The 288,358-nt window shown below is 35.0% G+C and overlaps 2 protein-coding genes across 6 annotated transcripts; one reads left to right on the top strand and one right to left on the bottom strand.

Annotated features, from left to right (window-relative positions):
• Positions 1 to 62,564: 62,564 nt before the first annotated feature.
• On the top strand, positions 62,565 to 228,234 carry LOC149800909 (semaphorin-1A-like). 5 transcript variants are annotated; one of them, XM_089954967.1, is made up of 19 exons: positions 62,565 to 62,607; positions 69,738 to 69,811; positions 126,682 to 126,778; positions 166,061 to 166,231; positions 190,102 to 190,259; positions 190,527 to 190,592; positions 195,427 to 195,534; positions 197,754 to 197,847; positions 203,441 to 203,554; positions 204,451 to 204,539; positions 205,521 to 205,662; positions 206,290 to 206,653; positions 210,871 to 210,953; positions 211,280 to 211,487; positions 214,091 to 214,159; positions 214,526 to 214,581; positions 215,753 to 215,869; positions 219,049 to 219,141; positions 221,573 to 228,234. In XM_089954967.1, exons 4-19 carry the CDS (start codon positions 166,102 to 166,104, stop codon positions 221,938 to 221,940), a joined length of 2,259 nt encoding a protein of 752 aa, XP_089811093.1. In that variant the 5' UTR covers positions 62,565 to 62,607; positions 69,738 to 69,811; positions 126,682 to 126,778; positions 166,061 to 166,101; the 3' UTR covers positions 221,941 to 228,234. The 5 variants fall into 5 exon arrangements, with proteins under 5 accessions (XP_089811093.1, XP_089811095.1, XP_089811096.1 ...); XM_089954969.1 differs by lacking the exons at positions 62,565 to 62,607; positions 69,738 to 69,811; positions 126,682 to 126,778 and adding an exon at positions 140,011 to 140,137; XM_089954970.1 differs by lacking the exons at positions 62,565 to 62,607; positions 69,738 to 69,811; positions 126,682 to 126,778 and adding an exon at positions 164,060 to 164,487 and having other exon boundaries at positions 215,756 to 215,869.
• On the bottom strand, positions 120,347 to 120,850 carry LOC149800910 (uncharacterized). Its single transcript, XM_089956753.1, has one exon. The coding sequence runs from the start codon at positions 120,848 to 120,850 to the stop codon at positions 120,347 to 120,349; it is 504 nt and encodes a 167-aa protein (XP_089812879.1).
• Positions 228,235 to 288,358: the final 60,124 nt, after the last annotated feature.

Raw genomic sequence — 288,358 nt, 5'->3', positions numbered from 1 at the left:
TTATCATGCAATACCATTTTAAACAGTTTTTAAAAAATTGGTATAGTAAGGCTTTAGACAAAGAAGATAACAGTCCGAATTTGATTGTCATTTCATCAGTCAAATTTTGACTAATTAATGTTCCATTTAACTTAAGAGCTTGCAGTTACATCGTAAAACAAGTTTTTTTTTCTTTCTCAGCAATACAGTGCTCAATCATTTTAACACTGTCCTAGGCAACCAGAGTAGAGACACTATAGTGAATTAACGCTGTCCATGGCAACCAAAGGGTAGACACGTTATAGTGCGAAGATCTCATAATGAAATACATTATATGTATACCTTTACTAGTACATAATGATCATATACATACCCACCTTATCACTTGGATGGTGTTATATTGAAGGGCATTACAGTGAGGGGGTGTTGTCTGACACTAGCAGGGGCATTCAAGTCTACAGGATATAGTTTTAGTTTTTGCTGTTTTACTATTAGACTTAAATATTATGGAAATGCCAGTTCCACAATAATTGTACTTTTGTGCATTGTTACGTGTTTAAGCTCTCATAAACAGTAACATGAAAAAAAGTGAAGACAACAGGCTTTGTAAAATTTAACAAATGATTCTCTAGAAAAACAAGGTAAAAATGAGGAAAAGAACTTACGGTTTTAAGAATTAAGTCCAAAAATAATCCAAGAATAATCCAAGAATAAAAATTAGAAGTCCTTGTAATAAAATGTTCTAATGAATCTAAGTTCAAGTCCCGACAAAATCCAAAACGGAAGGTGATGACTTATGATGTAGTCAATGAAATACTGATGTGTCTACAGTTCTTTGTTGAACCACGAAAAATAATATTCCAGTTTTGAATTCCAAATAAAATTTCAATAAATGTCTTTGTCCAAGAATTCTGTATGAGCACTTACATATTCCCAGGGAAAAGAATTAATAATTCCATTAAAAAAAGAATTTCAACTCAAACTGGTCACAACAAAACAGACACCTTGACGTCTAAGTGTTTAAAAAGCCCGACTAAAATTATTTCTCAAAACATTACTATTAAATCTGGCTACTGTGTAAAACAGACGCCCAGATAAGAGTCACGTGATCAGTTTCTAGAAGAAGATAGAAGCTTTACATGCTTAACACCACATAATCCCAGTACATCCTGGATTTCACTTATAAATCCCACACTTTGAATGAATAAAAGAAAAAAGAAGGAATAAAAGTTGTTTACCCCAACTCTTACTGATTCTGAATCAAGGCCAGGAACTAGGTCAGCATTTAGAAACAAAGTTCTGTTACTAGGTGTTTACAAAGAAACAGGTCAAATTAATTTCTGGAAAATGTAAAATTCCAGTAAACAAAATTACTTTACAATAGCATGTAATGGATTTAAAAGAAAAATATTAAAACTAACAAAAAAAACCTAATTAAATTAAATCAAATATAAATTAAATATACATAACATCATTTTGAATGAATCACTTTGCTGTAGAGCATGATCATTGTGCCAATTGTAAAGAATTATCATAATTGTTAAATATTATAAACTGGTTGATGTTAACTGGGGTAAGTTTCACTTTTCAAATATTTATTTCATTTTTCTTTTGTGCTCATTCACTCAGTTTAACAGCATTTGCTTGTAATATTTCCAATTTATGCAAATAATGGTGGTGCCATGGAGGCATCACAAAAGACCAAAACTTGGAAGAATCAATTGCAAAATTGTCTCACTGTCTAAAAGTTTTGCTATTTCTCATACTGAACAATAAAAATTAATTAAAATGAATGACTCATTCCTTTTCAGCTAAATTTACATGAAAATTTAAATAATTAATTTTTCAAGAGAATAACAAAGAACTCTGATAAAGCATGACTCACTTGTACATGCAAATTTTGTGTTTAAAAAATCCAAAAAAGAAAGCCATATTTTTCCCAAAGAATATTTTACTAAAACAAAACGGAACCAAAAGAAAAAAATACAGATGATGCACTTAGATGACTAATGCAAAAAGAACATATCAAATTAGCATAATGGTCTTCAGTTAATTTACTTTTCAAGGAAGAGTAAAACCAACATTCTAAAACAACTTTGGACAAGGAAGATATTGAACATGTATCTGTATATTTCTTACACCCAAATAGAAACAACACTGACCCAGAGCTATTGTTTCATGACCTGTCAGCAAGTCAGGGTCTACACTATGTGCCTAAAGTCACAGAACAAACTGTATTGACTCCAATCTGCTGACACAAATTTATGTAACAGTGTATTAGATTCTATATACATGAATGTACTGTCCACAGGGTATAAATGTCATAGACATTCCAAGACAATAAATGATCCCCAAAGTTTAGTCGTTTTAATCATCATCAAAAATACAGTTCCTCTGCTGTCAGATCTAAGGATTAATTTGTGAGTGATCCCAATAAGATGTACAGTATGTACTTGCATGTAAGTTTGATCCAACTGGAAACAACATAGACTCTGATCTGCCTTTGCATAATTGGCTGGCAGATCATGGTCTTTGTTGCTTGTTCTACTGATTACTCCTAACAAACTGCACAGATCGAGATCTGCCAGCTCATTATGTGATGACAGATCTATCTGGGTCTATGCAGTCTGCAGTTGGACCTGGCTTGTAAGTGAGTCTATAGTCTATAATTTCTATCTTGTCCTTGTCAGAGTGATAAAAACAGAATAAAAATTATTCCACCATTTCATAAACTTAATTTGAAATCTGAGCACTTTGATTCTCTGCATAAAACTATACAACACAGTGAGCTTTCATAGCAAATTCTCTATTATAAAACCCCTCAGTAAAGCACAGTCCACAATTAACATAGGTCTGGTAATGGATCCCACTATAAAACCCCTCAGTAAAGCACAGTCCACAATTAACATAGTTATGGGCATGGATCCCATTATAAAACATCTCAGTATAGCACAATCCACAATTAACATAGGTCTGGTCATGGATCCCACTATAAAGCCCCTCAAGTAAAGCACAGTCCACAATTAACATATTTATGGGCATGGATCCCATTATAGAACCCCTCAGTATAGCACAATCCACAATTAACATAGGACTGGTCATGGATTCCACTATAAAGACCCTCAGTAAAGAACAGTCCACGTCTGGTCATGGATCCCATTATAAAGCCCCTCAATAAAGAACAGTCCACAATTAACATAGGTCTGGTCAGAGACCCCATTATATAGCCCTCAGTAAAGCACAGTCAATAGTTAACATATTTATGGTCATGGATCCCATTATAAAACCCGTCAGTATAGCACAATCCACAATTAACATAGGTCTGGTCATGGATCCCACTATAAAGCCCCTCAGTAAAGCACAGTCCACAATTAACATAGCTATGGGCATGGATCCCATTATAAAACCCCTCAGTAAAGAACAGTCCACAATTAACATTGGTCTGGTCATGGATCCCATTGTAAAACTCCTTAGTAAAGCACAGTCCACAATTAACATAGTTATTGTCATTGGTCCCTTTATAAAACCCCTCATAGCACAGTCTGCAATTAACATAGTTATGATCATAGATATTGGGATGAATTTACTTCAACCTGCTTATTGCATGGAACATTAAATACTTTTATGGCTCTCCTGAACAGTGGTAAAGTGACAAACTGTTGTACTTTTTTGTACAATTTTTAATTGCAGAGTTAAGCTAAATAAAATGGAGGACTAAACAGAGCTGGGTTATTGTGTTTATAAATGCAGCACATATAACTGTATCTTAGATCTTCAAAATTTCATGCTGTATGATTCATAACATTGATGGATAGATAATAATACACCTGAATTATTCTGTTTTCCTGATTTTGTATTAAGGTCAAGAAGGAAGGAACCATATATACTCTGTTATAAGTCAGGCTGAACTGCAAACTGCACAGACCAAGATCTGCCATCGTATAATGTACTGGCAGATCTGGGTCTGTGTAGTTTGTTAGGAGTAATAAGTAGAACAAAATACAAAGACCCTGATAGGCAGGTATATTATTCCATGGCATATCAAAGTGTACATTGCTTGCAGTTGGATTTGACTTATAAGTCAGTGTATTCAGAAAAGAATGTTTATTGGATGAACTTCAGTTATCAATTTTCATTAACCTTGCATACAAAACATATATTGGTGACTTTTTTGAATAAAAAATCTCATTGTAAAAATCACCTATGTTATGCAATTACCTTTCTTAAACAGTAACTTTTGCAAGATACCTTAGGCAACAAACCTCTACTAAGCGTCCATCTGGCTTTGAAGGTTGCTTTTCTCACATTCCACTAGTGGCTGCTTAGGACAGGTTTGAATGTATTGCTTTAAACTTCTGAAGATCCATGATTTTATTTTTAGCATTTCTAGAGCTGAACTAATTTAGCACATGTCAGCAGAATAGTTTATTGTTCAGTTTTATTTTTAAGAAAAGAATTACGTCAAAAAGGAACCTGAATATTTCCTTGACTAAAGTGAACATACTGATAGTTATCTATTGGTGGTGTTAAATTCATGTAGAGAGTCAAAACTATGTATGAAAAAACCTGTATGAATCATAATATTGACTGAACGATAACAATATATCTGAGTCATAACTGTGTCAAAGATACTTGATGAAGGCAGGCGGACAATAACAGTTAGGCTTTCTGGGGCCTGTTTCAGTTGTTTTAGCTCAACTAGTCAGAGATCTGTAAAGCTTATGGGATGTTGTCTGTTGTCTGTCTGTCTGTTTACACAACTTTGTTATGCGTACTTCTAAATTACTTGGAGGATTGCCATGAAACTTTACACACATTCATCCCACGGTCTACTTGGTCCTAAATGAAAATTGTGCTGTTCAGACATTCAGTATGGCTGCAACAATGGTAATCTTGAATATGTTGTTATTATGACACAGACATTTTTTATTGACATGTGGTTTTCCCCAGAAGATGTCTTGTGATATCAATATTGAGTTTTCATTAAAACACTTTTAATGTCTCACTGGTACAAAATGAAAATACAACAAATCCAAGGTCCAGTATCACTGCCATTGCAGCCAACTTCAACATGTTGTTTATTCTACTCCTCCTGAATAGAATTGTTTTTGTACTGACATGTAGTTTTCAGCAGACGATGCATTCTGATGCGTAGTTGATCACAAATAAAAATGGTGCAACTTGAACATCCAATATGTCCACCACATTGGTCTTCTTGAATATATTTCATGGAGGGTCACCACCGGTGGCCTAGTGGTTAGAGCGTCTGCCTCAGATGCGGGTGGTCGTGGGTTCGATCCCCGGCCGAGTCATATCAAAGACTTACAAAACTGGTACTAGCAGCTGCCTCACTTGGTGCTCAGCATTAAGAGGTTAGTGTTGGCCTGGTGTCAGGATAATGTGACTGGGTGGGACATCATGCTACATGTCTGCATCATGACGCCCCAGTGCTAGACATCACTATAAACTGCCACACTACAGACATCATAGCAATATCACTGACAAATTGTTAAAGCTGTGTTAAAAATCCAAATCACATCACATAATATATATATATGGATTTTCAGTAAAAGTCTTCTTGTCATGTCTAGTTGACTGTAAATGAAAATGGTGCTGATCTTTTAAACAATATGGCTTCATTGGTAGTTATCTTGAAAATCTTATCGCTACTCCTACTGATTGTAGTGTTGCAGATAAAGGTTCCACCAGAAGACCTTTTATGAACTCTTTTAAAGTTTTAAATAAAAATTGGGTTGCTCTGACATCCAGTATGGCTGCCACAGTGATTCTGTTGTAACTCTTGCTGTTGCAACTCCTTTGAATGGAAAATCAAATCACCATGAGGTTATCACTACAGGATGTCTTACAGTGTCTACTTGGTCTTGAATGAAAATGGTGCCAATCTGACATACAGTATGGCCACCACAGTGACCAATACGAATCATTTTTTGTTGCTACTCCTATTGAATGGATGGTCATATCAACATGTTTGTTTTTTTTTTACACTAACAGACTTTTATTTTGTTAAATGAAAATAGGCCAATCTGACATCCAATATGGCCACCTTGAGAGCCATCTTAAAAAAATTCTCATTACTTCTCTTCAATGGAAAGTCATATTGATATGGGGTTCTCTCTGGAAGACTTCTTATGATGCCTAGTTAATCCCAAACAAAAATGCTGCTGATGTAACTGCCAATATGGCAGCCACGACAGCCTTCATGGAAACCTTGTTAGCATGAATCATCCTAGGTTAACATTGTTTTTCTTTTACCAAAATACTTCTTGTTGGTTCTAGTCAGCCCTAAATGAAAATGGGCCAATCTGTCATCTAATATGGCCAACATGAGAGCCATCTTGTAAATTCTAGTTGGCCCTAAATGAAATTGATGTCTATCTGACAACCAATATTGCAACATGGCAGCCATCATGAAAATCTTGTTATTGCCACTCGTCCTGAATGTAGGGTCATATTTCCCTGGGGTTCTCACCAAAAGCCTTTCAATAAAGCCTAGCTTGTCTTAAAATGAAAATGGTGCTGATCTTCCATTTAATATGGACACCACAGAAACTAATTTGAAAATCTTGTTATTTTTTTTTAAATATCAGAGATGGTTGCAGCACTCAGCAGTTAAAAAGAAGAAATGGGCTTATCTTGAATTTCTGTAAAAATAAAAATTGTAGTCAATAGAACATCAAATCCTTCTAGGGACTCTTGTTTCCACAGGCATTGATGTGAGGAGAAATTCTAAAGGGGAAATATTCTGAAATGCTAATTTTATGCAGATTTCCAATTTTTTTCATGTTCATTTCAGGGTTTGACTTGTAAGTTTGTTCACTGGCTGTTGCAAGTATATGAATGAAGTGATTTTTCCAAGTATTTTTCACATTGTACAAGTTACTTTTAAAATTAGGATTGCAGTCATGTCATGTTGAATAAAAAACTCATTCTCCAACTTACAAAACTTGCAACATATCCTGAAATAAAATGTTTTGTTTATTTAATGGCACTGAAACATAAAAAGTAATTTCAGAACAAGAATAACTGAATAAAAATGGGTATACTGTTGAGATCACCAATGCAGTACCAAATTGGATCCCAGGCTGCAGCAGTTGCTAAAGGAGCCATGAAGATTCAATGATTAGTGGTCTGGATTAGAGGGTCTGGATTTGAATCCTAACATCAAAACAGCCTGGATCAGCTGCCATGGTGTGATCATGTGACCATGTCAAGGCACTTTATTCCAATTGCCTCAGCACTAAATAACCTATTTGTGTTGTTGTGCTTTAGAACAAACCAAATCAAACTGCTGAATCAAAATAGCAGGTGCTAAATGTAAACAGTTAAGATCAGAGAAAAATATTGTATGTACTCATTAATAAGATGAGTCAACTGCAAACTGCATAGACCCAGATCTGCTGTCACATTATGCACTGGCAGATCTGGTTCTGTGCAGTTTGGTAGGAGTAATCAGCAGAACAAACAACATGGAATATAATCTGCTCCTGTTTGCAATTCGAAGCAACGTACAAGCAAGTGTAGATGGTATTCATTCAAAATCATCATTACTGCTAATATTCAAAACTCTAACATCATTGAGAATGCAGTATTTGTGTCTCAGTTCATTCATCAATTTTAACCAATGTCAATGACTTAAATTATGCAAATTCAGAAAAATGGATTCCAGGGTTTGTTGACCAAACAAACAACCAATGACCTAGATGTTGACTAATGGTCATAAATGTTTAGACAACATAAGGCAAATGGCTAACCTGCATGGAATAATCCATTGGTCAACAATCAGTGGACACAGGTCAGTAGAGTGTATTTTGACACTGGTGACCATAAATATGGTTGGATTTATTCAGCACTCAGATGTTATGGTGACCTTGGTTATGCCCAATTCTAAACATGAATTCATTTCTTTTTCATACTAACCAAAGTCAACAACACACTTTTTAACAAAAAATAGAGGCTGAACCAATTTTTTGGTCAAAGTAATAAAACCATATAAAACCAGATAAATTTTCATGCAGGTAGAAACCCCTGCCTTTGTGGGAAAATAAATAGGTCAGTGGCTGTTCTGTTATGACTGTATATAAACCCTGGAATCAGTTTGTCAACCTGGATGAATCTGTGCCCAGTTTAGTCATATCTTAGTCATATTGGTAAAAAGACTGATTTTTTTATGACTATTTTCCTGCAATCCCAACTGACTCTTTACATTTTAGTAAGCAGTTACCCATCCAATATTGGTGCTTTTCTCCAGAATCCACCCAAATGGAGGACCACCTTGTATCAAAATCTGATCTATCTGGGTCAGAGTATTGTATACATATATGTAATGTGCTGTCATTGCATAATACACTGTCATTGCATAATACACTGTCATTGCATAATACACTGTCATTGCATAATACACTGGTTGTTGGTTGGTTGTTATTGGATTAATGGCATTTTTCTGCACATGATAGGCTATACATGGTGACCAGTATATTTGGTAGAGGAAAAACCAGTAGGAAAACCTGGGAAGAACCACTGACCCACATGATGCTACTGGCAAGCTTTCTCCCATACCCACAGTGGATGATCCTGAGACACAAACCCATGCAGACATGAGAGATGTACAAGCGATCTATGAATGAGAGCACACAGCTGCCCGTGGGTGGGGTGGGGGGCATAATGCAGTGGTAGGACTTGGGTCAGCACAGTTCTATTTTACTGATGATACCAAGCAAACAATGTACTGTATGTACTCACTTATAAGTTGAAGCAAACTGCAAGCACAATGATCCTGATCTGCTGTACCATAATGCACCTGCAGCTCAGGGTCTATATGGTTTGTTCTACTGATTAATCCTAACAAACTGCACAGACCCAGATCTGCTGGTGCGTTCTGCAATGGCAGATCTGGGTCCGTGCAGTTTGCAGTTGGACTCAACTTACAAGGGAGTATATATGGTTGTAGACTCTGATTTATTGATGGCAGATCTGGGTCTATGTTTTGGGATGTTCTTTATGCACTCTAAATTACAGTAGATGAATAAAGTTAATTGACTGAACTTAAATAATAAATGTAAATAAATAAAGTCTATCTTTTTAAAGTTTTAGTCATTTTAAAGCAGATCAACACTTTTTGGGAAAGTTTATATTGCACCAGGCCAAGTTTAATCAAGTACCTTCTCCAGGATACACTATGATAGCCAGTCTGGACTGATCAGGTATTGGAAACTAATCCACAACCTTCTGGTCACAAGCCCAAGGCCTGAACATCTGAACTGTTGCAGATCCTAAATAAATATAAAATGTAAGAGGTATCTCATACAAAACAGTAAAACTGAATAATTCAGATTCTGTTTTGTACAAATGATTCTTTTTTAATTGTTTATGCATTTATAGGTAAATACCATGAAACTTGCCTTAATGGACATCTCAAGATAAGGGACTCTTGATTGGAAAAGACCACATCTGTGTGTTCCTTATCATATTTATGATCATTTTCAACTTCTGCATAAAGGACACATTTTTTGTGGTCATTTGATTGCCGTTTAAGAAGAGCGGTAATTTAACTGTAATATGTATTCACCCATAATTTGAGTCTGACTCCAAACTGTGCAGACCTCTGCAGTTTGAATTAAGTAATAAACAGAACAAACAAAATATACCATGATCTCCCAGTGCATTATGTGATGGCAGATCAGGGTCTGTGTTGTTTGCAGTTGCACACTTAGGAACTGTGCATATGTTGTAAAATTACGTTCTCGTAGATGTCACAGATAATAAATAATAAAGAGCCGACATCTGTTTACAGTATGATCATAACAGTATCGCAAGCATTTTAAGTTATGATGTGTGTTCAGGGTTATCTTAAATTACCAGTTACCTTTTACCAAGACCTTCCCGTTGGTCTGATTTAAATCCTTAACCCAGCACTATTTTCAGTCTTTTATGATTTCTGACCCTGTTTTAAAAGAGATGCATAAGATCCATGTAGCAAATGTTTAGTATCCTAAGTGATAAATGACTGCTAAGTATAGAAACCTTTTTGCTTTTATCAAGGACTTCAATTTAATTCTATTATCAGTTATAAATTTATAAGACAATCACAACAAAGATCAAAACTAGAAGGCTCAAAATGCAATTTTCAGTACTTTGACCTCTTGTGTAGAATGTAGGTAAATATTGATAATTTTCACTCATTGTCCACAAGCTATTGTCCACTGAGGAAAGAGGTGTTAAGTACCTTGAAGAAATTAGGATAATACCTTGTATTTTACTATTATCAACACCTAAAAAGTTTATCTAACACCTGGCAATTATAGTGTAAGTGACATATTAAATACATACCCCAGGTAAGCTAGTTACCATATATATCTTTCTGTATTAGGTAGAGACTTGCATCTCTTGCAGGTGTGAAGTGTACTGGTGCCCTGACTGACCCAGGGAAAGTGAACATAAAAACAATAACTGTTATCTAAAACCACTTAAAACAAATTAATTTTGTTATATAATTTCATGCAGAAAATAACCGAAGAGCAAAGAAAACAATTAAACGTGTGAAATTCAATTGCAGAAACAATTAGTATAGTTCAGAAGTGATTGATGTAGTCTGTTTGTCATCGATGGACCTGAGCAATTGTCTTGGGAGTTTTATCAGTACGATGTAATAACTGCTCCTGATGACATACAAACCTTGTGTTTTTTATTATTTTCCTCACAGTTTATCATTATATCCTTTATCAGTTGGTTCGGTGGATGCACAGTTGGATGAATTGATGGGGATATCTGTCAGTCTGTGTGTCTGTTTTTCTCTCTATCTATCTTTATATCTATCCATTTATCTCTATGTCTGTTTAATGTCTGTTTCTGTAAAATCACAATTTATTTCTTTCGACTGATGTTTTAAATTTAGTCCCAGTTATGCATATTTAGAAGTAAGAAAGAAAGTTTATTTGCATGCCTGAAATATGTTGTTAGGATAACAGCTTCTCATGACAGATTACCACCTGTGAAAAGCTTTGATCGACTAGGTTTCTCTAATCTAAATTAGATAAGAAGAAACCACACACACACCTTTATTAGCTGGATAGAATAATTGATGACATTTACAAGCTAATTGATGTTGCAGTATTTTACAGTTTGAAAACCGTTAATCAAATTGCTGTGCATGTTTCAGTATTTGTCACAAAATGAGTATGTCTTGGAGTTTTTAAAAGCTTCTGATGTACACAGAACATTATGGTCCTTGTATTTTAAAGATTTGACCCCTTAGCTATTGTATGCCTTTTGGGGGGCAGTTTAAAGATTTGACCCCTTAGCTATTGTATGCCTTTTTGGGGGCAGTTGAAGATTTGACCCCTTCGCTATTGTATGCCTTTTGGGAGGCAGTTTAAAGATTTGACCCCTTAGCTATTGCATGCCTTTTGGGAGGCAGTTTAAAGATTTGACCCCTTAGCTATTGTATGCCTTTTTTGGGGGCAGTTTAAAGATTTGACTCCTTAGCTATTGTATGCCTTTTTGAGGGCAGTTTAAATATTTGACTCTTTAGCCATTGTATGCCTTTATGGGGGCAGTTTAAAGATCTGACCCTTGTTGCCCTTGCATGCCCTTTTCGGGGCAGTTTTTGCAAAATCTTTTCCTTTTATCTTCTGTCTCATGGTGGATATTTACTTTTGGTTGAATTTCATCTTTCTGAGGATTTAGGCAAGATGTTTGATATTGTTATGTTAACTAGCCTTTTCTCTGCATTATATAGCCTGGATTGTGCTGATGTGCCATGCACACATGCGCCGGGGGGGGGGGGGAGAAACATTTCCTAAAGTATTATAGTAGGATTAACCAAAACATTAGGGGATAATAATGAATGCTATATCTGGGACACACTGTGCAGAGATTAGTCTGTGATAATACCTGCACAAATAACAATATATCCTGGTTGTTTCAGAAAAAGGGCATTTTTTTATTGACCACATTTGATAGGCTCTACAGATTTAGTATCATTATGCACTGGAAAAGAAAGAAGATGGCATTCATAATCACTAGAAGAAAGATTCTGAAACACTTTTTAAAGATTTCTAATTTAAAGACTTTGAGTGAACAGACACTTTTCTGAAAGAAAATGTGAAAATCAAAAAGTAGGAATGTGGAGACCATGCTTTTGTTCCAACAATGTTGAGTGAATAATCTCCTCATGCTCTGCTCCCAAGTTAGAGTCATCTCTGTGCATATTAACTTTAAGTTAAACCAGCTATTGTAAGACCAATCTAAAGACAGAGCAATTCACACATCATAATTAATAACTAATGGTAGAATATTACATATATAGTAATTTCTCTAATTATAACCAATTGAATCTCATATAATGTTCAAAATATGTTTACAGAAGCAAGTGAACAGACGGCACAATAACAGATTGTCTAAAGAAAGACCTTTATATGCTTGTAGCACCATCTAATAAGTTCAAGCAACTAAAAATCTATAGACTAGATTTAAAAAATGAAAGATGATTGGCAATATCACTGAGTAATGCAAATATATAATGGTTGGTAATATCACTGAGTAATGCAAATAGGTAATGGTTGGTAATAACACTGAGTAATGCAAATATATAATGGTTGGTAATATCACTGAGTAATGCAAATAGATAATGGTTGGTAATATCACTGAGTAATGCAAATAGATAATGGTTGGTAATAACACTGAGTAATGCAAATAGATAATGGTTGTGCTAATCCCACACTATATATATATATATATATATATATATATATATATATATATATATATATATATATATATATATATATATATATATATATATATATATATATATATATATATATATATATATATATATATATATATATATATATATATATATATATATATATATATATATATGCTGAGTCCAGCTGCAAGCTGCACATACTGTACCCAGATCTGCCATTGCAGACATAGGTCCGTGCAGTTTGTTTGGAACAAGCAGTACAGCAAACAAGATAGACCCTGATCTGCCTGATGAGTGCAGTATGTGATGGCAGATCAGGATCTATGTTGTTTGCAGTTGGGTTGACTTACAATCGAGTATATATCAGTACTTTGGGGCAAAATAATCATCAAGAAAATTAAATTTACATCTTTGCTTTTCTTTTACACATGATTGCATTCACTGAATTTGCTACAGAAACATCTGAGACCCAATGTGTCATTATTTTCCATACAGGCCTATTATCTGGATCCTACATAATAACTATACAATTTTTCTATACACCTCAAGATTGAATTAATAATTAGCTGCTAAACATATTTAAATTCTACTTCCTGCTAAATTGTCATAATTAGGGAAGATTCAATTTTCTGTGAATAGTTTAAAATTCTTCAGTCCTGGGGTCTGCGTTGTTTTTATATCTCACCACATGTGACTTAAGCCATACCATAATTAAGCCTTATCATACAGCACAGTCACACAAGACACTGAATCTGTTCTGTCATGTGAAAATTGGCATAATTTGTACTTTGTATAAAGATATATAATTGGTCCCCAATAGTTGCCACCTTAATGTCATGGGAAAATTGTTGGCTTAAGCTTGAGTGAAAACTTTTTTCCTATTCACACCATCTTTATTTATATATTTAATTTCTTTGCTTTATTTTAGTTTTGATTTGTCATTGTTACTGTTTTAGAGACCCCAATCTTAGTTGCTGCTTTTTTTCTCATCTTTACAGAGTATAATTAGTAAACCTGTATCGGGTTCTTCCTCCACCAGTTATACTGGCCGCCATGTATAGCCTATCTTGTGCTGAAAAATGTATCTGTATTTTTAATAATAATGATAATTAACAAACCTTTATCACCATTAGCAGTACTGCTACTACTAATAAATAATAATAATAATAATAACAATGATAATTAACAAGCCTTTATCACCAATGATAATAATTATAAATGGCTTTTTAAAAAAATTTATGGTAGGACATAAATGCATCCATTTTTTCACATTGAACTGCAAAAATTGCACCATTGACATTTATAAGGGTGACTAGCTTTAAAAAAGAAAACACCACTGTATTTTTGATAAATCACTCAAAATAAAGTTTATGAATATTAAGACAGTGTGTGTGTGTGTGTGTGTGTGTGTGTGGCTTTAACAATTTTTCAGTCATATCGCTACAATGCCTGTAGTGTATCAGTTTATAATTATGTCAAGCACTGGGGCATTATGCTGCAGATATGTAGCATGATGTCTCACCCAGCCACATATCCTAAACACAGGCCAACCAGTCCTAACACTAGCCTCTTAATGCTGAGCACCAAACAGCTGTTAGTACCATTATTATAAGTCATTGGTATGAAACGGCCAGGGTTGGAACCCATGATATCCCATATCCAGAGACAGACATTCTAACCACTAGGCCACCAGAGTGGTCAAGACTGTTTGTAGCCATGACATAAGGAATGCAAAAAATTAGAAAAAAAATTGCAAAGTGTCAATAGGGGGAGATCTAGTTTAAAATTGATCAGTACAATTCAGCCAGAGATTCAGATGAATAAACTGTTCCAAGTCAAGGCAATTTGCCAGGTTTTCCCATCATAGAATTGACTGATGGGAACCAACAATTAACCAATCAGTACAAATTTTTAGGCAGATTCCACCTGGATTTTAGGTGGATTCAGGGTGTATTACATCTATAAAACCCAAATTTCAGATAGACTTTAGGCGGACTGGGAATATGGCTAAGGTGACAGACTGAATCCGTCTAATAACAAAGCATACTATTTCTCACATTCTTCCTAAAGGATAACTGTTAAATGGAAAGTTCTGATTGTCCAGCTCATTTTCCTACTTTAAGATGGATTATGGACTTACACTGATTTTAGCAGAAATGTTAGACGTAATTTTGAACTTTACAAAAAGAACTACAAGCATAGATGAATCTTTGGACTTAGAAAATTTGGTGCAAGGCAAATTTTGGACTTGATCTGATGTTTACTCTGAAAAATATGTTTTTTGCTTCCTATTAAAATATGCTCTACAAAAATCATGCCCTAGTGAAAATGTGAATGAAACTTCAGTGAAATCACAGTGAAAATTTTGTGACATTCACTCAAATGTCTTTTTTTCACTAAATTAATTGTATCTCACCAAATTTCAGGGACATTTCACTGAGATTTTACCAAAATTTCTGAAAATACCAGAGAAATTTTGTGATTGAAATTTCACTGACTCTGCCAACATTTCTGAAAATGTAAGGAGAATACGTGATTGAAATTTCACAGAGATTTTGTTAAAAATTCTGAAAATATACCAGTAGTGATATTTTGTGATTGTAATATCAATAGACATTTCAATAAAAATCCAATCTAAAATCAGCCTTAAGTCTGCCTGAAAAATTTTGTATGGGAAGCTTTTGCATTTTTATTTTTCAAAAGCCTATCAAGGATGTAGCTATTGAGCTAAATAGGTATTAAAAAAAACTTGGGCCATTTTCTTGTTGACCACAGCTGTAAAACTCACTTTGAAAATTTGTTTTGACAAAGCAGTTTGTGGATATAGGAAATCAGAACATATCCAAAATAATCTCTAAACTTGTATAAAGGTGTTGTGTGATAAAGGAATTTATATGTCTGGCTTGAGTCTGGGATGCTGGAAAATTTCACATCTCTGAATATCTTCCATGTGAAATGACTCAACACAAAACAGCAAGTTGATTCCTACCAACACTGACATGCTGATATTCAGGTGATCAAAACCAGATTTGACTGCTTCACTTTGCCGGCATCAATCAAAGCCAGAAATGTCACAGTAGATCCTTTCATCCCTAATCTCTTGCTTTACTTTCAAAATATGATCCTGACAAAGATGGCTGAAAGAGAAAAGCAGTCTGCCAGAATGGTCACACAATAAAGCAGTGAAATACTGGCCCTTGTGGCAATGTGTCTGCTCAAACCTGCACAAAGAGTAAATAAAACAATCCCTCAGACTTTCAAAATGATCAGAAAATCCTACCTCTGACACATTAATACAATGGAAATTCTTTAGAGGAAAATATTGATGACATAAGTCCTGTACTTCCTCCACTTTCATCAATATGCCTAACACGGTAATACATTAGAAATGCTTTAGAGAAAAAGATTGATGACGTAAGTCCTGTACTTCAACAACATGACCCAATAGCTGTCTACGTTCTGGGGGCCTCATTAAAGGAATGTAATGGAATTAATCTAAAATAAATTTCCTAACATACAACTTTTAAAAATAATATTGATAAGACTACTGGAGTACCGCATCATATAGGCTAACTATTTACTGCCAGATTAAAATCATCACTGCATTGCTGTTCATGTGTCTATGCAAAAAAGCATTTGCACTTAGTTCAGTATATCATCCACCAGGCAGTGCAGTCCACCATTATGACCTTAACCCTTAACCATGTTATTCAATGGTTACTAACACCTTTTGTGTTACTTTTTGACTTCAGCAGTCACCATGTGCTTTGGAGTTGCAAAGTTATCAGTGAGAGTGGATAGAAAATAGAAGACTTTATTTTGAAACACAATCCGTACCATCTTAATGATGTCATGTACCTACCCACACCCTGCCACAGGATCTATTCAACCTTAGATATGACCATCTGAATGTTGGTGATGAACCCAGTGGTTGTTATCACTTTTCAGTATACCTAAGATGACATAATAATCCAAGACTTCAAAAGACAGTCTAATACCACAGATTGTGAAGCATTTTAGTTCCACCATGAATACAACTTAACAGCTGATTGTTTTCAAAACATAGGGGATCTGATGCTCCTCTATATATATGCATACTTCAGGCTATTGCTTTGGATACAATACCAAAAACTTGGATCTTTCTTTAACATGTCAGCAAACCATGGTTAATGATGCTGCAAAGATGCCATTAGGGAATGGAAAAAAGTTCCTAAAAATGTTAATACCAGTCAGCAGCTGAAAATCTGAGTAAACAACATTTCTGTACTTAACCAAATCTCATTTATCATTACAGAAAACAAGATGGAGATTTTATTTCTCTAGGTTGAATGCTTGCTTCCCTATTAAATCAGTATGTAAAATCATTGGCAAAAATAAAGACAGCTGTTTCGAAGGTGCAAAGAAGTCTAGTAAATTACCATAATCATGATTCCATGGAAATTTTAAGGACATGGTTGGATGAAACATTTTGAAAAAAGCTTCTTAAAAGAGAACTATTCTAAAACTCATACCACATACAAAAATATGACCAATGTTATTTTAAATATCATATCTACTAATGCTTCAGACTACAATAAACGTTCCACTCTCAGAGAACTAATCAAGCCCATGATTCTTCGGAGGACCAGATTATATGCACTGTCAAAATGTGGAACACTTACCAGGTACAGCTCTCTATTCAGTATTTCACATTTTCAGTAGAATTTGGACAATTTGACTTTCTATCATCATATCAAGAGGCAACTGTTATGTCAGTACGTAAACCTAAAACAAGAAAAGACAACCCCAACCATTCCAATTATATTTCCAGAGCACTTACATTTTGTATTGACAAAATCATGGAATGATAAATGGCCAGCTCCTTTGGTATCTTGAATCCAGCAAAGTACTTAGACTTTCAATGCAGATTCAGATGCCAGAGAAGTGTTATGCACTCTTTAGTCAGACTTTCAATGCAGATGCAGATGCCAGAGAAGTGTTATACACTGTTTAGTCAGACTTTCAATGCAGATGCCAGAGAAGTGTTATACACTGTTTAGTCAGACTTTCAATGCAGATTCAGATGCCAGAGAAGTGTTATATACTGTTTAGTCAGACTTTCAATGCACATTCAGATGCCAGAGAAGTGTTAGACACTGTTTAGTCAGACTTTCAATGCAGATGCCAGAGAAGTGTTATACGCTGTTTAGTCAGACTTTCAATGTAGATTCAGATGCCAGAGAAGTGTTATACACTGTTTAGTCAGACTTTCAATGCAGATGCCAGAGAAGTGTTATACACTGTTTAGTCAGACTTTCAATGCAGATGCCAGAGAAGTGTTATACACTGTTTAGTCAGACTTTCAATGTAGATTCAGATGCCAGAGAAGTGTTAGTCACTGTTTAGTCAGACTTTCAATGCGGATTCAGATGCCAGAGAAGTGTTGGTCACTGTTTAGTCAGACTTTCAATGCAGATTCAGATGCCAGAAAAGTGTTATGCACTCTTTAGTCAGACTTTAAACATTTATTAGAAAATACTTTCATAAAGAAACAAAATATAGTAACTATGTTTTTTTACTTGGGAGTACAGTATGAATAAATGATTTGTTCAACATGGGTCTGAGGGGTCACCTACCTGTCTTGTTTTCCATTTAGAGAGTTTTAGAATTAAGGTAGGTAAATCAAATCCTTTCTGAAAAATATCTCTTGGATATGGATAAGCCTCATGGCATGATACTGTCAGCATCAAAATTAACAACACAGTGAATTGCCTCAAGCCAGGGAACTGACTTCTCATTACCCAGTATGCATCAGCAATTACCCAGTATGCATCAACAAGTTTTCATCAAAGAAAGAGTTTGCATGCTATTGAATGGCAACAGTTTTGTTTGGTTAGGTGGTGTACAGCACAACAACACAATTAGGTTATTTAGTGCTATGACAACTGGAGTAAAGTACCCTGCCCAAACACATGCCATGGTAACCATGGTAACCATCTTCAGCTAGTCAGGACATAGACTTGAATAGTGTTCAGAAAAGGACAGAAGAGAATGGGTTCAAATTTCAAAATCTAAGTTGTTTGCATGTAATTCTGTCAAGTACATATTATTTATGATAATGTGAACCTTTATCTAGACAGGTGATAATTTTGTCCATTCTGAGGAGGAGAAAAGCATTATAGGACTGTTTTTGGATGATGAACTAACTTCCTTAAGCATGTAAGACAACTCAGAGACAAATTTCCAAAAGTAATGAGTAGTGGCAAGCACAAATTAAGGAACAGACTGGAAGGTCTTACCTTTTTTTATACTAGATTCTAATAAGATCTCAAGTTGAATGTGGTGTATAGACTAGCATGCAAATCTTGCCTACAGATCTTAGATTGGTTACACAATGAGTGACTTGGACTTTGTTTTGGAAGAATTTCGAATTTTCCCTTTAGAAAACCTGTATGTTGAGTCATTGGTTTATCTCATATCAACAAAATTAGTTCTTCAATATACTATGAGGTTTGCCTGTCATCATTAGGCCCACTTACCAAGCATTGTACGCTCAAAAACTATATTTCATTCCACCTTTTGGCATACAAATTCATCCAGCCAAAATTAGTCTTGTTAGGACTTAAGAATCATATGTTCCCAAATCACCATCTTGGTTCTCAAAACACTCAAAATAATATTTTATCTTTTCAATTAAAAAAGTCCTTAACCTACCTTCTTGTATAAATGAAAACAGAGCCATGTACAGTGACCATCCATCCTTGTATACAGATGATCAGAGGATGGAGACAAGGTAGCAGCTGCCATTGCAACACCCCATGGCAACACCCAGTGGCAACACCCAATGGCAACACCCCATGGAACCATCATAAGATGGTGATCATATAAAGCTTCCATTTCTTCTTCAGAAATTACAAAATACCCAGCTCTTGTAACCGCAATGAAACAGCTCAAAACAAATTTCTAATTTCATTTCCAGCTGGAAACATTGCAAAGTTTTAAATTTGGCAACCTTGTAATATTTCAAATCTTACAGAAACATGAATTGTTCATACAGTCTAGAAAAAGTATTCTGTGTGTGTTTGCATTTTTGAAATTTTAATGTAGCTTTAACAATTATAGTCACAATGATGTCTGCAATGTGGCAATTTATGGTGATGTCTGGCAATGGTGCATCATGCCACACACATGTAGCATCATGCCGTAACCAGTCACATTATCCTGACACCAGGTCAACGTCAGTCCTAACACTAAGCTCTTAATGCTGAGTGCCAAGTGAGGCAGCTGCTAGTACCATTTTTACAAATCTTTGGTATGACTTTGAGTTTTAAACCCCTGACCTCCCACTTTTGAGATAGATGCTCTTGCCACTTAGGCCACTGGAGTGGTGAAAAAGTTTTCTGTATTGTTGGCTGTCTTGTCATATTGGTGTTAAGAGTAATGAAAGTGTAAACAAAGAAGCCAAAGCTGCCTTGAAGTCATCCATTTCTGTATGGAAGATTTTAACTGTGAACTCAGTTAAGAAGCTTTATGGTAATGCAGTTTGTAAAACAATTTAGCTTTATGGTAATGCAGTTTGTAAAACAATTTTGAATATTTTTGTATATTTTAGGAATTTGATACCTTTTGTCTTTATCTTTTCTTTTGTGGACATTTTGTGGACTGTTAGCATCTTTGCCTCTATCATTTATTTTAATGTAACGGTTTACGTTATAACGTTTATATATTTTTGATCTTTGCAGTTTTCGAATGTAACTTTTAATTAACAGTGCATGGCCTATATTATCCTGCCAGGCATCAAACCACATAGCTACATACCATACGTACTCACTTATAAGTCAAGTCCAACTGCAAACAACTCTGATCTTCCATTGCATAATACAGCACCAGATCCAGGTCTATGTTTGTTCTACAGATTATTCCTAACAAACTTCATAAAGCCAGATCTGCTGGTGCTTTACACAACTACAGATCAGGGTCTTTGCAATTTCCATTTGGACTTATAAGCAAGTATAGTTGGCAGTGTCCAGTTAAGTTTAGCATTAATTAATAGATCAATCTCTGGGGCACTGTGTTGGGCTTTTGTGTTCAAGAACACAGTTTATTATTTTAACCTGAATGCAGGTGTTGTGCTTGATTCAATAGTTTTCATTGTCACAGGTAAGTTGTGATACTGATATTATAGGTTTATATTGATTTGAGAGGAAAAATAGCTCAACTTTCCAGTGGATCCTTATTGTAACTGTGGTTGACTAGATCCATACAAGTGTACCATGTTTCAAGTGAGGTCATCTTTTACTGATTTTTATTTGAAGTAAGGCTGTATATTAAATACAAAACCACAAAAACAGGACATTAAATGATGTGAAATTACACTACAATTTAGTTTTCATGGTTGCTGATTTTGGACACTTGAAAAAAACATTCTCACATGAGAGTTATTATCTTGTACATGGGGATCATTCTCACATGAGAGTTATTATCTTGTACATGGGGATTATTTTTGTGTACACATTATTCATCTACTTGGTGGAAAAGTATAACACAACTTATTTGCATTCCATGCAGGAATTATTTAGTTTTCATGTGGACATTATTAAGTCCTGCATGCAAGTGCAAATTATTAATTCCTACTTTCAGGCAATCATATTGCATGCACAATTGATTGACCCCAGCATAAGAGTTACCAATAGCCCTGTGAATTTGCATCAGATTATTTTCTGTGTATGAGTTATTTACTGAGAACAAGTTAATAGTTTGCATGCACAAGTATTTTTTATTTTTATTCATGTTATTAAGTAGCATGACTGAGGTATAAATTCTTGCATGTGAATTATTAGTTTTTTCAACTTGTCTCTGTTCATTCATCAGGTAAATAAGTCTGACAAGTCAAGCTAATTATAAAGATTGATTGAAATCAAAATTATTTCTTAAATCATACTGGTTATTTTGACCAACACTTGATAGTATTGACTATGTCAGGTTTTAAAGAAATTGCATTGCTGTGACAAGGGTACCATCTGGTTTCTCAAAAGAAGTCTTCCATTTTCACACTTTTAGATAATGCCATTCATTTTGGATTCTTTCTAATTGAATAATTTCATGGTAATCACATCCTTCCCAAAATGAATACGTACTGTATATACTGTCTTACAGGTTGCATCCAACATAGACCCTGATCTACTCTTGCATAATATGCCAGCATATCAGGGTCTGTATTGTTTGTTCTGTTGATTACTCCTGACAAACTGTATAGATCCAGATTTAACATTACAGTACATGATGGAAGATCTGGTTCTATACAGCTGGGTTCAACTTATATGTGAGTACCTATGGCAGATGTTATTTCAATATTTCTAATATTTTTGTACATTTCATTATGACATTGTCCATGTGTTCATTCCATTTCTCACCAGAGCTAAAGTCATCCCAGATCACATGTACCAGTTTGCATGTTTCCAAAATTTGTCTATGTTGAGGCTGTATTTTCTTAACATGAAAAATTGCAATTCAAATTGGTAAATGAAAATTTGATATATCACTGGTTTTTCATCCATGAAAAAAAATTGATCAACATAAACTTTGTCAATATTTGTTAATTTGTAACAGGATTAAGGATTAGAATATTTATCAATGAAAATGTTGGTAAATGCCTACTGGTTGCAACAATATATGAAATAAATACCAGTTAAAGAACTCTTGTCCAGTGAAATTGCAATTTTAATTTTATCTTTGAAATTGTTTCATAATAAATGTGATATACCCTCTTATATTCAGATGTGAAAAATATCAATCAGCTATAATGACAATATACACTAGCATTTCTGTGAGAACCTAATGAAGTGCATAATCCATGGCTTAGCTGGATTTATTTTGACAACTTCTACACATTTTCTGGTCCATCAACATGATGGCACAATACTGATTACTTCTGGCAGATTACAATACATGATTGGTGCCAACATCCCAGTAACATCTGCATGTAGGGTCATGTTAAATTTTGGTTCATATCACACAACATCCCAGTAACATCCACATGTAGGGTCAGGTTAAATTTTGGTTCATGTCACACAACATCCCAGTAACATCCGCATGTAGGGTCAGGTTAAATTTTGGTTCATATCACACAACATCCCAGTAACATCCACAATGTAGGGTCAGGTTAAATTTTGGTTCATATCACACAACATCCCAGTAACATGCAGGTGTAGGGTCAGGTTAAATTTTGGTTCATATCACATAACATCCCAGTAACATCCGGGTGTAGGGTCAGGTTAAATTTTGGTTCATATCACACAACATCCCAGTAACATCCACATGTAGGGTCAGGTTAAATTTTGGTTCATATCACACAACATCCCAGTAACATGCAGGTGTAGGGTCAGGTTAAATTTTGGTTCATATCACACAACTCCCAAGCTTTAGCCTCTGGCTACAATGGAAATTGTTCTTCAAAACTGCCAGTAATACATTAAAAAAATCACTCACAAGTTCTAATAAAATGAATACATCTTTGCTGTTTTCTCATTTTGTTTTTGTTTTTTTGGATCTAGATGTAGTCTTCCTGAATTGTGTAACTGCCAAAAGATTTTAGCACTATTAGTCAAAGATCAGAATCACTTATGAGATGACCATTGTCCATTGTTCATCATGATGATGTCCGTCTGTCTGTTAGCACAAGCTTTTTATCATTACTCCATCCAAACAACTTTGAGGATTGTCATGAAATTTTATAGATGGTTCTCAATGAAAATGGTGTTTTGGAAGCCCACTATGTCTGCCACATTGGCCATCATAGTCCTAAATGAATATGGGGCAGATATGATGTCAAATATGGCCACCATTGCAGCCATTTAAAACATTCTATTACAGCTTCTCCTGAATATAAATCATGCTGACATGAGGTTTTAACCCAGAAGACATTATGATGTGAAGTTGGTTATTAATAAACTTATTCTGCTTGGACATCTAATATGGCCACCATGGTCCCCATCTTAAAAATATTAAATGGATCCATCCTATCAACACGTGAACCATGGCACCATCTTAAAAATACTAAATGGATCATCCTATCAACATGGGATACATGGCACCATTTTAAAAATGCTAAATGGATCATCCTATCAACATAGGAACCATGACACCATCTTAAAAGTAATAAATGGATAATCCTATCAACATGGGAACCATGGCTCCACCTTGAAAGTCTTAATATTACTTCTCCTCCTGAATGGAAAGTTATATCAACATGGGAACCATGGCACCATCTTAAAAGTATGAAATGGATCATCTTATCAACATGGGAACCATGACACCATCTTAAAAAAACTAAATGGATCATCCTATCAACATGGGAACCATGGCACCATCTTAAAAGTAATAAATGGATAATCCTATCAACATGGGAACCATGGCTCCACCTTGAAAGTCTTAATATTACTTCTCCTCCTGAATGGAAAGTTATATCAACATGGGTTTTTAACCCGAAGACACATTATGATGTCTAGTTGGTCTTCCGTGAAAATTATGCTGATCTGATATCCAGCAGCCATCTTGATATAGATTTTTGTCCTAAATGGACAGTCACATCATCATGAGGTTTTCACCAGAGGACTAATTACGATATTTAGTTGGTTCATAATGAAAATTTTGCCAGTCTATCCTTACTTATGACCACCATAGCAGCCATCTTGAAAATCTTCTCATTGCTACCCTTCTAAAGGAAAAGTCATTCTGACAGGAGTTTAAGCAAAATTTCTTAAGGTGTCATATTGGTTCTGAATGAACATGATGCGGATCTGATACCCAATATGGCCACCATGTTGGTTATCCCCTAAAAATAATGTTATCATCAGAATTGATGGCCATATTGACATATAATTTTCAATAACAGACATCTTGTGATATTTAGATGGTCCTAAGTGAAAATGTGTCTTGCAGACATCCAGTATGGCTGCCACAGTGAAAATATTGAAAATCTTGTCACCAATTGTTCTCATTGGATGGTTATACTGGAATGGAGTTTTCATCAAACATATTTTATTGTTGTCATGTTTGTCCTAAATGAAAATGGTGCCAATCATGCATCTAAAATGGCTGCTACAGTGGTTAATTTTGAAAATATTATCACTTAAGAATATCAGAGATGATTTCACAACTTGGCAGTTAAAAGAAATGTTCTTATCTTGACTTCCTGAAATTCACTTTTGATAGTAGGGACTCTTTGTTTTCAGTACAAATGATACAGAGTTGTACTTAGTCATTGTCATGAGCTATCAGCAAACAATTTTATTATGACATTTAAAATCAGTGTCTGGTGGAATTGTCCAGTTAAATGCTAGCTATGTAGCTTTAGTTCATGTGTGTTTTGTAAATTAATTGACTTTAATTGACTTCTTTAGATCTGATATCAGTAGTATTGAAATCCATTTTATGAATATTTGTGTTGGACCAGGGGTAGTATAATTCTCAACAGAAGCATGACCCACCTCCCACCAAATGTTAGGTTTAACCAAAATTATAATCCACCTTATGTCTTGCACCCTCACTTATGATGTGGTTGATGTATATGGACACCTTGCTTGCAAGGTATCAAGGGATAGGTGTAAACACCCATGTAGGAGATGATAATTCCCATGCAAAATTTAAAATACTTTTTAATCATAGTAAATGAGCTGATGTAAGTTTTCATCGACAAGATCTGAAAAATTAACTGAAATGCTAAGTGGCCATGAGTTGCATAATGTTATAATTCAGTGGTCTTTAAGTAATAGAAAAGAGTGAAAACTAACAAGTTTAGTAACAATGAACATAATTTATTTCCCATGAACACAAAGTGAAAATTTAAAAAGAACTTCTGTATTGTGAATTAAATTCCAAATAGTACTAAAAGTTCTATCACGAGTCCAAAATTATAGTATTCTAAATGAATTCCACTGGTGATCCAAATGAATTCTATTGTAGAAGCTATAGCCTGCAATAGTTGTTATGTATCATAATGATATAATCCAAAATGTCCTTGAATTAATTCATAATAATCCCATAATAGTGATTTAGTGCAAAAGTATTAATCAGCTCTTTCCGTTTATAATTCCAGTGAAAAAATTTGATAAATAAATTCTCTAAAATTAAAACTTAACACAACAATAAGACTGGCTCCACTTCAGATCTTAAGGTAGGAATGAGCAATTTCAATATAATCAACTTTAATATAAAAACCTAAGACACAATCTGAGAATTAGGATGAGGGTCAGAAGTTCATTTACAGAAACTCCTAAGTTTTGAACAATCTCATATAGATCCCCACTATTCTGTCATCTTAATGGAACTTCCATCAACTTTAAACAGAATTTGTTTCTAGTGTTTCTAGAAAATTCTAAGGTCACAATCAAGGCTATATCCAGAACTCAAACTTAGCATCCATGTTTATCCTATGTGAAATTAGACGTGTAGGCCCAATTCCAACCATCAGTTATGGATAAAGGTCAATCACACAAATTAAATATATAAAATCAAGAGCAAAAGCCAGCATAAAATACAAATTAAATATTCATAACAATATTAATGCACTTTATGAGAGCAATATTTTTTGTTGATAAAATGAATCATCAGTTACTTCCAGTGCCACTCCAGGATATCTCTGTGGGGTCTTAGGCTTCATGAGACAGGAATCATCAACCAGCCCATTTTATGTTCCCTTGAGGTGACACTGTAGTAAACTGCCTACTCTGTATTTTGTTTTCTTTCATCCCATGGATATTGGTGGTGTAAAACAAGCAAGAAGAAGTATCATTCTGAACAGTTTGGACTATAACTATCAGTGGACAAGGACCGTTTAACTACACTCAAATTTAATGGTTGGATTTATTTCTTGTACACCTGGATTTCTTTATCAAAAGCACAGCCGGACATAGGTAGTATTGATTATGCTAATTCGAGGTGACAAATTTACCTAGCCCCCTGGATGTGTTTAATTTGACTTCATTTTAGTGTAATCATCAAAGTTTAAAGCATTCAAGAACCTGAAATGTAAACTTGAATAAAGCATGTAAATGAATGGCCTTGCATTTTTTATAGATATCTTCCAATTATTTTCAGACCTTTGTAGGAGGTATGATATGAGATTAAACATTCCATCATTGACGGTATATGGTCAGTGATGATAGACGGGCTGATCTACTCACTGCCCCTGGACAAATACGGAATGTGTCAAGAAAATATATTTTACTGGGTCATTGGAAGTTTTCAATTTGTATTTATGGTTGCCATCTGGGAAGAAATAAATTAAGCCTAAATATTTATACAATTTAACAGCACATCAGCACCCTGTCTATACTGTATGGAGTAAGTTTAGGTATACCCAAAAGGTAAAAATAATGAAAGATAAAGGCCAAAAAAGGTAAAATGCTCAAAATATAAAGTCCAAATGCTTGATATAAACTGGACTCGTTTAATAATCTTAGACCCTCTCAGCTGGAACATTATCATGGAACCAGAATAACAGGGTTGTGTCTGATAGTCAAGACATGCTGGAGGATAGAGTTTGAACATTTACCTTATCAGTAGAGCTTATGTTTATTGCCACCAGAGTAATAAGCTAGAGGCCCATTCAGGTTACTTAATGGCTGACATTGGCTGACATTGGCCTAACATGCAAATACAAGAGGATGCAGTTGTTTAAGAAATCTGGGTTAGCTGGAAGCCTGCTTTCAAAATTGCTTAGCTTGAAGTTTTCTCATTTTTGTAATCTTCATCCGTATTTGAAAACATAACAGTATCAACTGGATAAAACTGGTGGCCATTATGCCATAATGCATTCTCATGGTCATTTCTACAATCTGACAGCTTTAATGCCACAATGCATTCTCATGGGCATTTCTACAATCTGATGGCCTTAATGCCACAATGTATTCTGAAGGAGATCATTTCTACAATCTGGCAACCTTAATGCCACAATGCATTCTCATGGGCCTTTCTACAATCTGACAGCCTTAATTCCACAATGTATTCTGAAGGGGATCATTTCTACAATCTGGCAGCCTTAATGCCACAATGCATTCTCATGGGCATTTCTACAATCTGACAGCCTTAATGCCAGAATGTATTCTCATGGGCATTTCTACAATTTGACAGCCTTAATGCCACAATGCATTCTGAAGGGGATCATTTCTACAATCTGACAGCCTTAATGCCACAATGCATTCTCATGGGCATTTCTACAATTTGAAATGTCTTTATTCCAGAATAGTTTCTGCTTAATTTAGTTTTAAAAATTTATGAGCAGACTTTGAAAATAAGTTATTGAAAAATGGTATGATTCTTTAGTACTGGAGACCTTAGTTAATGGCAGATTGGTTTCATTGGTATGAATAGGAAAGACCTTTATAAGATGCTTTCAGTCAAATAGTGAAATTCTTGGGAGTCACTTTTGAAACGTTTTATTGACTTTCATGTTTTTAGTAGTGGCTGCCATATTTGATGGCAGTTTATTATCATTGTATAAATTTAATAATTCTTTGTACTTGAGTGATTTGTGAGTTGCTTTATACTGATAACAACAGCTGTGATATTTAATGGTGAAACTGCATCATTTGTAATGAAATTGAATAGTCTCCATTCCAAGAAGACTGCCTTTTAATTTTCTAAAATTTTGTCAAGTGGTTTTTCAGAAGGAGCCATTTAAAGGTTTTACTAATTTTATCTCACACATAAAGCAATAAGGAGAACATAGGGATCTTTATTCCAATGGCATTGTCATTGTCACATCAATGTTAGGTCTCTACATATACTGGTAGCTCTCATACTGTTCTATGCAATGTACACTCATGAATTTTAATGCATTCATATAGGAGGTGCTACTCACTTTGGGTAAAAGATGGTAACAGTGACTAGTTTTTATGCTCCATTGATTATTTTAAGGTTTTGCATTAGTTCATTTTCTCTAACACTTTTAAGTCTGGACATGGAATTCTATGTGTGTGTGTGTGTGTGATTTGGATTTTTAACATAGCTTCTGTCATGGAATGGTGTAAATGTTATTCATTAAATACATGTACTCGGGTTTCGTTTTTTTCACTGTACAATGATACCCGAGGGTGATTATATATATGGTCTATTGTATTTCGAAATCGTGAGTACGATTCGTCCTATGCCACACGTGCAAGGTGCTTTCGATACGGCAAAACGAAAAGTCTAAAGGTATAAATACGTTACTGCATGTAAAGGGTCTTTACAATACTAATGGTTTTGTCAGCAAGTGGCCTGCTTAAAGGATTCGCACAACTCCAGCGGTAGGGGTAGGTAATTTTTCGGTCTTAAGTGATAACTAGTGTATTACCATATTTACCTTTGTATGTTTGTTATATAGTTTTCTTTATACAGCATAATGCATGCATTTTTTTTATTCTTGTTGCAACGTAGTATAGGATTTATATTGGTAATGTAAAACTACATTTTTTTTTAAAGAATTGTTTACTATAGTCTTATCGAGCAGGGTTAGGTTTACTATTGAACTTACCATCTTGTAATTGCCATAATAATATAATCTTTATAACTTACCATGTATGACGTCCTTACGTTATTATGTCTGTATCAAGTTTAGTACACTGTATCGGGTATATTTTCAGCTGTTCTGAGGGTAGGAATATCCGGGGTGTCCGGTGTTGTCTGAGGGTAGGAATATCGGGGGTGTCTGGTGTTGTTGGATGGTAGAAACATCCGGGGTGCCCGGTGTTGTCTCAGTGTAGAAACGTCCATTTGTCCGGAGCATTTAAGGTGCCAGAGTGTCTAATGTTTAGCGTCCGGAGTGTCTAATGTCGAGAGTGCCTAAGGTGACCCAGCTGTAAAGCCGTCAAAGGACCAGGGTGTCCGGAGGGTCTAATATTTGGAGTGTCAGGAGGGTCTAATGTTCCGAGTGATCATAGTATTCCGAGGGTCCGGAGTCTGTGGCAGTTGTGAAATTGATTCGTAGGAGCTGTGGAGCGGATATGGTGCACGGGTAATGGAGTGTATCTCCATACATGTATTTTATTAGCTGTATGCTAATTTTGGGTTAGTAAGACCCAGTGTATCATTCAGGACTGGAAAGATAGATGGTATATCCGTTCTTGTGTTTAGCAACATAATTTCACTACCTGAGCGAATACATTTTTACTATGAGTAAAAGGCTTACATCGTTTACTATTTGAGTGAACTATAGTCATCTTTCCATTATTGAATCATTTGTGAATCATTTATCCTGTGTTTTTTTTTGTGTTACTGAACTAATTTATTCGTATTTTTATTTCCATCTTTGAATCTGTGCATTTTATGTTAAATAAATCCAATATTTGGATTATAAATATGCACACATCTTCATAATCTACTGCTCATATAAATCACCACATTAAACCATATATATCTGTGTCGTCAAAACGTGTTCTGTTGTCAATCCGAAATATCCCACCCGGTTATCTTACAGCTTCAACAATTTTTCAGCAATATCGCTACGATGTCTGCACTGTGGCATTTTATAGTGATGTCTAGCACTGGGGCTTCATGCCACAGATATGTAGCATGATGTCCCACCCAGCCACATTATTCTGACACTTGGCCTCCCAGTCTTAACACTAACCTATTAATGCTGAGTGCATAGTGAGACAGCTGTTAGTACCATTTTTATCAGTGTTTGGTATGACTCAGCAGGGGTTTGAACCTGTGACCTCCTGCATCTGAGGCAGATGCTGTAACCACTAGGCCAAGGAAGCAGTGAATTTGATGGGTGTGCTCATCTTGGAATGTTCTACTCAACATAGGCAAACATAGGTCATATTGACTACTTTTTATGCTCCAGCCCTATATTAAGTGTTTGCATTTAGCTTAATTTTTTGTGACACTTTTGAAACTTGATAGCTATATTTATCTTGGATGGTACTACTAAGCAAAGGAAAGGTAGGTTACAGTGACCTACTGTTAATTCCATCAATTATTTGAAGGTTTTACATTCAGCTGAGTGTCTTTGACATTCTTTGCTGCATGTGCAGTCATAAAATTGGATCTATATATTCATATTGGATAGTGCTATTAATCATGAGACAAAGTAAGTCACAACGATCAACTTTTTACGTTGGTATGATTACATTAAGTTTTTGCATTTAGCTCAGTTTCTTTGATACTATTGTATGTAAAGTCATGAAATTTCTTGGATGGTAATATTCACTGTTGGAAAAAGTAGGTCACAAGGACCCACTTTTCACCTTTCAGCAGTTATTGTAAGCTTTTGCAGTTAGATTAGTTTTTCACCACTGTTGTATGTACATTTAGTAAACATTTTGGGTGTATTCAACTTGGAGGTGCTGTTCATCATGGGCAGAAGTAAGTCAAAGTGACCTACATGTTTTTGCTCTAGCAACTTTGCAAAGTGTTAGAATTATGCCATGGTGGAGCAGGCAAGACATACAATTGTGCAGAATTCTTGTTAGTAACAGCAACCAAATTTGATGGCAGATTGTGATGAAGCTTATTGTGACTGGCTGATATAGTCAATGGCAAAAGGCCAGCAGTATTTATGCTTGTGATTTAGGGTGGTGAAACTGCATCGTGTCATGCCATGTTTTTTCATATCTTATCTGTCATGAATAATTTCATTTCCACACAGTAACTTTTGAAGGACTTCATGGGTTGAAATCAAATTTAGCATATAGCTTTCAATTAAAAATGACCAGATCAAGTTTGATTTTCACTTCTTGATGAGTTTAAGGAAGCATAGGTCACTGTTTGACATCACATTTACAGGGCATTAAAGTCAGAATTCTAGTTTGGAAAAATGCAGACAGTAATTCAAAAGTTTTTAAAAATGATGCTAATTTATTTTTATCAACCCCTCCAACTCATGGGGGTGGGTTGCTAAATTTACAAATAAAACTCTTTTTGTACTTCGTTGTTAAATTTTAGAGCACTTGGACAGGAAGAAAGCTTGACAATAATGGCTGCAATTCAACTAAACATAGTACCATTCACCACCATCAAGAAACAGGCCAATCAATTCATATTCTGCCTGGTGCCAATTCTCAAACCTTGTACAAAGTCAACATAAGGCAGCATTGAGAATTTAATTAAGTAAATAAATTGTGTAATTAGTTTGCAAAGTGCAAAACATCTCGCCAAAGGGAATGTGTATTTGACAACCATGGAGTATTACCGTATACCATCTAATAAATACCCCAATGTATACTAATTGCACTAATCAGCAGGATTTCATGTATATATTCTAGCAAAAATTACAGGCTGTGCTTAAATGATAGGTTTAATTGTAGAGTCTTCTTGCTTTTGAAAACTTATTCCCCAATCTGAAAAGGTTAGTTGTCAAATTAAAAGATTTACAGTAATACCTGCGGACAGCACAGACTAAGAGATACTTACTTACCCCTAGAGGACAATGTTTATATATTCCTTTCCTCTGGTACATTCTCATCCTCTGTGAAAAAAAATGCATGTTTCTGAAGATCATTGTTAGACATCTTTTACTAACAGATTACAGTTTATGTAATTTATATTACCTTATATGCTGGCTTATAAGTTGAGTCAGACTGCAAACAACAAAGATCCTGATCTGCCATAGCATAACACACCTGCAAATCAGGGTCCATCTTGTTTATTCAACTGATTGCCCCAACAAACTGCACAGACCTGATCTGCTAGCACATTATGCAATGGCTGATCTGGGTCTGCGCAGTTTGCAGTTGGACTCATCTTATAAGCGAGTATATATGGTAACCAAAAAGAATCCATCCCAAACAAGGCATATTTTTTAAAGCAACAGCTGAATAAACTGAGGGACGGTTAATGATACTTTACAGTAATTCAGGATTATAATTTTCCATACCATTTATATCTCATAGACTAAGGTAAAAATCCCTCTGCCTGGTGCCAGTCCTTATACTTCATAAAAACGTCAGATAATGCTGTATTGGGAATTTAATTAAGTAAACAAATTGTTTAAATAGTTCTGCAAAGTACATTTCACCAAAGGGGATGTGTATCTAATACCTTAGGAGCATTACCATATACAATCTAATAATAACCCTACATAAACTGACATTACACTAATCAGCAGGATTACATGTACATACCCAGGTGATAATTACAACCTGTGTATACACTGATACATTTAACTGTAGCTCTTTTGTATTATGAGAAAACCCCTTACATTCAAGATCAGGTTGTCAGATGAACGAAGTTATTATGAAACCAGTCTTAGTAGAATTTTTGCTAAAACCGGTCTTAGTGGACAGCCCTGTAAAAGAATTTATAGTGGAACCAGTCTTAGTGTACATCTCTGTAATTGATATTATAGTGAAACCATCCTTAGTGGAATTTAAAGTGAAACCAGTCTTGGTGGATAGCTCTGTCAAAGAATTTCCAGCGGAACCAGTCTTAGTGTGCAGCTCTGTACAAGATAACCTGGTGTGAGAGGACAATATTTAAACATCCCTTTCCTCAGATTTGTACTTAACCTCTGTGTAAAGAACACTTGTCCATAAAGGTCAGTTATTCTGGTCCCTATAACATCTTTTACGGACAGACTTTACTTTACATGATTTTTAATAACCAGCAATTAATCCATTTAAAACAGGGCATTTTATTTTAAAGCAGGTTCATGAGACTTGAATACAATTAAAGATTATTGTTTGCATTCCAGTTATCTCTTGTAATGCAAAAAAATGGCATTTTTATTAGTGCTTGGAAAATGGGTCCCATTGTTACCACAGAAAAATCATAGTTCGTAACATCTTTCAAGTCACGGTTTGTACAAATCATTTTTAAATTTATGAAAATTGGTATTGCACAAATTATAGTGATTTCAGTGTATGCGCATACACCATGCAATTTTAACCTGGTAATACAGAACCTAACTGACATTTTTTGACATTTCATATCGCAACATTTGGAAGACTGGGAAAAAAATCTCGTTGAAATTCCTCACAACTCAAAGAATATTTTACACAAATACACAAACTGGTGCTTGAAAAATATCACACATTGTCTATCCATAATGCTATTATTACATCATCAATGTCATTCAGCCAATCAAAAACCAGTGTCATTCAGCCAATCCAAAACCAGTGTCATTCAGCCAATCAAAAACCACTATTGACCTTATTTTTAGGAGGTAATTGACTCAGTTTTGTATTGGTTTAGGCTGGATGGTGAATAAAGTCCTCCTAGACTCTGATGTTTGTCTAATACATTAACATTTACAGCCAGTAACATGTTTAAAAAAATTCCAAGATTAACCAAGATAAATTTTTGAGAAATTCTATAATCATACAGTTGGAGAATTTGTGAGAAAAATTAATGGAAAGAACCAATGATACCAATCATTTTCATCAACTGGAAACCAGGTCTTGCATGGTCTAGCCTGTATGTTAAAATTATGGAAAGAGATTAGGTAGACCCTTGAAGGAAGTAAATTGATGAGCCAATAGCTCTATTACATAATCAGGTCACCAATATAAATTGGACTGTCAACAGTGACTGCTCATAACAGTTCCCCATCAAAGTTGATGGATGTAAAAGAGTGCTATTATTTATACATTATAATGGCAAAGCTATCTTATTTGCCACTCAAGATATCTTTTTAATTATATGTATTCCAAAGCGTCATTCTTGTTTGGTAGAAACTTGGTAAAAATTGTTTTACCTCATGGTGTGTTATGCCTCGATGAAGTTGGACTCTCATTAGCATTATTTTCTGTTTTCTGAAAATCCAGTTAATTTGACCTGTTGATATTTTTGTGAAATGATCATATTATCAAGGAATAAGACCAATTTGCACTGGCGATAAATTGGAGAAGGGAACATATTCTGACAGTTAAGTCAATAGCTAAGTTCAACTTTTATGGGTTCGTATGCCCTGCACAGAATATTTGGTACCAGAATTTCTTTTTATGTCTGTTTAACGGTATTAAAAATACAAACTCTGACCTTAACCACTCTATTTCATTCAATCCAATCAAATAGCATGCCCACCTATTATGGTATATTAAAGGAAGCATTGCACCACTTAAGGAATATCTAGGGAAACCTTGCTACACTTGCTGTATATCAAGGGAAACATTGCTTCACTTAAGATTTATATGGTGCAACATTGCTCCACTCAATGTATATTAAGGGAAACATAGCTTAACTTAAGGTTTATCATGGCGAACAAGGCTACACTTAATGTATATTAAGAGAAACATTGATTCACCTAAGGAATATCTAGGGAACCCTTGCTACACTTTGCTGTATATGAAGGGAAGCTTTACTCCGTTTAAGATATCAGGGGAAATAATGCTACACTTACAGTGTATTGCTGGAAACATTTGAACTACATTGTGACAAAAATGTAATGTATGAATTTCTTGCAGACACAAATTATCTATCTGCAGAGGCATGACTATGGTTACTTATATGGTTCAACTTAAAAGTCAAATGCATTTTTTGTAGGGACAATAAACAGGATTTGATTTATCAATATGATTTGTCTTTTCTCCCTTATATATGTCTGGTACTAATTTTGTGGTGAAATCAGTCATATGGTGCTAATATAGCTAATGCATACAGGGTTTATATACAAAATACACATTGGGTTTATACAGATAATGCATATAGGGTTTATACACCAAATCCATGTGGGGTTTATACAGCTGATACATTTGGTGGTAATACAGCAAATACAAATGGTGGTTAAACAGCTAATACATATGGGGTTTATACAGCTAATACATATGTGGTTTATACAGTGTTTGGGGTGGGGTGGAATAGGACTTCTGTCTTTCCTAGGCTAATTGTCAGTCCAAATAGATTGGAGGCTGCAGAGAACCTGTCCATGATTGCCAGTAGGTGAGTCTGTTCATGGGCCATGATGGCACAGTCATCTGTAAAGAGTACTTCAGTGATGAATCTTTCTACCATCTTGGTTTTTGCAGCTAGGCAACAGAGATCAAACACTGATTCATCCAGGTGATAGCTAATGTAGATACCAAGGTCAAGGTCATGGATTACATGGAGCAGTACCTGTGCGAAGAAGAGGTTGAAGAGTATTGGAATGAGTACACAGCCCTGTTTTACACCATTAGATATGGTGAATTTCTCAGAGGGTTCACCATCTGAGAGAATCTCTCCAGTCATGTCATCATGAATGAGCCGGATGAGGTTGGTAAACTACCGAGGACAACCAAGCTTCTTGAGAACTACCCACAGTGTATCTCTGTTGACTGTATCGAAAACCTTTCTCAGGTCCACGAAAACAGCATACAGATTCATTTTCTGTTCAAGGCAATTTTCTTGGTCTTTTCTCACTGCGAAGATCATGTTAACAGTTTTGTGGCCTGAACAAAAACTACACTGAGACTCATTGAGGTGATCTTCTGACACTGCTGCAGTAAGCCTGTTGAGAATGATGTGAGCAAGTATTTTGCCAGCTATGGAGAGCAAGGAGATGCCTCTGTAGTTACTGCAGTCCGCACATGTGCTTTTATTCTTATGAAGGGTCACAATTGATGCATCGCAGAGGTTGTCTGGCATCTCCTTTTCTGTCCAGATGCTGATTAGCACATCATGGAATGCCTCCAGTCTGTTCACTTGAGAGCCTTGTACACCTCCGCTGGGATACCATCATTTCCAGGTGCCCTGCCACATTTCATTTGTTAAATGGCCATCTTCAACTCCTCTATCATTGGCGGAACATACAGTTGGTCATGTATTGGCTGTTGGGGTATTTAGTCAAGAACAGATAGGCTGACTGATGAGGGCAAGTTTAGGAGCTGACTAAAGTCACAATTAGCCTAGGAAAGACTAGAAGTCCTATTCCAGCCCACCCCAAAATAAATCTGTCCCTTCACAACCCTGCATCACCACTGGCAAAACCCAGATGAAGAATATGGACAATTTCAAAAACTTAGGCAGCACAATATCCAGTAATGGCTTCCTTGATAAAGAGATCACTGCGAGGATGACTCCAAACCAAGGTCTTGCAGCACAAGGACGTATGCCTGTCAGCAAAGATTAAGGTGTCAAATGCAGTTGTCCTCACATCTCTCTTGTATGGCTGTGAAACGTGGACTGTCTACCAAAGGTATAGCAGTTAGTTGGAACAATTCCTCCAGTGTTTCCTGAGATTCATCATGGGGATCAAGTGGCAGGACCAGATCACCAACTAGGAAGTCCTTGATAGAGCCAAAACAACAAGCATCGAAGCCAAACTAATCCAGGCCCAGTTTCGTTGGACTAGCCATGTCATCCACATGGATCAAAACAGAATCCCCACGCATCTGTTCTTTGGCGAGCTAGCCCAGGGTAGCTGAAACCAAGGCTGCCCTTGCAAGAGGTACAAAGAAAATCTCAATACGCACATCAAATGGGCAGACCTTCAACCCCACAAACTCGAGCTCGATGCCTCAAGCAGAAGTCACTCGCAAGCCCTGAACAGAAAAGCCAGTTCCACTTTCGAGGTTGACCACTTCCAGCATCTTGCTGCAGCTCGTGAGAGATGTCAAAGAGCTGTGTCCAAGCCATCCCCAACCACAGGTGTCCCATGCCCCACCTGCAACCACCTGTGTGCATCAGAATTTGGACTCCAGAGCCACATGCGAATCCACCATTGATGAAATCTTGGCTCGAGAGACTACCAAGACACACAGGGTTTGTATACCAAATACATATGGATCTTATACAGCTAATATATATGGGATTTATACAGCTAACACATATGGTGGTAATACAGCCAATAAATGTTGATCTTAACAGCTAATATATATGCAGATAATACAGCTAATATATATGTGGCTAATACAGCTAATACAGAAGGAGTTAACACAGCTATACATAAGTGGCTAATAGGGCTAATACAGAAGGGGCTAATACAGCTAATACAGAAGGAGCTAAAACAGCTAATACATATGTGGCTAATACATTTAATACAGCTATCACAGAAGGGGCTAATACAGCTAATACATATGGAGCTAATACAGCTAATACAAAAGGGAATAATACAGCTAACACAAATGGGGCTAATACAGCTAATACAGAAGGGGCTAATACAGCTCATACATATGTTGCTAATTTAGCTAATACAAAAGGGGCTAATACAGCTAATATATATCTGGCTAATACAGCTAATACATATGTGGCTAATACAGCTAATACAGAAGGGGTTAATACAGCTAATACATATGGGGCTAATACAGCTAATGCATATGTGGCTAATACAGCTAAAACAAAAGGAGCTAATACAACTAATACAAAAGGGGCTAATACAGCTAATAAATTCAGGGCTAATACAGCTAATAAATACAGGGCTAATACAGTTAATAAATTTGGGACTAATGGAGCTGATACATAGGGGGCTAATACATTTAGGGCTGATACAGCTCTTTAACTGGGGCTAAAACAGTTCATATATATGCCAAATATATCAACTCTATTACCCCTGTACGTATTAGCTGTATAAGCCCCTTATGTCATTTGGGGCTAATACCGATTTATAATACACACAATGCTAAAAGAGCTCTGGTTAATTAATGAAGCAACAATTTACACTGCATTTGTTCAAGTCATAACCATATTAATGTGTTCAGATTAAAACAAAATAATACATTTCGTTAGTTCTCTCGTTCCAAGAGAAATTTCAGTAGGTGATTAGTCAAAGCTTTATTTTAAGCCTAGCTACATAATGGTCAGGTTATGTCAGTGAGATACCTGGCAACATGACATGCCTAGCTACATGATGGTCAGGCTGTGTCATGAGATACTTGGCAACATAACATACCTAGCTACATGATGGTCAGGTTATGTCAGTGAGATACTTGGCAACATGACATGCCTAGCTACATGATGGTCAGGCTGTGTCATGAGGTACTTGGCAACATGATATACCTAGCTACATGATGGTCAGGTTATGTCAGTGAGATACTTGGCAACATGACATACCTAGCTACATGATGGTCAGGCTGTGTCATGAGATACTTGGCAACATGACATGCCTAGCTACATGATGGTCAGGCTCTGTCAATGAGAAACCTAGCAACATGACATACCAAGCTACATAATGGTCAGGTTATGTCAGTGAGATACTTGGCAACATGACATACCTAGCTACATGATGGTCAGGCTGTGTCATGAGATACTTGGCAACATGACATGCCTAGCTACATAATGGTCAGGCTGTGTCATGAGACATTTGGCAACATGACATACCTAGCTATATAATGGTCATGTCAGTGAGATACTTGGCAATATGACATACCTAGCTACATGATGGTCAGGCTGTGTCATGAGATACTTGGCAACATGACATGCCTAGCTACATGATGGTCAGGCTGTGTCATGAGATACTTAGCAACATGACATACCTAGCTACATGATGGTCAGGTTATGTCAGTGAGATACTTGGCAACATGACATACCTAGCTACATGGTGGTCAGGCTGTGTCATGAGATACTTGGCAACATGACATGCCTAGCTACATGATGGTCAGGCTGTGTCAATGAGAAACCTAGCAACATGACAAACCAAGCTACATAATAGTCAGGTTATGTCAGTGAGATACTTGGCAACATGACATGCCTAGCTACATGATGGTCAGGCTGTGTCATGAGATACTTGGCAACATGACATGCCTAGCTACATGATGGTCAGGCTCTGTCAATGAGAAACCTAGCAACATGACATACCTAACTACATGATGGTCAGGCTGTGTCAATGAGATACTTGGCAACATGAGATACCTAGCTACATGAAGGTCAGGCTATTTGATTGATGTACCTAGCAACATGATGTTCAGGCTGTGTCAAGGACATACTTTGCAAGATGATGGTCTGACTATGTATGTGATATACCTACCAGCATGATAGTCTGGCAATGCCTATGATATACCTACCAACATGATAGTCTGGCAATGCCTATGATATACCTACCAACAGGATAGTCTGGCAATGCCTGTGATATACTTAGCATGATGATGATCAAGCTATTGTTATGTATGTTTAATTTAATTGTTTGTTTGTTAGTTTTAATTTTTTTATATTTCATAACATGCTTCTGTAATATAACATTGTATGCAGGACTTGACCTTGTCCAAGACTGAGTTCATTTCTGCTTGACCTTATTGGCTTTTTAATTTTTTTTTATATCTTTCATTTATGTCAACAACTAATACATAGCTAAATTATTCTCTGTGTGTATGAGTTTAATATCAGGATTATTATTTAGGTAAAGAAGAAGGAGTAAATATGTTTATTTTTTGTCAGGGTTTTGGAGACTCCTAAGTGAATTTTACAGGTTATTGTGGTGTAAATAAACAAGGCTCATTATATTATTCTAGAAGGTTATTTTCCATTAGGTAATGTGTTTTTTTTAGAAAATGCTAATTGTGACCTGAGGTCAATTAGAGAACTATATAATCTTGTAATTGTGAGGATTTAGTCAGTTGTGCTTTAACATTTAGCACCTTCAAGTTGCATTATGTTGTGACCAGTTTGGGCTGAATTTTATTTCCTTCAAATTATTGAATACAATTGATTATTTTCTCTGGAAATACAAAAGTGCTCTGATAAACTTCTTGGATAATGACACTCACTGGAATTTATACTGAATTCAAACCTGGAATAATATTTTTTTGATTTAACAAGAGACTGTTGATACATCAACACTTCAATAGCTATCACAGACAAGTCATTGCCTTCAGTTTTGGATCTCTTTGGGACTTTTAATGAATTTTATTCAGGAATTTAAATTACTAGGACTTGTGTCTGATCTGATCTTGGATTATTTTTGGATTTACAATACCATAAATTCTTTTTTCTCATTTTCACTTTGTATTCCAAGGAAATAAATTATCTGTTAAATTTTACAAAGCTTGTTGTCTTTCACTCTTTTCTTTTGCTTATTTTCAGAGCAGAGACTTGTATCAGAAAATTGGGCTTTACAAAATTTAAAACTTGGGGAATTTAAATTTCAAAGACAAAATTTTCTGAAATATTTTATCAAAATTTACATCTTGGACAAGCTCTCAATTTTCAAACAATTTAATTAAATATACATAACACTCTGGAACATACCATGCAAAATGATGGTCAGACTGTGTGGCATACCTAGCAATTTGATGGTCTTTCTGTGTGACATAACTTGCAACATGATGGTCTGGCTATGTCTGTGACATACATAGTAACATGATGGTTTGGCTATGTCTGTGACATACATATGTCTGTGACATAACTTGCAGCATGATGGTTTGGCTATGTCTGTGACATACATAATAACATGATGATCTGGCTGTGTGTGACCTACCTTGGAACATAATGGTCTATCTATGTCTGTGGCATAAATAGCAAGATGATGATCAGACTACATGACATACCTTGCAATATGATGGTCTTGCTATGTCTGTGACATATCTAGCAACAGGATGGTCATACTATGTCAGTGACATCCCTTGTAACATGATGGCGTGGCTATGTTTGTGATATACCTAACACCATGATGGTCAGATTATGTCAGTTACATCCCTGGTAATATGATGGTCAGACTATATCAGTGACAATTATTTGAGAAAATGACAATTTCTGTGGAGCTTATCTTATGAGTGAATCCCATATAAAAGTCACTTCTTTTGGCAGTGGAGTATGTCCTTCATTTTTTGGCTGTCCCGGGGGTGTCCTTTAATTCTCATTTGAAATCATCTTCTGGTCTCATCTACATACGATTCACCACTTGTGTAATGCGTGAGTACAAAAACAAACTTCCATATGGTGCAATGACCTCTCGTGGTTTGTATAAGTGCTTTTAAAGATTTTGGATTTTATTGTCCATAGCAAGACTTGCTTTGTAATCCAGTACTTTATTTGCGAATGATTTATCCATGTAACACTGAGTGTTTCTGGCCCTTTCAAAGGCAGTCTCATAGTTGCCAACTCTACTGAGTGTGTGGATAAAGGTCAGGCTGGTTAATTATTTCGAGTTTTCACATCATAACATAATGATTGGTGAGGGCTGAAAATCGGGTCAATTTGTAAACCTTGGGGGGAGGGGGCAAGTTGATGTTAAGACCTCTTGCTAGTTTGTCTTTGAGGTTGCATTGCTGGAGGTAGTCATATCTTTTGTAACTTGATATGGTCTTGCTAGTTTGCCTTTGAGGTTGCACTGTTGGAGGAAGTCATATCTTTTTTAACTTGACATGGATGAAATATTCCTAATGTCTTTGTAAAAGTGGGAGTAGGTGGTTAGGAAATTGTAGATACTTTGGTTTTTGGCATTAATTAACTGGATTGTCCAGTTTTCTGTTTTGTATGTTAGAGACATCTGTTCTAATGATTGTTTTAGTAGAAGTGTTAGATGGAAGTGCTGATGCACTCCAAGGGAGGCTCCACATATAAGAGTAGTTTGAATCCCATGGAGACTTCTTGTGCTCTTTGTATATTTATTGGGATCTAGTAGATTGGTACCCTACAGAGAGTTACCATTACTTCCAGTTAAATTTCTTCTAGTTTATTTTATTTATGTATATTTTTTTCTTATTCTGCTCCTGTCCAAATCATACACTGTATTTTAAATTTTTTCTTGTCAAGAACAGAACATGGTAAGAAGATACTTGTGATGATGAGTGTCCATAAGTCATGAAAACTTGTAGGTCACTGTTTATTTTATTTGACCTATTTTAGTACCATAAAATGTTTATTCAGCATTATTATCTATGTCTCTTTACATGCAGGTAAATAATACATATCAATGCTTCCATCATAGGTCATCTTATGTGAGGCATACTCTTTTCAAGTCTGTATAAACTTTAGCTTTATTACGGACCACAATCACCACCACCAATTTGGACCATATAAAAGAACCTACCTACCTACACACAACCTACCTACACACATGAGTTTCATATTTTAAAATAGAAAAAAATAGCAGGGGCAAGGGGGGATGGAGGGCTAATGTTATCTCTGGACACTTAAATTCTATTTTGGTTCAAAGACTTATCATGAAAGGGTTCCTGGGCAATTCACAGAAAATCATCTCAATGTAAAAAAAATAAAAAAAATCCCATATTTCATTGTAAATATGGTCATTACATAGGTTTGGATACACTGCCTAATAAATACTGGATTATGGCAAAACATTTATAGCAAATCTTATTAATTCATAATTATGATTGTATATGTACAGTGAAAGCACTCAAAACCAGAAACCATTGGTATCAACTGTACTGTACAAAACTGTATATGTACAGTGAAAGCACTCAAAACCAGAAACCCTTGGCATCCAATGTACTATTCAAAAATATATGTTCAGTGAAAGCACTCAAAACCAGAAACCCTTGGCATCAAATGCACTGTAAAAAAACAAACTGTATATGTAACAGTGAAAACACTCAAAAGCAGAAACCCTTGGTATCCATCGTACTATCATTTTTTGTGATAGTTATGGTTTATGGTTTACTGAGGGAATAGCAAATGTGAAAACAATCTGTAGAATTTTAAAATCCACAGAATTCTGTTTTTCATGTAATTTGTTAAAGAGAATTGTATGTATGTATGTGTGTGTGTGTGTCAAATAGGGAATGCTCTTGTGTGGCTTATTGTGAGAGAGATTATAATTACAAGAGAACATTTATATCTGTATCATAGAGTGCAAAAAAGATGTTTGCTCTCTAACCATTAAATGAAAATTAGCTGAACAATGTATATTACATCATAATATTGTTTTAGTGGTCAAGGATGGCTACAGGCCTGGTTATTAAAGTCCACATATTTATTAAAAAGGCAAATCTATTATTCACACAAATGAATTGCATCAATCATGATTAGGTCATAAGGAGATAGACATAATCTTTCTTAACTGGATTATCAAAAAGTATTTAGTCATTTACAGCATATGTTAGAAAAGTTGGCCCATTTTTAATGTGCAAAAACATTGGATTACCCTGATATATGTCAGTGTTTTGGACTAGTGTAATGTCAACCATGATCTGTGTCAGTGCATTGGATTAGTATAATGTCAACCATAATCTGTGTCAGTGCATTGGATTAGTATAATGTCAACCATAATCTGTGTCAGTGCATTGGATTAGTGTAATGTCAACCATGATCTGTGTCAGTGCATTGGATTAGTATAATGTCAACCATAATCTGTGTCAGTGCATTGGATTAGTATAATGTCAACCATAATCTGTGTCAGTGCATTGGATTAGTGTAATGTCAACCATAATCTGTGTCAGCGCATTGGATTAGTGTAATGTCAACCCTAGTCTATGTCAGTGCATTGGATTAGTGTAATGTCAACCATAATCTGTGTCAGTGCATTGGATTAGTGTAATGTCAACCATAATCTGTGTCAGTGCATTGGATTAGTGTAATGTCAACCATAATCTGTGTCAGTGCATTGGATTAGTGTAATGTCAACCCTAGTCTATGTCAGTGCATTGGATTAGTGTAATGTCAACCCTAGTCTATGTCAGTGCATTGGATTAGTGTGATGTCAACCCAAGTCTATGTCAGTGCATTGGATTAGTGTAATGTCAACCCTAGTCTATGTCAGTGCATTGGATTAGTTAAATGTTGACCCTAATCTATGCAAGTGCTTTGGATTAGTGTAATGTTGTCTCTAATCTATTTCAGTGCTTTGAATTAGTATAATGGTTGGCCCTAATCTATGTCACTGCTTTGGATTAGTGTAATGTCAACCATAATCTATGTCAGTGCTTTGGATTATTGTAATGTCAGCTTGAATCTATTTCAGTACTTTGGATTAGTGTAATGTTGTCCCTAATCTATGTTGGCTCTTAATCTAGCTTGAATCTATTTCAGTACTTTGGATTAGTGTAATGTTGGCCCTAATCTATGTTGGCTCTTAATCTACCTTGAATCTATTTCAGTACTTTGGATTAGTGTAATGTTGACCCTAATCCATTTTAGTGTTTTGGATCAGCATAATGTTTACCCTAATCTATTTCAGTGCTTTGGATTAGTGTAATGTTGGCCTTAATCTATGTTGGCTTTTAATCTAGCTTGAATCTATTTCAGTACTTTGGATTAGTGTAATGTTGGCCCTAATCTATGAAGGCTCGTAATCTAGCTTGAATCTATTTCAGTACTTTGGATTAGTGTAATGTTGGCCCTAATCTATGTTGGCTCTTAATCTACCTTGAATCTATTTCAGTACTTTGGATTAGTGTAAGGTTGACCCTAATCCATTTTAGTGTTTTGGATCAGCATAATGTTTACCCTAATCTATTTCAGTGCTTTGGATTAGTGTAATGTTGGCCCTAATCTACATTGGCTCTGCCGCTATCCTAGAATATTTTGCTGTCTTGTCTTTATCATGTATGCCTTTGGGGCATTTCAAGACCAGTGACACACTAATAAGCTTACAACAGTATTTGCAAACCATAAATGATCTGGTTCATAGTTTGTAAGTGTGTCTTTTACTTAATGCATAGTGTTCCACATTTTCCATTTTTTATGTCTTTTATTTAATGCATAGTGTTCCACATTTTCCATTTTTTATGTGTTTTGCTTAATGCACAGTGTTCTGCATTTTCCATTTTTTGTGTCTTTTACCTAATGCGTAGTGTTCTGCATTTTCTATTTTTTATGTCTTTTACTTAATGCATAGTTTTCCACATTTTCTATTTTTTATGTGTTTTACTTAATGCGTAGTGTTCTGCATTTTTCCATTTTTTTGTGTCTTTTACTTAATGCATACTCTTCTGCATTTTCTATTTTTTGTTTGTTTTAAAAACATTGGGAATTTTTCAGTTTTCATTTTCAAAATATTAAGTCAGAAAAGAAATTGTTTTAAAAGCATTTTAAAATAGCTTGGTAAAAATGGGATGCTGTTTTCATATTTAATAATGTACACATTTCAGGCCAAGTTTTACTTTTAATTTAAAGGGTTGATTTCTTCTAGATTCACTGTGACACTAAACAAAAATGATGAATCAGGCAGAAAACATCAAATGTTGTTTAATTTGCTGACCTCTGTTCTGTGTCTGTTCTGTGTTCACAGGATAGGACTGCTTGCATCTCACAGTTGCAAAGATCAACAATAACATAAAGTCAGAATTTAAGAAAATAAATACCTTGAATAAAAGAAGATTTAATTTAAAAAAAACTGGTGATTTCTTGGTGAACATTGGTAAAAACTGAAAATGTGGAACACTAATTATTTATCCATGACCATGTTCTATTTCTTGATTGCACCATATTGACTGTATATTTTGGGACACTATAAATCTTGGGACACTTAAATAATTTCAAAAATATTTTTTTATGACTTGTAAATATTTGGATATGAAATTATAGCAATTCTTTCATGTAATACAATTCTAGGGAAACCCTCAACATTTGTTTCTACCGAATGGCTGATGTATTTTATTGATTATAACAACACAAAAAATTACTTTGTGGTTAAGAATTAAGAATTAAGGATCATCATGAATTATTGCATGGACATTTCATCAGTTAATATAATTTGTTTGAAAACTCAATAAATTTATTTAATTTTCCTATGTTTTCTTATTATTTCTACTTAATTCAGATGTGTATCATTTAACTGAACAATGATAAGAATTAAGTATTGGCAGGTTGCTGTATGCATTTATAAAAATAACCTGTCCTATATTAGAATTTGGTATCAATATTCCAGTATTTACATTTTTATTTTGCAGTGAAAGTGAAAAAATCTAGCTCATTAAAATGTGTTTCCAGAATGACAATGATGAACAAACAAAAGTTTGAGCATATTTTTGCATAATTTTGTCACTGCATGTATATTGATGATTTTAACATGCCTTGAATGAAATATATTCTATGGATTCAAATCATATACACCACTACACAAAACTTGAATATCTCCAAAATACAGTAAAGAAATGTCAGAAATAATGCTTCAAAAATAAATGTAATACCATAAAAACTGAAGTTTGCTTTTATCTATGTGCCCTTAAGTAAATACCCTACTGTGAACCCTGTGACCAAAATTATAAAGCTTTAAAATAAAAACAAATAAAAAATGATAATATGATTTTGTATTAGATCTTTATTTTTTTAAAAACATTATTAAATGTGAAAATTGACTGTAAATACAACAAAATGAAACAAAAGTTAATTCTCAAAAACTTCAATTATTACAATATTTTTGACTGATATTTTCTTTCCTCTCTCTCCTGAATAAAAACATTCATTGAATTGATTTAAACTTTCCCAATGTTTGGAGAAATTTGCATAATAAATTCATAGATCCTATGACCATAGATGTCTGTTTTAAAACCATCCATAATATCTTACCTGTAAAACACAATATGTTTTTGAAAAAGATTTCCAAATCAATATTATGCACTTTTTGCAATGGTACAGCAACTGTTGACCATCTACTTTTAGAATGCAAATTAGTCCATCCACTACAACATTTAGTCCAGAATGTAAATTAGTCCATCCACTACAACATTTAGTCCAAAATATAAATTAGTCCATCCACTACAACATTTAGTCCAGAATGTAAATTAGTCCATCCACTACAACATTTAGTCCAAAATGTAAATTCGTCCATCCACTACAACATTTAGTCCAAAATGTAAATTAGTCCATCCACTACAACATTTAGTCCAAAATGTAAATTCGTCCATCCACTACAACATTTAGTCCAAAATGTAAATTAGTCCATCCACTACAACATTTAGTCCAAAATGTAAATTAGTCCATCCACTACAACATTTAGTCCAGAATGTAAATTAGTCCATCCACTACAACATTTAGTCCAGAATGTAAATTAGTCCATTCACTACAACACTTAGTCCAGAATGTAAATTAGTCCATCCACTACAACATTTAGTCCAGAATGTAAATTAGTCCATCCACTACAACATTTAGTCATTAAATGCTTGAAAAAACTACCTGCAAACTCTTTCAATACCTTCTACACATTTCTGAAATTCAGACTCTTTCTGAAGGAGTCTTCATTCCCGGAAAGCAGAATTCAAGGACCCACACCTCTTATTAATTCCTTAGTATAAGTGTGCCATATGAATTACATGTATTACTGCATACTACCATAAAGAAGCATCAACCAGTAGTGCACTGTTGTCCTTCTTTCTATCAAGACTTAAATGTGGAATCAAAACTGACTTCTCCAGACTCAATCCGATTCATTTCTTAGATAAATGGTGTCCATCTAGATTATTCTGCTCCCAATACAAATTCAACCTTGGGATAGATATCTCTTTGTAACATCATGTACCTTATGCAGTATCTCATTACAATTAGTTGAAATCATAAACTAAACTTTGAGTAGCATAGTCCTGATATTTTATGCTTTGATCCATTTGCCACATTACAAATTTTATTGTTTTATTTTCAATTTTTGCATTGTTATATATCCTTCTATATGTACAAACATACATTTACCTTTTTCTACCTGTCTGCTTACCTGAGCCACATGTGCAAGCAGTATTTTGTTCTTATTCTCTTCCTCATACTTACCACCATTCACACCTCTGCATATGTTATCCTATTACAACCATTTTCTCTCGCCTCTGTTGCAGTTTATAATCTATCCATATTTCGATCTTCATTATTATTATTATCTTCATTATTGCTGACTAACTTGTTCATGTTTCAAATATGTTTATTGTTCTATTATGTTCCTGTTCACCTGTTGAAAATATTTTGACTTACTCATGTATTAACTATTCTTTGATGCATCCTTTTGTTCATCATTACAGTATAAGGAACTGCCAAAGTTCAGTACTAATTTAATACTTATTACAATATATACAGCTCCCCATTTTCATAAGGATATAGTTTCGATCCACTTTTATAAAGCAATAGTTTGGATCCATTCTCATAAGGCAATAGTTTTGATCTATTTTCAAAAGGAAATAGTTTGGATCCATTCTCATAAGGCATTAGTTTGAAACAATTTTCATAAGGCTATAGTTCGAATCCATTTTCATAAGGCAATAGTTTGGATCCATTTTCATAAGGCAGTAGTTTGCATCCATTCTCATAAGGCAATAGTTTGGATCCATTTTCATAAGGCAATAGTCTGGATCCATTATTGTAATGCAGTGGTTTGGGTCCAATTTACTGACCATGTAAATTAAATTCAGTGGATGTTTTTGGTTTTGATTTTCATAAAAAATGTATTTGGTACAATATATTTACATAATAGTGCAAAAGTATCTCATAGAACACACACATGTTCTAACATTATGCACCTGTAGATCAGGGTCTATGTTGTTTGTTCTACTGATTACTTCTTACAAATTGCACAGACCCAGATCTGCTGGTGCATATTGCAATGACAGATCTGGGTCTGTACATTTTGTATTTGGACCTGTCTTGTGATTATATATGGTACATGTTTTAGTTTGGAACAGCAGATCATTACAATAATAACTATGTGATGCCAATTAAAAGTAAAGTTCTTAAAGATGAATTGGATCTTGAATGCATCTTGAAAGTGATGTGTGCATGTGTATGTGTGTGTGAGTGTACCATGCTTGGTAGGTCAGTAGGTCATACATAAATTGCACATATTTGTGATGGGCTTCTATTTATAATGTTATGTGTGCAAATATTTCACCTTCTCTCTCTCTGTACACACACACACACACACACACACACACACACATGTCTGTCACAACTGTAGTGCTACAATACCTTGATCTGTGGGGAAATGTACTTAAAACAAAATTTAGAACATAATGTAAAGCCAAGTCACAAACCATACTGCCAAGCTGAAGACAATGAGTAGGTATAAATGTAGGTATTAGGACAATGCAGGTGACAACCATACTACCAAGCTGAAGACAAGGAGTAGGCATAAATGTAGGCATTAGGACAATGCAGGTGACAACCATACTGCCAAGCTGAAGACAAGGAGCAGGCATAAATGTAGGCATTAGGACACTGCAGATGGCAACTATACTGTCAAGCTAAAGACAAGGAGTAGGTATAAATGTAGGCATTCGGACACTACTGATGGCAACCATACTGCCAAGCTGACGACAAGGAGTAGGCATAAATGTAGGTATTAGGACACTGCAGATGGCAACCATACTGCCAAATTGAAGACAAGGAATATATATAAATGTAGGCATCATGACATTGCAGATGGCAATCATACTGCCAAGCTAAAGACGAGCAGTAAATATAAATGTAGGCATTAGGCCATTGCAGATGGCAACCATACTGTCAAGCTGAGAACACACAGTAGGTATAAATTTAGGCAATATAACATTGCAGATAGTAAGCATACTGTCAAGCTGAAGATACACAGTAGGTATAAATTTAGGCATTAGAACATTGCAGATGACAACCATACTGCCAATCTGAAGACACACAGTAAGTATAAATTTAGGCATTAGAACATTGCAGATGACAACCATACTGCCAAGCTGAAGACAAGGAGTAGGCATAAATGTAGGCATTAGGGCACTGCAAATGTCAATCATACTGCCAAATTGAAGACAAACAGTAGGTATAAATGTAGGCATTAGGACATTGCAGATGGCATCCAATTTACTGTGTTGTGTACATTCAATTGAGGAATGAAATACTTTCATAAGTTGTTATGACTCTATGCTCTTAAAATAAGGAATATAAAAGAGTGAAAAGCAACAAGCTTTGTAAAATTGAAGAAAATTTTTTTCCCCTATAATACAAAGTGAAAATGTAAAAAACAGAACTGATTGTATTATGAATTAAATCCGAATTAATCCTAGAATTACTGACACAAGTTCTAATGGTTATAGGTTTGAATAAACTTTAGTGGAAATTCAAATCAAATTCAATCCTGGAAGTGTTGAAGTACTTGTGGTGTCCTGTGTAGTGCAGTCTTTTGTTGGATCACAATAATACAATCCTAGAGGATATCCTTATTTGAAATTTCAGTATAAATTCAAAACTATATTTCCAAAAATGTTATTTTCAAAGAACACTTTGTATTGCCAGAGAAGAATCATTTGAATTAAATAATTTTAATAAATATATTTCAGACCAAATTAATTACTTGTCCCCACAATAATACAATTAAGATTATAACATGAATAGTTAATTTCTAGAAAACAAGATTATAAAGTCCTCTAAATGACATCAGGTCACAATTAGTATTTTCTAAATAAAAAACGATTACCTAATGGAAATTTTCCTTCTGGAAGGCTCCAAAATGTTTACAAGATAAAATCTTAGTTAAAATTAGAAGTCTATTACTAAAATTATAATACAATATGTAGTAAACAACAAGTAGACCTGACCATTCATTGAGAATTTCCAAAGTTCTAGACTCAGATGAAATAAACATGTTTATGAAACCAAAATCAATGATTCAGGTCAGGTAGAAAATGAACTTGACTTTGGACAAGGTCAAGTCCAACATACAGTGTTACATTATCAATAGCATATAAATCAAAACCTCTCAGTTTCAAGCACCAAAACAAATTTGATCACAAATCTCAATTTTACACTATAAAAAAAACATAAAATTGAAATTAATTTCAAACTTGAAAATATATTGTGGCTCCTGGAATTGTTTAATCATGGTATGCAAATACTGTAGCAGGCTTATCTGTGAGACAATACCTGGGAAATGTCCCAAGGACATGTAACCTTAAAATAATAGATGGTAAGGAGCCAGCTTTCAAGGACAATAATTTCAAACCAAATGCTTGTAGGTAAGCCATTTAAGAAAAACTACATTTATCTGCTTGGGGAAAAAGGTATGATATTAAAGAAGGAAAAATGGAGAACTCTAAAAAGAAATCGGTCTTACATGGACTCAGGCACACTGAGATTTTTTTTTTTAGGAGTATGGCAGCAACAATTTTATGGAAATCAGATAATATTCATGAAGTTTTATCAAGCTGAATATATATATACATATATATGTGTGTGTGTGTGTGTGTGTGTGTGTGTGTGTACATAGTGATGGCTAAGTTAGAATTTGGAATGAGAAGCAATTAACTTACAACAGGTTGTAAGTGGATTTTAGAGACTTGTCAGTTGTTTAAAATTTATTTATGAATTAGTTAGAATGAATGGTTTTCAATGAAGTACTGACCAAATCTTTAGTAAATACTTGCTTTTTCTTGACCCACTTTAGTGTTGCCATCCTGTTTGTCAGTACTATGTAAACTCAATTACAAGATGGTCCAACTACATACAAAATAGACCCATGCCTGCCATCACAAAAGCACCAGCAGATCAGGGCGTGTGCAGTTTGCAGTTGAACTCATAAGTGTGTATATATGGTAATATGCCCTAATGTGAATCACAAATATAAATAAAAATATTTGATTGCCTAAAAGGATATTGTACACTTGACCTAGCAATTATGCTGGAAGTTTTTGTGGGCAATAGCACAATTTTAAAGTTCTATTTTATTACTGCTATATAAGTGATTAATTGGCCATACTTATTTTTAGTATATCCTGTTTGAAACTGATACATGTAATGGGTTGAGGAAATTGGGCTCTTTTGGACAAAATAAAGTTTATTTTCTTATGTCTCTTTAATTTCCTCATTAAGTTCCACCGCATATGTAAGAGTATTTATTTGAAACTGCTGGTTCTTGGCCCTTGAGGACCAATTATAATGTAATTCGTACTAAACATTATTTTCTTTTGTATTTTAATACACTATTAGAACATAGCCTTGTTGGAATATCCCTCATTATAAGGTTCCCTCACATATAACACAATTCACTTTTATATCTCCATCAACATTGTTATACTGAACATATACTGCATCACTATGACATTTTTGGATAAAAGACTTTTAAAAATGGTACTAACAGCTGCCTTGCTAGGTGCTCAGCATTAAGAGGATAGTGTTAGGGCTGGTCGGCCTGGTGTCAGGATAATGTGACTGGGTGGGACATGATGCTACAAGTCTGCGGCATGATGCCCCAGTGCTAGACATCACTATAAACTGTCACACTGCATACATCATAGCGATATGACTGAGATTTGTTTAAAGCTACTTTAAAAATCCAAATCACACACACACAAACACACATACAAACAAAAAAAAAACACACACACACATGCAAACACACACACACACACAAACAAACACACACACACACACACATTTTCTGGACACATTTAGATATCATAGCTAAAAGACAGCTCAGCTTTATTAGATCCATGGTAAGATATCTATTTAAAACAGTTAATCTTGCTGTCTACATGATGAAATATTTCTGTTACATAACTGCAACCTAGATTACATCTTTTACATGAAAAAAATGAGTAATTGATTGCAGGTTGTTGACATGACAATGTAGACTGGATGAAAATTTTTCATATTTAGGTTGCTATATTGCAGCAACCTGCGAGTAAGACCACATAGGTAGATCAATTTGTAATCACACAGGTAGATCGATTTGTCATCATATCCACATAAATCATATAATTTAATTGCATTGGGTATTGTAGGTGTGACACACATTGTCTTGATCATGTATGCTGTAGAAATGTCTCATCATAATGATGGCAGCTTGATACTTCCATATAAATCTAATAATTTGATATGGTGCAAGCAATCCTAAGATAAGTTCAATCCCGAGTCATCTAACATAGTATTACAGAAAAACCCATATAATACATTAGTATGTTTACCCTGTACATTTTAAAGGAATGGTATTTCTAAATGGCACAATTATAACACCCCTGGTGGTAACATTTTCAAGTGATACAAATTTTATACCTCTTTTATTGGTATTATTTTGACATTTGTGTAATAAAGATATTTGAGAGCTGAGTAAGAGAGATATCACAATCTGATTCCTTTTGAGAATGATTTCTTATTACCCTTTGTAGGAAATGTGCAACCCCTAATTACCTAGATACATAGACTATGGTACCATATATACTCACTTACAAGTCGAGTCAAACTGTAAACCATAAAGATCCTGAATGCACTGGCAGAGTAAGGTATATGTTGTTTCTTCTACTGATTACTCCTTACAAACTGCACACACCCAGATCTACCAACTCTTAATGTGATGGCAGATCTGGATCTGTGCAGTTTTCAAGGTGACCTTTGCCTAAACTGTGGATGTTAATGAAAGAACAGACTATGTTCCAGGTGACCTTAGACCAAAACATTGATTGTCATAAAAGAACAGACTGTCTTCTAGATGACCTTAGTCCAAACCATGGATGTGGATGAAAGAACAGACTGTGTTCCAGGTGATCTTTAACAAAAATCTGGATGTTAATGAATTAACAGACTGTGTTCTATGTGACCTTAGTCAAAACCATGGATGTGGATGAAAGAACAGACTGTGTTCCAGGTGATCTTTAATAAAAATCTGGATGTTAATGAAATAACAGACTGTGTTCTATGTGACCTTAGTCAAAACCATGGAGGTGGATGAAAAGAACAGACTGTGTTCCAGGTGACCTTAGACCAAATTATGAATGTTAATGAAACAACAGACTGTGTGCAATGTGACCTTGGTCAAAACCATGGATGTGGATGAAAGAACAGACTTTGTTCCAGGTGACCTTAGATCAAATAATGAAGGTTAATGAAAGAACAGACTGTGTTCTATGTGACCTTAGTCAAAATCATGGATGTGGATGAAAGAACAGACTGTGTTCCAGGTGACCTTAGACCAAAACACAGATTTTGATGAAAGAACAGACTGTGTTCAAGGTGACCTGAGTCCAAACTTTGAACGTTGATGAAAGAACAGACTGTGTTCAAGATGATCTTAAAGGTGGCCTGAGTCAAAACCTTCGATGTTGATGAAAGAACAGATTATGTTCAAGGTGACCTTAGTCCAAACTGAATGCTGATAAAAGAACAGTGTTCAAGGTGACCTTAGTTAAAAGCATGGATATTAATGAAAGATGAAAGAACATACTGTGTTCAAGGTGACCTTAGTCCAAACTATGAATGTTGATGAAAAAACAGACTATGTTCAAGGTGACCTTAGTCCAGATCTTGGATTTTGATGAAAGAACAGAATGTGTTCAAGGTGATCTTAGACCAGACCATGGATGTTGATGAAAGAATAGACTGTTCATCAAGGTTACCTTAGTCCAAACATTGACTATATTTACAAACCAAACATTTTGTTACTTGTATAAATTAGTGAAACACTCAACTGTGAAATGAACTCACTTAAAAAAGACTTTTTTATATATAAACATTCATTTACATGAAATGGTCATTTGCAGTGATGAAACCAGTTATTTTCATGGGTTTGGGATGACCTTAGGTGAAGAAATATTTAGAAGAAAATTAATACAAGTGGTAGATATTATGATATAATATGTTATAAAAGTAAAAATAATAATAATAATAATAATAGCAATATTTAATAACAGTAATAATAATAATAATAATAATAATAATAATAATAATAATAATAATAATAATAATAATAACAATAATAATAATAATAATAATAATAATAATAATGATAATAATAATAATAATAATAATAATAATAATGATAATGATAATAATAATAATAATAATAATGATACTACTACTACTATTACTACTACTCCTACTACTACTACTACTACTACTACTACTAATAATAATAATAATAATAATAATAATAATAATATTATTATTATTATTATTATTATTATTATTATTATTATTATTAATATTATTATCATTATTATTATTATTAATTTATTCAATTATCTTTGTGTGCAAATAGTTTTCCTTTAGGAGAGTTGTCTACAAACCAGAAGGAAATGGTGAGTAGTGGGGGCTATAATGATCACACAAGATGCTGTATTATCTCTTTCCTACATATAATTTGATCAAATTGCCTTTGGGAAGTATCCACTTTACATTGTTTACCTTCTAGCATAATCAGTAATGTGATGATAACTGGATACTGCAAATCATGTCATGCTATGCCACTACAGTGGAAAGTGCATATAGTATTGGTACTGTCTATCAGTCACACCATGATCATGCATATATTATTAGTACTGTCTATCCATCACACCATGATCATGCATATAGTATTGGTACTGTCTATCCATCACACCATGATCATGCATATAATATTGGTACTGCCTATCCATCACACTATGATCATGCATCCATCACACCATGATCATGCCTATAGTATTGGTACTGTCTATCCATCACACCATGATCATGCATATAGTATTGGTACTGCCTATCCATCACACTATGATCATGCATCCATCACACCATGATCATGCCTATAGTATTGGTACTGTCTACCCATCACACCATGATCATGCCTATAGTATTGGTACTGTCTATCCATCACACCATGATCATGCCTATAGTATTGGTACTGCCTACCCATCACACCATGATCATGCATATAGTATTGGTACTGTCTATCCATCACACCATGATCATGCATATAGTATTGGTACTGTCTATCCATCACACCATGATCATGCATATAGTATTGGTACTGTCTATCCATCACACCATGATCATGCATATAGTATTGGTGATGTCTATCTGTCACACCATGATCATGCATATATTATTAGTACTGTCTATCCATCACACCATGATCATGCATATAGTATTGGTACTGTCTATCCATCACACCATGATCATGCATATAGTATTAGTACTGTCTATCCATCACACCATGATCATGCATATAGTATTGGTACTGTCTATCCATCACACCATGATCATGCATATAATATTGGTACTGCCTATCCATCACACTATGATCATGCATCCATCACACCATGATCATGCCTATAGTATTGGTACTGTCTATCCATCACACCATGATCATGCATATAGTATTGGTACTGCCTATCCATCACACTATGATCATGCATCCATCACACCATGACCATGCCTATAGTATTGGTACTGTCTACCCATCACACCATGATCATGCATATAGTATTGGTACTGTCTATCCATCACACCATGATCATGCCTATAGTATTGGTACTGCCTACCCATCACACCATGATCATGCATATAGTATTGGTACTGTCTATCCATCACACTATGATCATGCCTATAGTATTGGTACTGTCTATCCATCACACTATGATCATGCCTATAGTATTGGTACTGTCTATCCATTACACCATGATCATGCATATAGTATTGGTACTGTCTATCCATCACACCATGATCATGCATATAGTATTGGTACTGTCTACCCGTCACACCATGATGATGCATATAGTATTGGTACTGTCTATCTGTCACACCATGATCATGCCTATAGTACTGGTACTGCCTACCCATCACACCATGATCATGCCTATAGTATTGGTACTGTCTATCCATCACACTATGATCATGCATATAGTATTGGTACTGTCTATCCATTACACCATGATCATGCATATAGTATTGGTGCTGTCTATCAATCACACCATGATCATGCATATAGTATTGGTACTGTCTACCCGTCACACCATGATGATGCATATAGTATTGGTACTGTCTATCTGTCACACCATGATCATGCCTGTAGTACTGGTACTGTCTACCCATCACACCATGATCATGCATATGGTATTGGTACTGTCTATCTGTCACACCATGATCATGCCTATAGTATTGGTACTGTCTATCTGTCACACCATGATCATGCCTATAGTATTGGTACTGTCTATCTGTCACACCATGATCATGCCTATAGTATTGGTACTGTCTACCCATCACACCATGATCATGCATATAGTATTGGTACTGTCTATCCATCACACCATAATCATGCATATAGTATTGGTACTATCTGTCACACCATGATCATGCCTATAGTATTTGTACTGTCTATCTGTCACACAATGATCATGCCTATAGTATTGGTACTGCCTATCCATCACACCATGATCATGCATATAGTATTGGTACTGTCTATCCATCACACCATGATCATGCATATAATATTGGTACTGTCTATCTGTCACACCATGATCATGCGTATAGTATTGGTACTGTCTATCCATCACACCATGATCATGCCTATAGTATTGGTACTGTCTGTCTGTCACACCATGATCATGCATATAGTATTGGTACTGTCTATCTGTCACACCATGATCATGCGTATAGTATTGGTACTGTCTATCCATCACACCATGATGATGTATATAGTATTGGTACTGTCTATCTGTCACACCATGATCATGCCTATAGTATTGGTACTGTCTATCTGTCACACCATGATCATGCCTATAATACTGGTACTGTCTACCCATCACACCATGATCATGCATATAGTATTGGTACTGTCTATCCATCACACCATAATCATGCATATAGTATTGGTACTATCTGTCACACCATGATCATGCATATAGTATTTGTACTGTCTATCTGTCACACAATGATCATGCCTATAGTATTGGTACTGCCTATCCATCACACCATGATCATGCATATAGTATTGGTACTGTCTATCCATCACACCATAATCATGCATATAGTATTGGTACTATGTGTCACACCATGATCATGCATATAATATTGGTACTGTCTATCTGTCACACCATGATCATGCCTATAGTACTGGTACTGTATCCATCACACCATGATCATGCTTATAGTATTGGTACTGTCTGTCTGTCACACCATGATCATGCATATAGTATTGGTACTGTCTATCCATCACACCATGATCACGCATATAGTATTGGTACTGTCTACCATCACACCATGATCATGCATATAGTATTGGTACTGCTGTCTATCCATCACACCATGATCATGCATATAGTATTGGTACTGTCTATCCATCACACCATGATCATGCATATAGTATTGGTACTGCTGTCTATCCATCACACCATGATCATGCCTATAGTATTGGTACTGTCTATCCATCACACCATGATCATGCATATAGTATTGGTACTGCTGTCTATCCATCACACCATGATCATGCCTATAGTATTGGTACTGTCTATCCATCACACCATGATCATGCCTATAGTATTGGTACTGTCTATCCATCACACCATGATCATGCTTATAGTATTGGTACTGTCTATCCATCACACCATGATCATGCATATAGTATTGGTACTGTCTATCCATCACACCATGATCATGCATATAGTATTGGTACTGCTGTCTATCCATCACACCATGATCATGCCTATAGTATTGGTACTGTCTATCTGTCACACCATGATGATGCATATAGTATTGATACTGTCTATCCATCACACTATGATCAACTTTGGCATTTAAGTCATTTCAGATATTGTCATTGAGAATTTATGTTCCAGGAACACATTTCTAGTTGTAAAGCAAACTGTCCTTGTACTAAATTTACTTTAAGATACTTTCAACAAAAATGATGTGAAAGTTATCTGAAAATTGCATTGTGTCAGTACTTCAATACTATGGGTAAGGTTGTGGCCTTTGTCATGTCAAGTATTGACCCAGATGTGACTGATGATTATTTTGCATTTTTCACTTTATTGGTTTTAAATTTCAGGGTTTATTCTGAACATACAGTATCTTTTTTCTATTCTTCCCCTGAACCCTCTCCCCAGCATTAAGAGTAAAGTAGTTCATCAATATCTTGATTTAGCAATATTTGTAAGAATCAGTATGAATGTTAATATAGAATTACTTTCTGCAAAAATTAAGGTAACTATAAAAAAAATACTGCCAGAGAAAGAAAAAATAACACACCATGGAATAAGTGTGCATGAAATAATCTTCAAACACCTAATGCTATATTAGAAAGAAAAAGTGTTTTTGTTTCAGTGCATGAATCACTTATGATTCAAGACTGTATTACGATAAATATTTGGAACTATCGAATGTTAAAAATTGTGGAAAAGGGTAATGGAAGGATGATGAAAGGGTGATGAAATGATGATGAAAGGGTAATGGAAGGATGGTTAAAGGGTGATAAAAGGTACAATTGTAGTACGTGTACAGTATTTGAGACACGTGGCCTGCCCCATTGACAAATATTGTCACAATAGACTGCCCCACTGACAAATACTGACACAATAGACTGCCCCATTGACAAATACTGACACAATGGACTGCCCCACTGACAAATTCTGACACAATAGACTGCCCCATTGACAAATACTGACACAATAGACTGCCCCATTGATAAATAGTGACACAATGGGCTGCCCCACTGACACATACTGACACAATGGACTGCCCCACTGACAAATACTGACACAATGGACTGCCCCACTGACAAATACTGACACAATGGACTGCCCCATTGTCAAATACTGACACAATGGACTACCCCAATGACATATACTGACACAATGGGCTGCCCCATTGACAAATACTGACACAATGGACTTTCCCACTGACAAATACTGACACAATGGACTGCCCCATTGACAAATACTGACACAATGGACTGCCCCACTGACAAATACTGACACAATGGGTTGCCCCATTGACAAATACTGACACAATGGACTGCCCCACTGACAAATACTGACACAATGGACTGCCCCATTGTCAAATACTGACACAATGGACTGCCCCAATTACATATACTGACACAATGGACTGCCCCACTGACAAATACTGACACAATGGACTGCCCCATTGACAAATACTGACACAATGGACTGCCCCACTGACAAATACTGACACAAGGGTTGCCCCATTGACAAATTCTTCTATAGTGAACATGATTGAGAGGTGCAATTGTCATCTTCCCAACTGTGACAGTGATATCCTGTTGTTCTTTACACTGACTGAAACTTCAGTGACCACAAAACTTGTCATCATTCATCACTTGATATGCAATATATAATGTACTTTTAGCCATGTGAAGTATGCTTTGGCAGATAAACTTCAACAATATGTATGTAACTTTACCACTTTTGAAGTGGGTAATCCTCCCACATAATAAAGACAGTTTCACATTTAAGGTGAAAGTGCAAATATCTTGTACTTTTGTTTCTTCAAAATATTTAAAGGACTATACTCAAAGAACAATGTAATGAATGATTCATATTTTGGAATATTATTTTCAAATTGTAATAGTAACAAAACAGATTTCATCAGGGAAAATCTTTTTCAGAATAATAATATTTTGATTAGTTGTATACTGATAATTTGGTTAGTCATATAATAATATTTTGGTTAGTTGTATACTAATATTTTCATTAGTTGTATACTGATAATTTGGTTAGTTGTATACTAATATTTTGGTTAGTCATATACTAATAGTTTGGTTAGTCATATACTAATATTTTGGTTAGTTGTATACTGATATTTTGGTTAGTCATATACTAATAGTTTGGTTAGTTGTATACTAATATTTTGGCTCTGAAGGTATCAAATTCTAAATGTACCATACTCAACAGTGTAAGTATCTGGTGACAAAGTACAAATGAGTTTTTATGCTCTTTTTGATTTCAGTTTTAATTAAACTACTTTCTATGTAAAAATTTATGTTTATGGCCCTTGGGTTTAAAAACTTTAAAGAGAAATAAAAAAACTAGTTTAAAACAACAGGAAGCATGGTAGTGTTGGGAATTGGTTTATTTTTAAAGATTAATAGACAGGTACAAAAGAACCAATCAATACTTCCATTTTTATCGTTTAGAGATATTGGTCATTTTGTCATACTTTGAAATGTTTCTGGAATTATCACTGTCATCATGTGATCTTATTTCTGGATAACTGGTTAATGTACTTGTAGTTGATGACCAATACAAGTGTGTGCATGAAATTTTGCACCATTGGTCTAATAAATATGCCTAAATACAGCAAAAACATTAAAATTAAAGGTGTAAAAACATAGTATTGTAAAGAAGACAATTTAAAACTTGTATACTTGACTATTAAAAATAATAATCAAATGTTTGGTTGTTTTGTTTTCTGACCTGTGATAATTTATTTTGATAAATCATGATACCACTAGTGTCTGGTCAGTTTGCATGAAAGATATTTTACTGGGATTTGTATGACGGAAGAGTTTATTGGAAGGTGTAAGAAATGAATTCAGTGAGCCAATGGTTACCAAGGTGGGCTTGTAAATAGGAGGGTGCTGGGAATCATGGTAGGACCAATCATGGTAGGACCAATCCTGGTTAACCTCCATGGTGCGTGACTTCACAATCAGGTACTTTGCTCCTGTTGTCTCAGTATGATAGTATTTTCTGTGTTGATATACTCTTGAATAGTGATTATTCAAGGAATCAGTCTGAAATGAATTTATGTATTCCAGTTTTATTTCATGTTCAACAAGTTTGACTATTTAACTATACTACTTGTTACTATTTAACTATACTACATGTTACTATTCAACTATACTACATGTTGCTATTTAACTATACTACATGTTACTATTTAACTAGGGGGGCCTGAGTGGCCGAGTGGTCTAAAGCGCTCTGAATTATGGATCACTGTCATCTCACCTCTGTCTGCGCCAGTTTGAGTCTCGGATTCAGCCAGTGCGGATATGTGAGAAAGCTTGCCAGTAGCTTCTCATGGGTTGGTGGTTCTTTCTGGGGTTTTCCCAGGTTCTTCCTCCAGCATTAATACTGGCCGCCATGTATAGCCTGTCGTGTGCTGAAAAATGGCATTAAACACAACAACAACAACAACTATTTAACTATACTACATGTTACAATTTAACAATACTACATGTTACTATTTAACTATACTACATGTTACTATTTGAAACGTATTTATCACTAATTTTCAGTATCATAACAATGAATGAAGGAAAGACTCAAACAACGACAGGAACTTGAGTTGCCATGACTGATTCATGTTTCCTTTCCAGATTCACTATCAATAATTAACACATTGTCATAATGTACATTAAGGAAGATACTGTTGATTGATAAATCAGTTGTAAGTGTATTCAAATCTCTTTCTTACAGACTTTTGAAGAGTAGATACAACATCGAGTATCAAGAGAGATTTTAGGACTGAAACAGACGGCAAATAAGGTAAGTCTGTTTTCATAAAATATATTTAGCTCCTGTTTCTCGGACAACTACTTGGCAATTTCTATTTGCAGGTGATGCTCTTTTATGCCAACTGGATTTACTGACCTTCATTTCAATGCCATTTATAAGGAAGAAATTCAATTTATGCCACTGTGCTCCCCTTTATGACATCTCTGACACCATGTGCTTTGAATCAATATTAGTTCACATACGTGCATTTACATCACTTTTGATTTATGTCATAAATTGAGGAATGCATATAGATTCTTCCTGATAAGGTCACTAGCAGTTGGTATTCTGGCAGTTTTACCTGGATGATGGGCAACCTGGTAGTTTCTCCAATATGCAAACCAAACAAAAATCACCATTTTGAACAAGGCACACTGAAGCAAAATTAACGTATAAATTACAGGTATAGATACTAACAGAAAGCTTGATTTGAGTTCTGTTTATGTATTTTTTGTAACAGTATCTTGAGAGTCAATGAATTTATTTCAACTTCCAAATGCCATATAAACTCAACAGTAAATCGGCCAGCATAGAACAAATATGGCTGCTGATGATGTAATTGGGGAACTATCTATATGGCATAAATTGAGCATCACTGGTATATATTTTCTTTTAAATTTGTATCATGCCACTATGGGATCATCATTGTAAGCCACAGGTAATAGTTCTCTATGCTCCTTTTTATCACTCATGGCCGCCTATGCCAAGATTTTCTTGTTTCTCTGGAATATGCATGAACTTGCTTAAACAATTACTGAAACATGAATACATTTTTCTCACCATTGTGACCCAAAATGACCTATCACACTGTTTGAATGAGCCAATCAAAGTTTCTCTTCCATGTACAGTCACTTATCAGTCAATAAAATAAGCATTTTTTGTATGTGTGGAAGATTGTTACATTGTGTTGTTTTTGACATATTTTTGTTATGCATACTCAGGAAAAATGAGAAAATCTCAGTACAGGCAGCCATTGGTGATAAAGTAGCATAACTGATTATTGCCTGTGGCTAGTGATGATTCTTTGGAATGTGAAATGATGTATTGAAACTCATTTGACATTATTGGTATTTTGCAGATCAGTGTCTGAGTTGTTTTTCTAATGATCAGTCCAATCAAACAGCATTGATCAAGGTCTTGCACATTGTGCAATGGCAGATCTGTTTGTTTTTTATTTGGTTGGTTTTTTGGTGCAGTTGGACTTAATGTAAATGTGAGTACATATGGTAAGTTTGATTAATTAGACTGCATTGTCTATACAGAGGTCATTGGATGTTAGGCAATTACACAACTGTAAACAAATTAAGTCAGGGACAGTCAAGTATCTTTTGTGTTCACTATCTAAAGGCATTTCAAGATCAGCATTATCTATGATTTATTCTTTCTTATGAGAACAACTGCAAACTGCACAGACCCAGATCTGCTATTACATAATGCACTAGCAAATCTGGGTCTGTGCAGTTTGCTAGGAATAATCAGTAGAACAAACAGCATAGACCCTGATCTGCATTATGCTACAGCTGATCATGATCTTTGTTGTTTGCAGTTTGACTTGATTTGTATGCAAGTATACACAGAACAAGTAGACATGTTTATGAGGCTATTATCAACTTAAAAAAATGAATCCGTTAGTTTAAAACTTTGACTTGTGTGCAGTACATAACATTGTCAACTGCAATTAAATTTAAATAAAACAAAATGAGGGGTCTGGACCTAAAGTCACTCCTAATTGCAAGGTCTTAAAGCGGAGTAGAAATACCATATTTACCTGCTTATTGTCAAATCCAGTTGCAAACATAGACCCAAATATCCTATCACAGAATGTGCCAGCAGATTAGGGTCTATATTGTTTGTTATACTGATTACTCCTAACAAACTGCACAGACCCAGATCTGCTAGCACATTATGCAATGACAGATCTGGGTTTGTGCATTTTTGCAGTTAGACTCAACTTATAAACAAGTATATGTGGTACCAGCAGGTGCAGTGTAGTAAAGTACTCAATGTAATATCTATACGTTCATTTATAACTGTACATCCTACTCTTTTGGGGAAAACATGCAAAAATTATTCATTTTAAGAGCAGTCATTATCTCAGCATGCCACATAAAAGACAAGTTAAAATCTGCCCAAAGCATTATTAATTTCATGGAACTTATCATTACTCAGGCATGTTGTCCTTTGCAGAAAGCCCCAATTATAAATCAAACAGGACACAAAAGGTTTTTTTTAACTTCCTGCTGAGTAAGCACAAGTGAAAGTGACTGTTAACATTAAAAGTCCCTCCTTCCCATTTTCTTTCCTGCAGTTCAGCAGCTGGTCAAGGGAAATCTGTCATTAAGGAAGTTAAATGTCATTGTGTTTTTCTGTGTGCTTGGCACACATTTGAATTGTATCACAAGTTAGTGGCTGCGTGACTGTAATTTCTCATTATAGTCCCCAGAATTGTGTCTTCTGTGGGTGATGAAGTGTCAAACAAGCTAGCACCAGTGTTACAATTTGATTATATAATGACAAGCCTTACATGATGTTGTGTTCCCACCATTAAAGATCAGTGCTTATTATTCAGTTATTTTATCCCTCTTGTTAACTGCTAAGCACTTCCTTGATGTAATTCAGGTAACTAAGGATGATCACAAAATAATGTCCAAAATTATAAATAAGTACTCAGGTGGGCCTTAGATTGTTAAACTGTCGGATATGTACCTAAAAACCAAAGCTAAAGCAGTTGGCCAAGTACTAAGGTGGGCCTTAGATTGTTTATCTGTCTGACATGTACTTAAAAGCCAAATGACATGGGAGTTGGCCAAGTGCTTAAGGTGGGCCTTAGATTGTTCAAATATCTGACAGGAACCTAAAAGCCAAATGCTAAGGCAGTTGGCCAAGTGTTAAGGTGGGACTTTGTGTATCTGTCTGACATGTACTTAAAAGCCAAATACCAAGGCAGTTGGCCAAGTGCTAACATGGGCCTTAGATTGTGTATCTGTCTAACATGTACTTAAAAGCCAAAATGATATGGCAGTTGGCCAAGAAATCAGGGTTAGTATGATGCTTGTTGACTTAAAAAGTTTTAAAAAATTTGTAATAGCAGTCATATTTGATGACAGGTCAGCATCATTTGCACAAACCTGTAAGGCTTTCATACCATAATGTGTTTATCAGATTTGGTAAAGTTGAAATAAGTGGTTTTTGAGATGATGTTTAATGGTTTCTCTCATTTCAGTAATGGCATCCTAATTTGATGGCTGATAGTGAAAGGCCTTTATGTGAAAATGCTTTCTGTCAAGTTTTGGCTATATTCTGCTAAGTTGTTTTTCAAAACAAGTAATTTTTAAAGGTTTTTATATTTTATGTAATGTAAACTACATTTCTTAATATAAACTGGAAAGACCATATTTGTAAGGATACTTTTAGTAAAATTTGATCCAGTCATGTTCACTAGTTTTTGAGAGACATCATTTTAAGGTTTTTCTATTTTTTGTAATGGTGGCTGCCATATTTGATGGTAGTAGATTGGCATCATTCATACAAATTTTATAGGTCTTAAGGCTGGATAGCTTTCTGTCAAATGTTCTGAGAAAAAGTGGTTTAAAGGTTGTTCTATTTTTTTTAAACAGTAAGTATAATTGATGGCAGATCAGCACTATTGTAATAACTGGAAAGGCCTTAATTCAAAAATTGGTTTAGTCAAATTTTGTATCATTCTTCTGGAAACCTTGTTCTACTCCTAGGAACCGTGGCCTTATCTGAGGGTGAATCTGCATCATTGGCATAAATCTGAAAGGCCTTCAGGATGCTTTCAGTCAAAGTCAAATTCTATTCAACAGTGCTTGAAAAGATGTTATTTTGCAATTTTCATTTTTTTTTAACTCTTCTGGTAATAGATTAGGAGAGCTAGGGATGGTCTGATGTCCATTATCCATTATTAAGCACCATTTTGTTATCGCTGTTCCCCCTAAATTTTTGGAGGCTGGCCATAACATTTTACACAAACATTCATCCATGCCATGGATGGCCATTGCATCATGGGATTTTCACACATTCATCCATGCCATGGATGGCCTTTGCATCATGGGATTTTCACACATTCATCCATGCCATGGATGGCCTTTGCATCATGGGATTTTCACACATTCATCCATGCCATGGATGGCCTTTGCATCATGGGATTTTCACACATTCATCCATGCCATGGATGGCCTTTGCATCATGGGATTTTCACACATTCATCCATGCCATGGATGGCCATTGCATCATGGGATTTTCACTAAAAGACTTCATATGATTACTGATATCTGATTTGTCCTAAATGGAGATTGTACCAATCTGATCTCCAGCATGCATGATTGCCACAGCAGCCATTTTTATAATCTTGTTATTGCTGTTCCTTCAGAATGAATGGTCACATCAACATTGGGTTTTCACAGAAAGTCTTCTTGTGATGTCTGGTTGGTTCTTAATGAAAATGGTGTGAATCTGATATTTAATATGGCCACTATAGTGGCCATCTTGAAAATCTTTTCATTGCTACTCATCCAGAATGAAAAGTAATTTTCCCATTGGGTTTTCACCAGAAGACTTCTAATGGTGTCTAACTGGTTATAAATTAAATATGTGCTGCATGCACATCCATTATGGCTGCCAAATTAGCTCTCTTGAAAATTCTTTTGTTGCTACACCTCCAGAATGGATGGTCATATTAGCATGGGATTTTCTGTGAAATGAGTTCTTAGGATGTCTGGTTGGTGCTATATGAAAATGGTGCTGCCTAGACATCCAGTATGGCCACCACATTGGCCAGCTTAAAAATCTTATTATCATTACTCCCGAACAAATTGTCATATCAACATACTGTTTTCATGACTTTCTGTGACGTCTAGTTGGTTAACAGTGCTTATCTGACTAATAACATGGCACCCATACTGTACATCATGAAAATCTTGCTATAGCTATTTCTCCAAGATGGCTGGTCATATCAATATTGTGTTTTTACAAAAAGACTTTTTATGATCTCTAGTTGGCCCTGATTAGAAATTATGAAAATCTGATATCCAGTGTGGCCACCATGGCAGTCATCATGTAAATCTTGTTGGTGTTAACTTCTACAAAACAGAAAGTCATTCAATGTGTTATTTTTACTATAAGACTTCTTATGATATCTTGTTGATCCTTAACATTATTGTCTTGTTTATCATAAATGAAAATAGCATCAATCTGACATGCATAGCAACTAAAGTGCTGAAGAATATCAGATATGGTTTCAGTACTCATTATTTAAAGACAAGAAATGGTCTTATCTTGCATTTCTGGAAACTGTTTCAAGCCTTTAAAAGCCTTTAAGAGACTCTTGTAGTAATTGTGTTTGATGCTGAATAATTGGGCACAACTTTCATAAGTAAAAATGGACCAAAATATTATGAAATATTTTATGATTGGGAAATGGGATTATATTGAAGCATGGGCATGTCCGTGACTTCAGTTGATAACATATCTGGAGTCATATCTGTTCAGCTTGCAGATGTAATTTTATTTGAAATCAACTTGAAAATCTGAGGGAAGTGTCTGTTGGACAATTTAATTCACTGCAGAAATGAATTCAAAGAGATGCTGTGGCTATGTGGATGGTGTGCTGAACTCATAACCAGAGGTGTTCTGGTATGAATCCTGCCAGGACCAGGTTGGGTTGCTCTACATCATGACTTTACTCCAATCACCTCTGCATGATAGACCTTTCTTGTGTTGATGTGCATCTGTCAGTCAGTTAGTTTGAAATAAATTTATGTATTAAATACATCCTTTCATGTTCATTAGTCTGGACTATTTAATTCAGCTTGATTAACTATTTGACTCATATTTATAAATAATTTCTGGTATGACTTCTATGATCAAATGGTAAAGGATGGGGGGATATCCTTTAATTCTGAATGAATCAGTCAGTTACAAATGACTTGACTCATCCTATCTATTTTGTTTTCCTGTAGGAAATGCTAAATATGGGGATATCCTCAAATTCACTTTTACTTACTTTTGAATGAATCAGACAATAAGAATAATTTCACTCATGATATCTATCCATGTTTAATTTCCTGGGTAATTAACAATGGACACTTTGCTGTCCCTATCCATGTTGGGAAAAGGAATATCCATGTTTTTGTCTGTCAATCACATTTTCTTTTTGTTCTATAACATAAAGCTGTTTGAAATTAATGAACGAACTACTGTATCCATCATGAATAGAAGATACTGTCTTACAAGTCAGGGTCATGGCTGAGTATTTTACATTCTCATTCACAATTAGCATTCTGTATTTCTCACGTATATTTACTTAGAAGGGTTTATCTTTTTAAAGTTTTGGTGCAGTTCATCTTTACCTTTGTAGAATTTGCTTTTGGCTGGCACCATATAACATTAAACACACACACACACACACACACACACACACACAAACATACACACACACACACATCTCATGTATCACATTCAAGGGGGTGTTGTCTGGCAGAATGGTCAAAAGCATTCACCTTTATAGATCACTCACAACTGACCTCTGTCCATGTGGGTTTGAGTCTTGGCTTGCCTAATGTTTGCATGTGAGAAAGCTATCCAATAGCTTCCCTATTGGTTGGTGCTTCTTCATGGAGTCTTTTCTAGTTCTTCCTTCACCAAAATATACTGCCTGCCATGTAAAGCCTATCATGTGCTGAAAAATGGCATAACCCCACAAAAAACATCCATATCACAGTCAAGGTTGTTATATTCAAGGTCAATGTTACTGATCATATTCCTTCCTATTTTTTGAGGCTTTAATGCTCTGTGAGATATAGACTTGAAACTTAGTTACTTTCCATGTCAGCCTTGTAATGCTACAGCTCTGTATCAAGGTCACTTTCCATGTCAGCCTAGTAACACCACAGCTCTGTGTCAAGGTCACTTTCCATGTCAGCGTAGTAACAGTACACCTCTGTGACAAGGTCACTTTCAGATTTCATTATGATATACTCTTGTTTGTGTCACCATAGTAAGCAGGAAACAAAATGTCACTGAATTTACTTCTTAACATATATATTAAGAAAAATATTGTTGATTGATAAAGTAGTAATTATTGTGTCATTCTCTTATAGACATTTGAAGAGTAGATACAGCTCAGAGATCACACATCAGGGAGATTTTATGACTAAAACATAAGGCGATTAAGGTAAGCCTGTCTTCATAATATATATTTAGGTCTTGTTTCTCGGACCACTACCTTCCAACTTCTGTTTATTTCTTCTTAATGTTCTGTGACTTTTGTATGATAGTGCTACGAGATGTGAAATGATTTATTGCAGTTCATTCAAAATCATTTATTTTTCTGGTATTTGAGGTAATCCATTGATTTCACTATGAATGATGCTTGATTAATCAGACTGCATGGTCTGTACAGTGGGGGTCCCAGATGGCCAAATGGTCTAAGGCCCTGGATGGTCCATTAGTCTAAGGTGCCAGATGGCCAATTGATTTAAGGCCCAAGATGGCCAATTGGTCTAAGACACTCACCTTTACAGATCACTCACACATCTCACCTCTTTATGCATCAGTTTAAGAAGTCTCAACTTAATTTAAGGTCACTTGTGTAAGTGGAAATACTAGCATGAGTGGTGTGGTACCGTATTGAGTTTAATACACTCATGTGCCTTAACATGTGTGTATCCCTCTTGTTTCTGATCTCATCATATCTGTGGAGAGGTATATTGTGTTATCAATGTCTGTCCATCAAATCACATCCCTTCACATTCTGTCATGTCTTGTCTGTCAAAAATTTCATTTCCACACGATAACATTTTGTTACAGAATTTTGCCCTTCAGTTTTATCTCTACTTAGTAACTTCTGAAGCCTTAGGGATTAAAATAAAATTTGGTATGAGAGTTTCAACTAACAAGATCTCAGTCAAGCTCAGTTGTCACTGTTTTCCAGAAAATGTTTATGGCTATTACTCCTGTTTGCCTGTAAACTAAGCTCTTCAATTTTGCATCTGCTCAGAAGATTTTCAAAGACTTCATGAGCTGGAAAAAAATTGATATGAGGCTTTCATGAAGGAGATGTAAGTCAGGTTCTGTTATGCATGTTGTCTGAACAAAATTAGATGATAAAGATTCTGGCCCTGATTGACTTTGAACTTTGCTCTTCAGTTCCGTTTCCACTCAATAACTATTTATTATTATTTTTTTAATTTTCTGGCAACATTTTAAAGAAGATTTTTATGTGAACTAAATTAGGATGCTTTATTATGATGATGCGTGGTGATCTTATATTTTTGAAGGATTTTAAATTTATCTTTTATTTATGGGAAGTTTAAGGATTTTTAAAATCTTTACATTTTTATCTTGTAGGATTATGTATTTTGGAAGGGTTTATCTTCCTCAATTTTTTGTATAGTTTAAAAAAAAATCATGTTTTTTGAACTTTATTAGCACTGTAAAGGCAATATTGTGTTGATGTATCACTGACCACCAAAAATATGAATTTATATTATCGGGTTATGGCCCCAGATTCACTTCGACCTTTGCCCTTTACTTTTTGCTTGATAACTTTTTGAAGGACCTCAGTCATACTTGGTATGGAGCTGTACAGAGCTGGGATAGGTTTAATTTCTTTTATTCTTTTCCAGCAATGTTTTATAGAGTCATAGCCACTGTTTGACCTTTGCCTTCACTTTCTTCCCAAAAACTGCTGTTTTTATGAATCAAAACTAAATTTGGTATCAAACTTTATACTAAAGACATATAGGTAAACTTTTGTTTTGACTGTTTTCTGGCAGTTTTATATCATCATGGTTTCAATTTATTTCCTGGAACTTATTACCTTGCATGCCTGGTACCTATGGTATCTATTTAACATTAAACTTTGTTTGCTCAGTCTCATAAGTGAATCTTATGTGTATTTTATTCAGTAGAACCGTAATGAGATACATAATGAACTTCCTCAGTGGAGAGCTCCAACATTCATTCAGGAAACTTACTCTTGTAGCATTATTGGGGGGAATTGATTTTTTACTTTGCTGGTGTGTGCTTATGGTTGATGAGATTTAACCAAACCAATAATTCTTTAACCACACTGTGCTGGGCATCATGGTAAATACTGTATGCATTATTGGCTAACAGATACAAAGGATGTTATCATCATTTTAATTACAGTAATAACTGGCATCTAACTACAAATACCCTGACCATCATTAAAATGGTACCTGACCTTTTCCCTATGGTGCTATCAACATTTATTATCCCCAAACTAGGAATTTAGTCATCTTTTTAAAATAATACATCAAGAACATAGTTCTAATTAGAATACATGTACATGAGCAAAAAGAAAATTCCTGAAAATAAGTATCAGTACTTTACATGATTAGAACAAAAAGTATACATGTTTTAAATGGTGACCCTAAAACCCACATTCATAGAGACAACAAGGCACAAAAGGGGGTTTAGTTCTTGCTGATTCAACACAAGAGAAAGTGACTCTGTCAATGTCTCACCTTCCCATTTTCTGTCTCACAATTCAGGAACTGGCCATGGGAAAAACTCCATTAAGGAAGTTTAATGACATTGTGTTTTTATGTGTATTTGGCACACATTTGAATTGTCTCTGAAGTTAGTGGCTGCCTGATAGTAATTTTTCATTATAGTCCTCAGAATTTTGTATTTTGTGGGCAGTGAAGTGCCAAACAAGTTAGCACAAAGGTGACCATATGATAATTATAAGACTTTGCAGGCCCTATTGCTGAAGAAACTGCTGATTATTCAAATGTTTTGAATGCTCTCATTATCTACCAAGCAGATCCGTCTGATATGACTTAGGTCATCAAGGATGATCACTGACAAGAGTTTTCTAATATTTAACTTTTTAAATGAGGCATTTTAGGTTACTAAGGGTCCAAGTGATCCAAACACATAAGAAAAGAAATTAAATGGTTGGTGTGCATTTTTAGCTCTAGACTAAGTTTAAAGTCTGTAACAAAAAGTCTTTGCATAAATTCAGCAGAGCAAAAAATGTTAAACTGACACCAAACATTTATTAAACAGTAGCTGGATAAGTAATTAACAAGGCATACAATTTTTACACTGGTTTCAGATAACTGATCCCTCTTACCAACATTGACAGAAGTGTATATGATTGAGTGAACTTACTGAGATTTCATCAGAGTTCTCAAACACAAAGTCTGCAAAGCTGATTTTACAGAAAGCCATAAATATCTGTATTTATTTCCCAAGTTTTCATACATTTTTCCTGATTTTATGATGTTATAATTACAATATTTATAAACACTTTAAGTTGCAGTATTTCATATAGAAGAAAAGTTGTAATCACATTATCTCTTAGTTAATAGTACTCTGATGAAGTCAAAACGTAATGGTCATGTCATTTGAGATATGCATCAAACCTGCCACATGACAGTGTTTAATGTGAAAAAAGATGAGTTTGAATATCTATTGACATACTCATTTTCCCAAACAATCACAAAAGTATTAGAGTGAGTGAGGGGGGATGGGGTGATTCTTATGGTCCAGCACAGAGTGGGTGGGGGATGGGAGTGATTCTTCTTGTCCAGCACAGAATGGGTGGGGGTAGGGTGAGGAGTGATTCTTCTTGTCCAGCAAAGAATGGGTGGAGGGTAGGGTGAGAAGCGATTCTTATAGTCCAGCAGAGAGTGGGTGGGGGTGGGGTGAGGAGTGATTCCTAGAGTTGAGCAAAGAGTGGGTGGGGGTACTAGGGTGAGGAGTGATTATTATAGTCCAGCAAAGAATGGGCAGGGATTGGGTGAGGAGTGATTCTTATAGTTGAGCAAAAGGGTGGGTGGGGGTACTAGGGTGAGGAGTGATTCTTATAGTCCAGCAAAGAGTGGGTGGGGGTACTAGGGTGAGGAGTGATTCTTATAGTCCAGCAAAGAGTGGGTGAGGGTGGGATGAGGAGTGATTCTTATAGTCCAGCAAAGACTGGGTGGTACTAGGGTGAGAAGTGATTCTTATAGTCCAGCAAAGAATGGGTAAGGGCACTAGGGTGAGGAGTGATTCTTGTAGTCCAGCAAAGAGTGGGTGGGGGTACTAGGGTGAGGAGTGATTCTTATAGTCCAGCAAAGAGTAGGTGGGGGTGGGGTGACGAGTGATTCTTACAGTCCAGCAAAGAGTGGGTGGGGGTGGGGTGAGGAGTGATTCTTGTAGTCCAGCAAAGAGTGGGTGGTACTAGGGTGAGGAGTGATTCTTATAGTCCAGCAAAGAGTGGGTGGGGGTACTAGGGTGAGGAGTGATTCTTATAGTCCAGCAAAGGGTGGGTGGGGGTGGGGTGAGGAGTGATTCTTATAGTCCAGCAAAGAGTGGGTGGTACTAGGGTGAGGAGTGATTCTTATAGTTCAGCAAAGAGTGGGTGGGGGTACTAGGGTGAGAAGTGATTCTTATAGTCCAGCAAAGAGTGAGTGGGGGTGGGGTGAGGAGTGATTCTTATAGTCCAGCAAAGAGTGGGTGGGGGTACTAGGGTGAGAAGTGATTCTTATAGTCCAGCAAAGAGTGGGTGGGGGTGGGGTGAGGAGTGATTCTTATAGTCCAGCAAAGAATGGGTGGGGGTGGGGTGAGGAGTGATTCTTATAGTTCAGCACAGTAATCCTCTTGCTATAGACAATCTGCTTTTAACTTTGAAACGTTTAATGGAGATCATTTCTACACCTGTACCCTTCAGCAAGATATTACAAGACAACGCAGGTAAATTACATTTTTATTTCAAATTGTAGAATTTAGAGAAGCTGCCATTGGAGTTACATCCCTTAAATAATAAAGTTTGCAGGGGAGGTAAGTGACGATATAGTTTTATGGTCAAGAACAGTTTTGGAACACTGACTCTAACAGGAAATCATACTCTGAAATTAGAGGCTTTCTCTTGCAGCAAAAGACAGTAAAATACAATAATGTTAAAGGCAGTAATCCCATAAACATAAAGTAAAATAAACAGAAAGGTGAAGTAAGTGTGATTAATAGAGCCACTCAGAATTAGCGTGCTCTAATAAAAAAAGGTCTTGAGAAATCATTCCTTCTGTTAACAAAATATGTTTTTTCAACATAAGTGATCTTTCGGAGGAAGTTTTCATGCTATATAACAAATTAATTGTGCTTAAAAACTCCAGTTTTTGTAGACAGGTAGTCTCCCATTGAAGTGGACTTTCAATTTATACTGACATTTCGTGTCACTCAGTATAGGTCACAACATTTTTTGCTTTAGTTAATCAATCACTAATTAATATTTAAATATTTTTATGATAAAAAAATGTCTGCAAAATTAAACAGCCTATGAGGGATAAATAACTGTATTCATAATACATTAGCTTTTAATTCATTATGAAATGTCAGTTACTTGCAACATCCAAAATGCGCCCCCCCCATCTCATATAACTACAGTCCTCCCATATACCCAGATTTGAGTCAGAACAAAAACAGTATTTATACTGTTTAGAAATATGCCCAATATGTATACTGTTTAGAAATATGCCCAGTGTAAATGCTGTACATGTTGTTTGCCACTAGGGAACATCCATAATTCAGTTATAATTATTAACTGTATAAAAAAACGCTGGCTGTTGAGCTTTGATGTGTTACCTGTAACTGTCATCCATGTACTTGCCTATTCTAAACATTTAGTCATCAGTGACATTGTATAATAAAGTAAAGTAGGTGATATATCTTTAACAATTTGAAAATATTTTTCTTTGCCTTTTTCCACAGTCAATACAGAAAATGCAGGTGATAACTTAACAGTAGGTTTTCAAGTTTTTAATCCCCCATGACCAAGTAATTGGGTACTCATTGTACCATGAACATAGCAAGTGTTGATATGTCTAGTCACTACTGTCCTGTGATGGTGCCAGAACATCCTGATCTCTTTCCGAAGGAAGCGTGATTCCTTTTGACACACAGATTTTGACTCTGAGGTAATTGTCATGATCCAGTAAAAACTGTCTTGAGAGAGCACACCTTCTGATAACAAAAGTGTTTTTTGACAACAGGTGGTCTCTCACAATAGGTCTGTACAGGAGGCTCAGCTTTAAGATCAGAATTCAACTGGGTTTAAGTAGAAAAAAATAAATATAATTACTGTACATATATTTTATTATTTATTCATAGTTTGGTTTACAGTAGTACATTCATTCATTCATCTCAGATTCATTTTTGTACAGCAATAAAATTACATAGATCATAAACATTTACATTTTTGTTTGTTAGAATGTGAGTTGAACAGTTAATTAAGGCAGGATATACTTATCCTGTACATAAATTATAATTTCAGCTATGATAATTTATTTAGAGCCAAAAGCTAAAACCAACATCAGCCATGATATGAATAATAAATGTCTGAGCTTGTTATGCCCTTGGATGAGGATATGGGGTCAAACAGTAGACCACTTTTGGATTCATACTTTTAAATATTAGAATTACCTTATCCAAATAAAGCCTTGCCCATTTCAGTGTTTAATCTGGAGTATACCATCACATTCTTTCACACTCTTACTTGTTGCCATATACCACTCCTGTTCCTGGGTTATGTTACCAAATCAACAAGCATCCACAAGAAGGAATTTATGTCTTGATTTTCAGGCATAGAGAGTTCCTTTTAATCCTAAGCTAAATTAAATAGTCCTTCATCCTGTTTACATCCTAATTGGAATATATAACAACTAGACATACTTCACTTACTTACTGTTGTAATATTACCCCAGGGTCATCCCCCTATTTGGGACCAGGGGGGTCAAGAGGTTATGCCTTTTGATATATCAACAGTTTGTATTCAGGGAAAGTATCCTGTATATATTCAAATATAGTTCTTGTTTAACATTATATGATATGCATGTAAATCTTAACAACTGTATTCATTGCAAGAATGGGACTTGTACACCTGGCTAATTAATGATGAGCCATATACATACCTGTGAGCAGCATCCAAATACCTGTATACCAAATACTGCTTATCTTATTTGTTTTCGATGTACAAGCATGAATTATTTTACTTAGGGTCATTCAGGGTATGAAAATTGGTTTCAATCCAGAATGATATGGGTCTCATCCAAGATGAAATATGTCACAAATTAGTACAGAGCTGATAGTATTAGCAGCATAATTAGTACAGTGCTTACATTATCAGTAGTATAATTTGTACAGAGCTTAGAGTATCAGCAGTATTATTATAATTAGTACAGAGCATACAGTATCAACAGTATAATCAGTATAATTAGTACAGAGCTGACAGTATCAGCAGTATAATGCATACAGAGCTGACAGTATCAGCAGTATAATTAGTACAGAGTGTACAGTATCAGCAGTATAATTCATACAGAGCTGACAGTATCAGCAGTATAATTAGTACAGAGTGTACAGTATCAGCAGTATAATGCATACAGAGCTGACAGTATCAGCAGTATAATTAGTACAGAGTGTACAGTATCATCAGTATAATTCATACAGAGCTGACAGTATCAGCAGTATAATTAGTACAGAGCTTACAGTATCAGCAGTATAATTAGTATAGAGCTGAGAGTATCAGAAGTAAAAATCAATATTTTTTCCTTTCTCTTCTTATTTACTTTATTTTATTCCCTTATTTTTCACGCACTCTAATATTTCATACACTTAAAAAAAATTATGCCATCAGACCATCAAAATCATAATTATTTTAATTTTTTCTTGTAACTTTGAATATTTTATTTCTTAGGTAAATTTTGCAAATGTTAGGTTCCTTATTATATGATAATTAGAATATATACTCGTTTATACGTTGAGTCAAAATAAGAACAACAAAGATCCTGATCTGCCATAGCACAGTGCTCCTGCAGAAAGGGTATATGCTATTTCTTGTACTGATTACTCCTAACAAACTGCACAGACCCAGATCTGCCAGTGCATTATATGATGTCAGATCAGGATCTGTGTAGTTTGCAGGTGAACTCATTTTATAAGTGAGTAGATATGGTGTTCTGTTTTGTCCATTTCTTTTTTTTACCTGAAAAAATAATTAGCTGCAAGTGTTTGAAAAATTACCACCAATTACAATGGCATTTTGTTTCCAAATGATGGGGCCATGTCTTGAGGTACTCAGACAATCCATGACAAAAGAGTTGTGTGTTGAGCCACTTCTTTTGCCAATATCCACAATTTAATGGCATCTCAGCTAATGTAGCATTGTACTTAATAAAGGCACTTAGCTTCCATTTCCTGGCCTTCATAAGGCTAATTATGTTCTGAAAGTGCCTTTATATACCAATCAACCAACAAATTGGCATTTCAGCTGATGTTTGACAGGTAAGTCCATGCAGCCATGACTGACAGTTAAAATGCCTGTCATACAGCCTCCATACTCAATCAATTAGCACATCTCCTGCAGGTATAAACTGTAATATTGTGAATTAATTTTTTTTGTGTATATCAGTTTTTTGAGGTTTGGTGAAAAATGATATTTTGGTTGGTACTTAAATAGTTGTTTTCATGGATGTATTTACTGACTGTTGGTTCCTTAAAAGAATAAACACATAATCCATTAAAACTGATATCCTCATGAAAAATAGTGAAATGATAGTAGATAAACATGTCTATAGGTATGTAGTTTTACTCCCACCATCTAAATATTGGTTTCATTACTTTAATATTTACTTTTGTCTATACATGTAGCAATTTATACCTTAGGCATTATGATGGCTCCTATAGGTGGTTTTTGAAGTGAAGAAACAGGCCCCCTCCCCAACTAAACAAATAAAGAAGACACTATTAATTTTATGTAGGCAACCACTGACTGTCATGCATCCAAGGTCTTTAGATTTAACCTTTCGAGTTGCTGAACAATTTGCTGTCCATGTCTCACTAGTTACATCCCAAAGTAAGTCAAAGTTTACAGATAAAAATTGGAGAAAATTTTCAAAATCTATATATTTTATGAATTTTGTGTACCAGTATGTATGAAATAAAATTCCAATTTTTTCCAACCAACTTGCAGATATTTAGACTTAAAGTTAACATAGAGCTGCTTTGACTGAGGTCTTGTTCAAGGTAGAATTACAGAATAAGATGATCATCTATTGCTATAGGCTTGTATTGATAGAATTGTTTTTCTGGTGCTTTCGTTATGTGTCACATACCATCGAAACTTGCAAGCGAGAATGGAGAAAATTCTCTTTTCTTTTTCTAACATGATAGTTGGGAGTAAAATTGCAGAAAACTGATAAAAATGAGATCTGAATGAAAGTTCATGAAGAGATTTGTGAGTACATATTGTCAGTATTGTTCCACACTTAAAGCAGTTGATCAGATTATCAGAACTCCTTGAGTAAGGAATTTGGATGCAGATTTAGACAACAACTCAAGCACTGACATAATAATGAGAAGAAAGGAATAAAATGAAAACAAATAAAATAAAGGATGGAAGAAAAAATTTGAAGCCATTTGAAACAGGGGATGAAACTTTGCAGTGTATACATTATCACTGGAAGATGTGTCTTGAACCAAACTGAAGGTGGGGGCTTTTCCAAGGTCAAGGTCATGGGTTAATATTTTTACTTTTCTAGAACACTTTCCTTTCTGTTCTATGATTTTCAAGCCATTTGAGATTAAGGAATGAAATATGGTGTTCTTGTTGATAATTAAATAAAGGTGTTTCACATACAATGTGCAGGGTCCTTTCTTTAGGGGCAAGGTAACAGTTTGGTATTTTAAGTTTTTTGTCACACTTTTCCATTCTGGTATATAACATTCAAGCCATATGAGATAAGAAATGACATTTTGTATATTTATACATCACAGAAGGTGTGTATTAACCATATTTTCTCAAGGTCAAGGTCAGAACTTCATATTTTAAGTTTTCTATCATATTTTCCAATCCAGTGTAGAACTTCATAGCTGTGATAGCTAAAGAGATGAGACTTTGTATGCTTATGTATCATCATTAGAAGGTGTGTTGTCTGGTCTTCAAGGTCAAGGTCATATGTCAGAATTTTAAGGTTTCGATCACATTTTTTTAAAATCTAATACTCTAGAGTCCTTTCAAATTAAGTGATTAAACAAGGTATATTTATGTACCAATATTATCATTAGAAAAAGGCTCTTGTAGCACGTTTAGGTTTGTATCATAAAGGTCATGGTCATGTATGTAGAATCATGACCTACCCAGTCACATTATCCTGACACCAAGCTGACCAGTTCTAACATTGACCTCTTAATGCTGAGTGCCAAATGAGGTAGCTGCCAGTATTATTTTTATAAGTCTTTAGCATGACTTGGCCAGGGTTCAAACCTGAGACCTCCTGAATCTGAGGTGGATGCTCTAACCACTTTGGCCACTGGAGTGGTCAATACAAATGATGATGATGATGATGATGATGATGATGGTGTGAACCTGTTTTGCTTTAATGTAAATGTATTATTTTATTATTATTATTATTGTTGTTGTTGTTGTTGTTGTTGTTGTTGTTGCTGCTGCTGCTGCTGTTATTGTGATTTGACTTGATAAAATATAATCCTATTACAGAATCTCAAATTTTCCTTTAAATCAAGACTGAGCTATGCAATGGTGGTATTCAGTAAAATTAGGCTGGAGAAAGGTTGACATTCATGTGTAAAATTATTCATACAGTGTGTCAGAGAGTTAACGCTTGGTCAAAATTGTTTTAATTGTTAAGCTCAAGTTTGACATAAAATAAAACAAATCATGGCATACACAGTGATTTATCTTGCATTTCCTTGTAAATCACTTTTTTTATATTTTGTTAACGCAACCATGCCTTACTTTTATTTAGGTATCCTCCAGTTTAAATAAAACTTGGTAAGAATATACCAGAGTATTCAACAATTCTCAGCTCCATCCTTCTACAAGTCAGTTTTCTGGCACAATTCTCAGTGCAGAGCAATGTGTGGTTTGTGCAATTTACAAAGTCATAACTACATGTATGTTGATGATTATTTATATGTACCACCTTATTAATTTCATGTGAGTGCTACTTTACCATTGTAACTCTTAACATGGATATGCATGTAGGCCTTCTTGATATTAACTATATATAACCAGTTACCATAATTACAGAACCAAAATAAACTTACTTGCAGAATATTGGTTTGCTTTTATGGCACAGCAACACAAATAGGCTATTTAGTAATAACAGTTGGAGTAAAAAACCAAGCCCAATAGCACACCATGGTTGCCAACCAAAATTGATTTGATGATAGGATTCATACTCACAACCTTTTGGCTGCAATTCCAGCATGCTAACCAAAAGAACTGTTATGGTTTCTAACTTGCATAATATATAGACTTTAAGAAACAAGATAGTTAATGTATCTTTCAAATATTCTAGATATAAATTTAGGATAGAGAGAAAACATTGCTTCATATGAAGACCAGAGATTCAGTAGGTAGCCTCAGTTTGCATAGAAATCATCGTACTTCATTTATAGAGATGGAATGGTTTGGTAAATGATCACTTTCAATTTTAGCTGTCAGGCATTAGTAATCTCCATTCAGTAGGGGATTAAAGCCAAATGCTGAGTTAATGAGTCCATTGAATGACCTGTGATATTTCAAGCACTCTTTAATGAGGGCATAGAGATCATGAGAGTATTTTAGCAGAATATACCATTGCATGGCTGACAAAAAAATCGTATATTTTTCTACTTAACCAGAATCATGATTTTCATAAATTTAACAAAACTAGATTTTCCCACTTACTCTGTCAAAATTTATGAGCAGATAACAGAAAATGGTAATTCCACAGCAAAATTTTCAACTTGTCCCAGGGTGTCAGACAACATATATTTTTTCACCTCAGCATTGGAACTAACTCACATAGTCATTCATCAGTCTTCTGTTTGCCTGGTTCAAAGTTTTGCTTTTGAGCAAAGCCTTCTAAAATAGAGAATCAGTCTAGAAAATGTATGGTAAAAGTATACCATCTAGCAAAAACACAAGACTGATGGGGTCATATGAAAAGAATTCAAGCAATTTACATCATAGCTGATATCAATTACTAGTATATGTTCCTGGAAAAGAGACCTGCGTTTTATTTTAGTTACTATCACTTTTATTGTATCCTGTTTAAGTGCAGTGTATTGAATGTGTAGTATAAATGATAGTACTAGTACACATAGCATTTTCTAAGTTTTGTATTCTTAAATCTACTAAAATGTTCAAAATTTCTAAATTTTAAATATCATCAAGCAAGTTACAAAATATAATTGTAAGTTATAGACTTTAGAAAAGTTGACTTTAAATTCTTAGAGGGGTGAACCCCAAATTTGTGAACTGCTGAACCCCAAAATTGTGAACTGCCAAACCCAAAAACTGTGAACTCCTGAACTCCAAAATTGTAAACTGTTGAACCCCAAATTGTGAACTGATGAACGGCAAAATTTTGAACTGCTCATAAAGTTCATATCAACTTCTGATGCTTGTTTGGAAATCTGTGGGAACATAGTTGTTGTTTTCATTCCTTTCTATGGGATACAGTTTGCCTTTGTGGGAGATACATGTGAGATATGCCCATTCTGCACTTACTGACACTACAGGCAATGTCAATTGAACATTGCAATTTTAATTGTGGTTTTAGTATTGAAGAACAGGACACTTGTAACTAATAATCTTCGTGTACAACAGATTGTTTCTTGTAAACTAAACTTTTAATATTCTTTCTAATAATATAAACTATTTACTCAATAGCCCGTATTTTTAAAGCTGTATCAATGCAAAATATAAATCATCTTTTGTCTTTGTCTAACACTACTTCCTTGTGAGAAAGCAGAAACAAATAATCCATTTACATGTGTTGGTGTGGAAAAAGGAATTCCTACCCTTGGTGTCAGAATTTGTGTGGGCAGGAACATAACAAAAACTAATTTTTCCCTATAATATCAGACCTATGAGTAGAACTGTGACACATTTTTCATTATAATATCAAATCATAAGATTTTAACCATTTCTTGCATGCATTAGAAAATATGAGCAAACATCTATCTTGTTCACACCAGTATCTGTAATTATTTTGCTATCCGAAAGACCAATCATGTGACTATCTTATGAATTGTTAGTCTGTCCAAAAGACTAGTCATGTGACTATCTTTTGAATTGTTAATCTGTCCAAAAGACTAGTCATGTGACAATCTTATGAATTGTTAGTCCAAAAGACTAGTCATGTGACAATCTTTTGCATTTTTAGTCTGTCCAAAAGACTAGTCATGTGACAATCTTATGAATTGTCAGTCTGTCCAAAAGTCTAGTGATGTGACAATTGTATGTCATATTTAAAAAAAACTGTGGTTATACAGGATTAACTTAACAAGAAATATGGATTCTGGAACATGTCCATAGGTTTCCAAAATAAAACCTAACATTTTATTCAGTAACAGAAATTATAGGTGCCAGATTCATACTTGAAAATTGCAACTTTTGGGGGAAAGTACAGACATTGCTGTGTGGTGATTCTTATGCACCTTTACTAGAAAGTGTCTCACATACCATTTGGGTGGCTCTACCTTCAAGGCCAAGTGGACAACTCAATATATAAGTTGTCCCACATTTCCTCTGAGATAAAGGAATAAAACTTGGAATATGTATTTATCATCAGTAAGGGGATGTGTAATGTACCACAATGGGGTCATGGTCAGTAAGGGGATGTGTAATGTACCACAATGGGGTCATGGTCAGTAAGGGGATGTGTAATGTACCACAATGGGGTCATGGTCAGTAAGGGGATGTGTAATGTACCAAAAAAGGGTCATGGTCAATAAGGGGATGTGTAATGTACCACAATGGGGTCATGGTCGGTAAGGGGATGTGTAATGTACCAAAATGGGGTCATGGTCAATAAGGGGATGTGTAATGTACCACAATGGGGTCATGGTCGGTAAGGGGATGTGTAATGTACCAAAATAGGGTCATGGTCAATAAGGGGATGTGTAATGTACCAAAATAGGGTCATGGTCAATAAGGGGATGTGTAATGTACCAAAATGGGGTCATGGTCAGTAAGGGGATGTGTAATGTACCAAAATGGGGTCGTGGTCAGTAAGAGGATGTAATGTACCAAAATGGGGTCATGGTCGGTAAGGGGATGTAAAGTACCAAAATGGGGTCATGGTCGGTAAGGGGATGTGTAATGTACCAAAATGGGGTCATGGTCAGTAAGGGGATGTGTAATGTACCAAAATGGGGTCATGGTCGGTAAGGGGATGTGTAAAGTATCAAAATGGGGTCATGGTCAGTAAGGGGATGTGTAATGTACCAAAATGGGGTCATGGTCAGTAAGAGGATGTGTAAAGTACCAAAATGGGGTCATGGTCAGTAAGGGGATGTGTAAAGTACCAAAATGGGGTCATGGTCGGTAAGGGGATGTGTAATGTACCAAAATGGGGTCATGGTCAGTAAGGGGATGTGTAATGTACCAAAATGGGGTCATGGTCGGTAAGGGGATGTGTAAAGTACCAAAATGGGGTCATGGTCAGTAAGGGGATGTGTAAAGTACCAAAATGGGGTCATGGTCAGTAAGGGGATGTGTAATGTACCAAAATGGGGTCATGGTCAGTAAGGGGATGTGTAAAGTACCAAAATGGGGTCATGGTTGGTAAGGGGATGTGTAAAGTACCAAAATGGGGTCATGGTCAGTAAGGGGATGTGTAATGTACCAAAATGGGGTCATGGTCAGTAAGGGGATGTGTAATGTACCAAAATGGGGTCATATCTTTATGGTTATGGCTTAGTATTTTTCTGGCACTTTCCTTTCCACTCTGTAACTTCAGAGCTATTTGAGATTTGATCTTGGTATATTTATATATTGTCACTATATGATATATCTTGGATCCTGTCTTTAAGGTCAAGGTCACATTTCAATATCATTAGTGTTCCTTCAGCAGGTTCAGATCCTACCATTTGATCAGCCAGATTTCAGCTACCATGGTGTGTCCTTGTGTGACTGTGTTCTTTTGTTGTAAAACACCAAACCAAAGCAAACAAAACCATTCTGCTCTCTCCTTTTAAAGGCATTTAAGATAAAGGGATGAAACTACTGGTATATTTATATATCATCACTAGAACGTGTAACAGAGACCGCACTTGGGGACCATATTCTCAAGGTCAAGGCCACAGCTCATATCACTTTCCATTCTGCACTGTAACTTTAAAGCCATTTGAGACAAAGGTTTGAAACCTGTATGCCATCACTAGGAGGTATATTATGTACCATGTTAAGGCTCTTATCTTCAAGGTCATGGTTACAGCTAAATATTTAAGCTGAGACAAATGGATGAAACATGTTACACTGTCATATCACAATGAGATAGGCTGTGTACAACATTGAGTAGTACATTATCTAGGTCAAGTTTACAGTTCAATATTTTTAGCTTCTGTCACAATTCCTTTTGGCCCTGAATGTTAAGGGCTGTTTGAGAAAACTGGATGAAACTTGGAAGATATATATTGTCACTAGGAAAATGGCTTTCTAGGACTTTCAGGACTCTGTCTTCAACGTAACAAATCAGAAGTCTATATGTTTAGATTATTTTATAACTCAAAGTTGTTTGAATCAAAGTAAACCTGCTATACGTTTTTTTCTCAGTTTAATAATGCCATATATCATTATATCTTTTAAGTCATGGTTGCTGTTACAATTTACTTCTCCTACCTACATTTAATTATTATAGTACCCACTGAGAGAAAGAGAGCAATGAACTTAGTTACTTTCCATTTCTGTCCAATAACTTTGACAGTTTTGTCATGAAGGTCACAGCCAGACTTTACCATTCTACCCTTTTTAGGGCATCATCATGATGGGCAGGGGACACAAATTCACAGAACTTGCTTGTTGGAGTTTGTTAACTGCACAATGTACAACAAATAATGTGGACCTTTCCTTGCTAACAAATCATTGACTGGTTAATCTAGTTTTATGGTGTATTTGTTATTGCAAGTTACTCACAAGCTGGTTAATACAGCATGGGGCCAGACTGATGTGGTCAGTAGCAAATTTCATGCAAGGCCAGTCTGCATGGACTTTTATGGCAAAATGTGATTAAAAATATGGGGATAATGGATGGAAACTAAGTGACCTTTGTGTCCCTTCTTAAGAGAGTCAAAATCTCATTACAGATACTTCAGATGGAAGCCCAAGATAAACCTGCTGCTCATTACAGGGCAAAGTAGGCTTCTGCTTCTCATTGCTGTAATGAGGGCCTCCTCTGCTCTAGGGGTTTAATATTAGTTTGACCTCCAGGGCTTTTCACAGTAAGTTATTTGTTTTCTCCATCTATATTTCATATTTTTCTGTATGGCATGTCTGTAAATCAAAATACCACATTAGAAACTCCCTTTTCTAGCAAATGTCATAACTGTGTAAAAGCCATACTTAGTAGATATCATGAAGTACAGGTTCATTGTTATATGTGCACACTGATGAGGTAAATGCTATTGCCCCATCATGTGTGTACATGTTAGAAAAGTTGGCATTCTTTGCTGATGTTGTGAGCTGTTTACTTTGGAGGTGCATTTTAACTCCCAGCATAAAAAATTGTGAAAGCTACATAAAAAAATCTAAATCATACACTCACACACCCAACATGATATTGCTGAATAAAAGAAAATGAAAGATCTGGTTTTTGATGTTGATTTAAGCCTTAGAGTTAATGTGTAAGGAGTCAATTGATTACAGTTTTGGGATTTTCTGTTTGACTGCAAAAGTCATACAAATAAAACTGCAACTCAATTTTCTATGTATTTAATACCATAATCAACCCTAATCATTCTGTAATAATAAAATGTTCCTCTAACAGGAGGATTTTAGATTTTCCAGAGAAGTCATTAACACATTGTGTACATTTTGAGTAATGTCAATATTTATAATGTTCTTCATAAACTGTTGTTTGATTTTAGTATATGTAGATAATTAAACAGATGGTACATTTATATTCATAAAACATCAACCATATATACATGCTTATAAGATGAGTCTAGCTGCAAACTGCACAGACCCAGATATTAGTTAGTTTTGCCCATCACCCCTGCCAGGGTATAGGTGGCCCACAAAAGATTGGCAGAGGCTTCTGTCCTGTGCCATCCCTTCAAGCTGACTCCAGGTGTGACCCATCTTAGTGAAATCTTCCAGAAGAAGACCCTTCCTCCCTCATGCTTTCAATTTCTGGTTTTTCTTCTGTTGGCGTTTTTGTAGCAAGTTGGGGTTTTACAGGGTTGAGTTGCTAGCCCCATGCCCAACCCTCCTCCTTTTACACCCGGGCTTGGGACCGGCCATGGTGGAGTTCAGACCCAGATATGCTGTTGCATAATGTGCCAGCAGATCTGGGTCTGTGCAGTTTGTTAGGAGTAATAAGTAGAACAAACAACATAGACCCTGATCTGCGGGCACATTATACTACAGCAGATCAGGATTTATGCTGTTTGCATTTGACTCGACTTATAAGCAAGTACAGATGGCACATTTGTGAAAATGTCAGTTGATTTTAATTCAAATGGCTGTGACAGCAAGTGATCTTATGGTATATGGCAATGTGTCTGTTGTCCATCCATCACCTTGTTACAACTCTTTCATATCAAATCATGTTTAAACTTGGAATGTCAGCTACACCATCAATATCCAGAACAAGTTTGACAATGAACAATTTCATGCATAGTAATGATGTGATCTTGCATCTGATTGGCTGAGCTTGTTAGCACACTGGAAACCATACTTCTGGTATGATTTTGTTAAAACTTATTCAGTGATTTGCGAAATCCAAACATATTATAAGAGGATTTTACGTCTGATTGGCCAAATCTGTTTCTACTTGAGGCTGTTTCTGATCCCACATGGAATATAGTCTTTTATCATCAAGATCTTGGACATGTTTGATAATACGTGTGATCATTACATCATTGAGATGATTTTACATCTGATTGGTTAAGCTTGTTGCCACTCTGAATTCCATAATTTTGATTGTAATCAAATTATATAGTCTTATATCAAGAAGATTTTTGGAAAGTCTGATAATGATCATGATCCATGCAAATTAATCATGATTTTGTATCTTACTGGCCAAGCTTGTTACCATCCTATAAGCCACATTTCCAAGTTTTTAATCCAACATTTTATATAATTAAGATCTTGGATAACGAGTGAGAGCCATATATATTATTAATGAGTCTGATTGGGTGAGTGTGTTACTATGCACCCTAAAGGCTATATTTCTGGTATGAGCTTGATCAGAGTTGAAAAATAAACCTATATGCTATTAAGATCTCTACTAAATTGTATAATTCACTAGATTTGCATATTCATGAGGTGATCATGCATCTAACTGGCTGAACTTTGTTAATACACCCCTCCTTGAGACTGTATTTCCTATCCAAGTTTTATCAGATATAGTACATAGGCTTATATCATCGAGATGTCCAAAGAGTTTTATACGTATTATTAGTAGCATGACCTATGCATGTTTAGCTGATCTTGCATTGGATCTGCTGAGACAAGGTTGTTGCCACTCTTGAGACACTAGTCTTTAAAATAGGAATTTGGTCCAAAATGGTAAACAGGCTTATATCAAGAAGATCAATAATACGTATAACCATGAGCAAATAGCCATGTTATTAATGACGTGGGCTGACTGCATTGAACCCGTCAACCAACTAATAACCCAGTTATTTTGGAAAAGATTTATAATTAAGTTGTTCAGTAGTCTTGTACCATCAGGATCTTGGATGAGTTTGATTATGAGCAAGATCTATGCATATGAAAGAGGTTATCATGCATATGAAAGAGGTTATCATGCATATTAATGAGGTTATCATGCATATTAATGAGGTTATCATGCATATGAAAGAGGTTATAATGCATATTAATGAGGTTATCATGCATATGAAAGAGGTTATCATGCATATTAATGAGGTTATCATGCATATTAATGAGGTTATCATGCCTATGCTTGTCTGAACTTGTTACCAATGTGGAAACCAAATTTCAATCAGAATTTGCTAAAACTTGGTAACTTTTGGATGTACCATCATGGTCTTAGATGGATTCTGTAATTAATGAGATATGGCCTTAACTTAATTTTAACAGCACAAGTTGACTTATAAGTAAATATAGATGGTATATTTGGATTTGCATTGCAGATGTTATGCCTATTCTGCTTATTATTGCTTTTTCTCATCTGATCATGTTCTCGGCCCTTTCATAATGAAGACAATATTGACAAATTACCATGTGTACTCACTAATAAGTCATGTCAAATGGCAAACAACCAAGATCCTGATCTGCCATAGTGTGCCTACAGACCAGGGTTTTTGTTGTTTGTTATATTGATTACTCCTAACAAAATGAACAGATCAGATCTGCCAGCACATTATGCAATGGCAGATCTGGGTCTGCACAGTTTGCAGTTGGACTTTTCTTATAAGCAAGTATATATGGTATCAGAGAAAATTCTGAAATTGGATGATTAGATATTATTATTACTTTTGAATACTTAAAAAAGCGAAATTCTTGATGAAAGGGAACAAAACTATTATGATTTTTATTTGTATATGTTATATGCCTATGTGTCAAAGCCTGCTGCTGTATTAATCACAAGATGCCTGATACATTATATAATGGCCATCACATAACAAAGGTATCAATCAGCCAGAGACCATAAGAATTTCAGATAAAGAACAGATTGACAACAAATGTGGCAGACAATTGAAGTTTGGTGTCTTGAATTGTCAATTGAAAAGTTTTGATCAGTTCTAGAGGTGAATGATGGTCAGACTGGTGCTTTAACTCATTAATTCTTGCATACAAATTTAAAGCACAGTCTGTTAACCATGCTGTCTCTAAGTCTTAAGAATTCAATGTCTAGAGTTCCTGGAATGCCGATCCTGATGACAAGTAGATGGACAATGTAATTATCACCCTAACTTAGGGCTTATTGGAACTGGGGCCACAAATACATTATCAGGATGAAAAATAGATTTAATTATCTGGTATAGTCATTATGTTCAGGGAAAATTTGTTACTACCACAGTCTATAATTCATACACATGCATTCAGGAATTATCTTATCAGAATTGTTATCATTTAATGGATTTCTGTTGAGAGCTTTAATCATTTCCATTTGTTTTGAAGGAATCCAGGAATAAAATTAATTTTGAAATCCTTTAATTATGGAAAGAATGGAATGAAGTATTTAATGCCCAGTGCAGAATATTTATCAATCATATCTGGAAGCTGCACTTATCGAAAGTGTGATGGAGTATTCCATCTGTTCCTATCCTATAATAATACTATTGGTATGTATCCAAAAGTAACAATTATCTTTACAAAATGTACCTGGCTAAAATTAAAAATTTGCTTCAACTATGCAATAATTTGGTTTGGTGCTTCAATGGCACTCCAACATAAATGATTTGGTTTGGTGTTTTAATAGCACTGCAACATAAATGACTTGGATTGGTGTTTGAATGGCACTGCAATACAAATTATTTGGTTTGGTGTTTGAATGGCACCACAACATAAATGACTTGGATTGGTGTTTTAATGGCACCACAACATAAATGACTTGGATTCATGTTTGAATGGCACTGCAGTATAAATGATTTGGTTTGGTGTTTTAATAGCACCCCAACATAAATGACTTGGTTTGGTGCTTGAATGGCACTGCAATATAAATGCCTTGGATTGGTGTTTTAATGGCACTGCAATATAAATGATTTGGATTGGTGTTTTAATGGCACCACAACATAAATGACTTGGTCTGGTGTTTTAATGGCACCACAACATAAATAACTTGGTTTGGTGCTTGAATGGCACTGCAATATAAGTGACTTGGTTTGGTGCTTGAATGGCACTGCAATATAAATGCCTTGGATTGGTGTTTGAATGGCACTGCAATATAAATGATTTGTTTTGGTTTTTTAATGGCACCACAACATAAATGACTTGGTTTGGTGTTTTAATGGCACAACAACATAAATGACTTGGATTGGTGTTTTAATGGCACCACAACATAATTGACTTGGTTTGGTGCTTGAATGGCACTGCAATATAAATGATTTGGTTTGGTGTTTTAATGGCACCACAACATAAATGACTTGGTTTTGGTGTTTTAATGGCACCACAACATAAATGACTTGGATTGGTGTTTGAATGGCACTGCAACATAAATGGGTTATTTAGTGTTAAGGGAATAGGTGTAAAGTACCATGCCCAGGGACACACCTTGGTTGCTGACACAGGCTGGTCCAATGGTAGAATTTTAACCCACACCCCTTCAGTCATGAGTCTGGCAAGCTAACCCATTTACCTCCATGATCCATAGCTAACCATATAATGGAGGGAAATTATAAGTTTAAATGTTTGTGTGGAAGATTATTATTGAGAGCCAGTTGATTGTTTTACAGCCTGTTATAATATGGGGGTCAAAAATGGTAGTGTTTCCTCTGCTAATAAGTGGGACCATGCTGTGTCACACTAGCTCTTTGTTAGGAATTTTGTCTGGGGTCTTCACAATCTTGAGAGCATGAAAATTTCAGGAGTTGAGTTTAAGCATAAGATACTGCTATTTAGCAGTGAACAATTTAAAAATATGTCTGTTATATGATCTTCCATCAGTCAAGAGCAAATTGCAATACTGTTCCATCATCTAGAGTGAAATTGAGTGCTGAAATTGTATGTTAAACTTGAAGACTTCTCCAGGAATCCCGTGTCAATCGGTCTATTACACCATCTTGTAAATACAACTAATACACTTTTGTCAGATTGCTATGAAACTTGGTACAGTTATGTTCATCACCAGGAGGTCACTGTGCTTGAGTTTTGTGGCAGAATACTTCTTACAATGTCTTGCTGGTCTTAAATGAGAATGATTCCAATCTTACATCCAATACAGCCACCATGACAGCCATCTTTAAAATCTTATTGTCACATCTCTCTGAAGGAAAGCATGGTCATGTCAACATGGGGTTTTCACCAGGAGACTTTTATGATGTCTAGTTGGTTCAGTATTAAATAATTGCTGGTGGCCATCTTGAAATTTTGTTTCTTCTTGCTCATGAACATCAGAGATCATTTCAGTACTCAGCAGGAAAAAAGACGAAATTGTCTTGTCTTTGATTCCTGGAAATTTGTTTCAGTCTGTTGAGCTTTGATACCTTTGAGGGACTTTTGTTATCAATTCATTATAGTACTTGTACTTTGATATCATCAAAAAGAATGTATGCATTTTATGTCCTGACCACAGTATGTAGGTGTGTGGGTTGGTGGGTTTATGAGTGGGTGGGTAGGTAATGAGATTGTTTTATTGAATATTAGCACAGTACTGGCTATGTAGTGTGGGTTGAGAGTTAAACTCATACAAAGGTTCAAAGTTCAAATTATAGAGATAAAAAAACTGCGAAACAAAATAATTGCTTAGAAAAGATCTAATATTTCATCATCTAGATCACTTTACTTTGAATCAGTATGACAATGCTTAAAACTGATACTGGAGAAGAGTAAAAGCTCTGCTGAAATGTAATCATTAATTTACACACTGGTTGTAAAGACTTGGGTACTTACTATGGTCATCATGCAATTGGAAGTAATCATTGATTTATACATAGGTTGTAAAGAGTTGGGTACTTACTATGGTCATCATGCAGTGAAGTAATCATTGATTTACACACTGGTTGTAAGAGTTGGGTACTTACTATGATCATTATGCATGGAAGTAATCATTGATTTACACACTGGTTGTAAGAGTTGGGTACTTACTATGGTCATTATGCATGGAAGTAATCATTGATTTACACACTCGTTGTAAGAGTTGGGTACTTACTATAGTCATTATGCATGGAAGTAATCATTGATTTACACACTGGTTGTAAGAGTTGGGTACTTACTATGATGATTATGCATGGAAGTAATCATTGATTTACACACTGGTTGTAAAGAGTTGGGTACTTACTATGGTCATTATGCATGGAAGTAATCATTGATTTATACATTGGTTGTAAAGAGTTGGGTACTTACTATGGTCATCATGCAGTGAAGTAATCATTGATTTACACACTGGTTGTAAGAGTTGGGTACTTACTATGATCATTATGCATGGAAGTAATCATTGATTTACACACTGGTTGTAAGAGGTGGGTACTTACTATGGTCATTATGCATGGAAGTAATCATTGATTTACACACTGGTTGTAAGAGTTGGGTACTTACTATAGTCATTATGCATGGAAGTAATCATTGATTTACACACTGGTTGTAAAGAGTTGGGTACTTACTATGATCATTATGCATGGAAGTAATCATTGATTTACACACTGGTTGTAAGAGTTGGGTATTTACTATGATGATTATGCATGGAAGTAATCATTGATTTACACACTAGTTGCAAAGAGTTGGGTACTTACTATGGTCATCATGCAGTGAAGTAATCATTGATTTACACACTGGTTGTAAGAGTTGGGTACTTACTATGATCATTATGCATGGAAGTAATCATTGATTTACACACTGGTTGTAAGAGTTGGGTACTTACTATGGTCATTATGCATGGAAGTAATCATTGATTTATACATAGGTTGTAAGAGTTGGGTACTTACTATGGTCATCTTGCAGAGAATTATCATTGATTTACACACTGTTTGTAAAGAGTTTGGTACTTACTATGGTCATCATGCAGGGAAGTAATCATTGATTTACACACTGGTTTTAAAGAGTTGGGTACTTATTATGGTCATCATGCAGGGAAGTAATCATTGATTTACACATCGGTTGTAAAGCATTGGGTATTTACTATGGTCATTATGCATGGAAGTAATCATTGATTTACACACTGGTTGTAAGAGTTGGGTACTTACTATAGTCATTATGCATGGAAGTAATCATTGATTTACACACTGGTTGTAAGAGTTGGGTACTTACTATGATGATTATGCATGGAAGTAATCATTGATTTACACACTGGTTGTAAAGAGTTGGGTACTTACTATGGTCATTATGCATGGAAGTAATCATTGATTTATACATTGATTGTAAAGAGTTGGGTACTTACTATGGTCATCATGCAGTGAAGTAATCATTGATTTACACACTGGTTGTAAGAGTTGGGTACTTACTATGATCATTATGCATGGAAGTAATCATTGATTTACACACTGGTTGTAAGAGTTGGGTACTTACTATGGTCATTATGCATGGAAGTAATCATTGATTTACACACTGGTTGTAAGAGTTGGGTACTTACTATAGTCATTATGCATGGAAGTAATCATTGATTTACACACTGGTTGTAAAGAGTTGGGTACTTACTATGATCATTATGCATGGAAGTAATCATTGATTTACACACTGGTTGTAAGAGTTGGGTATTTACTATGATGATTATGCATGGAAGTAATCATTGATTTACACACTGGTTGTAAAGAGTTGGGTACTTACTATGGTCATCATGCAGTGAAGTAATCATTGATTTACACACTGGTTGTAAGAGTTGGGTACTTACTATGATCATTATGCATGGAAGTAATCATTGATTTACACACTGGTTGTAAGAGTTGGGTACTTACTATGGTCATTATGCATGGAAGTAATCATTGATTTATACATAGGTTGTAAGAGTTGGGTACTTACTATGGTCATCTTGCAGGGAAGTAATCATTGATTTACACACTGTTTGTAAAGAGTTTGGTACTTACTATGGTCATCATGCAGGGAAGTAATCATTGATTTACACACTGGTTTTAAAGAGTTGGGTACTTATTATGGTCATCATGCAGGGAAGTAATCATTGATTTACACATCGGTTGTAAAGCATTGGGTATTTACTATGGTCATTATGCATGGAAGTAATCATTGATTTATACATAGGTTGTGAAGAGTTGTGTACTTACTATGGTCATTATGCATGGAAGTAATCATTGATTTATACATAGGTTGTGAAGAGTTGTGTACTTACTATGGTCATTATGCATGGAAGTAATCATTGATTTATACATAGGTTGTGAAGAGTTGTGTACTTACTATGGTCATTATGCATGGAAGTAATCATTGATTTACACATTGGTTGTATTGCATTGGGTATTTACTATGGTCATTATGCATGGAAGTAATCATTGATTTATACATAGGTTGTAAAGAGTTGTGTACTTACTATGGTCATTGTGCATGGAAGTAATCATTGATTTATACATAGGTTGTGAAGAGTTTTGTACTTACTATGGTCATTATGCATGGAAGTAATCATTGATTTATACATAGGTTGTGAAGAGTTGTGTACTTATGGTCATTATGCATGGAAGTAATTATTGATTTATACATTGGTTTTAAAGAGTTGGGTACTTACTATGGTCATTATGCATGGAAGTAATCATTGATTTATACATAGGTTGTAAAGCATTGGGTATTTACTATGATCATCATGCATGGAAGTAATCACTGATTTACACACTGGTTGTAAAGAGTTGTGTACTTGCTATAGTCATTATCCTAAAATATGCATGTAGAGCAATCATTGTATTCATTCTATATTGAGAAGTCATGCACCTTTTTGATTATAGACTCATTTCCATCATAGGGATAGGGATTGAATGCAGGAAAGGTGAGAGTATGTCATGTACCTTGTCCCTTGGGCTGGTTCAAATGGACAAATGTTGAAAATGTTGCAAGGTCAAAAACACACAGCAAAAAGCAAAATTGCAACCTGTTTTATGGTTTAGGTGAGAAAATCTAGTACAAGTGTTATTCTTTTGCTACCAGCAATTTTGCAAGAAAAAAAATAAACATTTGTGAAACTTTTGAAACTGGAATTAGGAAGGTGGGGAGGAGAATTTTGCTACTTGCTATACTCCTTATTTAAACTGTAACCCTGCTTTGATCATATCCTAATAGATCATCATGTGAAAATGCCTCAGGTAAATTAATGTTGATGGACCAGCTAATTACAGGTGTCATCAAAGTTTGTAATTCAACCATCTAAGAAGGTGAATATTGCTGCCAGGTTTACTCTAACAGATCATAAAGCTCCATGAAGTATAATTACTTCACTAATTTGTAACTCTACACTTTTAGGTACAAATAAGTAATGACCCCCATTTTTGTTGTCCGCCATATTGATGCAACAAGAATACCATGATATAATTATTGTATCTAATTAGTATTTGAGTCTGTTATTTTTAATTTATATCAGTTTTCAAACACATACATGACTAAGATATATATATGAATAGTTGTAATCATATAAAAATTTAAATTTTAATTCAACATTTTACTTTAACAATAGGAATAATACTGGTCTCAAGGACTACTGGAATCAACTATATTTATTTGTTTATAAGTTGAGTTAAACTGCAACAATAAAAATCTTGATTTGCCATCGCATAATGTACCCACAGATCAGGGTCTATGTTGTTTGGTTTACTGATTACTCTTAACAAACTGCACAGACCCAGATCTGCTGGTGCATAATGCAATGGCAGATCTAGGTTTGTGCAGTTTGAGTTGGACTCAACTTATAAGCGAGTACATATGGTATCTGTCATTTTTGGTGTAATTTCGTATTTTACTGCACATATATGACATTTTACCCAAACAATTTTCGTTCTTCATATATAAACTTCATTTTGATGTATTTTAAGTCGCTGACTAAGAGGTCAGTCATAATAAAAGAAGTGGGCATTCAAATCACAAAGGCTTAATTGGCACTGAAGTTGACTTTGTGCCAGATTTAATAATTACATAAGTCAATGCGTAATTTACCTATCTTCACAAAGACAATGAATATACAAGTAATTGTTAGATGTGGAAGAATGACTAACGCTGTTCTATGTGTTGTTATCATATTATTACTCATTTGAAACCTTTTCCTTGTCTTTATTTAAGAAAGTACAAAGGAGGTCCTATTACTTTCCTTCTTTATTTCTAGGCCTTTTAGTAAATCTTTTATGAAGAAAGTACTGTTTTTTACCTGAACTGTACAGATGTGCCTGTTGTATTTTGACACTTTGTAGGGGTTGAAATCAAGATAAAATGTTCCATAGTGCCTTTTTTCTTTTTATTATGGTTTGTTCAAGTGCTTTACCATTTAAAGAATAAAGTACAAATCGTGCCAAATGTTGTGCATGACAGAAAGTCGTAACTTTTTATATTTATTTTGACAAGTTGTCATCAGATACAATTATATACAGTCTTTATGTACTGGAAAAGTGCCACACAATGGCAACATAATGTAGCTAATTACAGCAAAATATCAAGTCTATTTTATATATTAAATCTCATAAAAGAAGGTAAAAGAGCATAGTGCAAAAACATGTTTTAAAAATAGTCAAACATTTTTATCTTTTGCAAGGGTAAGTTATTTACTATAGAAACAGAGAATATCCATATTTAATAAAAATGAATAATATCATAAGCCAAGTGAAGATGGTTAAAACCCAAACACATAATTTACTTCATCAAAATTATTGTTTCATTTGACACTAACGAAAAATCACCAAAGGCAATCAAAATTTCCAGATGCTAATTCACTTCAATACAGGTAGATAAATGACACTTGAAAATTCAGAAGCTTGTTCAGTTGTCTACAGCTTTTGATATGCTCATCCGAAGCCAGGCGTATTATGTTACGGCATTATCAATCTGTCCATCTATTACCATTTGCTTGTAGGGTCCATAATTTTGTGACAGTTGAAGAGATTTTCATGAAATTGTGCTCAATTATAGATCATGACTAGACAGTGTCTTGTTTACCACAATGCTACTTCATTGAAGGTCAAGGTCAGGAGCTGGAATGACTGTAGTTAGTGTACTGGATTCACAAGTGACAGGGTGTGGGTTCAAATCCTACCTTTGGATCAACCCAAGTTGGTTACCTTGATGTATCCTTGGACCAGGGAGTTTACTCCAGTTGCTTTGGCTTTAAATAACCTACATATGTTGTTATGCCATAAAAGCACCAAACCTAACCAAGGTCAAGTACACATCCTGTAAAAATGTAATTCTGCCTTGTCCAGACTATACCGGTAACTTTATTTTTCAGCACATGATAGGCTATACATGGCAGCCAGTTTAACTGGTGGAGGAAAAACCCAGGAAAACCGTGGTTAAGAACCACCCAAGAAGACATTGGCAAGCTTTCTCACATACCCACATTGGTTGAGTCCAAAATGCAAACACATTGGCAAGTTTTCTCACATACCCACATTGGTTGAGTCCAAAATGCAAACACATTCAAACAGAGGTGAAATGGCAGTGATTGGTGAAGGTGAGCATGTTATATCACTCAGTCTCCTGAAGGCCCCAAAGGTTAAGGTCACAAAAAGGGAAAACGTAATTATGCAACTTGTAGCCTTATCAGAACTTTTATTTTTTAACCATTGAAGTTATAATGAAACTTTGACTATATACCATGTACAGATGTGACATTCCATAGCCATGCCACATCAAAATGAAGGTCACAGCAAGGAAGATGTAACTCTAACTCTTGACTTGTATCCTTGCCCAATAACTTCTGAATCATTCAAGGTATTTTAACAAAATTTTAAATAGACATTTTGTGTCGACTAGACATTGTACCAAATCACAGCCATAACACTGCCACAGTATCAAGTTCATTGCAGGGCAATCTATAAAGTGTCCTCTATGCATGTATGGGTATAACTTTCAAAGCAGAAAAGATATTTTTATGACACTTTTACCTATTATAGATCTTGACAGTGTCTAGCATATTCCATGTCATGTCATCCCAATTATAGTCACAACAAGGGCTAATGTAAATCAGGGGCCTATTTTCTTATCCAGCTGTCACTTTTTAATCCCTACAGATAATTTGGATGAAACTTTACCCAGGTCCACATTTTATCATACAATAGTCAAGTCCTTAGCTCAAAGATCAAGTTTTTTAATGGGTGGGGAGACCTCATGAGATGGATGTCACAATATGGTTTTCAGTTACAAATATAATTGCTTAAAAGTCGTCAAACTGCAAACAACAAAGATCCTGATCTGCCATAGTTCAATGTTCCTGTAGATCAGGATCTTTTTTGTTTGTTCTACTAATTACTCCCAACAAAATGCACAGATCCAGATCTGCTGGTGTATTATGCTATGACAGATCTGGGTCTGTGCAGTTTACAGTTGGACTCATCTTATAAGCGAGTACAGATAGTACTTTTTCAAAATTCTTATGACAAGGATTTCATCTGAGACATCATTCAACTGTCATTCACTACTTGTCAAAGTAACAGACCTGTACATAATTAAATTAACCTGTCATGAAAGGACATTCAAAATACCAGACATTTTTTCCCTTAATACATATGCCCTGTAATGTAATACAAGGAAAATATGCAACTTAAAATAACAACAGGGAGATTCATACTTGTTTTTTTATGAGCAGGTGTCATTTACAGAGGGACTGTCACAGTTGCTACATCATGCTATCTTTTCTCAGCTTTGTGCATGTTTTGCAATGATAACTATATCAAAGATTCATTACAAACCAGTATTTATATGTCTGTATTATATATAAAAAAAACTACAGAACCAGGGCTATGAATCACAAGCATCATGTGATAACTAATTCCTGTGTGGTAATTGTTACAGCCCTTCTGTGGATAAGGTTTACGTTAAGGTAGTGTCTCTGCTTTGTGCCCTCGATACTGGCAGGATGGGATCCATAAGTATTTATGCCTCTCCCCCAAAACCGTGGTAAGGCATATACACTAGTATTGCCCTCCCCTTGTCTGTCCATCCATTGTTCCATCTATTAGTATCTTCTGTCTGTTCCACATTGGTTATGTTTTGTGTTTAGGTCTGGGTTTTTTAGGCATTTTGGTGGGACATTCATCAAGGTGGCATATAATCCACTTGAGACAGAGTAGTTGTTGTTGATGTCCATCCATACCATATGTCCTATATAGTTCATCCATCTGACATGTCATGTATGTCACAAATTCAACTTTTGCTCTGTAGCATTATTAGACTTAAAATGTTAATTACAAATTTGGTCTGCAGCCTAATATTAAGAAGACCTTAGTCAAAAAGTATTTGTAAATATTGGACAAAATTATGAAGCATGCTTGTCTTATATGTCTGGCCTTATACTGTAAATTTTGCTTCAGCTGAATAACTTGAAGGAATACATGGAATTAAAAAATTTCAAGAATGAACCTTAATGGCGAGAAGATATAAAACAAGTTTGATTTTTATCTTTATGTCCCTGCCGTATTAGTGGAAAGGGCATGTAGTGATGATGCCCAAGTAAATCTGCCATATCTGTGGAGGTGATACGTAGTGTTACCCATGTCAGTCTGTCACATCATGCAAGGGGACACATAATGTTACCCATTTGAGTCTGTCATATCATGTGAACGGACACATAGTGTTACCTATGTCAATCTGTCATATCATGTGAGGGGATACAGTGTTACCTATGTCAATCTGTCATATGTAAGGGGATACAGTGTTACCCTTAGTCTGTCATATCATGTGAGGGGACACAGAGTGTAACCTATGTTGATCTGTCATATCATGTGAGGGGAGACAGTGTTACCCTTAGCCTGTCATATCATGTGAGTGGACACATAGTGTTGCCCATGTGAGTCTGTCATGCCATGTGAAAGGACAGAGTGTTACCTATATCAGTCTGTCATATCATGTGATGGGACAGAGTGTTACCTATATCAGTCTGTCATATCACATCAGATCCAGTACAAATTTTAATTTTATCAGAGTAACTTTTGAAGGACTTAATACATTGAAATAAATTTGGTATGAGACTTTGCATGAAGAAGACTTAGATCAAATGTCACTTTTATCATTTTTTTACAGCAACATTCTCTGAGTTATGGCCCCTGTTTAGAACTGCCCTTTAATAGATGCAGAATAATGTTTGAAGATTTTGTGGATTGAAACCAGATTTTTATGAGACTTTACATTAGGAATATTTACATAAATATTTTTACAACTTTTAGCGTTACATTCTTAGAGTCTGACTTTTCATTAGCGCTACTTAGCCAGGATTGTACTGACATGCTGTTCAATCTTGTACAAATATAACAGTATATACAGTAAGAAGACTACATTCAAATTAATTTTTCACTATTTTGTGGCAAACATTTTGAGCATCATGGTTCCTGTACATTTTAAAACTTGGCCACTCATTTTCCACTTAGTAAGTTTAGAAAGACTTTGTGAAATGAAACAAAATTTTACATAAATGCTTTACATTAAACAAACCTAGATAAAATTTGATCTTCATCATTTTCCAGCAATAAGTTTACTAAATTATGTTTTAACTTAGAAATTTGTTCCTCAATCACAAAATATTGGTAGGGGCATCCCTGTTACATGTATATGGACACATTTCAAGTTTATCAATATTTATGGCTTGACTTTGAAATTTGTCCTTAAATTATGAACCAATATCCTTCAGTTATTCCATGGTGGCTGAGGCATCTATGTTATCAAGCCATCTTTCTAGTTGATCATCACAGCAGATTACATAGCCCTTAATATTCTATTTCCTTGGAATAGCAAGGAATCTGTAAAAGAGGAAAATAACATTTTATAATCAAGGCAAAATTTCATGGTTAGGACTTAAACAGTGTTAAGCATCCCCCCCCCAATCAAATTGAAATAGTTACATGAGAGTTGTTGTTGTTGTTGTTTTAGGGTTTAACACCATTTTTCAGCACAAGATAGGCCTTTACATGGGGGCCAGTATTAACGGTGGAGGAAGAACCAGGGAAAACACTGGAAAGAACTACCGACCCATAAGAAGCTACCAGCAAGCTTTCTCCTATACCCACATTGGCTGAGCCTGAGACTTGAACCCACACAGACAGAGGTGAGATGGCAGTGATCTGTAATGGTGAGCGCTTTAGACTACTCTGCCACTTGGAGACAATTCCCTTGAGATTTGCAGTCATATACTGTATGTACTCTCTTAAAAGTCGAATCAAACTGCACAAAACAAAGATCCTGATCTGTTGTCACATAATGTGCCTACAGATCGGAGTCTGATTTGTTTGTTCTACTGAATACTCGTAACAAACTGCACAGACCCAGATTTGCCATCGCATCATGTGATGGCAGATCTGGGTCTGTGCAGTTTGCAGTTAGAATCATCTTATAAGTGAGTACATATGGTAATCATCTTGAAAGCCATTTGACAAATTCCTTATTTGTCAGATATTATTTTGTTATATGTAAATCTCTTGTTGTACCTCCTCTAATTTGTGCCTTTATTCAGCCCCCTTTGATTTCTAGCACATGGAATACAGGTATGTGGGATGCATAGGTATGAATAGATATATCTTTAAATGGTCACATAGTGCAGGGCTCTAATCACAACAGCTTATAATGATAGAGAACACCTGTCTTCTCAGGAATCATAAATACAGCAATCAATTAGCAATCAGTTAATTGCTTGTCTGGAATATAACCTCTTTCTCATACTACATGTGATGGAGGGTGATATAGATATCACTGTGTGTGTGTGTCTGTCAGTCCATAAATTTATGTTTTCTGGAAGATAACTCTTTACCTGTCAAGGTGTTTCAGTCAGACTTGGTACACATTTCAAGCTTGCATAGGTACCTTTTCATACACAGAATTTTCTGCATCCAGTATTTTATTTAATATCACAATGGAAACAAAATGTTGTATCAATATCTACCATAGGGTTACATTTCACAAGTATACAAAATTGACAGTGCTGGACTGTAAGGCATTTTCAGGAGGAATTTCTTAGAGTGTCTGACTCTGAAGCAGGAGGATGCTGGTTTGAACCCTGGCTTAGTCCTACCAAAGACTAAAAAAATGGTACTAGCAGCTGCCTCATTTGGCACTCAGCATTAAGATGTTAATGCTTAGGACTGGTTGGCTTGGCGTAAGGATAATGTGACTGGGTGGGACATGATGCTGCATGTTAGCAGCATGATGCCCCAGTGCTAGACATCACTATAAAACTGTCACACTGCAGACATCCAAAACACAGAAACACACAGGAGGAATTTCTAGGCATCGTGATACCAGTTAAGTTCCTGGGTCTATGAAATTTGTCAAGACTAATCACCAGAACAAATAACACAGACTCAGATCTGCCAGCTATTATGTGATCAGGGTCATTTTGTGTTTGCAGTTAGACTTGACTTATAAGCAAGTATATACAGTATGTCATCTATCTTACTTAAAGAAAACATAAATACCAGTATCCAGAATTTTCCAAATGTTAAAATACCATAGCATGCAAGAAAGATTTTGATTATGAATTTTTATATTTACAGATGTGTAATAATGTTTTAATTTTTTAATTTTTTATCTCAGTACATGTATGTTTATAAAACATTTTAATCCAGGTATGCTTGATAAAAACCTTGATCCAGGTAGGTTTATAAAATACATTAATCCAGGTATGTTTATTATTTATTTGAGTTTATGTCATATTTTTTTATTAAGCTCTTAAAGTTCACAGAATAAACATGACCTTTCCAAGTCCTAAGACATGTGATGAACTCAAATTTAGTGCAAAATGACAAAGTCCTGATTTACTTGATGCCCACACTATGCCAGAAACATTATTTTAATATTGCTTGTCATGATCCTATGTAATGGTTAAAATATTTGTGTTATTTCCATCAAATTGTGTGTTTCACAGGTTTTTTGTGTTTGTCATAGTTATTTTTTAAGACCATTTCCACTATGACTGCATGAAAGCCCTTGAAATGAATTCAGTAGGCAGTAAGTATTTTTTAAGTAAGTAACCTACTGTGCAGTGGTTTATTTTTGTGTTACAAAGATTTCATGTTTTTAATTTTATGACATTTTGTTGTGTCTTAATTGCACATTGATGTATTTTCAACATTATTAACCATCTTAAAATGTACAGTATGAAAGTGATCATGCAATTTTTTAATGGATGATATATCTCCTTATAGGCTGGTACTTACGTATATACCGTATCTACCCTCTTATCAGTCAAGTCAAACTGCAAACTGCACACACCCAGATCTGCCATTGCATAATGTGACAGAAGATCTGGGTCTATGCAGTTTGTTTGGAGTAACCAGTAGAACCAATAGCATATACCCTGATCTGCAAGCACATTATGCTATGGGAAATCAGGAACTTTGCTGTTTGCAGTTTGATTCATCATATCAGCAATAATAATGGTACTGAAAATAACACACTTGTGAAAACAGCATTTTATAGATATTTCTTGACTGGATGCTAATGGTCCCAATTTAAAAAAAAAATATTTTTAAGCAAGAGAATGCCATTAGTTCCTTATCTCAACCTTAGTATGGCCATCCCTTTAGGACATTCTCCATTACCTGGACCAAATAATCTTTATAAAAGTTACATTGCTAAATGAGTCTTGATAATCATGCTTCACTATATATCAAAGAAATTTACTTTGACCTTCATACTGGAAATTGAGGTCTTCTTAGTATTTTTCTCTTGAATTCACATGATTTAATTGTGTTTGTTTGGAAACTTGTATTTATGTCATCATCCTAATGTATGGTAGCATATGGAAACACTGTAAGTGTCATCTGAATATGACAGTTGGGGACCTTGGAGCCATTGGTGAGAGAAACACAATGATCAATCAATCAAATACTAGGATAAAACATACAGCCATGAGTACACTTTGTATTATGAATAAAAATGAGATTCAGTTACTGGTACATCACATGCTGTTTACATTTAATCTAAAAAAATTAAGTTAATTGTTTGTGTTTGAATTATATTTGACTGTTGTAAACTTAAATAGTCATTATAGACTATTGTAAACTAAATATTGACTATTGTAAACTAGTAATTATGTTTGACTATTGTAAACTTAGTCATTATATTTAACTATTTTAAACTTAAATAGTCATTATATTTGACTATTGTAAATTAAATAGTCATTATGTTTGACAATTGTAAACATAAATAATCATTACGTTTGACTATTGCAAGCTCAAATGGTCATTATATCTGACTATTGTAAACTTAAATAGTCATTATGTTTAACTATTGTAAACTTAAATAGTCATTAGGTTTAACTTATAATAGTAAACTTAAATAGTCATTAGGTTTGAATATTGTAAACTTAAATAGTCATTACCATGTATGTTTGACTATTGTAACCTTAAATAGTCATTATATTTAACTATTGTAAACTTAAATAGTCATTATGTTTGACTATTGTAAACTTAAATAGTCATTATGTTTGACTAGTGTAAACTTAAATAGTCATTATGTTTGACTATTGTAAACTTAAATAGTCATTATGTTTGACTATTGTAAACTTAAATGGTCATTATGTTTGACTAATGTAAACTTAAATAGTCAATACAATATGCATCAAGTATTTTCCATATGTAAATTGTATTTATCATGTCCACTGAATAAAGATATAGACATCGGCAGCATCAACAATATCAAGATGTATGCATACAGATTTTGAAAGTGAAATATCTGCATCCAATGACTATTTACCTGAAGTTTGTGTAGAATATTGCATCCAATGACTATTTACCTGAAGTTTGTGTAGAATATTGCATCCAATGACTATTTACCTGAAGTTTGTGTAGAATATTGCATCCAATGACTATTTACCTGAAGTTTGTGTAGATTGTTACATCCAATGACTATTTACCTGAAGTTTGTGTAGAATATTGCTATGCTTAATTTGTTTCCCCTATAGTGCTAGGATTCATGGAAAGGCAGATATCTACATCCCCATATAGTTCTAGGATTCATGGAAAGGCAGTTATCTACATCCCCTATAGTGCTAGGATGCATGGAAAGGCAGATAACTACATCCCCTATAGGCTAGGATTAATGGAAAGGCAGATAACTACATCCCCTATAGTGCTAGGATTCATGGAAAGGCAGATAACTACATCCCCTATAGTGCTAGGATGCATGGAAAGGCAGATAACTACATCCCCTATAGTGCTAGGATGCATGGAAAGGCAGATAACTACATTACATTAACATACTTCAAAGACAAGACAATGCTTTCTGGAGACCCATGGTTCTATATGTTCAAATTCTGCAAGGGTGATCGCACCACACTGATTTTGCAAAAGAAAGCCATATTGTTTTCCACTGTTTGGGCATCAGAAATGTGAAAGTATAAATAACCATGACAATGTATTATGCCTTAAGTAACAATGCAGGAATGTGAATAAAATGGTCAATTTAATAATGAAAATATCAGTAATGAAAATAATCATTGTATTATCCATATTTATGTATGCAAGTATGATAAAAAGTCCATATAATGTACAAAAACCCATACAAATGGTCAGCTGTCTGACTATACTTATTCCCTGCCCATTTGAACAATTAGCATATGCCAGTAAATATATAATTTGCCAAGCTATGCTCAGAAAAGGAATGGTCAAACCTTGATATGGTCAAGGATGGCCATACTCACTAGCCATAACAGACAGCAGTTACACAAGCCCTAATATGGCCAAGGAAAGTCATGCTGCAGGGCCAGGACAAACAGCGGTCCCATGAGCACTAATATGGTCAAGGAAAGACATACTGAATGGCCAGAACAAACAGCAGTCCCATGAGCCCTGCTATGGTCAAGTAAAGCCATGCTGAATGGCCAGAACAAACAACAGTCCCACAAGCCCTGATATGGTTGAGGTAAGCCATGCTGAATGGCCAGAACAAACAACAGTCCTGCAAGCCCTGATATGATCAAGTAAAGCCATACTGAATGGCCTGAACAAGCATCAGTCCCACAAGCCCTGATATGGTCAAGTAAAGCCATGCTGAATGGCCAGAACAAACAACAGTCCCACAAGCCCTGATATGATCATGTAAAGCCATACTGAATGGCCTGAACAAACATCAGTCCCACAAGCCCTGATATGGTCAAGGAAAGCCATTCTGAATGGCCTGAACAAACAACAGTCCTACAAGCCCTGATATGGTCAAAGAAATCCATACTGAATGGCCTGAACAAACAGTAGTCCCATGAGCACTGATATGGTCAAGAAAAGACATACTGAATAGCCAGAACAAACAGCAGTCCCACAAGCCCTGATATGATCAAGGAAAGCCATACTGAATGGCCTGAATAAACAGCAGTCCCACAAGCCCTGATATGATCAAGTAAAGCCATACTGAATGGCATGAACAAACATCAGTCCCACAAGCCCTGATATGATCAAGGAAATCCATACTGAATGGCCTGAACAAACAGCAGTCCCACAAGCCCTGATATGATCAAGTAAAGCCATACTGAATGGCCTGAAGAAACAGCAGTCCTACAAGTTTTGTAAAATTCAAAAATTAATTTTTTCACTAGAATACAAAGTGAAAAAATGAAAAAGAACTTATTTTATTGTGAATGAAATCTTAAATAGTCCTAAAAGTTATAACACAATTCCAAAAGTATGGAGATGTGAATGAGTTCCAGTAGTGTTCCAACTGAATTTCAATGTTGAATATGCTGATGTACCAATAACCTTGAATAGTGTTGATTTGCTAACAGTATTGATATATCACAATGATATAATACAAAATGTCTCTAAATGAAATCTCAATAATCCCAAAATAGGCATTTAGTCCAAAAGTAATAATGAGTACTTTGTGATTCCAGTGAATAATTTATTTAAATAAATCCTCTCAAATATTATCTGAACACAACTAAAATTGATTCTTTTAAAAACTGATATTAAGTAGATGTCATCTCAGACCTACTTAGGTCTCTTGTCAACTAATGCATATACTCACTTATAAGTCAGTCTAAACTGCAAACAACAAAGACCCTGAACTGCCATTGCATAATGTGCTGGCAGATCAGGATCTGTGTTATTTGTTCTACTGACTACTTCTATCAAACTGCATAGACTTATATCTGCTGTCATATTATGTGGTAACAGACCTGAGTCTTTGCAGTTTGGAGTTGAAACTGACTTATAAGTGAGTACATATGGTAATATTACAAATTGTTCTTTGCAATGCATTACATTGTAAATCATGGGTCATACCACCAAAATCCATCCAGATTGTCCAGTTTAGTTTGGAAACCCTTGCACTGCAGTTTAAAACATTATTATTTACATCATATTTTTGATATAGTGTTAAGAGTGCAAGATAAAAAAAATTAATAATAGTAATAATAATAATAACAACAACAACACCAATTTAAATTTATTTTATCAGGATAACTCCATCATAACATGCTATTCTCCCCTGAGGCCCTCACAGGAACAAAATATTGCAAATAAAAAAATTTATTAATAATAAATGCATATGGAGTGATGCATTGACATGATAAATTGGTGTGCCAGTATTTCAATATTTACAATGAAAATTGCCTTTCAAACTAATGTTTTTTTAACACATTAGTATTTTGTTTAATGGTTTGGGAGAGTTTGTTTCCAAGGAACAGTGCCAGAGTAAGCAAATAATTCTTAAAAGTATTTGGTTTTGGGAATTGTCTTCTGCAATGATTATTTATAACCAGTCTCAATTTAGGTTCTTGGCATTGGTTTTCTGATTTAAAATTGTTACGAGTCGAGGCTCTTACAGAAAGTAACCAAAAAAAAGTGAAGACAACAAGCTTTGTAAAATTTAACAAATAATTTATTTCCCTAGAAAAACAAGGTAAAAAATGAGAAAAAGAACTTACGGTTTTATGAATCAAATCCAAAATTAATCCAAGAATTGTTTGCAGTTTGACTTGACTTATAAGTAAGTACATACATCACCTCAAAGCAATTCGTGTTATGTAACTGAATTGGCTTATTAGGAGTCGCTATTTTTATACCATGTAAGAATTAATGACATTTTATGTGCATTATTGTCAGTACTACCTTCACCTTTTCCTACATAACTGTCATTACAATGTTGGTTGGTTCGAATTTATGATAAAATATTGCTACGTTTTTAGTTAGAATTAGAAAGGCCCTTACTGATGTTGCAGTTTTGTCTACTTGTCAGAATTGTTTTGTCACCTTCGCATACAGTGGAGACAGTAAAACTATCGTAAAGGTCACCATTCAATCAATCCTGAGAAGCAGATGATCTTTATAGTTTTCTTAAATTCAAGTCAGTTTTTTTGTAGTATCTGTACATGTGTGAGATCCTGTATAATGGAACTTGAATAAACCAATCAGAACTGGAACCAAAGATTTTGGTTTATGTTCACGTATAATAAATTTGCTTCCTGACCAAACAGCTTATTTATGTAGTGAGTTTGATCTTTCCTGCAATTAATTTGCTGTTCAAAAAAGCCATTATATATATTACTTTTGATAATAAAAAAATGTTTTCTTTATGATGATTGCCATCAAGTTTTAAATATGACTTCTATTTTTATTTCTCTATGTTCATTTCATTAAAAGTGCCTCACTAGAGAATACTTGATAGTCATATACTATATTAGATACCCTGTATTATTGTTATTATTATTATTATTATTATTATTATTATTATTTTGATTTTTATTATTTTGATTTTGCAATTGGATATAGATTTTTACTGACTTGTGCTGTGTATATCTATATTGTGAGCTTAACATTTGTCCATGATTGTTAATTGTAGATAACATTTTGACATAACTTTTTAGTTCAGAACATTCTAGAAACAGATTTATTACGTAGTGATATATCAAGGTCAGTCTTGTTTACAGTTAGACTCGGTTTTTCCAATGGAAATCTTCAAATTCTATTACCTTATAGGTCAAGTGAAAATGTGTATAAATAGGGCTTTGATATACAAATAATTCATTCATATTTTAAGATCAGTCTGCAGGAATCCTTCACAGTTGTATTCAGATATAATTCAAGAGTAATTATTTTTTTAAATTATTCATTGGAATTACTAAGTGCTCATTGAGTTTGGACTGACACATTATTTTGGAATTATTTAGAACTCATTCAATGTAAATTATAAAATACATCATTGTGGTACATCAGGACATTCAAAACAGTTGGAATTCATTCAGAATAATCTATACTTCTGTACAAGTGATTTTACATTTTGGATTATTTTGGATTTAATTCACAATTCCTTACCTGTTTCTTTTTTTTCTCACTTTATAACTTGTTGATTTTACTTCCAATTGTCAGATTTGCTTTATTTCTGTTACTTAATTTAAGACCTATTGTCTTATCACTTGTAATAAATGAGATATATCATTCCAGCATTGACATGTAAGAATCAGGCACAAATTCTTAAATTCTTAAGTTGAATCCCTTTCCCTCCACACACAAACACTCAACAAAACAACTTCCATTAGTGGAGTTTATATGTGGCACCTTATACAGACTGGCAGTGTCACAGCTATTTTATTGTGACAAATACTCTTTCTTCTTGCTGCATATTGCCAGCAATAAATTTACTTTTTTTATTGTGATAAATACTCTTTCTCTTTGCTGCATATTGCCAGCCATAAATTGACTCTATTATTGTGATAAATACTCTTTCTCTTTGCTGCATACTGCCAGACATAAATTGACTTTTTTATTGTGATAAATACTCTTTCTCTTTGCTGCATATTGCCAGACATAAATTGACTTTATTATTGTGATAAATACTCTTTCTCTTTGCTGCATACTGCCAGCCATAAATTGACTTTTTTGTTGTGACAAATACTCTTTCTCTTTGCTGCATATTGCCAGACATAAATTGACTTTTTTATTGTGATAAATACTTTTTCTCTTTGCTGCATATTGCCAGACATAAATTGACTTTTTAATTGTGACAAATACTCTTTCTCTTTGCTGCATATTGCCAGACATAAATTGACTTTTTTGTTGTGACAAATACTCTTTCTCTTTGCTGCATATTGCCAGCCATAAATTGACTCTATTATTGTGATAAATACTCTTTCTCTTTGCTGCATACTGCCAGACATAAATTGACTTTTTTTATTGTGATAAATACTCTTTCTCTTTGCTGCATATTGCCAGACATAAATTGACTTTATTATTGTGATAAATACTCTTTCTCTTTGCTGCATACTGCCAGCCATAAATTGACTTTTTTGTTGTGACAAATACTCTTTCTCTTTGCTGCATATTGCCAGACATAAATTGACTTTTTTATTGTGATAAATACTTTTTCTCTTTGCTGCATATTGCCAGACATAAATTGACTTTTTAATTGTGACAAATACTCTTTCTCTTTGCTGCATATTGCCAGACATAAATTGACTTTTTTGTTGTGACAAATACTCTTTCTCTTTGCTGCATACTGCCAGACATAAATTGACTTTTATGTTGTGACAAATACTCTTTCTCTTTGCTGCATATTGCCAGACATAAATTGACTTTTTTGTTGTGACAAATACTCTTTCTCTTTGCTGCATACTGCCAGACATAAATTGACTTTTATGTTGTGACAAATACTCTTTCTCTTTGCTGCATATTGCCAGACATAAATTGACTTTTTTGTTGTGACAAATACTCTTTCTCTTTGCTGCATACTGCCAGACATAAATTGACTTTTATGTTGTGACAAATACTCTTTCTCTTTGCTGCATATTGCCAGACATAAATTGACTTTTTTGTTGTGACAAATACTCTTTCTCTTTGCTACATATTGCCAGACATAAATTGACTTTTTTGTTGTGACAAATACTCTTTCTCTTTGCTACATATTGCCAGACATAAATTGACTTTTTTATTGTGACAAATACTCTTTCTCTTTGCTGCATATTGCCAGACATAAATTGACTTTTTTGTTGTGACAAATACTCTTTCTTTATTTCTTCCTGAAGTAGTCAATGTCAAAACCCAACAAAAATTCTGTTCACCAACTGATGGCAAAATCACTGGGCGGGGAGTAATTCCTCTCTGAAAAGGTCAGATGTCAATAAGTCCTTTTTGTCTCTTTGTAAGGAACTTTAGGGATAAATACTGAAAATTAAAAGTTTATCTGTATAGAGCTCAAATGAAAGTCTCAAACACACAATAGGCTTGGATTTGTTCACACTTTCACTCTTGATTTTATAGAATCTTGACTCCAAGTAGAGGGAAGCGGTACAGGTATCAGAGGACACACCCATAAAGAAGTCACCCTCATTTTTGGCATTACAGATCCTGAAAGGGTGTCTAATTAACTGAAGTGCAGATCCTGGTTAATTTTCTTCTCTGACATATGTAAAGATATGACCATATTGTGGCTGATTTGTTTGCATACAAGACGGACATTCTTGGTGGAACAAGTTTGGATATGTGGAAATCCTTAATATTTTTGGATGAAAGTATAATAATACACTAGGCAGACTGACCAGCTATATATTTATCTTGGAAATCAGTTTAAAGGAGTGCCTTATTTTCTTACAAAACAAGCTAAACTTAAAAATTTAATTGCAAAATAACCAAAATGCAATTTCCTTTTTAAAAAGTCAGGACCCAAAGTCTGATTTGTTGATTTAGGATTGTTGAATTTGTGCTATCAAAGTACTGTAGTAACCCTGACTGTGCTGATTTCACAGAAAGGCCAAAAATATTAATTTTGTAAATCTTTCTAAAACACACACACACACACATACACCCACACACACACACACACACTCTAGCATCTCAAAATTTAAATTACGCCAAACAATGAAACAAAAACCCAGATAGTGTGGTACTTAGATCAGTCTATTTATTGTCAGCACTACAATCATTGGTATGGCTGTGCTGAATGCTTTGTAGAGGCAGACCATATAATATTGTGATTACATTTGGATTAGGTTTCTGTACTGGCACATAATAAAAGTATAACAAGGCAAGTTAGGATGAATTTTGTGTTACCAAGATTAACAAACCCCTTTCATATTGTTGTAAGTGTTACAAGGCAAGATATGATGCCATCTGTTTTACCAAGATTAACAAACCCCTTTCATGTTGTTGTAAGTGTTACAAGGCAAGATATGATGCCATCTGTTTTACCAAGATTAACAAACCCCTTTCATGTTGTTGTAAGTGTTACAAGGCAAGATAGGATGCCATCTGTGTTACTAAGATTAACAAACCCCTTTCATATTGTTGTAAGTGTTACAAGGCAAGATAGGATGCCATCTGTTTTACCAAGATTAACAAACCCCTTTCATGTTGTTGTAAGTGTTACAAGGCAAGATATGATGCCATCTGTGGTAAAAAGATTAACAAACCCCTTTCATATTGTTGTAAGTGTTACAAGGCAAGTTAGAATGATATTTGTTTTACCAAGATTAACAAACCCCTTTCATATTGTTGTAAGTGTTACAAGGCAAGATAGGATGCCATCTGTGTTACTAAGATTAACAAACCCCTTTCATATTGTTGTTAGTGTTACAAGGAAAGTTAGGATGACATTTGTTTTACCAAGATTAACAAACCCCTTTCATATTGTTAAGTGTTACAAGGCAAGATAGGATGCCATCTGTGTAACTAAGATTAACAAACCCCTTTCATATTGTTGTAAGTGTTACAAGGCAAGTGAGGATGCCATCTGTGTTACCAAGATTAACAAACCCCTTTCATATTGTTGTAAGTGTTACAAGGCAAGTTAGGATGACATTTGTTTTACCAAGATTAACAAACCCCTTTCATATTGTTGTAAGTGTTACAAGGCAAGATAGGATGCCATCTGTGTTACTAAGATTAACAAACCCCTTTCATATTGTTGTAAGTGTTACAAGGCAAGTGAGGATGCCATCTGTGTTGCCAAGATTAACAAACCCCTTTCATGTTGTTGTAAGTGTTACAAGGCAAGATAGGATGCCATCTGTGTTACCAAGATTAACAAACCCCTTTCATATTGTTGCAAGTGTTACAAGGCAAGTGAGGATGCCATCTGTGTTACCAAGATTAACAAACCCCTTTCATGTTGTTGTAAGTGTTTCAAGGCAAGATAGGATGCCATCTGTGTTACCAAGATTAACAAACCCCTTTCATATTGTTCTAAGTGTTACAAGGCAAGATAGGATGCCATCTGTGTTACTAAGATTAACAAACCCCTTTCATATTGTTGTAAGTGTTACAAGGCAAGTGAGGATGCCATCTGTGTTACCAAGATTAACAAACCCCTTTCATATTGTTCTAAGTGTTACAAGGCAAGTTAGGATGACATTTGTTTTACCAAGATTAACAAACCCCTTTCATATTGTTGTAAGTGTTACAAGGCAAGTTAGGATGACATTTGTTTTACCAAGATTAACAAACCCATTTCATGTTGTTGTAAGTGTTACCAGGCAAGATAGGATGCCATCTGTGTTACTAAGATTAACAAACCCCTTTCATATTGTTGTAAGTGTTACAAGGCAAGTGAGGATGCCATCTGTGTTACTAAGATTAACAAACCCCTTTCATGTTGTTGCAAGTGTTACAAGGCAAGTGAGGATGCCATCTGTGTTACCAAGATTAACAAACCCCTTTCATGTTGTTGTAAGTGTTACAAGGCAAGATAGGGTGCCATCTGTGTTACCAAGATTAACAAACCCCTTTCATATTGTTGCAAGTGTTACAAGGCAAGTGAGGATGCCATCTGTGTTACCAAGATTAACAAACCCCTTTCATATTGTTGTAAGTGTTACAAAGCAAGTGAGGATGCCATCTGTGTTACCAAGATTAACAAACCCCTTTCATATTGTCCACCTGGTTTCCGGATAATGTGACTAGGTGGGACATCATGCTACATGTCTGCGGCATGATGCCCCAGTGCAAGACATCACAATAAACTGCCACACCGCAGACATCATGGTGATGTGACTAAAAAATTGTTAAAGCTACGTTAAAAATCCAAATCACACACACACACACATACTAACCTCTTAATACTGAGTGACAAGCAAGGCAGCTGTTAGTACCATTTTTATAAGTCTTTGGAATGACTTGGCTGAGGTTCGAACCCAAGACCTCTCACATCCGAGGCAGATGTTCTAACCAATTAAGCCCCTAGAACAGTGTTTTTTTCTAATTCAGACTGTAAATTTGCCTACATAAAATTGCACTGTGTCATTGTCACCAACTCTATCTCTCTCTCCCTCTCTCTCTCTCTCTCTCTACTGTGTTATTGCAGATGCCTTTAACTTCATCCATTACTGTTTTAGTTAGTTATAAAGGTGTTGACAATCTATTTTACATAGTGTGCCACTATTTTCTGGATTAATTACAAAATGAATGTATGCATGCCACCAGTAAGAGAGTAACACTGTTAAAATCAAGATTTTTGGATGCCCTTTGTGTGCCACACAAAACCTCCTGATATGCCACATTGTGGCACATGTGCTGTAGGTTGTCAACCCCTGTGTCATAATGTACTATATTATTGAACCTTTTTATTTATAAAGCAGTTTAAGAGACATGGATATGCCGAGGTCATGAAGACTTATTTTCAGTCACTAAGTCACATCTACATATGCGTGTTACATGGTACTGAGATACAATTTTTTTGTGTAGATTACAAAATAAATGTGACAAATATAGAATATGGATAAAAAAAAATATACTTGTACACACAAGCATCATATTTTCTCATTTATCATTTCCATTTATTAATTGCTCAGGTAATATGTAATAATGAACCTGGCTGAGTAACAAAAAGATATAGATAGTTAGGTACAGGTGAGATATTCTTTATAGCTCAGCTTCCATGATGATGTCATATTTAGCCATTTGGCAATGTATGACTGAAATTCCATGCAGACAGCAGGTGAAAGGTGTGTATAGGCAATCTGGGCTTGATTTCCCAGTGGCAACCATTACTCATCAACTAGTAGAGCAGCACAGTTACATATAACATACTACTGGGCACAAGCCCAAATATTACCCAATACTATATAGGTCACAGACTGTCGGTAAAAATGAGGTCAGTCTGGTTCACTTTGTCATACCCAGTGGTCTTACAACTGTTGACACCTGTGAGTGTGAAAACAAGTCCTTTCCTGACAAGTTTTTTTTTCTTGGGCTAATTAGGATGTCAGTGTGGTAGTCATGGATGACCCTGAGCTGTTATTTCATATAAATTTGACTGTAATACTTTTGAGATTTCTCTTGTCCTAGGTTTTGTTTTACTGTAGCCTGTATCATATTACTGTTAAGTTAAAATAACCAAGACTCACTATTTTTTTGAAGTGAAAATAGTTGCATATGCAGAAATTATATATAAAGTAAAGCAGAAATTATATATAAAATAATCAGGGAAATGTACATCTTTTCCCTGCAGGTATTTTTAATTTGCCTAAAACTCATACAAATTGACATGTGTATCATTATGTTTCAAGACTGTAGTATTTTCCATTTAGACCACCTTCAAAGTAGTTACAATATGGTTGCAAAAATCTCCTGAAGTTGCACAATACTATAAAATCAGAAAATATTTAGGTCTGCATTCTGCTATTTCTGTGGAGTTAGAAAATCATGAAATATAAAAGACAACAAAATCTTATACTCATCCTAGTACCTGGTCAAATGCAGTAGTCTACAAAATATTCTTATGAAGATAACATTCAGGTGTAAAACAATTAAATTCTAACCGCATGAAATATCAGATTATACAGTGTACTCTAGGCTTTACCATTGGAGATCTCACTCTTGATAGCATTATGTACATATGAAATACGATTTATTCATGTCTACCTGAATTTAAAATTTAGTTACTGTTTACATCTTGTATGGCTGAATGAGGAAATTTTTGGCCATTTGATTATGGGCAAGATCTGTAGTAATTTCAGGGGACTGGTCCTGTGAGCTTGTGGGATGTTTTGGCAAGTTTCTACATACTACATGCATACATACATACATATGTACATACAAACATACATACATACACACATACACACACACACACACACACACACACGGATGGACAGATGGGCAGACAGACAGACAGACAGACTTGCCTATAAGTTGAGTCCAACTGCACACAATATAGATCCTGATCTGTTGTAGAATAATGTGCCTGCAGATTGTGGGCTATGTTGTTTGTTATACTGATCACTCCTAACAAACTGCACCAACCCAGATCTACCAATGCATGATGCAATGGCAATCTAGTCTGTGCAGTTTGCAGTTGGACTTGTCTTATAAGTGAGTACATATGGTACATACATGCATACTAAAGCTGGGTACCAGGAAAAAGGATGTACATGTACAATGATATACCTTAGTATTTCTAAACATACCACAATACATACCATAGTATACTACAATTTATATTAGGAGCCAGTAATTTAAATTCCCATGTATATATAGACCAGGGCTCACATAGTATACTACAATTTATATTAGGGGCCAGTAATTTAAATTCCCATGTATATATAGACCAGGGCTCACATAGTATACTACAATTTATATTAGGAGCCAGTAATTTAAATTCCCATGTATATATAGACCAGGGCTCACATAGTATACTACAATTTATATTAGGAGCCAGTAATTTAAATTCCCATGTATATATAGACCAGGGCTCACATAGTATACTACAGTTTATATTAGGAGCCAGTAATTTAAATTCCCATGTATATATAGACCAGGGCTCACATAGTATACTACAATTTATATTAGGAGCCAGTAATTTAAATTCCCATGTATATATAGACCAGGGCTCACATAGTATACTACAATTTATATTAGGGGCCAGTAATTTAAATTCCCATGTATATATAGACCAGGGCTCACATAGTATACTACAATTTATATTAGGGGCCAGTAATTTAAATTCCCATGTATATATAGACCAGGGCTCACATAGTATACTACAATTTATATTAGGGGCCAGTAATTTAAATTCCCATGTATATATAGACCAGGGCTCACTTCCAGTGTAGAGTGCTCATCTTGCAAGTCACAGTCCTTGTTCTCAAGATTCCTGTTTCAGGAAATTATCTCAAGTTCTTGGAAACACTAAGATTTGGACAATGTTGAAGCATTTTGAATTGGAAATAAAATTTAATTAACTTTGACATTTGAATCAGTTTGTTGGGCAATAAAATGAACCTGTCTGTATCAATAAGCCTTACAATTAGGTAGATTGGCCAACACTAAAATAACCTTCTCTTGCTAGAAGTCAATACAATGTAACTTACTGCATTTACCCAGTCAAAAGCCCATGCTTCATTTTAAGGCAAATGTTTACTAGGAATATGCTTGTCAAATAATACTGTATTTTTCAAGCAATAAGCCCATGCCTGATGATAAGCCCCTGTTCCATTGAAATGTTGGTAAATACCATATGTTCTCACTTATAAGATGTATCCGACTGCAAACTGCACAGACCCAGATCAGCCCTCACATAATGTGCCAGCAGATCTGTGCAGTTTGTTAAGAATAATCAGTAGAACAAACAACACAGACCCTGATCTGTGGGTGCATTTTTCTATGGACTCTCAGGATCTTTGTCACTTGCGGTTTGATGGAAGTATATAAAATATCAGCGAGTATATAAAGAATGTACCAGTATATTTTTGTCTGATAATAAGTTAACCCATCTTTTTGGCAAATGTATCAAGTCTGGACTGTTGGCTTTATAATGGAAGAAATACTATGAATCTACAAATTTTTTGGGGGGAGGGACTAGACAGATCCCCCCCTTAATTTACCCCCAAAATAAAAGTGTTTTTATGTTTTCATGTATCCTTCTAAGGTGTGTATGTTTGGATTTTTTATTCAAAAAGAATTTTTGATGATTTATTTATTGTCCCTAGTGTATTCTAAAGGGTTGTTCATCTGATTCTGGCTTCAATCTCCAAGATCGGAATCCCTTCCTGTATGTATTCAAGCGATCCTTGTTAAGGATCTCCTATGTCCTGTGTATGCTATGTGTATATTTGCTGTATTGTTTGTTTGCTATAAATTTGTATGTAAGGACAGCAATAATACCAAGGTTACTCCCCAGTTGTCTTATCATTGGATAAAAAAATGTTTTTGTTATTTGGACATTATCAATTCCATAAGTTTGTCCCAAATTTAATTTCCTATAATCTGGTTAACTAATTTTGAATTTTAGTGAGAAATGGTTGCATTCTACAAAAGAAAAGAAAAACAAATTCCTAGTGTTTTATATGTGTTCATTGTAAAACGTTTCTCATTTTTCCTCAAAGTGTTTTAAGGGTGAGAAGACCATGCCCTATTTAAGGAACCACATTTCCTCTATTTCATCATGCTTCTCTTAATCTTCAGTCATAGCCTTGCCTGCTATCTTGAAAATTATAGTTTAGTTTTAATTTCTTGGGCTAAAATGGTCTGAAAGGGCCTAAAATTAAAAAATATTAAAAAAATATGTTAGTTATCACCTAAAAGATTAATTTTGGGTAACCCTTTATTGTTGAGGTAATCCTATATCCTGATGAAAATCTGCCATTGCATAAAGCACCGCTGAGCAGAGCCACCATCTGAGCCAATAAAAATGACATTAGAAAAGTAAAGTCATTTATGATTGACTGACACAAAATCTGAAGCACACATTTGAGTTCAGAATTATTCTTTTTCAGGACTGTGTTATTTGTGTGATTTGGATTCTTAATTTAGCTTAAACCATTTTTTAGTCATATCCCTACGATGTCTGCAGTTTATAGTGATGTCTAGCAGTGGGGCATCATGCTGCAGACATGTAGCTTCATGCCCCACCTAGTCACATTATCCTGATACCAGGAAAACCAGTCCTAACACTAACCCTTAAATGCTCAGCACCAAGTGATGCAACTGTTAGTGTCATTTATATAAAGTCTTTTGTACAGCTCGGCAGGGATTTGAACCCGCATCCTCCCACATCTGAGGCAGATGCTCTAACCACTTAGGAAATGGGAGCATTCTGCCAGAATAAGTAAAAATGGTGATCATTTATATTGGTCACATGTATAGCTTTGCAGTGTGTTTACTTTCCTGATGATTCATTATTGGACTCCTTTACATCATACAGTTTCAACTTATACCTTTGACCCCCAACCCAGTTATGCAACTCACCATGACAGGTCCCTGTCAGCAATGTATATTAATGAAAATATTAATGCAGACATTGAAGGCAATATGATTGATTTATTTACCTTTGTGATTCATGCATATTACAGATAATATAGTTTTAAAGCCTTCCTTTGCATATCATTAATAGATAATTTATGTGGAACAGTTTTGCCCTCACAACCTGCAATAGTTCATGACTGCCTCATTTTCCTGTAGCATAAAAAACATGCTTTTCCAAAAAGACTGGTTTACATGTTACTAGAAAAATTCATTTCCATAACTGTGAATTTAAGCTCTGATCTGGTATGCTTGCCTTACAATCTTCACACGCTTGTACATAGGCTTCTGGGATCCAGGTAGCTGAGTGGTCTAAGATGCATACTGTTACAGGTCACTTGCATATTTCACCTCTCTTCGTATAAATTAGAGTTTTGTCTTGACCCTTGGGGGTAAGTGTGTAATGTTGTTGGTAGCTTCCTTTGGGTCAGTGTTTTTTTCTGGGTTCTTTCTCCACCAAATATATTGGCTGCCATGTATAAGTGGTGGTTGGCATCCGTTAGTCTTGAGAGATGATGGAAGTGCGCCCATGAGAGATGTCCCGGTTGGTGGTTGTGCAGTGTCTGCTGTGGCTATGGAGCCAAATACGAGAGTGGTAGTCCTTGCTGCACTTGAAGGTTGAGTCTGGTGTAGGTTGGAGCTGCTTCTTCTTCCTCTGAGATTGCTTTTCATCAGCTAGCAAGCATAGCTTGTCCTCGCTGGCTTCCAGACCATTGATCAGAGCATGTCACCAGCTGGACCTGTATAAAGCAAGCTCTTCCCAGGTTGACATCAATGTCAAGGGCTTTCATGTCATGCTTGCAGACATCCTTGAAGCAGAGAGGCGGCCATCCGACTGACCTTTTGCCAGAGGCAAGTTTAGAATAAAGACGGTCTTTGGGGCTCTGTCCATCATCCACCTGACGTACATGGCCCAGCCTTCTGATGCGCTTAGCATGCAGGCATAGTACACGGAGATCTTAGCGTTCAGGGTCATCATGCTGTTGTTCCACTCTCTCTGCGACAACCTGGAGAGAGTTGTTGATGCCATTCCTATCCGCTTGTTGATCTCAGCATCGAGCAAGAGGTTGTTGGTGATGGTAGAGCCGAGGTATGTGAACTGACTGACTACCTCAAATTCGTAGTTGTTCATGATGATGCTTTGGGGGCCTGCATCCTGAGCCATCACATTTGTTTTCTTTAGGCTGATGGTCAACCTAGACTCATCAGATGCTTTAGCAAAGTGGTCCATCAGGCGCTGTAGCTCAGCTTCTGTGTGAGTGGTTAGAGCAGCATCATTTGCAAAGAGCATGTCCCTGATGGTTGCTTCGCGCACTTTGCTCTTTGCCTTCAGTCATGCCAGGTTGAACAGTCTGCCATCTGATTGGGTGTGCAGGTAGATCCCTTCTGTGGACATTCCAAAGGCATGCTTCAGCAGGACAGCGAAGAAGATGCTGAAGAGCGTGGGGGCAAGGATGCAGCCCTGTTTCACTCCACTGCAGAGTTAGCCTATCATGTACTGAGCAATGGCATTAAACACACTTAACCAAACCAACCACTGTTCATGTGATAACACAAATAAATGATGTGCCATGTTTTAGTGGATTTTGGTCTAAAGTTTTTGTTCATTCTTTACCCATATTGGCTGTCACCATTTTCATCCTTATAGCAATATGAGTGTAACATACTATAGATACTTACTTATAACATAAGTCCAACTGCAAAATACAGAGACCCAAATCTGATGGCACATAATGCACTGGCAGATCTGGGTCTGTGCAGCTTGTTGGGAATAATCAGTAGAACAAACTGCATAGACCCTGATCTGCAGGTGCATAATGTTATGGCATATCAGGATATTTGTTGTTTGCAGTATGAATCAACTTATTGATGAGTAGATATGGTAATCAAAAATTTCTTGTAGAATATTTATATGAAAATGAGAAGAATGTGTGTGTGTGATTTGGATTTGTAATGTAGCTTTTTAAAAACATCAGTCATATTGCTACGATGTCTGAAGTGAAGCAGTTTTATAGTAATGTCTAGCACTGGGGCATCATGCTGCAGACATATTGCATGATGTCCCACCCAGTCACATTATCCTGACACCAGGCTGACCAGTCCTAACACTAACCAATTAACGCTGAGCACAAAGCAAGTCTTTGGTATGATTCAGCTGGGTTCGAACCCACGACCCCCCACATCTGGGGCTGATGCTCTAACCACTAATACAAAAATGAGAAGAAAAAATAATAGACCACTTCTGTTGAACCTGTTTTTATGGCTAAAAAGATGCACATATAAGGAAGGTACAAAAACTTCAACATTATAATTTTTTAGTGAGTGGACAGATGTATAGATGGAGGTCACTTTATACACTTATGTACACTTTATACACATTATGTATAGCATTATACACATTATGTACACTTTATACACAAATAAACATGGTGGTACATGCTGTTCATACATTATACACATTATGTACACTTTATACACAAATAAATATGGTGGTTCATGCTGGACATACATTATACACATTATGTACACTTTATACACAAATAAACATGGTGGTACATGCTGTTCATACATTATACACATTATGTACACTTTATACACAAATAAACATGGTGGTACATGCTGTTCATACATTATACACATTATGTACACTTTATACACAAATAAACATGGTGGTACATGCTGTTCATACATTATACACATTATGTACACTTTATACACAAATAAACATGGTGGTACATGCTGTTCATACATTATACACATTATGTACACTTTATACACAAATAAACATGGTGGTACATGCTGGACATACATTATACACATTATGTACACTTTATACACAAATAAACATGGTGGTACATGCTGTTCATACATTATACACATTATGTACACTTTATACACAAATAAACATGGTGGTACGTGCTGGACATAAATAAACATGGTGGTACATGCTGGACATATATTATACACATTATGTACACTTTATACACAAATAAACATGGTGGTACATGCTGTTCATACATTATACACATTATGTACACTTTATACACAAATAAACATGGTGGTACATGCTGTTCATACATTGTACACAGTACACTTTATACACAAATGAACATGGTGGTACATGTTGATTAGATACATCTTGTTTTATCTCATCGGGTCGTAAGTACAAATATAATTATGGCATGGTCCTTGAACCATAGTGGTCATCCATCATCCATGGAGAGTTTTTATCCACAACTCCTTAAAAAAATCCTGCCTGACCAATGTCCACATACATGTACTATTACAGAGATCATAAAAGCTTTTCAGTTTGTTCATTTAGTGCTGATCCTTCATCCAGAATGTCCACCATTACAGTATTGTCAAACTTTTGAACATCTCAAAAACTGCTGAAGAGAATTTGACCAGTTGTAACAGAAAGTGACTGTAACCTTTAAACCCTTTTAGGTTTTTACAAATGCTGGTAATTTACCATAAGATATGGCCACCAACAGAAAAAAACCCTATAAATAAGTTCTTGTCAAAATCTGCACAACAGAATTTTACCAAATTGTAAAGAAAGCATGCCGGTAAACAGATTTGTATACTTTGTTCATATGATGCCAACCTGCCATCAAATTAAAATTGGCTGCCATTGATACAAAATTTTGAATGACTTCTCAAATCTGCTGAAAAGAATTTGACTAAACTGGACCAAAAGCAGCATTGCATTTGGGACTTATGGCCACTGTCACAAAAAATAAACATGTTTGTATGATATTTTCTTACTTAACAGATTTTGACTTAAATGTTTGGGTCACAAAGCATCTTGGGATAAAGGGTTTCCAAATTTATACAAATGATCCAGATCTGCCATCAAATATGGTACCATTATTAGGATTATAAACATTTTTAAATGATATCTCAAAAGGGACTCAACAGAAGGCATTCTGGTCTAAAGGACTTTCAGATTTGTGAAACATGATGCCATGATTATGGTCAGTATTACTAACATTATAAAGCTCTTGAAAAGGACATCTGAATGACCAATCAACATAATTTGACCAAATTTGTTATAAAGCATCTTTGCATAATAATAATCTTTCAGATTTGAATGAGTGATAATGATCTGCCATGAAAATTAGCCCAAAATAGCTATAATAAAGCCAGAAATTGCTATAAATAGCAAAACCTTTCAACAAAAGCTTCTAAAAATCAACTCATCAAATTTTGACAGAAAGCACCCTGGCTTGCCCTAAAGCATTCTTGAGTTGTACATATGATGCAAGTCTACTATCTGTTGTTACTAAAAATAAAAATAAAAACTTTTCTCAGAAAGAGCTGAACAGAAAAAGCTGGACATAAATAGCTTTAGCATGGTATAACTAATGCCCCTATGTCATCAAATATTGGTAATGTTACTAAAAATAGAAAAGCTTAAAACTGCACTTTGTCAAAAGCCACTCAAAATAATTGGCCCAAATTTAATGGAAAGCACAGTGAATGAAAAGACTTTAAATTTTTTCACATGATGTTGATCGATCACAAAATATGGCCAACAATACTAAAAACAGAAATAACTATTTAAACAGCTTTATCCCAAAAACAGATTTTGACCAACTTAGAAAGCATACAGGCATCAAAGCATTTTCCTGTTAGATGAATGAAGCAGTAGTGATATCAAATATGGATAAGTATTTAAACCAAAGGAAACTCTGAAATAATTGTTTTCTGTTAGTTTTTTTGAGCAACAGCATTGGAATAAATTTTCAAAGAAAGTATTCTCCTGGCTCATGTTTTTGTCAGCTGCTCTTGCGATTAGCTATTAGGCAGGTATGGGAGTTTGGGCCCACTTGAGCATCTTGTTATGCCCACATGTTGGCACTAGGCATTGTTGTACCCTGTGTCTGTGTAACTTTTCATTGCCACATCTAGACTGCTGGGTGGAAAATCATCATGAACTTTGAAGTTATGTGGTCTTTAGCTAACCTTTGAAAGAGGAGAATCACTCCTAACATTTCTGAATCCCACCTGGGTTTGTGTGCCCTGAAATGGATCAGAGGTCAGATGTACACAAATATCAATTACAATGACAATTTCAATTAATTTTCCTGTGGCCTAGTGATTAGGGCATCTACCTCGGATGCTGGAGGTCACAGGTTTGAACCCCGGCCAAGTCATACCAAAGATTTATAAAAATGGTACTAACAGATGCCTTGCTTGGTGCTCAGCATTAAGAGGTTACTATTAGGACACAGGTCAGCCTGGTGTCAGGATAATGTGACCGGGTTTGACATCATGCTATGTCTGTGGCATGATGTCCCAGTGCTAGACATCACTATGAACTGCCATGATGAAGACATTGTAGCAATATGCCTGAAAAATTGTTAAAGCTATGTTACAAATCCAAATCTCTCTCTCTCATGCATGCACGCACGTACGCGAGTGCACACACACACACAGACAGAGAGAGACAGGGGTTTAAATATGTATTGAATGTTATGGGGATTTCTGATGCCAAGTTGTTGCAATTGCTGTATGTTTATCATTTCCTGGAATAGGTACTTTGTAATCTTTCTTGACTCAAATAATCATTATCATCATTTTTTAAAAGATATTTGAGATGACTGTGTGTGTGTGTATATAGATATAGATATAGATATATATATATATATATATATATATATATATATATATATATATATATATATATATATATATATGTAGGTAGGCTAGAATAAACAGTAACATAAGAAAGAGTGAAAAGAGTGAAAACAACAAGCTTACAGTTTTAAGAATCAAATCCCAAAAGTAAACCGAGAATAATCCACAAATAAAATTTTAGAAGTCCTAATAATGAAATGTTCTAATGAATTCAAGTTCGAGTCCCGACGAAGAATCCAAGATGGAAGGCGATGATGTTTGCTGAATTGCTGTATCCTTTACTGTGCTTTTGTCTACTGTTCCTTGTACAAACACAAGAAATAACACTCAGGTGTTGGAAATCCAAATAAAATTTTTAAGAAATGTCTTTGTTCAAGAATTCTGTATGAGCACACAAATATTTCCAGAGAAAAAAAAAATTAATCCCTTTAATCCAAATTATTCAAATAAACATTAAAATAACTCCAAACTGGCACAACGAAAGAACACCTTGATATCAAGTGTTTTAAGTTTAAAACTGAGAGAGAAATCTCTAAGCATCACTATTAAAACAAACTAATGCACAATTTCAGAAATGCTTGAATTGCAAAATAGAGGGTCACATGATTATGTTTACATCTTAAAGTCACATATTCCCAATATGACCCTGATAAAACCAATCATTTTACTCCAAGAATAAAATTTTAAAAAGTTGTTTACTTCACTAAAAACTACAAGCCTAGGGTCACGTATCCAATACATCCTTGCTCTGACCCTTATTATTCCCGCAATAAAAATAATATAACAAACTTGTTCACGTGGCTGTTACTAATTTTGAATTAAGGTTGGGAACTAGGTCAGCTTTAAGTGTTTACAAATGAACAATCAAGATCAAACTATTTTCTGGAAAAAATTTCCAAATCACTTAAACAAGATTATATTACAATAACATGCAGTAGAATACAAATTTTAAAGCTGGCAAACAAACAATAAAATTGAAATAAATGTAAATTAAATCAGATATATATATATATATATATATATATATATATATATATATATATATATATATATATATATATATATATATATATATATATATATATATATATATATATATATATATATATATATATATATATATATATATATATATATATATATACACACATACACATACATATATATATATATACACACACATACACATACATATATATACACACACATACACATACATATATATATATATATATATATATATATATATATATATATATATATATATATATATATATATATATATATATATATATATATATATATATATATATATATATATATATATATATATATATATATATACACACACATACACATACATATATATACACACACACACACCACACACACACACACTTTCTGTTCCATGAAAGCATAGCCTATCCTCCTGTCCCATTCAACATAATTTCCCTTATGTTTCTCATCCTTCTTTCAAAGGTTGACAGCACCTGTGTTTGTGATCATCCACTAATCATAACGGAAGTGATTTTCCATATGAGAAAAGGGGGATTGAAGATAATTGGAACTGAATAAGGTGAGGCTAATTTACCCAAAACCTATATTCCATTTATGTGTCACAACTTTGTAACTACAATGAAGTGTTGTGACAGACAACATATAATGACACACACACACATTTTATTTCCTGTTACACTATTACATACAATCCTTGAGTATGAAAGGTTGAATTACAGAGTATTTACCCAGTTAACATGTGTTTTGACACTTAAGGATGAAAATAACATGTTTACCTGAAGAAATCGGTGATGTTGCCACATATTTCATTGTACAGTTGATTATCATAACAGTGACATTGTTCACTCACAGTCAGTTTGTCAGTACAACAGTATCTCATTAAAAGGTCCTTCATAACAACACAATAATAACATAATAATAATTCATAACAACACAATAATAACATAATAATAATTCATAACAACGCAATAATAACATAATAATAATAACAGTCCTTTTATGTGGCAAGTAGTTGAATACATTTTTATTATTTAGTAGTAAAATGATACTGTTCTTCATTATAAGATGGTCTCACTTTCAGGCAATAAACCATGTATACTCACTTATAAGTCAGTCAAACTGCAAACAACATAGATCCTGACCTGCCGTAGCATAATGCACTGGCTGATGAGGTTGTATGCTGTTTTTTGTTCTACTCATTACTCCTAACAAGCTACACATTATGCTATTGCAGATTTGGGTCTGTGAAGTTTGCAGTTTGACTGGACTTATAAGCTAGTATATATGGTACTCCATTGTTGCTGTTGACATAGTTATGGTGTAGCAATGATGCATCAGGAATATCAAATTGTATCTTGTGGTAGTTTGAAAACTACAGTTGTATTAAATCTAAATAAACCCTGATCTGTTTGGTTATACACACATACAAACACATATTACAGTATATTGGATTTAAAAATAGTTTTTTAAATTTGTCCAAGGCATGGTGTTTCTTTTGTATGATTAATATAAAGATCTATGATGGATTTTAATAGTGAAGTTGACAGAAAAAATGTGGAGCATTTGAACTTTGATGTTGTAAGGAATATGAAAAACTGGTGACATTTGTACTTTGGAGTTCTCTGTAGGAATCAGGAGGCAAAATGTCCATTATATCAGGTTAAAATGAAGTAAAAACACATTTGTTTCCAACATACATTCATGTTATGTCTTGTTTTTCATTTGTGTGAATTGTGTAGCAAAACAGGTTGACTATAACAGAGAAATAAGTGTCAGCCACAAGGAAGGCATTTACAAAGAAGTGTAGTGAGATAATGCCATTGTATAAGACTGAAATATTGCTGTTGTATAACACTGAAATATTGCCAATGCATAGCACTGAAATAGTGCCAATGTATAACACTGAAAAATTGCCATGTATAACACTGAAATATTGCCATTGTATAAGTATGAAATATTGTAATTGTATAACATTGAAATATTGTAATTGTATAACACTGAAATATTGCCAATGTATAACACTGAAATGTTGCCAATGTATAACACTAATATACTGCCATTGTATAAGACTGAAATATTGCCATTGTATAGCACTGAAATATTGTAATTGTATAACACTGAAATATTGCAATTATATAATATACAGCAGATGAATATGGGTTGTTTACACACCCAGAAGTGGTCAGATTGGAGTGGAAGACCCATATAAATATTCATAATTACCATATTTATCTAAATAACAATAATAATAATAATAATATTAATAATAATAATAATAATAATAATAATAAAAATAATAATAAAGGGGACTTTCTATAGCACCTAATCTTTAGAAACTCTAAGTGCTTTACAACATAGGATTACAAAAAAACAACACCATGAAATTAGAAAACAGAAAACATGCTGAAAATATTTAAGGTAAGGAAACATTATTAGGTCTTTAATTCTGTTCTTGCAGTTGAAATAGGTGAGTTTTAAGAGCACTCTTGAATGATATCACTGTTTCTTTGTGTCTAAGTTCAGTGGGCAATTTGTTCCACGTTGCTAAAAGCCCATGCTGAATAAATGGTTTATCCACCCTCGGTTTTTATCAAATTTTGAAATACAGTTACTATAAGCATAGTTGTCCGATTGTAACTTTATTTTTTATTTATAAGGTTGAAGGCCTCCTCCTCCAGAGCTAGGGTATGGGTGGAACTGATCATATGAGAAATATACCTTTGACTCACAATACTAAAGTCTTAAACTGATCTAGTTTCCAAGGTTACAGTATATTCCAATCTAATTTGATAACTGGGTGTCAAAACAAAATCCTAGATATTAGTATTTTTAAACTACTTTTTACAGTTCTAGTAAATGCATCAAACAAATAAATGTTGTGTGTCAGGTTTGTCTTAAGCAATGATACATATTTTAATCCCTATCAATGTAGTGATGCACTCTTTCCATTAAGATTTGGTCCTATCCATCCATCCTGTGCCCAAAAACTTATTAGCAAGATGCTGCAAAAACTACTCAACACACCAAATATATTTGCTTGAAAGATGAGTCAAACTACAAATAACATAGATCCTGATCTGCTGTAGCAAAATGCACTGGCAGACCAGGGCCAATGTTGATTGTTCTGCTAATTACCTTTACAAACTGCATAGACCCAGATCTTGCAGTACATTGTGTGATGGCAGATCTGGGTCTGTGCAGTTTGCAGTTGGATTTGTCTTATAAGTGAGGACATATAGTAAGTGACATTTGCCAGGCATATTTCTAATTATATGTAAATGGCCTGACTTTTTTGTTGAGGTTATTGCAACCATGTTTTTTATTTTTACCCATTTTTTTTAACTCTTTGGATTATTTGTGACAAAAACCTTACTAGCATATTTAAGCAAAATCAACTTTAGGATAAAGCTGACAAATTACATTTAGTCATATGTAGGTGACCTGGTTAGATTTTTAGGCAATTTTAACAGTTTTATTTACTGTTTACACACTTTTGTAACTTTCTGGACTCATTTATTGGTGGGTTGGATGGGGGTGAAAATCCTGTTAGCACCTGAACTAATTGAGGTACACACATGAAATTGGTAAGGTATGTTTGTCTGCTTAGCAATTTAGAGGCATTGATATGATTTTGATTCCATCATAGCAATTTTGTATAATAGCATAAAGAGATAACTTAATGGTCAAATATAGAACCCCCATATTCATTGTTTTTATAAGTTTCCTCTACATCAATTATAAATAATTAGATTTTAAAAGTATGACTCTTTCAAAAGCTAGTTGGGGCCCCGAGTGGCCGAGTGGTCTAAAGCACTCACTGTTACGGATCACTGCCATCTCACCTCTGTCTGCGTCGGTTCGAGTCTCAGATTCGGCTGATGTGGTTATGTGAGAAAGCTTGCCAGTAGCTTCTTGTGGGTTGGTGGTTCTTTCCGGGGGTTTTCTGGGTTCTTCCTCCACCAATAATACTGGCCGCCATGTATAGCCTATCTTGTGCTGAAAAATGGCATTAAACACTACAACAACAACATCAAAAGCTAGTTCAGGTATTATTGCCTCTGATATATACCATATATGCTCACTTAGAAGTCAAATCAAACTGGATCTGTACAGTTTGCAGTTATACTTGATTTATAAGTGAATATATAGGGTATGTGGAAGTGTTGTTGTTGTTGTTGGGTTTAACATGATATTTCAGCACAAAATAGGCTACACATGGTGGCCAGTATAAATGGTGGAGGAAGAACCTGGGAAAACCCCAGAAAGAACCACTGATCTACGAGAAGCTACTGGCAAGCTTTCTCACATATCCACATTGGCTGAATCTGAGACTCGAACCGATGCAGACAGATGTGAGATGGCAATGATCTGTAATGGTGAGTACTTTAGACCACTCAGCCACTAGGGGCCCCAGTATGTGGAAGTGACTATCCCTAAAACTAACTTGATAGCTTACAGATTATAGTGTATTGAATTGGTGATGATCTGAACTATAATCCGGTGGATATTTACTGTTAATTAGTTCCTTGATACGTCAATAAAATAGAATAAAGACAACATTTGTTGACAATTGCTGGAAAGATTTATGAAAAATAATGTGTGTTCAAGCACAGATGTCTTTGCTTATTTTCTAACTTTTACATGTAACAAGACACACTGAGATAATAAATATGTCAGATTTTATTTTATTTTCAAAATTGTTGACAATGTCTTTCATAATTAAACTGAAGTTCATAGAAATGGTACCATGGGCACCCTATCCACAGAAAAATTAATCTAATATTTCTTCACATAATATTTTGTGATGTTCTCTTTTGATATTTGCTGCTCTTATTTCTGTACCATGAATCTGTAAAGCAAATGTTTCATCAATATTTGTTTTAGTTCAAAGTTATGTACCATAGGAAAGGGTATGACTTACTTCTTGACACAGAATAATAATATCCCAGTTTTTTTGTATGTTCATTCAGAAATTTAAAAGAAGGAAAACAATAGACTCTTCTGTTGAGCATATGTTAGTGAGAAGTGAGATGTATATGCAAAAGCATTGGCTTATCAACAGTCTGTTTGCTTTTTTTAATGTTAACCATTTGCAAACATTTCCAAAATCCCTTGACAGGTTCTCACCATACATTCGTACACTCACTTAGAAGTAAAGTTTAACTCCAAACACTATAGATCCTATTCTGCTGTAGCATAATGCACCTACAGATAAGGTTCTATGTTGTTTTTTCTACTGATTACTCATTACAAACTGCACAGACCCAGATCTGCCAGCACATTATACTTGGCATGAATCATGATGCTAAGACAATTCGTTTTACTATATGCTCACTTGTCTGTCACTTTGGGGTTAAGTTTCTAGTCATAGAAAATTTGCATTACCTTTTTGGTTAAAGTTTATTCATTTGCTAATATGTACTCAGCCCTTTTAAAAGATTCTATCATACCTGGCATGAATAAATATAAGGTTCAAATAATTTATTCTATGACCTGTTTGCTCACACCTATGACCTTGGACTCAAGGTTGCAGTCATAGAAAATTTGTGTAATAAAGTTGGTTGAAATTGTTTTCATTTGCTTATATTTCCTGAACACCTTGGTATATTTTCTGCATAGATGGGGTGAATTATTATGAAGATCATTCATTCTGCAGCATGTGCTCTGACCCCTTTGTTCTTGGGGTCATTGTCAGTCCTAGAAAATGTGCATAGCAAATTTGTTTAAATGTTTTTCATTTGCTTATTTTTTCTAAACCTCTTAATGGATCTTCTTCACACACTTGGTAGGAATCATTATGAAGACAATTCATTCTGTTGCACATGCCCTCACCCCTTTGGCCTTGGGGTCAAGGTCAAGATCATGGAAAATTTGCATTGAGATTTTGGGTCCAGTTTTTTCATTTGCTTATAATTCCTAAACCCCTTTGATAGACTTTGTTGATACCTTGGTTGAGAGATTAAGGCTTTCAACAATGGACATGCAAGCCCTAGCCTTTTTGTTCTGTTTTTGATCATAGTTTGTTTCTGTATATTGCATATAATCTGTAATTTTGAGTTCTAATGATAACTGACTAGAATCACTTATTTGATTGGCTTGTTGTCTGTTATCCATCTTTTGAGTTTTAATGCAACTCCTCATAAACTACTTGGATGATTGCCATGAAACTTTATACATTCATCTCAGGGTCCAATTGGTCCTAAATGAAAAGGGTGCCACTTGGATATCCAGTATGGCAGCCACAGTGGCCATCTTGAAATTCTTTTTATTGCTACTCCTTCTGAATGGATGTTTATATCAACATGGGGATTTCACTAAAAGACTTATTATGGTGTCTGCTTGGTCTGAAATGAAGCTTCCAATATGGTCATCATGGTAGCCATCCTGAAATTCTTCTTATTACTATTTTTCATTGACCTTTTTGTTTTTTTAAGAAGGGAAACCACATATTATATCAACTTGGATTTAGAGGAAAATGGTGCCCACCTGGCATCCAGTATGGCTGCCATGAAAGATTTCCTGAAAATGCTGCTGCTTTTCTTAAACAGAAAGTTATATTAACATGAGGTTTTAACTAAAAACTTTGTATGGCGTCTAGTTGGTGTTAAATGAAAATAATGCCAATCAGACATTGACTATAGCCATCCTGGTGACCATCTTGAAAACCATGTTATTGCTACTTCTCTGAAACAGAAAATCATATCAAATGGATTTTCACTAGAAAACTTCTTATGGTTGGTCCTTAGTGAAACCAGTGTTGATCTGACATCCAAAATGGCATCTGGTAAACCTTATCTCTATTCCTGCTAAATGGAAAGCCATATTGACATCGGGTTTTCCACAGAAGACTTATTATGGTGTCTTGTTGGACTGAAATGAAAATGGTGCCAATCTGACATCCAATATGGTCATTACAGTGACAATCTTAAATTCTGAATGGATGGTCTTATTGTCATGGTGTTATCACCAAAAGACTTCCTATAATGTCTTGATGGTCCTAAATGAAAACTGTGTCAATCTTAAACCAGTATGACTATCATAGTGGTCATCTTTAAAATCTTGTTCCAATCAAGATTGTAAGAAAATGTTTCAACACAGCTATGAAAAAGAAGATATGGTCCTATCCTGAATTCCTGGAAATTCTTTTCAACCAGTAGAACATCATCAGCCCCTTTGAGGGGCTCTATTTACTTGAAATGACCATGCAGTAAATACACTTCTACATAAGTGATTTGTTGGCTAATTCTAGAATGACTTCACATATATCAGCCAACCAAGCCTTAGCAATGGGGTTAATGCAGTCCATAGTTTTGTACAGTCTAACTCTTCATACATTGTAACTGTAAACTTCAGAAATTTGGTTGAACCAAATTTTAGTGGAGATAAAGATGTTTTTGATTTATACATAATGTTCTGCAAAAAACCCTGAACAATTTACATTTTGAAGATTTTCTCCATGTTTGTCCTGCACTAAGTTTGTCTGTTTACTTTTAAGTGTATATATTCCTCTTGTGTTATTATCAGTACATAGGGCTAGCTACATGTGTCATTATGCATATATGATGTTGATCTGAAGATAGTTAGGTTGCTAACAAGATGTGTTGTAAATATTCATGAATCTAACTATCACCTCAATGTTGGTACATACAACACTGTCCATATGTCCACCACTGTGGTTATGTCATCTTGCAGATCATTCACTTAATTACCTCAGTCTGGTTCTATCTGATTCAGTCTGGTTCGATCTGATTCAGTCTGGTTCTATCTAATCAGTCTGGTTCTATCTGATTCAGTCTGGTTCTATCTGATTTTCATATCATCAGACTAAAATGGAGGACCCTTGCTGGGAAGAACCAATGTCAATTATTTTTAATTATCCAGGTGGGCAATTTGGTCAACACGCAGAAACCCACAGGGGGACACAACAGTCTTACTGGACACTGTAGAAACCTATGATATTCTACTAGAATGAATTTTTTTGTTATGTTTAATTCTGAAATCAGTTTTTAAGTTTGTTTTCGTACTAAATAGTGATTTCATAGCTTAGAAGAATATATAACTTTAATTTGCAAAACATACTCCGCCCAAGAATCTGTATCCCTCAGGGCCCCATTCTGGTGGATCACATAATTTTATGTTTGTATTACAACAGTTTTTATGTATGTACATACTGTATTGATGTTATGCAGCTTATTTATATTTGTTATATGTATTACTACTTGTGTCATTTCCTGATCCTACCAAGATAAATGTCCAAGAACTGGCTGCAATTACTAAGCTAAACTCTTCGTTAATATGCACAGAAAGAAAGTGAAGCCAACAATTTAAATAAAGTTCAGCAAACAATTTATTTCCCTAAAATACAAAGTGAAAATGCAAATGACACAGTTTTGTACATTAAATCTCAAATAATCCTAAATCCAGAATGTCTTTGAATGAGTTCTCAATAATCCCAAAGTAGTGTTTTAGTCCAAAAAGTCAATAAGCAATTCATAATTCCAATGGATAATTTAAACAAATAATTTCTCTCAATTGTATTTGAACATAACTATAAGTGATTCCACAGATTATTCATAAAACAGGAATTACATTTTTTATCAAACCTCTATATATATACACACCTAACTTGACATGTGATGCAATAGATTTGTTCAAAAACTTATGGAAAATTTCATAAGCAACTTAAGGCTGTGAATTTTAATTTTGGTAAACATCTTATTTACCACTTATAATCAATACAAAAATCAGGTACACAGTATAAATAAATGTACATATGGTTTTAATCCCATTTTTTTAACACATAATGCTATACATGGCAGATAGTATATTCAGTGGAGGAAGAATCAAGCAAAACCGCAGGAAGAACCACCGACCATGTGAACCAACTTACAAGCTTTCTCACATACCCACATTGGCTGAGCCCAAGACTCAAGCCCACAAAAAGAGAGGTGACATGTCAGTGATCTGTAAAGGTGAGTGCCTTAGACCACTTGGCCATCCAGAGTCCCCTACTTATAATGTAATCATTGACTGGGTTCCAAGCCAGTTTAAGCAACCAGTCATTTCATTGAGGGATGGGCTTCAGTTTTTTTAAAGAAATTTTTTTCATCCTTAAAACAGATTAAAAAGAAAATAATTTGCTCTAATTTTTACAATGAAAACGAAAATAATTAATTAGGTACATTTTATTAGTTGAAAAGTATCAATTGTTGTGAGCTAAAAAGTTAAACAAATTCTGGATTTGAAAGTAAATCCTAGCTCCCCACCTTCAAAAATTGTCAGTCCCTAACATAATATTGTGACCAACCAGGCTAGACAAAAAAGAATTCTATACACCATGTCAGCTATATAATAATATATCACACAGAAATATGATTTTTAACTCCCAAACTCACTGACACAGTTGTATTTATAAAAACACATTTCCAGAAAATATTATGGAGAGAGAGAGAGAGAGAGAGAGAGAGAGGGTGCACTGTATATATGCCCATAACCTGTAGTCATTTTGAACCATAAGTGGTTGTGTTCTGTATAACTTCACACTTAATGCTAATAAATACTATCACCCCTAAGCAGTTTATATAATTATTTGTCCTGTAGGTGACAGTAAAGTTTGTCAGGGATAAACAGCCACCATTCCACAGATTATTTAATAGATTGACAATATCTGGTCATTATCTTGTGTTGCTAGTCCTTTGCTGGGGAGAATCTTTTGGATAGGTAAAGTACACCGTGGAAGTTAGGTGACAGTGACCTTCTAATCGATCTAATCCTGGACAGGATGTAGTCTTCAGGCCAAAATACTAAAACCTTCTATGCTCAGAAACCAAAATTTCATTAAATCTTTTGCATACAAATTTGTCCTTACTTCTGAAACAGCAAAATAGACTGTTTGAAATACTGCAAAATTCTATGTACTAAATCATCATCTTCGCTATCCCCCCATCGCCCCCCACTGGAATTAGATTTTGCCAGTTCAAAAAAATATTTAACAAATTGTCTCCTTTTTCAGAGGAAATTCAACAAAATCAGATACTCCTATCATGGCAACATGTTCCTGAAACACAAAGTTTGAGCTGCCATTGTAACAACTCATGGCACTATCTTGAGCTGGTTACCGGATAAAGCCTTCATTTTTACTTCTGAAATTACAGGCATACTTGCATCTTTGAAATACATTGAATCTGCTCAAAATACATATTTCACCATCTTTTAGAATTCACTGTCCACACTGATAGCCTTGTAAATTCTTAAATGTAACGACCTGATAATATCCTAGATTTTACAGCAACATGATTTGCTCATAAAATCTGGAAAAATTCTGTCTTGTTGGCTTCCTAGTCAAATTAGTAATAAGGGTAATGAAAGGACAGATAAAGCAGCCAAAGCTACCCAGTAGTCACCTATCTCTGAATGGAAGATTCCTTATTCTGACTTGAAATCAGTACAGTCATCAAAATACGAGGAATGAAAACACCACAAACTCCAGACCACCAAGCCCCCTGTTAGAGTGACATCCTTGTATGCAACAAATAACATAAATGAGGCTGCATTCTGCTGATGGGATATCAGACACACATACCTAAGTGTACAACATTTACCAAAATTTATAAATGCATACACAGTATACAATAACTAAAATGATAGTGTTTAATCAAAATCATTATAAATTAAGCTTTTACCACAATTTACTGACAGTTATTTATACATAAACCAAAGACAATGTGCATACTACATCTTATGCATTGAATTTTTCAGTGCTGTACATTTATTGCTTCTTATTACATCATAATTCAGTTCTCAGGACACGTCTTTATTAAACATAACAGACAATATAGGTAAAGCATTCTTAGGATGGTGGTGATATTGTTTTATACTGCTACATATATCTACATGATGACAAAATCAATAATTTAACACTGACATACCAATGTACTACCGGTAGATGTACTCCCTGAACATGCACATACAGTATTTTAGTATGTTCTGCAATGACTAAGGCTTGGTTTGTTTTGGTTTGGTTAAGTTTTTGTTGTTTTACACAATATAAGTTTAATATACACATCAGGGTTTAATGCCATTTTTCAACACATGACAGGCTATACAAAGCATCCAGTATATTTGGTGTAGGAAGAACCTGGAAAAACTCCAGCAAGATCCACTGGCCCATGAAAAGTGACTGGTCAGCTTTCTCACATACCCACGACTCGAACCCAAGTGGACAGAGGTGAGATGTCAGAGATCTGTAAATGCAAGTACCTTAGGCCACTTGGCCACCCAAAAATGGCTAAGAACTGCAGTGGCTTATAAACTTGAAAACGGATTTCTTTACAATAAAATCTTACCATAGATTGTGTCAACAAATATGTTATTCAAAGGTAAATAAAGACCCTTTTCTCAGCAGACCAACCTCATCTCTGATGCTGTGTAATGTGCAGTGTAACCAGTTCTTGTTTACTGCAGCTATTTGTTTGTGATACCACATTGAATGTGAAAATCATCTACGCTTTAAGAAAATGAACATAAGCGTCTTCCTAAAAACTAGTTTTGGCAGAAATGTGGAAATATAAGAAATATTTTTCTTAGGGAATATAGTAGATAATGGATTCAGAATAGTTCTATTTATTCCTTTTGTCTTATAACAATAATTCCCATTATTATGTAATATTTTGTAGTGTTGTATTGATGAATATTCTACTTGTACATTATGGAACAGATCAGCTGGCACTTAGTTGGAACTGTTAGTTCCTCTGTCACTGACATCCAGGTGCATGTTCCTTTGCATGTTTACCAATTGTGCAAACATTTTAAAAAGTAAACTAAACAAAGTCATTTACAGGTGTAAGTTGTTGCCTTACACATACCTGAGTGTGGTTGCCTTACACATACCTGATTCCTGAAGGGTGAACCTCAGAGTACACACTCTGCCAATGTCCATTGGCAGTGGAATGCATTCTTTCCAAACATTCCAACTGCTATCCAGTGCCACAGAAATATTTTAATGTGAACTCGATGAAGATCTTGATGCTGTTATGCCACCAGAGAAAATCATGGAGGGATTAAGTTTCTTAAAAAATATTAACCATGTATTTTAAGGATTAGATGTTTTACCTTTATCTTTATGTTTATATACCTTTTACAGAATTGTGACACTCTGCTTTTATATTTTAGCCTGTTGTACTTCATGTTTACATTTATTTTTAAAGGATTTATACTCATATAATTTTTGTGCAATTCTTTATTTATTTATTCTTTATTTCTCCATTTGTAGAACTTTACTTTTAAATGGCACCATATAGCCACTATTGTGCTGAGGTTCATACCTACCTTCCTACCTACCTACCTACATACATACATGCATACATACATACATACATACATACATACCTACCTACCAACATACATACATACATATATACATACGTACATACCAACATACATATATATGTACATACCAACATACCTACCTACCTATATACATACCTACCTACATACATATATACCTACCTACCTACCTACCTACCTACATACATACATACATAGATACATACATACATACATACATACATACATCCTCTGAAAGTAACTTTATTATAACAATTTTGAGGATATATTTAAACATTTTATGCAAGAATTTGTATTAAAAAAAAGAAGAAAAAGACAATCGGTAATGCATTATTTAATGTGAGGGGCCCCGAGTAGCCGAGTGGTCTAAAGTTCTCACCGTTAAGGACCATCGCCATCTCACCTCTGTCTGTGTGGGTTCGAGTCTCGGATTTGGCCAATGTGGGTATGTGAGAAAGCTTGCCAGTAGCTTCTCGCGGGTTGGTGTTTTTTTCTGGGGGGTTTTCCAGGTTCTTCCTCCACCATTAATACTGGCCACCATGTATAGCCTATCTTGTGCTGAAAAATAGCATTAAACCCAACAACAACAATGTTTAATGTGGTATTCTGTCTTCAAAGGGGTATATAGGCAGAATCTCCTCAGAATCTGATAATGTTTTTCATGCTAAAAGAAATTGGTCTTTTAAATAAAAACTTAAAGAAGTTTAACTGCAAAATTCATGCTAATAGTCATTTTATCTGAAATTCAAGTCTCGGCATGATTTTGCATTTAGTCCTTGTGGTTTGCATGAAATACAAATTTACCATATTGTTAGTTCCTCATGTATATTTGACTTGACTTGTCATCATTATGGTGCTAAGTAGACAGTTAGTTATGACGTTTTTAGGTTTCTCTTAGTTTTGGGGATATCCTTGTTCATGTGTATTTAAGTCACTGCTATCTTTGAAAAATGAAAGATGGTCCATAAAGTTTGTTTGGATTCCGATCATGTGGTGTTGGTTGTTGATATAACTAGGACTTGCATATTGATGACTTGAATTTAGGTTAAGTTCAGGTCCCTGCAAATAATAAAACTCCCGATACTGGTCTATGCCATTTATACTCAAGTATAAATCCAGTCCTACTACAAACAACATAAACCCTGATCTGCCAGTGCATTATTCACTGGTAGATCAGGGTTTATGTTGTTTGTTCAACTAATTATTCCTAAGAAGCTGCATCAACCCAAATCTGCTGATGCATTATGCAATGGCATATCTTGGTGTGTGCAGTTTGCAGAAGGACTCATCTTATAAGTGAGTATATAGGATAGCTGTGAGAGGGTCTTTGATAGTGTCAGCTCACCTAGGTGCTAAGCTTTACCTGTATGACCCAGCTTGCCCGGGCAGAAAATTGTATTGTGGGATTGTTGTTAAGTGCAGTTAACGGTGATTGGTTGAACAGTTGTTTGTTGTGGTTGAGTTCTTACTACGTGTGAATATTTTACTACGCTAGAGTAGTGGCTTGTACCGCTGCATAAAAATTATCCAGATAGGCTTTGCATGCAAACCTGAAGCCTGAGTGCATTTGAAGGTAAGTGGACTGCATTGCTTTACCTGGTTACACCTGTCAGGTGATACAGGTATCTAAGTTACACAAACTTTTACAATTGTTAAAAATGTATGCTTGTCAGTTCCAACAGGTGTCAGTAACATTTGAGATGCATCATTTATTAGGTTTGATACACCTGCTTATATAGACATTTCAAAGCAACAAACACACGAATAACATGATAGTTTGGTTGACATAATGTATTGATTACTTGCAAACGTTTTCAGCATTTAAATAATGTATGGTATCTTATGTTTAAAAATAACAATAAAAAAATTTGTTGAAGTTATCTATTGACGGTGATGGCAAATGTAAAACATGTTGTTTCTAAATTTATTGACTGTATATGGTAAATTAATTATACAAAAATACTTACTCTACAGTAAAACAATGTCTAGAGAAACAATATCTTCTTCAAAACAAACATTGTTTTTCAAACATATTAAATTATTTAATTTGAGCCATTTAAAATCTGGTCATAAATGACAGGGGATCTTCTTAGACAATGGTCTTTCAAGTCAGGTTTACATGTATAGTTTTATTAACATTCAGAATTTGTCAGGAGGTCTTATTCTGGGTGGGAAAATAAAAAAGGGGACAAAACTATTGATATATAGTTACACTACTTGCAGAGCTACAAACTGGGACTGTGGATCAAACATCAAACCTGAAACTTTAGTGCAAGCATGCAAGCTTATTTTGAAGTCCTATCTAGATCTTTGTTGTACTTGCCACCAATTTCTAACCCTGCTGTAGTGTTTATGAATAAAAAAATCTGCTTTGTGCTAATGTTTGACCCAAATTTTCTGCCTCAATTTACATTAACTTGCTGTGGGCTTTATTGTATATTAATTGTGCATTATCTTGAATAGGTGTGTCCTTGAAGTCAGATCTGTGTCCTTTAAATGATAGCTCATGGACCTGACTGTCAGGTGGACAGGTCTTATTTATTGCAACATGGTAATACCCCACATGCCATGATGATGAACATTTATCAGTATTGACAGAATTTAAGACTTTCTGCTCTTTCTTTCTTTTTTTTTGGGTTGGACAGACCTTCATTGATATTAAAATACAAGAGGTTTCATCTCCTATCATTTGATTGTTGAAACCATTTTCCAAGTCCAAAATGTGAACACAACAATTGGTAACAACCTCATATACAAAGTTTTTTTTTGATTTGTTGCTTTTAGTGATACTTATTGGCTATACTGTGCCAAGGAAATAGGAGGTAAGTGCCTTGCCCAGTGACCAACCGAGGCAGCTGAACTGGACTGGCCTGCGTGAATATCGAATCCACGACATTTGGATTATGAGTCTTATTATCTACTAATTTGAGCCACTGTGGCTCCCGTGTAGGAGTATGACTCACTAGCAATGGAAGTCATTATCTACACATAGTTACCAATAACAAATTAAGCTTTTTATTTACTTAAGTCAACTTTATTCAAAAAACATTAGGACATTGTATATGAGTTCAAATTGTTTCTAGTATTTTTAGACTATTGGACCAAGAACACAAATTATTCCTTTATCCATATGTCTAATACACTATTTTCTGAATTCTTTTTCAGTTTTCTTTCAGGATAATTCTATCATTTATTCCACAAGGTTATATTTTCATGCAGTTACGATAAACTTGAAAACCTATGAAAACAGCTGACATTAAAATTGTTCAAATGACTTAAATTTAAATGGGTCTTATGATAGTTTTCTGGAAAAGGGTCCTCTTGCTGTGAAGAGTTTAAATGATGAATTGTGGGATAGATACTATGATAAATGGATCCTTTTCAAAACCTGTAGGGCAGCTAGGCATTCTTGAGAACTCACCTGAGTGTACATAACAGCCAAAATTTATATGGCAAGCATGTTTCCAGATCACATCAAAAGACTTAATATGTAGACAGGTACCCAAGGTGAATGCAGATTAATTATATCCAGATTTGAAGGATTTCATGATGTTTGTTTAACTGTTTACTTTGTATTCCTTTTAAAGAACTTTTTTAAATATTTTATTTTACAATTACATGTACTATGTTTTACGTTTGTTCAAAATGGTTTATATTCCTAAAGTTTTTTAAATATCAATTTACATTTTTTAAGCCTGAACTGTATTCACACTATTTAGCCAGTAATGTGCTGATGTGCTATTTAACCCTATACATGCACACACACACACACACACACACACACACACACACACACACACATGCAATGTATGGTCATGAATTCCATTCATTATGTTGTAGTTACAATTATATGTATGATGTACTTCATTGTAAGATGGCCTTGCTATAATGTGGCATACTCTATGGCTTGGTATAATGAGGTAGCAGTGAAGCTAAGTCCATAAATAGCATTCATATATGTACAGTCAAATCTGTCTTAAAAAACAACAGCATCTGCTATTTAAGAAAGTGGTTTGCAAGACAGGCAGTTTATCATAGGATGTCATCACAAAATAAACAAATTTGATCAGTGCATAAAGATTGTGGTCTTTGAAGATTGGTGGTCTTCTAAAATGGTTGTCTTTGATGACATGTGATCCTCCAAAACAGTGCTCTTTCATGACAGGTGGTCTTCCAAAACAGTTACTTTCAAGTAAGATTCTATTACATATGACATGTCAGAATCAAAACAGGGATGCTGAGACAAGCATGGTTGTATGATTAAAGATTTTACAGTTGGAGGTTAAAGGGTTAAAAGGTGAAGATGACCAGGGTATCCATTGTCATCCATTATAATTAGGAAAAGCAGGCTGTTTATTGCCACCTATAATAATCATGATGACCAGGGTGTTGATTGTCACCCATAACAATCATGATGACCAAGGTGATGATTGCCACCGATAATAATCATGATGACCAGGGTGTCGATTGTCACCCATAACAATCATGATAACCAGGGTGTTGACTGTCACCCATAACTATCATGATAACCAGGGTGTCGATTGTTACCCATAACTATAAAGATAACCAGGGTGCCAATTGCCACCCATAACTATCATGAAAACCAGGGTGTCCATTGTTACCCATAACCAGGCCCGGCCCTAGGATGAACGGGATCCAAGGCAGCATGCAATGATCAGGGTCCCAAGAAAAAAAATTGCATTGCGGAGTTGATTTCCTGAAAGCGTGAAGCCCAAGGCAGTTGCCTCATTTGCCTTGCCCTAGAGCCGGGTCTGCCCATAACTATCATGATGACCAAGGTGTCAATTGTCACCCATAACTATCATGATAACCAGGGTGTCGATTGACACCCATAACGATCATGATAACCAGGGTGTCAATTGACACCCATAACTATCATGATGACCAAGGTGTCAATTGACACCCATAACGATCATGATAACCAGGGTACCTATTGTCACCCATAAGAATTAGGATAGCCCTTAATTTCTGGCAAACTAAGATTATTCTGATTGATATCATTTTAAAAATTTCTTATTGCATCCTGAGTAGCTGCCCCACACCATTAATTGTGCCAATACCTCAGAGATTGCTTGGTTTGGTGTGTTAAGGCACAGCAACACAAGTGGGTTATTTAGTGTTGAAGCAATCACAGTAAAGTACCTTGCCCAGGGTCACACCACAACCTCGGAAAAGTACTTGTTATTGATATCATTGTACATGTTTTGTAGTATTACTTTTCCTGTCATGGAGGGAAAACCAATACAATCTTTTGATCTCCTGGATCTCGACAGGAAAGCACTAAAAGGTCTTGTAAGATTTAAGTCTCACTATGGGGCATATCCCAGTAAAACCTTTGTCAAGCTCAAGATATTTTTATTGCACAGAAGAGTGGTATGAAGGTATGAAGGAGTATGCCTTTGATTTCAAGCAGTATCCTTTCATCATTGCAGGAACTAAAGAACTGGTCATTCAGTTTCAATCAGCATAATTTTGCTTATTTAAAACAAAACTTACCAATAGGATTAAAGGCACTATAATTTTAACTTTCTTTTTTCATAGATTTCTGTTGTTTGTGTTTGAAATTAATTTCAATCTTAAATTGAGTACCTGATCAGATGACTCCTTATGTAAACAAGGCAGTAAACAAGGCAACATGTTTTGACATTAGCATTGCAGTCTCCACAGGCAATTGCATTGCCAGAGCAGAACAAGGGGTGCACTAGTCTGTGTTTATGTTATGGTGCAATAGCATGCATGACAAGAAAAGCATACCATATGTACCTGCCTGTAAGTCTAGTCCAACTGCAAACAATGTAGATCCTGATCTGCCATAGCATAAGGCACCTGATGTTGTTTGTTCTTCTGATTACTCCTAAGAAACTGCACAGACCCAGATCAGTCATTGCATTATGCATATAAGAGTGAATATACAATACATCATATGTGATGGTAACAATTGGGGCAATCCATCTGGTTGGACTGGTCCAAAATATGGCTGTACTTAGTAGCATTGTTTCTCTCACTTAAAATAACATTTGTTGTCTTGTAACCAACCACAGTGTAGAAAGAATACAAAAAATTTTAAAAGGTTCTTTATTTTCTTTAACATTTTTCCAGTAACATAATTTCTTAGAGAATCTTAATAATCATGGTGTGGCATGTACTTTCAAGAAATAACTACATACATGTATATGAATATTTTATACAGGTGTATTTGTCTCACTTGCATTAGCCAAAAAACAAACATAGTTATTACTCTTCCAATGCATTAGTCATTAGTCAAACAGAGATATTAGCCAATAGCCAAACACAGTTATTATTCTTCCAATGCATTAGCCATTAGCCAAACATAGCTGTTACTCTTGCATTTCATTAACCAATAGCCACACATTGCTATTACTCTTCCATTGCACTAGCCAATAGCCAAACATAGCTATTACTCTTCCATTGCATTAGCAAATAGCCAAACATAGCTATTGCCCTTGCATTGCATTATCCAATCACCAAACATAGCTGTTACTCTTGCATTGCATTAGCCGATAGCCAAACAATGAAATTACTCTTCCATTGTATTAGCAGGTAGCCAAACATAGTTATTACTCTTCCATTGCATTAGCCAATGGACAAACAGAGCTGTTACTCTTCCAATGCATCAGCCAATAGCCAACATAGCTACTACTCTTCCACTGCATTAGCCAATAGCCAAAAATAGCTATTACTCTTACACTGCTGACAGTGGCAGTGTCATTGACATTATTAAGATTTGAAATTTTAGAGTCCTGTTTATGTAGAAGTATGATACAGTTTAAAGGTGAGACATTTATATCATGATAGTATTTGAAGGTTAGATACTTATATCATAATACAGACTGAAGGTGGGACACTATGTTCCATGGAACACTTGTTTAAATGTTCCTTTATTGTTACCCATATATCATACATGTTTTAATTCTGGAACAGCCTTCAGCTCAACTCCCAATCTGTCTAGTTTAGTTTGTAATCCTCATCAGACCAGTCTGGTCCAGCTGCCAGACTGTTTCTCTGGGCAAGGCAATTACTCATTAGTTTTTCATGTTCAGATGTCCATTAAACACCTACCAACCATTCAATCTTCCTTTCTAAAAGCTTTAGATCTCCAGCTTTAGCATAATAAATACAGAATAAAAATGCATTTCTTAAATAGGTTCTGGAAAATCAAGTTCTATTTTTGGGGGGTCAAATTAGGGAGTTATCACATGTAATATTTTTCTTAAGGAATATTGTAAATAATGGATTGAGAATAGTTCTATTTATTCCTGTTGTCTTATAACAATAATTCCCATTATTATGTAATATTTTGTAGTGTTGTCTTGAATATTCTTCTTGTACATTATGGAACAGATCAGCTGGCACTTGAAGGTGTACAACAGCAAATGTTTTATTTACCACTGCAACAGCCATATATATAAGACAAAAAAGCATCTTGAAATGTATTGAGTATAACAAACAAATAGTATACATCATAAAAAAGCATAAATTTCCTGTATATACATTGCAATATTTACATGAAACTACCTTTCTAGAAAACGGTCATACAGTTTTATTTTAAACACATTTAGATTTGGTTCTCATCTGTTTTGGGAAATCCATTCCAAAGAACAGACCCAGCGTAAGCAAACATAAAATAAAATAGCTTACATATATCTAGTCTCCCTTTAAGGAAGTAAAGGTCTTGTCAATGATTTGCAAGTTAGGAATACACATAGTTTGCAAATATAAATAATTTTTCCAGACTTAAAATATTAGTTTTAACAGAAGGAATGTTAAGATTGACAGAACTTTGATGCAGTTGACAAGATAAATATGTATGCATTTATGTTTCCCGTTTACTAAAAACTTAAGCATTTAACATTTAGACATTTTGGCATTTCCATAATGCTTTGTATAAATTCACCCAAGAAACGAGTATGGCTATCCATCAAGGATTCAATTATATGTGTTCAATTCCTGAGGATGACTCAGTATGGAATGACGTCGCACATGTCAGAAGTCAGCAAGGGCCAGACGTGACCCCACTCTACCCAGCAACCAAATGACAACCCGCTATTTTCTCCAACTAATGTCCAATTAATCCAGCATGATCAGCACTTTGTTCAGTTGCCCATCTGAAAATACACCTGGATCAGGGCAAATTTGTCTATGTTTAAGAATTCATTTATCAAATACATGCTGCGTGTATTTGTTCACCAGATAGACCAAAAATGTGACCTTTACAGAGTCTTTTTTCCATGCAGATATGTCCAGATTAGTTTTTTGCTTTAAGTTGATGGGGACTTGTATTACTAAATTCATACAAAAATTTAGTGATTTGTGATTTGGATTTTAAGCTATGTTAAAATCCAAATCACAAATCACTAAATTTTCGTATGAATTTCTGAAGTAAGTCATTAAATGGGGAGGAGAAGAAAATACAAATTTACGTGCTGTGTAGGCCACAGAACTTTGATGCTGTTAATATTGACATGACCCTTTTATTGTGGAATTATTTATTTAAAACCAAGGTCAATATGTTCATGCTGATTCAACTTTCTTTATCTTTCTAACACTGTAATAGCATCCCTCTTGTCTGTTAGACATGCTTTGTAATTCTGAGCGAAGGAAGATAACTACTTCACTTCTTTACAGATTACTAGATAGCTTTACTCATCTTAAATCCATGTATCAAAGGTCAAGGACACATATCTCACTGCATGCTAGAATGTAGCATTTTGACCAGACTTTGCCAGAAGTAAGAAATGAACATTTTCTGGCATGTCTGAAACCTGGCATTTTGTATTGATGAAAGTCCATGTTTTAGGTTGTAGTCTGTAAGAGAGTGGATAGTTTTAGCTTAAATGTGCTTTAATTAGGTTATTTTTTAATGCATAAACAGTTATTTAAAGAAGATTAGTTTTGATTCATTGTAAAATGTGCTTCATCTGAGAACTTTGACACAAATGTCAAATCTTTCTGCTAAGATTTCTCATACTAACATTAGTAATATCATTATAGTACACTATTTTTCTGTTGCTTTTCACAGGTCACAAAACAAAATGCAAATCTGTCCATTAATCATAATTTCTGAATTTCATTAGTGTTCACTGTGCAAATAAAGAGATGACTGGTATGGTGATTAATCTGTTTTCCCATGGTCATTTATTCAGATGACCTCTGCTAAAATAGATGAAAAGGGTGTTTGGCTGGGTCCTGAATTTCTCCTAGGTTATTAATTGATAACTAGGATATGGTAACATGGCCAGCCCATGAACCTATTGTTGGATATGGCATATTCTAAAACCAGACCTTTATCATGAAAATGATTCTACCATTTAATCCAGGGCTATAGTTTGAATTTTCTGCTACTGTTGTCATCACATTACTTTAAAATGGACATTGTACAACAGTACTGTTTCTGACTTTAATCAAGTCACTTTTTTCACAAAGCACATCTTACATTTTGGTATGATCTGTATGAATGAGGAACTCTGCTGAGCTTAATGGTTTGGCAATTTAAAACAGATCAAATATCTTGCAATTGTGTTAGTCCTTTATGTGATCAGTTGTTAAATTAAACATGACTTGACCAAATTTAATAATGTTTTCTAAGCAGACTAAATCAGAATGCTGGAAGTCTCATCATTTCCATAGTTCCAAATTAATTTTAATTCAATTCAACTTTTATTGCATTTAAACTTAGTATTGACTACGAGCACAAAGCATAATACAAAAGGATCATGGTATGTAAATATTACAAAAGTCAATGTAAACAATGAATACAAGTTCCTGACTTACCCTGAGTTGTTTGGTAGCCTGTAGTGTATTTCATTGTCTTCTGGAGAGTTCATTTTGAAACAATCCTGCCTACTTTGTGATTCTGACAGTAGCTACATACCAAATGTGTGTACTTGACAAGACAGTCTCTTGTCAGATCCTGTGGACATCCTAATGACTAAACCCAGGCAGCACTCATCTGCACCTGTCAGCCACTAAGGACTGAACCCAGGTAGCACCTACCCTCCATTTCCTTTCTTTCTTAATAAATGTATTTCTTTTTTTAAATTAAGGATGCACAGTTAGTATATATGCCATATATTTTACTTATTTTATTAATATGTGTATTAGATTGCTTTTCACAACTGTAAAGTAGGAGGATGCTTCTGCACCCTGGTCCATACAGAAGTTTACCAGTCACATTGTTCCATACAAAAATGTACCAGTCACACTGGTCCATACAAAAATGTACCAGTCACACTAGTCTATACAAAAATTTACCAGGCGCACTGGTCTATACAAACATTTACCAGTCACCCTGGTCCATAAAAAATGTACTAGTCATATATATGGGGATGACTCTGTATTCCTCATGTTTTCTTGAGGTGACCACCTTTAGTGCAAAACAATTTTATTTCCTTATCGCTTCTTTATTGCATTCTAGCAGATGTATCTTATAAGAAATAATTGATAATCTTGTTTTCTTGCAGAAAGTATCATTGATTTTTCTTTAACCAAATTCCCGTGTCCTCACCACTAATAAGTCAAACAGCTCATGAAAGTTACATTGAGGAAATAATTTAGGTGATTATCTAATGTAATTATCAATCCTGAAATGTCATTATAGGTGATTTAATTTGGTAAAATCCATCCAGCCTGCATGTTTGTTTTGATGATGCATGTCACACTCAAGCAATTTTTGTGGGTCTAGGGATGGGATCAAAAGCACACTATCTATAGGAATGGGTTCAAGAGTATAATTATAGGGATGGGATCCAAAGCATAATATCTATCAGAATGGGATCAAGCATAATGGGTCTAGGGATGGGATCAGGAGCATAATGGGTCTAGGGATGGGATCAGGAACATAATGGGTCTAGGGATGGGATCAAGAGCATAATGGGTGTAGGGATGGGACAAGGAACATAATGGGTCTAGGGATGGGATCAAGAGCATAATGGGTGTAGGGATGAGATCAAAAGCGTAATATCTATAGGGATGGGATCAAGAGCATAATGGGTCTAGGGATGGGATCAGGAGCATAATGGGTCTGGGGATGGCATCAGGAGCATAATGGGTCTAGGGATGGGATCAAGAGCATAATGGGTGTAGGGATGAGATCAAAAGAATAATATCTATAGGGATGGGATCAAGAGAATAATGGGTCTAGGGATGGGATTAAGAGCATAATGGATGTAGGGATGAGATCAAAAGCATAAAATCTATAGGTATGGAATCAAGAGCATAATGGGTCTAGGGATGGAATCATGAGCATAATGGGTCTAGGGATGGGATCAGGAGCATAATGGGTTGAGGGATGGGATCAAGAGCATAATGGGTGTAGGGATGAGATCAAAAGCATAATATCTATAGGGATGGGATCAAAAGCATAATATATATTGGGACGGGATCAAAAGCATAAGATCTGTAGGGATGGGATCAGGAACATAATTAGTCTGGGGATGGGAACAAAAGCATAATGGGTCTAGGGATGGGATCAAGAGCATAATGGGTCTAAGGATGGGATCAAGAGCATAATATCAAGCTATTTGTCCTTGGAACCCTTTTTATTATTATTTCATATGATTAACATGGCAGTTAATGTCCAATAACAGAGCCAAGATGACTGTTTGGCTGTAACAGTCAATCCTCCTCTATAAACCTGAAGCCTCACTTACTTTGATCATCAAAATAATCCAATAGCTTGTGTTACCTTTGATTACTGACAGTTGTGAAATTCATCTGATAGGTGTCTGTAAGGTGAATTGCCTCTTACATCTAGGTGTGCCTTCTAAAGATTTTGTCTTTTCACATCCAATTTTCATTGAGTTGTTGCCTTCTTCCATAAATATTTCATTTCCACTACAGGCAGATCCTTAGAGTCAGCATAGCTCAAGAATTACTTGACATATTCTGATGCAGTTTGGTGTGTACACTGTCTAATTAACCTAGATTTGCCTTGATGAAGTTTAGTCTCATCAACTTCATTTTGGCCAGAGCTATAGACCTTGAAAATTAACTTCATAGAGTTATAGCCCTTGAAAATTAACTTCATATCTTTGTATGGGATGTTACTTGCAGCCAGTATAGCTGTGTAACCATTACACATAACTGGATGCTATTTGGTAGGTGAATGGCCTATTACACATAGAATAAGATGTGTTTTTCGAAGGTTTGACCTTTTCAGGTGGTACAGGTGTAACAAAATGCACCATTTACAAGTGCATTGCATGGGCCAATATGTGTCAAATCAAGCATATCATCATGTACAAGGAAGAGGTGGGTTTTAACAAGCCTTTTGTATTTTCCATAAGGTAGCACTAACAGTTTTGACTGATAGATCAATGGGGTAAATGTTTGATGAAGGAGACATCCATACTTTATTTTCATGTTTCATTGCTAACAATGCTTTCATGATGAATACACAAGAAGATGATTCTAGTGCAAAAATTATCAGTGCTAGCTGGATTAAGATTTGGTCTGCAATCTGCATGAACTGCCCATTTTCTCCTAATTTGGTTTTTATGCAGATTTGTTTGTACGAAATAAGTCACTTCATTAGAGATGCATTTGCGAAGTCATTGTTACTCCCTTATTTATGAATTCTCAACAATTTTTTTTCAGTATAGATTCTTCATGGGGTTGAAAAGCTTGAGTTTTAGTCATTGCCAGATGTTGTTGTCTGACTTTTCGTTGGTGTGATTCTAAAATTGGTAATGACAGAAGGATCAACTTTGCCATTTCAATAATTTTCTTTATTTTGTTTCTCCTTTCTCTTGTGAGTTTGAAAAATATACACATGTTGCTAGTTATGGAATTTTATTTATTTTGATAGGTGGCTTTTGAGCTTTGAGAATGTACATCCTCAACTCTGGCTTAAACTGAACACTGTTTAGTGCTACCTTAATGAGCATTTACATGCTGTTTAAGCTAACTTCTTTGGATTTAGATTTTCTACTTGAATTAGATTGATTTTGCTCTTGTATCAGAATCAAAAGATTCCTAAAGAGAAAGGATGATTAAAAAACATTAAACTCATGAGACATGGACTCACCCCTTTTCCCACATATGGATAGAAAAAATGCAGCGTTCAGCATGTACACTACACTTTTTAATTACAGCAGGATGAGTAATGGTAACAGATAGTAATTTGAAACTTTCACCACTTGTTCATCATTTGTTGAAAAATTCATATTAAACCATTGTTACTGGAAATTAAATCTCAAGGTCACCAGGGTGAAAGGTCATAAAGTGCAAAGGCATTACATTTCACAATTTTAGGTCCAAAGTTTATATATGCATATACCAGCTTCCTTATTACTGTACAATTTATATAAAAAAATGTTTTAAGTTGAAATAAGAAATGCTGGATCAGGTGTACCACTTTAATCATGCTTGTTGTGTTCTACAGTTTTTGTCTATATTATGGTGTTACACAGCTAAAGTTTCTACATGGATAATACAAATGTAGCAACATGCAAACGTAAATGATAGTCTAGATGGATCCATTGCTAGTTTATCTATGGGTGCATCAAGGAAAAATAGGAACTGTTTATTCAAAATCAAGCATATTATTACATAGATGGGATAGGGAGGATTTAACAAACCTTTAAAATTTTCCTTATGGATCTTTTTCTAAATAGATTCAAACGATTAGCCATGGGGTGAAGTTTTATTAAAGAGACATCTATACTTATCACCATGTTTCTTCCTCATTATTTACAGTGCCATCAAAAATGCCTGATTTCATGCTGAATGCTGAAAACTCTAGCCCAATTTCAACAGAATTATTGCCACTTTTTGGACCACTATTACATCCCCATTACAGCAAGTATATGTAACCATCATAGCCCAGGAACCAGTCAACATAATCTGATGCAGTCTGATGTGTACATTGTCTCACAGACCTATAGGTGCCTTGATTGGATTTTGTCTTGTCAACTCAATTTGAAATGAGTTATGGCCCTTGACAGTTAACATAATCTTTACAACATGGAATGTTGCTTGTAACTGGCATTGTGCAAGAACCATTCAACATCTTCTGATCTATTTTGGTATAAACATTGTCTCATAGACTGCATGTGCTTTCCCTTGTTTTTATGGACCCCTGACTTCTCATTCACTGACCTTAGTTTCCATAATACATCTTCACCAAACTTTCTTGGATTTCAGCAAGATGTGGTGTGTCATGTGATTTCAGATTGATGGCACATTGACTGGGTTTGATTTCCAATATTCCAATATGTCATTTACAGGAGGATTGCCTATCTTTCTGACTTTCTTCTCCATAACATAACTCTACTGCATTTCAACCAAATATTATATGGCATGCAGTTTCATATTGATGAAGCCTTAAATGAGTTTATTTTGCAGTGTTCCACATTATCATTTCAAAGAGTTATAGTCCCTGATAGTCCATGTCAAAGAGTTATAGTCCCTGATAGTCCATGTCAAAGAGTTATAGTCCCTGATAGTCCATGTCAAAGAGTTATAGTCCCTGATAGTCCATCTTCCTAATGCTGCTTTCCATACTGAATGAGCTGAATTTTCAGCATTCCATGTCATTACTTGGAAGAGTTATTGCCCCTGAATGCCCATCTTCTCCTAACTTTGATTTTCCAAAATAATTTCTTCTGTTTGAGTCCTTGGCAAGCATATTTTAGAGAGTGAGTCCATTTGCAATCTTACCATCACTACTAACTCTAGCTGATATGTCCATTATGGACAGTATAATGAGGGTATTACCGTAACTGCTTGCAAAGAAGTACTTTTTAAACATAGGTATATAGCAATTGTTCCTGGAAACTATTTCCATAATTAATTTATTAAATTGATTGCACTGTACATTCCTTGTTTTAAGATGTGGAAAATAAGAGAAGACATTCTTTGTGGATTTAGCAGTTTGTCAAAGCTGTCAGGTCTTAATTGGATAAATGACCTTCTCAATTAAGGCCTCACATAGTGCCCTGTTGATAATTACATAGAAACACAATAGCATTATATAGTATAATAGCTGTGAAATAAGATCTTTCTGTGGCTTTTAGGATGTAATAAGTACACATTAATTAACCATGTCTGCTTTTCTTAACACTACATACAGTGTAGTAAGCAAATAAGTATATTGTTTCTGTCAGCCTAGTTTTTCAAAATGAATATTAATTTTCTTCTTTGTGTCACATTTTTGCCAATGCATGTATTTAACCTACCAGAAAAGTAAAGAAACTGCTTAGATGATGGTGTAGAATAAATTCCACCCCTGCTTAGTTTGCTGAAATCCTTGATGTTGACTTATTCATTCATCTTTTTTTTTCTTCTCCAGCTTGGCCCAATCCTCCACCCCATATAAAAAATGAACTGAATCAGTCATTTTTCCAGTTTATTTGGGGTGGCAACACTGAGAGGGTTAAGAGAGACATTCTTGTGATTTCTTTTAGGATGGGGATTATATAATTCTTCACAGAAATATTGCAATAAATCAGTTGTGAAAAAAATTAAGTGATGGTAATAAATGCACCTTTTTCAAAAAGAGGAAAGAAAATATGGAGATTTTTATAACTTATATGACTGTCTACCTGCTGAACATTTTGGGAAATTATTTGTGTATTGGATCTTAACTTGTGACCTGAATTTTAGAATTACAGAAAGATTTTGTTGGAAATAACAATTTTGAATAAGTTTTAAAATTCTCAATTTTGCGTCCAAAATATGTTCTATACAGATCATGTTGTGCATGAAAAATCCCACATTTCACCTATTGTTTTATCATATAAAAGGGTGATAAACTATGAAGCGAAGTTGATAACAATACCTATTGTCAGCTTTTCTTATGCGAACTTTCTTTTTAATACTTTCTTTTTTACACTCAGATATTTTTTGGGTGAAGGAAATTATCACATTTCAAGACAACAGGCAACTAATAACACTTTTGAGTTTGTTTGTCTCTTTGAATGTAATCTGTGTGTGTGTGTGTGTGTGTGTGTGTGTGTGTGTGTTTAACATACAAAATCTTAAGTAAAAAATAGTGCACAGGATGAAGTAGGTATTTCATAAAGGAATATACTTCCTGCCAAATAATTTGAATAGGTTGATACAAAAGCATTTATTTAGTAACACTTTCATTCTGCAAGTAGCTGAAAGCCATTGCATAGACTTGTTTCATGCGTTATAAAGCCTAATTTTTTTTTAATTAAAAAAATATATGTATCCCTTTGTGGTGATAAGAGACTGTCCTAGTACTTGTGTGCAGAGTGAGTCATATGTGGCCGGGTTCACAATCTGTTTGCACTTTGAGAAAACAGCTCTTCCTTTTTGTAGGTCAAGGTTATTCTGGATAGTGTTAATTTGGCAGGCAAAATACCTGATTTCTTGGAAGCATGGCTTGAAACCTGTTGTGTCTTTCATCACATACAACCTAGCTACTTGAATTTGTTTGCTTTTCTTATTTCCACAACCTTTTGTACTTCCTTTTAAGACATTATGGGACTAGGTCTTACCCACCAATAGGGATGTTTATGGTCTATGGTTTAGTATTGGACACAGGGGTTTGTTACAAAGAAAATTTGGAGTATCCATCCATGAATCAATGGATGGGTGGGTGGGGTTTCTAACCTGTAACAATACGTAATTGCTGCAATATTACAAAAATGGAAGTTATCCATGACCGATAACATGGTTGAATTAAATTTTTCCATCATAATTTTTTGTCTCTCTCCTCTCAAACAAGAGAAAAAAAGGAACTTACCTATATTATATTTATTCCACTGACTACAAAGTTTATGGACCCATATCTGCCACTGCACTTTGCGATGGCAAACAAAAGATGTTTCTTTTTTTTTTTGCAATTGGACTAGACTTGCAACCAGGTATATACAGTTAAGTGTCAAGATAAAATACTTTTATTGTACATGTTGTCCTGTGCTAATGAGCACCTAACATATATTTGCTCTATATGATGAGTCCACCTGCAAACTGCACAGATCCAGATCTGCCGTAGCATAATGCATTTGCAACTCTGGTTCTGCAGTTTGTAAGGATCAGTTAGTAGATCAAACAACATAGACCCTAATCTGAAGATACGGTAGATCTGGATCGTTGTTGCTTGCAATTTTGACTTAATTTATAAGTGAGTAAATATGGTAGGTCAATTACTACAGGATGATAATAATAAAATTGTATAAGGACAAGTGAACTGGTAACCAAGTTAATACCAACCTCAGTTAAATGACTCCTTGGGATACTTTGTCTTCACTATATTTCTAGGATAAAAAGAACTGAGCTGCATTAGCTTTACAATTTACTAATTTATTTTCAATGTTTTAATTATTCGGGAGCAGCTAATTGTATAATTAAATTTAAACCATGGATAGCTAAGATTAAATATACACATTTTGCAACATGATTCCAAGAAGCAAAGAATTCTTATATAAAGTGCTTGAACACTGATATGCCCCATCATGACTGTGGCAGGGGATATAGTGTGACCATTGTCCATACAGCTGTCTGTCACCCCTTGGTAAACTTGTGTGTTTTGGCTATTTCAGTCACTGTGGTGGTTTATTTCTGTGTATAATATATGTGTTCAGTAGAGGTTATAAATCCTTTGTTAACAGAAAGTAGACTTCTAGTTGTGCGTGAAATGGGAGATTTATGTTTGTGTTTGATTCTTTGAGATGCTAAACTTCTATTTGTGTGTGGTTCTTTCAGATGGTAGACTTCAGGTTGTGTATATCTTTGAGATGAATTTGAAATCTAAGTAAGTTTTGATGGCTTGACCATTAAAATTGGTTTTGATCTGTTGTAAATCCATACAAATTCTGTTTGGCTTTTTGATGATGTAATCAGCCATTGCTTGTTGTCTTCATTACAGGGATTGCTTCGACTGATCTAGTGAATGACTCAGTCGTGCACTACTATTTTAAAATAAAATTCAAGTCATTATATTAAATTAATAAATTAGAGTGTATTGAATCATTTAAAAACAAACTCTTCAATAACATCTTAAAAACATTGCTTAAGGACATAATATAGTCAATACTTCAAAGCATTTAGTTTTGAATTTGATGATTTATTGAAAATAATCAAAGAAACAGATTTCACCATAGCCAAATATGAGATCACCTGAAAATACCTCTATGAAAAATCTGCCCCATACACTGGTAATTTTTATATCCTGGAGGTTTTAATGCCACCAAGGTTATAATAATATGAAAAGTATAGTGGGTAATCAGGGGCACACAAACACACAAATAAACATTGGATGAAATAAAATGTGTCAACACTAATCGGCGAAAGAATATATAAGGGCCATATAGCCTGGTTTAATTTTGAGTCTTGACCATTTGGAACTTTATGTCTTGGCTCGATTTAAAACTAGCATGATTTTTGTTTTTTCTATCACCCTTCTTATAAGGTGACAAATTTGTGGGGTTCTTAGACTTGGGACATAACACATACCTTTAACTCTTGTACAATGGTATGTTCATAACATAAAATGAGTCCATTAAATCTATACAGTAAAACATTGTAAGAGGTAAATTTATTTAATATAGTTGCCCTGCTGATGTTTAAAAGATAGACCCAAATCTGCAGATGCATATTGCAATGGTACATCTGGGTCTGTGCAGTGTACAGTTGGATTTGACTTGTAAGCGAGTACAGATAGTAAGATGTTTGATTCTATTGACTGGCCTTTCCAATTTATTATGTGTGTTAGAGATTTAATAGCTGTGTTACTATCAGTATGAGTGTATACAATATGCAGTACAAGATAAGGCCTATTGCTGTCATGTAATTTACCACAAGCCTTTTCAATATAACCAACATCTGAACAGTGGACTTTTAGATCAAGCAAGGGTTAACTTACCCCCTGGTAAGAAGCCAACCAGGACAAATAGGGGAGGTAACTCATGCAATGCACATTAGTAAGCTCAAGAGAGGTCACCTGTACTGGTAATTCTTTTTGTACATCCTCTTTGAATTTGAATAAAACTTGAGTGTGTTTAGTTAACAAGTAGTGAGTTGCAGTGCACAAGATCATAAAGATGTGTTGCAGATGTTAGTGCATTAATCCATTCTAAAAATGGCTACTGTGCAGAGTAATGCACAAATTCCTGGCGCAGCGTGTAGTTCTTCATATTCTTTACAACCAGAGGCATCTAAAGCTAGTATATAGAAATGTCTCTGGTACAACTTACCACTGTTATTGATGTAAATAGGTAAAATATAAGTAGTATTAGTGTTTTTTAATCAAATCTTGTACCCAAAAGTGCAAAGTTAAGTGTAGGTGCATCTTTAAATTTTATAATTTTTCTCAAACATGTTAGGTCACTGCATCCAGTGCATGGGGCAGTCAATTTATGCACTAGTAATGGGCAACTTAAGAATGAATTACCCTCTGAGTATGTCACATTCCAAGCATAGAGAATATTTTGGCCGACAGTATGTCAAGGAAAGGGAAGATCATCCTCATGGAATGGTTGCTCCATCAATCTGTAGCAGACTGACATTTTTGAAGACTGGGGAACTGCTTTAATGAACTTGTTAGCCACCAAGCTAAACTACGATAAAAGAGTGAGTTTCATACCCTATCCATACAGCAAGGTTATAGCAGGTTCCATGAGAATTGTGTCAGTTTCTCTACTTTGCCAACTTTTATTTAGCAAAGAAACAATATATGGTATGGTATTACTGATGTTAAAATGAAGTGAGTGTTGTTTTTGGGGGGTGGGGGTAAACTCATTTCATTTTTACCCACCTGTTACTATTGACAGAGTCCCTCCTACTGCTGAGCACTGATGTCCCATAGGTTAGGCTACTCCCTAGAAAAAGAATGAATTATGGATGGACAGCATGTACAGCTGTCTCAGGGTGATCCAGTGTTCTGGAATCTTTTAGCTCACCTTAATGGGAGAATAAATTCTTATACAGCTGGGGTATTTTCTACCTGGAAAAGTACCAGCTATACATCAGTAATGGGTAAATATTACATCATTAAAATTAATTACCCCCCACCCCAACAAGCCAAAAAGTAATCTGCAACAACCCAGTTATTCTGCCATAATAAACAATCACAAATCTGGGTCTATGCAGTTTGCACTTGGATTATAAATGAGTATATACTTATAAGTGAGTATATACTTATAAGTGAGTACATACTTATAAGTGAGTATATACTTATAAGTGAGCAAATTGCTTTTTATTGAATTTATTCATTATTCTTTACTTCTTTATTAATGTCTCAAAATGTAATTTTAGACAATGCCCAAAAAGAATAATTAATATTTTCTTTTTTCACACTGTTGCATCATTCATGTGGTCTGTTATCCTCGAACAGTTTATTATTAGTCAACTTCATGGTTCCTTGTTTCTATAAACACATGGTTGCATACCGTATATACTCAAGTAAGTCAAGTCCAACTGCAAAAACCTAGATCTGCCATTGCATAACGTACCAGCAGGTCTGGGTCTGTGCAGCTTGTTAGGAATAAGCATTAGAACGACAACATAGACTCCGATCTAAAGGTACATCATGCCAAAGCAGATCATGATCTGACTCGGCTTTTAATTGAGTATGAACTGAGTATAAATATTATATGGTATCATACATTTCCTTTGTATGTTTCAGTTCAACATACATGTATACAACACAGTCTTAGATTACCACTCTTTTTTTTCCTCTGTTGTAATGTGACTGATTTACTTTGTGATACAATCACCAATTGTAGCTTAAAGACACATATATAATTGTATCAACCAACTGGTAATGGTTACATTTGATTTGTTTATACCCATGATAATTTGATTGGTACTATTCTATTTTATGCCAGGAAAATATTGATGGTTAAATAGGAAACTTTTCTTATCTCCCACAATGACAAGAGTTACTCACCAGAGTTTATCAAAGGATTTTATTTCATTAAAGTTTAATTAACTAATATATTGTACCAGTTGGAGGTAAGAATATTTAATAAGATTTGATATGTTAAATATTCAATTGATGTTGACAGTACTTGTGCATGCAGGGGAACAGTTATTAAGGCACAAATGTAGACTAGTTCCAATATGTTTGAAAAGTTGAGCAATGATGAAAACATAGATATTGAACCCATTATTACATTTTATTTGATAATTTTGTGAAGGTTTGATTTAGATTTGAGTAATACCTTAGTTCACTCTCTTGAGCTAATTCCATTTTTCATTATTTATAAATATCTCGAGAAATCTATAATGCAGTCTACTAATATTTCCTTTGTTTGAAATATATATATAAAAGATACACTTATATTAAAGGCTTCAGTTTTCAACCTTTTTAAATTGAAACTGAATACAGATGTGTTTTACTGGTTACGAACAGATATATGTTTACTGGTTATGGACAGATATATGTTTATATGATGACAAATAATCATTCTTAACTGTACCATTTTTGAAAATAATTTTTAAAATTGCAACTTACAATTGATATACCTTAAAAAAATTATGTCTATTAAATAGAATAAATCAATAAAAAATTGTTTTCCTTATTATGTAGAGCTACACATTTTAATTTTGTACCTATCCCTGGCATGTTGCCATATTCATGGTTTGGTTTGGTGCTTTGTGGCACAGCAACACGAGTAGGTTATTTAGTGCAGCGGCAACTGGAGTAAATTGCTTTGCCCAAGGACATGTTATAGTTGCAAACCCAGGCTGGTCTGATGGTAGATTTCGAACCCACTCCATTTCAGTTACGAGTCTCTCATCCTAACCACTGAGACGCCATATTCTTGATAAATGGGTCATTTCATTGTAATATTACAGAAGATTTATGGGAAGTTATGGTTTTGTCATAATTGTCATAATTCAGAAAATATAAATTATGAAATCATTTATAAATATGTCCATTGTTGATAAAATTATAGTCAATAATTTTACCATATGGGCAACACGATCTTGGATCCCTGTTTCTGGAGGTAAAAGCCAATACATTACTTGGTCTGCATCTTAATTCATTTATAGAATTTGTGAAAATTAAGTTTTGACAATTTATTGGGAATCAATGTTAGTGTGTGTTGTTTGTATTAAATCATTAGTCCTATAAACATAAGATGGCAGTTTAGAGTTTATTCACCATGTGAATCAATTAAAGGTATAAAAACTCCCACCAGTGATAACATAATTGCAAAATTCTAAGTTCCTAGCTATTAATGTAGCCTGAACTAACTTGAATTCCACTCCAAACTAACTCGCTTAGCTATAGAAGTCTAACTGATTTTGTGTTCAAACTTTGTTCTAATTTTATATATTTTATTTAAAATTCACTGACGAATTGAATTAACAGATTTACACTTCTGACTATATTGAAAGTTTCCCTTTGGCCAACAGATCTTACACAGTGATGTAGGAATTGTCATGTTTCCTATTGGTCATCAGATGTTAAATACAGATGTAGGAATTACCCTGTTTTCTTTTGGTCATCAGATCTTAAATAGAGATGTAGTAATTACCATGTTTTCTATGGGTCAACTGATCTTATCAAGGGATGTATTAATTAACTTGTTTCCTGAGAGTTCTAAAAAGTTTCCCCCCAGCTGCTGTATTCCCCACAGGTAGTCCCTATGGGGACCTAATTCAATGTAATCATATAATTAATAAGGCAAAACCACTTAACTTCTCCACTTAAAATGCCCAGTTTCCTGCATTAGTACAGAGACCTTCAGTTACCACTGATCTATATGTTCAGCAGACTCTACTTATGCAATAAGGCAGATATTTGTACCTACTTGCATATATTTGTACCTACTTGCACACAAATGGGATGAAAGTGTTAGCTAGCAGCTATGAAACTATGTATCATATTTCAAAATTAACCTCATTTCATACAAAAGGTGTATAGAATAGTATTGAATAATTTTATATTTTCTGAATTGTAACACAACTATAACTTAAATTTGTTCTGTGATAGTTTTATGACTTATGTTGGGCAAAGACCAGAACAATTTACAGGTAAATATTTTTAAATAGCATTAAATATGTAACATCAATACAAATTGTGTATTGAAAGTTGTGTATTGTAATACATAAAGGGTCAGACATATGCTGCCAATACTCAGCACAAATACTGAGATACTTCAACATGTATTCTTCAAAGAAATAATCGTTGACTTTAAAAGCACCAATTTTGTGTATTGGGGATTTATTAAGGTCTGTAACTCAGCAACCAATTCCAGAAATGTTTGTATGAATGGAAGGACTATAAGCTATCAGATTGGCTAGGATAAAACAAACATCTTCTCTTTGACTTGGCTTTGGCATCATATATGTTGGTGTTGTATGTTTTTGGAGGCCATTCCATTCTTCTCTAGAAACCCCAAAGAAGAAAACAAAATATTTTGGACAACCAACAAAACTTTAAGTTTGCTTTCAAAAGTTTTGTTTTTAAATAACAACATGTTTGCAGTAGCCCTGAAATAAATTTTTCATTGCATTAACTAATCCCAGATTTTAGTCTTGTCTCAAGGTCTTTTAACTTTGAGATGTTTTGATGTTGTCAGTAACACATTTACCATATATGTGTGTGTGTGTATGTTTCTGTTCAAGACAGAAAGAAGGCATTTAAATGCACTACCAGTGTGCCATAATTTAGTTTAGCATTTGTTCTCCTTCAGAATTTATAGTAGTTAACACCATTCTCTATCTTTGTTTATGATAAATTTCTTGGCATCAATTACAGCTGGTTCACTTTATTGGCAGTGTCTGCTGAGGCAGGTTTCCTTGTATTAAACTGCTTTCATAAATAATACTGAGCAAGAAGAAATTAACTGGAGAGTGAGGGTTGGAAATTAATAGTGTAAAGTAAATTTAGGTTTAGAATTAAAAAAATTGACTTTTTAAATAATTTATTTCACCCAACAAAGACACGTACAAACTTAGTATTCTGTACTAGTTACATGTAGTTCAGGTGAAAAGATTGTTACCTGAAGACTTGGACAGTTTCACAAGTATGTATATTAGCAATAAAATTCTCATGTTTCCGAACCATACTTGTATCATTATTTCTCTTATTTGTATAGTTGTTTGCTTATAGGCAAAATATGTATCCCCATTAATGGTCAATAAAGGTGTAAATTAAATATGGTATTGCATTGGCGATCAGGGGGTTTTGGTGTGCAGGGACAAATATGAGAGTTTCATTTCACAGACCACTTGTCTACTTGTTTAGTTCCCAACCCTTTCAAACAATATTATTGAATCTGACGATCATTAAAGGTCTTTTGTTGTTTTCAATGAAAAGTAAAACACAAGCTGAAGTACAGTGTACTTGATGAGCTAATAGAAAATGTCACGGCTATACCAGTAAAGATGTTAAAAATATGCAAAATGGTTTCCCAGTTGACAAAAACAACTAAGATTTTTAAGTCAGCCCTGATAATTTAGGGCAGGCAAAGTTTTACTTGTGTCTCATAACACATTTCAGTTTCACGTGATATTATTATGAAACGTGTGCATTTTTAAAAGTAATGAATTGTTAATGATTTTCTTTCTTGTTTTCCGGATGCGGGAGGTCGTGGGTTCGATCCCTGGCCGAGTCATACCAAAGACTTACAAAAATGGTACTAACAGCTGCCTCGCTTTACGCTCAGCATTAAGAGGTTAGTGTTAGGACTGGTCGGCCCGGTGTCAGGATAATGTGACTGGGTGGGGCATCATGCTACATGTCTGCGGCATGATGCCCCAGTGCTAGACATCACTATAAACTGCCACATTGCAGACATCGTAGCGATATGACTGAAAAATTGTTAAAGCTACGTTAAAAATCAAAATCACACACATCTTTCTTGTTTTCAACTTTTCTTAGCAACTGTTTACTGACTTGAAATGTAATGCTTTACTTTACTGGTTTCTACTGCCTTCGCCTCTCTAATTACTAACTGACCCATATAACAAAAAGCCTAAATTGTTTCCTGTGTTTTGAGGATATTGTTTAATCTACATCAGTGATGCATTCAACTTACTGCTATCTTCATTACTTTCGTACTTCCTACTGCCCAGACATCGCCGTTCTAATTACTGTATTGTTCCATATAACAGGCAGCCTAATTATATCCTGCAATTACCACATTACTTGATCGAAATTAATGATTTATTCAAACTGTACGCATCCTTTTGGGGGTTGGTTACGTGGGTCTACATGTATACATTTTTTTGTGTTACCCTTCTTTTGAACACGGATTTGTAGCCACTGAAGTTTTCAACCTTACAGTAAATACACAAAATGGATTATATACATAGCCTCTCATATCCATTTTGAAGTTTAAATCTTTAAGAAAATTATATTAGGCTATCATATGTCCTATTCTACAGCAATTACCACGCTTCGTTGGTTCAGATAAGTGTTTCGTGTGTGCCAGAAATTTTGGCACCTAGGAAGCTCAGATCTAAACTCCGCCCACTAGCCCCAATGATCAATCAGAATGTAGTATCGTAAATGCTCAAGCCACATAGGTAAGTTGGCAGGCAGCCACACTCAGTCTTATTGTGATTGTTCACTACAACCATCCGTGTCCACTAGTTTGTGAAACTCACAGTATAGAAACGTCAACAAATATTGTATTATAGCATTTGGATTTTAACAACCTTGTATGTTCTTACAGTTTGGGATGTTTGCTGCATAAGCGTCCACTTGCAAAATCTTTGTTTTGTCAGGAGACACGTTCACTGGAGTATTGTTATACTGTATTCGAGAGCTGTATAAGAAAGTGGGATACATATAAAGGCAAAAGGAGTTAATTGCGCTCATTTGCGAAGTGTATCATTTTGTACACGTCCTTTACTGTTTACTTAACATTTTGAAAGAGTGTGGAGTAATAGTGTTCGTCATGTTGTAACAAATCCTAATCAAGAAGTTCTACTTGGAGTTTCATTTTATATCAGGTATATTTAAATTTTTTAATTTTACAGCTTTATTTCATTCTACAAGAAGTATCTTGTTACACGTTGATTTTGATTTGGTATATATCAGGCTTTATTTTAATAGTAGTCATTCCGTATGGTTTTAATGGAACAGTAATTTTAAATAGATACTAATGTATCGTCCAAATGACTCGTATCAATCCAGCTTGTTCGGCCTTCCATTTCACTTGCACTGAAGTGTCCAGGTATGTTTGAGAAAGTCGGAATTTTAATGGGAAAACTGAATAATTGATACATATTTTCTTGTGATATGTTATTGAAAGACTCGCAAAGCAGTCACAAATTTTGTGATTTAACCGTGTAAAGATACTCCATGGTCCGATTGACTGTTAAGAAAATTTCCGGTTTTTCTTGTGTACGTTTACTTAGACCAACAAATAGATCCTCTCTATTTTGTTGTTGTTGTTTTCTTTACATTGTAATTAACCAGTAATGTCAGAAGAAAAAAAAGCACGGGATGTACTTGTTTAATGGTCACCATAATCAGAAAAAGGGTGTAGGAAACATAAAAGGGTCTGACTGATTTAAGCCTTGTGTATACAATCATTGATAATGTAGAGAAAACCAGACCAAATCCTTATTGCCTTGGAGCTTTCTCATTAAGTATTACAGAGGCAGTCACAGAAAAAACACATCAGTCATCTCTTGCATACGAACCTAACAAATCAACATATAGTAGAAGTCATTAATGAACTTAGTTTCTCTGATTATTGTATAGGGTGACTTAATAATGAATATAGAAAAATAAATGTGGATGTTTTTTAAACAGACTCGTAGATTAGCACCTTCTTAATAGTTTATGGCTAATCATGTACAGGTGTTCATATTTTCTTTGATGTTCCCATTGCTGTGTTTCTTACCTGGTTTTAAACACAGTTGCAATGTTCCAGGTGTTGTGTGCACTTCGTAATCTTACTGGTTTTGCTGTTGTTTTGTATATATAATTTAGATCAGTGTTGGACAATTTTCTTAATGTAAATAAGACAAAACTGTATATTTGAATAGATCAAAACAGGTTCAGATGTTTAAGTTATTGTCGGTTCTTTTTGTTGTATCATATCAGCTTGTTTAAATAGTCATTGATTTATAAAAATTACAAAATGTTTATGGTTAATGTATTTTAATTTATTGATGTCGTAGACCCCCCAAAAATATTTTAAAATGTCTTATCTCTTTTAATGATCTTGTTTTGCTACTTAAAGAAGCTCTTTGAAAGTCAAAATGCAATTTTAATCAGCAGGAGTAAACTCCCAAGTCAAAAATCGGGAACACTTTTTGTTTTCCCAAATTTGGAAATAAACTTTTTATAACTAAGAATTGGGAATGTTTGCAGGAATCATGTAATCCACAGAAGGAAAAAAAACTTGGTTTGAAAATGACCTCAAAATTTGTCGAGGGTTATGTTTTGGGACTTTGACCTTTAAGAAACATAGTTTATACCTGTTTGTTACTAACACCAGTTTGTCTATATAACTTCTGTCTGTAATAGAAAATATTGACTCAAGTGCATGTTGTTTTTTTCTCATTTTTCCAGGTGTATCCTGGAGTATGTGGTTCTGATGTAAGCACATAGCCATGGTTTCACCGCGACGTTTTCCAGTAATGATGTATCTCTACCTCCAAGCCTTGCTTCTCCTGGAGGTGTGCTCTCAGGTCACAAGCTGGGACATGCATGTGCAACCAAATGTCAGGTTGCCATTACAAGGTACATGATTAATGTGATTGAATTGATTTGTATGAACGATATCTTGTCGACTACAATGTTATAGAATAAGGCATTTTTCGGCTTGCAAATTAAAAAGGTACAAAAGTTTGTTAAATATGAGGTCTTTGACAATAAGCTTTCTGGGAAAGTTTGTCAATGAAGGAAGGACCATTGTCGAAAGTGTAAATTTTAGTGATATTTGAATGTCGATGAAATGAGCTTTGTCACAACCTTGTGCACTGATAGTGAATTTAGAGTATCTACCTTACTTACCTTTATGATAGACAGATGTTCAGTATAGTTTCATTGCATGACTGTGACAGCTTGGGTATAAATTGTAAATGACCCATTTCCTATATATGAATTCTACAGTATTGTCCATTTGGATTTGGATTGGTGATCTGTGTTTTATGTACATGTTGGATAATGGATACCGTACAATATGTCATATTATAGATGACTATACTAGATAAATCCCAGTGGCATTTTTTTTTAAAGTTAGGTGTGGGGCTACTTGCATTTGTAAAAAATTTGTATTTTTTTCTTGTTTTTTTTTTTAAAATGTATCTTTGTGTATTACAGTTGATAAACTATGTTTTTTTATGGTACTACAGTGTTTAACAATTTGTTTTCCAATTGCCTGGGAAATTAAAAAAATAAAATGCTGGGTTGGTAGAATGTTAAAATATATGTTCAAAACTTTATATCCAAGATGAAGGAAAACATTTTACTATCTTTATGTGAATATAAATTACAGGTAAGTGGGAAATTTTCAGGTATTTTCATATCCTTGACGTGACTTTGTGGGAATATGGTCGATACCTGGGTGCTTAAGGCTGCATTAAATGAAGTCTCCAACAAGAAACAAGACATAGTCTATTATAATTAGGTTTTAATTCATTTCAATCTTGTGATAACTATCGGGAATTGAAGAGGAAAGCATTTTGAAGAAAACGTAAACTATTATGTAATTATGGAGTATCTATGTTTACCACATTGGACTTTTAATTATTTTTGGAATGTAAACACATGAAAAATTTGGATCTTCAGTTGTGGTGGTTGCTGATTTGCTAGGATTTGAAACTATGCCGCCATCAATAAAAATTGGTGCATAAAGCCATTTTTAAATATGTACAGCTTTAGTTTGTAGTGGATAATTTGAGGTTGTTGAAAATTAATAATTTTAAACAGATGGTACCCTTAAGTTAATTTGAGACTGGTTATGGTTCATGAGCTGCAGCTTTGTTAAAATGTGCGCTGTGCATACATAGGGCACATATCTACATTCACTGTGGACTCCATGGTCTATTTACATAGTATTGCAGCTCAAAGTTTTAGGTGCATTCTGGGTGTTTTCAACCTGCAATTTTGCAACCCTGGTGATCAGAGTGCATGGTACATGTATGTATTGATGCATGGGTTGGAATGCCATATACCATCTAACAGAAACATTAATTGGAGCTAAACTTGTGGTATTTAGTCCTGGAATTTCTGTCATATTGAAGTTTGTTGTTCATTTTTGTCTTGCCAGATAGCCATGGTGGCTCATTGTGTAGTATGATGGTCACATGACCAAGAGAGTAGTTGGATTCCAACTTTTAATTCAGCCCCATCTGCTACTGTGGTGTGTATTGGCAAAGCATTTCATACCAATTGCTTTTGTACTAAATTACCATCATGTGTTGATGTGCCAGACCTAATCTTTTCTTCTTGCCATGGTCTAACAAAACAATATGGGCTGGGCTACTACCACATGTTGAAATCCATAAGCCCCTCATCCAATGTGTGTTTTTCCCAACTGTTCCTGTTTTTCATCACCAACCCTAAGCATTTTTCTCCCAGGATAAATTTTTTAAACCAATTTTCTAAAAAAAAATTTATTATATCAAATTGAGCTGGTAACCTTCCAACCCTAATTTTAAAACCAGTGCAATAGTAAACACATACTAACCCAGTTGGCTACCACATAACCTGATGGGGTGCACCACAATTTTACCAGCTATAACAAGGATAAATTGGAAGTCTTGGCCAAATAGTTTGCCTTCCCTTATATACTGAACTCAAGCTGAGCTGGTAGATTGTTTTCTTGGTTGCAGGTTACCATGGGACTTTTGACTGTGTCAGACCTGGTCTTGTATTTCAGGTTTACTGTTGTGGCATATACAATTTTAGTGATACTAATGATTTCAGTTATCCATTATCTTAGTCTGTTTATTATGGTTAAGTCTCACAGTGTATACAAACGTTCTTAGTTTGGTGCAGTATTTTAGAAGCCTCATCCTGCTATCTTGATTTTATAACCTCTGTTTACCAATGCAAGGTTCAAGTAGATATAGACGTCACTACCTTGCCAAGTTGAGTGTTGAAACATAATATAGGAGACAAAAAAGTTTCCAATGAGTAGAGATGGTTTGCCTTCATCTGACATCCAGGTGTGTAATTCTGTAAAAACTCTTTAAAAATCCATATTTAGCTGACACTAGTGTCAGAAAATAAGATCATGTTTGCATATCTCTATCTGTCATTTAATAGGAGAGGTGTTAGTTACCTTTTTCAATGCTTGAGTTGTTTTTATTTTTTGTATATACAGCTTTTCAACCTGTGACGTCAATGGCACCTTTCATAGCTGATTAACACTTGCGTCTTTAAGTCTGTATTTTTCTCTAATTTACAATCCAGATGATGTCATTATTTATTGATATAAACAAATACAGGTTAAATATTGTTGTTACAACAAGAATGAAAGCCTTCTTACACACATTGATTTATAAAATATATATTTACTTTTTAACGAGACTCGGGTATAATGCTACTTTCCAACAAGTCCATTTCATTTTGTCAGCGCATGCAGTGAGTAATGTTTCATATGGGCCATCACAGCATTCTGTTGAATTAAAGAGGAGCAAAGTTTTTTCTCCTGTAAAAAGTAAAGTCCTGCATTTTGTTGGTACCTTTGTATAGTAACATTCACTTAGCTCACACAGGCCTATCCTTGCATTCCATTAAGTAGGTCAGCATATGGGTTCCTTTTCTTCACATATTACCTATCTTATATTACATATATTTGTTAAGTACATTTTTTTTTCATATCTGCATTATAATGATTTTGACACATGTTTCTTTTTTTTGTTTATATTAATTTGAAAATTACAAAAACAATTGCTACTACTGCTGCTGTTCTGCTGCAACTAACAACATGTAACTTTCCAGATTTTCTGGTGTAGATTATTGATTTCTCTCCTCAAATTGTAATGAAATTGGTGTTTTAAAACTTCAGCAAAATTACTGTTCATAATTAAGCAAAGAATTAAGACAGTTATCTTAGAATAATGTATGTATCTTAACATGAGAGGCATTTAGTGAAGAAGATGATAACTTTGCTATTTAATTTCACTCCTATCTTGCCACAGTAGATAGACACTTACAAGTCTGGGTGCTGGTTTGTTTTGGTTGGGAGTATAAGTGTCTGATTTACTTAGCAGATGGAATTGCTTTGTTAGCTTAGCCATGTTAACTGTTTATATGTACAGATATTACCCAGATTGTATCAAGAACCAGATAGTCTGGTATCTCCATTCTCCACATTTGGAGCAGCCATGCATGATGTTATCTATTCATGGAGAACAACTGCATGAAACACCATTTCCATTATCATGTTCCCTGGAAAAGTGCATTATTCTCTGTATATTAGAACTTGGCCAGAACCACCTCTTTGTTGCGCAAGTTGGAATGCAGTAAGCAAATTTATTTTAGCTTTATCTTTGCAAAGATGGGTCGTGGCCATCTTCCTTTTTGTGTGTAAACTGAACTGCAATTAATATTACCATCAGTACTTGTTCATATGTCTAGCTGCAAGCTGTATTTAATATTACCATCTGTACTGGCTCATGTGTCCAGCTGCAAACTGCATTTAATATTACCATCTGTACTTGCTCATATGTGGAGCTGCAAACTGCAGATACAGATTTGTGATAGCGTATCTTGGTTGATATTGTTTGCAATTGGAATTAATAGGCGAGTGTGTATGGTTGTTTTCTTTATTACATCATTTTTGTATAACAATTCAGTATTGATAACAGTTGGAAGGGTCATTAAGGTTAACAAAGGGACAAGAGTAGCTAAATCGTGACTTGATAACCAGAAATATCCAAAGAGTACATGGGGGGGGGGGCTAAAATATTGCATTGTCATATTTTACAAAGTAACTTGCCATCATGGCTTCGTTCTGTTGGGCACATGATAGCTTGTATTACAACTTCATTCATTTTTATTGTTGAACTAAACATTTTGAAATATTAATGTTTTTGCAGATTCTGTAGCATAAATCATTTATAATGTATATTTAAAAGTTCCACAAGTTTCCTCTCGCTGCACTTTTGCTGGTAGTGTAATTCAGCAATTCATTTGTTAATATGAACAGATCCAGAGTAATTTTCCATGCTGTTATTAGGCTTTCCACATAAAATTTATGTCCATTGATCCATCCAAATTATCAGTATGGCAATTGTAATATCAGTCTGCTACTTCATTGTGTCAATAATCTCTCCTATGATGATCGGATAGTTTTGGTTTGTTAACTTTCAGTAGCCCAGAGGCCACTAATTTCCTTTCCAACTGTCCAGCCATAGGCTATACATAACATTTTAAAGCCAGGATTCTTATTTTGAACATTAACTGTGCCTAATTAAGAAGGATGATCATACAATTTTTGGGACCAGTAAAGAAACCCTAGTTTTATTGCTGAATTTAAGATTCCAAAGAGTTCAACACTTTAAAGCCATAAAGTTCAATAGTTTTTTTTTTTCCCCCATGAAGAGAGACATGAAGCTTGTATGGTCTTGTGGGCAGCATTGACTGGGAACAATGCAGGTCAAAGGGAGGCCTTTGTAAACAAGGTGACACTTGTATAGAACCACAGACAACAGAAAACAGGTGCCAGTGTGGTTGTATTTATTGGCCCATAAGTCAAAGGGACAAACTTCAAGCAATATAGACCATGTTTGTTTGTTGTAATGATTTCTCCTAACAAACTGCATAGACCTTGATCTGCTGACAAAGCATGTGATGGCAGATCTGAGTCTTTGCCATTGGATGTGACTCAAAAATGAGTATATCCAGTATCAAGGGTCAGCTGTATTATGGGTATTGGTTGATAGGATTTCAGATTCCCTCAGATCAAGCCTACCAAGGGGCTCCAATAGGGTTTATTTCTAATTCATATTTAATTTCTGTCAGTGGTGATGCTATTACTGAAGTCCAATTACCCTAAGATTTAGTGCCTTAGTTTGATCTTGTGGCTGGAGATATCTCGTGTTTAAAAAGAAAATAAAATAATTTTCAATCTAGCATTTTTCTGTGTGAAATGAAATGAGAACTACATTTCAAACTGCTATGTCAGTTTTGCATATGTATAGATTTCCAATATGACCAGCGGTGAAATACACTCACTAACAAAGAGTGTCAAGTAAACAGGTAACAGGTTAATTTCCTAAAGTAGAATCGTTAGATTTCCTTTTCCTTTGGTTTTAACATTTACAGCTGAACATTGTCAGTTAGCCGTAACACTTCAGGCTTTTAAATTGTGTTCAACTTAAATAGGGTTTACATATGTCTACATCGGTGATCAGTCTGAAAATGTCTCAAGAATATCAGAAATGGTTTTTAACCTTCTTCTGTTAGAAGAAGAAATGGTCTTATCTTGAAAAGTTTTGGGGGAAATTTACATCAAATGGCTTTTGTTTATGCACTCGGTGGAAAAATTTTGTTTAAAATATTGTGTTTAAAACAGTTTAATAAAGATTTTACTGATAGTTTTGTTAAAATTTGTTCTTGCAGTCAGAAATGGTAAACAGTTTTTGCGGTTATTAACACCAACAGTCTTAACTGGTCTCCTGATCCATGATCCAAAAATGTTGGATAAATTGATTTGCTGCACATATTTCTGAGCATGTTCATTGCTCTTGGAAGTGCAGTCTGAAGAACAAAGCATTTGAGGTTAATTGGTGTGACTAATCATACAGCAGACAGTAGTAATCACCAGGTTCTTAATTTGGCTGGAGTCACCAGGCCTGATGGGACCAGAGCCTTTAATTTTAGATAGCCTTTAGATTACCATATATACCAAAATAATGATAGTTAAAATCTTTAGACTGAAAAGTTCTTTTTATATCCTTACCTCTTAGAGGCAGGGATGAACAGAAATTCTCACCTAAATCTGCTTGTTCATCCTTCCATCTGTCAGAAAACCTTTAGAACATTTTCTGCATTGCCTTGAAACTTGGTATACACTACCGGTACATCACCTAATGATGTGCATATAGACCAATCATTTTACGCTGCAATTTTTAAAAAACATATTGCCCTTTTAATATCATATAGCTAAATACAATGTATGATAGAATTTTCTGACTGCGAATTACCTTGCAGATTTTTTTAATACTGTGAAACCTTGTACATGTTATGGCTGTCATCTGAAGATTCACATTTTGAAAAATATTTTGTCTTGTCATGAGTTATTGCCCTATTTGAATTGTGGCTGGATACATATATGGTAGAATTTGGTAAATGTACCAAGTTTTCGTTGGATTGTTTTAAAATATTTTATATATTTCAGTCATCATCAGGTATACTTGCTATTTTCTGGTGACTTGTGAAATTTAGGCTAAGGAATTGTGTCCATCAAGCAGGAGTATATATCTCTGTGAGCAAATTGCTCACCATTCCACTAGTTTTTCACTGAATTATGAAATATTGTAATTGGTATAGCGGAGACCTGGCTAACAAAAATCATCAAAACATTGCATCAGAAAGATATATGCAGGTTTGTAGTTAAGTGCATAACCTATCTCTAGGTTTCCAGATGAGTTAATGTGCAGCCAAGTCAATTACATTCTTGGTTGGTTGAGGAAAGCAGAAGGCTTGATGTAAATAGAATTTACCTCAAGCCCTACAGAACCTCATCTACTGTACATGCTCATACATGGGCCATATGTCATGAACTACCATGATTTTAGTTATCAGTCTGGTTCACAGGCAGTAATAGTACAAATACTTAATGAGAAAATAAAAGCATACTCCATTTTAGGAACTCTCTCTCTCTCTCTCTCTCAATTATTTAAGTCTCCAGTAGGTTATAAAACTGCCAACTCCCCAGCCTGGCTGACAATGGTGGTGGTGGTGGGGGAATGGTTGGGTGTTTAATAGTTTCCTCTCAGACAGAGTGACTACATAGTCCTATTGTTGACACTCCTTAGCCCCATCCCAGCACAAAGAGCTGGTTAGAACTTAGAAGTGACACCCTGATTATATCTGAAAGTGTATTTAGTGTGGGTTGACCCTGTCCTCCCATAATACATCTGTATATGTTCATTGTATAAAACAAAAATGACAGTTATAAATTTTGCAGGGTTAATTTCTTTTTTATCATCATATTTGTAAGTTTTTTTTAATCCCATGAAGCCAAAATCTTATGTACTTTCCGACCTCCATTAGGACTTTTAGAGGTCCGAGTTCCATAAGTTTGGACTTCCGATTTAGGGTCGTACTATTGTCCCAGCGACATGTTAATGTCATGGGCCAATTTCCTCCCCCTTTTTTCCTTTTATTATGTTTTTTATTTAGTTGATTTTGCCAGAGTCATTTAGTCCCATTTATTATTATTTTATTATCTTGTTCTCCTTTCTTTTTTTTTCTTTTCTTTTTCTTTTTTATTTTATATGTTTTTTGGGGGTTTTTTTCTTCCCACGTATGTATTTTTTATATTGGCTTATCTATATCAAATGGTTCCAGTCTTTTCTTAAGTAAGTATATAAGAATAATAAGTGTGTATATATGTTTGTATGTGGTGTAGGGGTTTTTATAGTATGCCATAGCATACTGTATAATATTGGATTTTTTAAAGGGTGAGGTTTTTTTTATAGTTCAAAACATTGGCACATTTTAGTGCGTATATCTTAATTTGGTAATTCTCCCTTCCCCGTTTGTCAAACAGGGAGTTGAGATGTATTAAGTTTTGATTGATGTACCGTAGTACTTTGTACTTCTAATCGTTATGTATACGTTATGTAGTATTACATATTCATTAGATTCCTATTTCGGTTGAGTCAAATTGTTTACGTTCGTAGAACGTATATACATGTGATAGGTCTTAGTATGTTAAATGCATTCAATTGTTGTATTATTTTCCTCAAGAACGGGTTTCAGTGTATACCACTGGGAAAATTTTGCTTCGGACCCATCTTTATGGAATGACCCATGGGCAAAATTGCCGCATGGTGCGACAGATCAATTTAGAGTTGAATCGAGTGTTTTCTGCCAACAAACAGCGGGATTCTCTGTAATGGAATAATTGGTTCTCGAATCTATGTCCAGACGGAAAAAGTACGTCCGAGTCTGTCTGAACGTCGCTGGTATTACATCAGGCTTCTTCATTTATATGGAGACGTTTTAGTGAGTTGAATTTGGAATAAGATGGTTATACAACTGTGGCAGAGATTCCATCATCAGAAACTTTAATAAACTGACCTGTAGCAGGCGAAATGAAGCAGTGGTCCACATTTGTAATTTCTTAGTAACTTGGCAGGACAGTAGTCCTGTTGGTAATTGTTTGAAGAGCAATACATTTGTGTGGGTTGGATTGTTAGTCTAGGTGGGTGTGTTATATATAATTTAAAAAAACCCAGCAAATTATCATACCATATATACTTGCTTATAGGTCAGACTTCATTGACCCAGATGTGCTGGCAGATTTGGGTATATAGTTTATTTTTTTATTAGGACTAAGCAATAGAACAAACAACATAGACTGATCTTCCAGGACATTAGCAATAGCATGTCAGGGTCTGTGTTAACTAATTTACAGGTTTGTAAATCTGTGAAATCTGATTTTTAAAAAATACAGATGAAATAGTACTGTTGTACAGGTATGAGATAGATATCAGTCATATTATTTGTATACAATAAGATATTCATTTGTAAGATACATTTTTTACTGGCTCGTCTCAATCTGTGTAAAATCAAGAGATGAACCTTGATCAGTGGCTTCAGATGTATATATTATAAGTGTAACATGATTTGATTCCAAATGTAGCTTTTCTGTTCTGAATTTTCAAACTTTAGAATCATAGTAGGTTGTTAGTATTTGTTAGTAACATATGCTGTTAATTACATAAGCAAATTCAGAGCATTACAAAAGAACCATCTCATTCATCAAACTTGGAGAAATCAAAGTAAACACTTTAAAATAAATTTCATTAAATTTGACACCGCTATCATCCCCACTTGAACTATTTCCTTTCGTATCATTGTGTGAAAGAAGCAGTGAGACAAGTGAAGACATATTTACAAGACTGGACTTGAAAAGTTTTTATTTTTAGCCAAGTTAAATGAAAATAGCAGATTTTCAAACAGCTTTCTGCAAGGATTTCAGCCAGCATAAAGTCATGTTTTTTAGTCCATCTGAGATAAACAAAAGTACTAGTTAATTTTCACACAAGTTTTTAATTTTAGAGGCGTTTTGTGAAATAAAGGAATTAATTCTCAAGTGTCATTCACATGGATAAATAACAGGTTGCAGTCTTCTTTTAACTTCATTTAAGGTATTAACATCTTTTGAGATTGCTTGCCTAGAGGTCTGTGACTTGAACTACAAAGAATAGCAACAGGAAAATCATGGAGTATCTCCACTTTTCCCAGGAAATTGCCAATTTCCTCTATTATGTAGATATCCTTAGTGTAAGGACAAACTATTTAATACAAGGACAGGAAATAGAACTTTACAAATCAAATTATTTCCAGATCAATTATTTACTTACAGATGGTTACAATAGGCGCTTTGGCAAATTGTGGTGCAATAAATGTCCATATGTACTTGTGTATAAATGGGACCTAGCTGCATACAGTGTATACCCTGATATGCTTTCACATAATGAATCAATAGATCTGATTCTGTACTGTTTGTTTTTGATTAATCAGTAGAACACACAACATAGATCAAGTTGGGTTGTTTGCATTTTCGATGGAACTTGTATGCAAGTACATAGCAGTACTTTGATTTGTATTCTCTTTGAGATTTTGCAGGTCTTTTTTATGGGGTATTAATAAAGTCGACTCACCAAATGATTTTTGTTCACATCCTCTGTCAGTGTTTTCTTATTTTTCTTTTTTTTTTTTAAACTGGTACTTTCGTATTGAGTAAGATATCCATTTTTAAACACCCCTCCCGCCAGCATCCAAGCTACAATCTCCTGCATGTTGTCCAAAGAGCTAATTAATGGAGGAAAAAGTGTTTTGTCCTGGTGATTATATGAGGTCTTGGACACTGCACAGACCCAGATCTGTGAGTGCATTATGTGACAGCAGATTTGGGTCTTTGCAGTTTGCAGTTTATAAGCAAGTACACATGGTAGACTAATCAGATTGTAACTGCCAGGATTTTGTTGTTTTCATGGTAAACCCTATTAATACATGTAAACATAGTCTCAAAACTTGCTCACATATGCTTTTTCATGGATGGGTAGATTTCAGGATTACCATACTTGAAATTTCTACCAAAACTAGATTCTTTTATGACCCAGGAAAAACTGCTGAATCACATGGAATAATTGGGATAAATCCTCCATGGAAAGATGACGCTGTTGAAAAGGTAAAATAGTTGTTCAGTGCCTCAGCTCAGTCGGGTTTTCACTTGGTTTTCACTTATCTCAGTGTCTTACTATAAATAGCACAAAAGCTATCACTAAGCCTTCCATTTGATTTCACAACTTGTTTACGGTTAGTGATAAATTCTGAATTATAAGTGGCACTTGTATTCTGTAGACAAGGAGACATCACACTCAAAGAAAATTATGACTTATTTCTTGCATGTGTGTGTGTGTGTGTGCATATATATATATATATATATATATATATATATATATATATATATATATATATATATATTCAAAGCCATCTGTTTGATGCAGCAGTAATCAGATGATAAATCTATACATTTAAAGTTTTAAGTTGTGCTGGGGTTGGAGTCCATTTATGGTTGACTTTAAAATCCACCCTTGACCCCATTTGAATTTCCAAACTAATCTCTGGGCAGCATTATATCAGATGTCACTGCTGAGCTATCCTATAGTTTATAGCATTATTGCCCAGGTAACTCTGACCAGGTGTGCTGTTTATTGGAAGTAAAATTGGTCTCAGAATACTGTCAGTAAATACTAATTTCATCAACCAATGCTAAGTTCTGTCACTTCCCACCAGTGAATTTTTAAAATTGATCTTATGCATTTGTGAAAGAAAAATGTTGTTATATTTGCAATTTGGTTTTTGCTTACATATGTTTGAAGGCCTTGAGTGATGTCCTATTTAATTTGTGCATGTACAAACCAGTTCAAACATGGTAGGTACTTCATCCAGGTACTTTATAGAAAGGCTTTACGATATATCAAATGTCTAATATTTAGGCTCTGTCAATAGCTGTACACATCAGAATACAAGTGTTTGCATAAACTTGGTCTCCCCAATACAGAAAGACAAAATACTTGCAGGTAATATCTGTTATACAAGACAAGGATATAAAGGAATGATATCTCTTACACAAAGTCTTCACAGATATCTTAACAGTGCAGATTTATAAAAAGTAGAAGTTCGTGAATAATTTTTACTTCCCACCTGCACCAGGTGTCCTTAAAACTTCACAGCATTCTTGCAACACCAAAAAAATCCATTTAACTGACAGGAAATAATGTAAAACATTTTTTGTAAGCCAATACAGACTGCAGCATCTTAAAGTCTAGCATCATTGTTAAGTAAAGTGAGAACTAGATTGTGAATTTAATTATTTCAGACAGGTCAGAGGTTAATTCTAGTAGTTACAATTAAGCTCAGAAACTCAACATTTCACTTTGAGAAACAAGAACATGTTATTGGGTTATGCAGTTAATTGCATAAGGTCCTTTTCTTAATGCTTTACCTTTAGAGCAGAATTGTTTTGATGCATAGAACCCAACTAAATCCAAATGTCCTCAACTTTGGTAATACTAAAGATTATCTAATAAAGGCTCTACTTTAATGTACACCTGTGCTGTAAGAGAAAGAGAGCACCTCTACTTTAATCAGGGACAGGTATATACCCCCTTTATGTCAGTCTCTGCTACAATCGATTTTATTGATATATCTTGGAACATTAACTATTGGTAGGTACAGAAAATTGTACCTTTAGGCAAGGTGTAATAACATTGGGGTTGGCAATCATTGTGAAGATCTTTGATGAAAGAAAACTACAGGTGGATCATTGCCCAGGGTCAGGATTTTGGGTCAGTTATCTTTCTGTGGTAGTGTCTTAAGTAAAGGACAGAGACATATAATTTGCATTTGAGCATTTTGAACACAAAGATAAAGCTGTCATTCAGATACTTCTAATGAAATCAGGATTGTTGATTCTTCTCAGCGTTAACCATGTATACTTCATATATGTTGAGTCCAGCTGTATACTGCACAGACCCAGTTCTGCTGTTGCACAAACATGACCCATGCTGGCATATCTGGGTCTCTGCATTGTGCTTGGAGTAATCATTAGAACACACAACATAGACTCTGATCTGCTGGCACAGTATACAATGGCAGATAGGGTCTATATTGTTTGCAGTTTGATTCACCTTATAAGTGTATGTACAGAAGACCTATAGCTGATGGTAATGTAAGACACTTTTGTGTCATTTAAAATAACGTTTGTAATTAAAAAAACTATTTACATAAAATTTTGTGTCTTTTATTTCTAAATAAATGTAAAACAAGTGGGAGGAAAATATAAATGTTTAACATCTGATTCATATATCATTTACATAACCAAATGTGACTAAAATTATTCTGAAATTTTGAATCGGGACTTAGGGTTTTTCCCCTGAGTAGAGGATCAGGTCTTATAATAATTGTAGATGGGTAGGTAATAAACCCGAAAAAAGAACAGCAAAGAAATATTTGCTACTTTTATTGAAGAGACATAATCGCTTCAATTTTCTTTCTTTTCTCAAGTTTAATTAATGTATGTTGTATATCAACTTCAGGTATTCTACCTCAAGTGATGCACTATTCATCTGGGATATTCTGGCAGTAGTTTATTGCACTATTCATCTGGGATATTCTGGCAGTAGTTTATTGCACTATTCATCTGGGATATTCTGGCAGTAGTTTATTGCACTATTCATCTGGAATATTCTGGCAGTAGTTTACTGCACTATTCATTTGGGATATTCTGGCAGTAGTTCAGATATTGATGCAGTATATTGTTGTAGAACATATTGCAAATCTGATATGTATCAGTGAATCATTACACCCCTAATGCTGACTGGACTCTTGATTCTGGCGCAATAGCTGCCTTCTTTTTGGCCTTATTCAACAAGTTCTGATTACCCAGATAAGTAACTGTATAGTGCAGCATAATATTGAGCGCGTGTTCCTAAACATTTCCTTTTATTTCATGTATAGTATGTATAATACCTCATTGTATACCTATTCTACATACATATACATACATATATATATATATATATATATATATATATATATATATATATATATATATATATATATATATATATATATATATATATATATATATATATATATTGAATTTAAACCATGTTCCCACTTTTTAGCACAACACAATACTGGTTGTTAGATAATGATTAAAAGTGCTCTTCAAGAAATGTAAATGTAATGAAAAACCAGACAATAACTACTCTTCAATCAGCACTTAGGATTGCTCAGGTACACACGGTGATGCAATTTATTTGACCTGTCATATCAATCCAAATGAAACCAAAACATGAAAGGACAAGTGATTTCCTGGATGCTATATGATAATAATACCTTTAGGAAATGAAAATCCAGATGCACATGTTTTGTGAGCTATTTTCAGTTAGGTAGTTCAGCAAATACTTTCTTCTTAAAACTTCATCCTGTCAGTGATTGATAGCGTACACATTTCCTTTTGAGTCATGGTAAAACCATTCTTACATATCATTTGCATAACGATAGTTTATAAAATCTCTGTTTATTGCTTGTACTATATGAAAGCAAACTTGTGAGTTTGAGCAAATAGCAGATTAATATTTTTGGAGTTATTTTACTTTATAGTTAAATGTAAACTTCCATTATTTTGTTTGAGCTTTTATCTCTTCACATTTTGTTCAGTAAAAATATACTGGATTGAATTAGTACCTTTTACATAATACAGAGCAGGAGTGCATTTATCAAGCTATTTGAGTACCAGAAATAAGACTTTAAAAATCACATTCCTCCACCCCTTTAAAAAATTAAATGATCAGTATCAAAGTTACTGATGCTAGGTTTTGTAAACAATGAAAGTGATGTCCAAAACTAAATAAGGTGTTGACTTCCATAATCTGTAGACTAAGGCATATTAGCCGCAACATTGGTTGGTTGGTTGTTATGGGTTAATGCCACATTTCAGTGCCTGATAGGTTTTACTTGGCCACGAGTACATTTGGTGGAAGAAGAACCTGAGAAACCCTGGGAAAGAACCACTGACCTATGGGACGCTACTGGCAAGTTTTCTTCCATACCCACCATGGCCGAGCCAGAGACTAAAAGTCGTGTGGACAGAGTTGAGATATCAACAATCTGTAAAGGCGAGCAACTTAGACCACATGGCCTCTAGGGGCCCAAGGTGATGTTTGTATTGGCAGCAATCTATCCAGCTTTCACTGGTCACATGTCATATTGTTCAGAAGCAAGAGAAAAAAAAGAACTGACTTCTTGGTTGTGAGTATCTAGGTAATGTTATGTGTCATCATCAAACATTAATCTTTCTGCAGACCAATAATATGGGCTGTTTACAAATCCATGTATTTTTGGATGTCACTTTCTATTTTAACCAGTATTACATCACTAAATGTGTTTATTATATACTCCAAGTACAACAAATCTTGTGTAACTAGGAGTTTTCTGTATTGGGTGTAGTAGAAATGTACCAAGGACTACTTTACGCATAGTGCAGTGCCTAAATTTAACAGGATCATGCATGTATTTGAAACATGAGAATTTGCATAATTTAAAAAGCAGACGATCATCACCTGACATAAAATGACTCCACATAATTCTGCCCACAATGTATGACATGGCACTTTACAATACAAATCATGCTGTCTAAGGACTCCTTTTTTGTGATATTTTGGTGATAATTGTTTTTGTTGGATTCACAAATTTTTAAGTTTGCCCACTTTTGTTTCTTGGGTGTGAATTATATACTCTTTTTTTTTAGTTATTTGCTCTCAAATTTCTTCTTATATAGTTTCCTATAATTTCATTAATGCTTTTTGTTCTAAAAAAAAAGTGTAAGTAAAATTGTGAAAAGTTTTTCATCTGTACTCTTAAATTTTTATTTAAGATAATTTATATATTTGTTTATAAATTGGATGCAGCTGCAGACTGCACAGACCATGCTCTGCTGTCACATATTACACAGGCAAATCATTGTCTATGCAGCTTGTTAGGAATAGAACACCTGTCATAGACCCTGATCGGCCAGCACATTTATTGATATCAAGGTCTGTGTCTACCAAAAGTTGTATTTGACTTGTAAGCAAGTATATATATAGCACATATTTGATACCGGAATAAAAATAATTGTTTAGTACTTCAAAATAGCATCATCAAATTGTCAGAAGATAAAAGTCATATATATAGAAACCTTCTCCCTGCTCTGAAAGCTTGACTTGTCTATAGAGTATACTGCATTAGTACACTTTGAAGTCATTATCTGCAATTTTTGCTGGAGGCCATACAGATATGTATTAAGATTGATAATAATAAACTGTGCATGACACAGGCGCCACTTGTGTCATGTCAACACCCCTTTTTTCTTTAAAATAGATTTGGGAAAGTTGTGGATCTTCCTTTCTGAATCATTTGCTGGATTACTGAACTGAATAGGCAAGAATAAAGTTTTTGATAGAATGATGGGACATATAATTAGCACATATTCACTCCTCAGTAAGTCACTTGTTTCATTTGTGGATGGTTGATAATAGTGAATTCCATTCATCTTTGTCTGATCTGCTTAAAGCAATACAAATTTAGGGTCAGTTCTGTTTTTACTGATGAAATTTTAGGTTTAAAAAAAGGACAAGCTTGCTTTTGTAGATAACCAGTTAAATCCTGGTTTCTATCTATACTTGTGTTTATTCCTCAGACAATCCTATAGATAAAAAAAAGTGGTTTCCATGAATGTACATGCTGTTTATTGCCTACACATGTCCTGAGTCAAATAAACATTGTATGACATTTTACTTTTCTTCTGAACAAGATGTGAACACAGGTGGGCTAATTTTTGTACGTAGGAGTTAATTGATTTGGCCATGGTCGATTATTTAATAGTTGAAAAGCTTTATGCTTTCCAGTAAATGAACAATATCGGAATTTTCTCCTGATTTCCACAACTCAATAGCTGCCAAGTAGTGAAGGTTGGTACCAATTCACATTTTAATCAAAGAGGCAATGATATATTAATGTGACACGTTGAACGTTAAGGTAAATGTATGTCATCTATTTTGATGCAATATTTCAGTTGGCAAGGAAGGTCTCAAACTTTTTAATAAGGTCGGAGATTGATACAGCTCAAATAAATGAAACCCTCAGCAAATACTCACCATATGTTAACAAGACAGCTCTTGTGTTAATTGTGTTCCATCTTTAGATGACAGCATAAAATTGTTTTCTAATTCTGTAAATGTTGGTATAAGAGATTTTAAAAAATAATTACTTGTGTGTATTAATGTTTTTCCAAACGATCTGAATTTATGCCTTTCTCACAGTCAGCGAAAGGGTTTACGTTGTGAGGACACTGCTAATAATCCTTCCAGTGATGTGTGTCAGAACCCTTTTGTAAAAGTTTCAGTTCAAGTATTCTCATTTTTTTAGCAGTGTTAGCTAACACAAATAGGCTGAGACTTGGCTTTATTTACCTTGGTTACCAGCACTGCTTTCTGCCTCATTTGCCAAAATTCAAAAAAGGAAAAAAGTAAGAAGTTCATTTTTATATACATTTATAGTTTGAATCAGTTAATTAAAGAATTAATAACAAGCTTGTCAGTATCAGACATGTAATGCTACAGTTCAGGTTCCAGTCTACTGGTCCCTTCAGATAAACAGTATCAGACATGTAATGCTACAGTTCAGGTTCCAGTCTACTGGTCCCTTCAGATAAACAGTATCAGACATGTAATGCTACAGTTCAGGTTCCAGTCTACTGGTCCCTTCAGATAAACAGTATCAGACGTGTAATGCTACAGTTCAGGTTCCAGTCTACTGGTCCCTTCAGATAAACAGTATCAGACGTGTAATGCTACAGTTCAGGTTCCAGTCCATTGGTCCCTTCAGATAAACAGTATCAGACATGTAATGCTACAGTTCAGGTTCCAGTCTACTGGTCCCTTCAGATAAACAGTATCAGACATGTAATGCTACAGTTCAGGTTCCAGTCTACTGGTCCCTTCAGATAAACAGTATCAGACATGTAATGCTACAGTTCAGGTTCCAGTCCATTGGTCCCTTCAGATAAACAGTACCTGTATCTGCTTACCATAGATACTCACTTGTAAGATGACTCCAAATGCAAACTGCACAGATCCAGGTCTGCAGGGGCATAATGTGCCATCAGATCTGTGTCTGTGCAGTTTGTTAGGGGTAATCATTAGAATAAACAACATAGACCCTGAAATGCAGGCTCATTATGCTATAGCAGATCAGAAACTTTGTTGTTTGCAGTTTGACTACTTATAAGTGAGTACATACTTTATGCACATAGTATGCTGCTTGCATGTTCTTGCATTTATGGACAAGAATTGCATGTATAACCACTAACCTATAGGTCATAGGTCAGTCAGCTAGTGCCATCAAGCCAGCAGGAGAAAACTTACTTGTTGAAGAAAAATAAATGTAACATTTATTTTGGCAACTTCTGACCCACTCATGATAACCTGGCCCACTTCAGTCAAAGAAACTACATTAGTTCTCAGAAAAGAAAAATCTATCACCTATCAGATCTAACACCTAGAATAACAGAGAAACAAAAGCCAAAGGTTTTCCAATCTGGATAGAATCATTGTCAGAAGAAAAGCCACCAACAACAAAATTCAGATCAATCTGTAAGAAATGGAATTCAATGTACTAGTAATTAAAGGGATCAGCTATCATGGATTTTAGAAAGTATTTTTTGCTTTGTTTACTCTGCATATCTCCTCAGTACCAAATGTCATATTTATTACTCTGTGTAAAATAATAGTATTTATTATATACTCCTTTTTTTCCTCCATCAGCTTTACATTATCAGAATTGTGCAGTGTTTTATGATACTGAACACCTTGATATTGCATCCATGTGCAGAACACATTTGCCTCATAATAATAATGTATTAGGAACTACTTTGTAAACAAACCATGTTGATACTTGATACTCTGTCAGTAATTCTTTTGTAGGTGTCAGAACACTTTATTTGTAAGTGTTCTTACATAGGTTTCAGAACAGTGTCAGTAAGTGTTCTAATTTAGGTGTCAGGACACTCAACAGTAACATAGATGTTAACATGTGTCCATTATGTTACATCTATAGGAGCAAGAAAAAAATTCTGCCTTGATACTGGGATGTGATGATCAGATCTTAAAACCAGCTGTAATTAAGCCAGGATGCTAATGTTTCTTGATATACCCATATACATGTACTGTAGGAACATTAGGAAACTGCATAGGGATTAAGGTGAAAGGGTTTGGTCTTTCAGATTCTGATGTCCCTGGGCATAATTCTTTAAGTCTAAGTACACCAGGAGATGTTGGCTAAGATAGGACTACACATTGTTTGCCAATAGGTCATTATCGATGGCAGCAGCAAGTTGGTTTGTTGTTTTATGGCAACATTCTGAGGGTTATATTGAGCAGATGCAAGTAAGGTGCCTTGTCCAAGGGAATGTTTTCATTAAGGTTAAGTTGTTGTTTTATGTACCTGGTGGATTCAACTGCCATGCATGTTGAAGGTACAGTATATACCTGCTTATAAGCCAAGTCAAACTGCAAACAACAAAGATCCTTATCTGCCATAGCATAATGCATCTTCAAATCAGGGTCTGTGTTGTTTGTTTTACTGATTAGTACTGTTGGAAACGACTTACAAGCAATTATAAATCGTAATTTAGTTCACCATAATGGGTTATAAAGGGGTTGAGAGTGGCCTCAAGTCACATGGGGAGCACAAGCCAAGTTTCTTCCAGTTGTCAAATACAGACAGCTTATAGGCACATGATTGCTTTATAACTATGTACTTTTGCTATCCTTTATTTATGGTTTTTTGTGATGGTTTTACTTGCTTTTGCACAGCACAAGATGCCTTACCCATAAATGTATTACAGAATTGAGTTGTGTGTGCTTGGAATGCTAATGAGAAGGCAACATACTGAACTTATAGTTCTGATTTGCTGTGTGAATAAATGTTTCATTCACATTTAGTTGTATATGGAGAAAAAAAAAACAGTAATAATTTTACATAAATCTTTCTGATCTTTTAAGATCTCGTACAGCTCTCCTAAATGACTGAAAGTGAAATCTGTTGTCAGAAAGTGATGTGAAAGTAGACCATGTATCAACTAATAGTTTTTTTTTTGCAACTTCAGATTCTCTAGGCATGTAGTAAATGGCAGCAAGTTTGTGTTATGAAAGTATGCACTCATTTCTAAATTTGTTTTTTTCCAAAACCATACAAAAATATACAAAACCATACAAAAATATACAAGATTATTCAAGATTATTCATAACATGGTCAAATATTGAAGTCTCAGCACAAAGATGTTTTACACCAATTGAAAGAAACAAGCATTTCATGATGGAAATCCATTTGGTTTACAGTCCTTGGCTGCAGTCTGTCAAGACAAATTTTTTTTTGTTATATAAACCTTATTTGCCTATATAGTGTTCAGAGTGACTAACTGAAAAATGTTCTTTGTACATAGGTTAACACTACACATGTCACATAGCTTCTTAAAAAAACTTTTTATGGTATATACATAGGCAGATTCTACACAGGACCCAGTGTGGTCTAGACATTTAGGGGACTTGGGGCTGTTCAGGTGCCGTGAGGTGATGTGATTTATGTTTCTGTGACTTGTTTGTGTTTTGGCTTCCAGCCAGGCAAGTGACAGTATTTGTGTGTGATTTATCTACAAGAATGGGGGGTCAGAATGTTGAGGTGATCTAATTTCACTCCATTATCTTCATCTGGGTAGTAGGTATATAGCTGTAATTTGATTTGAAGGTATGGGGGTTTAAAATAGGTAATGTCTTGGTAGGATGGATAGTAAATAGGTTGATAGGTACAGTGTATGTTAAATAAATAGGTAGATAGATATGATAAACATTTAGCTGATAGCAAATGCAGATTTAGAGATGTTTGCATGTAAACATGTATCATCTTTAATTTTTTTTTTATTTTGTATTTTTTGAATTAAAATATTTTGCAGCATTCTCCCATGGCATTTTCAAAACCAAACTCAGGATATAAGTACATGTAGTATATGAACCACCTGTATGTTGTTTTACTACTGACTTATTTCCTTCACTCATCATATCCATGCATGATAACAGAGACCAAAGCCATCTGTTGTTTATATAAATGTCTGGGAGTTTTTTTAAGGGGGGGGGGGAATGTCATATCCTACATCTGTTCATTTGTAAAGCACCATTCTGAATTTCACTTTTGTAATTTTTGTAATTAATTAGTATGAACAGAATATACTTTAACTTGATCTAGGCTTTCATATGTCCAAGTAACTTAGTTGATGTTCGTTGTAATCCAGGTTATTAGGTTGATGGGGCGGGGGTGGGAGTGGATGTTTAAACATAAGTGCACTTGACAGGCAGATTTATGTGGACGTTTAGAATTTGCCATATGTATTGCTTTTAAGTGGAGACCCACTGCAGACTGCATGGACCCAGATCTGCTGTAGCATACTGTGCAGACAAATATGGTCTGTGCAGTTTGTTGGGAATAATCAGTGGAACAAACTTCATAGACCATGATCTGCCAGCTCACTATACTGTGGTTGTTTTGGTCTTTGTTGTTTGAAGTCAACTTGTAAACAAGTATATACAGTATGTACAGGATATACTATTCCAAAAAGTGACCATTACCAGTGACCATTACCAGTGACCATTACCAGTGACCTCGTGTAGTTTATATTGTTTTTACTCCATGGTGTGACACAAAGGTTAATCCATATGATGTTTTTCCCAGAATAAGATCTGTGACATGTAGTCCATCTGGGATTTATCTCTGGAGACTTGAGTACATTTTCAGATTTATCATTAAGTATATTGACTTAGCTGAGCCTTTCCATGGTACTAGTGCTTTTATGTAAATAGTAAGAAGTGTCATAGATATACATGTCACTGTGAATCATTGGAGTCTACTGTACTCTATAAGTAATATTTATCCAACTGCAGATGGCTTAGGCTCTGCCCATGGCAGCAGTAGAGTGTGTGTGTGTGTGTATGTATGTATATATATATATATATATATATATATATATATATATATATATATATATATATATATACCAACTTTGGGTGAGAGCACCTTAAAATGAAGTATATGATACTTACGATTCTCTACTACAATGAAATGGGATCCGTTACCATTACCTGCCTTTAAACTGGGATGGTGTTATATTGTAGGGACTTTTTTTTAAGTGAGTAATGAAATAGGATACATTATCATACGTGCCTTGAAAACTGGGATGGTGTTATGTTGTAGGGCCTTAAAAGTGAGTAATGAAATGGATTCCATTATCCTACCTGCTGTAAAACTGTGATTTTAAATGAACATAGACCCAGATCTTACAGCCCATCTAGGTAGTTGAGATTCTGTACTGTTCTTTGGTAATGGGCAATTAACTGAAAGGCAAATGCGGAATTATCACCATCTGTTTTATATTAAGCCCATTGCTTAACTAGAAGATAGTATATAAGCCTCGTAGAGAAGATGGCATTAAGTCCCATGGTGATCTCGAAGATTGTGTTAGATATGTAATCTTTGGAACTAGCCAATGCCTATGAACTTAAAAAATTCTTACGATTATTCCTAAGCATTGAAGTGTTTTGTTTATTAAAACTAGTTTGTCAAAAGCAAGGCACTGATGTTCCTTTTTTCATAGGTTAGTCATTGGCTCTGATTTTTCAAAGGCAGGTAGTCATTGGAGTTAGTTATTTCAAAAGTAAGTCATTGACATTTCTTATTCCAAAGGCAAGTTTTGTTGACTACCTTCGAACTCTTTAAACTTCCAACATATATTAAACACAAGATGTGTGATGACCGCCTGAAGCCAGTTTGGGAAACTGTTTGTCCGATTAAAAAAGGCACCTATTTTTCCATGGAGTTGTACACAATGTAGCTCTTGGAATGTTGAATGTGATGGAGATGGTCTGGTATGGTTTGGTTTGGTTTGGTGGTTTATGGCATCGTCAAAGGTTATATTGTGACGAGGCAAGTAAGGTGTCTTGCCCAAGGACACATCAAAGTCACCGATCCTCTATCTGATGGTAGAAATTGAACTTACACCCATTTAGGCACAAGTCCAACCCTTCGGCCACTGATCCACTATTAACCCATCAGCCACTGATCCACTATGGCACCTTGATGGGGATAGGGTATGAGATAGAAGTAAGTAATTATTCAGAATGACCATTGTGTCATAGTGTGTTGAAAGTGACACATTAACAATACGATTAAGAGAAGCAGTTATCAAATCACTGCAGGATCGATAGTACAACTGTACATCAGTGGGAAAAGATTGCAATCCCTTTGAAGTTTAAATATACACTTTCCAAAACTTGACTACACTTTCCCTAGGCTATTGAACATGTAGAGGTAGGAAAAAGGTACAATAACTGTGTGTTAGATCTTTGATTAGAAAAGAGAACAGTCTTGTTGGAGCCATCTAACTTGTTTTAGGCAAAATGGGATGGATATTGGTCAGGAAAAAAGGTGTTGAAGTTGACGAGATAAAACATGTGGGTACTTACCAGGTGATGGCAACTGATCCAAATCTCTTGTTTTAGGCAAAATGCATTAGATGTTGGGTTAGATACAGATTGTTAAAGTAGACAAGATAAAAACACACAAGTACAGGAATCGATAACTTGATATACATGTGTTTGTTGGAGACTGTTCCATTATTTTACTTACAGGTAGATGTAACTATTATTTGGTTGTATTAGTGCATAGTATCTTTTTCTTTTTATACACATAAAATCCTCGATGTATGCAATGAAAGATATGTGTGCCTTAAAGTCTGTTGATAAATTACTTATTAAGTACAAGTATTAGACACATTATTATTTATCAACATTACGATTATCAGTTGTATTCCTTTGATAATTAGTGACTCACTTGTATTCCATTGCCAATTAGTTGTGATTGCCAATTAGTTATGAATATCGATTATATTACATTGCTAATTAGTTACGACTATCATGTGTATAACAGTGCCATTATAGTCATGACTGTTGGCCATCCTCTCTATTCTGGGTTTAACCTGTCTTCAAATTTTGTTATCCATATATTTGATTGAGCAAGCCTTGTTGTAAAAAAATGCAAAGGGGGGTAATTTGAATCCCTGAAAAGTATTTTTGATTGCTTTAAAAAGAAACTCCATGAATACCAGGTCATGCAAAAATCTAAAACTTTCTTGCTGTACCTGAAGAAGTTTTGAAAATGGCATTGGTAAGTCCTTGAGAGCCGTAAGCTCTTGTAAACATGACAACACTGCTGCTGTTGTCAGGGCAAAATACATTTAGCTGTCTCTTTTTGTCTTCCAGATGTAAGTGATGCCAAGAAATTTATCATGAACAAAGATGAAGAGAATGGTGTTAACTACTACAAGCTCCTAATGACAGAGGGAGAACAGATGCTGATTGGAGCAAGGAACAAGATTTTGAACATAAGCATGGTGACATTAAACGAGACCACCATGACGGTAAGTTGGAGTCTTTTTTTCTTGCTTGAACTGAAACAGAAATACACTGAAATATTTTATGAAAATATTACAGATAACATGAAACCTCTCAAAATGAAAAGCCCTTGAGACAAGCTAATGGTTGATGCCATGAAAACCTTTATCCAAAGATATTGTTTATACTTTTTTCTTTTAAGAAAAATGAGCTTTGATAACGTATTTCTTTTGGGTGGTGGTTGGGGTTGAATTCTTCAATATATTGATTCAGTTTTCTCATTTGTCTTCTAGAGAAGACTGGAATGGCCACCAAGATCACATGACACTGCCATTTGTGAACAGAAATCCCAGTCAAAGGTAAGAATGTTTTCCTTGTATCCATTTGGATTGCTTAAACACCTTACATTTGTAGAAACATTTTGTGATTTGGATTGCTTAAACACCTTACATTTGTAGAAACATTTTCTGTAACTAGTTGTTTAAAATAAATGGTTGTAATACATTTCCAATACACAATATAAATGTCAACAACAGTTTCTTTGAAGAATAATGGTTAAATTATTTTTGTATTTGTGCTGGGTATATTGGCAACTAGGGATAGGTACAAATCAAGAATATGGGAACATGCCAGGGATAGGTACAAAATCAAGAATATTGGAACAAGCCAGGGAAAGGTACAAAATCAAGAATATGGGAACATGCCAAGGATAGGTACAAAATCAAGAATATGGGAACATGCTAGGGATAGGTACAAAGTCAAGAATATGGGAACATGCTAGGGATAGGTACAAAATCAAGAATATGGGAACATGCTAGGGATAGGTACAAAATCAAGAATAGGGGAACATGCCAGGGATAGGTACAAAATCAAGAATATGGGAACATGTTAGGGATAGGTACAAAGTCAAGAATGTGGGAACATGCCATGTATTTTCTTAACTTCCTATTGTATGTGATTCATTGATATAGAAAATAGCTGTTTTTGATTTATTATATTTAATGGAAATATTTTTTTAAAATACAGTTTGTTAGAATTTCTCAAATTTCTGTTTTAACCATTACAGTTTAGAATGATTATTGGCTATCAGATTGACATGTAGTGTCAGTTTACATAAGTTTTATTATACTAATCTCGTCCTTCCCATCTCAGTATTCTTATAAAGAAACTTCACAAAAATGTATGGGGGGGAGACAAACATGGTCAAATTGCACTTGATATACATATACATTTATCATTATACTTAATTAATGGTGTTTCTGGATAATTGACTATCCAGTTTTTGGACCAGGGTTTGAGGTCAGAAGAAGATTGTATGTCTTCTGCCTGTGTTTATCTTACTTGAATAATGGCCTGCTAGAAATTATCTTAGACACCTCTAAATGGGAGTATCTTGACAGTGAAATATTATTGTTTTCAATGGAAAGAAGATTGTGGAATAAGGTGGGTAATTTAGTGTAACTCACATTGGGTGCCAGAGGAGAGATGCCATACAAATGTAATTAGCAGTGTTGCTTAACAAAAGAGGACCAGGAAGAAAATTTAGTTGAACATAATATTTAGAAATTTTATTAATATTTCTATATAAGCCATTCACAGGACATGATCCAGAATTCAGTAACAATTGCCTGTGACCAGACTTTGATACAATTTAAACCAAGAGATTCACATGTTATTTCTTATTACCTCTAAATGTCTCATTCATTTCAGGCCAGCAGGTATCAGTTTCATGGTTAACTTCAATCATATTCCAAAAAAATGGTCAGATTTTCTCAGGGGATTTGAGGTGTACAGCCTTGGCTTGATTAATAATGAATCACCTTCAAAATTGAGACCAGTGTTTTATCTCAGTATCAGTCTAATTTGGCAAGAAAAATAGACCTCTAAACCAGCCATCAATTCCGAAACTTCAGCCAGTCAGTACTTAATAATCCTTTCTTCAGTGTACAGTTGATTAACTTACTATATACATGGCACTCTAATAATGTGACTGATCCAGTGTATACAGTTACTGAAGAATAAATAATATAATTTTACAAGATGGCTACCAGAAGCATAAAGGTGTTCAAGATTGACTTTGATGGTGACATTTGATGATAATTCAGTCAACTAATGTATTAAAGGAACTAGCCAATAGAAAAAACAAAGTGAACTCAAATTACTACCGTGGATTCAAAAATATAAAACTGATCTTGTAAACCAGATGACTTGGTTAAGGCATTAGGAGTCAATACTAGTAGGTATTACCCAATTTAAAAAACAAAGATGTGGTTGTTAAGAATGGAAACTGTCCCTGCATTCATAAATATTTATTGAAATTTGAGTATTCTACAGGTTGAGGTTTGCCTTATTAGTAACTTTAGTGTGATTTTTTGCATTATAAAACAGTACAGTAAGAGAAGTTAGATTTAGGGGTTAAATTGATTATTCATAGGACTTGAACTGTACTTGGATATCCATCCTTTTTATTCTTCATTTAGTAATTTCACCAGCATGTGTTAAGAACAAATATGGGTGGTGGGTTGGTGGTGATAATACAGGATCATTGTCTGGAATTAGCATACAACACTGACAACAGTATACATGTCCTCTTTAAGGTGTTTCATTAGCAAATCAAAAACCCTAGGAATTATTATCAGGTAGCTTTCTCTGCTTTGTTAGAAAATATCCATTGTAGTTTGCTTGGCTCAAATTAATAAATTTTAGAACTTGTTTATTGTTATAGATATAATGTGATCAAGCAAGGAACAAAACTTATTAGTTGTTTCCTGTTTGTATAGAAAACTTATTGTTTCCTGTTTGTGTAGAAAAAAGGTTGATGGCTTTATCTGAAAAAGCAACTTTTGTCCTGTTGATCAGAAATACCAGGTAGTATGGTAATTTGCCATGCCCATCCTCAGTGTTGACCCAGATCTGCTGTCTCATGATACACTTGCAGAGCTGGGTTGTCTCTGTTTGCAGTGCATACATATTACACTTACATATATAGTCGTTTGTAAGGCAAATACTACTATAAATTGCACAGATCCAGATATGCCATTGCATGGAGTGCCAGCAGATATGGGTCTGTGCAGTTCAGTGAGAGTGGCCCATTTCCAGAAAGTTTATCTCCCCCCCCATGCCAATATATTATGCAGCAGATGAGGGTCTATCTTGTTTTGCAGTTGGACTCAACTTATAAGTAGGAATAGACAGTAGATACCATATTGCTCACTTATAAGTCAAGTCTGTCTGCAAACTGCACAGACCCAGAGCTACTGTCGCATAATGGCATAGCAGATCTGAATCTGTGTAGTCAGGAGTAACAAAGACTCTGGCCTGCAGGCGCACTCTTGCAGATCAGGATTTTCATTGTTTGCAGTTTGACTTGCCTTATAAGCGAGGAAAGACAGTATGTATAATTCTAATGACAATTTCTTAGTGGCTCAGGGTTTCGTTCATTGAAAGAGATAGACCCATACAATCAGCGATAATAGGATTTCCATCGGCTTGGATGCCCACTTAGTGTTAAATGAATTACAGTCACGACAGAGCTTTCCATGTCATTTCTAACACGCTAGACATTGCAAGCTCCAATCTAGACGGACAATCAATAAGGAACTTGTCTGGTAGGGGAAGAAATAATAGCCTTATGTTGAGGAAGCTTACACTAGTAATGAATACCCAGCCAACAGGCTGATGAGAGCATCTACCACACCATTTCTGTTAATTTTTGATAAGAATACTCTTCCCAGATATGCCCTGTCAATTTCCATCCCATCAGATTGATACAAAAGTAAGGCAAGCAGAAAACTGGAGAATCTCATCACATTCATTTGAATCAGTCTATCACTGTTTGCTGGAGCCATCATTAAATGAAGGGGTTGTTTTAATGTTGAAATATAGTACACCTTTGAACACAAAATGATCTAATCTGCAACTCTACAGGCATCTCAACAGGTAGGTTAGGACTTTTATGTGGGGAATGGTTGTTTAAAAAAAGGTTGATTCTGTACCTTCTGATTTCATAGCAGCTGTTCCCTCTACAGTTCTTTATGTACCTCCCACATACCCCTTACCCCCCATAAGATAAAAAAGCAAAACAATCCTATGCATAATCAAACTATATTAGTTTGAAATTGGGAATGCAAGAAAAAAATACAATATAATTATTTTATGGGAATGTTTTTTTTAACAAAAACCATGTTCGATTCACTTCAAAGAAGGTGCCCTTATTGTTTTAGAATAAGACAAATTGTTTGCTGACCCCAAGGGAAACCACAAAACAGTCCGGGCTTCCATATACCAAAGTCCCTTAGTCTAAATCAGGGGTGTCAAACTCAATCGCTCAGCGGGCCAAAACTCAAATCACACGTAAGGTTGCGGGCCGAACAGGATAAACATTCAATAAGCGGAAAATTAAACCTTTTTTAAACATTAATATAAATTAAAACAGAAAAAAGTTTTAATAATAAAAAATCATTGGCATACCCATTTTCGCTCTTGTGCCAATTGGTTAGAGCTGGATGTTTGGCAAGGCTGCTAATTAGGGAATTTGATTTGCACTTTATATCGCAGGGCCATTAAAAAACATTTTTGCCTAAAATTCTCTCTCGGGCCGGATATAATTGTACGCTGGGCCTGATGTGGCCTGCAGGCCTTGAGTTTGACACATGTGGTCTAAATGAACTACTGGATAATATGATGATTGTTCTGTATTTTTCTTAAAACAGTCCTACAATATATCATATATACTTGCATAGAAGATGGGCCCAACTGCAAACAACATAGACCCTAATCTGCCATTACATTGCGCTGGCAGATCACCTATTTTGTTTTTTCTACTAATTACTATTAGTAAACTGCAGAGAACCAGTTCTGTGCATTGTGGGATAGCATATCTGGGTCTGATGCAGTTTGCAGTTGGAATTGACTAAGAAGAGAGTATATATGGTACTACGCAAGGATTATGAATGGTGAAAGGACAGCATTGAAGCTAACAGCTTCATATTCCAAACCTGTCTTCGTATCTTTGCCTTCTTTGGGTAACTCAATTGATGCTCAGTTTCCAAATTCATTTTTTGGCGTTAACAGTATGATTTTGAAGTTTGTTGGACTACGAGTTTACAACCACACCATATTCATACTGCTATTCAAAGGAATTGTAGCAAAAGTTTTAATATTTTTCTTAAATACACCACTTGTTATTTGCAGGAACTATGTCAAAACTTTATCAGAGTTTTGGGAAAAGATAATGATCAGAAGTACTATGTGTGTGGAACCCATGCATTTGCACCCAGATGTCGAAAGTTTGAATACCAGGTAAGTCCTCCATTTTAAAAAGTCTTCAGTTAATATTTACTGTAAATTAAACACACTGTTATTGTGGCCAAGTGATACGAGCATCTGCCTCTGCAGGAGGTTGCTGGTTTCGACCGAGACCGAGTCTTACCAAAGATTTATTAAAATGGTACAGTAGCTGCCTCGCTTGACACTCAGCATTAAGATGTTAATGTTAGGACTGGTTGGCCTGGTGTCATAATGTGACTGGGTGGGACATGATGCTACATGTCTACAGCATGATGCCCCACTACTAGACATCACTATGAACTGCAGACATCATAGCGATATGACTAAAAAAATTGTTTGAGCTAAATTTAAAATCCAAAACACACATACACACACCAGAAATTAAACATGGTAAGTCTTTTAAATGATTTTCCATCATGAATATTTCCTTTTAGCTGACTGCTTCTATAGCCTAGTGGTTAGAGAGTCCGCCTCAGATGCGGGAGGTCATGGGTTTGATCTCCGGCTGAGTCATACCAGAGACTTAGAAAAATGGTACTAACAGCTGCCTTGCTTGGCGTTCAGCATTAAGAGGTTAGTGTTAGGACTGGTCAGCCTGGTGTCAGGATAATGTGACTGGGTGGGACATTGTGCTAGATGTCTGCGTCATGATGCCCCAGTGCTAGACATCACTTTAAACTGGCACATTGCAGACATTGTAGCGATATGACTGAAAAATTGTTGAAGCTACATTAAAAAAAAATCACATCACACATCCTTTTGGCTGACATTCATTGCCAGGTGACACTTGCAACCAAAATGGTTCTACCAAATCCATAAAATATGGAGGCAAAATGAGAATAGTCTTTTTTGAAAATGTGGTTTGAAAAAGTAATTTGAATTGGCCTTTCAAAATACAGGGTTGGTTTCTAGAACTGAACAAACTTATAAAAGACACAGAAAAGGGAAAAAAAGTGTACATCTAGTTTTTTTTATCTCAGCATGTGAGCTGAATTGAATCAGTCTATTACATTCATCAGCAAAAAGGTTCCAGCATCTCAGATAGAGGTCCACTTTTGTCCTTGTACGACTTCATTTTGAATTAATTAGACCTTTTTCAGCATTTTGTGCATATATATTGCTGTAATTAATAGTTCTGTTTCCTTGATATTTTACTGAGTACTATCCCAAAGAACATAATAACCAAACTATGCAATACAGTTTTGTCATTATTTTTTTATTTTCATAATTAAAAAATTATTTTTAACTGTTTGCATTGTAAGATCTAGAGAGATTAGGTAGACTTGCATGTTTATAGAGTTTTTTGTGTAGATAAAAGCACTCCCTCATTATGACTCTGTCCATGGCTGCCATGTAGTATACACTTCCTCATTTTAACACTGTCCATGGCAGCCTTGTAGTATATACTCATTGTAACACTGCCCATGGCAACCTTTTTAGTATATATTCTCTCTCTGTAACACTGTCCATGGCTGCCATGTAGTATACACTCCCTCATTTTAACACTGTCCATGGCAGCCTTGTAGTATATACTCATTGTAACACTGTCGATTGCAATCTTTTTTATATAAAATCTCTCTATGTAATACTGGCCATGGCAGCCATGTAGTACTATATACACTTCCTCATTGTAATACTGTCCATGGCACCATCTAGTATACACATCCTCATTGTAACATTATTCGTGGTAGCCATGTAGTATACACTCATTGTAACACTGCCAGTTGCATCCATGTAGTATATATTCTCTCATTGTAATGATTTTTGCAGCATCCATGTAGTATACCATCTTATAATGAAGTAATTCTGAATAATGAAATGGGATTCATGACAGTACCACCTTATGACTGAAATGGTGATATAATGAGTGCTCTGATAGAAAGAGAAAACTAGTTTTTACAGGTTTAATTGTGTAAACTTAGACTTAAGATTTGTATTTCCCATCAGAATACCCACAATTAGAAATATTGTGAGCCATGATTAGCTTTTTAAAAAAAATGCTTTTTAAAAATATTTCTGAAATACCAGTTTACTTCAAAAAATTTCAGAAATGTGTTCATAGCAATAATAAATGAGGTGAGAGAAATTGTCTGCAGTTTTCTCTCTGAATTTTAATTTGCATGAGATATCAGACTAATAAACAGTAATAGGTCATAGGTAACAGTTGTTTCAAAATACACTCTATTTTCAAAGCTAGATTCTTATGTAGCAAATATCATTCTATTTAACAGGTGGAAAAAGGTGAGTTTAAGTTGGACAAAGAAGAATCGGGAATCGGCAAGTGTCCATTTGATCCCCGTCACAACAGTACTGCTGTATATACTGGTGAGTTTGTTTCATTTTTGTCTTTTTGTAATATACATTTTTAGTACCCAATCTTACGCATTGTGCAGTTGCTAACAACATCTAATTTGGGAGGATCTGGTTGTTGTACAGAAGTATGAAATCAGTCAACTGCTGGTCACCTACAATTTTCAGGGTTTTATGCCCTTAAAAACAAGGGTAGATCAAGTATTGTAACATGAAAAACATGTAGAAGTTCCTGATAAGGAGATCTAATTACAAGCTGAATTTGCAGCTACTCTGTAAAGGCTGCATTGAGGAAATGGTTAAGTAATGCATGTCATGTCCATATTTTTTTAAAAATTTGCTTTTCGTATTTTGCACAAGACCGGCACATCGGTGATATAAAACTGGATACTGCCAGTCAAATTGTTGATTGTCAAGGTTAATATCCAGTTGTTAGATCGCATCTTAAAGCATCGATGACCATAATACCTGTGGTCTTATCATCTTTATTAAGCCCAGTAAACCAGTTGTATGCCACATTGTACACATCTCACTTGGGTCCCGAGAGTGTGTTAAAATCGCAGTTCACGGCTAGTGCACATAGGCATAAGGTTAGCTTTGGTAGTACCTAATATACAAATTTGAAGATTTTGTTAGAAAGCCGGGGTCTGTTGTGTTTATTCAGCCTAGTAATTGAATATAAACTGGTTCTATAGTATTTGTCAAACCATCTGGGCATATAATTTTGATACAAGGTAGATCAGATGAAATTTTTTTCAATGCAAGGTATCTGGAAAAAAACAAATTAGAAATCTGACCTTCAGCAGTTACTCCCTTACATTAATCATCTGGTTACACACTTGCACATGACACGTGAATCTGATACTACTGTTATTGTTCATTCGAATCATGCACAACATCAGATAACACGACATCAGATAACACGTTGTCATCAGCTTCCCATACCCCTTAAGGTAATATGCAACCCATGTCTAGAAACAGGACCAAGACTTTCATTTGGAAACTTCCAAGCTAATTGTCCATTCTCAGTTTATTACAATGTAATAACTGCCTAGGAAGTTAATCATTCTTATGAATTGAAAGAAGAAAATCAGTTCTACTCTTTTCTTTCTTTTCCTCAGGTTACATTTGATTAAAGATGATTTGGTTTGGTTTGATTCCTTGGTTTTAACTGCACTTTTAACAGTTTTGGCTTTACCGTGTTAATGATGTAGGAGTGAAGTGCCTTCCCCGGGAAAGGGGGACACAAGGCAGCTGACCAGGGCTGGGCTGGGTGGATATGAAACCCATAATCCATGGATCATGAGTCCTATGCGCTACGAACCTTCTGACTATTTTATGTACAACATCCAGGCCATATGGTCACAAAACTCTAGAACTTTATTGTATACTCCAGCTTGATTTAAAATGCTCATGGACACTGATACAAGGTCATGCTTTGTTTGCCTTCTCAATCTATGAATCAAATTGCAGCTTGAAAAAATAAATTTGGATGATGATGTTTCAAACAATACTCTTCCTAACATGAAATGCAGTGCTTTATCTGATAGGTTACTGAAAATAAGTGGACAGGTTACTATAAATAAATGGACAGGCAATTACAAACATCACCAGAATAAGAACCCTATCAATTCCAGACAGATCGCCTTTAATTACAGGTAGATCTCAGTTGTATTCAGATTGGTTAATCAATTTACATGCTACAGCTTCAAGTGCTAAAATCTTTTTGAGTCTGAGAAAGTTTATTTGTAGTTTGTTTCATGACAGTTTGACAAAGTCTGTATTAGTCCTGTTAGCAGTGTTAGAATTTGTGTATTCACCCTAATTGAGGTGTTTTGTGAATGTGGATCCAATGTCCACTAGAGGGGACAGTATGTATGTCTTAAGCATTTGTCTGCCAGTTTGATTGACAGCCCCCTTCCAGCTATACACCCCCAGACATGTGAATGAATTGCTCTCTTATGGGTCTTGGATTAGATGTGGACAAGCCTTTTACAAATTAGCATTATTCATCAGCACTAGTCTGACATGTAGACAATAAGGTCAGTATCTGTACCCGCTTGTAGGTCAAGCCAAACTGCAATCAGCAGATATTCAGCTCTGCCATAGCGTACTGCAGATCAGGGTCCATGTTGTTTGCTTTACAAAATGCACAGACCCAGTTCTGCAGTTGCATCATGAGTGGGCAGATCTGGGTCTCTGCAGTTTGCAGTTGGACTTGTAAATGATTATAAATGGCGCACACCTGCATTTTACTACTGGCAATGCGCTTTACAATACATCTTTAAAATTTGGTCTTTTATCTCAGAGGCATTCATTTTATAGCTGTTCCTTTGATGTCCAAAATATAGTATTGACAAGTAGGTTAAATTTATGTTGAAATGCTAAATATATTTTAGAAAATTGAGGTCACATTACCCAAGGGTCACCTCATTTGATTGGCAGGGTGCCATAAATGGTTCTGTCTTTACATATTTAGCCACATGCACCCTTCTTCAGAGATATATATCCCATCTAGTTTTAATAATTTCGTAATGTTTAAAAAATGCCTTGTCACTCAAAAATGTTTAGATTTGTAGAAATTTTAACATCCTTTTATTTGGTATGCAGAGTATTGTGGTGATCCAGAACTGATGTTAGAGGATTTAGTTCAGACCCTTTTTTAAATTAAAATGTTACACTAAAAAACAGCAAATATTTAGCCTTTTGAGGTAGAGCAAACTACCCTTTCTCAAAATTAAATCATCCTTTTAAAAAAATCATGGATCTAACCCTGATGAGTCACAGATTTTGTTGTATGAAATATTTGCATTATCCAGTGAGGAAGACTAGGGAATTGAATAAACAGAGTTTTCAATTTCAGTTGAATTTTAGTATGATGGATCAGTGTCCTTAAAAGATGCATCATTATGCTTGGGTCTCAGATGTTACCATAGGAATAGCATCAGTCTAGAGTTAATTCACTACAGCTAGCATCTACTGAGGCTAAAAGCAGTACCGGTAATCTTTATTGATTTTGTATCAGAGCTTTCTTAGAGAAATCATCTTACTTGTCAAAAAAATCTTTTAAGTTATTTTTAAGAAAATTGTGCTGTCAGTTTGTCAGTGGAAGAAAAAAATGAATTTGATCTGCATGACTAAGCCTAATTGATGGTGAAAATCATGATTGACTTATCCATACTGATTATGGCCAGTCTTCATGGAACACTTTGGCAGTGGAAGGGAGAGGCCATTTGTATTTATTATGGCCTGTGTTAGATATGAAGACAAGATATAAAAAGTACTACCACATTTTGTTTGGTTGTAACTGAATTAAAAAAAAGTTGTTTCTTTAAGTTAATGAAGATGATGGTTTTACAGTGTTAACATTCTGTAGATACCACTGTTATGGAAGAAGATATTTAGAGAAAATTTACAAGCATATTGGGCATTTTTTTGCTTGATGAAACTGGCAAACTGAAGACAATTTAGGAGCAAATATTTGCCATTAAGTCTCACTTATAAGTTGAGTCCATCTACTAGGTGCATAGACCCAGATCTGCCATCTCATAATGTGTTGGCAGATGTGGGTTTGTGTAGTTTGACAGGAGTAATCAGTAGAACAACCAGTATAGACCCTGATATGCAGGCCCGTTATTTGACTGCAGACTAGGGTCTTTAATTGTTTGCAGTTGTACTTATAAGCAAGTATATACAGTAGAAAAAAAATGTAAAGTTGCTGAGGAAATATGTCTGATTAAACAATGACAAACTGAAATTCAACAAATTTGCAGCACAGGAAGTTTGAAAAGACATGTTCATTGAAGCAAAACCATTCCAGCACAGGAAGTATGAAAAGATGTTCATTGAAGCAAAAATGGTTTTACTACATCAATCACCTGATGTTTTTATTTCCATCAATAATAGTCGATCCTATCATCATTCTAAATGTTGTTTATGTAAACAAAACTTCTACCAAATGATTGACTGCATTTCAGATCAGTATCACAGTGGCATATCACCTGGGCATAGTAAATAGCCTTTAGCTTCAGAAAGGTTATGAACTTGTCCTTGGACATGAGAAAGTTTACATGTTCAAAGGGGGTGGGGGGAGAGCACAGCAGATGTTCAGAAGTTCAAACATTGAGTTAGCTCATATGTATATGATAATACTGTAAATCTATGTGTATTAAAACATCATGAAAAATAAAGTTTTATATAAAATAAGCAGCCCTGTCTCCAGTCTTCAAATAAAACTGACACCACAAAAATTGAACATACTGTCAATATCACATGCAATATTTTGGGTGCTTTTTAATGGAGGGAGCTTTGCAGCTGTGTAGAACAAGCAATATTGTATGAATTCTGAACTTCGGTCTTTTTACCTTTTGTAATGGAAATCAGATTGAGGGCTTTGTACTCACGATATGTTGTAACCATTTTGGGTTTGAGGATATTGTACATACATGCTTACGAGTCAAATCGAACTGTGCATAATATGTTGGCAGAGCTTGAGCTGTGCAGCTTTGTTAGGAATAATATAGACTGATCTGCTCCTGCATTATGTGATGGTAGATCAGGGTCTGTGTTCTTTACAGTTGGATTTAACTGATATGAGTATACTGTATATCGCATTTTCAGTGACTTAAATTCTCACTCTGATAAAGATAACATTGGATAATTTAGATAATTTTGGGGAACACAGCCACTTCTAGACAGGGCTGTTCAAAACAGACTCGTATCATTTACATATTCCATCACAATTCATCTCTGCAAGCAAAGGGAAGTCGAACAAACTCTGTGCCCTCCGTTATGTTGTAAGAGGCAACTGATGCAGTAGTTAGCGTGTTAAACTAAAAGCCAAATGAGTGTGAACTAAACTCCTACCATTGGATCAGCACAGATCAGCTATCATAGCAAGTCCTTGGGCAAGCACTTTACTGCAGTTGTCTTGGTAATAAACCACATACCTGAAGCTGTTTGATAAAACACCAAACCAAACCATTGTCTTTGTTGGTTCACTGAGCCATGAAAGTCATAGTACAAATAAAAGAAAATAAGACTCATGCATTATCCCTTCCTTTATAATAGGTATTGAAACACTGATAATCTTTTAATTGACATAGTCTTTAGTACTCTTTAACTTTAATGTTGTTGTCAAACTTTAGTACCATATTTACTTGCTTAAATGTAAAGTCCAACTGCAAAAAAATATTGATCCTCATCTGCCATAGCATAATGCGCCAGCAGATCAGATCTACATTGTTTGTTCTACTGTTTACTGTTCTTTAATAATACCATGAAGATTGGTGCCTAAAGAAAATACGAAGTTATAGTTACCATATGTACTTGCTTGTAAGTAAAGTCCTACTACAAACAACATAGACCCTAATCTGCCATTGCATAGTGTACAAGCAGCTCAGGGTCTGTGTTGTTTGTTCTACTAATTGCTTCTAACAAACTGCATAGACCTAGAGTGCGAGAGCAAATAAAGTCTCTGCAGTTTGCAGTTGGACTTGCTTGTATAAATGGTAGTAATCCAAAGGATAATTGGTTCAGTATGTAAGATTTAAACACAAATGGTCATCTCCTTCCTGAAGTTAAAACGGTGTTAATTTGTCAATTTCAGATGGAAAGCTATATGCAGGCACAGTATCTGATTTCCAGGCCATGCTTTCTCTAATCATGGAGGGAACACAATCTCCCAGAAGAACAGTAGAGCATGATTCAAATTGGCTGAATAGTAAGCCTGACCCCCCTTGCTCGCGCACTCTCTCTCTCTCCCTCCCTCCCTCCCTCCGAGATGCAAATGCGTGGATCCTATGCAGATATAATTACCTTGCAACTTTTGTCAGTTGTATTGAAAAGAGCCATTTGATTTCATAGTGTCTGAAGACGTGAAGGTCTCTGTCTGTCTGATAGCATTTTATAGCAAATCAAGCAGGTGGTCGTATTCATTCTTCTTATAAAAAAAAGAGTTTACTTTTTAAAAGAGGTAAGGTCTTTTTTCATGTAAGACAGGATAGAAAGTTACATTAAGCTTTAAAAAAAACTTGTGTTCTGTTTTAATGTAATGGTAAATGCATTCATTGAGAATACCTCTTTGCATTTAGAAAATGATTATTATGTAATATTGGAACATCAAAATGGTTATCAGATGATATCTCAGTATGAATTATACAAATGCATTCAATAATATTGCTTTTCAGTCATTCATCATTTGAACATTTACATAAAGCCATTAAGGTGTTGATATGCTGTGCCTGCTGTTAAATAGACAAGAAGTATGTTAATTAGTAACTCGGAGATTAATTGCTGATATGCTGTACCCAGTGTTAAATAGACAAGAAGTATGTTTATCACTTACTCAAAGATTAATTCAGTCTTTCTTATTATACCTGTCCTGCAATAAGACACTTAGTGCAAACTGGGACATCAAATCCAGACTTGCAGCTGTCAGTTATATTTATTGCAACAAGTTTCAGACATGTTTACAGCCATAAATAGGTCAGGCATAACTACACACTGGTTTGCCATGTGCATCTGTTTTTAATTATTTCTATAATTATGAAAGTAAATATATATTAGAGACTAGATGCGAACTTTATAAACCCTCTGTGTTCAAATTTGTACTTTCAGTGCCAAATTTTGTCAGTTCATTTGATATTGATGACAAAATCTACTTTTTCTTCCGTGAAATGGCAGTAGAAAACATAAATTGTGGGAAGGTAAGAGGATGTGTTTTGTTGTGCTTGTCGATAGTTTTTTGAAGAATATTGAATGTAGACTGACAGCATGGCCGGATATAAATTATTGTGAAGTGTACCTGTAATTTTGTAATAAATTCCAAGTCCTCTTGTTGAAAATTATCTGCTAGGGTCAAAAGAAGCATCTCAGATTTCAGTGTGCAACCCTATTGCCAGACATTAAAATTGGCACATTAAGGTAGCTTGAACTTGCCGTATGTGTGTGTTGTTGTTGTAGAGTTTAACACCAATTTTCAGCACACGATAGGCTATACATGGTGGCCAGTATTAATGGTAGAGGAAGAACCTGGGAAATCCCCGGAAAGAACCACTGACCCTCGAGAAGCTACTGGCAAGCTTTCTCACATACCCACGTTAGCCGGATCTGAGACTCGAACACACGCAGACAGAGGTGAGATGGCAGTGATCTGTAACGAAGAGTGCTTTAGACCAATCGGGCCACCCCAATGTGTGTGTGTGTGTGTGTGTGTGTGTGTGTGTGTGAAATTCATAACGTGAGTATGGTAGAAATAATTCACAATCATGTTTAACATATTTTACACACAACGTAATCTGTTGTGGCTGTGTTTTCATTTATTTGATCAGTATTTTGTTTAAGCTTTGTTTATTTAATGTCATCTGCATGGCAACTTTGAACAGTTTATACTAAATATGTTGACTCTAAATTGGGGTGGGAGTTAGAAGGCATTTTTTCTTCATAAAATTAAAAGTTATTTCTTTATTTAAGTCATCGTGTCTCCAAAATATTTTAAAATGTTATTGAAAACTTCTGCAACTGGCCTTAAAGCAGCCATCGCGTTCACTTGCATTTACCAAAATTGGGGACTAGTGCTGAGATGGCAGAGATGCCGAGTGATCATGTATTGTTGGCAGTTTCCAGACCATGAAAAAGAACATTTGTTTAATATGTTTATAAAACTCCAGCTTCCTTCTATCCTTCAGGCCACCTTTTCTCGTGTAGCAAGAATATGTAAAAATGACCAAGGAGGGAAAACAGCCATGATGGGAACTTGGACATCCTTTTTCAAAGCCCGGCTGAACTGTTCCATACCTGGCGAATTTCCTTTCTACTTCGATGAACTCAGTAAGGTCTACTAAAGTTTAAATAGTTTTATGTTCTTAGGATTATAAGCATATCACAGTTAGTTCCACTTATAACATTTGCAAATGAAATGAAAAAGACTCATCATTAATAATAATAATAATAATAATGCTTTATTTATAGAGGGTGACTCATTAGTCAAGGAATATTCCCCCTTGAAGCCCTCTTAAGAAGAGTATAACAATGCACATTATATGAAGATAGCAATAATTACTGTTTATTTTAACATGATTAGTATTAAAATCCCTAGATACACTTTACAGTGAGAAAATCAAGACCGCATGAATTACCTTTAAGGCCAAACAAAATGTTTCCGGTTGGCCTACCATTCCTGTTTTTCATTGCTAACCCTAGCACATTTTCCCCCATGGTGTAAAAGAAAAATATTTTAAAAATAATCACACCTGCCTACCCTGATTTTAAGACGTGAGCAACTGGAAATGTACATATTATTTTTGTGTGTGGCCTAATCATCTTTAGAATGTGATAACATTATAGAACAAGTGTGTGCTAAATTGGCATTAATAAATGTGACACTAAATTAGGGAATTTTTTTACCTTAATTTTGGAAGCTGACTTGAATACTATATTTTTATTCTTTTCCTGCAGAGGCTACATCTGAATTGTCACAAGGAAATTATAGGTCGACAGCCAAGAGTGATGACAGAACTCAAATGTTTTATGGTGTTTTTAACACTCCAGACAATAGCATTAGAGGATCTGCCATTTGTGCTTACCGCTATTCAGATATTGTTAATGTATTCAGTGGGAAGTTCAAAGGCCAGGACTCTGTTGCCCATAACTGGCTTCCTGTTCCAGAATCAAAGACACCCACCCCACATCCACAGGCATGTGTCAATAACAGTCAAGAAATTGAAGTAAATACTCTAACATTCATTAAATCTCATCCTTTAATGGACGCTGCGGTACAGCCTGCAGGTGGAGGACCAGTTCTTATTCATACAAGCTTTAGGTAAGTTAATTTTTAAAACTTTTGTTTTACCTAGGTAGGCATAAAGTTTCCATAGATGAAGTAACTGACATCACAAAAATACTTTGTGGTGAGAAATCTGCTGTTTAAATTGAGTATTTTATGTATGTAGTAAATTGGCATGTATCAACCATAGATGTAAAATAATTCATGTGATTTTTCTTACCTGATCTTGCACTTGTTTTGAATTGTAAACTACTATGTACAAGTATAATAGTGGATAGTTTTGATGGTAATTACCTTGCTTTTAGTGGAGAATAAGTTTTTAAAAAAATTTATTTTTGTAAAGTTGTAAAAATGTCGTGAATAAGCCATGGAAACCAGCTCTATTAAATATTCCATGTACAAGGTAATTCGGTGAAATTCAGTTTCATCAAAATTCCATCAAAGACTAATGATTTTATTCACAGAGATTGGAGAACAAAGGAAAGACTAATCTCCATAAGGCATTACTATTATGTACTAGCTGTTAGTTTGAATTGGGTTCTTTGTTAATTCCAATTGTAATGATTGGTCTATATGGCAGCATTGAAGCTTCCCAGTTAGACTGCCACTATGACCAATTTACAAATCCACATCAGTTTTATAAGAAATCTTTATTCACCTATTAACCAACTCGAGTGAAAAGTGAAATACACCTGTACAGGTGATCCAATCATTATATGGAGCATGGTCAAGTTTAACTTGATAATATCATTCTGGGCCAGTTAATGTTGCATTTATCAGATATTAAAAGCACATTTCATGATTAGCAGAATAAAGTGTACTCATCACATCAATATAGCTTCCTTCATTTCCAAGGTTTTACAGCCTTGCTGATCATTACATATGTAGCTGTTAATTATCTGAATGCTCATGAAGGCTTCTGCTGATTATAGGGCTATTTTTCTATATTTTAAGTTGCCTCTTGAAGGCTTCTGCTGATTATAGGGCTATTTTTCTATATTTTAAGTTGCCTCTTGAAGGCTTCTACTGATTATAGGGCTATATTTTCTGCATATTGTCTTGTGTAGGCTTATACTGATTAAAGGACTATCTTTTCATCATTTTAAACTGACATTGTGACAATTCACTGTTCTATCAAGGTTTTATAAAATAGGCTTTTATTATCATGAAGGGAAAGGAAATCAGTTGCAGAATTGCTCCAACTACATCTATGATCTTGGTGGTCTCATTAGAATATGGTCATGGGTCAGACATTGGTACCAATCAGTCAAGTTTTTATTCTTTATAAATCAACTGTTCCTAATTGACAATTTAATTTACCATGTACATTTGCTTTTAAGTAGAGCAAAACTGCAAATAACAAAGATCCTGAGTTGGCATGCATAATGCAGCTCCAGATTTGGGTCTGTGTTGTTTGTTTTCCTGATTGCTTCTAACAAACTGCACAGACCCAGATTTGCCATAGTCTAATGTGCCAGTAGATATGGGGGCTTTGCAGTGTGCAATGGGGCTTGTGTTATAAACAAGTACAGATGGTACTACTTTCATTCCTACCTTAAAATTGGATTTCTTAATAGGCATGCACAGAGGAACAAATACACATTGCTGAAGAGTGGTGTGCCTGATGTCAATTTTACAGCTGACTTGATAGCTTGGCCTTTTGTTTTAATCTATTCTATTCAAGGCCTGCAGGAAAATAAATGTGTTGGCAGCGCTTGCCAGACATGGCAGTTGATCAGATGGATTGAAGTGTCAGCTTTTATTGTGTTGGGGATTTCTTGGCCATGAATATGGTTCCCTCTGCAGTGGATTAGACAGATGCTGCTGAGGGAGGATATTTCCAATTAACAAAATGTTACCTCAGTTGACTCCTATTTTGACATCAGTTTTATACAGAGAAAAATACAGCATTCAATGGTTTATTTTTTTGGGTGTGTTGAGGAACAGTATATTGTTGTCAGTATTTTAATAGTATTTATGTAGAGTAGAAGTATTGTTCTGGAAAGAAATAATTGAATGCCCAAAGAAAATTGGTTGATCAAGAATTATTTTCTTCATTTCTTTGGCTGTGGAAATGAATGCCATTTGACATGACTCCTGAAACTGTAAGGTGAATGCAGACATTGGATTTTCAAAGATAGCTACAAAACATATTCATTTAAAAGTCGTCAGCAGCAAAGCATCATCTGCCATCACATAATGCATAAGCTTATCAGGGTCAGTGTTGTTTGTTCTACTGACTACTCTTAGCAAACTGCACAGACCCATATCACAGGCACGTATATACAGACATTTTCACAGTACTATTGCAGTACATTCATTATAATACTATCCATGGAGCCATGAAGTATACCACTTTATAGTGAAACCCCTTTTTATTGAAGAACATTAGACATAGTTTTACTGTTTTATAATAAAATGGGATATGCGACCATCCTGCCTTTTAAGATGAAATGTTTTAGGGCGTAGAAATGAGGATTGCTATACTGGTCATACTATTTACCAGAGGTTGGAGGTTTCATATGATATTGTTAATTTCAGCCATAATCTGCAGTGAATATTTCCATTTTTTTTTTCATTGTACTAGTTTGGACATGTGAGCTTAGCCTTTCAATGGGTTGCAGATTATTTTGATCTTGATTGAATTTGAGCCTAAGTAGGAATTGATATCCAAAGTAAAGGCTGTGGTATGTCTGGTACTAGACATTACCATGTAACAGGGATTTGTTAAGGGATTCTCAATTAGCATCTGAGACACATGGTGTGCCCTCATTCCTTGTGGATAGATTTGATTATCCCTCATGCTAGTGCCATAAACTTAGGCATAACCTTGCCAATGCCCTGGAATGGTCCCAGAATGTAGCTCTGTAGAACTGGGGAAATCAGATCCCACCAGATCCATTGCACCAATTGCCTGAAAATTGGATGTAAATACAAAACTGACAGTAGTAATTTTTCTCTTTGTAATGGTAAAAATGATGATTGAAAGATTTCATTACCTAATTGGCTGAAGACGGATGTAAAGCTTTTTTAATTCTTTAATCTGATCTTCATGATTAGTTTTCATTCTTTTTTTGTTAAATTATAAAATATCTGGCACATTAAGCACTAGCAGGGACCATTCCCTAACAAGCTTGCAGAGTTTAGTTCTAGTTCCAACTGACCATTCCCTTACAAGCTTGCAGGGTTTAGTTCTAATTCCAGTTGATCATTCCCTTAGAAGATAGCAGGGCTTAGTTCTAGTTCCAGCTGACCATTCCTTTAGAAGATAGCAGGGTTTAGTTCTAGTTCCAGCTGACCATTCCCTTAAAAGATAGCACGGTTTAGTTCTAGTTCCAGCTGACCATTCACTTAGAAGATAGCAGGGTTTAGTTCTAGTTCCAGTTGACCATTCACTTAGAAGATAGCAGGGTTTAGTTCTAGTTCCCGCTGACCATTCCTTTACAAGCTAGCAAATGTATCAAGGGCTACCAGTACTTCAGAGGCAAACTTGTTTGAAACAGTTGCCCTGCAAATGCCTCATAAATTTATATTTATCACAACTGAAATTAAACATGGACAATATGCTCCATATTTAACGCCTGATTAAAATAATCACTAAACATTATTAAAGTGGCTGTTAACAGAAGCCATCTTGAATGCATCTGGACAATTGTATGGAAAATAATATGACGAACAAATAAAGAGGATGTGACGATATTTGTAAAGATGGATATCCTTTTCATTAGAGCCAATCATTTTTGGGAGGATTTGTTGATTTTTGAAGTTAGTAAATTAATAAGTGCAGTCTAAAACATTATCTACAGGTAATATATTTAAATCACTGGTCTCTTTATAACAAAAGTTGTTTATAATAAACAAATTTTGTTGGTCTCATTAAATATATTACAGTAAATAGATTTCTTTCGTCTTGTTAGATTTGTTACAATAAACAAATTTCATTTGTTCCTTTAGAGTTGTTATTATAAACAAAATTTCATTTATCACAGTGGATTTTTGTTTTACAATAACATTTTTTTTATTGGTTTCATTAAATCTGTTATAAAATGACTCCAATGCATAGTGTTTAAATTTTTGATTCCCTAGAGTCAGAATGGTAATCAAAAGGTCACAAATTTGACTTGAAAGACAAACTTATTTAATTTTGTGAGACACACAGAATTTATTTATTTTATCTGTTATTTGGACTTATTAAATTTTGTGACACATGCAGAATTTATTTATTTTATCTGTTATTTGGACTTGTGTTGCAGTGCCAGATTCTCTGCTATTACTGTGGATTGGCAAGTCATTGCTGCAGACAACCGATTTTATGATATTATGTATGTTGGGACCGGTATGTATACATTTTATCTATAAGGATTTCAAAATATGTATTGAAACTGAGGACTGTATGGTTAACTAATAACGTCATTGAGTAACACATTTTTCTAGGGCACTAAAATATAGTTTCAGCACTTTTCCACTTAACAAACCACAAAGAACGTCTTAAAGAAAATTTATTAATTTTAAAATTTAACCATTATTTGAACATCAGTCTTTTGAGATTTTTATGGAGAACGTCAGCTGCCTTTGACTTCTTGAATTTGACATGGTATTTCTAAAATTTACTTGATATGGTGTTGACATCTAGAATTGACATGATTTTTGTTTTGACTTTAGATGATGGTCGTGTCCTGAAGGCGATTAATAAGGGCCAAGGATCAACAGTTGAGAGTGTTATCATTGAAGATATTCAAGTGATGGCAAAAAATGAACCAATCATCAGCCTTAAAATCTACAAAGGTCACACAGAAAAGCTTATTGTTATGTCACAGGAAAATATTGTGTCTATTCCACTTCATCGATGCAATCAACAGAAAACTTGTAGGTTAGTAACCTTAAAATCTTACCATTTAACTGATATTGCTATGTTCAGTATAAACATTTCAGGTTATTTTCAAGCTTGTACCTCAGTGTAACATCCGTAAGTTTGGATCAGTCATTGACATCAAGTTAGATGTCAAGAACTAATAAGTTAAATGTACTTATGCAGAAAGATTTTTATAAATTACAACAAGACATTAAGAACACTGAAAGAGGGAGGTGGACATGAATTAGTTAAATTTCAAACAGATTAGAGCATACAAATGTCTTGTCAACACATATTTTTGATTTATTATGTGTTTTCTCACCTAGCAACTGTTTTAGTTTAATGTAGTGGGTTGTCCCCCCAACCAAAAAAAAAATAAACTAAAAAGTTAATGAAACGGAAAATATTAAATTTTCCATAATTTCAGTAGATTGCAACAATTTTAAATATGTCATTCTTTTTTAAATATAAATTAGCATCTTACGATGGTAAACTGTGATAATTTGGAATACTTGTCATCCAGTTTAGCAATAAATCGACTCTGATTTTCAAGGAAGAAATACTTTTATGTAACTGCGCATCATTTAGATCCCTATCATTTTTTTACTATCTGAAGCAATATTTTATTTCATATATTTAATATATTCCACAATCCTGAGGTTTTATCTTCACTAGGAATGTCATTCTGCTTTGTTCACAAGATAAAATTATTATCTTTTTGTACTAAAAAGTCTAATGTCAACGTTTATATGACTTATTTTCTGTGATAAAAGTTTGATGGTCTTGTCAGCAGTGTGGTTATAATTAAGGCTATGAGATTTACAAACTTTTCAGAAGTCATCTGTCTGTTGTGTGTGTTCATCAGCTTGTGAAAGATAAAGCTTGATAATTTAAATAACTTTCCTACATGGGATGTGTCAGGCCTGCTTTGTAAGTCAATTTAAATCCAACTGCAAAAAACACACCCTCACATAATGCACTAGCAGATCAGGGTCTGTATTGTTGCTACAGACTGTTCCAAATAAGCTCCATGGACCCAGATCTGTTGGCACATTACTCATTGGTAGGTCTGATTCTGTGCTATTTCCAGTTGGACCCAGCATGCATGTGAATTTATATGGTATATAAAGAAACAAAATATTTGACATTAATGCAGAATGATGAGTAATTTTGTGACAAGGCAGATTTCCAATTTCCCCAAATCTTTAGCAAAGTATTTCCTAGAATATGAATTCAGTAAGCTCTGTAGGTGACATTTTAACATAATTTTAAAGACATTTGATACTCAAGATTCAAACATCATTACTTCCTTACCCTTTGAAGAATAATTTTTCCCATTATTCTTCTGTACTAGTAAGGTAGAATTTTTCTTGATAAGCCTTGCTTAAGAATTGTGATGATCTTGATAATCTGTACTTCAGTATTCCGATCTTCTTGAGAATCCATGCTTAAGTATTCCAGTGATGTTTTTTGTTAATCTGTACTCTAGTATTCTGATGGTATTCTTGATAATCTGTACTTTAGTTTTCTGATGATATTCTTGATAATCTCTACTTAGTATTCTGATGATCATCTTGATAATCTGTACATTAGTATTCCATTGATCTTCTTGATAATCTACTTTAGTATTCTGATGATCTTCTTGATAATCTGTACATTAGTATTCCAGTGATATTCTTGATAATCTGTACATTAGTATTCCATTGATCTTCTTGATAATATGTACTTTAGTATTTCGATGATCTCGATATGTACTTTAGTATTCCAATGATCTTCTTGATAATCTACTTTAGTATTCTGATGATCTTCTTGATAATATGTACTTTAGTATTTCGATGATCTTCTTGATAATCTGTACATTAGTATTCCATTGATCTTCTTGATAATATGTACTTTAGTATTCCAATGATCTTCTTGATAATCTGTACATTAGTATTCCATTGATCTTCTTGATAATATGTACTTTAGTATTTCGATAATCTTCTTGATAATCTATATTTCATTACTCCGATGATATTCTTGAGAATCCATGTTTAAGTATTCCAGTGATATTCTTGATAATCTGTACTTTAGTGTTCCGATGATCTTCTTGATAATATGTACTTTAGTATTCTGATAATCTTCTTGATAATCTGTATTCAAGTATTCTGATGATGTTCTTGATAATCTGTACTTTAGTATTCCGATGATATTCTTGATAATCTGTACTCTAGTATTCTGATGATCTTCTTGATAATCTGTACTCAAGTATTCCGATGATGATCTTGATAATTTGTACTTTAGTATTCCGATGATCTTCTTGATAATCTGTACTTTAGTATTCTGATGATCTACTTGATAATCTGTACTCTAGTATTCTGATCATATTCTTGATAATCCATGCTTAAGTATTCCAATGATAATCTTGATAATCCATGCTTAAGTATTCCAATGATATTTTAATAATCTGTACTTAATTACTCTGATCATATTCTTGGTTTAAAGAACTTAAGATGTTTTAAATGGAAGTTAGTCCTTCAACAAGCTACAGTGGAGATATCCAATTCAACTTTGAATGCAGTTCTGAATTTTAGCTTAAATTTAAGAAAAATCATAATTGAGCTTTTCTTTTCATTTTCTAGTGATTGTGTCAAGTTACAGGATCCACAGTGTGCTTGGTCTGACGGAATGTGTATGGCAAGACCAAAAGGGTATGTACAAATCAGTTTTACATGTTATTATTTTGATCTTTTTAAAGCCTCAGCAGTATTAAGTGTGAATTCATTATTTTTCATAGTATTGAAACCTTTCCTGACTGGTTTTGACCTTTCTTAGTGTAGCTGAGGGGTGCTCACTGTCAGTATAGCCAACTTGTATACAGTCCAAAACAAATATTTTAAATATGCCCAATAATTTAAAACTGGGACACTTTTACTTGATTTAATAACCTTACACATTGAAATATTAATTGAGAAGTTTTTTGGAGCTAATCAATACTTGCATGTTTATCTTTATTTTCTTTAAAAGTGTGTTCATCAATACAAATCTGTTCTAATGAGTGCAATGTTTCTTTACAGAATACACAACATTTTGCATGGAACACCTGAAGTTTGCCCTGATTCTGGCAGAGCAGGTATGATGCACCTCAAAAATCTCTACTTAATACACAACATTTTGCATGAGGTATGATGCACCTCAAAAATCTCTACTTAATACACAACATTTTGCATGAGGTATGATGCACCTCAAAAATCTCTACTTAATACACAACATTTTGCATGGAACACCTGAAATTTGCCCTGATTCTGGCAGAGCAGGTATGATGCACCTCAAAAACCATATCTTGATTTTTTTCATCTTCAGGACAAAATGTTTTATTTCTTGCATTTTCAAATACGTTTTTATACTATTTAATAGACTGTAAGGTTTGAAAAGCTGATGAACTTTGATTTAATAAATTTCCTCTCATAACATGAAACATCAAAATGACTGAAAATTTTGAAAATTGTATTATTGTCGACAAGCAAATTCTTTTTATATCAAATCATATTACACCTACATGCTTGCCATGAATGAATTCCTTGTGAACATGTTTTGTATATATTATGAATACTATATACCTGGCTTTTTATATCTGTGTATATCGTATGGACTTTCCTATAAATATCCTTTTGTATAATATGGATTGGTACCTATCTTTCAATACTATTCTGATTTCTAACTGTTATATTGCTACAAAGTAGGCCAAACAATTGCCACATTTGTACTATGTAGTGGATGGCTCTTGCAATAATACTCAGAATAAATCGGGGTTTCATTTTGTATAAGGTGGAATTTTTTAAATATATTCATTTAGTTCAGTGACCTGAATTTATTATACAATTTATATTTATAATAGCAATGATTTTTTGATGTTAATAGTTGGGCATGTGCATCTACATCTGAAGATCTGAAGATGTATTTCTTACATTTGAGGATGTATAGAAAATTGTATACATGTGTTCCTCTACAATTCTTACAACTGTCTACACTCACTTATAAGTCGAGTCACACTGCAAACAATAAAGATCCTGATCTGACATCGCATAATGCACCTACAGATCAGGGTCTATGTAATTTGTTCTACTAAATACTCATAACAAACTGCACAGACCCAGATCTGCCAGTGCATTATGTAATGACAGATCTGGGTCTGTGCAGTTTGCAGTTGGACTAGACTTATAAGTGAGTATATATGGTATCTATTTTTATACCTTCAGTTATTTTTATTTTGTATTCTAATTATGTATTGTGCATTTTGTCAGAAGGTACTTCTAAACGTACCACTACTTCAACCCCAGTGCCACCACCTGCTAGTGTGCCCAAGAGTTGTAAGCCATGCATCTGTCCATCGAAAGCAAATCTGTCTGAGACGGAGGATGGTTAGTCAAAGCATTCTACTTGTGATCCAGATAAATTTTTAAAAATCAATAATTAATTCACTACTATAGTTATTCAGTTAATGAATCAATATATCCAGTAATTAAACAAGTCACACCTACTTGAAAAAGAAAGCTATTCTTTGAAAACAATATCGGTTCAGAAGATAATTACCATAGTTGATGTAAAATAAATGTGATGATTAAAATTTTACATGGAGAAGAAACACGATAATTATATTTCTGTATCTTGACTTTTTGTAGCAGTCAGTTTTAAGACTTGACTGTTAGATGAGAATATTTTTATTGTATATTAAATCTATATTGTGATATAAACAAAATCTTAACTCGAATGTTGTTCCTTTCAAGTTATTAAACTTGCAAAACCCCTAACCACTTTGTCTGATTTTATTTAATCAATTTGCAATTAATAGCATTACTTCACTTGCTTTACAGTAACCAGATATATATCTCATAATCCTCCACCAAAAGATTTATGCAATTTTTTATTTATTTACATATTTGCAGCTTAGCATTTAATTGCCGCTTTATCACTAGTATTGGATTCATCTTCCATTAAACCTTTTACATACATACATGCATGCATGCATGCACATACACACACACACACACACACACCCATTTCCATTCTGTACAGGAACATTTATTATCAGTTCATTGTCTTCCATATATACTTCAGCTTTAGTTGCCAACATTATCTCACTAACCTTTATTTTTAGAAGTAGCACTAACAAATCTGTAAAACTAATCTTTAATCCATTCCTCCTGGTATTAATTAACATTGTTTTAGACATGGAGCCATGTTTCTCATTATGAATGTAATGCATTTTCATTCCATGCGTTATCACACAGACACCCTCTATTAGTATTCCATTTAGCAGTTACCCAGAGGTCGAGTTGCAAATGTCTTTTATCCTACACATTGTTAAGACTGAATAGTTTTTTATGGATTCATCTGCCTTATTAGATATTTGGAACTTCTACAAAATATAACATAGTAGTATATGGTATGATTTTTGGCAAGTCCTGATGTATTGGATTAATTTTATGACAAGTTACGGCAAAGTTGATAGTAACCACTTAAGACCAAGTCTAGTATTGAGTGTTTTGTGATTCACATGTTAAATCCATCTGGTGGTGAGAAGTTAGGAACCATGGACTATATTACTGGTTTTTATTATTTTGCATATTGGTAGATAAAGCAACCATGGACTATATTACTGGTTTTATTAACTTGTATATTGGTAGATAAAGCAACCATGGACTATATTACTGGTCTTATTTACTTGTATATTGGTAGATAAAGCAACCATGGACTATATTACTGGTCTTATTTACTTGTATATTGGTAGATAAAGCAACCATGGACTATATTACTGGTCTTATTTACTTGTATATTGGTAGATAAAGAAACCATGGACTATATTACTGGTTTTATTTACTTGTATATTGGTAGATAAAGCAACCATGGACTATATTACTGGTCTTATTTACTTGTATATTGGTAGATAAAGCAACCATGGACTATATTACTGGTCTTATTTACTTGTATATTGGTAGATAAAGCAACCATGGACTATATTACTGGTTTTATTTACTTGTATATTGGTAGATAAAGCAACCATGGACTATATTACTGGTTTTATTAACTTGTATATTGGTAGATAAAGCAACCATGGACTATATTACCGGTTTTTATTATTTTGTATATTGGTAGATAAAGCAATCATGGACTATATTACTGGTTTTTATTATTTTGCATATTGGTAGATAAAGCAACCATGGACTATATTACCGGTTTTATTAACTTGTATATTGGTAGATAAAGCAACCATGGACTATATTACTGGTTTTTATTATTTTGCATATTGGTAGATAAAGCAACCATGGACTATATTACTGGTTTTATTAATCTGCATATTGGTTGAGAAAACTAGCTCTCTTTAAAAGCAAGATATTCATTGCATGTTTTATTTTGTGTGCTTATTGACCACAGATTGGTATATAGAATAATGCACACTCAAAGTGCAAACTTTCTGGACTCAAATCTGCAGTTACACATTATACTGTCAGATCAGTTTTTGCTCTGTAAATCATTCGTAAAATTAACAGCCAGTATTCTGATCTATTGATGCATTGTGAAGGTAGAGCTGAGTTTACAGTGTTGCAATTAGTTGTGTGTTATGAAGAAGGAAATTCAGTACAATACACACTGGAGTAAAAATTTTACCCAACAATTTTCCCACAAATTTGGGTTTATGCTGTTTGCTGGGATTAATCTGTATAACCAACAACATAAACTCAGATCTGCTGCCAAAAGTGCAACTGCACATCACGATCTGTATTGTTGGTTCTTGGATCTGATTTATGACTATATGCAGTATTTCTGTGCTGTATAAACTGATTTGTCTTTATCTGCAGATATATAGTACACGGAGCATCTGTCTTATTTATTACACTGCTAATCAGTCATATACTTGAACATCGAGAGAAATCTATACTTTTTCATGTAGTTACAACACACCATGAAATTAACATTTGAATTATATTTGACCAAACATTTGTCTCTGCTCCCGTTTCTTTAGTCTACACAATGTGTAAGGAAGGGTGTACATTTTACCCATCAATCAGTGAGACACGATTTTCTGCTTGGTTACCAGAACAAAATGGAGACCAGTCCATGACGATGGCACTTGTAGGGAAGTCATTTATTCGAGTACATGAAATTATACCCCCTTATAAAGGCTCCACTCTAGTTTGAATTTCAGACTGAGTAAATCTGAATATTTATCTATGGATGAGTAGTTTGGTATTTTAATGTGTTGGCAGGTATTGGAAATGCTAGGTAGCTTCAGTGCAGAAATTTTAAATATTTCTGGCAGTTTCAGCTTCTTGAGTGAGCAATCCAGCTGTTCTTTTTTCCCTTCAGCCTAATCTTTTTTGAAGGAATTCTAAACCAGTCATGCATGAAAAATCCTTTATCACTCATCCTATTAACGTTGTCCCTTCCTTACCTAAGCTAGTGACTTGCTTAATTCAGCTTTTGCTCTGTGCATAACACTGCATGAACATACATTCCAAAAACTCATCCAATTGCTTCTCCAAATTTTTCTATCAGTGTCAGATACAATTTTCTAGGTTTTGTTTTCTTCATCTCTCAGGCCAACAGAATCGCGTAACACGAAGCAGCACAATTTCACCTGCCAGCGATTCAGTCATTGGCATCAACTCCAAGAAAGAATTACTCCCATGTGGTAAGACAGTTACTGCAACTTTCCACTAACATTCTCACAATGGCTTGACATTAATTGGAGAAGTTGAGCAGCTTTTTCTTCCTTTAAAATAAGACAATGATACATGAAGCAATCTTAAAGAGACATGTCTTGCCAAGTTTTTGAAGATCTTCATTATTTTGTTTGTGCAGACAGTTGTTATGTTTTTAGCCAAGCTTTGTATCATTGCCTTCCTTTATTACTAACATTTAGTGTATACTGCCTCTCTGTTGTTAGTTCATCTTTTTAGTTATGTCTTTTGCACTCATTTTGTTGCCATTTCTCGCAGTGACCTTGACTTTGACCTTTGATAATAGTTTGGTTTCACTTCGATCCATGAAATGCATTTACTTTACAATCTTTGTTATTGTCCGTTATTGAAGTAACCAATGTCAAGAAAATATAGATAAACGTTATACATTGTGCCCGCACTGTAGTGAGTTATTTGGCATTTAATTATCAGTTACACATTTAACCTTTTTAGGAAGGTCAGGGTCATTGCATGTTTTAGCCTTTCTTGATTTCTGCAGTTTGCTTGTATTTTTATTGCACCAATTTAATTTAATTTATGCATGGATTTTCATTGAATTTAATTAAGTGCATTATGTGATTCATTTTATTTGTTCCTAGACTTAAATACGTCAGTATCGACTTTAAAAAGCAATTTTATTCATCATCATAATAAAAGATGACTACCGTTTAGTAACATGGAATTAATTTTACTTGCCAGTTGGAAAACTTAAATGTGACCATGTTTGGTACTTGACATACTTCAACATGAAGTAGACCTTATGTGACACTGATTGGTTACATATCACCTAATTAGAATGAACAGTTTGAGAGGGCGTGATTAATTTACATTATACTTGTTGTCTACTGTATCCTTGGTACTGGTATGGATTATTGGAGGGGTCCATTTTTCAATTATTAAAAAAGGATCTGTAGAGTATATTACATTCAGCATGCAAGTCTGTTCATCTGAATTATTATTTGTGGGGCCCCAAGAACAACTAAGCTCTTCTGCAAGCTTTTTGTATTTGAGACACGCAAATATATGTGTCACATTTTGACTTGATTTTTACTAGATTCCATTGTAAAGGAAACACACGTTAATTACTGATACTTCTCAGGATTTTACCTGTCTTTTCTTTTCACATAATCAGTATTGTTTTGCTTTACAAAAAATTGTTTTTTTTTTATAGATATCATTAAATGTCACAAGTAAATGAGTTACTTCGGTAGCTGTTGTTGATGAAAGAGTCTTCAAAACCCATAAATAGTTTCCACTTCACAACATTTCTCTCCAAAGTAATAAAACAACACTGTTTTTGTTTATTGATGCTCTTTCATCATGAAGTGTTTTAAAAGTACGTGTTTGGAATGGTATGTTGATGCCAGTGTTTAGGGGTATTTTAACACACAAAAACGTGCCATTGTGAGTTGTAGAGGAAAGTTTATCAGCTGTCTGATTGCATCTGTTGCGCATTGAGTAGACTTACACTTGTGTACAGAAGTAGTTTAGCAACAAATTAACTTGGCAAGTAGAAAAATTATTACAGCAATGCAAAATATTCAAATTCCAAGGATTTGATACAAGAGTGAATTACATTTAGTACAGTCATTCTTATCTCAAATCCTTTGAATACAAAGAGTGTTTTCTTCCCACACTACTTTTAAAATTTAGCAACAGATTCATTTGTTGTTGAATAATCTGAATGAATATGAGATTTTTAGCTGCAGCTTAAATAAAACTAGGGACACAATAATAATAGTAAAGCAGGTTTTATGTTCATTAGAAAAGGTACAATTTTATAAGTGTTTGTTTCATATACCGTCATACAATCTGGATCACAAGTTGGTGCTTTGTTATTATCCTTTGTTTTCCTTTTCTGTGGGGTGGGGTGTGTGTATTTAAGGATGTTTTATCCTCAGACGGAGCAAAAAAAGTAAATTCTGACCAAATTTGTATGCTAGGATTCGACATCTGTATTTTTCCATTTTCAGAGTGTTTGAATCTATGTGCTAAACAGTAGGATAAATTATTTCTTACCCTCACTCGGAACTTAGTGGGGCGTATCACCATTTATTCTTGGTAAAGTTTGAAAATATTCGATCTTTTAGAGGATGTTCCCAGGGGTGTAATTTCTTAAAGAATCTGTTCACATTCCTTCAGGATAAATTTATGGTAGAGTCAAGAGGAACATGACCATTTTAGAGAAAAATCTAATTATTTTCCCAGCGATTGTCCAGAAATTGCCGATCATGTGATTACAGATTAGGTTACAGTGACTGTGTAGCATAGCATACATTTATTGCAGACCAACTTACTTTGCACATCTCAAAGATAATGCCCTTAGTTTCAGAATTAACTCTCTCCGTGATTGCTAATTGCTTCTTCTTGCATTTATTTCAGCTCCATCTGTGGTTGAAATGCGGAATGATGATCAGGTATACACAGCATCAACATTAGCTATTGCATTGGTGATTTCAGTAGTGGTATCAGTGCTAGTGGGTCTTGTTATTGGCTACCGTATCAGTGTTTGTCGACATCATACAAGAAATCCTGAACAAATGATTGCATACGAACAGAACTTTGGATCGCTCCGGAAAAATCCTAATCGTCATTCCTTGGACGGTTCTCATAATCTTATGAATCATTACACAGAGCCAAAGAAATTAAACTTTGTTTCAAACCTCCCAGCTAGCAAAAGCCCCAATTTACCAAATGGGACAGTTGAGTCTAAAATCATTCCCAATAATCCAAACAAAACCTACATATAGCAGATACAATGATGATACAAACAGCTTATAGATTTATAATAGGTGAAAATGTGTATATATATATATATATATATATATATATATATATATATATATATATATATACACACACACACATACATCTTACAAACACCCTTCATTTTGAAGGGTGTCTAAAAATATTGACGACTTTACAGAAGGATAATGAAATGTATTATTTGAAGTATGCTAATTATGTGAAAGGTTCCAGTACAGTATTTTTTTGTGACTCCTTGAGCACTGGAATGAATAGAAGACATTTTCTGTGAAATGTTTATGGGTAGTCCCTTTATTTCAAGGAATGTGGAGAAACATTCAACATTCATGTTCACAGCAGAAACCAAAATACATTCCAGAATGGAGGAAGATGTGCTGCTAATGACTCCAAGAAAATATATGCTTTTCTGAAGGAAGATACATTTCTTTGATCAAATAATTTATTCCATGCATTTGTGAACATGTAGAGTTTACCCAGTGGAGAATGAGCTGCAAGAATAGACACACACCAAAAGCTTCTTGCAAACTGCATTGCAAAGTTTTGTAGATATATGTGTGTGATGAATCACAATGAGCTAATGAATTCAGAAATTTATCTATGCAAATACAATGTACAAAAGATAACCCTTCTTTGACCTTTGGATTTAGTGTACATTAACCATTTGAATAAAGGAAGGAAAGAAGGATGAAACAGTTGAAACATAGTGCAATATGTAATATTTTCCTGCAATTTGTAAGTGACCAATGAATTCTGATGGACAATTTGTAAATGACCAATGAATTCTGATGGACAGTTTGTAAATGACCAATGAATTCTGATGGACAATTTCATGATAAAGGAAAAGTTGCCCATGCCATGATGTGTTTGTAAAATGTATATAGAAATTGAACTGACCAAATGTTACATTTGTACAAAGAGTTGCAGCATCACCGTGAATTGTTCAGTTAATTCCAAATGATCTCACATCTGTGTGCTTCCTTGAAATGTGTTTTTTATTAAAAAACCGGTAGACATTAAATGCTTCCTTGTACACTGCAGCATAATGTATCAATATGTTATTTCCATGTGAAATATTTGGCAAGGGTGGGTGGATTGGGGTGTCACACACTATGTTAAACTTCTTTTACTCTCACTTATGAATTTCTTAAGCCTGAACTGATTGGATAGAATGAAGTTTTGTAATCCAAGGTTTTAAAATCAAAATTTTCTTGTGTTTTTCTTGCTATTGATTAAATGCTTTTATCTTCCTTTTAATCAGTTTAAAGCATGATTTAATTAGCTTTATGAGAAACCAACTGAAATTTCTTATGGAAAACTTGCATGTCAAGTGATAAAGTAATTACACATGGAACCAATTTTGGATTAATTTCAATTGAAATATGGCAGATCGTTACACAGCATAGACATGCATTATGTAACCTAATGAAGTCTGATTAATTCACTGAAGTCAAATTAAGCTTGCATGATATATGCAGCAGGTGCACAATTAGCTTATTTCTGTACTTGCAGTTTGGGTTTGTAGGGAATGTGGCAGACAATGGTGTTGAGGCCAGTTTGTGAAAATTAAAAATACTTATTTTATACTTCTGTAATGCTTTGTTGTCAAAATCGCTTGAAAAGACTATTTATCATTGTGCAATGCACAGCCACTAGTGAATAGGATGCAGCCAGATCTGATCCATAATGCACCTTTAGATTAGGATCTATGTTGTTTGTTTGAAACCATAAGGACATACACCCTGACCTGAGATCATTACAAAAAAACTTGGAAATCAAGTTTTCACTCTCAGCCAGTCAAAGCTAAGCTTTTTTTAATTGACCAACATGCAACCAGTCAAAAGTGGCATTACAAGATAAGCTCTTTTAATTGACGAAATCTTGAGCTCCATATCAGCATGCAGAAGTTTTACAATTTTCAAGCTTGGCTTCGAGTTTTAAGTTTCCATCATAAGCCTGTCAAAAAAAAATGAAATTTCAGATCAGAAGCCAATAAAAAATGACCTTTCATATCAGAAGCCAATAAGAAATTACCTTCAAGATCCGATGACCTTTCAAGTCAGAAGCCACTCATACATGACCTTTCAAATGTAACATTCTTGATGACTACTTAGGCAAAATCTCGAGTGCAAACTCCAGATATTGAAATCAGAAGATCAAGAAACAACATAGATCCTAATAGTTTTTGCCTGACATCTGTGGGAACCCATTATGTCCATTATGTATTTGTCTAACAAGTGCTCCAATTGGATGCATGCAGAAGTGTTTATATCTGTAATGTCAAAATGTTTACCCATATAGCATGTACTGACCTTTAATTATAATGAAAGGGAAAATCGTAATAACAGAGAATAACATTGTAGCAGTGCTTAGCTTTAAATTAAATGTCAAAGGAGATAGATCATTATTTTCAAGGTTAATTAACAAGAATTAAGAAAACAAATCTCTTCACAGCAATAAAAAAATTTTTTGACAGCAATCTGTTTTTTTTTCAAATAAAAAAGTTCTCCTTTTATTAGAAGACTACCCAAGAAGTGTAAATCTTGGAATAAATGTATCAGGAACTCATTAAAACCAATATGGCCGAAGACTTTAATTAGTCTGATTCTGTCAGAGAGAATGAGATGGATAGTGTAGACCCTGATCCTTGAGCACACTTTATAGCAGTAAATCATTGTCTACACTAGTTGCATTTCATCATGTGACTTGTACAGGTAAATACAGTGAAATTGACAAGACATGGTGGGAGCATATCGTCTAAATCGGGTGTATGTATTTCTTCACCGAGTTCATATTAGTAGAACAGTGGATGTAACTGAATTGTGGTTGTAAAAGTGTTTTAAATTATGGCATCACGTTTCCCTTTCAAACATTGAATGTATTGTAGTTAAATGACCTAGAATTTTGGCATCAAATTAAAAAATATAAAATCAAAGTTTTATGCTTAATCAAAGCTACTGTATCACCTGCAGTTCAGGTGTGAAGGTAATAACTGTCCCATATGGCAGGATTTTTAAGTGGTAGAGAAATTTGAGTGATTTAGAGGTCATATAATGAGTTTGGAAAACGTGTTCAATCAAAATTTATTATTTTAAAATATTACAATTTGTCTGGATCCATAATGTCTGAATATATTTTGCCAAAACTAAAATATCATTTTTATCAATATCACCAAATTTAACATCTGTGAAAAAAATCCACTATGTACCTGTTGTTTTTCTACACAGAGAATTAAAGACCTGTTACAATGAAAACTTGTGCTTTTTTGGCTCCTCAGCCATTTTCCATGTGGATTGGCTATTGGATTTCGAGTTACATTGCTTCCGAATAGAAAATATATACTTGGATCACATGCATTGTGATTTTACTTTTTAAGAAGCAGAAAATCAACTTACTGGTCAATAGGAGTATTTGCATTTTAACTGTACAGACAAATCTACTTTGAAAATGGCACTCACATAACAAAATTTTTTTTTTCTTCAAACTTGTCTACATGAAGCATTTTACTTCTCTGTCTGTCACAGTGTATTTTTCTTTATTTCTTTTATATTGCCTTGTAGTACATTTTAAAGTAAATAGTTGTATCATGATTAACACTTGATAACTAGCATTTGTGTCACAGTACAGTTTGTAGAAGACATTCTTAATATATGTATTGTTGCTTTAAGTTGGTAATATTTGCTACATCTGGAGTAGAAAGTCTTGGACTAAAAGATAAACTTTCCCACTCCCATTTCCATGTAATGGCCAGTAGATGTACAGAAACCATGTTATTTACATGCTATATTATTCACCAAAGGAGATCAATTTTAATTTTGTTTATTGATTTTGAAATAAAAGGTAATGCTTGCAGGTAAATTATTTGCAAATTATGGGGGAAAATAAATTCATATAGATGAATATTTGGCTTTTTGTTCCCCCCACAGACTTGCTGTTTACTCCAAGCCTTTTTTACCCACAGTCTAGTATTAGTCAAAACCGGAAAAACATAGCCCTAATTAGATGGCCTAATGCAAATTGAATGACAACTCTGACATGGCAAATCATTTTTATAAAAGTTCAAATTTAGTTTTTTACTGGTAACCTTAATGTATACTGTCATTCATTCATTTGTTCATTTATGAACGGAAATGTTTCACCCATGAAATTAACGAAAAATACTCAAGACTCACATGGTTACTACCTCCAGTCACATGATTGCTTGATAATTTACCGCTTGAAAAAGCATGAAATTTCAAAACCATTCAGAACCAAAACATAGCAACCAATGGAAATATTCATAACTGCCGCAACAAATTTAAATTTTTAGTTGGAATGGATCTCAATACTGTGTCTGTTTAAGTTGTGTTATTACTTTTTGTAATTTTTTTGTCAAAAATTGCAAACGTTTCAAGGGACTCTGGGAGTAATTTTGAGACTCAGCCAGGCTGTTGATCAAGATTAATCATATAAAATATTGAACCAAAAAAATGTAAATATCAAACAGGAAGAAATAAATTTTTAAAAAAATATATAAATTCAAAAAAAATACTGTAGATAAGCAATGTTTAATAAAATTAATGAGAGTAGAATAGGAATCATGAATAAAAAGGGACCATGTTATAAGTAACATTCCCAAAAGCTTTTGTTCTTCATGCACATGTTTATAACAGAAACCACTTGCAAGAAACAGCATCACCCAAGATTTCTTATCACATATTGCTGCTTGTAATATTTAAGCAATATACCGTATCTACCCGTGTTTAACTTGAGCCCAACTGCAAAAAACATAAACCCTGATCTGTAGTCACATAATGCACTGGCAGATCAGGATTAGACTGCAGATTACTCATAACAAACTGCATAGACCCAGATCTACAGGTGCATTGTGCTATGGCTGGTTTGGATCTGTGCAGCTTGCATTTGGACTCGTGTATATAGTGTACACTGTAGTTACTGTGATGTTGATAATTGGGTGCATAGTAATTTTGTTGTACAAATTGGTGCATATCAACTGGACTTAAATACATACTTTGATGAACAATTGTAAATGCTTTAAATTATAACAAGTTAGCAGGTCTAGCAAGAAATTATAGTTTAACATTATAGAAATATATGTATAACTTGATGCGTTGGATGAATGTATATATAACTATTGTGAGTATAGACCCATAATTACTCCCAGAGTCATTTTTGTTAGTGTATGATGTCATAGCATTTTGTAAATTATGCTCATTTTCTCATTTTATATTGTTTCATTGTACAAAAAGTTATCACTTTGTTATAAAGCACGTTGTCAGTGATATATTTTTATACATATAGTAAGAAATTAGATGTCGTTTTATTAAGAAAATCTGTATCCAAAGATAATCTCGGATGGATATCAGTTGCAATTTCACAGCATACTATTGGCATCTTTGTTCAGAAATCAAGTTCACTGTAATGAAAGAAAACTGAGATTCGTTTTTGAAAATAATTTTCTTAGTTTCTGTGAAAAAAACTGAAACAGTCTAAAATAATTACATTTCTATTATTACATTTCTGTTCAAGACAGTACTTTTCTACATTTATCTGAAACTTTCATGTGTATAATCCATTTGATAAAAATTATGCTTTAATGTTCCGTTGATGAGTTATCTGCATTGGAAAATTATTGTGTGCCAGTTTTTATTTTATAGAAGTCTTGTTTAATCTCATACAAAAGATGTACCTCTCAGTGGAGGTATGTGGCAAGGATAAATACTTTAAATCCAACTGTTCAACGGCAATGTAAGCACTCCGTGTTTCCCTTCTGAACACTTGTTAGTCTAGGCCAGTACACACTGGCTTTGAGATCTTCTAGATGTGTTTTGAGCATTTAGAATATGTGTTTGTGTGTGTGTGTGTGTGTGTGTATGTATATGTATGTATGTATATATATACACACACACACACACACTTCAAAGTTTAAACCAAAGTCAAATTAGAAATTCAAATTACTGTATGTGAATGGTGGAATATTTCTTCTTCTGCCCTATTTACTAAATTTTGAGAACATGAGCAAATGTTTATATTTCTAAAATTATCATTTAAGAGATATTAAAAGTGTTGTTTTTCTTCCATGTTGTACAGTTTGCAAAATACTGATCTGAAAGGTCATGTATGTGCTGTACTGTGAATCATCTTTTTGTGTGTCTATTGCTGTTGAACAGGTGAGTTCAAGGAACCTTACATACCCTCTGTGTTTAAGAATGCTGTATATCTATGCGCGTTAGAAAAATATATGATAATGAAATCATTAAATAAATAAATTGTTTAAATTGTTTTTGCCTTCTTAGTTAATAAACGTGCACATATTTTTGACGTCCACAAATTCATAATATACCCTTTGATTGTAGACAATCATAGTGGCAAGTTTCATTGATTATATAAAAAGTGAAACTTCTGTTTTTATGCCTGCCTCGCTTCTTTATTCCACTCGACCGCTTTATCATCATCCCCCTTTTTGTTTTAAAGATAGGTTGTTATGGTTTGTTTCTAGACCCTTTCAATAATTCTTGCTCACTTTTTTCTACCGATTTTTTCCATACATGGTTGAGGGGTGGGTGTGTTCTGTTTTAAATGTTTTTATTGTACACTGCTTACAGATGACACATTTACGTGGTTACTGAAGGCTCTAACGTCTCAATTCATGAACCTCACCTAAATCCCTAACATCGTGGGTTTATTATGTATTATTTTTGTATTTTTAAAAGCTCTACTATTTGAAGACCAGAAAAACGTTTGCAGCGCACCTGCATCGTCTGTTCATACAGCCGCGATATCTCACAGTTGGAAAGGTGTCGGACTTGTAATCTAAAGATAGTGGGTTCTGTACCCGCCCCGGCTTGCCTCGGCCTGCGACTCCTGTGTCATTGAGAATAGATCCCATTTCCTCGACACGATATAAATAATAATGTATCAAAGTGACAATAAAACCAACCAGTCATCCATTCCTGTTATAGTTGTTGCAGTTGTTATCACTATTCCTCCTAATCTACGTGGATGAAAGTCGTAAAACTTGGCGCATCGTTTCATCTCGAGATCTCGTTGGGGGGCCCCGAGTGGCCGAGTGGTCTAGAGCGCTCTCCGTTACGGATCACTGCCATCTCATCTCTGCGTGGGTTCGAGTCTCGGATTCGGCTAATGTGGGTATGTGAGAAAGCTTGCCAGTAGCTTCTCGTGGGTCGGTGGTTCTTTCTGAGGTTTTCCCGGGTTCTTCCTCCATCATTAATACTGGCCGCCATGTATAGCCTATCGTGTGCTGAAAATGGCGTTATACCCTACAGCAACAACAACAAGAAGATCTCGTTGGTTCGAAATGAAAATGATGTCAATCAAAGATCCACTACGTGCTTTTAATGAGAGCCTTATTATGAATTGTAGATGAGCCCAGATGAAAATCGTGCTCATTGTACTCAACATATCCGCCGTTTAAAAAAAAAAACAAAAAAAAAAACAACATTAGTACACATAAACAGGCGGTCATATCGAGTCCCTACAAAGTTATGATTCGTAGATGGTCCTAAATGAAAACTGCCGATCTGACGCCAGCCTTCACCCTCTTGAAAATCTTGTCATCGCTACTCCCCCTGAACTGACTGATAGTCGTATCAACATGGGGATGTCATTGAAAAGCCTTTTATGACTTGTAGATCATCTTGTATAAAAATGATGCTTAGTTTGAAAAACTGGCATGTTTTACTTTGGGATCAAGTCAAAGGTCAAAACTTGCAATTTCATATTTCACTGATTTTATGAGCATAGTGATTTGATTATGTGCAAATGCTTACTATGGAAAAGCACACAACTTCCATTTCCTTGGCATCATACTGCGTCACAAGTTCTAACAGTGACTTTAAACACAAACAAGGACATAAACAAATTATTTTTTATCAGATTTCGTTTTGTGTTTAAAAAAAAAATAAACATGTTGATAGCCAACATTCTGACACTGATTTCAAGGTCATAAATCTTGATTTTATCTTTGATGTCTGGTGGGCATGCTACATAAACAAGTATGGATTGATTTTTGTCAAACGTGGCCGAGGAGCTCGTGTTTAACATAACTTATTCAAGTGTTTAATTTGCATTATACAGACCTCAATACTCTTATTTCAATCAGTTCAGTAACTCTAAAATCCTTGTACAGAGACACGAAACTTAGCACAGACACCTATTAACTCAATGAGAATGTCAAGACATTGCGTACCTTGACAAGGGGTTGAGGGGCATAATTTCGGCGAACTTGCTTGTAAATTACTTGTCTTCGCCACGCTTTCTAGGGATATATATATATATATATATATATATATATATATATATATATATATATATATATATATATATATATATATATATATATATATATATATAAAGAGAGAGGGGGATGGGCATACATTTGGCTATGTTATGTGCACAAGTCTAACAATTTCTAACTTTATCAATAAAAGTAGTTGTCTACAGCACACTATTCTCATACTATTACTATACCCGAGGTACGAGCACTACACCGAAGGTAGTACGAGAACGGCAATATAAGAGATGCCTTCTTGCGATTGCACTCCTTCTTTGTAATAAGTAGGAGCCAGTTCGCACCTTCTTTTCATACAAATTTTACCAAAGTTTTAAAGAAATGCACCTCTTCGTTGCTTTCCTGACTAAACCACTGTTTTGTAAGATTTAACAGTTAAGTAAATAGAAAGTATGAGATTTCATGAACTTTGCGAACAATAAGCGCGAAATCTATCCACTTTTGAATTATGTTCCAAAATCACGTGATTTCATGCATTTCTTGGCAGTTTCATTTTATCATTTTCCCTCTAAACCTGATTTTAAACAAGTTTTTAGCCACGGAACTTAATATATAGTCAAATGAATAGCTTGTGGAAAGTTCGTTGCAAGTTCTACATGTACTTCCTCGCCATCGTAATAATGTGCCTTGGGTATGCCAACATAAAATTTGAAGTTTCATCTCACTTCTTCACAATCGACTGCCACAGCATTCGAAAAATAAATCAGATTTACTGATTACTTACTGACATACTTAACACGTTTTGTGTAATGCAGCGTCATTGCTACCATGTGTATACATATGCTCTAAATAATTGTTACAATGATATACAAACAGTCCATAGACTTTGACTGTCGTTAAGGGTTACTCATTCGGATCAGAGATCAAAGTATTTCACAGTAGGGGGCGATATCTCGAGGTCCAAAATGAATACTGTAATGGTTCTTCGTATTGTTAGCGAAATTACCGATATTTTATGCCTGCTAAATGATATGCTATCGTCATTTCTGAAAATAAAAAAGCCGGGGGGCCTATGATTTAAAGAACTCTTTTCAGCTGGAAAGACAGGACGCCTATCAAATATCGCATGATACGAGCTAGTCGCGCCATATACACAGGGGGTAAAGAACAAAAATATCACCTTATTATTTGGAACCAAACCCCGTGTCGCTCTTCTTTTACAAATCTCGCACATCACTATCTCTCCATTTCAAAGCGAAAAATGGTTTAATTTATCGTAACAGGTTTATAAGAATGTTGTACTTTGGTAGAGTAAATGTGCTTCTGATACCTATTTCTCATAAATCTCCAATGGTTATGACGCAATTAAATCATATATATATATATATATATATATATATATATATATATATATATATATATATATATATATATATATATATATAACCATAATAAGTTTTGTGGTTCATACAGTATTCCTTATATCGTATAATCACATATATGTAGTTCTACATGACCTTGACAATTGTTCATTTTTAATGAGTATGTTTCAGTTTGTTTTAGTGTCTTCATGTGAAAGCTTTCTTCATAAGTTAATAATAACATCGAAATATTTTTATTTGGATTGATATGGTCGTTAATTTGCTGATCCATGGTTAAAACGGTAAACGACCGGTTCAATGTAAATTTTTCACGAATTCTCTCATGATCATGAAATGATGATACGTAGAGCAAACCAAAATGATGGGTCTTCCTGGGTTCCTTCTCCACGATATATACAGGCCGCCATGTATTATGTACTGTAAATGGCGTGGTTCGATGAGCATCCAACCCACGGGAAGCTACTGGCAAGCTTTCTCACATACACACAATGGCCAAGCACGAGACTCGAACCCAGGCGGACTGAGGGGAGATGTCAGTGAGGTGTAAAGGCAAACGCATTAGACCACTTGGCAACTCGGGACCGGAGCAGTTTTAAGTCATTGTGCATGTATACCCCGGTTCAAGATGCCCGGGGGCAATGTTCTTTAGAGATTACATTGCATTAATTTTAACTTTTGTCTGTTACTAATGTCCTAGAAGTGTTATTATTACAGAAAGGTGAAGGTGAAATATTATGAGCATTTCAGCTACATATAAAATAAAATAAAATCCCACAAAATAAGGCTTCCGACGGCGCCGGATGGCAACACACACACACACACACACACATGCTACCAGCGACAGGCCATAAAGGTCAACAGTCTTAAAATAAAGCGTGTTTTTCATGGCATCATCTACGTGTTACTGTTAGAAGATTTGCATAATTTACGATGGGCAACGTACCTGCTCTCCGTATTAGCAAGCAATAGGCCTGAACCTAATACCAAAACAAAAGATAAAAATACATTGAATTGCATCAACACGCTATTGATACTATGCAACTGATTGTTGCAAATTACAAGTTGTGCCACGGTGATGTGAATTCAGAGCTATAGGAATCAAAGGAAGACGAATCTCACACTTTAGTCACTCGTGTGCTGTTTTGCAGGTACTCAAGGGAAACTTGAATTCATCTAAGTCAATATCGCTTATCCCTGTTACCGGATTGCAGAACTCAGATGTCGCGTTCATGAGCATAAACAAGCAAACGGAAAACAGACCGAGACATTTTAATCTCGCAGGAAAGAATACTAAGTCCTCGCTGAAGAATATAAATGCAATATAAACGAAAAATGAACAGTTAGAAATTAAATTAAAAACAAACTTGTTAAGCTAGATTTCGTCTATATAGTTCACGCCAAGCCCCGTAAAGACACTTAAAGATTTGTCATAACAAGTATCCAACATACCCAAGTTGTTATTCTCAGTTTGTGGAAATCTAAACAACGAAGTGAAAAATCACATGGAATCAATGTAGGAAAGCATTGAATACAGAAGGGAAGATCATGAAAGAAACTGCCATTACAATAATAGCACTAAACGTATAGAAAAGGAAGTCCTTCTTTTATCAAGTATCACGAGTAACAGACCCTTTAAATCAATCACAGAAAAGCATTGAAAATTTAAAGCAATCGAAGAACAATCGTGCTCGATCTTTTTGAATTTATAGAAGCTGTAAAGACAAACCAGTTTCTAAGCATCCTTTACTAAGTCAACAGTGATACGAAGTCGACCAGAGAACACCGAATACTGTACACGAATTGCCTAGCAACTGAGCGACAAGTCAAACGAAAAAGAAAAAAGTGCAAATATATTATCGATAGCGATTGCCCTAAAGAAAAACGCGATCGTATTTTCATATGTCTTCCACGAATACACTAAGATAATGAAAATATATCAACCTTTTATTTTAAAATCTACTCAGAAGCTTTAAAGATATTCACAGTTAATTAACACTATTTAATTCTGTACAGATTTAATTTTGTTAATTCCAAAATGAACTTTATGGCAGAATCGAATATGTAGATGAAAGTATGAGAGGTAAATCGAATGCGACTTAGTGACGTCACAACCATATCCATCAGGACGACTAGTAAATAGTAACGAAGATGAATTTAGGTTATGTAGACAGACTCGAACAGGTTAATATTAGGTTATCATAATTTAATCCATTTCGAAAGGCTACTGCTTTTCACAAAAACTGAAAATGATTTGCTTCGAAAACTCACAATTTTATCAGCATATTCCAATATGCTGTTAAGCCATGTCCTTTATCATCTTGACATTAAATTATATCCAATTTAAATCCTAAGTTAAAACTACTAAAAGTTGTCAACTATCCTATTGGTGGATTGCTGCACCAAAATGGACTTAGGTGCATCACGGGCATGTACTATTACTGCTTTCAGATGTGAAGAGCTTAGAGGTATAGTCACATCCCGGGCATCGAAAATAGAAAATAAATCGAATATTATCCCTAATTAAAGAGCTGAAAAGCAAAATTTCGGCGAATAGTGGATTTCTATACATTTTATATTTATCAAATGTTGATCATATGCGTTTCATCACCGTTTAAGAATCTCGTCCCGTCACGCCTCGTTTTAATGTCAAAAAATGGTAGACCCTGGCTGCAAACTCCTTGATCATTTTAAATTGTCAGAAATCATGTAAATTATAAAATTTTGCTTTTTATGATTTAACAAAATGCAACGCTCTAGTTATACTCCAATCAGAGAAATAAAATGCAAGATTATTGATTTGATATTGATTTGTAAAATCCCGAACTTTTAAATTCCTAAATGAAAACTAGTTTGTTCAGACATGGTATAGGCTGATAGCGTGATTCAACCACTGATTATATTGTAGAAGACTTTGTGAATAGTATGGAAATATATTTAATTGGGAACATAACGTGTTCCGTAAAAAGGGAATTTCTGCAGTTCACAAATACGACGGAAAAGATTGTGCGTGATTGTATTCAATGTCATGTATTCTGTCATCTTAGTAGGATAATTCAACCGGAAATCTCTAATGTGCTGAGGGGTACCTAGAGGGTGAAACGGCCTTGACATGGAAGTAAACGAAATTAGCATCTTATCTTTTAATATTTTATTTTAAAAATGTAGATTTGTTGAATTCAATTTTTGAAGTCAGAATGTGTTCCAAAGGAATTTAAGGGGGGTTGGGGTTGAGTATCGTTCAAATTAACAAAGGCAACAACGGTAAAGAAGAAACCGTGCCTGTCGATTAAAGACATGGTCCATTATTGCCAACAACAAGTAAAGGTTTCGAAAAAATGCTCATTAGAAAAATAACATTATGCCTCGGTATGTGTAATATTGATTTTCCTTCCCAGCAACATCAATGTTTAAAAATGCTTGAGTTGTCTAACAATAGCTTTTAGTTTACGATCTTAGGTTACAAGAGACCATCCACCAGAGTCCTGAAGTTAATGGGAAAGCTTTCACTCCCATGTTTGATACAGCGAGAGCTTTTGATACCGTGTGACGTGAAGGATTAACGGTTAAATTGTTTGATATAAATGCAATAAATCTGGCGAATAATTGAAAATTTATACACCGAGCTTACCAGCTGTATAGTAGTCAATTATGTTGTGTCTAAGCCCTTTCATAGTACATGGAGGTGTTAGGTAAAGATGTATAATGTCGACCTTTTTGTAACTGTTTGTATAAATAATCTTCAAGTTACAAAGGAACAAATATGGTACTTGTGATTATCCCCTGACGCACAGTAACCCAGTTGTTGAAGATTACTGACATTGTATAGCAATAAATCAATATAATTTACAAAAACGGTTAGATCTATTTTAACTTTTCTCCACAAGATGGCGTTTTGAAATTCATACCGAGAGTCGTATGTACTTTTACACCAAACTAGAGAAACCAAAGTCGGAAGATGAATAATGCTTTCAAGTAGGTAATCGAATGGTACATAATAACCAAACAGTTGCAAGCCTCGGCTTATTGAAATCAATCCCAAAGCCATAAAATGTAATAGAGAAACTATATTGAAACTCGCTATTGTTGATATAAGACATCATGGATAAAATATCAGCAGGCCTTGCTCCAAGCTTTTGGTGCTGTTACGAATTATGGAATGAGCTTGGATAAACAAAATTGGACCAGTTGTCTAAATTTCAACATTTTGTGAGAGAGAAAAAAATCGAGGTGTGGTTTCAAGAAGTCGTTCTAGCATACACCTATCTTTAGTACTATGTCGTTCCCAATACAAATTGAGGAATAAAGTTAATGTTGATAACAAGTAAGCAGATTAAATCGACACTTTCTCGTGTTAATCATTCACAAATCAAAAATGGTTTACTCCAGGACATTTCTGGCAAATTTTAGTTGAATATGACCTACCTCTTTAAATGATGGAATACTTTCTCATAACGTTACGAGCAGTGAATTTACTGAACATTGTCAACTACCGAGTCCGTTATTGAATTATACTAAATCAGACACCAAAAAGTCTAAAATCCATACACAAAATAGGATTCCGCCACGGACGAATTTTGGTTAGAAAAAAAATCGGGTCCAAAAAATAAGGTTTTTCCCCTCTGTATTTTGTAGTGTAACTAGAAATTCCAGATTATTTGGTATCATTGTAGATCTACATCTGTCTACCTTTCTATAATGCGACCTACTTTAGTGTATCACGCATGACCATGACGTTACAGAGCTCGGCAGTAGGCTACTACCTCCTGCCACGTTAACTCGTCGCCAGGGGATAATGTGTTAACAAGGATTTTCGATTTTTTTTTTTTTACAAATCGTCAAGGAATGGCTAAATTTGTAATTTATGAGCAATGTCGATGCACAAGTGATTAAATACGCAAGGAATATTCAAATGTGGTGATGTCATCAAAATGCGCCCATTAGCACATTAACCCCTGGAGGTTTTTGTCGTTTTTGCCTAAAATTAGAGTAGGAAACACATTTTGAAAGCTATTTCTGAATACATCCGAAAACACCAACTTCGAGGATTTCTTCCAATAACATACTGCCTAGTTGTGTTAGAAACATCGTTTTTAATTGGCTATTTGGCTCGCGCATGAGCAGAAGGGTAAAAGTGGGAGCTCGGCGGTAGGCTAATACCTCTTGCCACGTTAACTCGTCGCCAGGGGTTAATGTGTTCATAAAGGCTTTTATCGAATCTCATGTGCCTTGAGCGGAGAGCAGAAGCACAAAGTATTGTTAGCAACACTAAATATCGTCTAGTAGTGTACTGTCATTTGGACAGTGTTTGTAATTGATTCGACTTAGTTTAAATATAAATCATACGATTACAAAAAAAAATTACAGCATAAAACTAGCCACCCACCCTCCCATCGCCTGGGCTTATCCTTGATTACAAATTTGCTGTTTCGTCTACCCACTCAAAATAAATAAAAAAAAAAAGATAACACAAAATATTAAACAAAGAAACAAACAAAAACAAACAAAAAATAAAAAAGCATGTATTTTCTGTTGATGTTTAGCAGACAGAATTTAACATTTAATCAATGCCAAAAAGTATACTTTAAACTTTTTTCAGTCATATCGCTACGATGTCTGTAGTGTGGCAGTTTATAGTGATGCCTAGCACTGTGACATAATGTCGCAGACATGTAGCATGATGTCCCACCCAGTCACATTATCCTGACACCAGGCCGACCAGTCCTAACACTAACCTCTTCATGCTGAGCGCCAAGCCAAGCAACTGTTAGTACTATTTTTATAAGTCTTTGGTATGACTCGGCCGGGGATCCAACCCACGACCTCCCGCATCCGAGGAAGACGCTCTAACCACCAGGCCACCGGAGCGGTAAAATGTATATGTAATGAAATGCTTTCCTAAATTCTACTTAAATCAACCCATAGGTGGCTTATGTTTGCACACAGCATGAAAAAATAGGTAGCGTATTATTCATAATCAATCATATTATGACAGACTAGGGAGAAAGTAGATTTGACAAACTTTCGAAATTTCCTCTAGCTGAGCACTAAACAGATACGCTATATTTTAACATAAACATTGATTGAAAAGAAGTCCGCACTTTATCTCCATGTTTCTCTCTCGTTATTTCCATCGGTGACAAAAGAATGCATGAATACGCGTTGTATGTATAAGACTGATTCTAATGGAGAAACACGCTTGTTCTAACCGGGTCTGGGATTACGTTTTGGTCTGCAATGTGCTTGAGGGGTTGACCATTTTCACTTATCTCTGTTGTTATGCGTTTATCGAAGTGGTTCGACAATGGCGAGTCATCAAGATAACCTGCTGCGTGGATTGATGTTACTCTAAAGGCGGAGTGGCTTTGGGTTCGGGTTGAGACAATCCTATAAGGACCATCTTTGCCATGTCTGTTCTTTACTGATTCGCCTTCTCCATTCTCTACTGAGTTTGAAAATGTATACATGTTTATGGTTAAAAAACTTTATTTAAGAGCGGATGCCTTCAAGGGTAAGAAGGTAGATCGTCAAATGCGGCTGTAGCCGTTATTACAAAATAAAGTCCCATCTAAAGACTGTTCTTCCAATTCAGGTAAGTATTGAACTCTGTCATTGTAACTCAATAAAGATATCGAGAAAGTTAATGGGATCTAATCTAAATCTTGAATTAAAAGAGGACAAATGTTCATTAAAAAAATGTAATATACCTTTATTCATGAGTATGCATCTTTAATTGGGAAAAGCTAAACTTGTTGAAAACTAATTATTTACTTTCTGATGCATTTTGTGATGCTAATGTGTAATGACTGTACCATTAAGTAAAATCTCTTGTTGTTGTTGTGGGGTTTAACGCCATTTTTTATCACACGATAGGCTATACATGGCGGCCAGTATTAATGGTAGAGGAAGAACCCGGGAAAACCCCGGAAAGAACCACCGACCCACGAGAAGTTACTGGCAAGCTTTCTCACATACCCACATTGGCCGAATCGAACCTACGCAGACAGAGGTGAGATGGTAGTGATCCGTAACGGAGAGCGCTTTAGACCACTCGGCCACTCGGGGCCCCAGTAAAATCTCTGACATGGTGGTACGTTTGTCATATATATATGTAATGACTGTAGTAAAGGGAATGCTTAGACATGGTGGTGCATATGGATTTTTAACGTAGCTTTAACAATTTTTCAGTCATATCGCTACGATGTCTGCAGTGTGGCAGTTTACAGTGATGTCCATCACTGGGGCACCATGCCGCAGACATGAAGCATCATGTCCCACCCGGTCACATTATCCTGACACAATGCAATCCAGTCCTAGCACTAACCTCTTAATGCTGAGCGCCTAGCGAGCCGGTAAACATGGTGGAACATTTGTGATATCAATATGTAATGACTATACAGTTAAGGAAACTTTTAAACACGGCGGAACATTTGTGATGTTAATTTGTAACGAGTGTACAATTAAGGAAACTCTCTTGCATGGTACATTTGTGATAATTATGTGCAATAGCAATCTGATTAAAATTGAGATTTCCGAAATGACGGCATCTTCGCTAGCCAAAGTTCCGATAACCGTATCTACATTTTGGCATATCAAGCAGATATTTCTGAGCTTCAGGTCTGTGAATTTCATTGGATGCAGCGGCAAGCCCCTGCATCCAATCAAATTTAAGTTGTTCAAACATGAACACTGTTCCTTCGTGATCGAGACAAAGGGAGAACACAGCTAGAATGGACTGATAAATAAGCAATTTTCCAAATTCGGTCCGTGTTTGCACAAATACCTTCCACTCAGTTACACCTGTAATGGCTTCTCTCGGGTACAGAGTCATACGTTCGATGTTAAACTTCCAAAATATACTTTTTAGGTCAATCACAACCACCGTTTTTGGTTGGTTAATTGGCATTACATGCTAAGGGAGGTAACACATGATATCCAATAGATATTGCTAGGACGAAGCACCAATATAGCTGTTCGATCCACCAAGGCGTAGATAGGCGTTATCGAAACCTTGGCATGCGAAGATAAAAGGATGGATATCGGATGGACACCAATGCAAGGTCATTTCCTGTTGAACATTAGATTCACCAGTCAAATTAGAGCTTTGATATTTATGAAAGCGAAACCGGATCATCCTGGGATATTTCTGCGAGACAAAATATGCTTCAGATATCTGTCGGCGTAGCAATTAACGGAACAATCATACATTATTTGTCGGAAATGTCTCAGCTGAAAGAAACTGCAATCCATTCTGACCACCTCAGCTATTTCTACTGTTGCATTGACTATGTAATTGACCGAGAAAGGAACAAACAATTCGATACATTTAGAACTCATTGGTCAATCCTTGTTTTGTAAATAGCCTAGGTGGTCCGAATGGCAGCTATCGACATACATTCGAGGTATGATCTGTTGGACGACCTAAATATGCAAATGACGCAAGTTAGAAACTTCATTCGGGACGTATTTGTTTCTTTGTATAACACATCATAATACGAAACGCAACTCTTATTCTAGTAGGTTACTAAAAATTGCAATTGTACAAGTATGTAAAAGTCTAACTGTCGTAGTCGGGAATCGAACACTGTTGATCTCTTACAGTCAGGCGCACATACAATCAGACTAACAAGCATGGACCAAATAGGCTGGTTAGTACGTTATACCTAGACAGCTACGTCGTTTCATGAAAGTTCTTTTGTTGTTATAGTCATGCAACTTTTGTAATGTGATTATTATTATTACTATTGTTATTATTATTATTATTATTATTATTATTGTTACTATTATTATTACTATTATTTCCCATCCATGTGACTTGGTGATGGTACTAGTATGCTGTACGCATTTACGAGGTGTACACGCAGCACACACACACAGACTTGTTCAGGATGTGGCATTATCGTTTGTTTGTAAACTAGTAGCACGTGCGTTAAATCCGGTGAAGCCTCAAGGCAAAGGGTACCAAGTACTGTAGACACCATGTGTAGATTAGATAAGGATTCAAACGGCCCATCATGTGCATATACAAGCCAGCCTTTTCGTGTTTTTAACAGACGGCACAGTATACACCCCTCCCTGAAATATTGATAATGACTTTCATTCCTGTTCCATCAGAAAGTCGGCTATATTTATTCCACAACCGTTCAACTACTTCGACCCATAACACGTCAGATAGTCGTACGGATCGGATGAGGTGAAACTTACATTTGGCAGACTAGAAGACTGGTGCCGGATTTCATTAATCCACACGTGCGGCCTTGGATGCTGAGCGAAGTTAAACGTGTTTTTTTTCGCCACACGATACCAAAGAAATTTTATGCAAATGTGTCTTTATATAAATGGTTTGACGGAATCAGTGATACCAATGAATCGATAATGCCCTCTCATCATTTTACAGTATCAAGAGCGCACACAGACACACACACACACACTTCAAGAATTATGTTACAGATCACACTTCATAATATTTAGTATGTATTTATAGGGTTTAAGGTACGTTAGTGCAATAATGACTATAAAGTATTGATCTAAAATGTATAGTTCATAAATATCATGGGAACAATTTAAAATAGGTTCAATGTTCAGGGCCGGATCAGGTCAAGTGATTGGAGGTTGCTTTTTTTGCCTCCAAACTTTCAAAAGAATCATGACTTTCCTCGAAAGGGCACCAATGCAAAAGTCTATGTGCCTATTTACTCAGTGTGCGCAAAATACTCAATAAACGTGCTCAAGAATAAAACGATTGTCAAATTTCAAGTGACAAGTGACTTCATGTGTGTGTGTGTGTGTGTGTTATTTTAGTCTGCAGGGGTTCCGGAAACCACGGCCGATTCAGTCTGGGGTTTTAGGAAGATAAACTCTTTCAAATAAACATACACGGGTATTAAAATATAAAGGCAAAAAATCTTTTAAAAAAAGGTTAATCACAGAAAGCGTGAAGACTGCAAAAAATCTGCCAAGCATAAATATTTTCTCTTCCAATACTGTAACAGGATGAAACCCGGTGGGATAGGATTTAGCTTAAATACTGCGATGTTTATATGGCAGATTAAATAATGAATTAATCTGACACACTTGTCATGCACACAAACTTCACCAACGGATATAGCTTAATGACATCGCTCTTAGGCGGATATGACCAATATATAACATTTGTCAACACATATGATTGTTATGAGGATCTATCAGCATATGTGATCAATGTATGGATTTTTATCAACAATGTTTGGATTGTTATCAATAGATATGATCAACATATATGATCCGTATATGGACTCGAATCAACATGTATGATCAACAGATATGATCAATGTATATATTTTTTATCAACATATACGATCAATATATATGGATATGTATCAACAAATATGATCAATATTTGGATTGTTATCAACATATATGATCATGTATGGAATTGTATAATTTTTATCAACATATATGATCATTTTATGGATTTTTATGATCATTGTATATGATCAACATATATGATCAATGTACGGATTGTTATCAACATATATGATCAAATCATGGATTTTTATCAACAGATATGACCACTGTATAAATTTCTATTAACAGATATGATCAATATATGGATTGTTATCAACAGATATGATCGATATATGGATTTTATCAACAGATACGATTAATGTATGGACTTTTATCAACATATATGATCACTGTATGGATTGTTATCAACATATATGATCGCTGTACGGATTGTTATCAGCATAAATGATCAACAGATATGATCAATGTATAGATTTCTATCAACATAAATGATCAATATATGGATTGTTATCAACATATATGATCAATATATGGATTGTTATCAACAAATATGATCGATATATGGATTTTATCAACAGATACGATTAATTTATGGATTTTTATCAACATATATGATCGCTGTATGGATTGTTATCAACAGATATGATCAATGTATGGATTGTTGTCAACAGATATGATCAATGTATGGATTGTTATCAACATATATGATCAATGTATTGATTTTTATCAACTGACGTGATCAATAGGTATGATCAATGTTTGGATCTTTATCAACATATATGATCAATGTTATCGAATACTGGCACTTTACACATCTGGTCAAGATTTACCCTTCATGTGATATTCATGAGTTAAAAAGTGTATTCTATACGCGAACCTCGTAATACCACCTCATCTCTGTGTTTTGTTCGATATAAATGATGCCACTCTTCCTTGGAGGTTTGTATGGTTCGAAGCTTGTTTGTGGAACTTTCATTTCAGATATATTTTCAAGTATACATAAAACACGCATCAGTTGATCACATACACGGGATCTTCAATTCAGAAACAGGTGAATGCATGGCAGGTTTATTTGCTGTACCTATACTCTTTTATTACCCTACATAATAATCTGACCAAGTAGTCAACAGTACTGACAGTTCTTTGTTCCAGACAATACAAACAGATAATGTTTCTGTATGTCGATATGAAACGGTTGTCACGTGTAAGATTTTGTAAGGCTTTCGATGTGGAAAGTGAATCGGAGTGAAATAAGGTTTTGAGAGGTTTAAATATTTTGCAATGATTTAAGAATGTCTGTAGTTTTTTGTGGTAAAGATGGAGGCTGTATTCGGTAGCTGGCTGGAGATGGTTTTGTGAGCTGGAAGGTTATTTTCACAGACGTCACGATTGTGTACGCAAACACCCACAATGCAACGAGCGCGTCTCTTGCGCCGCCATTTTGAGTCCTTAACAAACCTTTATCAACACAAGTCATCACGTATATTCAAGATAATAATCATATTTAATTGTCGATTAGGATATTTACTTAATCGATATGATACATAGATTATACTTGAAATTATGTGCCCACATAGCACGAAAATTTTAAAAAAAAATACTAAGTTCCCTAGTTTATATAAAAAGACAGAAGAGTGAAGTTGAACCATAATCGTGCATATTGCTATCAAATAGAAAATGCAGTTATTTTTTTTTGAAACAGACAATATTGTGTTTCAAAAAATATTTTGTGTTTTGACCCTTAGCATGTCAACTTGAAAGAGTATTTCCAGACAATGATCTTCGGGATACAATAACAGTTACGGAAATAAAATTTCACAGCATGTGTATTATGTCAGAACTTTTATGTACAAATGCTTTTCGCAAAAACGTGCATGTGCTAAAGACAGCTGACAAACCAGTTTCAATAAGTAGTGTCAAATATTGTATTAATGGTGAAGATTATGGGCGTAGGATGATACTGAATATAAGCGATAACCGTTCAAAGAAATTTCGTCTTAATTATATTAAAACGAAACATTTGCCAAACAGAGCGTGACTTTGTACCGAATGTCAAAACCGAATATTTTAAAAATACTTTTTAAAAATATGAAAATATATATTAACAATTTTTGTTTAAAACTTGAACTATAATCAAATGATTGATTTCAGCCCATGTAAATTGAAAATCATTACATGTTTCTACTTGTTTGTGTATCCATTTGTTTATGCGCCTGTTTATTGGTGAATCTATTTGTTTATGAAAGAATAACAAAGATGGTTGAGATTTCAATGTTTTACTTGAAGAAAAAAGGAGAAAAGTTACGCATTTGGTCTCGTGCGGTTGATATGCACAACATAATGTAATGTTATGTTATATCCTTGCGCACAAAATGAGACATGCCTTCATAATTATGTGGGATGTACAATGTTGTTAGGTGCCGGTTTGTGTGGCTAGAGAATCAAAATGGCGGATATGGATTTACACACGTTTTGTGACGTCACGTGAAAACAACGGATACTGGATAACTAAATTTAGATGGTTTCGTGCGATGGAGGCTATATGGACAGCTGACTGGAGATGGTATTTTGAGATGGAGGCTAAATTGGGTAACTGGAGATGGTATTGTGAGAAGTCTATATGGGTAACTAGGTGGAGACGGTGTTGTGAGGTGAATGCTGTACCGGGTGACTAACTGGAGATGGTATTGTGAGATGGCGGCTATATTTGGTAACTGACTGGATAGGGCATTGTCATATGGAGGCTTTAATGGGAAACTAAATAGAAATTGTATTGCGGAATACTGCAGCACTCTAGATAGGTCCTTTATTGAATTAAATTTAATATGAGAAACGAGAGGATGGGTAGTAACCTTTCTTCTTGGCAAAACTAACATATTATCTTGGGTTCGTTTAACAGCTACGGTGTTGATCTCGTGACTAAGCATTTCTCAGTATTGGCAAGACTGAAGTTTTTTGCTTCTGAGATGACGGTGAATTCGTATGCCAAATGCTGAATGAAATACGTCTTCCTATTGAATTTGATTTCATAGTCAAAAGACGGTATTGAATACATGTTAGATATCTTAGACAACAGTTTGGTACAATAATGTCGATCCCATGTTCTCACCGGCAAAGTATGGGTTCTCGGTTGTATATCGGATCACAAATCTGGAGGAAAGATTGGCGAGCTGATCTGTACAACACCAAGCCATAGTCAAGTTTCGATTTTGTACAACCGAAGTTCGACCTTCCGATTTGCTCCCAATCTCTGTTTCCCACAACTTACATTATATGTATTTTTTTGCGTTTGCTCCTGAGACCTCCAAGATATGGAAAAATAGTTTCTTATGTTACGTGTTCAGGCTCTAATAAACAGTGACAAAAGAAAGAGTGAAAACAACAAGCTTTAAAAATTTAACAAATAATTTATTTCCCTGGAAAAACACTGCAAAAATGAAAAAATCAGAACTTACGGTTTTTAAGAATCAAATCCAAAATAATCCAAGAACAATCCAAGAATTAAATTTTAGAAATGTTCTAATAAATTCGAGTTCGAGTCCCGACGAAAAATCCAAAGTGAAAGACGGGGACGTATAATGTAGTCAGTATAGAGCTGATGTGTACAGTCCTTTTTACATCCACAAACAATAATATTCCGGTGTTTGAATTTCCAAATAAAATTTAAATGAATGTCTTTGTCCAAGAATTCTGTATGAGCACTCAAATATTTCCAGGAAAAATAATTAATCTTTTAGAATCCAAACAATTTGAATAAAAATTATACTATTTCCCAAACTGGTGACACACACACACTTTCCAGTGTAAAGAAAAAGCCCCATCTGAGAAATATCTCTATAAACAAAGGTTATACAGTAACCTGAAACGCAAAACAGATTCCGGATGAGGGTCAACTCTCCAGAATTTTCGAGAAGTATTTACGTCTAAAAGCACATAGTCCCAGCATGACCTTGACAAAAACCAATCGTTTTACTCTCAGAATAAGATAAAAAATAAAACGTTGTTTACTTGTCTCGGTGATTTCTTAATTAAGGTCGGGAACTAGGTCAGTATAAGATACAATGTTAATTGTTTACGATTAAGTCTGGTCAAACTAATTTATGGAAAATATCAAATTCCTAGTAAACAAAATTACATTATTCTGACATATAATGAAATTAAAAATAAAAAGATTTTAAAACTTACAAACAATCAAATTAAATCAAATATACGTAACAAGTTAGTTACGATTGAAAACAACTCCTAAAAGTTTGGTGGCCTTTACAACAGGGATGTGAAAACCGTTAAGATGGAGGTTTATGTAATCGTATATTTTACTGACTTGTAAGAATGTCATATATATATAGTTTTTGATTTCACAAATTTGAATGCCTCTTTCGTCTGATCATTTCTAAACTCTACCTTTACCATATCCAAAGATAACCTGCAATAGTCTGCAGACCAAATTGCTCCGCGTATAATGAACAGACAGCTCCTGGATTTAGGATTTTGACTATGTTGTTGTATGTTGGAAACATTGGCAGACGATACGCTGTTTCAGAGTACACCCGTATCTTGAAAATATTGTTCCGAAATACTTGTATCTTGATTAACTCTGAAACTTCTATCTTTCATAAAATATGATACAAAAACAGCCATACTGATGCATGTATCCAAGTTGAATAAGTCATTCGTCATGCCGTAGTTTCACATTGTATTGTAAGCTTTCTCCAAGTAAAGCAAAATGGCTACCTTATGTTCTTTCTTTATGAAAGCTTTCGGTATAATTGTTTCAAGTCCGACTATAGATGGTCATTTATGTTTCTCTGGTTTCTGGATTCTGATAAATGTTTGCTGGACTGAATATATCAGAGTAGTCTGGTATGTTTCATTCATTCCGTACTTTTGTAAAATAAATATTGATATTTCCGTGGAACGAAAGATGGAATGATCAGTATGGTCTATTCTATGTACGGGTACTAATATCACTGTTGCATCTCGCTTTGATGGCAAGAAGTCGTCTGGTTACTAAATTGTATTCATGAAGATGTTTAGTGATGGTTATTTCAGGTAAGGGTTTAAAAAAATTATTTCAGAGAAGTGTTTTAAAAGATGTTAGTCGATATCATCTGGTCCCGTGGGGCGTGGACTCTGTCAAGGAAGTCTTGTAGTTCTCAGACAGTAAAAATGTTAATGCATCTTTAGCGTTGGTACGTTTACAATTTAAAAGACCCACATTCTTTCAGAATAGTTTATTTGGTGAGACATATTTGGAGAATGTTTCGACCAATGTGTTTTAAATGACGGTATCAGTTTTGGAATTACCTCATCTCCCATTTAGGAAATATATCTGACCCTTCTGTTGTTATTCAAACCTGTATTTCCATATTTAGACCAATTCCATTTTTCTTCTTCTGCTCTTTCTTTCTTACCCTTCGTCCTTCTCTCCTCTCTTTCTCTGTCTGTCTGTCTATGTCTCTGTCTCTCTGTTTCTGTCTCTCTCTCTCAACCGCTTTGGTGGCCTAAGTAGTCCGCCTTGGATACGGAAGGTCGCAGGGTCGAACCCCGGCTGTGTCATATCACCATTACTTTCAAATATGGTACTAACACTTGCCTCGCTTGGCGCTCAGCATTAATAGTTAATGTTAGGACTGGTCGTCCTTGTGTCAGGATAATGTGACTGGGTGGGACATGATGCCACATATCTGCGGCATGATGCCCCAGTGCTAGACATCGCTATAAACTGCCAGACTGCAGACGTCATAGCATAACTCAGGCTGTTAAATCTACGTTAAAACTCTGAAAAACAGGCACCTCTCCCTCCCTATCAGCATCAACATACCGTAAAATAAGTAAAGTTGATAAACCCTCCTCCATATTTTGTATGTAATCAGTAAAAAGGTGTCATGAAGAAATGATTAAAACGAAATCAAATAGACAAGAAGTATGCTTCAAATATTAATTTTTATTTATATAATTCCACACAAACGATGCAAACTGTTAGTGACTGAACTTGCATGACGTGTTGCAATTCCTAGAGACCCACACGAATCGCTTACATGTTACACTTAAGTGCAAAAGGTATGCATTTTTAGGATAAATTATTGCTTAAACAGAGTAATAAATTTGTTTAAGTGGCGATTTAACTTACATCGCAAACATAATCATAGTTTAAAACGATGGAGAAATCGCAGCTAGATGAGAGCGTTGATTACCACCAAAATTAAGTCAGAATCGACAATCGGGTACAGCGTTTGCTACAGAACTAGACTGCAATTTGTCAAGGTCACACAATTCACAGTTGACTGCAGAAAGAAACAAAAAAAATATTTAAAAAAATAAATAAAACAATAACATCTTACAAGTTGACTAATTAACACATTTCGTTTTAAGGTGTTACGCTTTGAAGTCTGTCGAATTCAAACACTCAGTGATATTTCTAAAATATCACAACGCCACCAATGTTCATTATATCAATCTGAGCAAGAAAAGTGTAAAGGAACATAATACATCTTTTCATTTTCGAACGAAACTATTCATTAATTTGATATACACAATTTGACATGTTATATGTACAAACTAAATTTGTAAAAAGTCGCTGTACAAGCATTTCTGTTGTTATGTATATTTGATTTAATTATATCTGATTTAATTATTTGTAAGTTTTAAAATCTTGTTGTTTTTATTTTTAAAATGTCAGTATATGTCAAAGTAATGTAGTTCTGTTTGCTAGGAACTTATCCTTGTTTTTTAGAAAACTGTTTGACCATGACTGTTTGTTTCAGTAAACACCAGGTGCTGACCTGGATCCTGACCTTGATTCAAAGTTAGCAGTAGCCACGTAACGAAAGTTATATTTTTTTTCCACAAAAATGATTGGTTGTTGTGGAGGTCATGATGGGTCCACGGGGTTTAAGATGTAAACAATTTTTTTTTTACGATTTATTTCGTAGAGTAAAATGATTGGTTTTCGTCAGGGTCATGTTAGGCGCACGTGCTATAAACACGATCACGTGACCTCCCTTTTCGATTCGCAACTTGGGGATTTTCGAATCTGCGTTTAGAATACGATATAACCTTTGCTTTGGAGAGATATTCTCACTTGGGCTCTTACACTGGAAAGTGATTGTTGTGTCGTTTGGAGTTATTTCAAATTATTTGGATTCAAAAGGATTAATTATTTTTTTCCCTGGAAATATACGTGTGCTCATGCGAAATTCTTGAACAAAGACAGCTCTTATAAAAAAAGAAATACTTATTCGTATTTCCAAAACCGTAGTGATATTTCTTATTTCTACAAAGAACTGTAGACTTCAACACACTACAAGTTACAGCATACATCATCGTCTTCCATCTTGGATTCTTCGTCGGGACGCGAACTTGAAATTATTAGAACATTTTATTATTAGAACTACTAAAATTATATTCGTGGATTATCATTTTTTACAGTACTTTTTCCAGGGAAATAAATTATTATCTTTTTCAAAGCTTGTTGTTGTCACTCTTTCTTGCATTACTGTTTATTCGAGCCTGAACACGTAACATAAGACTGTAAAATATAGGATTTTTTTTTTATCGATGTAGCAATGCAGACATAATCGCATTGGAATACCTTAGTGAGCATAATTCTAACAATAAGCAGTTATTGCCTTCAGATTGTATATAATATAAACAAAATCTACGTTGCCTTTTAGCAGTTAGTAGGAAATATTTACCTCGTAAACTTGAAACACTTTGCATTGTTAATCGTGGCTTCACCACTCTTGAAATGGAAATATTCTATTCAGACACGAGTTGTGAAGTAACTCGTGACAATACAATGTTTCCACTTCACTCGTAAAATATTTCCTTATGTCTATTTAAAATGTAAACCATATTTCCTTAATTTATTTTTGTCAATGGTTAGCAGAACCACATTCCATATTGAATTAATAGAGGAGCGAGAGTTCAGCTCTGAGACTTAGGATCTCCATGGTAGGAGACGTAGGATCTCCATGGTTTAATTTTTGCACTCTCTAACGGCACAACGAGTTATATAGCTCACATAATTGAATATTTTTTAAGGTTTGTAGTTGCAGAATTGGTGTTGAAGTCTCCAGAACCATTATACGCCGTTCCATACTGTCGTCTTTGTAAGTATCATCAAACCATCGAAGACTTTTTTTTGTATTGTATCCACAGCAACACCATGGCACCTCAACACATCCTGGATCCCCAGCAACATCCTAGCTCCCCAGCACATCCTGGGTCCCCAGCAACATCCTGGATCCCCAGCAACATCTTGGATCCCCAGCAACATCCTGGATCCTTAGCGAGATCCTGGAATATGCTGGTAAATAAGAGTATTGGATCCGGTACTTTCCTAAACAAGCAGTTGTCAAAAATGTCTTGGGTCATAATCTTTAAGTAGAAGACTTATTTTGACAATATTTACATTTAAACCGCGGCAGTTCCTTGATAGGACCGTTAGATTCTTTCAGAAACAAGTGAATCCTTGATTCCCTCTTTATTTAGTCTCCAGCATGCATTTCAGCTAGGTCAGTAAGTTTACTGCTCTTTTGATGGAACGGATTTAATCTGTTTCTCATTAGTAGTGTTGGATTTTTATGAGTCACATTGTTACTTAGACTACTAGGGCTAGTTATTTGATAAGGTTTTTTGTACTCGATCTTCCCGGTGTTTTCCTCGATGCGTTGGCTTTCTTGTTTATCATACTGCTACAGTGAGCAATTGTCGTCTGTGCTATACTCTCGATCTGAATAGTTGAGTGCTTTGGAAACTCTCAACTTGTCTAGCCCTGTGACCAGGTAATGTCTGGGCACATACACAGTCGGGTCTGGCCCTGTGACTAGATAATGTCTGGGTACATACAAAATCTGTGGAAGGTTTTTCTCTCCACTTTTGGTGCATTGGCGTCGAATTTAGGCGGCAATGTTTGGTGGACGAGTGGCTGCCAAATATTTTCTGGGATTTTGAAGAAAATAACGCCTTTCTCATGGTTTCAAGCGTTGGCTCTCTTTCTAGAGTTTCCAGTAAGGCGAGTCTCTGGAATACGACAAGTAGTCTTGCACAGGAAAGTGGTCCTTCATGACGATCCGTCATGGCCTTCTTATTTCACACATGGAGGAGATTATTTTGTTTGACGCCATCTTTGTGGTGGCCATACTTCTTGCAGTTGAAGAAGTGCTAGGAATTTGGGTTGAACAGGTCCATTTGGGTTGTTCAGGAAACCAGACTTGAAAGATGCAGGCGATGTCTCGCAGTGGAACGTCGATATGTAAGTGTTCGTAAGGACTGCCTGCCGTTGATTCGTTTCCCTTGGGAGACATTCTGACTTCTGAGATTATCAAGCATCCCAGACTTGTGTATGGGTATCTCCACAAACTGCTTGGAGCGAAGCAGGTTATCAGAGTGAGTTTTGCAACTGCACTCTCTTGGCAGCTGGTTCGAGCTAAGTTTGTTTTTACATTATTTGACCCTCTATCCCAGTTCTGATTTTACTATCACAAGCAATGATACTCTTGTTCGATTCTGATTTGCATCAGTTGCCTCACCGATGAGAAATCGAGGTCAATTTCCCTGGCTCGAAACAGGTTCCTCTTCCGAGTCACTTGTTGAATTATATCTGATACATTTTACTTTACACCAGGTCTCCGACTATTGACAGACGTTTTTGTTTGTTTTCTCATAATGACAGAATATTATTTCATCATCTTTGTTCCACACCCGCCTTAAATCCAAACAAAGGGACATCTAATTAGGGTAATTTTCCTTTTCTCATGCTAGGGCTACAGAGGGTGATATACTCGAATAATGTATATTCCTTGACTCTTAACACCGCCCTCGAAGGACAACTTCTTTTGTAATGTTCCAAAGCATGACTGTACAAGATTCCCTAATCACAGTGGTGACCTTTGAAAATGTGCAGACCGGTGAAACTGAATCCGTCATCAAAAAGGGGGAAAGGAAAAAATATTTAGTTTGACTAACATTTAAATTTACTAATTAGTGACTCGTGATTTGTTTTTATTCCAGATCATATTTACAACTGTTATGAAAATGAGCAACAATATTAATAGATTCTTCTAACGTCAGGAAGACCGTTCAACAGTTTCGATTAATGGTATGTACAAGTGCTAGGAAATGGCGCCATTCTATTCGTCGTCATTTGACGAACATTTTAAAAATCATTTATCCTTTATAAGTCTCTTAAACTACAATTCCCAAGTAGGTATAATAAGGGTGATGGAGTTTAAAATATTTAAGTATTTACACCAGTACGCCATGCTGCACTCATGCGATTTGGCTTATCTTAATATACGTAATAAATATATCTAATTGTATACTACCGAAAACTAGATTAAGGCTATAAAAAATTTGACAAAACCGTAATGATATTATTACTTAACAATACTGGTTACAAGCTTATATAGTCATTCATATCTTTCGTGGCATCAGATATGGTGTGTTATTTTAATGTCTCTTAGCTTCACCTTTATGCTTGTAACTTATTTTCTATGAAATGATTTGCAATATCAAGATGAGTATACAATTTAGTTAACGGAATCTGCCAAATTAAGAATATTTATAAATGTAGTTTATTGTTTTAAATGTGCTTGATGATTTATTTTACATTGCGATAGCACGTGAAACAATGTCTCTTTAGGCTATACACCGGCTTCTAACGGCTTTTTAATCTGTGTTACTCACGAAAATGATATGACCATTTTTGTTTTGATAGAATGCCAATTGATCTCTGCGTGGTACGAGTTCTGTAAATGTCTTGCCACAAAATGACCTTTATTCACATTTCATCGGTTATTACTGTTTGCTCATAATTACATTAGTACTACATTTTGGACTTTTGGCAGATACATACAAAATAATATGCCACAAGCAGAGTTATAAACAAATGCGTAGTAAAGCAACGCGTAAACAAGTTTTTATATTACTGTTTCCTGAAATGTGTCTGGCGCTACGCCAAACGTTACGCAATACAATTTCAGAGAGAGAGAGAGAGAGAGCTCTGTCCACTTTGGAGGCCCTGTCATACAATAAATGTTTTCGTTTCTTTTGATTTAATTACTCAAATTACCCACTTCTTTCCAATATTTGTTTTTAAAGTAGCATATGCTGAATGTGAAAACGAAGTTATTATCTCGTATTTTAATCTCATCGGATGTATAGATAATTAATTCCGAATAACATACCAAAATAAAGACACTATCAAATCAAATTCATAATGTTCAACAGTTGCCTTTGAAAACTACTTCTATAGTTGTCAGTTTTGTTTCCCAATTAACCAATGACCCGTTGGAACTTTTTCTCTTTCCTTTGGAGAACGTCTTCTGTTGATGTTGTCCAGTAACAAGGTACCTTGCTGTGTTACAATTTTCTTAACAGGAAATAAAATACTCACTTACACGCATTCTGAATTAGTATTAAGACGATGTGTTTTCTGTTCATATATTTTGTTAGTCCTGTCCTCTCCTCCGCTTATCCTCAGTGATCAGCCTACCGGACTCATGACCAAGGTTTGAATCCAAGCATCAGACCAGCATGGGTCATCTACTATGGCGTGTCCCTGGGCAAGGCTATTTACTACTATTGCATCTGTACTAAATAACCTACTTGTGTTGCTATGCCGTAAAGCACCAAAACAAACCGCTACGAATCTCTGGTACTCTGTGTCATTTATGTGGATTATTGTCATGCAAATGTGACAAGATTAACTAGATTTTCTTGGATGTTATCGGAAGGAAGGACAGAACACTCCCTCCAATTCCCAAAAATGTATAGTTTCTCTTCTGTCGATCGAAATATTTTGCAGAATTGAAGATTTTCTGTACTTATCGCATATATTGCTTTTATGTTGTTCCTTTAGTGAAGTTTGCGTAATTACGGGATGCAAATATAGCATGGCTCTGCTATTGCTGCTGCTGATATATATATATATATATATATATATATATATATATATATATATATATATATATATATATATATATATATATATATAAATTTGCCAAAATACCTAATTATGGTCTGTACATCATGTATCACGTTTTGGATTCTCTTGCAATCTCGTGATAAGCGTGTAAGCAGGAGAAAAAGAATATATGGATCTTGAATTAAACTGTACAAATTCTGAGGAATACACAGACTTTTGTAAGATGAAAGGAAGACCGTGAAAAAATCGCGGTACAGAAAATCGTACTGTGGTGTGTATTGCCAGAACCGCAAACCGTAATATACCGGTATATCGTTGTACCACTACAGTTATAAAATTATTTTTGGACTGACTGGTTGGCGTTACGTTGGAAGTACGTCGGATATTCATGATGTATGGATGATTGGTTTTTCAAGACCCTTTCAATACAAATTTTAGATAGATACTGACGTAAAAATGGAAGCCAAGTACCTTTCCTAAGAACAGGCAAAGGCACTCATCCCGAATTCACCTGGTCGTGTATTGAAACCACATTTCTTGGATTACGAGTCCGACTCTCTACCAGCTGAGTTAGTACTTATCCCAAGACATTCAGGACTTTGCCAACTGCCATGATATTTATATCTATCACATAAAGAGTTATATCGTCATAACTGTAACATATTTTCAGCTATTTTAATAAAATCGTTAGTATACGTTGAAATATTAGGACGGATTCATAGGGGTTACGTGTCAATATAATATAATCTGTTTATGATGTACTACACTAACGAATTCAGATAGTTACATCTGCACTGGCAGATATATATATATATATATATATATATATATATATATATATATATATATATATATATATATATATATATATATATATAGTATGCTGGTAGCAATGTAAGAAGAAGAAGAAAAAGAAGATGATGATAATGATAAATATGCTGATGATGATAAGAAACACATGACAGAAAAGAAGGCGTTCCGATTCTTGAAATACAATAATGCTCCACCTTTATACGTTAAAGAGAAGCACTGCCTTATTAATTGACAACGATACGCCTCTAAGGTGTTAGACATGAGGTCACGAAGCAAACCATGGGTAGTATTATTTCTTGCCTGCACGTCTGGATTCGATCTAAAGTCAAATGATATGCTGGGTAAAATAGCCGTCAATCTGTTTATAATAAGTGTCCGCCTAATGCCGTATACTTCGTCTCGTTTGAGACCGCTTGAGCCTATAGATGCACTCTGCAACTAGCTTCTCTCTCTCGTTTACGAGAGACAGTAGTACATAAGGATCTTTATTCAATCTGGTTCATTAACAGTTTCTTTTCTGTTATCGTAAGAAATGAGCAAAGGAGATAAAGTGAACCAGACCCTATACTTTAAGGTGACTTCATTATATTTTCAACTTTTTTAAAAATCTTTATTATCATTTTATTAATTTAATCTAGTAACTAGTTGGCCATAATCCAAATAAATTTACCTAGAATTGATCATAAACAATTATGCGATGACTCTATTACCATGGATTTCTCCAAATCCTTTGAATCTTGTTGGAAATCAAACCAAACAATCCACGGCTGGTTCTTTAAAGTAATTGGCTATTTGTATCTCCAATCCTGAAATAGTGATGCTTGTTATAGAAAGACAGATTATAAGGATATATGTTATTATTATGGCCTCTCCCTATAAAAAAGACCAGGCCTATATTTCAAGAGAATCTGTGTCAATAAAAACACGTTACAAAATTAAAGTACTTCAACATTGGCAAGCTCAAACTAAAGCTTAGAAGATGTCTGAATTCCATGTCAGGATTTACATATACAGTTCTTCGTTTATCCAAACCTTATTTGACATATTGGAATTATCACTTTATCCTAACCTCGCTTATTGGATTTATCGCAAATTATCGCAAATATCGCCTGTTCGAATTATCATTTTATCAAAGCCTTGCTTATTGGAATTATCGACTACCTCGCTTATTGAATTATCACTTTATCCTAACCTCGCTTATTGGAATTACCACTTTATCCTAATATCGCTTATCGCTTATTGGAATTATCACTTTATCCAAACTGTATGCACAAGCATATCCCCAAAGTCTGCTGGAACGGTATAACCTAAAAACTCGTTCCACTGAACCATAGCCGAGGTAGCTTTAGTGCTTAAAGCCAAACTGGGACATACTATTTTGAACGCCGTAGTGCTTAAAGTCGACCTAGGACAGCATGCATATATATATATATATATATATATATATATATATATATATATATATATATATATATATATATATATATATATATATATATATATATTGCATTGGTCTAGTTAATAAAGCTCGACTTACCAGTTAATGTGGCTTTTAAAAGGCAAATAAATACAAAGATTAACACGTCTTCCTACCGTGGAAGTGCTAAAATCAGGTTAGAGAAGACAACAAACTACGTCTAAATACACAAGTTCAAAGGTCAACATTTAACGCTAAGGTGATCTCAACCAGCCTGAACCTCCGTTACGTGAAAGTTTTTCCTGTCTCTAGGCCGCGGACAGAATAGGTCAAGTAGGACTAAATTCCATGGGCCCACAACCGTCAGGGGGCGCGGCCGCCGTCACAATTTGTAAATCATAGGGGCCTACTAGATAATTTTTCCTGGGACCCATAATCCTGTCTGCGGCCCTGCCTGTCTCGGAAAGAGTTCGGATAAAACGAGATTAAGAGCTACTGTTCATCTTCAACGAGAACGTATCCAAATGATGAACGTATCCAGAATGATGAACGTATCCAGAATGATGAACGTATCCAGATAGATGGAGTTAAAGACGATGTTAACATTATACAATATTTATCAATATTATTTGACATTATACAATATTTATCAATATTACTTGACATTATACAATATTTATCAATATTACTTGACTTTTAGGACAAATCTATCTTCTCAAACTAGAGCAAGTATTAAATAAGAAATTAGAAAACTTTTATTTATTTATTGTTATTCGACTTATATTTTCCTAGTGCGCATTATAAATTCGAAACCTAAAACTTAAATATAAAACAAAGCAATAACAACAGTCTTACCACAGTTAACTAACTCTCTCTCTCTCTCTCTCTCTCTCTCATGTTGACCCACGAAGTTAATCAATCTCACTCTCATAAACGATGGACGTATCTTTTCATCCAAATAAATATACATCTGGAACTAATTTGGGTTTCTTCTGGATAAAGAAACAAACGCCTATAGACACGGACAGATTGAAAATGACAGAAAGAGAAATAAGATTAAAAAAGGTCAAGAATTACGTTAGTAGCACTCGCACTCGTTGAACTTTAGAGGGCAACAGGTTCACAAAATTGGAATTTTAGTTTACATACAATACTCTATTGAGTAAAACTGACATTTTTTTTTTAAACTCACAGAATCGTATAGATGCTGTGGCACTTCAGTGAATAATTGGTCGGAACTTAATACCATGTTTACATCGTTCTCGTCATGGCTTGTGACACTATCTGCTGAAAACGTCACAGTAAAGTTTGGATGACACGAAACCCCATACGCTACAGTGTAATTGTAACCACACGAAATGTTTCAATCTTAAGCTAATCCAGTGAAACTTATAGATGTTAATAATACTGCACCTTACAAAGTAGTTGAAACGTGGTGGTCTGGCAGTCCAGCTATTTTTATATTTGTTGGGGGTGGGGTAGAAGAATTGTAACTTTTATTAACTTCAGTACTGTCCGAAAGATATAAATAAGACATTGTCAACTCTTACAAGGTGACAACAAATACGGATTTAATTTTCCCCACGCGTTGTTGCATTTTCATGAATTGACTGGATTTCCGGCGGAAATGCTCATTTATTCGAGCCAACATAACTAATGTCTTGCTGTCTTTAAGATGCACTGAAAGGCCACTTTCCGTCGCTGTATGTTTTACCCAGGGGTTCTTAATGAGCTCATAAACTATTGTTCAAGCAACAACAACAATAGCAAAATAATTAAACAAGACCTGCTGAGAATATCAAATTTCTCTCATTCGGCCTTCTTGAGTTGGTTCCTTGTCCAACAATTCCAGTTCGGCCAATGTGGTTATGTGAGAAAGCTTGCCAGTAGCTTCTCATGGGTCGGTGGATCTTTCCGTTGTTTTTCCAGGGTTCTTCCTCCACCAGATATACTGGCCGCCATGTATAGCCTATCGTGTGCTGAAAAATGGTGTTAAACCCTATAACAACAACAACAATTACAGTTAGCAGATAGTTCGCTAACCTATGTTGTAACAGCGTTATCATAAACATGGTGATCATGGTACAGTGGTCGTCGAGTAAAAATGTCATTATTGAGACTACTATTTTCATGACCTCCTATCGAACGCCATATACGAATAGGGGGATCGAACATGGAACATCATGGAAGTGAGTGAGAACAATGGCAATTTAAGGTTTAATAAAACATATACAAAGTTTCCGTTGGAAAAGTTTGCTAGTATACTCAACATAGTTCATGTATATTTTGCCTCAATATTTTTGAAGACATGCCATAATTTAGGAACCGGTTTAATCTGAATCTTGTAATTTAGAACAATTAAACATCTGATTGGACAATTCTTAATATTTGGATTATGTCAACAGCTAGATACTCAAGCGCTTTCGAACGGAAGTTTCAAAACTTGGAACTTTTTTCTGTGGTGTCTACGCGTCCACCCTTGTTATCCAGGTTTGCAGTTTGCTTTCTTCTTACAAACATGCGTAAGGTTTTAATTTGTATTTTTAAATGGAACACATAATCACGAATCACTAGATGTACTCTAAGAGGGCGTCGAGTCCCAAAACACAAACCCCAAACCACGATCATGATCCGGAAAAATTGCTGATAAGCGCCGACACGTGAGCTTTTCTGACACGAAGCGGTTTCAATACGCGCCATTGTCACAAACGACCTCGAACATAATCGTTACCTTACCATCTCAAACATTTGACACTAATGTCGAACCAATCATGACAAGGTCTGGTCAACGGCACATTTCTGTTATACGATAAACGATTATTTTTGTTTTCAGTCTATTACGTCGACATAATAAACCGCAAACAATAATTAAATTAGATATTAAACCCACGCTCGATAATTACTGCGGTCACGATACGCTGAGTTCTCTTTGATTAGATTTAATTGAAAAAGCACATATTTTTAAAGAACTAAAATAGTTCAGACTTTTAAATACAGATTTGAATCTGCAAAAACATGTTGATTTTAATGTGGTAATTTTGATATGGCACAATGTTAACAATTGAGAAGGGTGAGGCACACAACTGCTAAATGTACTTTATGAAATGTAACCTGAATGTAGATAGGTCAGCTCGGTCAATAGGGTCATCGAGGGAACATAAAAAGTACAGAAGAAACTTAAGAAATACAGTAAATAATTCAATTTCGGGAAATTTCTTCTTATTTTCAAAAACGTAATAATTTACAAAATTTAAAATCCTTAAAATATTATCTGGGAAACCGTTAAAGGTCGCGAATAGTGTATAGTCCTTACACACTCTTTCATTCCATCAATTAATTACATAAAATACAAATATTTCAATAAACTCAGCACTCCGAAATCTTAGAATTTCTAAAACGTCCTGACTTTGACATTTGTAAAATGACCACAGTGAATAAGACGGAGGAGTTAATTTATGCTGTATCAATTCGAGTTAATTTATGCTGCATCGATTCGAGTTAATTTATGCTGTATCGATTCTGAAACACAACTTTATCTTGAATATTAACTGCAAAATGATTTGTTTATTGTTCCAAATTTAGATCTGGTGTTGTTTCTCTTAGAATTTATGCTGAATGATTTGAGCGAATACCGGAATGTAACAAATTATGTCTATTTTGTAAACATCATTTTGTCGATAAAGGACAGGCTGTATTTCTTGTCCATTATTTTCTGAAATTAGGGAGGTACTGTTTAATATAGTCAAACCAAATTTGTAAGAATGTTCATTATCTATCATTAGGAGATCCGTTGTTTTTATCCTTTTTACCAGCCCTTCTATTATTAGATTTTATTTCAGAGACCTTCGTTTTAATTCATCACCTGCCCCACCATTCTCCGTCCCAACGAACCATTCAGTGCTGCCAAAATCTTTTAATGCAAGAGGGCGAGGTAATATACACGTATAAGAGAAGTGCATTTTCTCGAGCTATTTTGAATATATAACAGTTCTGTAAATGCTTTAAATCATCGCATGCTTTCAATTGATTCCAGTAATAAAGAAGAGCAAAGGTCACAGGCACCCCACCCACCCCTCAGTCATGCTCCCTCGCCGTCAAGACAAATATGTCCTCCATATATACATGTAATTACGTTTCCTTTGAAATAGCTTTCCAGTGCAAATTCAGAAAAAACTACGGCATCGCTACCACAAAAAGAAAGATATTAAAAACGGTTCTTAACTGATTTTGTTTTTACAGCGACGCTGGTTAGTATGTATATCCGTTGATCACGTTATTTCGATGAACGGAATTTCTAAAGAAAACCCAGTTCTTTATACATCTATACAAAGTTTTTTTCCTTTCTTCTCCAGCTTTGGATTAATGTAGATACGCTAACATTAAAGGTTAGAATCAAAGAATAGTGGAGGTTTTGCAGTGTTACGTAATTGCTATAGCCGGCAATTTCCCCATCAGACTTCAAAACTTGGAACAAAATTCAAACAGCATTAACCAACACCCTCATCTATCTCAAAAAGATGAAACAAAGTCGAAGGAAAGGTGTCTCGATGTTTGTAAGCCAACTCACTAGGCAAGCTGAAATAGACCATTAACTACACGGTGGAAAACCACACCTGGATTTCTACAGTTCTACATAGATCTGATGGTACATTGTTTATAATATGGACGAGATTACGCATGTATGAATACGGGGCTGTGCTGTGGTTGTAGATATATTGTAAACAGCAAATCTCAGTTGCGAACAACACTTGCATTATACACTCTACTGGATCCATACACGTGCATCTTAAAACAGTGCATAGTACAAAGTTTGAATGTATGCCAGCTGTACACCCTGTTTGTTTTGCTAGAGATTTTCATTCGTGGTTTGGGTAGGTTGATTAATTTTGGTTTCTCAAGAGAGATCAGTGTTTGTACAATCAGCTATTTTATCCTCTTAAAATACAAGTTGTTGTTGTTGCTGCTATTATTCTTATCCTTCTTCTTCTTCTTCTTATTATTGTTGTTGTTGTTGCGACTGTCATTTGTTCCTTATTTACATTCGTGCGGAACCCATGTGTACCGTCAGATATCTATATACCTGTGTAATGCAAGATATAAAAATGATATCATAAATTACATATTAGTACCCATCATCAGTGCCGACAAGAGGGGTGGGGGCAACCGGAGATATATCCCCTGGGCCCGGGCCTAACAAAACCTTTTAATTTTATAAAAGACAAATTTTGTTTGAACAAGAACTAGGAGAGGCCAAGGTGTTTCCTACCCCACGGCCCATGATCGCTCTCTACGGCTCTGCCCATTATACCGCCTATACCCGCTAATAAGCCGTGTCAAACAGCAAATAATAAAGATCCGGACCTGCCGCAGCATAATGCACCAGCAAGCCAGGATCTATGTTACATATTCTACTGAACACTCCTAGCAAACTGCACAGACCCAGATCTGCCGGAACAATATGCGAGTTTGCAGTTGGACTCGTCTTACACACACACACACACGCACGCACCCTCCCATATATATATATATATATATATATATATATATATATATATATATATATATATATATATATATATATATATATATATATATATATATATATATATATATATATATATATATATATATATATATCCAATTTTTATGAATTGACCACGTTTTATATAATTTGATTGATTGGATATAAATGGTCATGTGATACTGATCTGGAGTTTTTACACATGGATAAATTCTGCAGGCTACGTTTGGTTCCGTTTCCAGGTCGTTTGATGTGAAATTTTATCTCTATCAACCCCTGATACCCTAATAATAACAATAACAAGCCTCCACCCACTCACTCCTATGATTTCCGAAAATTTGTTACAAACGTTAAAACATTGTAATTCCACAGACCTTGCAGCACTCAAACACTCACCCCTTTTGCAGAAGAAGGCATATGGCAGGCTTTACAAGCCAATCTTCGGAAATTATTGCATTTCGGCTCGACAACATCTTCCAGCTGCTGTTGAAATAAGGCCAGGGTCATATGTCAAGCATGGGACCTTGCTAAAAATGGACACGATTTGAAAGATCGAAATACATGGAAAGTAACAACAACGAATGCTATAACACGTGCCATACGCAAGCTTAATTTTAGAAGAAAAAATTAATAGCCTGTGGTTTAAATAGCTTCAACCATTTTTGTTTAAATATATTAAAATAATGATTATAACATTATATACTTGGCATGACCCGCTATGACACTCTACTCTATATTACTGTATAAAAAGAATCGACGAGTCATGGCTAGCGAAGTACGGTTTTTACTTTAGGCGCTAATGTAAGAAAACATTGATCTACATAAAAGTGAATGTTTTGTTGATGAATTTTGCTGATCTGACGACAGAAGGTAATTAAATTGAAATTATAAGGATTAAATGATCATGGTTGGGTATTTGTCGATGTGTAAATTTTACCTAGCCATTCACAAAGTAAATAAAGTCCTTCGGACTTTATTAACTTTCTTCGGAATTCATTTACTTTGTGAGTCATTAGGTAAAATTTACACATGGATAAATACCCACGATCATTTATTTCTCTTATATATATATATATATATATATATATATATATATATATATATATATATATATATATATATATATATATATGTGTGTGTGTGTGTGTGTGTGTGTGTGTGTGTGTGTGTGTTTAGTCAGCCACATGAACACACGTCTATATATGGTGAACTACATTAATGTAAATACATCCATGTCGTGACGAGAGAACAAAAAAAAGAATTTTTATTTAAATCTCTTGATGCTAGGATAGTAACTTCATACTTTTCTTTATTTTCATATTTATCATGAAAAGAAACATACTTTGCAAGAAATGTATTACTGTTCTTTACGTTTTTATTTCAGGATCCCAACACGTATGCTAACAATTCTTCATGTTATCTTGCCCTTTTTGTTTACACATTGAAATGGGATTCGTCAAACCAGGACATAACAGTGAAATACGGACGAGGAATGTTCTCGTTTATCGTTTTGACGGCCATTGATCTTGTTCTCATTTTCATCATCATTTAAATTATAGACGTTTTCGCCCATACGGGCATGTATGTCTGTGTCTCGTTTCAATTTTGAGGATGTACATATAATCAGCACCATCGCCGCTTAAGTAAGCGCATCAGCTGTCTGACATGATACTGTTCAATTCCGGATATTATCCCTACGCCAAACAACTCAGAGGTCAGGTTTGTATGTTAAGAGTAGCAATCCAAACACTTTGCATTATTACTTTGTTTATTTTGTTGATTTTCTAAGGTCATTTTAACATATCTCTTGGTTGTAATATATTAACTAAGTTCAATTCTTTGTAAACAAAATGTGTTAACATGTGGGGCTTTTTTTAAAACATACAATTATTGGAGCACTTCCTTTGTTATATCTTCATTTTAGGAGTGGAGACTAATAGCGTTGTTTAGTTTTTTCAATTTTGGAGGTAAGTAAATCTTGCATGTAGCATAAATCCCATAATGTCTAAATAGAAGAGATCGGTGGAAAAAAAAAAAACAACCTGGAAACTTGTTAAGTTTGCACACATATTATTACGGTTTTCGTTACATCTTTGGATTTTCTAAGTTGGCGAACTGATAGCCTATTACAGGTCGTTCATTTATCATTGACAATCTGCGGTCGAATGAGAGCCAATATGTTGTTTACAAGCGTTCATTTATGCTAAATGCAAATCACTACAAATCTAGGAAGCACTTTCTTGAAAGTATGCAAATATTTTGTGTATGGTGCACCTAGATATTGTTGTTCTGTGTATGATGTACCTATATATTGTTGTGCTGTGTATGATGTACCTATATATTGTTGTTTTGTGTATTGTGCATCTAGAAAAGGTTGTTCTGTATATGGTGTACCTATATATTGCTGTTCTGTGTCTGATGTACCTATATATTGTTGTTCTGTGTATGATGTTCCTATATTTTGGTGTGCTGTATATGATGTACCTATATATTGTTGTTCCATCCAGAAAAGGTTGTTCTGTGTATGGTGTACCTAGATATTGTTGTTCTGTGTATGGTGTACCTAGATATTGTTGTTCTGTGTATGGTGTACCTATATATTGTGGTGCTGTTTATGATGTACCTATATATTGTTGTTCTGTGTATAGTGCATCCAGAAAAGGTTGTTCTGTGTATGGTGTACTTAGATATTGTTGTTCTGCGTATGGTGTACCAAGATATTGTTGTTCTTTGTATGGTGTACCTAGGTATTGTTGTACTGTGTATGGTGTACCTAGATATTGTTGTGCTGTGTATGGTGTACCTAGATATTGTTGTGCTGTGTATGGTGTACCTAGATATTGTTGTGCTGTGAATAGGCTGAACCTTTTAAGCTATTAAAGGTATACAATCGTATAACTGCCCCCGATATCACGATGTCACTAAAATCGAATTCAGATTCGTGTGTAGTTGTACGTACAACTTGACAAAAACTGAAAGAGACACGAGTAATGTGGAAGCTTTTGATCCATATGTCACGGAGAAAGTATAGCTATAACGATGTTCAATAACACTTACAATAATTACCTCAAATTAAACACTTCTGACAAGAATGGTATATCAAAAGCACGCCTGATAATTACAGTGGTAATGATACGTCCATCTCCGTTGTGCTTTAAAATTTAACAGGAAAATCACATACCTGTGTAGCATTGGAAGAAAATAAATGTGGTCAGAAGGGATAATTTTCATTTGACACGCTAAAGGCATCGAAGATGAGTAGAACAAACGCACGATGAATCAAATTAATAAAATGTAACCTTTAGTTTAAAAGGACGAAAATAGAGGGAAGGTCCTTTGTATTAACGACATTAACAGAAATGTCTGCCTTTCAATGACCATACGCCACAATTAAAATGTCAATTATCTGCATAGGGTACATAAATTTGTCTGTGAAACATATGGCTTAATTAAGAAGAAATAATCATCCATTGCTATCGAGACCTCGACAGTGGTCATACCAATTCATTACACACACACACACACACACACACACACACACACACACACACACACATACATACATGTTTGGGGTCACAGGGAGAGATATTATCTCTGATGGTTGGAAGATATCGTACCTTCCCAAGGGTAGTTGATCCATATTGGTCCTCCCCTGATTTCCAACTCTCACCTGTGGCTCCTTGTAGTTGATTGTATGCGACAGCTTCTTCACCATAATCTCCCTCACGCAAAAGTTTTTCTTGTGTAACGCTCTTCACTCAAATCCCTGCGTCCTCTTTCTTTCTGCTCTGCGCATCTTCAAAGTCCAACGACGATGGTGGAGGGACGAAGCGACAGGTAGAGGTTACTACTGGCAGTCGTAGTTCCAAACCTACACGGAGGCGGTCTGTAGACAAGTGGTCGTTTTCTTTGAACCAGGAGAGCAAAGAAGTGCGGAAGCATCCCAGGCGACTGAGCAGCCCTGTTTAGGTCAGTACTGCTCAGCCTAGTAAGGAAGGGACTAAAAAAGTTGCCCTAAAAATTGCCTCTCCTATAAACTAACTGGCTGGCTAACCGCGGTTGTCCGCTAGCCCTTAATGCGGTCGACAACATAAGCATAAACAAAACAAACTCATTATCGGTACATGGAACGTACGCACACTCGTGGACAAAGAAGATACACACAGGCCTCAGAGAAGAACAGCCCTCATAGCCAGGGACCTGGGTCGTTACAAGACTGACATTGCTGCTCTGAGCGAGACACGTCTAGCTGATGTAGGATCTCTGTGAAAACCCGAGGGTGGCTACAAATTCTTCTGGAAGGGGAAAACTTAAGATGAATAAAGAATGCAGGGAGGCGGTTTTGCCATTCGTGCTGCACATCTGCGTCAATTCGCAGTGGTTCCTACGCATGTGAACGAACGCTTGATGATACTACGCCCCACCCCCACCCCCCAAAGTCACGGTATATCACCATCATCAGTTCGTATGCCCCTACGTTGACCAGCAGCGAAGAATACAAGGAGGCCTTTTACGAAAGGAGTATTGGGACAGCATGGAATTTGAAAAATGAACACGAATGGACTGCTTCTACAGTCGATGTGTGTAGATTATAATATGACTATCTCGAACACACTCTTCCGTCAGAAGAGCAAGTATAAAGCGACTTGGATGCATCCCAGATCCAAACAATGGCATCTGATCGACTATATCATCTTCCGTAACAGAGATGTCCGCGATGTACAGACCACAAGAGTCTTGAGGGGAGCCGAGTGCTAGACGGACCACCGATTAGTCAGGGCTATCCTTGGTTTCAACACTGTCCCGCCACAGCGCAAAAAGACGAAGCTTAACCGAGTTAAGTTCAACATGCAAGGCTGAACCATCTGCAGGTGAGAGAGCAATATCAAGCTCACATTGAAAACCTACTGACTGCGCACTGACCTCTGACCGGTGACCCAACCTCAAAGTGAAACCAGCTCAATGACATGTTGAGTGAGTCTGCAAAGGTCATCCTAGGACCCAAAAGAAAAGTCCACCAAGACTGGTTTGACGAAAATAACGTAGTGATCAGCATCCTCCTTCAACAAAAGCAAGAGGAGAGACCTATATAGAATGGCTAAACGACGAGGACTCGGTCTCAAAACGTGATCTCTTCAAACAGCTACAGAGCAAAGCCCAGAGAAACTCCGCATTATGCAAAATAGCTGGTGAGACCGCAAAGCAGATGAAGTCCAGCATTACGCAGACACTAACAACTCGATATAGGTTTTCAGATCCATGAAAGATGTATATGGACCGTTGAAAGCCTGCAGCATCCCGCTAATCGCTTCTGACGGGACCACGCTGCTCAAGGACAAAGAGAGTATCACCGAAAGGTGGAAGGAACACTTCTCCAACCTAATGAACATGCCCTCTACCGTAGACTATGTAGCGTTAGACGCGATTGTCCCGAAGCCAACTATCTCGGACCTGTACTTGCCCCCTACCATGGAAGTCGAGCGAGCAATCAAAATGATCAGCTCTGGCAAGGCGCCAGGCGCGGATGGAATTCCTGTTGAACACTTTATAGCAGCTGGTCCTAAGGTATCTGAGGCCCTGCACAGCACCCTGGTCAGCATTTGGAGGAGGAGTCCATGCCACAGGAGCTCAAAGACCAATGATTGTCACCTTACAAAAACAAAGGGAACAAAGCTGACTGCGGAAAGTAATGTCTCCGAAGCCATATTGCCTAAGGCCCATTGTGGCTTCAGACCAGATCGGAGCACGATCGACATGATCTTCACAGTGAGACAAATACAGGAAAAGTGCATTGAACAAAACATGAACTTCTACGGTGTCTTCATAGACCTCACAAAGTCCTTCGATACGGTCAACAGGGATGCACTGTGGGTCATCTTAGCACGACCTGGTTGCCCTAGGAAGTTCATTAAGATGATCCGACTTTTCCACGACGGTATGATGGGACTCGTTCTCTACAACGGGGATGTATCCAAGCCATTCAACGTTTATAACGGCGTGAAGCAGGGTTGCGTTCTCGCCCCAGTGTCATTCAACCTATTCTTCACATGTGTCCTGAACCATACTACACGTGATCTCAAGAAAGGAGTGTACATAAAGAATATACTGGATAGCTCTCTCTTCGACCTTCGCCGACTGAATACCTGGTCCAAAACAATGGAGAATCTTGCAATTCACCCAATAAAGTAAAATAAACATTTCTGTGCATTCACTGACAAACCTGTTTTGTAGAATCCTGACTTATCATATCCGTCGATCCTCTTGACTGAAATGATTGAGTGATGTCTAGGCGCTGTACTTTTACAGCAGCATGCCAAAAACAGACATATTGTTCTGTATCTCAACAAAAACAACATCCTGGAGAACACGCATCCTGTAGAAGATAACGGAGCTGAAATTAATAAAAGACCATTCGTGTCAGAATGCTTTTTTGCGAAATTTAAAAAAAAGAAATGGGTATTTGAGTATGCGCTTCTTTTCCTAGTGAATAAGCTACATACTCAGCATCAACCGTACTGACCACAGGCGCTTCCTTCTGCAAGTAAAATACGGAAAAGTCTCGATAATACCCATACCACCTCTTACAATCAACGCATCTTGACTAACTGGTGCATGTCTAAATCCGACTCTAGGCCGATTAAGAGCTAATTATCTTACACCGTTGCCATGTTCAAGCAGGCTTAACACAATCAGCCTAAAGGCGATATACCAACCCACCCACCCACTCCCATGTACGATTTAACAAATTTATCCATCATTTTATGGTTACTTTAAGGCTTTATGTATTGCTTGGATCCAGCATCAACTCTTACAACCAGGAGGGATTTAACATTAGTCTATAAGTTTAACATTATGGGCTGTCTAAGGAGAAGCAAAAGGTTATGTTAAAATCGTCCGCATGATTCATATAAGGGATCGGGCAGGGGGCAAGGAGAAATGTGTGTTTAAAATGTCGATATGTTTAAAAGTAAAGGCCGGTCTAGGGATATTACAAATGTACATAGGTTTAACATACCTTTACTGACCAGCACCATCACCTACTAACATCTCTCAGGCAAACTGAGTACTACATACTCTTACCGACCAACATGATATCTTAGTGACCGGCACATACACTTACTATCATTGACATTTATTTGCCATCAGACAGTCTTATTGGCCAGTGGATGATTCAGTTATAAGTTATAAAAGATCCATTCTAGACGGAATTGCATGATCATAACTGCTTGTATTGATTAATGCTAAGTTAAAATATTTTGCTGAAAGTATTTATTGATATTAATATATGCATTTTTCTATAGCATGCATTTATATCACGCAGTGAATAGGTCACTTTTAATTCTGACTGGTTGTAAGAGTTGATGCTGGATCCAAGCAATACATAAAGCCTTAAAGTAACCATAAAATGATGGATAAATTTGTTAAATCGTACATGGGAGTGGGTGGGTGGGTTGGTATATCGCCTTTAGGCTGATTGTGTTAAGCCTGCTTGAACATGGCAACGGTGTAAGATAATTAGCTCTTAATCGGCCTAGAGTCGGATTTAGACATGCACCAGTTAGTCAAGATGCGTTGATTGTAAGAGGTGGTATGGGTATTATCGAGACTTTTCCGTATTTTACTTGCAGAAGGAAGCGCCTGTGGTCAGTACGGTTGATGCTGAGTATGTAGCTTATTCACTAGGAAAAGAAGCGCATACTCAAATACCCATTTCTTTTTTTTAAATTTCGCAAAAAAGCATTCTGACACGAATGGTCTTTTATTAATTTCAGCTCCGTTATCTTCTACAGGATGCGTGTTCTCCAGGATGTTGTTTTTGTTGAGATACAGAACAATATGTCTGTTCTTGGCATGCTGCTGTAAAAGTACAGCGCCTAGACATCACTCAATCATTTCAGTCAAGAGGATCGACGGATATGATAAGTCAGGATTCTACAAAACAGGTTTGTCAGTGAATGCACTGAAATGTTTATTTTACTTTATTGGGTGAATTGCAAGATTTCAGGTTAGTTAAAGATGCGGTTCTTTCCAAAAATCTTGGCACCGATAAGACCATAATAATGCCTTGAAGGCACAGCAGCTATTTCATTATAGTAGGAGGGGTTATTTTCTGTATGGTCTCTACTTTGCATATCGTGGAGAATAATCATCCCCCATACCGTTTGTGTTTTAAACTTTATCACCCAGAAACCTGATAGACATTTACTTGATTTTGTAGGGTAGACAAGCTTGTCGAAGGTCCTGTATATCAGGGATGCACAACCTTTTTTGGCCACGGGCCAGATTGCAATATCTAAGACCACTGGAGGGACGCAAACACTAATTTCTTATTTTATAATTACTGTTCACGGGCTAGATTTCTGTGTTGGTTTAATTTGTCCTGACGGCCGGACAGAACACATTCGCGGGCCGGATCCTGCAGCAAGACGAATTTGCCAATATCTTTTCGTTAAGTCAGTTCTGCTTGGGCATTTTGCATTCGTATGGTTGTTGAAGAAGGTGCCCATATTTGGCACGTTATTGTTCACTTGTTCAGTTGACTGAAGTTATCGCAAACTGTACAGTAATACTGGCGTGAAGCATGTTCTGTAAGACAGAGATTTTCAATAAAATGATTCTTCCCAATTATCACCATCGGAATCATTTTGAACACCCACTACACCCACAATCTCACTTGCACCATCTGTATCATTGTCTTTGTATGTTTTTGTGTCATACCCCCAAAAAAGTTAACATGCAGATCTGGATAATCTTCTGCGTTTTCCTATAACTATGCGCTCTAGACTCGACAAGACTGACTTAATGACACAGAGACTGCATGTACAGCAATCCGACAGAAGTATTCTGATCTTTTTTCTTCTTCTAAAAATGGAACTCGCGCCTAGAAATAAATGGAATTTATTATTAATTTCCTACAGCTTTCCTATATCTTTGCAAAGAATCCATCAATGGACGATTTTATTGAAACTAATTTATTTCTTTCCTTATCGTCCTGAATAAGATAAAATAATTTTTTGACTGACTTGCTGATAATGAGGTAAGCTTTATATTCCGTTGTTATTCGGTTTTTTTTCTTCAACCCGTCAGGAACGTATCATCATGCAGCTTGTTTTCTACTTGACAAACAAACTTCGTGTTTTTATTTTATTGCATCATATATGCTTCTATTTTTACATCTCATTATCCCGTAAGTTGACAAATATGGCAATTGCACGGCTCATATTTGCAACTTTACATACAAGTCACATTTGGAAAGACATTTCTAGCATTTCCTCCTTGAGTGCCTAAAACAAACTCTTAAACCATCGTATGTCTACTTCCATTTGCAACTGAACTCTATACATGTATATCTGCGCTTACCAGAAGAACACGAATTCCATCAAGTCTACAATTTATTGCTCAGGTTTGCTTGATTATGTATGTTACTGCACAAATACAAAAATACTGAAGAGGTGGTGTCATTAGTACATTATAGTCATTACAGTGTGTTGTATATCATGAGTTATTAGTGTTATATATTGGAAGAAGTGGTGTCGCTGATGCATCAGAGTTATTAGAGTGTGTTATTGGTTATGGGTGCTATATATTGGAGGAAGAGGTGGTGTCGTTCATGCATTACAGTGTGTTGTATGTCGTGGGCTATGGGTGCTGTATGCATACCCGCTTATACAAAGCTAATGTTGCACAGTAGTGATATCGGCCTCAAATGCTAGGATTGTGTCTCTAAATTTGTGTATTAGCAAGAAGAATCCTACAAATTTGATCATTTTTAAAAATGATGTTCAAATAATTTTGCTGAGCATTACTCAAATGAGAAGAAACACAACGGAAGTTTCTCAGCATTTCATAAATATTTGATTTTACATATCAATGTACTGCTGAGTTGATGCGGGAATAGATTATTTTTTAAATCAATTGATCCTATTGTAGTTCTTTCTAGTTCCTTATCCAAGCACTTGATAATAGTTCAGTTCCTTATAATTCTTCTTCAAATCAACTGATACAAGTGTAGTTTACTGAAATTCTTTCTTCCAATCACTTGATACTAATGTAATTCATTTAAATTCTTTTCAAATCACTTCATGCTGGTGTAGTACATTGCAATTATTTTCAAACTGCTTGATGCTCGTGTAGTTCATTGTAATTATTTTCAAATTGCTTGATGCTCGTGTAGTTTATTGCAATTCTTTTCAAATTGTTTGATGCTAGTGTAGTTCATTGTAATTATTTTCAAATTGCTTGATGCTAGTGTAGTTCATTGTAATTAGTTTCAAATCAATCGATGCAAGTGTAGTTCACTGTAGTTTTTTTAAATCAATCGATGCTAGTGTAGTTTATTTTAATTTTTTCAAACTGCTTGATGTTAGTGTAGTTCATTGTAATTATTTTCAAATCACTTGATGCAAGTGTAGTTCATTGTAGTTTTTTTTCAAATCAATCGATGCAAGTGTAGTTTATTGTAATTATTTTCAAATTGCTTGATGCTAGTGTAGTTCATTACAATTATTTTCAAACTGCTTGATACTAGTGTAGTTAATTGTAATTATTTTCAAATCAATCGATGCAATTGTAGTTCATTGTAATTATTTTTCAAATCAATCGATGCAAGTGTAGTTCATGGTAATTATTTTCAAATCAATCAATGCTAGTGTAGTTCATTGTAGATTTTCAAATCAATCCATGCTAGTATAGTTTCTTGTAATTCATTTCAAATCAATCAATGCAAGTGTAGTTCATGGTAATTATTTTCAAATCAATCAATGCTAGTGTAGTTCATTGTAGATTTTCAAATCAATCCATGCTAGTATAGTTTCTTGTAATTCATTTCAAATCAATCAATGCAAGTGTAGTTCATTGCAATTCTTTTTACTTTTTCGGTTATGAAAAGAGGCAGCATTAATAAGTTTATATGGCAAAAAAGAAACCATAATTGGTGAATCCATCAAGAGACAAGCTTCTTTCAGTCAAGAAAATGAACTTGTATGTCTAGCATTTCAAAATTATGACGGCATAATCACAATTGCTGCCAATCATTGATGCTATTCACCATTGACCTTTATTATGTTATTTCAGGCCTGGAAGTGTACCTACATGTACCACACCCCTGTTTTATCTTGCCACCTGTCGAGTAATGGATATTGAATATCGTTGTATATGCTTATCTCTTATTCACCACAATCTCTATTGAGCTTCTCTTCCGACTATTTAAAACAATTAATAACTTAAGTATAATTCTGGGTTGTTCTTCATGTAGTATGTATACATGTACATGGCATCACAGCATATAAGCACAATCCTGGCTGTATAGTGCAGAGTAAATTTGAGTATATAGAAAAAGGCATACAAAACAATGAATGAGTAAAGACTAAATGGGTTCAAAATTCAAAAGTAAACGTTTTGATATAAACTACATTCTTTAAAAAGTTCAAGACCTTCTCCGCTGTAAAATCATGACGGGACACATCCATGGTAAAAAAAGGTTGTCTCCATTTTCGCCTCTTACGACATGCGGGAAAACGGAATCAATGCTGTAGTAAATTCAGTAATACATACTTTTGCATCACTTTACAAAGCACACACACACATGAATAAATGTAGCAAGTGATGTGGATGCATGTTTGAACTAGATTAGGCCACGTGCATTTTGGTGCTCCTACAGGCGCAATTATTTTTACATCCACGCAGTTTTGGCGCCAGCAGATTCTTCGGCGATGCAAAGGTCACGGCCCCACCTTCCCACCATGCCACTGCATGTAGCTGTACGTAAATAAAATTCCTGAATGATTAAAGGAAAAAAATAAAATCAAAGAAAATAAAAAAACGTAAGCAGAAGAAGAGAAAAAATATTCAACTGATTGTTTACCCTCCCCCCCCACAAATTTAACCAGGTGTAAGTTTCGATTGAAAAGTTATAAGCACATTGCACATTTACATGTAACACAATTTCAGTCTTTGATGAATCTCTTACGATCCTTTAAAACAGCAATTGTTTTTGCATTATTTTCAAGCGCAATAAAAATGCTAAAAATGCTAAGTGCTGAATTAAAACAGGTTTTGACGTTACTTGACGCTTTTTTAGATCGTTGCTATTTCCACTATTCCACTATTTTACATTCCTGAAAGACTATTTAGTCTTTCATTTGTTAATGATTTTGCAAGCATTGATGGCTAATGCCATTTGAAATCTCATATGTCTCAATGATCATAATTTGTAAGCCTGTTAGCACAGGAGTTCAAGAGTTTACTTCTGTTCACAGTTCTTAATATGCAATATCGTTGTCTTGATATTCAATTTTGATTACTCTGAAATGGAGCTTTTTAACTTTGTTATTGTTAGTGGGGCCACAGAAATGCCATACCATTGGACAAATATTAAAATTTTTACGTGACTGATGCATAATGTATGGCATTTCTACCCTCTAGCGTCAGATACTGTCTAATCCGTTTCAGTACAGCTCTCTTGCAGATTACTGATAAATGTTTGTCGGTTTCAGTAGGTAATCAATTTCGACCCCTGCAACTTGGAAGAGTCTTTTTGTGTAATCACTCTATCCCCAAGAGCAAACGCTGCCGGTGATTTGATATCGTAATTCGTCCATTTATTGACAACACCCTGCAGTCAATAAGGACAGCTTTGTTGTTTATGAATTCCTTGGCATATGTTCAGCTGAAGCATCATGAAACCCGATTTGATTGCACAACAATTTATGTGTGAATTGCATATCGACATTTTGTTCCTGTAAGATGACATATTTTTTAAAATGAATAACGTATATGACCGCACATAGCAACCAAGTGTGAACAGAATAGACTCTAAGATGCCTTCGCATAATGCACCTGCAGATCATGATCTATATTATGTTCTACGTATTAGCTGAACAAACTGCATAGACCCAAACCTGACGGCAGATTTGGGTCTATGCTGTTTTAGTTTTTAAAAAACCTCCCCATATTAATAACGTAAGCATCAGTGGCGGAGTTGTCTAAAAACATACCGCTTTAATAGAGTAAGCGTCCGTGGCGGATTTGTCAAAAAACATTCTCCTTTAATAGAGTAAGCGTCCGTGGCGGATTTATCTAAAAACATTCTCCTTTAATAGAGTAAGCGTCGGTGGCGGAGTTGTCTGAAACATTCTCCTTGATTAGCGTAAGCGTCCGTGGCGGAGTTGTTTAAAAACATAATCTTTGAACAGCGTAAGCGTCCGTGGCGGAGTTGTTTAAAAACATACTCTTTGAATAGCGTAAGCGTCCGTGGCAGAGTTGTTTAGAAACACACTCCTTTAATAACGTAAACGTCCGTGGCGGAGTTGTTTAAAAACATACTCCTTTAATAGCGTAAGCGTCAGTGGCGAAGTTATGTACACTTTGATTGTATATACAGCATTCGACAGCAGTGTTCTGAATGTGTACAGCTACCCAAAATCAGTGTTCTGAATGTGTACATTTACCCGTCAAGTGTTCTGAATGTGTACAGCTACCCGACAACAGTGTTTTGATTCTATATACAACTATCCCACAACATTGTTCTCTTTTTTTCTTCTTCTGATAATAGAACTCGTGCACAGTAATAAATGGAATTAATTATTATTAAAAATAGCCTGAGGAATGTGTCATCGTCCAGTTGTTTATTTTGACCAACAAACTGATTATGTTGCTTTTTTCAGGAGAAACTGCTAAGGGAATGAAGCCATGGCATTTACATTCTTGAAATATATCCTTGCTAATTAGGAATTTACTTTGTCAACTCGATAATTAACAGTTACAAAATAAACTGTAGTTTTTAATGACGAGCATCAAGAACCAACGCATTATCAAAAAGTGGATTTCGTAATACAGCTAAAACTGAAAATGAAATGTACTTGTATTATACAAGTATCAAGTAATTTACAGGTCCTAAGTTTACTTTTGACTCCGTAATTTGGAGAAGTGAAGTGAATAGTCTCAAGAACGCTTTTTGCTTTTACTTGATTAAATGAATATATCACATGATCAGTTTGAGTAAAAGGGGCAACTGCACGACTTATATTTGCTCCTTTACAGTATACGCACCTTTGGTATGGAATTGCTAGAATTTCGTCCTTCATTGTTTAGTACAAACAAACGTTTGGCGGTGATTTGAAATGTTTATTCGTCCATTAATCTGCAGTAAATATAGATGACCTCGTTTCTTATGAATATATCATCCTATTTTTAATTTAAGTTACATCCTGAAACCTGATTTTATTGCAACAAGAAACACACACACACACACACACACACACACACACACACATATACATACATGCATGCATGCATTCATACATTTTTAATTCTGTAAGAAGAAATTTAAAAGATAATTCAAATTGTGATATGTACTTGTTGATAGTATTTGGGGAAGAGGGTACTTTTTTCATTATTCCCGCAGACCATCCCACTCCTGTTCTTAGTGACCTATACAAACTTAGGTTACATTTCATCAAGTTTATGTAACATGTCGATCTCTGGACCGCCCTTTTACGGTTGTTTAGTGCGTGTCATATAGAAACGTCAACATCCTAACCAACATGTTTTTCGCAGATTTTAATGTGCGTGTTTTTCAAACAAAAACATATTTCCAGTCAACAAGTACTTGGGCCAGTTTTAACAAAGATAAATCAACGTCTCGCGAGTGATGTAATTATCACGCATGGGATTCATACCTGCTTAAGTTACTTGCTGTCTGTTATTTTGTGTTAAATGCTATAATAATTATTGCCCCAGTTTTACCTGTACATGTTTAGTGCCATGTGGATTAAAGGATTCTGCGGGATAGAAACCTTATTCAGTTTCCGTTGAATTTACATTTACAACTTCTACGTCCCGAATTCGACTTTTGGTACGTAGGGACAGCTTGTTGTATAACCATTGTATGTTTATTTTTTACTCAAGGCCACTCAGGCCCATTGAATTGTGGGTTGTTATTATTGTTGTTGTTGATGATGACGATAATGATGATGATGACGACAACTCTGATGACGATGATATTGTGGATCTCGAAACTATTTTTCAACAAGGATTGGATTAAAATTAACATATGTGCGAACTTGAATCAACGACTGTCGGATCGAGAAAATGTTAGACAACGCCACCATGGATGCTTATACTATTACAAGAGGACGTGTTTAGATAAATCGGCCACAATCGCTTAAGCTATTAAGAGGAGGACGTTTTTAGACAACTCCGCGAAATGTACCTAACACGCTGAGGTGAGACAAGGTACCCGAAACAAGCAATCAGCACTGAGATTCGAGCCCGTGACCCACCAGCAAGGAGTCTTACGCTCTACTGATTAAGAGATGTCGTTCCTATTGACCTCTAATTATGGCGGAAGGAGCAGCACGCATTGTGTGCATTTTACAATGCTTTAGCTATTACCGAATATACCCGTGTCAAACTAAACACAGCATAGACCCAGATCTGCTGTCGCATACTTTGCAGGTCTGGGACTGTGCATTTTGTTAGAATCAATAAGTAAAACACAATATAGACCCTGAATATGCCAGCTCATGATCCGATGGCATATCTGTTTATACTCCGTGTGTGTGTGTGTGTGTGTGTGTGTGTTTATACTCCGTGTGTGTGTGTGTGTGTGTGCGTGCGTGATTTTGGAATTTTAGCTATTAATAATTTTTCAGTCATATCACTACGATGTCCGCAGTGTGGCAGTTTATAGTGATATCTAGCACTGTGGCATCATGCCACAGACATGTAGCATGATGTCCCACCCAGTCACATTATCCTGACATCAAGCTGACCAGTTCTACCAAAGAAACTAAATGCATGATAACCTTACATTTAAAATTTAAGTCGTATGCAAAAATAAAATGAATACTTAAGAAATGTTGAATATTAGCAAATGGTTTTCATGGCCCCAAATAGTTCCAAGCTATGAGAGGCAAGGTTGTAATAATATAGAATTATGCAAAATAATGTCTCACTCTTCTGATATTGTCTTGTTACATTGAATGTTCTTTTGACGGACGTGAGCTATTACTTTCTATTTTCAAGACCGAGGGTGGTTAAAATAAATCATGTGGGGAGAAGTGCTACGTTTGCTAGCGTTTCATTTTTTAAATTTTTTTATGACGCGAGTTCTCTAGGGCTACCCAACTGTTTTGGAAGCAAAATCAAAAATACGTGGTTAGCCTGAACATTTCCTTTACTTCCAGATCCCTTAAGTTCTAATCCAGCTTGAAAATGTCTCCACATCGCCTTTTTGTTTATCTATCAAACACCGTCTGCTGTGTTTCTTGTTTATGTCTATCTCGTGCCGCAATTCGAACAGGTCACTGCAGTCCGTGTAATGTTTTATGTGATGTTTGTTTTATTGTAAATAAAAGCCAAGATAAAGTTTATACTAGTACATGTATTGTAATGACCGGAATGAAGAAAATGGGAATCGGCAGACGAACTCCTTAAGTGCTTTCAAATCGGTGTCTTCTGACATTGTACAATAAAACAAACAAACAAAATAATAATAATAATAATAATAATAATAATAATAATAATAATAATAATTATAACGATAATAATAATAATACTAATAATAATAATAATAATAATAATAATAATAATAATAAAGATGATGACAAATAATAGTATTCTTAAACGTGGAAGTGAACACCTCTAAATTTATCAAGTTTCGAATAATAGAAACTATATTTAACAAAATTATTTACCCAAAAGATCATCAAAAAATAATGTCACTGATTTTCTTGTTGTGTATATATATATATATATATATATATATATATATATATATATATATATATATATATATATATATATATATATATATATATACTAAATTAGTTACTACACTGAAGCATTTATTGGCTTATTCGTGCCATTTTTATTTATTTTAATGTGCACGACTTCGAGCTATGTTTGCTTATTTGAATCCAGTAATCAAAAAGCACGTTTTTTCGCAAATTTGATTGAACGTGAAAGGTGGCAGCCCCTCCCCTCTCAATGCATGCATTGCATATATGTCAATTAAAACAACGCATGTATAATTAATTAATAATTAATTGCACGTGGCATTTCTATGTGAGTTTAATTGACCTCATTCTCCGAACTCGATGCAGAACACACAAAGCACGCCTTTGACCTGCGTGTAGACAATATGCCGTCACGAAAGACCATGAAGGACACGGTCTATATAAATTGCAATAGATCGTTGATTAGTGTATTGATAACACGTTTCATTAGCACGCTTGAATCTTGGGAAGGGTGATATCGGGACAGTCATAACATGACCTTCTCAGTTCATTGCTATAAATTTATTTGGTAAATACAAATGTAAATAAGGACGTTTGTTTTGACATTTTCTTTTTTGGTACCAAATATGACTGGTAAGGTCACAAAGTGCTGTTCTATTTCTTGTTGTAAACATATAAAAATCCAATAATTTTGATGAGTCAATAACTTTCAGTTACTACAAACTCATTTACCAGACTAATATATCACAACACAGAATACTACTGTATGCCTTTAAAAAAAAAAGAAAACCATATACGACGCGGGATTTCTTTTATTTTTTTTTAAACCCACATACTTAAGAAATTAATTGCCCTTTTTCAGTTTGTAAAAACAGAAAGTATATCAATCTAATCTTTTTTCCATCTTATTTCAACCTTAAAAATATGCTTTTAATCATTTTTTACAGTTAATTTTCTCTCAGTTGCGGTCTCCAATCCAATTGTTAGACTGGCTTTAACGCTTTTGTAAACTTCTTGCCGTGAATTCTTAAACTGACGTGGGAAGAGCTAGGACGCTTATTCTTAAATTTATATGGGAAGAGCTAGGACGGTTTTTAAATTAATTTACTTTTCTCTGTCACGCTTAAAATCTTCTTTCATTCATTCCTCCTTTTTTCTTCCTGCCTCCCTACCTTCTTTGTTTATTTCTTTTTTTCTGATCATTACATTTGTGCGTATTGTCTCTACATGGAGGTATAAAATTAGAAGAAAAAAAATAGAAACTACTGAGCTCGTTTGGAAAGTGTTTCTCATTTAGATTTACTTTCTATACGCTCTCGAAAATTTCTTAAGACGATATAAAAAAAAAATAACCAGTAGCAGGACGATGATAAAGATATTTATCATCTGTTTGATATTCAGTTATAAATAAAATCTCCGAAGACATTTTCCGGTGCAAATAGTGAATAGAGACCCCACCCACACCCGCATAAACAAACAGTACACCTCTGTAGAGATCCAGGGTACAATATTAAAACTGTACACCTGTGTAGAGATCCAGGGTACAATATTAAATCTGTACACGTCTGTAGAGATCCAGGCTACAAGATTAAAACGTATTTCAACTTAGGCCCACTGCAGTCTCTAGCATTTAGCATTCTCGATATGATAACCGCATTCGTGGATACTAAAACATAGGCCTATTTGAATCTCATGCACTATTGATATCCTAACCGCGTTCGTGGATACTAAAACATAGGCCCATTTGAATCTCAAGCACTATTGGTATCACAACCGCTTTCGTGGATACTAAAACATAGACCCATTTAAATCTCAAGCACTATTGATATCACAACCGCTTTCGTGGATACTAAAACATAGGCCCATTTAAATCTCAAGCACTATTGATATCATAACCATTTTCGTGGATACCAAAACATAGGCCCATTTAAATCTCAAGCACTATTGATATCATAACCGCTTTTGTGGCTACTCAAACATAGGCCCATTTAAATCTCAAGCACTATTGATATCATAACCGCTTTCGTGGATACTAAAACATAGGCCCATTTAAATCTCAAGCACTATTGGTATCATAACCGCTTTCGTGGATACTAAAACATAGACCCATTTAAATCTCAAGCACTATTGATATCACAACCGCTTTCGTGGATACTAAAACATAGGCCCATTTAAATCTCAAGCACTATTGGTATCATAACCGCTTTCGTGGATACTAAAACATAGACCCATTTAAATCTCAAGCACTATTGATATCACAACCGCTTTCGTGGATACTAAAACATAGGCCCATTTAAATCTCAAGCACTATTGGTATCATAACCGCTTTCGTGGATACTAAAACATAGGCCCATTTAAATCTCAAGCACTATTGATATCATAACCGCTTTCGTGGATACTAAAACATAGGCCCATTTAAATCTCAAGCACTATTGATATCATAACCGCTTTCGTGGATACTAAAACATAGGCCCATTTAAATCTCAAGCACTATTGGTATCATAACCGCTTTCGTGGATACTAAAACATAGACCCATTTAAATCTCAAGCACTATTGATATCACAACCGCTTTCGTGGATACTAAAACATAGGCCCATTTAAATCTCAAGCACTATTGATATCATAACCATTTTCGTGGATACCAAAACATAGGCCCATTTAAATCTCAAGCACTATTGATATCATAACCGCTTTTGTGGCTACTCAAACATAGGCCCATTTAAATCTCAAGCACTATTGATATCATAACCGCTTTCGTGGATACTAAAACATAGGCCCATTTAAATCTCAAGCACTATTGATATCATAACCGCTTTCGTGGATACTAAAACATAGGCCCATTTAAATCTCAAGCACTATTGATATCATAACCATTTTCGTGGATACTAAAACATAGGCCCATTTAAATCTCAAGCACTATTGATATCATAACTGCTTTCGTGGATACTAAAACATAGGCCCATTTAAATCTCAAGCACTATTGATATCATAACCGCTTTCGTGGATACTAAAACATAGGCCCATTTAAATCTCAAGCACTATTGGTATCATAACCGCTTTCGTGGATACTAAAACATAGACCCATTTAAATCTCAAGCACTATTGATATCACAACCGCTTTCGTGGATACTAAAACATAGGCCCATTTAAATCTCAAGCACTATTGATATCATAACCATTTTCGTGGATACCAAAACATAGGCCCATTTAAATCTCAAGCACTATTGATATCATAACCGCTTTTGTGGCTACTCAAACATAGGCCCATTTAAATCTCAAGCACTATTGATATCATAACCGCTTTCGTGGATACTAAAACATAGGCCCATTTAAATCTCAAGCACTATTGATATCATAACCGCTTTCGTGGATACTAAAACATAGGCCCATTTAAATCTCAAGCACTATTGATATCATAACCATTTTCGTGGATACTCAAACATAGGCCCATTTAAATCTCAAGCACTATTGATATCATAACCGCTTTCGTGGATACTAAAACATAGGCCCATTTAAATCTCAAGCACTATTGATATCATAACCGCTTTCGTGGATACTAAAACATAGGCCCATTTAAATCTCAAGCACTTTTGATATCATAACCGCTTTCGTGGATACTAAAACATAGGCCCATTTGAATCTCAAGCACTATTGGTGTCATAACCGCTTTCGTGGATACTAAAACATAGGCCCATTTAAATCTCAAGCACTATTGATATCATAACCATTTTCGTGGATACCAAAACATAGGCCCATTTAAATCTCAAGCACTATTGATATCATAACCATTTTCGTGGATACTAAAACATAGGCCCATTTAAATCTCAAGCACTTTTGATATCATAACCGCTTTCGTGGATACTAAAACATAAGCCCATTTAAATCTCAAGCACTACTGATATCATAACCGCTGTATTGAATAATTTGTATTTACCGTATATGCAACAGTAAACTACACAGAGTTAATTGAGTTAAAATATTTTTCCTATAAATAATAAGAGTTTAAATTTTATGTACAAAGTGTACTTTTTCCCTCTAAATTTAAATAATACCAATCGGTGTAAGTCAAAATGAATCATTACATTTGGTATCACGCATAGGAATAAAACAAAATGTACAGTATGTAAAAGTTTGACAGCGGTATCGAAATAATCAAGTTAGGTTTGAGATGGATTTGTTATCTAAAGAGGTTTTCTTAATTCCAAAATTAAAACCTCATGATAACAGGTAATTTGGTGGCCCTTAGTTGAATTCCACCCACTGTCATATACTCTGATGGAGATGAGTAGTGTCTCCGGTGACGATCTTTCAGCGGGCAGGTTCTATCAGATCCATCAGTATCCAGTCTTAGCATTACGTATTCAAATGCAATGACCTTAAATTATCTTGCTAAGCTTTTTTCTCCCCAATTTTTTCTTACCTACCTTTTCTCTTATTTTGTTTATCTTCTCAAGAATTACCAAGCGAAAGTCAGACTGTATTCCCAATTGTTGGCAATTCCAATTTTGTTATTGCCAACTTCCTATTTCTTTGACAAATAAAAGCAACTAGCTGTGGTTTGTTTTCATTGTAATGATAACACATGGGTCTGAAACATTTAATGGGAATCTCGTGAATAATTCAATTTTGAAATTCTTTTTTTTTATAGTACTATATATCTGTTGTGTGTGTGTGTGTGTGTGTGTGTATATATATATATATATATATATATATATATATATATATATATATATATATATATATATATATATATATATATAGAGAGAGAGAGAGAGAGAGAGAGAGAGAGAGTTACACTAACTATTCAAGGTATTATGCTAAACACAGAGGTGATAATATGTCATTACGCGCAGGGCCGACAACGGGGAAGGAGGCAACTGGAGATAAATCCCCCGGGCCAAGGCCGAACAACACTTTTTAATTTGATAAAAGACAATATTTTTTGGAATAAGAATTAGGAGAGGCCCGGGTGTTTCTTACCCCCAGGGCCCTTGGTCGCTCTCTACGGCCTAGCTACGATGTCGTAGCCTCAACTTAATTTGTTGTGGTTGAGGCTACGAACTGATCCCATATCATGTAATGGAGCACAAAAAAAAAATCGTCACTAAAGTCAGAAAAACAAACAGTGTAGAAATCAACTACATAAGTATAACCATGTTGTGAAAGAAGTTTGGCTTATTTAGACTTTATTAAGCCCTTACACGATAAAATAAATTGGTATGGTTACTCTAACCTTATCCTGTCCACCATGACAGACAACGCGAGACTCTCGCCGTGACCCCTTTTCTACGTAAGGCTTGCCAGAACATATTTTGGATATTCTACGCTATATTATTATCAATCAAGTGCGAATAATCGCTTCTTGGTTGAATTTCAAAGTTGCCGATAAACCGTATTTACTTTTAATGCGCAGATTTTCTGACCCAAACGGCGCCAAATTTTTACTACGATTTGTTTACATTTCCAAATAAGGCGTCAATGTCCTAATATGGCACACAAACAAACGAGGCTGAGAACGGAAGTAATCATTATTTGAAATAACATGGCGGACGATCTAAACGAAAATATCGGCTGAAAAAAGTAAACGAGATTTTACAACTATTTCTACAATGATTTTCGATACTTCCGGTATTAAATAAGAGGACTACTCTATTTATTGGATTATATGCAAGGAATGTGTTTAAAGTGTTATTATTAGGCTAAAAGAGCGCCGGGTGTGATTCACACCCGGCTTGTTCCATTAACACGTATATGCTCATGTTAGTACCCTGTCCACGAGGTACGAGTAAGGGTTGTTGTTGTTGTAGTTGTTGTAGTGTTTAACGCCATTTTTCAGCACACGATAGGCTATACATGGCGGCCAGTATTAATGGTGGAGGAAGAACCCTGAAAAACCCAGGGAAGAACCACCGACCCACGAGAAGCTACTGGCAGGCTTTCCCACGTACCCACGCTAGCCGAGCCTTGGACTCGAACCCACGCAGACAGAGGTGAGATGGCAGTGGTCCGTAACGGAGAGCGCTTTAGACCACTCGGCCACTCGGGGCCCCTACGAATAAGGGTACTAATATTAGTACTATCTACGGCCTTGCTTACTTGTGCGCTACCTAAAGTGGAGGAATACGTCACTGTTATGTGCACTCAGTTTTTTTAAACAGTATTTATTCTTTAATATATTTTTATTTCACTTTATCGAGGGGCAGATAAAGGCTTTGAGAGGCCCATTGCAAATGAGACATAGGTTTACAAATACACTATGAATGCTGTCCTTAAAACTTTCTTTTACAAGGGTATAATTTATGAGGCCTAGTATTCGATGGAGTAGACTATATAATATGCTTGATGTCAGCACATGTAACTGTATCTATGGCAAACAGGGGGTGCACGTATAATTGTATTCTTTGGCAAATAAGGGGATGCGAGTGTAATTGTATCTATGACAAACAGAGGGTGCACGTGTAATTGTATTTATGGCAAACGGGGGTACACGTATAATTGTATCTATGGCAAACGGGGGTACATGTATAATTGTATCTATGGCAAACAAGGGATGCACGTGTAATTATATCTATGGCAAACAGGGGGTGCACGTGTAATTGTATCTATGGTAAACAGGGGGTGCACGTGTAATTGTATTTATGGCAAACAGACGATGCACATGCAGCTTTATTGCTAGCTCCAGACTACAAAATTAATCAGTGTTAGGAGCTAACTGTAGACACAGTGTCGTATACTATCGTAGCTACTATCAGGGACCATTGATATTACATGGGAAATAATTTCCATTTTGGCATTTTGGTACATTTGAGAGAGAGAGAGAGAGAGAGATGTACGTTTGTTGTTGAAATCTACCTTGAGGTATTCATATCAACAGCTACATTCAGAATTATATATTTAATTGTTAATCTGCCTAATCCTTCCTCAATAAATATTTTAATGAAAATGAGTGATTTTATGTGTTGGAACACAACATCTGGCATAAGTCTATATTTGCTGCATTTCATATTGTTTGTTTCACCACAACAATATATTATCCTGAGTATCACAGATAGTACTTGTTCTTCCATCAACAAACCATTCTACGCCACTTCCTTGCAACTTGTATTCTTTGTTTGGTTTCTTCCCTCGTCAGCCGTTTTTTGTTTTGTGCGCACTAACTGACATGTTGGATTTTAGGAGAATGCTCTGTTTACTACTCAGCCTAGCTGCGTGTTTTAAATCTATTGAATATTATCTAACTGGTAAACAAATTCTGGAACTTTGATGAAAGTTGAACTAACATGTGCGAGTTATAAAGATTAGAAATTGTACATGTTATAAATGAAGTGCATGACTTCAGAAATACTTAATAAAATTTTTTATGTGTTTGAAATCTGTTTCATTGCATGAGTCAACTATAAATATTGTCAAGTTCAACCTCACATAATACTCCGTGCATTAAAAATTGTACAGCCGTAAACATATACAGATATTATATTTTACTCTTCGCGTGTTTCATATTTGTATTTTTTCGTCGCATAGAAAGATGAGAAGCTGAATGCTTCAAGTCCGAATAAAGCTTCTGTTCTATTCTTTTATGTTCTTTATACGTGGGATTTTCGTAACGTGAAAAGCTGCTCTAGTTTTTATTGTCTCCCTTACCAGATCGGCATCAGTTGATGTTATGAATGGCTAGATTTGATAAGGATACGTAGCGCATTTCTAACAGAAATTTCAAGTCAATACGTTTAATTAAAACTCTGTAAGCGTGTTGAAATCTTCTAATTCTAGAAGTACGGCAAAATAAGGCAATAATCTTGATGACTGCATAAAGCATGCAGACAAAATGTTCACCTCAGTCAAAGGAATGTGTGTCTGTGTGTGTATGTGTGATTTTGGATTTTTAACGTAGCTTTAACAATTTTTCAGTCATATTGCTACGATGTTTGCAGTGTGGCAGTTTATAGTGATGCCGGTCACTGTGGCATCAAGCCGCAGACACGTAGCATCATGTCCGACCCAGTCACATTATCTTGACACCAGGCCGACCAGTCCTAACCCTAACCTCTTAATGCTGAGTGCCTAGTGAGACAGATTTTAGTACCATTTCTAACCACTAGGCCACCGGAGCGGTCCCTCGGCCAAAGGAAGAATAATTTTTTAAAATTAAAAAAAATATATATATTTATTTAAAATAAATACCGGATATACAACCCTCCAATACTTGAAAAAGTCTTGTCCGACAACAACACTCTACATGTACAGTAAAATATAATTAGGTAAACATTTACAAAGGTGATTGGGCAGCGGTTCAATTGGAATGTTTGTTATGCCATACATAAAATATGTCGCGTCCAGCTGAGAGATCAATTGTCCGAGTCTACTGTGTCGAGCTCAAGACAGCGGAAACTTTCTGTCACGGTTGATTTCATTATGATCCGATTTCGTAACAATGACAACATTAGTCGCACATTTAACATTTCAAACAAAATGCGGCAAAGTTGTTGATTTCATCAAGAGATACGGATTCAAAGCTTCTCTTTAAAACTCGAGACTGGTAGACAAAATGAAAAAAAAAATAGAAGACAAAATATGCCCACAACCAGCACACAGAAAACTCAGAACAAGGCAAAAGCAGTGAATCCTTCGAAAGGCGTCGCACTCCTTGTTTTTCTTAAACGAAACTTTTGTGTACACTTCTTGTCCTTTTTAAACCGAAGACTTTCCGTTTCTTGGAATATTGGTAAGGACCGGTATACGTCTTAAACTAAGTAGGATAACCCATTAATAGAATAGTATACTGCACGAATGTTCACACGATGAACCAAGGAATACGTTTACTGGCACGTGAGATTTGACACTTATGCACAATGACCTCTAAATGTAAATGTCAGTGTGCTGCTCTGATTGGCTGGGTCAACAAAAGTTGCATAATGCATCGAATAAGGACAGATTATTGGCAGTGCCGTATTAAACCATGTAGAGGCCCTAAGTCCATTAGGCAGTCAAAATCTTCCTCCCCCCATCGCAAATTGTCTCATAATGCGTTTTATCAATTATTCTGATCCGTTGTCGTGGGGCCCCTAGGCCCGTGCCTACTCTGTCTATTTGGTAATCCGGCTCTGAGTATTGGTCCAGTCTTATTCAGTGTATTAGACCCTTTTCTTATGTATCGTGTTGTAATGAAAAGACTTGTTTGCATCGTAATTGGTAGTAAGTTTTATGGAGACTTCGTTTTGATTTATCGTATAAAACGGACCTAACTATCGAGCTTGAATACTCATTACAGTGCGCACTCCTACAGCTTCGTGTGTAAACATATTTGTTAACGAAATAAGGCAATGAAGCCTTATTAATTCATTGTATTGAAGAATAAATACTGTTTACGTCGACTTCAGCTGTAAACAAATACAATCTGAAGACTAATGCCAATCATTACGTACAGAATGTGACAGCATCTGAAATAACTTCCGAGTTGTAACTCCAGATTGGCAAAAGAAAGATGAACGAATGTTACCATCTTAGAGCTCTTCCGTCTCAATGCAGTTCATAATAGTTGTTATGTTCGTGTTAAATACCCCCCCCCCCAAAAAAATAATAAAAAATAAAGAAAGCAAAAGTAAAGGGCTCATTGCCATATTGAAATCTTATTTATACTCTATGTAACTTACACTTGGTTCTTAGAACAAAGTTGTTTAGAGTCTCTGTATTACTTGCAGTGTTGATTTTTACTTTTAAAAAACCTGATGTACCAACAACCAACCCCCCAAAACAAAACACAAACGATGTAACTCCCAAATAAGGTCCAAACTTATATGTTATGGGAAATTTCCTTATACCCTCTGGTTTATGAAAAGCGATAGCAGTTGCACATTCTACGTGCCATCTAAATCACGGTGAAAATGCAGAAACTGATCGATAACTGTGGAGAATTCCTTGGCATTCGGGTGAATCATTACAAGATGAGTGCTAAGACAGATCCATATGCAAACAAAAAACATTTGGAAACAAATCAAGGAAACGAAACCCTAGTAACTCATTTTTGTGAGGAATAAATACAAGTAGTATATGGGGATACTTTAGCGACAA

The sequence above is a fragment of the Sinohyriopsis cumingii genome, chromosome 4, assembly GCF_028554795.1.
Source record: "Sinohyriopsis cumingii isolate HCF-2022 chromosome 4, ASM2855479v2, whole genome shotgun sequence".
In the NCBI taxonomy this organism is placed as follows: Eukaryota; Metazoa; Mollusca; class Bivalvia; order Unionida; family Unionidae; genus Sinohyriopsis; species Sinohyriopsis cumingii.
This window is presented reverse-complemented; position numbering and strand designations above follow the sequence as displayed.

Coding starts and splice junctions, on each gene's coding strand:
- LOC149800910 (XM_089956753.1), bottom strand. CDS start 120,850: ATGCTCTTTGCAAATGATGCTGCTCTAACCACTCACACAGAAGCTGAG.
- LOC149800909 (XM_089954967.1), top strand. CDS start 166,102: ATGGTTTCACCGCGACGTTTTCCAGTAATGATGTATCTCTACCTCCAA. Junction 206,654..210,870: donor CTTATTCATACAAGCTTTAG/GTAAGTTAATTT, acceptor CTTGTGTTGCAG/TGCCAGATTCTCTGCTATTA. Junction 214,582..215,752: donor CCCTGATTCTGGCAGAGCAG/GTATGATGCACC, acceptor GCATTTTGTCAG/AAGGTACTTCTAAACGTACC.